This window comes from Helicoverpa zea, chromosome 3 (genome assembly GCF_022581195.2).
Source record: "Helicoverpa zea isolate HzStark_Cry1AcR chromosome 3, ilHelZeax1.1, whole genome shotgun sequence".
NCBI classification, from domain to species: domain Eukaryota; kingdom Metazoa; phylum Arthropoda; class Insecta; order Lepidoptera; family Noctuidae; genus Helicoverpa; species Helicoverpa zea.
In genome coordinates, this window is record NC_061454.1 from 4,032,861 (window position 1) to 4,252,345 (window position 219,485).

General features: G+C 36.6%; 14 protein-coding genes across 22 annotated transcripts; 9 read left to right on the forward strand and 5 right to left on the reverse strand.

Moving 5' to 3' along the window:
* Positions 1-1,565: 1,565 nt before the first annotated feature.
* Positions 1,566-9,826, forward strand: LOC124646029 (neither inactivation nor afterpotential protein C). The gene is made up of 16 exons (XM_047186046.1): positions 1,566-1,868; positions 2,059-2,163; positions 3,479-3,858; positions 3,932-4,022; positions 4,098-4,379; positions 4,466-4,854; positions 4,922-5,470; positions 5,542-5,834; positions 5,912-6,210; positions 6,297-6,586; positions 6,669-6,818; positions 6,898-7,001; positions 7,087-7,155; positions 7,372-7,559; positions 8,418-8,617; positions 8,770-9,826. The coding sequence occupies exons 1-16, from the start codon at positions 1,578-1,580 to the stop codon at positions 9,689-9,691; spliced, it is 4,602 nt and encodes a 1,533-aa protein (XP_047042002.1). The 5' UTR covers positions 1,566-1,577; the 3' UTR covers positions 9,692-9,826.
* Positions 9,827-13,116: 3,290 nt separating this feature from the next.
* LOC124646030 (protein tramtrack, beta isoform-like) lies at positions 13,117-20,547 on the reverse strand. The gene is made up of 8 exons (XM_047186047.1): positions 20,255-20,547; positions 19,976-20,167; positions 19,687-19,800; positions 19,457-19,570; positions 18,781-18,909; positions 17,949-18,294; positions 17,301-17,391; positions 13,117-14,343 (listed from the first exon to the last, which is right to left on the reverse strand). Exons 1-8 carry the CDS (start codon positions 20,435-20,437, stop codon positions 14,169-14,171), a joined length of 1,344 nt encoding a protein of 447 aa, XP_047042003.1. The 5' UTR covers positions 20,438-20,547; the 3' UTR covers positions 13,117-14,168.
* A 1,231-nt stretch (positions 20,548-21,778) lies between these two features.
* LOC124646338 (lipase 3-like) lies at positions 21,779-25,483 on the forward strand. Its single transcript, XM_047186463.1, has 5 exons — positions 21,779-22,854; positions 22,991-23,174; positions 23,383-23,744; positions 23,822-23,980; positions 24,066-25,483. The coding sequence occupies exons 1-5, from the start codon at positions 22,711-22,713 to the stop codon at positions 24,453-24,455; spliced, it is 1,239 nt and encodes a 412-aa protein (XP_047042419.1). The 5' UTR covers positions 21,779-22,710; the 3' UTR covers positions 24,456-25,483.
* On the reverse strand, positions 24,451-27,223 carry LOC124646339. Its single transcript, XM_047186464.1, has 7 exons — positions 26,691-27,223; positions 26,492-26,614; positions 25,522-26,370; positions 25,317-25,443; positions 24,901-25,067; positions 24,634-24,673; positions 24,451-24,545 (listed from the first exon to the last, which is right to left on the reverse strand). The coding sequence occupies exons 1-6, from the start codon at positions 26,919-26,921 to the stop codon at positions 24,647-24,649; spliced, it is 1,524 nt and encodes a 507-aa protein (XP_047042420.1). The 5' UTR covers positions 26,922-27,223; the 3' UTR covers positions 24,451-24,545; positions 24,634-24,646.
* Positions 27,224-27,514: 291 nt separating this feature from the next.
* On the forward strand, positions 27,515-40,484 carry LOC124646196 (myosin-2 heavy chain-like). The gene is made up of 19 exons (XM_047186291.1): positions 27,515-27,884; positions 28,708-28,749; positions 29,389-29,421; positions 29,501-29,524; positions 29,606-29,707; positions 29,784-29,856; positions 29,944-30,029; positions 30,114-30,233; positions 30,316-31,191; positions 31,319-31,508; positions 32,543-33,996; positions 34,128-34,256; positions 34,680-34,878; positions 34,957-37,733; positions 38,010-38,270; positions 38,438-38,612; positions 39,311-39,476; positions 39,940-40,063; positions 40,208-40,484. Exons 1-19 carry the CDS (start codon positions 27,537-27,539, stop codon positions 40,325-40,327), a joined length of 7,299 nt encoding a protein of 2,432 aa, XP_047042247.1. The 5' UTR covers positions 27,515-27,536; the 3' UTR covers positions 40,328-40,484.
* Positions 40,485-40,678: 194 nt separating this feature from the next.
* LOC124646195 (integrin beta-PS-like) lies at positions 40,679-44,824 on the reverse strand. Its single transcript, XM_047186290.1, has 9 exons — positions 44,569-44,824; positions 43,992-44,401; positions 43,457-43,853; positions 43,261-43,368; positions 42,849-43,186; positions 42,537-42,647; positions 42,024-42,219; positions 41,451-41,847; positions 40,679-41,085 (listed from the first exon to the last, which is right to left on the reverse strand). Exons 1-9 carry the CDS (start codon positions 44,719-44,721, stop codon positions 40,874-40,876), a joined length of 2,322 nt encoding a protein of 773 aa, XP_047042246.1. The 5' UTR covers positions 44,722-44,824; the 3' UTR covers positions 40,679-40,873.
* Positions 44,825-45,165: 341 nt separating this feature from the next.
* Positions 45,166-58,711, forward strand: LOC124646284 (integrin beta pat-3-like). The gene is made up of 8 exons (XM_047186402.1): positions 45,166-45,347; positions 46,839-47,236; positions 47,316-47,856; positions 47,970-48,301; positions 48,394-48,531; positions 48,660-48,846; positions 50,936-51,329; positions 58,373-58,711. Exons 1-8 carry the CDS (start codon positions 45,210-45,212, stop codon positions 58,591-58,593), a joined length of 2,349 nt encoding a protein of 782 aa, XP_047042358.1. The 5' UTR covers positions 45,166-45,209; the 3' UTR covers positions 58,594-58,711.
* Positions 58,712-62,083: 3,372 nt separating this feature from the next.
* LOC124646160 (integrin beta-6-like) lies at positions 62,084-100,344 on the forward strand. Its single transcript, XM_047186242.1, has 7 exons — positions 62,084-62,385; positions 78,193-78,381; positions 80,825-81,132; positions 83,174-83,252; positions 83,476-83,869; positions 86,282-86,495; positions 98,346-100,344. Exons 1-6 carry the CDS (start codon positions 62,239-62,241, stop codon positions 86,488-86,490), a joined length of 1,326 nt encoding a protein of 441 aa, XP_047042198.1. The 5' UTR covers positions 62,084-62,238; the 3' UTR covers positions 86,491-86,495; positions 98,346-100,344.
* Positions 100,345-106,150: 5,806 nt separating this feature from the next.
* Positions 106,151-187,798, reverse strand: LOC124646088 (serine/threonine-protein kinase 26). 3 transcript variants are annotated; one of them, XM_047186130.1, is made up of 12 exons: positions 187,317-187,798; positions 161,740-161,964; positions 119,208-119,424; positions 115,097-115,389; positions 114,690-114,835; positions 113,884-114,008; positions 113,236-113,402; positions 112,383-112,514; positions 111,603-111,698; positions 111,258-111,368; positions 110,103-110,176; positions 106,151-109,077 (listed from the first exon to the last, which is right to left on the reverse strand). In XM_047186130.1, the coding sequence occupies exons 1-12, from the start codon at positions 187,329-187,331 to the stop codon at positions 109,068-109,070; spliced, it is 1,611 nt and encodes a 536-aa protein (XP_047042086.1). In that variant the 5' UTR covers positions 187,332-187,798; the 3' UTR covers positions 106,151-109,067. The 3 variants fall into 3 exon arrangements, with proteins under 3 accessions (XP_047042086.1, XP_047042087.1, XP_047042088.1); XM_047186131.1 differs by having other exon boundaries at positions 110,099-110,176; XM_047186132.1 differs by having other exon boundaries at positions 110,090-110,176.
* Positions 187,799-189,904: 2,106 nt separating this feature from the next.
* LOC124646086 (tubulin glycylase 3A-like) lies at positions 189,905-193,968 on the forward strand. Of its 2 annotated transcripts, XM_047186128.1 has the most exons (10): positions 189,905-190,363; positions 190,448-190,641; positions 190,820-190,995; positions 191,089-191,526; positions 191,768-191,979; positions 192,054-192,144; positions 192,214-192,384; positions 192,458-192,711; positions 192,783-193,129; positions 193,213-193,386. In XM_047186128.1, exons 1-10 carry the CDS (start codon positions 190,240-190,242, stop codon positions 193,249-193,251), a joined length of 2,046 nt encoding a protein of 681 aa, XP_047042084.1. In that variant the 5' UTR covers positions 189,905-190,239; the 3' UTR covers positions 193,252-193,386. The 2 variants fall into 2 exon arrangements, with proteins under 2 accessions (XP_047042084.1, XP_047042083.1); XM_047186127.1 differs by having other exon boundaries at positions 189,906-190,363; positions 192,783-193,968.
* Positions 193,969-194,655: 687 nt separating this feature from the next.
* LOC124646087 (tubulin glycylase 3A-like) lies at positions 194,656-197,856 on the forward strand. The gene is made up of 5 exons (XM_047186129.1): positions 194,656-194,694; positions 194,775-194,870; positions 194,949-196,110; positions 196,289-196,804; positions 196,886-197,856. The coding sequence occupies exons 1-5, from the start codon at positions 194,656-194,658 to the stop codon at positions 197,707-197,709; spliced, it is 2,637 nt and encodes an 878-aa protein (XP_047042085.1). The 3' UTR covers positions 197,710-197,856.
* Positions 197,857-198,561: 705 nt separating this feature from the next.
* LOC124646090 (UPF0430 protein CG31712) lies at positions 198,562-202,791 on the forward strand. Its single transcript, XM_047186133.1, has 5 exons — positions 198,562-198,851; positions 198,969-199,128; positions 199,312-199,512; positions 200,372-200,455; positions 200,647-202,791. Exons 1-5 carry the CDS (start codon positions 198,697-198,699, stop codon positions 200,809-200,811), a joined length of 765 nt encoding a protein of 254 aa, XP_047042089.1. The 5' UTR covers positions 198,562-198,696; the 3' UTR covers positions 200,812-202,791.
* A 1,785-nt stretch (positions 202,792-204,576) lies between these two features.
* Positions 204,577-206,136, forward strand: LOC124646280 (mannose-P-dolichol utilization defect 1 protein homolog). The gene is made up of 4 exons (XM_047186398.1): positions 204,577-204,803; positions 204,926-205,124; positions 205,344-205,548; positions 205,840-206,136. Exons 1-4 carry the CDS (start codon positions 204,716-204,718, stop codon positions 206,095-206,097), a joined length of 750 nt encoding a protein of 249 aa, XP_047042354.1. The 5' UTR covers positions 204,577-204,715; the 3' UTR covers positions 206,098-206,136.
* A 597-nt stretch (positions 206,137-206,733) lies between these two features.
* On the reverse strand, positions 206,734-217,866 carry LOC124645735 (tetratricopeptide repeat protein 14 homolog). Of its 6 annotated transcripts, none has more exons than XM_047185607.1 (19): positions 217,726-217,866; positions 217,239-217,548; positions 216,670-216,746; positions 216,242-216,364; positions 215,510-215,730; positions 213,949-214,089; positions 213,189-213,862; positions 212,706-212,941; positions 212,242-212,447; positions 211,756-211,905; positions 211,159-211,227; positions 210,311-210,493; positions 209,868-209,958; positions 209,491-209,625; positions 208,948-209,168; positions 208,392-208,568; positions 207,808-208,050; positions 207,560-207,679; positions 206,734-207,439 (listed from the first exon to the last, which is right to left on the reverse strand). In XM_047185607.1, exons 2-19 carry the CDS (start codon positions 217,537-217,539, stop codon positions 207,271-207,273), a joined length of 3,537 nt encoding a protein of 1,178 aa, XP_047041563.1. In that variant the 5' UTR covers positions 217,540-217,548; positions 217,726-217,866; the 3' UTR covers positions 206,734-207,270. The 6 variants fall into 6 exon arrangements, with proteins under 6 accessions (XP_047041563.1, XP_047041564.1, XP_047041562.1 ...); XM_047185608.1 differs by having other exon boundaries at positions 208,404-208,568; positions 213,186-213,862; XM_047185606.1 differs by having other exon boundaries at positions 213,186-213,862.
* Between the last annotated feature and the right edge of the window lie 1,619 nt (positions 217,867-219,485).

Below are 219,485 nucleotides of genomic sequence, written 5' to 3' on the forward strand. Positions count from 1 at the left end.
GAATGAACTGAAAAGTATAGGTATTTCGATAAATAATAATATCCGTCTGGGTTAAAAGCCACCCTTGGTTATATATACGAATATATGTATGTCTAATATTATGGTAATATCTGTCTAATCTTCAATACTCATATCCCAAAGTTTTTGTGGATTTGTAAAATCGAAACTTGATCAAAAGATATTAAAAAAATTGTATGCATCTACTTTAAAAACCAATATAATATCTGTATCTACAATTTAAACAAACGAAAAAGAAACCTTATCAACTTTTGTATCTGAGCTACCAAATCAAAGGCCCCAAAAAGCACTATAAGAAATTACTTCCACCCTTCTTTCTTTCAAACGTACCCCAAAAATACGCATTCTTCATTCATACATCTTTCTAACTGTATATTGACAGGCTTATTTGAAGATCTGAATTCTCCTGACAGGTTTACGGTATTCAACTCTGAATAACAGTTTTTGTATTCATTGATGTTCCGCTTTTAGTATTAAGTGCGCTTGATCGAATACTTGTTGGCATGACGGATCGATTTGTTTGAAGAAATAGATACATCACATAATGGAGTGGGTGTTGCGAATTAATTTCGTAAATTGTTACCTAAACAAGGATTTTACAGTCTTCATTTGGGAATCCGTGAAATGATGAATTTGGCAATGCTGAAGACACGAAGAACTGATTGATTTAGGAGTGGTTCATTTTGTATATAAAAAAAACTGATTGATAATTCGCAGGTTTGTGTTACTATAGTAGGGCTGTACCGATAAATGCGGAAAGAGTGAGTTTGATTTAAGCTATAAAAATTCAATAGGTACTCATTTTGTAGATACATACAAAAAAGCCCAAGGGGCAAGTACCACTCTAAAAACACAGTGGAAAACTGGTGGTATTGAAAAATAACATACACATGAAGTGTATGTTATTTTTCATCGTCCTTCTCTAATTCTATTTATTTTACTTTTATTTCTATACTGAAGTCTAGAACATTCCACTAATCTCATCCGCAGCATTAGATAATAAAACCAAAACAAACAAGTACAATTAAACGCGTCCCCAATTAAATTGTATCCAAGGCATGGAGGAAGGTCGTCGGGCATTATGACCTAATACTATTAAGGGGATTAGCAGTGTTCTTAATACGAGAAGCCCTGGCACTTGTGAGCTCTCCACTGTTCGTGGTACAGTCGGCCCTGTGCCCTCCTCGACGCTGAGTCGTGGCTATTGACTGGCGGGAAACGGGGTAAGTTGGATTCCATTTTATCTTTTTATTTATCATTTAATAAAGTTTTTAATTCTGTTGTCTTGTTTACCAAACATGTTTAATAATAATTAATTCTAAATATTATAGAATGTATTCCACTTAATTGACTTCTGGAAAATAACAGGCGTTACATAATACCCTGAGTGGTAGAATAGAAATGTAACATATCGATACTAGGGATTACTCAGTGAATTGATTGGCTGTGAAAAACATATAATAAATTATTTTAAATATTAATGTTATATGCCAAATGTCAAATACATAGGTACATTCCACAGGAGTTCTCATCTAAGCTAGATACATGATCCGTCCGCCATGAAGGACGGACTTAACGTTTCGTCCCTGCCGAGCCCCTTCGACCGTTACAAGCTTGAGGGTAAACTAGGAGCAGGCATCTTCGGCGAAGTATACAGGGCCTCCGACTCACAGGCAGCCGGCAAAAATGTCGCAGTCAAGATACAAACGTATAATGACGAAAATGAAGATCACATACAAGAAGAATATAAGATACTAAGGGACTTCACTAAACATGCTAATCTGATTGATTTCTACGGAGTCTTCTGTGAGAAGTCTGAAGGGGTCAAGAAAATTTGGTTCGTGCTTGAGGTAAGAAGATTTGATATCATGTAGGTAACTTGGACAATAAAAAACAATAAACATGACAGAGAAACGAAAGAAGGTCTATAAAGCAACTGTAGTCTTCAGACAGCATAACGTTTTGTGCTTCGGGAGTTGCCAGTTTCTTTAGCAAAAGTCATCATTATTCAAATAACACAATGAATCATCCATTTTCCAGTTGTGCGAATGTGGATCTGTCATCGATATTGTCAGAAAACTGAAAGCAGTGGACAGAAAAATGTCCGAGGAACACATCGCTTACATCCTCAAATATACGATCAAGGTAAGACCATATTCGACTGACTATAAACATGTCGCTCGTCACATACGACTCGAGATGGCTGTTTATAAAACAAAGGGCCTGCCAGTCTACCTTTCAACGGCTGAATCAATTGGTAGGTACTTTGAATGCAAACTCAATTGTTCTCGGATCTGTGTCCCGGCTATTTCTGTTGCTCGCGTGACGTCGAATAAAATATTGCCAGGCGAATGTCCACGTACGTTGAAATACAATCTAGAGCCATTACTTAAAATGCACGCCGCTTTATTTGATGTGATTCGCGACGGAACAGTCGAACTTGTCGATGCGAATGTCGGTGCGCGCCCGACAACACCGTGATGGCCCCCCATCGCGGCGCATCGCTCAATTATCGTAAATAATGCTCGCGCACACAAGATATACGGATCTCTGGCGCAGTAGCCGATGATCTCTCTAACGTGGATCAGTCAAAGAAAAACCCACCTTACACCTTTCTTGTAAGGTTCAATAAAAACGGTTCAGGTTCGTCCTTCGGGCTCTCAAGTTATCGGAGAGGGTTAAATGCGTATTATCTTTATGCAAGCCACTTGGTTCACAATACCGGTGCTCTGTCCTCTTCGTAAGGCAGATCTTCCACGCATATCTATCGATGTTACATCTCGTAAAAAGTCGAACTTGTGATGTCATCTTTGTCGATATTATGATAAATTAAACGTCGATTTTTTTATATCTAAAATTATACGATATACAACATAGGATTAGTGAACCGTATAATGTATAAACAAGAACACGAATTACGTTCAAAGACTTGAGCAATTATTTCTCTAACTGTTAAGCAGTGTAAAAGAATATAAATAACAAGTGTTACCAATTTGTAAAGGATGATGGGTAAAGCAATAGCTTCTTCATTTGAAATACCTACCAAATAACTTTATACAAGTAGCGTAATCGTTTACCGGGACTAAGTAAATCACCAAGCATTTGAGTAACTATGTAACGCCAAATAATCGCTATCAAAAACTATCGATGCCCCATCCCTACATCCCTAACAACTAAACGATCGTAATGAACGCATTAAACAAGCTGATATATCAGACAGCAGAGAGCGCGGACAGCCCGCCTGCGACAGCACTGGAGCCCCGATACGTATGCAAATAGGCCCCAATGAATCTCCGGGGCGTGGGGACTTGATTGACGCTGACGTTAGTATCGCCCAGCCGTCTTAACAATCCACGAGTCCTCCGCGTTAGGGGCGGTCACTCCATCACTCCCCGTCAAACTACCGTGTTGACTGCCTCGATTGGTGCAATCAATTCTACCTCACTCATTTGTATTCTAGGCGCTCGTTTACTTGCACGAGAACAAAGTGATCCACCGCAATATAAGATGCAGCAACATTCTGATTACGAAGGACGGCGAAGTGAAACTGTCCGATTTCGGATTGTCTTGCAAATTGAATGGCACTTTGGACACGAGTAAGACGAATATTGGATCGCCGAGCTGGATGGCTCCTGAAGTAGTGACGTGCGGGGAAGAAGGTTACGGGAATAGAATTGATGTATGGGCTTTAGGGATAACAACTATAGAAATGGCTGACGGGAAAGCACCGTTTCAAGACATGCATCCAACAAGAGCGCTTTTCCAAATTGTTCGGAACCCGCCACCGGGTCTAATGAAACCAGCTATGTGGTCCAATGATATTAATGATTTCATCACTGAGTGAGTATTAATAACTAACTCTGCTCAACTCATTCTTCAATTCAAAACCTTACATATTGATTTATTTTTACAGATGCCTTGAGAAAAATCCTGAACATCGACCCTATATGATGGAGTTAGAAGAGCATCCTTTCATACAATCGGTTCCAGAAAATGATTTCCACGTAAGTTTATTTTAAGTTACCTTATTATTCTTAATTAAAGCGCCGAAAAACTAATGTAATGTTTTTTTTATATAGCTAACCACAGAATTAAAAGTACTAGCAGCAGATATGAAAAATAAAGTTTTAGAAGAGAAAGTTCCTGAAAGAATGATCAAGGATGGCCTGCTAACAATACAAGGTGTTAGTGACCCAGAAACCATGCAAGTAGAAGATTTGGCTGCATTGGAAAAGTTAACAGAGGACAATATTCTTGCTGAGTTGCAAACTAAATTAGTAAAAGGGTCATTTACATCATTTATCGGAGATGTCCTTCTTATTCTCAATCCGAATGTTACTGACGACATTTATAACGAATCTGTGAGTTAATGTAGATAACTAATGGAAGTCATTCAATCAATCCAATTAGTTGTTTGATTGTATATAATTTACATTTACATTTTCAGTACCACAAAAAATATGAATGTAAATCAAGATCAGATAACGAACCACACATTTTTGCGGTAGCAGACAGCGCTTATCAAGACGCCCTACATCATAACGAGCCCCAACACGTCGTATTTTCTGGTGAATGTAAATCTGGGAAGACTACAAACATGCTGCATGCACTATCTCATCTCACTTATTTAGGTGCGATGAAAAATAATACAGCTGAGAGGATACAGAAGGCTACAAAAGTTATACAAGCAGCTATCACTGGGGCAACACCACTAAATGCACATTCTACCAGAGGAATCTTCCAAATTCAAGTAACTTACGGCAGTTCTGGTAAACTAAGCGGCGCTATATTCTGGCTTTATCAACTAGAGAAATGGCGCGTCTCATCAACTGACATGTAAGTAGATAATGTATTTTGGTATAACATCTATCTGATGGAAATAAAAGTTAAATAAGTGTTTCAGGTCTCAAGCCAACTTTGATCTGTTGTACTACTTCTACGACGCTATGGAAGCTGCTGATCGTACTGAAGAACTTTGTCTAGAGAAAAACAGGAAACATCGGTATTTGAGGATTCTTGATGAGCCAACAAAGGGCACAAAGGGAGTAAGAGAGAATTCAGAAAACAACGTCGCATTATACAAGGAATTTATTGAAAATCTCAAAAGTCTGGACTGGGAAGTGGAAGACATTACTTTCTTTGAAACAGTGTTAGCAGCTATTCTCGTATTAGGCAATGTTAGGTTCAAAGATGGTAAAAGCGGTATAGCAGAAATAGAAAATCCTGATGAAGCGAAGAAAGTTGCTAAACTGTTATCTTTAGAAGAAGTAAAATTTCTATGGGCATTGCTTAATTACTGTCTAATAGAAAGTGGAACAGCTGTAAAAAGGCGACATTCTACTGATGAAGCGAGGGATGCAAGAGATACATTAGCAAGTGCATTGTACAAGCGACTAATAGACTGGATGATCAACTTGATAAATTCGAAACTTTCATTCATGCGATCGGTATTGTAAGTAGTATTCTATTGAATCTGATACTTATTGTAAGTTCTGGTTGTTAATGATTCAAATAATTTTACAGCGGCGATAAATATTCCGTGAGCTTACTGGATATGTTTGGCTTTGAATGCTACCACAGGAATAAACTGGAACAACTGATTGTTAACACAACGAACGAACAAATACAGTTTCTGTACAACCAGAGGATGTTTGCGTGGGAAATGCAAGAGACAGCAGAGGAAGAGGTTCCAGTGGTATCATTACATTTCTATGATAACAAGAATTCAGTTGACCAACTAATGGGAAGGCCTCTTGGACTGTTTTATATTTTAGACGAAGCCAGCCGCACGGGTAGTGGTCAGGAATTTATTATGAGTAAGTAAACTTAAAAAATATTTACTGAAATATATTAAAGCGAGATTAAAACTATAATCTTGAAATATTCTCTTCAGGCACAATAAGAACGACTTGCAAGGGACCATACATCAAACTGTCAGGCAGCCATGAATTCAGTGTAGCCCATTATACAGGAAAAGTAAATTACGATTGCAGAGAAATGGCAGATAAAAACAAAGATTTCCTACCTCCAGAAATGATAGAAACCATGCGGGCTTCGACGAATGTTACTGTTCAACAGCTATTCAGAAATAAATTGACCAAAACTGGGAACTTGACCGTGTCATCTGGACAGCCAAAAGTTACTGTGGCAAGGTCTAAATCTGAAAAAGAAATGGAAAATCTGAAAGCCAGGGTAAGTGGTAAAATGAAATATTCTGTTGACTGTAAATACTTGATCATTTGAATTAGTCAATAAAGTGAAATATCGATTACTTTCAGAAATACAACACGGTATCAAAATGCCAATATTCTCAAGTACATAGAATGAGGACTGCTGCTGCGACATACAGAGCCACCAGTTTAGAGATCCTGAAGCAACTTTCCATAGGTCCCGGCAGTGGGGGCACCAACTACGTTCGATGTATCAGAGCCGACCTAAATGATAATCCTAGAGGATTCCAAACTGAAGTAGTGAGGCAGCAACTAAGAGCCTTGGCGATTTTGGACACAGCAAAAGCGCGACAGAGTGGATTCTCTAGTCGCATACCATTTGCAGAGTTCATTCGAAGGTGAGTCTTCAAAGCTTAAAAACTTGAAGATTCTAGAGAGAAAGCAATGTGTTGAAGTCTACATAATTTATTTTTCATTTAGGTACCGTTTCCTAGCATTCGATTTTGATGAAAACGTAGAAGTGACAAAAGAAAACTGCAGGTTGCTAATGATTCGTCTAAAGATGGAAGGCTGGGTGCTGGGAAAATCTAAAGTATTTTTGAAGTATTACAACGAAGAATTCTTATCAAGGTAAATAAGGGCATTGAAGATAACTATCTGAATATCTGAAAAAAGGAGTATTTTAAGGCTATTGATATATTTGTTTCAGGCTCTACGAAACGCAAGTAAAGAAAATAATAAAAGTTCAATGCATGATGCGAGCATTCTTGGCAAGAAGAAAAGCTAACAAGGACAAGTCTAAAATGCGTCACAGTAAGTATAAGTCGTCCTCAATACCGAAAATTTCTGGAAGGTGCCTAAGTATGGTAGTGACCTGTAATCTAATTTCTGCTTTCAGTAAAGGAACTCAAAAAGCAACAATCAATGAACGTAACAGAAGACGAAGCTGCGTTATTGATACAAAAAGGTAACTGAATCCAATATTTAGGAAATAATTCTTACCTTTTGAATTGATAACCGTCATAGCATAGTCGGTCCAGCTGTTTTGGTGGCTGTGTCAAAGGCGAACGTTGCCTTATTTAGTGGAACTGTTTGTAGTTGGTCAATCAAATCAGTCCATATTGTCATCTGCTTCTTCTTAACGCAAGACAAATTAATACACCTCATAATTTCAATCTTACAGCTTACCGTGGCTACATAGTCCGCAAAGCATATGGACCCCTCATAAACAAAAGCACGGGACAAATCGATGAAGAAACGGCATCATTCCTAAAGAGGTTCGCCATGAGATGGAAAAGCCGTTCTATATTCCAAGTTTTGTTACAATATCGTGCAGTACGATACCAGGATCTAGTGCATTTTTCTCAGCAGGTAACAGACTTTATCTTTTATTAAAATGTACTGGTTCATCCCCCCTGTAGTGTAGATGGCAGTAGTGTAGATTATTTTCGTGAGAAGGGGAGGATGGGTACAGTTGTACCAGTTTTTCAGTAGTATGGTTGTAACATGAGTTCATATTTGTCTGACTTTGTAGATGCCTAGAAAATGCCTGAGAAAGATAGTGCGAAGTGTGACTGAGATGTCAGAACACACTGTCAAGTATGAAGAATTAAACGGTGGTAGTTCTATGATAAAGGCTGTTGACAAGTGTGGAGGCAACTACGTTTTTTCTAGACTGTCAGCTATGGGTTCACGTAAAAAGCAAGAGTGGTATTCGCGACTATAATCACTATAATCTTTACATCTTGTTAATAAGCCAAGATTATAAAGTTTTCTAAGGATAGAAGAGCTAGGATCTGTTTTTGGTTTTAAAATAGTATTTTTAGCTAGGCAACATGAATTCATAAGGGCGTAGGTACTACCTAATTATTGTCATCAATTTAAATATCAATAAACACACACCGCTTCCCAACTTGGTTATTAATAACCTTTTTATTTTATTCCTATTGATACAACCGGGTAAGTCACTCGAATAAAACGAGAATACTTTTTCAGTTGTTGAGTCATTTATCTCATGTTCATCAAATACTACTTCTATTACGGAAGGCTTCAAGCCTTTTTGTGGTTTACCTCGTTAAAATTTTTGTTGCAAACGTAACCTGAATAATGGTACGATCATGGGATCTGCAGTTTTTCCAAAATTGCTCCATAACACGGGCCATATTGTAACAAGCACATCTATTCCTTCAAAAAGAAAGGCAATTATTATGTCCTGTCATCTTTTTCCAGGTGCATATCTACAACCAAGCAGTTTTGGAGGCACTGCTAAACACAAGCACTTCGGTCCTGCTGGATCGGGTAGACCCACATTCTAAAGAAAGCGACTTCCTCGGCTCCGGGCCTCCTACAGTTTGGAAACTTCCATTCAGAATCGACCAACTTCAGTATTACGATACTTCGTATATGTGCGACCCTTCAGCTAAGAGCAAGTGAGTATTTTGGATCCTTCCTTACATAAATACCAAGAACGACAAACCTACTAAGACTTCTGAATTTAGCCGTATCTATAAAACATATCATTCACAATGAGATAGTGAACTTTCAATATTAATTGTTTAACGTGTCCAATTTCTTCTTGTAGCGACACATTTGCCAGTCAATATGATTCCGACCACGAGCAGTGGGACGAACCGTTGAAACGTCGATTTAGTTCAGCACAAACCGACGCCAGTAAAACTTCGGCGAGCACACAGACGCTCATCACAGTGCCATTCTGCAGAGACCCTACTCAACCGGTCCCCGTCCTCCCGCCCGACGAGCCGGACAAACCATCCACAGCAAAATCTACGCGAAAAGACGGACCTGCCAATAGACCTGCAGTATACAAAAAGAAACCCAGCCAAGCTCCACATAGCTACTACCAACCACCAGAACCCTGGGCCGGAGTGCGAGATGACACGGACATTCTTGAAGACGCAGCGCCCAAACTGCGAAAGTCGAGTTACACCAGAAGTCTTTACGCTATTGACAACGAAGCCCAAGATCCGATAATGGAACTGCAAGCAATGGCTAAATCTACCAACGATATGAACGAGGACGATCCTCCGTTCAACTTCCAAGCAATGTTGAAGAAAACTCCTCGCAATAGGGCTTCGATGAAGAGGTCTAATGAGTTGAATAACGATTTAGAGGAGCGGCAGACGGTGTCGAAGCATATTATCTCGCCGAGCAAGGCTAAGCCACCGGCAGCTCCTAAATATCCAGCGCCAACGCCACCTCCTGGTAAGCCGCCTCCTACTCCTCCGGGTAAGCGTCCAGCGCCAACGCCGCCTCCAACCAGAATGGCGACAGAGACGCCTCCACCATACAGAGACAATTCGCCTCTACCCCGGTCTGTGAGCAGAGAAATGATTCGACAGAACTCAAAGGACCTCATCATTGCTGCATTGAAGAAGAGGGACTCACAAACTGACATGATTTGTCAAGACGATAATAAAGTCGAAAATGAAAAAGTGGAGTTAGCGCCCGGAATCACAGTGGAGGGAACCGTTACAGATTTATAAGAAAACAAATAAAATTTCGTAAAAAATATATTTAATCTCCATTGCATTGGAAGTCCGCATACATTTATTATTTCTATTATGGCATACAATATTAGTATTGTTTTTGACAGTTAAGTTTTTAAAGCCATAATTTTACGTAAGTCATAAGATTTTTGTTAATTTCTAAATAATATAATTTATATCTCAATAGAGTTAAGTATATTAAATACAAAAGATGATCTTAAAGCGAATTATGGCGAAACTTTGTGTTCATTTAACACATTTTTATGGTTTCATCACATCGTAAAAAAATATATCAAGTTTTATATTAACCTTAGAATAACCTTATCCGAAATTGCTTTGGTAACTTATTATATTTGCGTAAAAACTAGATTGTGGTGACATGATTACTACTACCACAGACAAGTTGAATGGTCCATGAAGGTTTGATAGCATTTATTGATGAGCGATACATCGATGCTTTATTAAATATCACGTCATTACTACATAGTAAAACATTAGAAGTATTATGCTTGAAATTAAAAATTATTTAAAAAGTGAGTAAATTAAGTAGTAAATGTAATAAAGAAGGTTTAAAGTTAGATAAGTGATTAAATGTATCGCTCATATACATAATTATAAGAACTAACAAATAAATAGATACAGTAGGTATGTTTCATTATGCGTATAAGCTCACTGTTATTACTTTAAAAGCTCGATCGAATAATTTGTACAGTGTGATATGTTTATTTAAACTTTTATTTATATTTAAACAAATATGTAATTGTTCCTTACTTTTGGAACCATCCTTAATTTTGCAACTACACTGTAGTATTTTTTAAAATGATTATATTTGATTTTTAATGTGGACATTATTCATAGTAATAAATAAAACCTAGGCCGTTTTAAGATGTATAGTGACAAAAAAATTCTTTACCAATGGTCGCTCGTGAAATTGCTTCTTTTTAGTACGAAATAATGAGTTTCTAGACAGAACACACCACAAAAATATTTCAATTTTTCCGACCACATACAACTGCCTTACATTATAAAATCACTTGGAACAAATATAGTTAATACAATAAAGTACCAAAATATACTTCTACTTTTTTATTTTTAATCTCATTTCCATATATATTTTCTTTTTAAATTTAGGCCACACATAATTTCTAATCGAATATTTAATTTCCGAAATTCTCTCGCTAATCTCTTGAAATCACATCCTATAGTTATTGCCGAATATTAATTGACTTAAAGCTACTTATTAAATTAGTGAAATACATTAAAAGGGTTATAAAAATATCAAGTATTTATTACGTTCTATATTAAACCTTAAGCTCTATGAATTCAGTCAATGTGTTACAAATGTAATAGATAGTTCAAGTGTGAAAAAACTTTTTTTATTTTGTGCCGATACCGCTTGAAATCCATTTTATGCTTAAATATTTCCCGATACATCTCTCCCACTTGCGTTGGAAAATAACTTGAACGTACATAAAACCCCCGATGTTCAGAGTATTTCAACATTTTATGAGCCAAATTATTACGTCATCAAGTTTTTAGAATTGCTTAAATTGCAGCAGGAAGATGCCACGGAACCTCTCTTAGCAATGAGAACTTAATTCTCAGAAACTATATCAATTTTGCGGTATCGGGACTTTACATTATGTTTCCATTTAATGGGTATTCCTAATTATACTGCTTCAAACCTTTCGTTAGGGTTTAGCCAAATAGTTTTGATTAAAAATCATTGACTGGCTTGCATTATAAGCTAGCAATGACGAAGATTGAAGTTATACTAGACCTACACACATCAAAAGTGTCTAGGGATCAAGCATTTTTATGCGGATTTCTTGAGATTGAGATGTGGCTTTGTAATAAATTTATGATTTTATAAATTTATATGGATCCTTTTTGGTGCATTTCATAATTTGAATCAGGAACTGTGAATCAAATTCGAGTAAAAGATGAAAATCAGCTGTCAATATTTTCCCTATAAACACATACAACGCATTGAAGACATTATTAGTGCTACTGTTTCCCTACTACTGATTAAAACCAACGTTATTATGGAGCGGCGACGTCATTTAAGCAGGGAAGAAATGCTCAGAGCCGTGGGAATGATAGAAGCTGGTTCCCGGCAACGTACTGTGGCTTTAGCTCTGAATACAAGTCAGAGTGTTATCAGTCGACTTTGGACACGTTACCGAAGCACTGGTACCGTAGCTGAGCGCCATGGAGGACGGTATCGCTGCACCACACGGAGACAAGACCGATACATTCAAATCTTAACTCGAAGAGCTCCAACAATAACCGCCATGATGTTAGCCGTGAGGCTTCATCACTCTTCAGGGAACTTAATTAGCGACCAAACAGTCAGAAACCGCTTGCATGAAGTGAACCTTCATTCCCGAAGACCGCTACGGGTACCACCTATAGCAATGCACAATCGTAGGATTCGATATCAATGGGCTCTTGAACACAGAAATTGGGCAGAAGAACAATGGCGTTTCGTGTGCTTTTCTGATGAGTCTCGTTTTGGTATGAGACCGGATACAAGACGTATACGACACTGGAGAACCCCTGGACGCCAACAGCGATTAAAATCCTGCCAGGAAGTCCATCCTTATAGTGGTGGAACCATCATGGTATGGGCGGGTATTTGAATCGGCGGAAGAACTGAGTTGATTTGGATCAGAAGCAACCTCAACGCTCAAATTTATGCTGAGACGATTGTATCAGACGTCATCGTTCCTCTACAAGTGCAAATCGGTCCCTTATTTCAATTAATGCATGATAATGCACGACCGCACACCGCAAGAGTTGTAAGACAGACTCTCGCGGCAGCTAACATCAATGTCCTGCCCTGGCCTGCTCAGTCGCCAGACTTGAACCCGATTGAGCATGCATGGGATATGCTACAGAGAAGAGCTCTGCCGAATATGGAGGGTATCCAGTCGCAAGAAGACCTTTTTTTGTTGTTGCAACGAACATGGGCGGCCATTCCACATCGTGATTTGGATGAACTCATTTTGAGTATGCCAAACCGATGTTCTTGTGTTGTTAGTGTTCGCGGTAGAAACACGGATTATTAATTGTTTAAGTTACCCAATAAACTTTTAAAGAAAACTGTTATTTCAGTCTTTTTTTTCGAACTTTTGTGTTAGTGTTTCAAATGTCAAAAATCCCTTTATTAGGAAAATGGCAAATTTCTTTATTAGTGCAAAGGTGACTTGGTTTATCGTTACTGTGACAAACGAAAACACTTTATTTGATGAATCCTTAAAGAAAATTTTAATTAATATCAATCAGGAGAAAAGTTATTGCAAAAATATATGTTGATCCCTAGACACTTTTGATGTGTGTAATTTATTATTTTCTCCAAATGTTATAATTTAGTACTAAATCCGGTGCAAATAGTGACTTAGAATACAAAAATGTACGTAAAGGTATTCGTAAAATATTTATTTTTAAGCAATTTATTATGGCGCTTACGATACTAGAAAACCGTGACTTCATAACTTTGAGATCATCACATACCTATTACAATAATTTAAACAATAAATACAAACAAAATATAGATAATTAGAAAAGTTAACCTTAATATTTTAATATGCCTTTTCATTTTTTTATAGTGAGTGACACAGCACATACAAAAGTAAATTCAATATTGCTGTCTAAACATTTATAAGTCTGTGGTCACCCAGATTAACAAACAATCCAATGTGACTGATGAAAGGCGAATTAAAATCGTAACTACATTATTGTTTCTGAAGTACCTCAACATTCCATTTCCATATTAGACAGTAAATTAAAAAACAACCACGCTCACTATGGAAAAACCCAGAGACAAAAAGTTACCATACCTTAAAATTAGTGCAGAAATAAAACAAGTGTATATTACTGACCATGTAACTGTCAAACAATGGTTGGACTGGCCGTAAGTAAGGTACTTATATTATGCTACTTTATGACAAAAAGAAGACCAGAAGTTATCTCACTGTGCAATAAAAAAAAACTTACAATAAGTTACAGTGCTAGAATGTGACATTTTTACATCAACATAGTAGAAAAACTATTGGAAATAAATGAGCACTCATATCAATACAAAAATCAAGCATGGTTGACACAAACAACTGACTGTGGTGTGACAATGAAGATAAGAAATTAACAACAATTACCTTGCCGTTTCTTTATCTATCTAAGTCTGTGGCTCGACATTAATGCTCAAAATAACAAATATGAATCTTGGGAGCAGGTAAAATGAAGCACCCTTAAACATATTATGCCAGTGTAAACTTGTACCCTTAAAAAGAGTATTACAGAGGATTGATTTTGTAGAGTTGCAAAAGTACAGTACTACGTGTACGTGATTCAAAGGTATGATAATAATCTTTGCATCGAGAAAGTTAATTTGCAAAACTCGCACTAGGCACTCTGACTGATGTTAAGAATGCGACCACAGGTACACTCCAGTCTAGATATTCCATACCTGTGTTCAGACGAGCAGCTGCGTGACGTTGGGCTCGGCGAGCGTGAGCACGGCGTGCGCCTCCACCATGACGACGAGCGAGTTGCGCGCCTCCTCGTGCGCCACGCCGTGCGCGCGCGTCGCGTGCGTGTACCACGCGCCCGTCGACGGGAGGACTGACACGCACCACTTGCATGATAGCCTGGGGATTAAGTCAGGAAATGAGGTAACTGTCAAGTTTCTGGATTTTTACCCCTATATGGAACTATTTGTACAACTATCTTTCGCCCGCGGCTTTGCCTGCATGCATGGTGTGTTGATAAAAAGTAGCCTATGTGTTAATCCAGATAGGTGATCTATCTACATACCAAATTTCAACCAAATCAGTCTAGCCGTTTTGGCGTGAAATAATAACAAACATACATTCTCACAAACTTTCACATTTATAATATTAGTAGGATCAGTAGGATAATGATAAATAGTAAACAATTGTCTTTTTGTTCGTTCGATTCTGCAGCTCCGGAGCCTTTCTCCGGTGCTGCAGAATCGATCGAAAAATTCTTTCACTATGTATTTGAAAGCTACACTAATCCCGAGTAACAGGCTATATTTTATCTGGGTCCCGGTATTTTATCCGGGAAAAAGTCTCACCGGGACGTAGATGAAACCGCGGGAAAACAATGCCGCAGTACAACGCAAGTGTGCGCAAGATTGCCGTTCTCACTTGCTTACGCATACTTTCTTACGATTGCTTAAACGAATGATTAACAAATTGGGCCCTATTGTTCATTCAATGTTATTGGGTGATTTTCAGAAAAGAATACCCTATGACGCACAGGAAATATTTTTTTTTTTAGTTCGTGAATTCTATTATATTTACTCTAATATTAAAGAATATATTGTTAACTAGCTAAATCTGCATTTTAAATTAAAATTATAATATGATTTTAAGAAATATTAAAGTTTTTCTGTCAGCGTATGATGCATAGTATTCCTGAACGTCACAAAATATGATTAATTAGAAATAAAACAAACAAGTATTAAAACGAAATCAACTTATGGTGGCATAAATATATACTTAAAATCTTTTAAAAACAAACAAAACGATAGCATAATTCTATAAGATTATTAAATAATCAGCTAAATAATTTCACTTTCGTCACTTCTTGGACATATCTCACTAGAAAAGTTGTCATTACTAATGATACCCGCTACAATTTCCAAAATCAAGCCTAGTGAGAAATTTTAGATACTAACAAAATACTATGATGCCAAAATAAACGCTATAAAATGAAAAATATATATTTTAAAACCATTTTTGTAACATCCAGAATATGGGACAGTGACTATTATGAAAATTTCGTGATGGATAAGAATAATTTGAGCAATGTCCACACTGCCGATTTCAAAACACAATTACAAAGAATAAAGTATTAACTCACTACATTTTTAGATATAAACCTTTACACACACATATATAAACAAAACCGATTAAATGTAAGCCTTTTCGTTTGATACCTACCACACGCGCGGACAGGACGCTCCCATAAATTATTTAATTGTACACTAAGCTTTACAATTCAAGATCGTTACGATTTTGTTCCGGTAGTATGTAACGTGACGCACAGGAGGTGACGTTTTTATCTCACGAGACTTTTAAAATTGAAAATAACTAATATTTATTTAAAAAACTTTGTTTTTAGCCTTACTAATCTAATAATGATGAGTTGTTTATGTTATATACAGTGTTATAGAGTTAAGAAAACAATTTATTAACCTTTTAAATACTGCCACTATCCGGAACAAAAATTTTGCGCGCCGATGACACCAACATTGTCGTCACAGTTTTAGCCTTAACTGACTTCAAAACGGCAATGGCGGAATCCTAATACGATCATAAAGTTGCCAAGAAGGTAGCAAAAACAGATGCTAAACTGTGCCCCGCCCCCTCCGCGTCTCCTGCCGTCGGGACGCCGATAAATGCAAGCACGTCGAAGCCTAGACGTGTTTACTCGGCTGCCGTAAAGAAAGATCCCGTTCAACGGCTAACCAAGGCTATTGTGGGAGCCCAGAGTCTCCCCGAAGTAACCCAAGGCTCGGTTCATCTTGAACCTGGCAAAGGGACGGCTGATGCAGATGGTTTCATCAAGGTGGAGAGGAAAAAGAAGAAGCCATCTAGTCGAAACCGATGCGGAACTGCATTGACGGGTCCGAACATGCTGTTGCGTCCCGCAATACCTACGACGCAGCTGTATGTTTCGCGTCTGCATCACTCCACGAAGGTCGAGGAGATCGTGGAGTATATACGTGTGAAGACCAACTGGACATTGAGAGTCGAGAAGTTAGAGCCGAGACACAACACGAATTTTAAATCGTTTGTGGTGCGTGTTCCGACTCAGCATCTCGACATGTTCCAAGAACAGTTTTGGCCGAAAGGTGTCGTTTTCCGGCGATTCCGCGGGAGACTACGTGACACCGCGCAGTGCAACACGACACCGCCTACTCGTGTCAACACAGTTTTAATTGTTTTTTACTTTTGTATGTATTAGTTTATTATTATTGTAATGTTAATTATTGTTTATGTATTGTATGTTCTATGGGCCTTAGTTGCCTGAATTAAAGGAATAAATAAATAAATAAAAAATAAAAAAAACACAAATTAGTAGATTTTGTCTTGAGTACGATATCAAATTCACCGTGACGAAACCGGATTTTCCGGAACAATGGTTTTCGTAGGACAATATTAAAATAATGATATTTCTTAAAATAACAATAAATTTATGGCATAAAAATTAAAAATACGTTTTTAGAAATACAGAGACTAAGTTCAAAAACTTAAACATACCCAAAAACGAATATTTTAGAAGTAAGATGTATTCGAAATCTCCAAGAGCGCCATGGGACACACGATATTTATACGTCCTCTTTAGGTTTATTTTAAATATAAAAATAACTATCCACTTTTTATGCTACATATTGATTTAATTGTACATTAAAATATATACCTAAATTTATCAAAAACTCACTTTCACACGTGCCATATAAAAAAATCAAAATAAAAATGTTTGAAGGTGTGGGACAGGCCGATTTTGCTAGGGTCAAGTTTTCTGAAAAACACCCTATTGCATATTCTAAGACAAGATAATTGAAGAAAATTACCTGTTAGTAACATGTCTAGATTTCACGTGTCTCCGTCTGTACCCCCAACTGTTGTACACGCGTGGACAAAACGGACAGGGAAATGATGGATCTGCAAAAACAGCAATAGATGTTACATTATAACTACACTATCCCAGAGTCAACTTTTCTAAGTTTTTATGTAATTTCAAGTATATCTTGGACACCAATGGCTGATGAAAAGGTGAAGGAAAACATCTTGCGGAAAAATTAAACAATAAAAAAATACACCAGAAGAAGGATATAAGTGATCAAATTTTTGAGACTATAGTTCGGCCATTCAGAGAATGCGTTCCTGACACGTCGCGATTGAACTGACGACGTAACTTTGCAATGGCGTTGCAGTTACGATAAAAATATTTTTGCTGGTTGTTTACCGTTTTAACAATTGAGGAGCATTAAAACAACATTATTATATCAATAATCAATGAATGTAGTTACGTCGTCAGTTCAATCGCGACGTGTCAGGAACGCATTCTCTGAATGGCCGAACTATAATTCATTGACTACAATTTTGTCTTTTTGATACACATAAAATTACATTAAATCTTTTACTGGTCACAGGAAAATCAGCCTCCTATTTTATTTCAACAGGAAAATAAACAACATGTATGCTAATATTATAATTACCTTTAGCATCAGTATTCACCAAATTTAGATTCTCCGTTTTTATACTCAGCGATTCAATTCTGGTTCCACTCTGCAGCACATTTTCAACTTCCTTGTCTATTTCAATTATTTCATCAGACGCATCACTGCTGTTAATCTTTTCGTTCAAACATGGTTGTGTGCTACTAACTTCGCTCTTATCAATTCTGTCACTAAGCATGTACGCCTTCTTGTTGAGACAATTTTCAGCACTAATCTGTTTCTTATCAGAAGTCTCTTCCAGTAAAGCAATATCTGTGTCATTTGTATTTTCTCCTGAATAATCCGTAAGGGGTGATTCTATGGGCTCAATTTTGAGGACAACATTCTGAAATTAGAAACCATACCTGAAATGTATTATCTATACTAAATACTAATATAATGCAGAGGTAAAATTTCTTTGTTTCTACACTATATGCTCTGATTCTTTCAACGTTAAGAAGCTACACTAGCCCAGAGTAAACTTTTCTAAGTTTGTATGTAATTTCTAAGTATATCTTGGACACCAATGGCTGATGAAAAGGTGAAGGAAAACATCTTGAGGAAACCTGGACTATGTAGTCTAAAATCACCAACCCGCATTGAGCAAGCATGGTGATTAATGCTCAATCCTTCTTCGCGTGAGAGGAGGCCTTTTGCCAGCAGTGGGACGATGCAAAGGGTGCAAATGGGTAACTATCCCAGAGTAAAATAGGTACGGGAAGTTCTCTTGGAAAGCAAGTGATCTATGACCAAATTTGGCCTTGCTAATTTAGATAAATACTTAAAAAACAGATCATTAGGCACTTGACGTTAATAAAAATGTTGTACTTACAGATTGCTTTCCATTGTCAGAGCTAATTTTGTGAACAGTTTCTGAATCAACCGTTGGTAAGCACTTTTTGCATTTATTGTTGTTGTCTTGTTCTGCTCTTTTCCTCTTCTTGGTTGCTCCTGAACCTTTCTGAAAAGTAAAGATATAAATTTTATATTACCTACATAGCTACATCATGAGACATATCTGGACTAGGAACTAATAAAGAAGTCTGTTGAAGAATAAAATTATAGTAATAAGTACTGCAACAGTAATGTCAGGTTTTAATGCCAAAACCGATAACTGAAATTTTGTAAGTTTGTCTAGGGCCTAAATACAGTAACAGCCACTTTTAATTTGGATGCGGGAAGACAAGTAGCCTCAGAATACAGGTAGAACCTAGGACAAACAGCTTGTATTAAAAGTTTTTTTTTTTTTTTCAATTTGCATTTAAAGAACTATGTTTAGTATCTTCTGGGATACCTACAATGTACAAAAAAGGTAATATGTAATGAACTTAGCAGGATGGATTGTTATTACACTCATGGTGAGTTGCACCATTTAACTTTAACAATAACGGGACCATTTTCAGTTGTCAAGCATGGACGGCATACAACTGGTTATGGATTGGTTATCGTTATAATTACATGGTGCAACTGGGTCTTAGTACATCATTAACATGGAGAAAACATCTTACATTTTGCTTCTTCTCAGCAACATCGTCAAGCAGAGCTATATCAGTATCATTTGTATTATCTCCGGAATAGTCCGTGAGTGGTGATTCCGCTGGCTCTAACTTTGGCACTAGGTTCTGAAATATGCAAACAATAAGATTTTTTAATGAGAACTGTTCTTTAAATATGGATATCACTGTTTTATAATTTTTATAATTTTCATAAATATAAGATATATTCAAATAAACCTTACATTTTGAGCAACATCTTGTCGGCCCTGTACAGATATACATTTCTTGCATTTACTGTTGCTGTCTTCATGTTCACTTTTCTTACGCTTTTTAGGTAAAGAGCTTGCTGACGTTTTCTAGAAAAAAATATTTGATTATTGTTAAACTTGTTACTTATGCACTGAGAATAGTATACTTCTACCAAGTGCAATCATGAGACTTGACCGCCCCTAAGACAACCCACAGACCACTTGATTTGACATGATGGAACAGTAATTAATACATTTGTAAATAAAACAATATGAATCTTACCTCATCTTCACGTGAAACCTCACTACCTGTAGATAAACCGCAAATTCTTAACGTTTCTGCAGTTTTTAACAGTATTGGTAGAAATTCTTCAGTCACATTCACCTCTCCGTTGTACATGAACGTCAGCAACGTCCGCAGAGAGGCCGTACTGATGTCATGAAGCACTATAATTGGATCCTTGTGGGGGTTTTGCTACGAAAAAAACGTGTGGGCGTTAGACCAAAAACTTTGCGTAGGGAATCCATATAAAGGCAATTTGACACATGTATACTCTGTTACCTGAAATATGGTCCTGAAAACTGAACTATTTGCCGACAGTATCACTTTATGAGCCTTAAAACTGTGACCCTCAGACACCAGAGTCACGTCCGACAAGCCTTCGTCTTTGTACAACTCTTTTACATTGAACAGAATGTTGCTCTGATAGCCATTCCATTTCAAACTGATTTCCTGATTCGCCATTATGTCTCGCTACGTTACCATAGGCAAATTTTCTTAGTTAAATCTAACAAAGCAAAATAAATAATAGAAAATTATATCAACGAAACGACGCAAAATTGCTTTGATTGAAATTGAAAGAAAACAATGCCACAGATAAATAATTGTGATTGAGCCATGTTACCAGTACAATAAAAAACGTCCATAAAACTACCTATTCACTTTTTGTGAAATATTTTGAATCATTGAATATAATGAATATGAATGGTTTATGTTTATAGCATCAAATTCAAGTTTTGTACTTAGGTATCATTATATTTATTTAGCTATTTATAAGGTGAATCTCTCATAGTTACCATTTTTTGTGCCGCGTCTATTATTTTTCTTATATTGTTGTTCTTCTCTTTTACCTAATTAGAAAATAAACAAGCATAAAAATCAAAAAGTCGACATAAACAAGCTATGTTGTACTGCATACATTTTTACCCAGCTTTATTTGATACCTACTTCCAAGCTACATGTTAAAATCTCAGACTTAATAAAATCTTGACTAAAAGACCATATACCAAACCAAACAGAGTCGACATTAAAAATGGAGTGTGGCGGCCAGTCATTGACATATTATATTCTAAGCTCGATGCGGCCAGTTTGAAAATGGAGGGAAATGTTATTTTACATTTTGCCTTTCGCCAAAAAATCGAAGCTGTAGATATAGTAACTATATACGGCTGTAGGTATATTTCCTGTATAAATATAATTAATATTTCATCAGTTGATCCGAGGTAAGAAGAACTGCCCATTTAATTACGTAGTTAGGTACTGAGCTACTACAAAAAAATATTATACGTTGAATGCTTCTTGTCGATGTACGACGTACGTAAACGCACGAACTACCTATTCGTGTGTCTGACGGTAACTCTTTTTAGTTGTTTGTTTTACTAGGATAGTTTTTGATAATATTTATTGTAAATATGTATTGTAAATATCTATGTAAATAAAACCAATACCGTTTATACTAATATAGTAGGTAAAGAGGATTTTTTGTTTATTTGTACCTACTCTGAAGACTCCGAAACTACTCATAAGGAAGAGTGTAGCGAGTTTCTAAGTGACAGGATATAGGTATTTTATCCCGACACGGGTCAGTTCCCATGGAACGCGGGTGAAATCGCGAAAACGACTAGTAGCTTCTTCAGTAGGTTTTATGTCGCAAGCATGGTAGTCCACAAATCATGTTTATTATCATTATCTTCTAACCCTGATCCTCAATCTGATATAGCTTATTACTTATAACTGCATTTCGAAATATTCTATCTTATCAATTAATTCTAAACTATGTATATTAATAACTAAGTATGTAGTTATAATAAATATGAAGATCACTGGCAAATGATAATAAATAAATGATAAAAAAGAGCTCGAAGTATTTTTATACTCTTTTTACGTACAAAATAATGACTATATTTTTTAATTATTTTAACATATCAGTCGGCCGGCTAGTTATTGTCTTATTTGAATAAGCCAATAGGTACCGTGATAAACAAACTAATATGTAGATAAGAATAAATCAAAGATTAATCATAATAAGTATCTATTTTTATCTTTTAATTTTTTATCTTTTAATTTTTGGTATGTATAAATTCAGTGACCATGAACTATAAATAGGCGGGTATCGAAATATTGAACCTCATGTTTTGAATGAACTTAGGTACTACCTATTTACTTTCGGATATTATGCAGATAGGTAATTGGTGTTAAAAAAATATTATAGGTGTATTTCTCCCTCTATTGTAAGTATATAGGAGCTACTATTTCTGAAGGCATCTCTAGTCTATATCTTTGTATACCTAATATATAAATCGAATAGGCTCCAGAACTGCTGAACCAATTTGAATTGTTTGTATGTTTTATCTGGGAACGGGAAGAAGTTTCCTCGAGACGCGGGCGAAACCGCGTGAACAGCTAGAAATCTCTACTATGGTTTCCTGCGTATCTACAAAAGTGCCTAGAAAAACAGAAGCTATCATCAAAAGTGCAAACCTAATATTTGTAATACAATTCTATCAAGGAATCTCTAGGAATCTAAGGAAATGTAATAAGTGGGTCAGCAAACAATATCCGAGCATCGCCCTGAAAGTGGCCTTATCGGCGCTAATCAAATAATCCAGCCCTTATGAAACTATTGTCTTAACTTTAGTCAACAGTCTATCAAAAACATTTGATGGCTCTTCACTTACTATAAAACTAATTTGAAGTACTGTTCGCAATTAAAAATAAATTCTTCATCATCAAATAAAATGGTTTGTTCATCGATATTCGTGTTGTGTTGCCTCGCGTTAGTGTGTTTTCCTCAAATTGTTCTAGCATTAGTTAATTATTCTATGCCTCCGTATTCTAAATATACTGCTTCGGATATACTGGATGACGCGCGCTTAGACACGGTAAGTTACTTATTATAATGATGTGACCTAAAATCATCACCTAAAATAACTGTTAAGTAAATAACTTAGAATGAAATAAAAATTTGATCCCTGATTTATCTTCTCTTACAAATAATCTTCATCATTTTATCCACAGTTTTCGTTGATAAAAAAATATGGATATCCATGCGAAATACATCGCGTGTACACTGAAGATAAGTATATTTTAGAGGTGCACAGGATACCTGGCAAGACACCCAATGCGCCGGTGGTCTTTCTCCAACACGGCTTGTTGTCGTCTTCAGCTGAATGGGTGCTTATGACCCCTGGTCGAGGACTTGGTACGAACTTTTTTTTATACTGTCTCGTAATAATCCCATGGATGGTTTTTTTATATATTCAAAGGTATTATAATGTTAGCGAAACTTTGCTTTAATATGTCTTACTAGACGTAAAATGGCGCCTAATGGTTCGAAAGCCCCTTCTGTAAAATTTTTAATTTCTAGATTTAAAGGAGACTGACGTGATACTAACTTGCATTGATTCCAGCATACATCTTAGCAGATGCTGGATACGATGTCTGGATGGGCAACGCACGAGGGAATACTTACTCCCGAAACCATGCCTCTATAAAACCTACATCTTCCTCTTTCTGGAAGTTCAGCTGGCATGAAATAGGTTACTACGACCTTCCTGCCATGATCGATTACGTCATTAAAGAAACTGGACTTCCTAGGATCCAGTACATCGGCTTCTCTCAAGGGACTACAGCTTTCTGGGTTTTGATGTCAACTAGGCCTGAATATAACAACAAAATTATTGCTATGCAAGCTCTAGCACCTGTAGCATACGTGGGGAATATTAAGAGTCCTCTGATAAAAGCTATAGCTCCGTTCACTAACTCTCTTGAAGTAAGTATCAATTAGGAATCTTCACGCACTAATTTTAAGATCTAGAATGATACTTATAATTTGTTATGTGATTCCAGATTGTATTTAAACTATTAGGGACTAACGAAATTCTCCCCAATGGCAAAATAAATGAACTTGCAGGACAGAGCTTGTGTATTGAAGAAGCCATCACCCAACCACTTTGTACAAACCTTTTGTTCCTTATTTGTGGATTTAATTCAGAACAACTTAATACGGTAAGTATGTCTCAAAAACAAAAAGATTATAAAGACTTATGTATGGTAAAAAAAAACAAATTGATATTTTATTTCTTGATTCTAGACAATGCTGCCAGTTGTTATGGGTCATACTCCAGCCGGGGCTTCAACGAGACAACTCATACACTTTGGTCAATTGTACAAGTCAGGGAAATTCGTACAATTTGACCACGGTTGGCTTACAAACAAACGAAAATATGGAACCTACAAACCTCCGGCGTACGACCTGCAAAATATCAGGACTCCTGTTTTCCTACATTACGCTGACAACGATTGGTTATCGACCCCTAAAGATGTTAAAAAACTTGCAAAAGAAATACCTACAGCAATTGGTCTTTTCAGAGTACCTTTATCTAAATTCAATCATTTAGATTTCGTCTTCGCCATAAATGCGACGGAGTTCATATACAACCGCTTATTGAACATAATGGCACAATTCAAAGACGAAGTATGAACTAACACATTATATTTCACGCCACTTAACACATACAAATACAATTTTATCTTGACAACGATGTATGTTTTCATCTTCACCTGTTTAAACCTGCGAAAACAAAATACCGATTTTTTATAAATTTCGTCGCAAAAATTCAAATTAGTCAAGTAACGCACATATACTGTTAAGTACTTACATGTACACTCGAATTATGATTCATGTATTAAACGAAAGTCCTGCAATATAAAGCACGGTATTAATTCCGTTTTCATACGAAAATTGTACCTACTGAAAATATTTTGTCGTCAGACCAAGACCGTACTGTGGAATTACTTGTCATAATGATAATAAGTAACCTAGTCTAGGTCAGTAGACGATAAGGTTTGAAAATCCTATAATATTTTAAATTAATTCATGCTTACTATCTACAGGTGTGTCTAAAGATAAATAATCAAAATCTTACGCAACGTGAATCAGTACTGGTATCTGTGATTGTGGAACACGAAGGCGCAGACTTGCTAGCATTCACTTTATGGAATGAAGCATTGATTACAGACTTTTTTTCACGCAACTTTCTCTCATAAGCTATACCCATTTCTCGTTTCACGATAGCTCCAAAAGTGTTTTGCACTGAAATGATTAATAAAATATTTCAACGTGAAAAGGGCTACACTGAAAAAGATAGAAATTCGAATGGAATTAGAATGATTGGGGTAGAAACATAGATGCTTCTGAATTAAGCAAAGTATCTAGGTAAGTTCCCTCAGGTTTCGAAATAACTGCTAGCAAGTATATATGCACTCTCCAAGTTTGTCAGCTGCAAACCAAACAGAATAATTTAAATCGTCATTAAAACACTTTGTTAGATATTAAGACTACCTTTAGTTAACAGCACAATAGGATCTTCTTTCCTACTACAGCAATCGCTCTCTCGACTAAGTCGTACTCCTTTATCTGGGTCGTTAGTTTTATGTAAAACTTGTAACAGAGAAATGTGTCTGTACGTCTGAAAATTAAAACTTTGTATGAATACATGATTCAATAAAAGATTACAAGTAGTTTTATCTATAGTATTATTCAGTACCTCATTCTTACAATTCTTCATTGTTATTATCATTTCTGAGTCAATTCCTTTGACTTCGCTTACATTCGGAATATCGTCTGTACAACATTCAAATGGTTTAGGCAATATAGCAACACTATCGTGTTTACTTGCACTTTTGAAAGGACTAAAGAATGTTGATTTCCATGAAGAATTTTTGTACACATTTTGAAGTTCAATTTTTAAGGAACTGTTTTCTTTTTTCAGTTTGTCTATTTCAGTCTTCTGGCAATTACATTTATCTTGTAACTTCTCGAGGTTTATTTTATAAGCATTAATTTCTTCGCTAATTTCATTACAATGACATTGCTTATCAACCAGTCTGACTTTTGCAGCGCAGTGCTTACTGCACACTCTTTGACTTTGTGACGTCGAACACGATTTATTCGATCTGCATACCGAAGGATTCGATATGAAATCAGTGTCTGTTGATCTGTTATTCTTGCAACATGGTTTTCTACAATCTTTCAGAGAACATTTTTTCTTACATTCAGGGAAACCATCTGGATATCCTTGCGGTTTAAAAGGACATGTGAGAGGTTCTCTTTTGCTTTTTTTTCCTTTCCAACAACAGGGAATTGGGAAAATAGCACGAGTTAAGTACGGTGAGATATTCCTCACAAACATGGCCTGTTGCACCATTTCAGTTTGCCAAACTTTTGCAACAGACCGCACACTATCTGTGCGACAACACTCATTCTGAGCGAGATCCTCATCTTTTGGAATATTTACATGAAAGATCTTTTCGATAATGATTTTCCAAAACATTTTAATGCTTTTGAGGGCCTCCAGGCATCGGTCACAAGGCCAATGGCTAGTTTCAAATTCCTCCTGGAATCATTTGAATGCCGGTTCTATTATCATATCATTGGTTTATGTACCTATAGAAATTAAGCAATCCTACACAATTAATAAGATTAAAATACTTAGAAGCGACACAAAAACTACTTACATCGTCAAAGTACTTATCGAAACCCTCTTCATTTTTTAAACATTCCTTTATAGCATTACATGAATCACAAATGCTATCTAGCACAACTTTTGATTTACAATCGGGATGACAACGGGGCGTGGCCTGGAAAGTTGAAAATCAGAGGTTTCAATTTTAGGTGGTAGTTCTTAGAAAATATTTTTTTCATAATTTTTCTTACCCTGCCTCGGCTTCTGCATGTCATGGTTCTCATGAAGCTGGCTAAAGTGCTCGTGGGTAAAACGCAAATAGGCATATCGCACTTTATCCATTCCCTGAGGTAACGATCGCGCGCCCGCACGTCATGACTCCATGCTCTGACGTCGCGGCAAGACTCGTATGATTTGATCTTACCCTCGTTGCGTGAGCACAGTCGTAAGTTACTCTGACCTATGTAATTCATTGAATTCATACATTCGCTAAACTATTTGCCGATCTTATCTCCATGTTGACATAAAATTTTGAGATCCAAAACGATGGTACCAATTTGAGTGTCAATGGTGTCAAGTATGTAAGTCCATACGTCAAGCAACTTTTTTTATAAAGTTTTCTGAGAAAGTATAGGTTCTCACACAAGCCAAAGCAACAGCGAAAATCAAAATGAAATCTGTTTTTATCGTACCTAAGTTCTTCAATTATTATAGTGTTAACATGTTTATTTTCTATTGAATATAAATAAAGAAGTACCTAATTTCGCATCAAACATTTTCATTATTTACATAGGTACCTTATATAACCTCGTTGATGTTTAATTGCAGGCACTGCAAACGGAAGAAAAAAAAATTCAAATATGACATTCTATTTCAAGTCACAATTCCGCCTCGATTTCTTTTGACAGTTCAAAATATTTGATAATTTTCGTTTATACACATTTTGCCGAAAGTTTATTGCAAAACAAAATAGGTATTTCAAATCGTATCGTTATGCGTAAAATGGATGGCGGAGAAAAGTAGCATATATTTATATACATGTATATGTTTAGAAAAATCGTACATTATCCTAAGTAGACTAAATAGTTGGCATCGCGATGTCTTTCATAACAAAAAGGGAGCGTGTGTTCAACGAACACGACCTATTCGATTTGCCGGCGAGGAACGAAGGAAAGCTGAAGGCCTATGCGTCATGCACGGACGCCAGGGCCTGGTCCCACTTCTGTTCGGATAAGAGCGAGCACCTGGTGGAGATAATAAAGAGGAACAACGAGACGGTCCGGCCGAAGTACTTCCCGACGGACGTGATCGTTGACACACTGATGGTAGCTAAGAATGCTGAGATAGCGCGCCTGAAGCACAAGATCGAAGAGTTCGAGCAAATGCTGGCTGCCTACGATCAACTCGAATTGTCGTGCGATCAGAAGTGTGAAATTGCGCATGCCGTGAGTACTAACCCGTATATACAAGCTGTTGATTTGCATCCGTGCCATATTCAAGGAGGTAATTATGCTAATGATTCTCGACCCAAATCAATAAAAAAATTGGTACGTATTTTTTTTTCTTAATTTTTTTTTTCGGAATTCCATAAATGTCATCTAGCCTTATTTAAACTTGGCGCGTATGTTACTGGCGTTAAAACCGTGCTGCACCCTCACACAAACTCAAACACAAAGCATACGCAACGATCACTCATAAATTTCATTCATAAAATTGGATTACTTCGGAAATACCACGACATTACAATGACAAAAAAAGCAGTACATATTAGTTATTTCCCATCTACTGTAATTCCAATCGATTATTTACGTATTGTATGTCCTCCTCCTGAGCTATGGCACAAATGCAAATCAACACCTTGTATAAGTTACTCTATGGTACTAACAAACTGTATTATCAGTCTTCCTATCATACACGTTTTAACAAAACTAATCAACTTTTGGAGTGACTTGGGAACCCATTTTTAAAGTGAAAAATCTAAAATCCTTACAGATAGTTTCATTATTTAAATGTGTTCAGGTACTTAAATTAAAACAATTCCCGGATAATATACCTACTTATGAATATTATTTTTAAATCATAAGAAATATAGAAAGATTTATTAAAAATTAAGGAAAAATAAATGAAACAATACAAATAAGTATTTTATTTTTGCTACGCTGACGCACGCATTTTTTCCCGTACCTATTGTTTGATGACACGAACGAGAAGATGTATGCAAATATATTGAATAGGTAATATAATATTAAATATTAAATTTTCTTTCAGCATGCAGCAATAAAAGCGGCCAATAAAGAGCTTGATGATCTGGTAAGAAGAGTTCTTTATTTGTCACTTTGTTCTTTGTTTATTTGTCAATTACCCGACTATGCCAGAGAACCGTTTATTATGTAATGTATGTCTTGCTGGGGAGTTTGTTCCACCACTTCTTCTTCCCAGCAAAAACACATAGAAAGTGGTGAAGGGCGGGCGTTTTGGGGGCTGTCTTTTGTAAATTTGACGTTCGAAAAGTGCTGATTTTCAGTCTACTTTGAATAAATGACTTTTGATTTTGATTTTTTAGGATTTTTCGATAGGTGCAATATAATTGCATCTGTGTGTAACAAAATATTTTTGCATTCTTATATTCCTGAATATGGTTTAAAAATAATGAAGACTGCAAAATGTTTTTTCATGGTAGTTTGAGCTTTCGCTGAAAATCACCGCTGCGAAACTATGTATCTCGCTTAGGGTTCCAGCATTATATGCTGAGCGAGGGTCAATCACTTTCATGTGATTGTGACTCATATATCTCTCCTCTCCCCTTCATGAATGGGGCTGTTTTACTCTACTTACTTTTGTATCTGTATGCGTCATGACCTTTGCGAACAATACTTAATGTGTTTTCTTTCTCCCTTTCTTTCTTTTCTGCTATTATAAATATTTAATAACTTTCCTGACTACTTTCAGTGCTTAGATTTGGACTTATCCGGTTTCACAGAGGTCAGTATAATAACAATGCTATTTACTATGATCTGATTAAATTATATACTTAATGAATTCATACATGGCTTCATTTCAGGGCATCGATTCAGAAGGCTTTGCGGTAATTATATTGAATTTATTTCCATTACTATAATATACCCAGGTACTCAAAATACTGACTGACATGATTTTTATATTGCAGACCGGCAAATCGAGAGGAGATGAGGCAACACCTAGAACATACGAGGTAACACCAAGAACAAACGAGGTATCACCAAAAACAATCGAAACGTTGGATATGTTGGTAAGAAACTTATTTGTTAATAGTAATACCTAATTTAAAAAACATGTATAATATTTTTACATATTTTTAAAAACAGCAGGAGTACTCTCTCAAGAAGGACACTAGAGGCGTTCAAAATGACTTACCGGGTACTCGCGATGTTGCTACCTGTAAGATTTTTTTAGCTCGTATTTCATTAATTATTAATGTATTACGAAGCATCGTCCTTTATTCATATCCATCATTTTATTTCACAGTTGCCAAAGATTCAAGAATTGATGAAATGCAAGATACCATAATTACAAAAGACGCAAAATTAAATGCTATGAAAAATACAATAGCTGTACGTAACCGTAACTTAATTTTTTTTAATTAGTCATATTTATTCGTTAAGACAGACAGTAAATATTTCAAACGGATCTTACAGGTCATGGAAAATGATGTTTGCGAACCTTATTGTATTTATGCTCACATATACACGGCACTGGAAAAAATATTTGGTATTCTTTGCCAAAATGATAAGTATAGGCAGTATTTGAAGTTGTTGGTATGTTGTATATCTCAATATAAATTCATTAGTGAAGCTTCATTACGTTAAACAGCATTAAAAATGTTAAACTTCTTTTTAGACGGCCGGTAAAGATACCCGTTGCATCGATGTAAAAGGAAAAATACTCTTTAAACTAAAGGTATTGGAAAAATTTTGCTGTGCATTAATAGCTCCCTGCACCCAAGACTTCGTTTCTCATTCACCTCCACGAGTTGCCGCCGAGGATTGTGCTTGTTATCGTGTCGATGTCATCCCGCGAACTGAACCTGCTTTTGCATTAACATCTTCAGAAGCCAAACAACCAAATTTTGATAACAAACGAGCACATCTCGTTGCTGACATTATAGAAAATGATGAAATGAAAGAAATTCTCAATAAAGAAGGTGTTAAACCAGATGAAGATGTCAATGAAGACGTTTTCGCTTTAGATAGTTACAACATTGAAACAGAGAACCTTAAACGTTTAAAAAGTCTACAAGAAAATTTTGATGATTTAATGACATGTTATGAAACATTAAAACATGAAAAAGAAAGTTTAGAAAAACGGTGTAACAAATATGAAGAATTGGAACACGAATTGGAAAGTCTAAAAACACAAATGAGAGAGTATAATTCATTATGGAACGAAAAAGAGCATTATCGTAAACGTTCTGCCGATCTTGACACTTTAAAAGAACAATACCTTATACTTACCGATGAAACTACCAACTTAGAAACTCAATTAAAAGCTGAATCAGAAATTAATAACATAAAATGTAAAGCATTAGAAGGTTTACGAAATGAAAATATAATTTTAGAGAAAAAAATAAACGAAGCATCAATTGCTTTTGAAAAAGAGAAAAATATTTTATTGTGCAAGTTAAAAGAAGCCGATTGCCGAGTTATGTGCCAAGGACAGCAAATTAAAAGTTTGACCACTCAAGTTGATAAATTACTTGAACATAACCATGAAAAGGTAAATTTTATCAAATGATACTTTGTTGTTAATGTTGTTTAAGCCATTTTTAACATATCAGGTTGTCGTTACGCATTTGATGACAATTGTTGTTTAATGGCTGACTAGCGAAATATTATGATTTCAGCTTCACCCTCGAGATTCAGAAACACGTTCATTGGTACTAATGGATGAAATTGAATCTTCAAAAGAACAAATTAAAAACTTAAAAGAAGCCCTATTTTGTAACGAAGAAGAAAAACAGGAACTACAAAAGCACTATCAAGATCAACTAGAAATAATAAATGTTCTCAAGTCAGAAATAGAAAATTGGAGAAGTAATGTTTCTTATAATAATACTATTGCTTGGTTTACATACGTCGTCAGCACAAAATATCTATACCTAAGCGAAAACTTAACATATTTTTTAATCATATTTTTTCTTTTATGCTTACTATAAATATTTTTTTTACTGTTGCTGCCGGGGAATCGGAAGTCGGCAGGAAGTATGGGGGAATTCAAATATCGTTCTGCCTCAATTGCCAACCTCACCTGCCCGTGCAGTAAGCAGCACGCCAAATAGGACGAGGCTCTGGCGACTGACGGGTGGCGGTATAACCACCACACAAAAATACCTGATCATTATCAGACAGGACTCTCTCTAAAAATATTCCACATTGCGCTCACCACCATGCTTTCTCAGCGCGGTACATAAGACAGTAGATACATAGGGGTCGTACAAACTAGTAGCACATAATGGTAGTCCATAATGAAGTGCATAAGGGAGTTCAATTTTTTTTCTTAGCCTTTATTGTCCTACTTCTGGGCAAAGGCCTCCCCATCACGTCTTCACACCTCTCGATCCTTAGAGTGCGCCCACCATCAAACGGCAATTCACATAACAAATAATAATAATAAGTACACCCAGGACTACTCCAACTACGTACTACGTACAACTAGGTCTAGCCGCATGTACCTACACCTAGCTGTAGCCGGTTAAACTTAGGTGTAGCCGCATTTCGGGCTTTAGCCGTAAAATATTTTATTTTTATTTTATTGGGTCAAAAAACAGTTACCTACCTACATGTTAAAATTTCAAAACTATTAGTAACAATATAAATAAGTAAACATATAATCCACACTATTGTCCACAAATATATAAGAAAAGCTTGAACCCTGCATCAAAAAACTCAAAAATCTGACTAAAATGACAGAAATAAGTTGGCCAATGGCAGTTAGAGGACCTCAAGTTTTTCGTGTAACAGGTGACCCAACAATATTTCAGGAGTCGGTCGAGGTTCCTCATGTTACATAGAGTGTAACCCTCTATTTATGTACATTTAATTAAGTAATCGTAACAATATATTTTCAGGCTCTTATGAGAGAACTGTGCAACACAAAGATGAATTAGAAAAGTACTCAGAGAGTTTGCGCCAAGATATTGATGACAAAATGACTGCGAATGATAACTTAATGAGCATTATTCATAATAAGTCGCAAGAAATCAATAAGTTAATGCAGGACATAGAAAAGAAAAAAGACGAAAATAAAGATTTGCTTAGACAACTTAACGAGTTACGAAACAGGTTTGATAGCAGTCTTTCGAACCTACAACAAGAAAAAATGCAAGCCCTACAATCTCTACAAGTAGCTAGACAAGAAAGTCAAGAATTATTAGAAAAAGTGAAAAATTACGATCAAGCCCTCCACATTGAAGCAGATGTAACAAAATCTCTAGAAATACAGTTACAAGAAAAAGAAGAATTACATAACTTATTAATGAATGCTATTGAGGAAAACAGAAATTTAAAAGCAGATTTGGCAAGCAGGGAAAACAATAACTCAATTTTACTTCAAGAAATCCAAAGATTACGTGATGTTAATGAATATGCTGTTGATAGCATAAATAATTTACAAGATGAGAAAAATAAATATAGGATGTCTTTGGATTTCACTCAAAAAGAAAGTACTGAACTGAAAGATAAAATCATGCATTACGAAAACTTAATGCTTAAATTACATAATTTACAAGAATCGCATGAAAAACTTATTGAGGAAAAATCACGTCTTGAAGGTGCTTTTCTTGAAAAATCATATGAACTTGAAAACGCAATACACACCATTCAATTAACCAAAAGGGAAAGTGCTGAATTAATTGATAGGCTGCAGCAAGCTGAAGGTTCAAAAGATAACGAATTATCTAGAATCAGCGAAGCCTATCAAAAGTTATCTAGTGAAAAATATGCCGTTCAAAAAGATCTCATAGAGAAAAGAAGAGATATGGACAACTTGGTACAAACACTAAACAATATGAAAGCCGATAATCAACAGTTAATACAAAAATGCAATCAATTTGAAGACATAGAGCAAGAGTTAACAGAAATGAAGAAAAAATATGCTGAATTGATGTATGACTTTGAAAACAAAACTGAGGAAATTAATCATCTGTATAATACCTTAGAGAATAAAATTGAAGAAAATAGGGAACTAACCGAACAAATCAAAACTTTGGAGATAAATCAAGTTATGGCCTTAGAAGACGAAAAAATTATGACTGAAGCTAAACTCAACATAATGAAAAAGGAAAGTGCTGAATTGCTCGAAAAAATTAAACAATATCAAAATTTGGAAACAGAATTTGAGAAATTAAAAGCAGCACATGATCAAATGAAAATTGATAAAGAAAATCTACAAATTGAACTTAATACACAAATGGCTGATTTGAAAAGAATGGAGCAAGAAAATTCAGAATTGCACAGCCACAGCCAAAATTTATTATCACATAGCGAGGATCTAGAACATGCTCTAATAGGAGCAAGAACTGAGGTGAGCTATTTTTAACACGAATTACCTTTCGATAAAATAATAAGTACAAGTAGTAATAGTAAGTACAAGTAATACTATGGTAAGAAACGATTCTGTTATATGCGCCTTAAAGTTTATTTTATTTTTGACAGCTTATAAAAAAAGGCAGCAGTTCTCCGGTATCGCACAAAGAAATTATTGGAGAAATTGAAATCTTGCGGCAAGAAAAACTCCTTAACCAAAAGAAGATGAGAGAACTTCTCGACAAACTAGAAGAATCGGTATTATGATCCTGTTCTATTGATATAAACTCACACTCATGAATCTGCTTGTCGTCGTAGGCATTTTGGAACTTTTTACTGGGGATAGACATAATTAATGTAACACTTCCACGTCTAAAGGCGCCTTCAAATTTGCCCCTAAATGCCGCGCTAGGTCTGAGAATGGTTACTTTTTGTATATTTTACATATTCAGTTTCACGATTTTGAGCTAAAAACAAAAAAGAAGCCTAGGAAAACGTTGCCATTATTTTCTACCTGTAATTCAAGTCTGAATGATTACAGTGACTGCTACAATCTCGCTGTTTTTTATCTGTTTGATTTTACAAAGCAGTGCGACCTCAGCGCTGCAGACGCGCTGCCTCCGTACTCAGTCCAGTTGATCTCGAGTAACAAAGGCAAAAATGTTTTAACGTCATTTTCAGGAAAATATTATATCCAGTTTAAGTGAGGATGTTTGTGCTCGAGATGATAAAATAGCAACTTTACAAAATCACATCAATGAACTGGAAGAAGAAGTAAGACGACTTCACGGTAATTTAGCTGAAGTTATTAATACTGGTGAAGAAATCAAGGACTTTGGTCTTCGGAACATCAATTCCATTAGAAATATGGAAGCTCATCGTAAGTCATAAGCTAGCTCGCTTAATTTCCGTTTTTGCTAGTAAGTCTTATTAAGTCAGTATCTTTGTTCGGTTTTAGACTCGAAAGCAACCCATAACATGAAGATGGAGATAGCAAAACTCCAGCAAGAAAACTCCATGCTATCTGAACAATTATCCGTAACAAAAGTACAGTCTGAAGAGTCATCGCGAGATATGTTCAAATATGTATCACAAATAAAACATTTACAAAATGAAAGAGAGATAATTGTGACTGATATAAAACAGCTTGAGCTCAAGAGTGTCGGTGATAGCGTCTTAGCACCAAATAATTGCGAAATTGAAGAAATATTATCATCACTAGACAGGATCAGAAAATCTTTTGATGCAAGAACAAATAAGAGTTCTACGTTAGAACGAACACTATTAAAAGTACAAACGTCTTCACAACTACTCTTAAGCAAAGCCGATGAGGCTAAGAAAATTGTGGAGAGGGAAAAGCAGAAAATTATTTTTGAGAAAGAAGAAGCAATCAGAGACCGGCAAAATATGGAGACGCAACTTTTCGACCTAAGGGCTATGCTTGAAAAACAAGTTGCCGATGATAAGGCTATAATTGTAGATTTAGAAGCTACAATAGCAAATCAGACATTGATTACCGATAGATTAAAAAAATCAACACAAGACTATATTGCTAAATTAAAAGATGAACTCCAGACCCTCAAAAATCTTTACCAGGACTCTGTTGAGAAGATAAGCGAATTGCAGGAGAAGTTGCACAGTGTGACTGAAGATAAAAGGAAGTTAAACGATATGATGGAAGAAATAAAAACGGATTTAGGGAACAAATCTAATGAAGTATCAGAATTGCAAAAGCAATTAGAAGTCTTACAGAAAAAAACTTATCGCAACATGGAAACTCAGATACAAAGAAAGGATCTATATCAAAATGTGGGATGTCAAACGGACACTTTGGAACCCAATATTTTCTACGGGTCAGACATAAACGCATCGAAGGATATTCCAAAAACAAAAGATTTTGACTTTGTTGATAGCATAGACATGATGGAACTTAATAAACCACCTCTTGATAAAAGGCATACCCAGTTAGAAATGAAATTGGGAAGCCCACTCTTAAACGAAGTCAATATACTTTCTGCAGCTGTGGATCAGCCAACTTTCGAAGCCCTTAAAAACAGCTATATAGATTACAAAATGAAAAGATTAAGTCCAGGAAGATTTGAACAATATTCGATAACTTGTTTCACAGATAAAGAAAAAAATGAAAATAAAGCAACCACAAACACGGTTGAACGAGCAACTAAAAAAACTCAAAAATCAGCAAAGCGTACTGAAAATGCAAACACTCAGAGTAATAACTTAATCGATATTTACAATAGACGGTCTATGCAAACTAATTCTTCAAAAGCCATTGATGAGTCTGACAATATTGTCAGTAGTAAGATGGTATCACAAAGTCAAGGAAAATCTACTGGATATCCAACGAGGGAAAGTTATGAAACTGACAGTAATTTAGTTAGTAAATACAAAGATAGTAAAACTTATGTTGAATCAACCTCAGATAAATCGACAGACAAGGATTTATTTGTTATTTACAAAGATAGTGAAAGCAGTTATAACAACAATAATAATAATAAGAAAGAAACCAAAGGGACATGGTCGGGCAAAGGGCATTCCGAGATAGTAGTCGAGGCGGTAACAGTTCATCCTACGAAGAAAGGCATAGCTGGTGATCATCCTAAGAATTATGGGAAAGAAACATTCATTTTTCAGGAAAATGATGAAAATGGTGAAGATGACAGCGTAAAGCATAAATTGAAAATTAAGTTGCCAAGGGTTGAGACAGAAAGTCCTTCTTTAATAACTGCCTCCGATATTGATAAAAAGTCATTAGATTCATATACACTAGCAATTGACTCATCCCAGAAACGACTTTCTGATTCAGATACTAAAATTAACGAAAACTTAGACAGTAAAAAAATAAAGCAAGACACTCCTTCAATGCCAACGATATCTAATGAAGACAACTTGGGATCATATAACTCTTTAGGAGTAGGTTCTGATGAGGATGTCGTCAGACCTATGAAGTCAAAAGCTTTAGAAACAGACAGCGGTACGTCAAAACACAAAAATTCAAAACTTGCTAGAAAAAAGGTTACAGTTACTCCTCATTTTGACAGTGAATCTCATCATAAGCTTTCGAGAGTTGGGGCCGACGTTCTTTTACTCAAAGCCGAAAAAGAGAAAAAATATCCTAAAGTCGGCAATTTCGGATTAGAATATATTATGGATACCATGCAAGCTGAGGTCGACCCCGAAGGAAAATATTATGCTGGTAAAGAAGCACGGAAAACAAGAAGTGATGAGAGATTTAATTTGGTAAAAATACGTGAAAAAACTGATTCCAGTCCATCAAGACTTAGTGAATTTAAAATATCGTCTACTGAATATAAAACTATGTCGACTAATAGTAAATCTAGTCAGCCTAAATCTTTTGTCGAACGTAGTATTATGGCTAAATTAGATATTAATGAGGATTATGAAGTTAAGATCAGTTCGCTTACAAAAGCTCTCGAAAATATAGAAAAGGATTATAAGAAAAAAATAGAAGCCATTAAAATGCAATATGATAGCAACATAAAAAGTATAATTAATGAACATAATCAAGGGGTACAAAGCATACAAAGTTTACATGAAGAAACATTACAAGACATAATTAAATTACATGAGAATGAAGTAGAAAACTTAAGATCAATGAGTATTGAAGCTATGAGAAAGGCGGATAAATTAGAAAAAGAGAATAGAGCTTTAAAGACAAAAGTTCAAGATTGTGGGACTACATATTCTTTAGACGAGGTAAAAGAGTTTTTTATTTTTTTTTTATTATATATTTCTAAGTAACTACTACATAATACTCCAAGACAGCTCAATTAAAATAGGCATCGTACCTTGCATTAATTCAATCATTACAATCATACCAGTATGCGTTCTGGCAATGAATGCAAAGGCGACCCTTTTTCGAGCTATCTTCTAATGTACACGAGGCTTTTACCATACTTATTAATTTACCTATTTCATCCAGACTTGCCTATAAAATAAGACTTCGAAACAGTAAACATTTTATATTTGAAGGAACCAGTAAAAATCACGCCTGTCGAAACCAAAAAGCGTAAGAGGAGCCGTGATACGAGGTTGTTGACAAAGACGACGGTGGAAGCATTTAACGTGAAGCCAAAAACGCGTTCCAACGGACCTTGCACGTGTTCTTTAGATGTCAACGTATCCGACACAATACGCAACATATTCGAACAGGTTGATGTTGAACAGAGGAAAATGGCTGAGCACACTTATTTGAAATACATTGCCAACAAGATACTGAATGGCAGTTTAGATGTAAGACTAATCTTGATATTTGATGCGTTTTGGCAATTTTTGTATATCACTGAATTTTACCTTCAACGGTCATACCGTTCATTATATTGTAAAGTCGATTGCCAAATTCTATTTACCTATTTCTCATGTTTATAATTTATGTAGCAGTTTATTAATTTGAATTTTAGGATGGTTTCAAGTCCGATGGCCTTCAAACTTTGGACGCTCAAGAGTTATCGTTCCTTCACCTAAAAGTATGTCGTACCTGGAAAACTAAATTGTCTAAGGAGGAAGCTCTACAAAAAAGGATAGACTCTTTGGAAAACGAACTAATGAGTAAGCAACGGAATGCACAACAACACAGTAAGTTGGATATTTATTTTTATTTCCTCTTATTGTTTATAAGCTTATCGCAAATCAACGCTATTATTCGAAACTAATTTAATGTAGGTATGTGACACACAATTTGATTTTTTCCTGTTAGTTGGACTGTTGGTTTTCCTGTTTTCTGGTTTATTTTGGCTTTCAAAAATGTACCCAGGCACTACTAGTTACAGTTTTAAGTAAGGGATTAGTTCAGATAGTATCCACTCTCAAATTTTAAAATATGATGGTTTAGTAACGACATGATATCGAGAACAGTATGGGTAAACATAAGCGAAATCCCGGTTTTTCTATTGCTAGACGTAGTATGAGACACGGTATTAACTGAAAATTGTGATTCGGGCGCTGAACATCACTAAAATATTGACATTGACCAGCCCATATCGGGTGTCGTACCTAATCACATTAAATTAAATACGTTAATATAATGTTGATTAGCACAAAGAAAAAAATAAAATAAAAAAATAAATTATTTTTTAAACAAAGTAAATAAAATAAAAATGTGCGAGAATTAGGAAACCAGAGTCAGTAATTACAAACAACTGAAATTCTCCCTTGAAAACTGAGAGCTATCAACTGGTCAAAACATTCAATACTCCTAACTTTATCTTTGCTTTACACATAATGTTATAAATTATGGCAACGTTAAATGACTTCTGTGCTCCTGTCCTCAACAGTAGCGGAGCTAGATCGCAAAGTTGCTGAGGAACGTCGCCGTTTGCAAGAGGTCCGCGAGGCGGTTTGCCGCACCAGCCCCGTAGTGTCAAGGTGTTGCAGCCCCGATACGGCCCACCACTACCGGCCCCCACTGACCTCGCCTGCTACTGTTGAGAAAGACCCCCCGTATGTAATCACTTGCCTTTTAATTAAAGGCCGGCAATACACGGACCGCTTGAAGCAGTCAGGGGCGACAGCTTCAAGCTGTCGACTGCTCAGTGAATTGCAGAGTTCTATGAACGCACATACACGAACCACTCGAGCTGTTGCAACTGATTTCGATGAGTGTATTGCCGGCATAATTGCCATCACTGGACCCCTCCGACTTCATCACAAAAGTAACCTCTTTTCTAGCGGTATCGTTCTTCACATTTTTAGTGCTATGATTGGCTAACAGATGATTTTTATAACATTCAAGCACCACAAAACCAAGAATAACTGCGATCAAGTCGCTATATTAGTCACAATCATCTTAATTATATGGTTCACCGGTACTAGTATTCAACATAGAACCTTGACACCTCAAATACTATGTTAATGATGATGATGATGATGACACTTGTGCCTATCGAAAATCTAATAATTTCAGTCCTGGTTGCAATCCTCATGCCGTGGCGATTGAGGTTGGCGGTCGGCGGTCTGCAGGTGACCTGGTCCCAGAAGCGCCTGCAATAGGCATTCGTGTCCGCCGCAATAGACTTGAAAGCAACAGGGTAAGAGCGATCTCCATTTTCCTACTATTCAAAAAAAAATTTTTGTCGTTATATTTAGATACACTCAATTCTTTGTGGTCCTGGTGGTGTAGTTGTTGTCTACACCTAACAAAGAATGTGTAGCACGTTTAATTTCTTTCCTAGGCGGTCCTTGCAAGATTGGATGTTGAAGAACGTAAGGAGAAGAGAATCTACAATGACGAACCCCCGACTCGGCTGCGTCGGTCGCACGACCGGCCGACGCTTCGGTCGACTAAAAAATAAAGCGTAACGCGTAAACGGGATTAGGCATTCTGCATCCTGCTTTTGCCAGCAGAATGTCGAATTCTGATCAAACACCAGGACTTGACAACAGATTTTTCCTTCGGAAGGATCCGTCGCGATTTATTGAAAAGACACTGGAACATTGGATAACGACGAAACTTCATAATCGGATGGTTCTATTGAACAACGAAATTTGTGTTTTACATACACGGCGTCGGTGTGCTGCTGTGAATGTTTTGTAACTAAATTTGTAAAAGATATTTAACTCAGTTTTTATATATTTTTATTTATTTTATAACATATTTATTTCAAATTACACAGGGAGATGGTACATTTTTTTGAAATAAAATGTAAATTAAATGTTATTTTATTCTATTACATTTTCTCCAAGCCTCGAACGTTTTACAGAAGTTTTAAAAAAATACATCGTTTTGTGTCCAATGAGGCATTATTATATTTAGTGGGCAGGATTGGTTCGTCCTGTTTATTTTCCTTAAATACTATAAATAATAATGATTTTAACATAACTTGTCCTCGTTAGCAACTTTAATTACATTGATTATTATACACAGGATTTGAGAAATTAATTGACGGGTCTTGGTATAAAGGATTTTGTGAAACATCATACCCAGCGGCTAGCGCTTCATCCTCGAATTTCTTGAATTCTCTTTTGTCATGTAAATCTACCAGAATCTTCCAGATAATTACTGTTAGTATACCAATCAAGAGAACCAATCCTATCGCTGATCCAACAGCAACTGCAAAAAAATAAATTCAATAAGTCTTTCAAAATACAGGATCATACAAAGCTTCATTATTTATTTGATCAACATAAATTTTCATATTATTGGCTATTGTGGATCGAGAAGTGTGGAAGCAAGATGGGGAGGCCTTTGCCCAGCAGTGGGACATTGTGGGCTAAAAATAATAATAATATTAGCTATTGTAGAGAGTTTCAACTACGGTTAATAATACAATAACCGAAATTGTCAAGGCTCCGCGATTGTTACGAAAGATTTCCTCATAAAATAGACGAAAAAGAGGATAAGAATTATACCAGTTTCCACAGCCTGCCCGGGGGAAGGGCCTTCTAATTTTTTACGAAAGAAACGATATATCTTACCCCAGATATCTGCTTCAGGTGGGATTTCTGTTTCCTTTTGAATCGTAATCTTTAAATCATGATTATCGTATTCGTACCTAAATACCATGTAACTGCCATTATTACTGTCTAGTTCTTTCCTACACCACTTGGCAATTGACATTTTGGGTCCACTTATATCAGCTTTGCTCATAAAGGCAACACTTATATGGCTTGTATCATTATTTTTTTTGTCACAATATGCCTTGTCATTCATGTGCATGAAGTTGCAATAAGCATAGTCTTCAAGCTCTTTGCATCTTCCTTCAGCACAGGCTTCACAGCTGTCACAGAATGCTCCAGAATACGTTTCATTCTTTCCCTCCACTTCTTTACAAATACAGGCTCCACATTTACATTCGCCTCTACCGGAACAAATCTAAAAAAATGATAAAAAACATCTGTCTGATTTGTTAAGGTAAGCGCGTTATTATAGGTGATATCTGACGTTATAAGTCTTGTTGATTTTAATGAGCATTAATATGAAGAGCTCCTTAGCCACGTTCCACCATCTCTCTTTCTTTCTGTAGCATAACAAGAACATAGAGTACATACCTCTTTGGAATAGGGCGCAATACAGACATCTGTTTTCTCGTAGCAGCTGCAGTCTATCCCTGACCAGTAGGAGTTACAATGGCATCGTCCCCGAGTGCAGCGTCCATTGCCGGAGCACTGCCTTGGGCATGAAGTATCGTCAAATTCACAAAAGTCGCCAGAGTATCCTGTCTGACAATTTGTGCAAATACCGCAGCTACAGAAAAAAAATTGTAACATTAAGTTTTCACGACAATTTATATAGTTTGTTATATGATGATGGTAAATTAATTATGGTATGGGATGTTTTCAACTGAATTTGAGCTTGTAGAAAACCTTAAATAAAAAATCATCTACTATGATGCGAAGCGTCGGAAGTCAACTTTCAACGATGATGCACAAGATGATGAATGGTTATAATGAAGAAAAAAATAAGAACTATCATGCCCACAACTTTTATTTCTAAGGAGGGTCCGGACTTCTGTCTATTTGAGGGTGACTTGTGTACGTAACTTAAGATACGTATGATTTTACCTGCAATGTCCTCTGCCGCTGCAGGGTTTAGCATCACTTTTGTTCAATTTACATTTCTCCTTGTCCGTCTGATCTGTGGATGTACCGTTGCATCGACAATTTGCACCGTGGCTGAAAATATAGACGTGCATAATAGCTTTATACCACTAATCATTTTTACCATACTTCTATGTAGTCTATAAACTATACGATACGAAGTCTTAATTCTTCTAATTTCTTGCTTCTAATTTTAGTAAGATTTTTACAGGACTTTTAAAATTTTACTGCAAGTATTATTGTAGTTAGAATATATTACATTTATTATATAGTTACCTTCCCGGAAAACATTTGCAAATACCACATTGTATGAAACCCGCATTGTTACATTCGCTAGCTTTTGTACCAGTTTTAATCCTTTCGCAATCACATTGGCAGTCCACATCCAAATTAATTGTTAGGCGATCAGGCAGCCCGTAAGGATTAATTACCACTTGCTGCTTTTGGTTGGGGTCGTCTGGACATGATTTAACTTTCACGGTCCCATTAATAGTAAGACTTTCTTTATGTCCTACTTCACAGAATCTCGTTGGCTTTGAAGCGCAATCCTGGTCTATTTTAACCTCTATATTGGACGGCGCTTCGAATTTCATTAGAATGCTGTTTGCAAGCTCCTGAAAACAAAATTGTTGTAATCACCCCTATCGAAATGGTTATTTATCGTATATTTTTAATGAACATTTCTTACCTCGTAAGCTTCTTTGATAATTTTTAAAACATTAGTGGCCTTCAATTCAGCAAATCTAGCTCCATAAATCTCTTTAGCCAAAGCCTTGTACGCAGTTTCCGATAATTTCTGCACAAGGAAAAAATAAAAAAACGGGTCAAACGAAAGAAAAATCATAGTAAGTAATCTTATTTTATCAGGCAATAACAAATCTTACAAAAGTTTTGTTGTTGTTTGTTATAGCAAATATCAATCTAAAATTTTCATCTCTTGCTACTTTATTGATCTGGCTAACGGATGGGTAGTCGAATTCCAACGCTTTGCTATATTCGTTATCTTCCAAATGGCATTGCATATCGTTAGGTTTGATGGCGCCAACAATTTTGCCATCTCCCGCACTGTGGTAGGTGGAATCAGTACATAATATTATGATACGCCTGGCACCCTTCCTCCATCCTATTTCTTTCTCACATTTCATGGCTTGCATCAGGCCATCCAAACTAGCTTCTGGGTCATCAAAATTGGAACCAGTTTTTATTTCATTTACTTTTGACGTGAAGATTGTCATATTTTCCGTTAGTGATACAAGATTTCTGAAGGCATGACTGTTGTGCCTAAAATGTTCAAAATTTAGCATTAATAATTGCGAAATTAGTTTTTAAGCTTGTAGAGGGAATTTATTACCTACATTACTTTACTCTGAAAAACTCGTTGAAAGATATACTACGTCGTTTAATTGCTTATAAACTTACTTGTTGGGGTCGTAATACGGAAAAGCAGGCTTCTCGACAAAGCTACCGATGCCTAGCTTAACGTTGTTAGTATATCGCGATAGTTCTGTATGAATCAAAAGTGCCTGATCCTTCAGTTCCTTTATTCTTTCCTTCATAGTATCAGATGTATCCATAAGGTAGTAGACATCTAGAGGATAGTCCTTAGCTGGTTTGAAAGTCATATCGAATTGCATCGTAACTCCGGGACGCACTTTCATTTTGATTTCTTGGGGCCTAAACTGGACAGTAGAGCCATTTCTCACTTCTCCGAAATAGTCGTTCTGTGTTGTGTTCTTCCATGGTTTTGGACTATACAACTGGTCTTTGCACCATGATGGATTTGATTTGATGTAGCTTGAGGAGCGACATCGGCGATCTTCGAACGGATACTGAAACAAAAATGTTAGTTCTCCAAAATTGTACAGAAAGTTATGTTCTGCTATGAATGAGTATATTTTATTAAACGATTACTGATTCTCTGACTAAATTTCAATTGTTATAATGATAAAAAGGGCTACGTATCCAGCATACAGACAAAACCAATATGTCTGCTCACCTGATTACACCAAACGCAGCCATCATTCTCGTTCGCAAAACTAATGCATTCACCGCACGTGCCGAAGTTACAGTCGTCTCCTTCAGAAATTACACTCACAATACAAAAAATGAACCAAACAAGGTAAGACATTTCTGTCTTTAAATAGTTCATGGTGAATTTTGGTCCGAAGACCTAATAAAATAATAATGTGAACTTAATAGACGACAAATAATACAATACTAACACACTGGCACAGTAGGTCTAAAATTGACAACAAATTGTTGATGGGATAAGGGAAAACGGAATGGAGGAAAAATAATAGTAAAGCGATATGCAGACTGGTTGCTATTTCTGGAGCGCTTTTAATGTCGCTACACATGTAAAGATTCTCTGTATATTTTTTTTTTTTCAAATCGTTCCCTTACAGCATGTACAGGTTAATCGTATAGAGAGAGATTTTAAAAAGCTCAATTATTTTACAAGCATGATTATTTTGGTGTTCTTTCACAAATATTTAGTATTACGATTAAAGGTTGGTCTGTATTTAATAAAACAACAGTATATTATGCCCCTAAGAGTATTATTTCTCGTTATCCTTATAGCGACACAGGTGTTTATGAAGTCATATTATTTGTACGTTTGTTCGTCCTTTCGACGCAATGTTCGGTAAATATGTATTATTTCTTCTGGGAATAAGTTTACAGTGTTATCTAATTTGTGCGATTGATTCTTGTCACACAAGAGGCACGTGTCAAGAATGTATACAAGATTCCAGCATCTGCGTTTGGTGTGCCCATGTAAGTACGGCCCATTTTGGCCCATTTGTAAACGTAGTTATTTGTAGGAGTAGATAATTAATATGAAGAGATAATATGTTTCTAATAAATAATATATTATTTTAACACTTGAACATGAAATAAGAAATATGTGGTGAAGCATCAATGTCTTTTTTTCAATGCAAATATTTATTCAATAATAAATTAAATACATAAGTTATTTTTCCCGCAACTTAAAACTTTATTTCGATCATTTTCATATTTATAATAACCCAATTGAGTCTCTGGTGATGATATCCGAACGACAATACTAGCTACCGCAGCGCCCATTGGTTCGTATCGAGTGTTCTAGAAGATACTCGCATCAAGCTAGCAGTTGCGTCTGACCACCGCCAAGGACGGACGTAGTACTTCTCCCGCCGCCATTCGCATTGTGTCGAATACACACCGCTCCGCGTCATTATTTCCCTATATGTGATTTCGTCGAAAAAGTCGTGGTGGCCTAGTGGGTAAAAGAACCAACCTTTCGAGTATGAGGGTGTGGGTTCGATTCCAGGGTCAGGCAAGTATCAATGCAACTTTTCTAAGTTTGTATGTACTTTCTAAGTATACTTAGACACCAATGGCTGATAAAAAGGTGAAGGAAAACATCTTGAGGAAACCTGGACTATAAAGTCTGAAATCACCAACCCGCATTGAGCAAGCGTGGTGATTAATGCTCAATCCTTCTCCGTGTGAGAGGAGGCCTGTGCCCAGCAGTGGGACGATAAAAAGGCTGTAACAGTAACAGTAACAGATGTGATTTCCTGAAGATTCTCGTGTAATAATTGAACCTGCTGCTAGAAGACATTGCGGACTTATAGTGCAGTGCTGATTTCACGAGTTTTAACCAGTCCACCGGTGGATGAACCTAGATTTAGCTCGCCGGCCGGCAGCCTTTACCGCGACCACGCGCCCTGGAACGAGGCATCTTCACATCTCGCTGGTTCTAAGTGAGGTCCCTGGATTCACAAGGTACGTGGGCTTTATTGCTGCAAATAGTTGTAGTGTGGGTATTGGTGTCTAACGGAATATCATCGGCAGGGCTTTAATTGAATTACGATTTGAGTTTCACCGCCATATTGTTTTTCCCGCATTCGATTTTCAAGATTCGAAATCACCGCTCCCGCATCCCGCACTTCTCTTTTCTTTCTCCATTCCACCTTTTAAATTTATCCCAATTAAATCCATTAATTTTATTATTTTTCCCTGATGAGGCTATTTACACGCCTCATCAATATGGAAGAGTAGAGTGGACATCATAAGCCATTTAATACATAAATTCTGTCCTTAGACTGGACACGCCCGATTCTTTAATACATAAAATAATAATTACATGTTAATTTTCCTCGTACTTGTAGAGATTGTATGAATATGAATGCACAATAATTCATAACAATTTTTTATGTATTGATGAGTATTTGTCTCGAAGAGATCAAAAATCACTGAGAAACCCACCACAAATATTTTCAGAACGACTTCAATGGACCAAGATGCAGAGCACAGAGTTTCGAAGGTAATAGCAGCTGGTGCCCAAAATTCGTGCAAAGTCCTGCAAGCCTGATCGAAGCATCAAGTTCTAAAGCATTTAGCTCCGATCAAGACAACATCGTCCAGATTAAACCACAACGATACAAATTAAATCTTCGTTCAGGAAAATCAGAAACATTTAATTTCTCTTTTCAAGGGGCTCGGGATTTTCCAGTAGATTTGTATTTTCTCCTAGACGCTTCCACCACAATGGAAGGTATAAAAAATGAAACCGCCCAGCAAAGCCAAAATATATATTTGGCTATCAAAAATATGACTGATAACGTGTATTTAGGATTTGGTACATTTATAGACAAACGAGTCTTTCCATTTACAAGCGAGTGAGTTTACCCTTTTACATTTGTATTTTATTTTTATGTCGATTTTGGACATTTAATTTAATCCAGATTTTTCTTTCAGTACCAATGATACAGATAAAACTTACTCATTTCGCCATCATTTAAAACTAGGCAATGACACAAGAGAATTCAAAAAGGTAGTTTTAAACACCCCCAGTGGACTGAACCGTGACCCTCAAGAAGGCGGGCTCGATGCTCTAGCTCAAGTAATGGCTTGCAATGAAACAATTGGATGGAGAACCGAATCCAGGAAAATAATAATTTTCTTAACTGATGGAGAATATCACGTGGCTGGTGACGGAAAATCAGCTGGCTTGTTTGAACCATACGACGGCAAATGTTATACTGAAAATGGTACATACACCAAAGAATTAGACATGGATTACCCGTCAGTTGGCATGATAAATAAACTGGCGGTGGAACGCGACTTCATAATCATTTTCTTGATAGATACCAGAACTAAATATGCCTACCAAGGATTGAGCAAAGCCGTGAGTGGTTCAAAATTAACGGTTTATCATTTCGATCCACGCAATAAAAAAGGGAGTACTGAAACTAACGATAACGAAGAAATAGTGACTCTACTCAAAGACATTTATTCGGTAAGTATGTAATAGTATGATTTATAATCCTAAGTAACCTAATAAACGTAATAAGCAATTGAATGAATATGAATGAAATGAACCTACAATATTTATAAGATTATTTATTTCAGAAAATATCGAAGAAAATTAAATTGAAAGCAAAAGTGAAGACGGGAAATAGGAAAAACTTTAAAATTTCGTTTAATCCAGACTGCACTTCTGAGAATAGTAATCAGGAATGTGAGATAGAGGTTGGCAAGGAACTGCCGATAGACGCAACTGTGCAATATACTGGCGCTGAACCTGCTCTCGTCGAAATCGTAGTTGAAGGCATCGGGGAGAAGCTCACTCTCGATATAGATGTTATCAAAAACTGTGAATGTGAGAAAAATGTTGAGAACAATTCCAAATTTTGCCACGACCAGAAGCGGATTTGTGGCATATGCAGTTGTGATGATACCACGTACGTGACAAGAGTTCTACATATCTTATTCTGCTCTCTGAGGTCCAAATTATAAGATAAAATAAATCCATTATTATTTATTATTTTCAAAGGTACGGTGAAAACTGCGCTTGTGTCAAGAGTGAGAAGAACGTGTACAAAGACAACTCATCATGTATAGCTGCACCTGGTGAGGATGTCTGCAGCAGTCATGGATTCTGTATCTGTGGTACTTGCCAATGCAGGGAGAGGTAAGCACAAATTAATTTTGATATTATTAACATAATTTATAGCAGTAGCTACTCAAGATTTGTTATTTAATCTCACGACTGAACTGACAGATTAATGGAGGTCATTAAAATTGAACTTAATTACACAGGTACGAAGGTAAATTTTGCCAATGTAACGTGGACAACTGTCCCCGTAGCGCGGAGAGTGGAGAGGTTTGCAATGGCAAGGAACATGGTAAATGCAACTGTGGGAAATGTAAGTGTAAGCCCGATTGGTCAGGCATCGCATGCGACTGTCCCAATACTGTCGAAACATGTAAAGGACACGATGGCAGTGTGAGTATTGAGACTTTTAGAACGTTTGTTCATCACGTGCAAAGGACAATGCTATTCTTTGTATGGAAGTTGGGCTCAAGAGTTGCCCACAGTAACTGCATAGTGTATTATGTTCCATAGGCTTATAATAGGTCCCAGACCGAAATATTTCGAAATCTATCCCAGGAGTGCTGAGAAAAACTGGTTTGACTCTTATTCAATACTACGAAAAATATGCTTACGAACTCTTAACTATTCCACTTTTATTACCTTAATTGAAATGCATTATAATATTAATCGACAAATACGAGGTATTGAACGAGATTTTTTTTTACCGACTTCAAAAAATGGAGGAGTTTCTCAGTTCGTTTGTATTCTTTTTACGTAAGTACGTGCATAACTCCGTCGTTTACCAACCGATTTAAACAATCATTTTATTGTTTAAAAGGATTTACTTTCCAAATAGTTCCAGGGTCCAGGGTCTGGTGATAGAAACCTTAAAACATTATGGAACTCTCGGAAATTGTAAGCACATATCGAATAAAAACTTGTCATTCGGGTATATGTCTCCGACACCACAAAACTATGGAGGTTAAGACCTGACCTGACGATGGAGACGACAGTGAGACGAGGGAACTCCTCAACGGTATCTATTTACTACCTCGTGTTTGAGCTTATTTTATTCGTCTTGATAAGATTTTTCCATTGCCATTAAGGATTTGCATGACGCTACTCGAACTTAGGACTGATTGTGGTAGATAGAGACTGAAAAGCAAGAGAAACAACAATTACCTTTAAACGTCTATTTCTGTTTTTTTTTTATCCTGTTAACAGTAAAACCACTATCTATCTGAATGTTATTTCAAGAAAAGAGGTTGTTAGGTTTGTGGCTGCTTAAAATGGCTTGCTAACAATGGCTGGCTAACATTAGAACTGGTTTTTCTCGGGACCTCTGGGACCGATTTCAAAAATATTTGGATTCCGTCTTAAGAGTGAAGTAAAAAACCTATTTTAACCATTCCCACTACTGGGCAAATGGCTTGGGCTTCATAAACTGACTGTTCAAGTTGGACATTAGAACCGGGTTTTCTCGGAACCTCTGGGACCGATTTCAAAAATATTTGGATTCCGTCTTAAGAGTGAAGTAAAGAACCTATTCTAACCATTCCCACTACTGGGCAAATGGCTTGGGCTTTATAAAGTAACTGTTCAAGTTTAACATTTGAACCGGTTTTTCTCGGGACCTCTGGGACCGATTTCCAAAATATTTGGATTTCGTGACAACAGTGAAGTAAAGAACCTATTCTAACCATTCCCACTACTGGGCAAATGGCTTGGGCTTTATAAAGTGACTGTTCAAGTTTAACATTTGAACCGGTTTTTCTCGGGACCTCTGGGACCGATTTCCAAAATATTTGGATTTCGTGTTCAGAGTGCACTATGGAACCTATTTTAATAATTCCCACTACTGGGCAAATGGCTTGGGCTTTGTTAAGTGACTATCTATGGAGAACATTTGAACCGGTTTTTCTCGGGACCTCTGGGACCGACTTCAAAAATATTTGGATTTCGTGTTCAGAGTGCACTATGGAACCTATTTTAATAATTCCCACTACTGGGCAAATGGCTTGGGCTTTATTAATTGACTGTTCAAGTTTGACATTAGAACCAGTTTTTCTCGGGACTTCTGGGACCGATTTCCAAAATATTTGGATTTCGTGATAACAGTGAAGTAAAGAACCTATTCTAACCATTCCCACTACTGGGCAAATGGCTCAGGCTTTGTTAAGTGACTATCTATGGAGAACATTTGAACCGGTTTTTCTCGGGACCTCTGGGACCGATTTCAAAAATATTTGGATTTCGTGTTCAGAGTGCACTATGGAACCAGCTGAAACTACTCCCACTGCTGGGCAAACTTTGAGCCCACACCCTGGCATTGTCCTTTGAGCAAAATTAGGTTTCAGCGCCATCAATGTCATTTTCTTTATTGCTTATAACAAGTTTGATTGCTATTTTTAATTAATACTTATCTGCATGCCAAATTCCTTTATTTGTTATAGCTATATCCCGCCTTTACTTACTAACTTAAAAATATCTTATGCTACAGGTGTGCCACAACCGCGGAAAATGCTCATGCGGTTCATGCCAATGTGATGAGATAGCCGAATGGGACGCTCTGACCAACCATGACGTGTACTGTAGAATGTACAGTGAAACCGACTGCACTGAATGTGATGAACTGCAATGCAGGAAGTTGGAAAAATGCGCTAAATGTCGGCAAAGTGGTGAAGACCACTGCCCACACTGTTACGAACTTATCAAAGTTGAAGTAGTGGACACATTACCCGACGATTATTCGAACGATACTTTATGGAATATTTGTAAGAATATAAACGTAGACGTTGGGTGTTACACGAGCTTCGCATATCGATATGACGATGTTAACTATGGAGTTGATTTGGTCGTAGAGAAGAAAATTGATTGTGCTCCTACTTACTATTGTGAGTATACATTTCATAAACTGCTTCTGTCGTCCTCCTTTTGTCTCGTAATTGATCTTTCACTTTTCACAAGACTGAGAGTTTGGACTCATAAAGAAGATGGCTAAATCATATTAAAAAAAACACATAACGATAGCAATGAAATGTTTACCAATGTGTTCATTATGATTGACCTTTGATGGTGCGAAAAAGACCGGCCTGAAAATCCATGGGGCATAGAAGCTAGTAGCTACGTGTATATCATATTATCACAAAAATAGGTTATGATGAATTTATGATAATTATAAGGATTATTTTAAAAACAAGGTACACTAACATTATATCTCTGTGTGTGTACTCCTTTTATGAACTCTTTTATGTACTCCTCTTATGTACTCACTTATGTACTCCTCTTATGTACTCTCTTAGGTACTCCTCTTATGTACTCTCTTATGTACTCCTCTTATATACTCACTTATGTACTCACTTATGTACTCCTCTTATCTACTCCTCTTATGTACTCTCTTAGGTACTCCTCTTATGTACTCCTCTTATGTACTCTCTTATGTACTCCTCTTATATACTCTCTTAGGTACTCCTCTTATGTACTCTCTTATGTACTCTCTTATGTACTCACTTATGTACTCCTCTTATATACTCCTCATATGTGCTCTCTTAGGTACTCCTCTTATGTACTCCTCTTATGTACTCACTTATGTACTCCTCTTATGTACTCCTCTTATGTACTCCTCTTATGTACTCTCTTATGTACTCTCTTATATACTCTCTTATGTACTCCTCTTATATGCTCACTTATGTACTCCTCTTATGTACTCACGTATGTACTCCTCTTATGAACTCCTCTTATGTACTCTCTTAGGTACTCACTTATGTACTCTCTTATGTACTCCTCTTATGTACTCTCTTAGGTACTCACTTATGTACTCCTCTTATGTACTCCTCTTATGTACTCACTTATGTACTCCTCTTATGTACTCACTTATGTACTCCTCTTATGTACTCTCTTAGGTATTCTCTTATGTACTCCTCTTATGTACTCTCTTATGTACTCCTCTTATTTTTTTTATTTTTTTTATTTTGTTTTAAAGAAAGCTTACAGACTAATTACACCAATTATTTAACAAAGTATATAAAATAATTGCTAATGACAAGCTTCCACATGTTTACAGAATTATATTAAGTTCATATTTTTAACAAACAAACGTGTTTCACTTGCTTCACTTTTATACTTAATTCAAGTAGGAATAGGAGGATGGGAACACTTTAGCAGGAAACAGGTAAATGAACTACATGCGTCTCCCATCAAAATAGTCCGTATTCAAAAATTTTCTTATCTTTTGTGCGCTAGTGCAGAATAGATCAATATCCAGGTGAGATGGCAATTTATTAAAAGCTGTAACGCTGCGTATGCAGAAGGCATTACCCCTATAATTTGTTGATGCGTGTGGTGCCTGTAGTAGAGGCCGTTTCCGTAATTTGTTTTGATTGGTACGAATAAATATTTTACTCAGCAGTTCGGGGCAGTCAACAGAGCCATTTGCGATATTTGTTAAATAACATATGTCATTAATATTACGCCTTAATTCAAGTGGTAAAAAGTGGTATCGCTTACAACGGTGCTCATAGTCGTCAGAAAATTGCTTGGCTTTGTAATCTAAGTAAAGTAAAAATTTTTTCTGAACAGATTCAATGCGAGATTTGTATATCTCGTATTGTGGGTTCCATACTTCAGAAGCGTATTCGAGGTTGCTGCGCACGAGAGAACAGTATAGGACTTTTATTGGTTTTAGTGAACGGAATTCAGAACAGGTTCGAATGATAAAGCCTAACGCTTTGAGTGCCTTCTTAACAATATTTTCAACATGCGTGTCAAAAAGTAGTTTGCTGTCATGTACAACACCAAGGTCTCTAATGCTTTCCTCTTTGCCAATAGGAATACCATTCAAAGTGTAGCCCGTTCCTATTGTTGATTTTTGGCGGGTAAATGTTACGTAACAGCACTTGGAAACGTTTAATTGTAATTTATTATTTTTACAATATAATTCAAAACTATCAAGGTCCGATTGAAGTAACTTAGTGTCATTTAAGGAGCGTACACGTTTGAGGACTTTCATATCGTCGGCGTATAAAAGGATTTGCGAGTTCTTAAAGCAATTATTTATGTCAGATATAAATATGGTGAATAATAACGGTCCCAGAATTGAGCCTTGTGGTACGCCAGAAGGAACGGACTTCCATCCGGATGTGTACCCGCGCAGAACTACAGCCTGTGTGCGATTTTCTATATATGAAGAAAACCATCGAAATAGGTCACCATGTATTCCTGCAGATAAGAGCTTCTGCAAAAGCACACGGTGATCTATACGATCAAAACACTTGCTGTAATCCGTGTATATCACGTCTACTTGGCATCGCTCTTCCATTCCAACCGTTATGATTTCGTTAGACAATAAGAGGTTGGAAGTAGTTGAACGCTTTCTTAAGAAACCATGCTGTTCGGTACCGAATTGGCGTTCCATAGCTGAATAAACTTGCATGTGAACTAGTTTTTCAAGTACTTTAGAGAAAAGACATAGTTTAGATATTGGGCGGTAGTTGTCTATGCTCGATCTGTCACCTTTTTTGAAGATAGGGGTTATAAATGCCGATTTCCATAGCCTAGGGACAATACCCTCTCTAAAAGATCGTTCAAATAGAATACAGATCGGCGCCACCAAATATTTTGCGCAGTTAATTATAAAAATAGGCGGAATGTGATCGGGTCCACCTGATTTACAGGGGTCTAAGTTTTTGAGTAGCTTAAATACCGTATCAGGACACACGCTTATGGAACTTATGTTGACCGAGCTATTACTAACGACGTTTACGTCTGTATTATGAGATCCCGGGTCAGGTTCCTGAAAGGTAGACTGAAAGTAAGTGGCGAATAATTCGGCTATACCTTCGCCTGTATCTGCCGATTGATCCATGTAATGCAGAACATTAGGTAAAGTATTATTATTTCTTTTACTTTTTACGTATGACCAGAAACATTTTGGGTTTTTGGCGATGGATGATTCTATTTTTGCCATGTAGTCGTCATAACAAACAGCTTCCAACCGCTTAGCCCGGTCACGCAAAATAGAAAAGCTGTGGTAGTCGGACAAATTACCGTAATTTTTATACTTGTTATGGTACTTGTACTTTTCTTTTAAAATCTTTATTAGGGCACTACTAAACCAAGGTGGGTGTGTTGATTTCTTTAATGGTTTAACAGGGATGTACAAATCTCTAACTTCGTACAATTTTGAATAGAAAAGACTAAGGGCCTGGTCTAAGGATTCTGTGGATGACAATATACTCCAATCCATACTTTCCAATGCAGAGTTTATGGCGGCGTAGTCGCCACGTTCAAATATATATTTTATATTGTTTTTATCAATATACTTATGGACTTCTACGAATTCTACAGTCATAATTAACGGTTTGTGGTGTGCGTCGGCAGGTACAGCTAATGGATCAATACACTCGCTTACTTTTACCACCCCGTTAGAGAAAACGAGGTCCAGTAATCTATTGTTGACATTACGTACACCATTAAACTGTGTCAAGTTGCACATATTTATAGTATCAAAAAACTCCAGGATGTATTGAGCAGTAACATTCACCGGATGCAAACCGATGGCATCAATAGTATTATTCCATTCAACATCGCCACCAAAATTGAAATCGCCAGCTATAAGAAATGTATCTAATGGATTCGAGGATATTACATAGTTGAGTTTCTGATGAAAGTGCTGTACTCCTCTTATGTACTCCTCTTATGTACTCTCTTATGTACTCTCTTATATACTCTCTTATGTACTCCTCTTATGTGCTCCTCTTATGTACTCTCTTATGTACTTCTCTTATATACTCCTCTTATGTACTCACTTATGTACTCCTCTTATGTACTTCGCTTATATACTCCTCTTATATACTCCTCTTATGTGCTTTCTTAGGTACTTCTCTTAGGTACTCCTCTTATTTACTCTCTTATGTACTCACTTATGTACTCACTTATGTACTCCTCTTATATACTCCTCTTATGTGCTCTCTTAGGTACTCCTCTTATGTACTCACTTATGTACTCCTCTTATGTACTCACTTATGTACTCCTCTTATGTACTCCTCTTATGTACTGCTCTTATGTACTCACTTATGTCTTCTTCTTATTTACTCCTCTTATGTGCTCTCTTAGATACTCCTCTTATGTACTCCTCCTATGTACTCCTCTAATGTGCTCTCTTATGTACTTCTTTTATGTACTCCTCTTATGTGCTCTCTTATGTACTCTCTTATGTACTCTCTTATGAACTCCTCTTATATGCTCACTTATGTACTCCTCTTATGCACCTACTCTCTTATGTACTTCTCTTATATACTCCTCTTATGTACTCACTTATGTACTCTCTTAGGTACTCCTCTTATGTACTTTCTTAAGTACTCCTCTTATGTACTCTCTCATGTACTCTCTTATGTACTCCTCTTATGTACTCCTCTTATGTGCTCCTGTTATGTACTCACTTATGTACTCCTCTTATATACTCCTTTTATGTGCTCTCTTATGTACTCCTCTTATGTACTCTCTTATGTACTCCTCTTATGTACTCTCTTATGTACTTCGCTTATATACTCCTCTTATATACTCCTCTTATATACTCCTCTTATGTGCTTTCTTAGGTACTTCTCTTAGGTACTCCTCTTATTTACTCTCTTATGTACTCACTTATGTACTCCTCTTATATACTCCTCTTATGTACTCCTCTTATGTAACTCTCTTATGTACTGCTCTTATGTACTCTCTTATGTACTCTCTTATGTACTCTCTTATGTTCTCCTCTAATGTACTCTCTTAGGTACTCCTCTTATGTACTCCTCTTATGTACTCACTTATGTACTCTCTTATGTACTCTCTTATGTACTCCTCTTATGTACTCACTTATGTACTCCTCTTATGTACTCTCTTAGGTACTCCTTTTATGTACTCCTCTTATGTACTCACTTATGTACTCACTTATGTACTCCTCTTATGTACTCTCTTAGGTACTCTCTTATGTACTCCTCTTATGTACTCTCTTATGTACTCCTCTTATATACTCCTCTTATGTGCTCTCTTATGTACTCCTCTTATGTACTCACTTATGTACTCCTCTTATGTGCTCTCTTATGTACTTCATTTATGTACTCCTCTTATGTACCTACTCTCTTATGTACTCTCTTATATACTCTCTTATGTACTGCTCTTATGTACTAACTTATGTACTCCTCTTATGTACTCTCTTATGTACTCCTCTTATATACTCCTCTTATATGCTCTCTTATGTACTCCTCTTATGTCCTCACTTATGTACTCCTCTTATGTGCTCTCTTATGTACTTCTTTTATGTACTCCTCTTATGTACTCTCTTATGTACTCTCTTATATACTCTCTTATGTACTGCTCTTATGTACTCTCTTATGTACTCCTCTTATATGCTCACTTATGTACTCCTCTTATGTACCTACTCTCTTATGTACTTCTCTTATATACTCCTCTTATGTACTCACTTATGTACTCCTCTTATGTACTCTCTCATGTACTCTCTTATGTACTCCTCTTATGTACTCTCTTATGTACTCACTTATGTACTCCTCTTATGTACTCCTCTTATGTGCTCCTGTTATGTACTCTCTTATGTACTCCTCTTATGTACTCTCTTAAGTACTCCTCTTATGTACTCTCTCATGTACTCTCTTATGTACTCCTCTTATGTACTCTCTTATGTACTCACTTATGTGCTCCTCTTATGTACTCTCTTATGTACTTCTCTGATATACTCCTCTTATGTACTCACTTATGTACTCCTTTATGAACTCTCTTAAGGGACTACACACACTTATTCAGCTCTATTCGCGTTTCGCTGAACGGTTTTGGTCACACACACTTATTCATCTCTACTTCTATCAGCGGCGTACAGCGGCGTAAGAGTGCGTACGGCGCTGAATATGCTGCGAAGACGGTCAGCTACTCAATTAGTATTGTGCCCTCAACATGGACAGTTCTATGTGCGATATTTTTGTCGTTTCGTTACTTGCAGAAGACATAGAAAAAAATAAGCGTAAAAAATTAAAACGCAAACGACAGTGGGTCGACCCACTTTGGGTAAATAGAAATTTGGTTGGAGAATACGCGAAATGTCGCGTATTTGTTTGTAAAATAATACTAAATTCAAAGAGAATGATACTCATAATAATTACGTAATAATAAATCAAATCTATCCAGGAGCTATGCAGGTTGCAACTTGTCGACAAGAGAACCATACGTGTGCAGCGCTGTTCCGCCCCATTCAGCGTCGAAGGCGGCGGAACAGCGCTGAATGCGGCAGATCAGCGCTGATCTCCATCTAAAGCACTCGCATGATAAAAACACATTTGTTCTCATTTTATACTTGTTTGCCGCGAAAGCTGAATACACGCGGAAAGCTGAATGGATGCGTACGCGTCTCCATACAAAATCGTTGTTTTCTATGGACATAAGCTGAATAGAGCTGAATAAGTGTGAGTAGTCCCTAAAGTTAACTTTTCTGTGAACTAAAATCATGATCGAAAAAACGTTATTAAAAGTTATAAAAAGAAAGATGTTTATGTGATATGATATATTTTTTTAATCATACATGATACATATGAAGTTTCTGTCGACTCTGGGTGTTTTTTTGGCCATCTCCTTTCGTTGAATGCGTAAGTTACATCTATTTTTAACCCCTTATTAGTCTTCATCAAAATATCAGCTAATACTTCCTTGGGGTTTAAAATGACACCAATCACATTTTGGCTAAAATAACCTAGAACTCTCACTAATCATTCTTCATCAAATACTATAGATATGATGATGATGATGTCCTCCTAGCCGATTATCGGCTACGGCGGCTGTTCTCATGTAAGGAGATTAGCCAACTGCACAGGACATATTATAGACTGTATTATAAGTGGTTATTTACTTTATGTTCTTCATCTAGGACATGATCACAAACCTCTATTTCCAGTATACGGTGGGATATTTCTGCTGACACTCCTCCTAGTTGGAGCTGGTACCCTGATAGCCTGGAAACTGCTGACGGAAGCCCGAGACCGACGCGAGTACCTTCAATTCCTCCAACAGAACCAAATAGATGGCTATGGGCCTTGCACCAACCCGTTATATGAACCTCCTACTACAACGTTTAATAACCCCGGTTTTAGAAAGAGATCTGTAGACGTACGTTAAGATTTTTAAAACCTTTTTCAAGTTCTATTTATAATGTTTGATTGTTCTTAATAATGTCTTATGTTTGATTTTGATTTAAGGTATATGTTTAAATGAAATTTAAGGGGAAGTAAAAATATTTTTAAGAAACTTATTTTCATTATGATGCCTTAAAACCTATAGGTCAAAAAACCCCCGACCCAAAAAAGTACGCAATTAGTATGACAAAAGGTTAAAAACGCTAAACCCTATAAAAAGCAAAAAATAACTTTTAACTCTACGTAAGTACCAACTAAAGCATGTCAGACTAAACTAAATTTTGTCGTGTCGGGGGACCGCTCTAATTTATTAGCCTAACGTTAGAAGTAATTAAGTATATACTACTTATAACTGTGTATATAATTTTGTTTTATACGAATGTTGTAATTAGGTAGGTATCATTTGATTTATGTAAGTATTTTTGAAGGTAAAAAGCGGTCCCCCGACACGTCAAAATTTAGTTTAGTCTGACATGCTTTAGTTGGTACTTACGTAGAGTTAAAAGTTATTTTTTGCTTTTTATAGGGTTTAGCGTTTTTAACCTTTTGTCATACTAATTGCGTACTTTTTTGGGTCGGGGGTTTTTTAAATTTATAATTTAATTTTATTTCATGCTTTTTGAAGGAGCTCCTTAATTTTTCCTTCTTTCAGTTAATTTCTTTTATTTTAAGATGGGGTCGCTCTATGCGATCTCGGCCAAAGGATGCTGTTTAACAATCCTCATAACATACTGGCTCTGGGAGAATTGCACAGATTGAGGAAACATACACATTTGGTCATTCTAGATTTTCAGCGAAGATATAAATCGGTTTATCCGTTTCATTCCGGCATTCCAGGGTTTCATCCGCCACATCCCATTTCCAGTATCAGGTTCTCGTCAATTGAAGAGAACTAGTCAAGACAAATTCAACGAGCCCAAACTCGATGGGTTTACTAAAAGGCAGTTCAGGGTTACGTCTCCTACCTTCGTGCCCTAACAGCAGACCAGCTCAGTGGTTCCAGAAGACATTAGTATTTCAAATTTCAGATCCCACACATGCTTGCAAGTAAACTGAGCGTGTAACATTCCTCTCACACCTAACAAACGAGCTGATGACCTTGAAGACCTGAACCGATTTCCACCAAACATAGCTAAGAACACTCCCGAATGACACTCCTTTTAAACAAAAAAAACCGCATTACAATCGGATCATCCGTTTGGGAGCTACGATGCCACATACACACACACACACACACACACACACACACAGACACGTCAAACTTATAACACCCCGTCGTTTTTGCGTCGGGGGTTAAAAAACTGATAGGTCACCTCAATAACATAAAGCGACCCACTCTACTAGACCTTTAAAAATGACGAAGTTTCCAGTACTTACTATGAAATAAGTGATAAAATTAAATTGAATACCTACTGCTTTATTAAACAAGGGATCTTTCGAAGTTTAGATCAAATCTAGAATTTGACCAGGGGACTATTTCATAGGTTGCAACTTATGCCTCTATTATTTTTCAACAGTTTTCCTGAGTGCTCAAAAAATAAATAATTGACAACTATCATGGTTATAAAGTACATGTCCATATGTATTATTGTGTTTTGATTACCTTTTAAAAAGTATTACATTTAATTATTTTTACAATTAAAATTAGAAGCGGAATCAAAAGTTCTATCTGCACAGCGATTCCTATCAGTTCAGCGCTTGTTCAAGCCTTTCAAAGGCATCTTGTTTTAATGTCAGAGACTAGTAAAAAACCTACGTACCCTACCTAATCTACATATTTACAAAAATAAAAAAAGGAAAAATAAAAAATGTATCAAAAAACTCATGAAGGCTATGTATTAAAAATCGATGGTTATAAATGTGAAGAATAGACGTTTCATTTTGTTATTCTGATTGAAAATTTGGTTAGTAAATAAACAAAACAGTCAATTTAAACTTGTTGAAAACTCGTTTTTGTTGTATCATTTTGTTGTCATGTTGTAGGATTTAATAATCTAGGTTTCGACTTGTACTAGCATATATACCTAACGCCTACTAATATTTTTTGAGCAATTAGCTGTTCAACGCTTTACCAACATTACAAATGTTACGGGCATAAGTACAGGATAATTAACTATCCGATCACGAAATCATATACCTGTTCAACTTTATTGTTTTAGGTATATACCTAAACTTACCAATATCCAAAATCGTTTCCTATCACATAGCTTTTCATACCCAATACACCTATAAAAATCAATTCCATGTGTAACAACATAAATATTAACACATATCGGTACTAGATGGCACTACTGATGCATGAAAAATTACAACTGTTTTGCTATTCTTGTCTTTCCTGAAAAAGTTATATGTTTCTGTTGCATACGACATTCGTAAAAATAGTTTAGTCTACAAAATAGAGCAACTCCACATATTGATATTGCAAAGACCTAACGTTTGAAAGGCCTTTAAAAGTGGATTATATATTATACTGTAGTTAACATTGATTGATATTGTTAAAAGTCTGAATCGCGATATCAGAGTTTTCCTGCCGCGTTGCATAGATGCAGGCCCAACGATAAGAAATTAGGAAGTCCGTTTCTACAGAGTAAAGTAGTACGGGGGTTGAGCTACCATAATTCTCCCCACCTTGATGCACAATATGGCCGCGGTATTGTGTGGTTCCGTCGTCGAAAGATGGCGAAGGCTGCAGGCCTGTCCAAGGCCCGCCGTTACAGGCCTTCGAGAAAGAACTTCTTGAAGGCCTGTTCGCACGCCTTTGTGAGGCCTCTTCACAAAGGCGTGTGACTCTGTGATGTGCCAGCACGTCGAGCGATCCTCGTCTTGCACCAGTCACGTTCGCGCTTAACTGCCGCTTGACAAGATTCTATGAATCGATAGAGGGCTTGCCCTCACACACACTGATGTAGAAAATTTGACTTCTGTTTTGAAGTTTGAAAAAATGCGATAAATAGGATTCGATTAAGATTCATAAATCAAAACAATACATCTATATAATAAAACAATGGTTCATTTATAAAACATTTTCAGGTTCTTTTGTTATGTTACAGCCAGTGTTAGAAAAAAAAATGCCTTATTGCCCTGTTAGCGTTGTTCTTTTTGAAGGTAGTTTTCAAGTTTTTTAGCTGGCTTTCATGGGGAAGCTTAACTGTGTGAGATTCCGCTTCCTTTTTTAACCAATCCTAAGAAAATTAATTCTTTTAATTAGTTTTGAAATTAGAATAATTTAAGTAAAACCATCTCAAACTCCATACTATACAAATCCATAGACAACTTAAGCAGAAGTGGCGAAGCTACCTACATAACAGAAAAGAATTTGAAAGAATTTATTACGACAGAATACATCTCGACTGTCGTGACGGTCACGTAAAGAGTAATTTCCGCGAATTTTCTTCATACGCCCGCGACCCGACGATGATTCATCTCGTCCGTCCGCGGGTTGAATAGTCTGACAATTCAACTTCAGTCTGTCGCCATTCGTGCAGCAGAGCGCGCGCGAGTTTGGATTTCGAACGAATCATCGCGCCTTCGCGGTCGAATTCAAAAAAAGAACAAAAAATATTGACGCCATTTTTCACGAAGTTTATTTTGTAGCTGTGACTTTTTATATAAAGTAAATTTTATAAATATGAGAACTATGGCTAGTGTGTGGTTTTTGATGGTAGTGCTAATTTCAGTACAAAAAGTTTTCGGAGATGTTTGCCTGAAGGATGAAACAGAGTTAACCTGCAATGAATGTATGAGGTGTAATGGTGATTGGTGCACGGCACGTGGGGTAAGTGTTTTTTTTTTATGAATATTAATTTCGATAAGTAAACCGGTCAAGAGCGACTTTAAACTTACACGATTGTACAGCTCGAGTTTACCGACTCAACAACTTTAATAACGTAGACCAATATTAAATTCATATTTACAAACGCAATAACCAATTTTATTTCATTCCAAGTTAAAGTTCCTTTTTTAATAAAGGTGTCATGAAAATTAATATCAATTTTTCCTATTATTACATTCACCTATTATTTTATTGTGAAACGGCATCTTTGCAAGATACACGAACAAGTGCTAAAACATAAGAACATGCTTAATTGAATATTGCCTATGCCTATGATAGTCATGCATGCTCGGAATTAAATTGTTGACAAATAAGCAATATTAAAAGTAACAACAAAATAAGCTTAGGTCAATTTAGAACAATTCATGTATTATGTACCTTGGTACTTATTTATATATTCCACTATGATTCACATGTATGGCAGTCAAGGTTTCTCATCGGAAATTCTGGACTAGCTGGTTCCTTCACCTTTATCTATCAATCAACATGAATGCATAGTTAATACAAACAAATTGATTTCATTGTTATTTCGGCACTCTAATTACTTAATTATGCACTTAATAACTTCTGTGAATATCGTTTAGTTAATAATTTAAAGTAAATTAAGAAGATGAAATACTTATTGGATTCTAAATGTCTTATCCGTTTTATAAAAGGCAGTTCACGTAAAGTGTTAACTTAATGACTGTTTTGCATCTGAATTACGCTACATTAATTCCACATTTATAAACGAAATTACTTCCAATCACGATAAAGTTCCTAAGATTCGAATTAATTATTTTCTTAGATTCGTGTGCCTACTGATATTAATACGTAGAGTTTAGAGACAGCAGTTAACTTTAACGTAATGGAACATTAAACGGTATTCGATTACAGAACCTATTAAATATCGTACAGATTTACATAAATCATTATAAGAGATGAAAACTCCGTGGCACATTTATCCGTCGTCCAGTAAAAAAAAAAAATGTTTTTACTCATTTATTATTACTTCGTTTTAAATCCATTTAAATCTACACAAATCCTTTAGAGCTCGATTCAAAATATTCATAACAAAAAAGCAAATGAAGTAAGTAAATGGGTATATAATAAAATTATATAGTTGTAATTCCAACGACAAATTATTTCAAAAGGGGATCTTTTAAATGGCCAACGACACGACATTGAAGAGAGCAATAAATTGATCAAAGAAAAACGAAGATGTCAGAAGTCAGGCCGAACGGAAGGAAACAATTGATTCAATGAACTTACTTACTGAGTGACCACCAAGAACATCTATTTTTGATCGTTAATACGTCGTACCTGAATACGTAATTTACTACTCTATTACAAGTTGTCAACAGGACTCTTTTGCCCGTTTTCATCAACAATCTCTTAACGTTTCCCTAACTAAGTGTCACTTAGAATAAGGGCTCCCCCAATAATAAGTTTATAAGGGACGCTCAAATTTTGGTGAAAACGAAATTCGTATTAAGTGTTACCTAAATGCTCTTAGGGGTTCCCTAAATTTAGGTATTTGTTGGTGAAAATGGGCATAAGTTTTCAAACAATTGTTCAATCGACTTTAATTCAATGACCCTTTACTGTTTTCCTTAAAATTTTCTTCAGAATCACAAATTCTCTCATCTGCCTAGCCTTTTTCCAACTAAGTTGGGGTCGGCTTCGAGTCTAAGCGGATGCAAGTGAATGAGTAGCAATGTTTTACAAGGAGCTACTGCTTATCTTTGCGACTTTCACGACACACAAATTCCCTATAATATCAAATAGTGTGATATACTCAAATTCCCTCACATTCAACTTCCTCACATTCAAGAAATCACTGATAATGTTAATTTAGTAGTGTCTCACGATAAGGTCATTCCCGTTTGTTAACCAATATGGTTCATATTACCTATACGGAACAACAACTGGGATTTGGGAATTCTAACCGTAAGACTTTCTACATCGTTTTAGTAAACGTGGGTACCTTATAAAATATTGTATCGTGAGAAATATAGATACAGAGGAAGCTGTGATTTTGAAGTCGATCGATACTCATCTACCAGCTGTCAATGACCTTAACACTATGATACAGGACTATCAGTTTTTATCTCAGTCCCTATTATGTGTTTGTAGTATTCCTACAAATAATGAGGGTACAGTATATTTCCTTAAGTTACAATACAACAATGACACATAGGTACATTGGCTTTTTTGCAACCAGAAAAACCCCAGGTACTCATTCAGTGTACTAAATTCACCAATTAATACGAATAAGTTTTTCATCACAATTTCTAAGCGTATCATTTTACCACGTATAAATCTCTTAGCCTGCACTTAATGTCAGTTCGCAGACTCTTCGAAGCAACCACGCCATCAGAATGCAAATATGTGCAGTAATTCTCCAACTTACGCATATGGATTGTACGTAGACAGAATAGGTGTTATGTAAATATCTGCGTACTGCGTCAATAGGTTTACCTAAGTTAGGTTTATTTTCAAAATATCCATTATACTTACTATTATCCAATAAACGTAAGAGTTAGGGAATTTCAGAATTACGTGGAATTTATGACTCGATAGCGGATCGTCGATGAAGTTCTGAAAGACTTGCATAAAAGATTAAACATTACTATCTTCTGCCAGCTGTTTTCCGAGGGTACTAATTCCCGAACCCGGATAAACAGTCGTCATCGATGGGTGGCTATCTAACATTAAAATATTTTTTTTATTGGACAAGCAGTTCCAAATATGTTCAAGCAAACTAATAAAAGTGGATAACGTTAAAGGATACAAAATGATCTTATTGGGCCGGAATAATTGTCAGCTACACCGCGAATAGATAACTTCCTCTGCCTCCCGTCGTGTAAGTGGGTGACAACGGTTGAGTAGGAAACAGGGACTCACCAGTAGTACTCAGTAATACCTATATACCTAACAATTTACACTAACTGCTGTACTTCATCAGGCCGTAATTAATTTATCGTTCAGATTTTGTTAATAATCTTTTCAACACAGCTCTAACTCTTCCAAATCTCGCAAACAAACCTTCCTAATTTCGTGTACCTTTTATACTTTAAGAAATTATACTAAATAACGGGTAATGCATTCGTGAAAAATATTTTTGATACAGTACATCTGAAAATACATCAGCAATTAGCTTTCATATTGTGTTAATTTATCATAATTGTTACAGTCAATGTCACTGGCGAAATATTTTACTCTGCAATAACATAACAACTGTGATGACTCATTCAGTTTAAAAACTCACGAATTATGTTTATATTACTCATGTTATTCCGAACTCAATATCAAACTGTATAAAACTTAATATCCTCACTTCCTTGAGTAAATACCTACCATCTAGTTTTAACTGGAGTTTTTCGATAATCGTTTTTTTTTCGATCAAATTTGATGACTCATCTGATCTCTAAAATATGACGAATTTTACTGTCTCGTAGCGATTTCATCATCCATTCAAGTATATTTTGGATCGAATAGGAAAACAAGTGAACTCGCAGCATGAATGAACCCTGACCGGAAAACTAATTTGTCCCTACGCTAATCAAGCTAATTGTTCATCCAACAGTTTTGTTTAAGAATTTACAAGAACATGTTCAAAAATTTTACTTTCGTGTAAATTATATGTGGGTTCTTGTGTTTAGATTACCAACAAAACGATTGTTCCAACTTAATTGATATTTTTTTATGTTTCTTTCTAATCACTTTAACGGCCAGTTTCTTCATCAAAAGTTAAAGTTAAAGTTATGGCTAAAGTAAAAGTAACGGTCAAATTCGTTTTTTCAAGGCTAAAGTGACAGCAAAACTAATAGAAAAATTGAATTTAACCGTTACTTTTACTTTAGACATTACTTTAGCCATAACTTTAACTTTAACTTTTGATGAAGAAACTGGCCGTAAGTGTCCAAAAGCTTATCGCCATTGTAATATAAAGGGTACAACAAAAACTTTTTATCAGCTTTTTCTTTGAAAACCTCAATGCTCGACACTTCTACAAAACACTTGAATTTATCTAAATTGTTCAAAGTTTGCCAACGTCAAGACTTTAATCGTTAAGGTCATTAACATATCTACAGCAACTGAATAGCTGCAAACAAAATGTTGATTTTACAACATTTTTATTTTTTACGCCACTGAGGCAGAAAGAGAGTCATGTTTTTCTTTGATATTATATAGCTAGAACCTTTAATAAAGAAGTGAAATTACCTACAACCATTCCTTAACTGACGGCTCGCAAGTTTAAGAGCATAAAGTCTTATCAACAGCCAGCCACATAAGATCTTCCACAATCTAGTTAAAATCAGACCAACTAACTAACATCATCAAAATATGTACTTACTAGAAAAAAATACCCGAAATAGAGTCATTGCAAATCCCAGGAGTAAGTAAAGATTCCTTAGCCTTACATTCAATTTTCTACAAGTATAATATCTTCATTAACCAGACAAAAGCCAATCAAGTGAAGTGCCGTAGAATGGCGATCGATACACAAATTTCCTGGGCAACCCCATTTTCCAATATCCGTTCTTCAGAACAAACTACTCAGCAAATAAAACTAACGGTTAATAACATTATAGTGGAACCGACGTTGTTATATTATGATCTATTTGCCTTATTAAACACACACGGGTTCATAAAAACAGGCCATAATAATACTTATAGTTTTTCTGCAGTTACAGCAGCACACAGTTTTTTTGCAAAACTAATAAAGTACGTTGGTACATAATGTAAAAAATGCAACCTTTGTAACACTGCGTTACTAACCTATTATATGTTTTGAAAATAAACTAAAATATGCATAACATTGTGAACCTATTCTTGGCTAGCAAATCAGACTGTAAATATTCTACACAGTCCTATTTTATTTGTCCCCTATTCTCTCACAAATCTTAAGAAATACTCTAGCCACAATAAATCTATTCACATACCTAATTAGCATACTTCCAAAAATAAGTCTTATTTCATCCAAATACGAGTGCAATAAAACAAAAAGTTGCAACATCAATTGCAAATGCAGCAATAAAAGGGTTTAACTGCAAATCCGTCGCCGATGGGGCTGAGACACGGATGACGTCACTATTCCCGGGAACAAGTCTAGTCTAAACCCATCTTATACTGTCTACATTATATCTTTCCAATCAATATTAGTCTGTGAGATTGTTCTAAGGGCGGACCGCGTCGGAAAAGGATTGAAAATAGAACAAGGATGGATGAATGAAAGTCAGCAAATACCTGACCTCTCTTCTGGTTTGTAAGAAACAGGGTGAACTCTTATGATACTTAAAAACACAGTTGAACATTACCAAACAAACATATGAATGTATGTGATAGTCGGTGAATCATGTGCTCATATTCAATCATTGTTATTTTTGCCTTAAATGCCCCTGCCTCTAAACCGCTTGGCTCCGTGCCATTCATATCCTTTTGTCCAAGTGCGGTAGAATAACGGCTTTAAATTTAAAGCCACATAATATATAACGGAAGATAATTGTACGGATTTGTCCGTTGCAGACGCTATGGCGGTTCAGTTTGAGATAACTGAAATGAATTGCTTTTGAGGATACGATAGCGAAATGTGTAGGAAGATGTGGCAAAATGTACTGTTTTTGCCACAGATGGGTATAACAAATATAACAATTATGTATATTTAATATTGTCCAACATTGCTTCAGATTTCGGAAAACTAGCAGCTAAAATAAAATAAGGTCCATACGTGGCTTTCCATTCCTACATGAAATTAAAAAGTAAAAAGCCGCAATAAGGAATAAAGATATCATGTGTATCATATGAATTCAGTATACCTGCACCCTATCACGTAGGCACAAGGCGCGAATAAATGGACTTCCCGGTCGCCGACGATTTACTTATGACAAATAACAAGCAAGACAGACGTACGTATCGAAAACATACAAACAAGGTTACATGTACACACCGCATAACCGTATTATTTGTAAGGAAAACAAAACATTGCCACTACATCCGTTGCCTAAGAAAATATTGCAACGAAAATAAAAGTTCCAAGACTTCTAAACCGGGTAATGAAAACAAATCTACTATTATCGATACAATACATTGTAATTCATCTGGAGTAAACTTCCAGTTATAAGTACATTTGAGGCGAATTGAAGTGCCCTACCGACCACCAAACATCCGCGCAATCACACATTCTGAGAAATTATAAATACAACCCGTTGACCTATATCTGGGCATGTTTTATACATCAAAACGTTACACAATTTTCATGCACGTCAATGTAATCGAGGGAGCCGTTAAAATGCACTTGATGAAACCCAAGCCACTGTCATCAATCATTGCTATAAGTAATAACTTGTGAACACATACTGCGCAATCCTCAATTACTTTTTACCACTTTAAAAATATGTTTTTACAAATTATTTGCATGAACTTTACACGCTTTCGACATGTCATTCGATCCCAGGTACCCTTTCGTTACTTATACTTTAAATTGAGGATAATCATAACCTCCGCGTGATTGATTGATGGTGTTACTGATGGTTGGGTAATGTTGGTATTCTGAATGGTTGAACCACGACACCTGACATTTGGACCCGCACATATGGCCCCTGTGTATGGCCCACAAGAATGACACAGTTCACATAAAAAGGTCAGGTCTGAGTCAAATTTCCAGTCAGGGGTCCAATATCTTAAATGTCTATAGAAATTATCGGAACAATTTGTTTGTAAATTACGCTCATTTATCAGTTAATGCTTAAGTAAGTTGACATTTCGTTATCTATTTCTCAATTTATTGACACCATATTTTAATGGACCACAGCCCAGTTTTTTCTGATGATTTCTTGAAACAAATTAACGCTGTACTTGCTTCTGTTTATCAACAACTGATTGCATCAGTGAACGAGTACCTTGATGACATTGCTCAATACACATGTAGCAAAATAGAATATTACACTTTTACAACTTTCTATGAGTAATATTTGAAACTATCTATCACAGAATAGCATTAGACGTTAGCAAACAACAATTGGAGCAACTAACCCGGGACACATGGAACTACCGATCATTTTACTATTCATAGCCCAGTCAGCATAGTGCACAAACATTGACTCTTGTCTTCCTACGCTAAAACCAGATCAATCACCTAGAAAACAAAGCTGTGTTTGACGTAATCTGACACTTTTATTTTGTTGGCTTCGGGCTTTCACTCGGGATTATACACATAATGTATTTAACGATATAAGCCCTTCGTTATTGATACCTATGACCGCTGGACTAGCTTGGCCCGTGGCTTCACGCGCCTTCGTTGGTAACTTGTCATCAAGATCACTTAGAGAGCAAAATAGGCTGATGAAAAGTTTTGTCACTAATCTGAGTTCGTTGTTCATAACACTTAGGTGTGCATAAAATAAAGAAATTAAATTATTAAATCTTCATTATTCTAAATCAGTCTCGGTGACGGTTTTTGGTGGATTTAAGATAATCTTGTACTGTGTCTGCTGTCCTTCACATTACCAAGGCTCAATTAAGTCATTTGTACAGATGAACCGAGACTTCAGGGTGACTATGAATAACTCTACAAAAAACCTATTAGTATCGTTATCAGACCAAAATAATCGATTAAAAACTGCATCGAACGCACTTTTTTAGCGATAAAGTTGCAGCCGCCTGACCATGACATGAAATGCACTAAGTAACTAATTACGAAATCGCTTTACACAACTAAGATTCTTGCGAACAACTATTAAATTAATTGAACTGTGCGCTTGAGAAATTATTTTATATGAGTATACCAATTAAAATCATATAAAACAAGTAAACAATCAAATATGTAGTTACTTAAGACTACGGAGAAAGGATGTTTCAGACTTATTGCGTGTTCGTCACGCATCGCTGTCAACGTTATTTTACCTTTGCCAAAAGTCATGTTTACTAAAAACATAGACATTCAAAAGGAAATGGATACCAAAATAAATAGAATTTGCTGTATCGCATTTCTATAAACAACTAGCCAGTTATTCGTATAAAGTAACAAACTTGTTAAAAGGCGTGGCAAACAATAAAATTGGTGCTTAAAACTTTCTAAACAATAAGAGTCCGTAGCAATCTTACCTATATATATGCCAGATATACAGTAAATAAGATAGTAAGGAATATAGGGGAAATTGTAGGCGTAAAGTACAAAGTGCTACAATGCTATCAGAGCCAGCAATTTCGTCGCCTACAAACAAACCTAGAGTAACTGGTTTCCATTGCTACTTACGACATATACCTATCTGCTATCCTGCATCTTAGTTTATTTATTAAGAGATCTTACGTATCAAGTTACGTTTTACAAAATAGTGCTAAGACTAAGTACCTCGTATAAACACCTCAAAACGGTCAGCCTGACAGTTACGTTTGTATTTAACTTAGGTAAGTCTTCTAGAAAATCAAATGAGCCGTTTTGCTTCGGTCATAAAATTAAGTAGGTACGAGTATGTCCTGTTTCACAGAATCCTTAAACTTAGGTACTTATTCAAATAAAAACTTTTGCAAACAATTTAATATTGACGCTCTTAATGAAAGGTGCCGTAATGAATTCACCGAAAAAAGGGTAAGTATTAAACAATTTATTAATTTGTGTTTATTAATTAAACAATTAACAGAGCTCAAAACAGCTGTTCAATAAATAAAGACAGTACAGATCGATGACTCGCGCTGCTAATTACACCGATAAGAATAAAAACGGGAACACCCAAAAACGGTTGGTGTGAAAAATTAAAACATCCCATTGCATATCAATCAATGCAATTAGTGTGCGCTCCACTTACCTATTAACATGTTTTAAACATTTTTTAACACTGAACGCGTAAAACATCTCAGTTTTATGTTGCCATGTTGCGCAAGATTTACCTTTAAAAATTGGTATTACAAAGGGCATGTTATTTCATGTTGGTCGGCCAGTTAATAAGATAACGCAATCAACTTACAGCTGTCTAGGTATAATTGAGTGTCTGGCAACACTGGTGTTTATTACCGTGGATCTCTCAACACTGTGTTGTTTATATACCTACAATAAAATAAATTTTATGGATCCAGTTTTCATTTTTTTGACTTTGAAGAATTATGGCCGCCAAGTATTGTTTTTTTTTTTATCTGGGACAAAAGTTTTCCCTTAAATACATAATTATATCTCCTTAGAATATTTTACAAACAGGGGATTCTGTCGTTAATTAATGAAATCGTTATTTTTAATTTAAACAGTAGTTATAGTACTTTTAATTTAAACAGATAATTGGTTTGAATCGTGCCCTTAAAGTCTGTTACAATTGCTAATTGGTAGAGTACAAACTTATGTAATGAGAAGACCAACGCTGTCTATTTACATCTGTTATTTCATTTGATCTAAATAAACAGTCGGTAGGGTATTAAATGAATGAATTTTCCGTTGTTTTATACATTATATAGCTACATTATGCGAAGATGGTACATACCAAACGCATTTTAGACTGGGAAATGCATCATGGGTTCTTAGCAGAAAAATAATACTTTTTTCTCCTAGGGGAATATCGTCATTATGTGTCGTATCGTATCGTATTGTGTCATCATTTTATCTTCCAATTTACGTAGGCATGCAATATCTATAGTGAATTTCTAGGTGAATCCCGGGATACTGTTAGACATGGTTAGTTTTTTTCCAAAACGGGATACTTAAGGAATAACCGGTTTCATTGGCTCAGGCCTAACGGAAGTAGCAACCAATAAAATTAAATATAAAAATACCTTATTAACTACTATCTCCATTCCGTAAATTGTGGCTCTTAAGACTCATACCATTACAGCTATCTTTTTCTTGATCTGCTCCGCTCAGCCGGATAACAAATGGCTTATAAGCTTCCTCGATAAATAGACTATCTCACGCTGTTTTTTCAAAATCTGTAGTTCCTGAAATTTGCGCTAAAAAAAAAATCTACCCTTACCGTCAATAAAACTGGTTTAAATCTTAAAAAAACAAAAAAAAAAAAAAAAATTTTGCTTTTGATGTTTTGATTCAAAAACTGAATACGTCAGTGTACAAAAACTCGACTCAGCAATATATAAAGTTGGCTTGAACCCCTGACGGCAGACATTCTAGTTTAATAAAAGCCCCTTGAAATATCTTGATGATACTTAATCCCCGCATTCGTACGTTCCTCCTCTTTTTGTAATTCTCGCATCGCCACAGTGGTTTACTCTTAAAGTTTCTGTTTTATTTTAATACTTGAAAATAACTTCTTACTAAGTTTCTCGGCTTTGTCTTGTGATAATAATGTATGCTTGTTGTTGTAAGTGTTTTATTAATTGTTACTTAATTAATTGACCGAAACATAATTATTAAAAAATTTCAAAATGTTAACCGCCTTTACATATACTTAAATATCCTTGGAAAACGTTGGTCCGATTTCGCATTTCTTTTCCACGTTGACTCAGACTTCGGACATTGTACAAAGAGACAACATTTAGTTTAGAGTGATGTACAAATATTTGGATTTCAGCCAGCGACTCATTGATTTTTCTACAAACTTGTTTACTAGTCTGGAAGTTCCTTTGCAATTCTCTTGAATTTCACACAAAGGCCGTTGACCTGTCACAGAATGTAGGAGGAAAATGACCTGTAACATTTTATTTATTTTTAATAACAAAAGTTTGTCAGCGTTTGTCTTTTTTTTTCCTTTTTGTTTGTATGTGACACATGTGATGTGCCAAAATGTTTGTAGGATTTCAATTTTGGAACGGCAGTGTATTTAACCTCAGTTCATCAGTCGTTATTGGAATGCGGAAAATCAGAGCCAGTTTTCACTCAAAAACCATCAGACTTACTTTACGTGAAATTAATTTAAATATGACGTTAAAACACGTATAAAACTTCTTCGAAATAACCTCCACTCTCATTTTAACGGGAACTTGTGTTGTAAATAATTAAAACACAAATCATTTTATTTAGAACAGAGAAACAACTTCTGGTTATAGATACAAAACACCAGAACTACGTAGGGAGTGCAAAAATACATTCTTAGAATATAATTTTATAGAAATAAAACCACAGAAAATGACTATAGTATGGAATTACCGAGAAAAGTATGATGCGGGTGATCTCATTACCTATTGGTGTACTAACAATAACTTTTGTCTTAATAATAAGGGTTAAAGCAACCATTGTTCTAGTTCGTCCTATGAGCTAACTTTTGTGTTCCATTCAGTATTTACAATATATCTATAAAAATAATAATGTCATCAACAGATGAATCGCATTGTTTTCATCTAAATAGGTATCACAATATGACACATGATTTCATCGATAAGTCTGAAACTAAGAAACTATGGTGGAAACAATAGTATACAAATATGAAGAAAAATGTTCGCTTCAATACCTAAGCAAGCGGTGAACTTATACCTACAATTAAACGTTACTAAATGGATAAAAACAATCGACAATCTAAACTTAGTTTCTACGGAACTTCTGACCACAATTAATATACATTGAAGTCGCTTATTTGGAAAAGGCAAATAACAAAAGCGAGTCGAGAATATCTCCAAATTCAAACGCTTGCATTTGATTCGAGTATTATCTCAATCAAGCGACTATTGATCTCGCAGCAAAAACTCCACACGAGAACAACATAATCAGATTCTACACTTATATGTTTATTATTTTTATTTACGTGAAACTGGTTGGAGTGGCTGGTGATGTCGCAACAGGGAGACAACCTTTCTATAAGCAGTCATATCGCCTACCGCCCACACGCGATCGCTAGAGATGTACCTGGTGTAATATAATTCGTTAAAAGCTATCGATAATTTGAAAATCTCCATGTTTAATGTCTCTATTTGTAACAGAAGAAATTGCATATAGATACGAAAAAATCGTAGCTGTATCTTCGAAAAAAATTGGTTTCAATACGTATGTTATAGTTTAAGAGACCTTTGAAGGCAATTACATATATCAATTAATTTAATTCTGATTGCGTCCTAATGGAATTTTACAAATACTAGTCATCGATGTTTTGTCATAAGGTTTAAGACGAACTCAACCTAAAAGTAAATTCTTACGCAAAACCACAAATCAAGTACTCAATAAACAACCATATGCAACTGATAGTCTATTTCCGTAGTATTCGTCAACAGTGGCCCAACGCAAACCACTGCGATAAGGGCGAGCCAAGAATTTTATCACGGCCTTAGAGCTATTAACTTTAATTTATTTTGTAATTAATGTACAAATAAATACCGAGAAACCCATCGCTCATTTAGTCGCCACTAAATTACAGACGTCATTTGTGTCAGTCCATTTTTTTTAACAGTTGAGCACAGCCCTAGTCGAAAACTCGAAACCTACTTCCGTATTTTATGGTATCGCTCTCTCAGTCGTGCATACAAGAGAGGTGTGATGCAGTGTCTGATCAGCTGAGGTTGAGAGCAATCTTGAAGATCTGACACCCACGGAGCGCTTTGTACGCCCTAACAGCTATTAAGGGTTTATTGCTCTCTCACAATAAAATAATGAGCTGCAATACTCCGTGACTGCAGTTCACAGAGATTACAATTTTTTCTGCCCTACATTCTTCAGAACAAAATGCATTTATGTTGTTAAGATACAGCGTTGAGGCTAGCCAATTATGCCCATGTTTGTGATTTCAAGTGGTTAATAATTTAACCCAGTACTCGGTTATCAAACAGGTTTCCTCCGTTTACGCGTATCTATGGTAACCTAAAGATAGACTATGGAAGGTTGAGCTACGTTCTAGCTGTGGCAACCACATAGATTAATTTCGAAGTTATTATAATTGAGTTGAATTCATAGAAGATTGACCCAGAGTTGATACATATTTCGATTATTTATGTTATGAATCCTATCAGTAATATGGGACCATATTCAGATACAGATAACTTTTAAATAAATTGAACCAGTTTCCGTATAAGAATATTATTATAATAATGATCTTTAGCTCTCCTGTTGTGAACCGCATTCCTTGTGTAGTACGTTTTCGCGTGGGTGTCGATCCCCACACCCATCGTTTCTTGCATTATAATTATCTGGAACGGCTAAACCCAGACTATAGTTTATGTCAATTTGTAAGTTACTCCCATAAATTAACTCTACATTTATTTATACGTTAGTTACCTCGGGCGACGACGGGTACTTAAAATTACCTTATTTATATGGCAGACTCTTCGTTCTGGTGGCCTCAACCAACGTAAGTTCACATGCACAAGTCATTAAGGCTTTTAATCTTATGTAGTCTACTAGAAAATACAGACAACAACTTATTTCTAGTTTTAACTGGAGATACGTATGGACCATAGTGCTAAAGCCCTTTACTTGTGTACAAAATATCCTGCAGCTAGCAATTGCGCAAGAAGCTCAAAGTTTACAACTTTACATCAAGAATCGAGAATATAATACCCCGGGGGCAAAATCGCAAACACCTTACATAATCGGAAAATGCAGAACGCAAATCGATCTTGCAAAACAGCCTATAACGACCGTCGATAATTTATCATCTCGCGAAACCAGGTAGCAATATCGATGTATCTGTTTACAACTCTACAATAACTGACTACATTTATTGCGGATTGCAATAAGCGAACCATCCATTGTTTTTCGATTGGAGATTGTAAGACTAATATTATAAAAAGGAACGAACAAAGAAAGAAAAAGGTAAGATTAATAATATAAACATAAGGATTCATTTTTTCTTGTTTGTTTGTTTGTACCTTAGGCTCCGTAATTACCGAACAAATTAAAAAAAATATTTTTCTGTTGGAAAGCTACACAGTCCGAGTAACATAGGGTATATTTTATGCCGGTATGGGCAGAAGTTCACGCGGGACGCAGGTTAAACAGCGGGAAAATGGCTAGTGATTTATATGAAGCTAACATCAAAACTCAGTCTCCAATCCCAAAACAGTTGGATCGGTTATTGCAATCCTCAGTTTCTCAAGAATTTTCCATAGAATTATTCATACGTCCTTCATACACCATCTCTAGTAACAATGTGTTTAATGAAGGCAGTGCCTATGGACCTACTTGTAAGTAAGCTGCCAACTTGGTCATTACTTGTATACTTGTACCAGTCGATAGCTGGCGCCAGGCTGCGCATTAAACATGGAAATATGCTGTCCGGATATGCCTTTTATGTATCGATAAAGAATTAAAAATGCTAGTGGATTTTCCATCATTTTAAAATCATTAATGTTTCTTGTAGAATTATGTAAAAGTTTGTTGAATCCTGCAATAATAATTACATTTGTGGTTGCAATATTTTAGATTGTTGATTATGCCATTAACAACCCAAGAAATTATTATTATTTTCCTCTTTAAAACTTACACCTAACTTAAAAACATTACAGGCTATTAACCGAAAATCGAGTCTCATTTATTTATGTCGCTAATTAATGTCATTAGTAACAGTGGCAGAATGCCAAGTACTTGTGTAACAAGACTGAGTTTTAAGTAACTAATAGGCAATCAAAAGACAAAACATCAATGAGTGATTTAGTCCCAATAATGACTGATTGTGATGAAGCTGAAATGTACTAACACAACCATAAAATATGCACCAATGACGAAATACCACAGTCAAATGACAGCAAAAACAAAAAAGCACAACCTTCGCGCTTAAACAAGAATAAAATCAGTCTTACAGGGCACGCTCTACTTGCAACGAATTTCACGCCCTTGTCACATCTAGTTAACACGTTACCGTTGTCATTTCAACCAGTTTCAATCTGAACGGCATCATTTAACTTTGCAATTTGTATAATTATGTGTCTAGGAACAACACACCATATATAGCAGAATTATATATTACATAGTAAAGTTGCAACACATTCCTTTGTTCATAATATACGGTTATAATTGGATACGATATTAGATTTATGCCGTGTAAATAGATAAATTAGTAGGCAAGCAAGACTTATAAGGTGGTAAAGTGGTAAAGACATCAAGTGTAATAAACAAAGGATAATTAATTAATATTATTTGAAAGGACTATAATTTACATTTAAAGTACAGCACTTAAAATAACTCCATATTTTATCAAGAAAAACGAAACAAAATTCGAAATCAACTGCCTAATATTTTTGGCGACAATTTGACATAAGCAGCACCTGGCATATACAAACAAGTAAAAAAGGTTTAATTGGTATGCAAAAAGGCAAAGTGCCAAATCTTATTCAAAGTGTCCCAGGACTAGCGCTTTCAAACGCACCTGCCTCTTACATTAAACATAGTAGAAAACGGGACATCGCGCACCAGTACTTTGTATTTGATTTGTACTTTCGATTAGTGAAGAACTGGACATTGGACACTTTGTTTTTGTGGGACACAGTAGGAATATAGAGACAGGTTATACATTTTTCTGCACTCTCAGTTCTCTCTTAGTTTCCGCAGAGGAAGTTTGCTTGTTAGAAGTCGGCTATAAGGGATTTCAATAATATGTTTTCAAACGCTTACTGTCGAGTAGCAAATATATTAAACGAAACCTGTTTAGTATAAAGTCTGAAAATCATAGTTTACTTGCTGCTCCACTCACGTTCCGAGGGAACTACTCCTAGATGAAAAGCCTGTCCTTTGTCAGGCTCCACACTATTCGTCTAAGTTGCATTAATTTAAATGTAGGTTCAGTAGTTAGGGCATGAAAGCGCTCCAAAGCTACTTGCCCACTTACAATATATATAAGTAACAATTAAGCCATAACCCAGGAAACATCTTTTTCTTTTGACTAATTGCCTGATTTCCTTTTGTTACAGTCAAAGCACTGCTACTTAACGACAGCCACTGAAGACGGCACGTGTCCCAGCGCTCTCGAAAAGCCTCACATTGAGAAAGAAGTGACGAAGCCTGGAGTAGCCATAAAGCCAGTCTATGCTGAGAGAACGCTGCTCATCAACAAGCCAACCAAGATTGATATCACGTACAATGCAAGTGCTAAAATGGCGGTAAGTACTTTTTATTAATTGAATCTTATCATCTCGTCAACTCCAAAGCCTTTTCCCAACTACAATGTTGGGGTCGGCTTCCAGTCTAACCGAATGCAGCCGAGTAACGGTGTTTTACAAGGATCGACTGCCTATCTGACCTCCTCAGCCCATTTACCCTGGCAACCCATTATTATTTGAATCTTATAAAAATCTCAATATTAGCGTACGAACTTGGTTGAAACGAGAATTCAAAAATAGGATTGTTAAAATAAAAAAGATGTCTTTTGATCAAGATTAGGGACAGGAAAGTTTCAATTAAAAATAAGACGCTCCTTATATAGGTAATAAAAACTATTAAATGTAAAGTAAGGAAATAAATAGAGTAATAGATATAGTAACGTAAGCGTAGGCTGAAACTGGCTGTATCGAAACCCCCAAGAAGTTCCGCTCGGCATCAGAAAAGGTCAAGTAGAACTAAGAATAGAAGATATTAATAGAAAATACTGACAGTATTGTGATAATCGTCACTACTGACGTATAATATAACAAACTTGATGAAGACAAGCCAGCTTTAGAACATAACGTTATAAGTTCAGAATAACTTTTGTCCATATAAGATTTAACGAAGAAGTTCTGACAATTAACCTAAATTGTTTCTTGCTTACAAATATGATATGGTTGTTAAAGCTAATGTAGATTTCACAGCATATTATCGTAAGGGCACAGATGTACGAGTGACTAAAACTGTTAAGTATATTCGTACGTGACCACATGATAGTTTTAGCTAATGATTTAATTAAATATGCACGTGTTTCTGCAATATATTCACTGAGATTGATAGTCAGTTTTATATAAAAATAAATAGGTATATAAATTATTGCATGCTTATCTTATTATTCGACCGTGTCGAAGGACTTGAGTAACTAACATAAACACGATTTAATTAATTGTTTTCAATACAATTCTTAAGTATGAGGGTAATTGAAGAATTTTATTTTTGTCCCTTAATTACATGTTTTTACTTACCTTTGTTAATAAACTCATCAAATATTTAAATTATTTACCTATTTTTATAAAGAAATTGTAATTCCATGTAATTCAATTGTAATACATGATAAAGAAATTGTAATTCCCTTTACGTAAATAAATACCTAGTTAAATGCGAAATAAAACAGTTACATCGCGCAATCAAAAACATGAATCATTTGAAAACCTAACTTAAAAACCCCGCGCTGACTCAAACTGACTATGCTAACTTTCCAACGCAAACATCACATTTATAAAAAAATACTTTAAAGTAAATATTCTCCAGTTTCCTATAACGGTAACAAGCATGAGGAAGCAAATAAAATATCATTCTAACAGTATCATGTCACAGTAATATATATAAGAATTAACGTCCACTCTTCCCTTTCAAATAATTACAACAATAATAATAATTACTGACTATTTTATAATGACAGTATAATTATCATTACGCTTTAATAGACGTGTTCTCCTTATGATTATCATAGTAGTCATGGGATGGTAGCTTGAAAGTCGGTTAAGGGTACGGCTTCCACTAGCATAAGCGTGAGAGTTAAGTTACAAAACTAAAGAAATAAAAAATAAAGATCCCGTCGAATTGAGAACATCCTCCTTTTTGGGAAGTCGGTTAAAAAAATAAAGCAAGCCTTAGGGGTAATTCTCTATTTAGCCTAAAAATATATTTTTTAATATAGAAATTCCAATGACATTTAAAGGGTTTAAAAAAATCACCATTACAAGTACCTACCATTTTTGTTTGTATTAAATGTTAAAATAAGTAATTTCTCTATACTTACTACAATTCATAAAATATGATGTAAAACTGTTGCAATAATGTGTCATTGTATATCAACATTATGAGGACTTTATTCCCTTACATTAAATGTCCGTTTTTATGCAAAATGGAACCACTCGACAAATTTCATTTTTTACTTTTTTTGAAGAATACTAATGTTGTATAAGAATAAAGAGAGAGTATATTAAAATGTTGTATAAGAATTTAGACCACTTTTACATTAGTATTCTTCAAAAAAAGTAAAAAATGAAATTTGTCGAGTGGTTCCATTTTGCATAAAAACGGACAAATAACTCTTCACAAAGTAATATCAAACAATATTGCATCGAACATATATTATGTAATTATTTATTCAAAACCAAACTATGACTCACAATCAACATCCTCTGTTGAAATTCCCTCAATTCAAAACTAGCTTCTGCCACTGGTTTCACCCGCATCCCGTGAGAACCTCTACACGAACTTGGATAAAAAGTAGCCTATAATAGCCTTCCTCAATAAATGGGCTATGGCACACTAAAATATTTTTTCAAATCGGACCAGTAGTTCCTGAGACTAGTGCGTTCAAGCAAACAAACTCTTCACCTTTATAATATTAAGTATAGAGATATAACTTGTTTTATGTTTATATTCTTGCAGCCGGAGTTAAAGATGGTATATTCAACGCAGACCTACAATGTCGAGTTAATGGAGTACGCCACTGAGTGTTCTGGTGACACCTGTACCTCCACAATCCAGGCTAAAGCTGCCACAAACTTCTGTAACGTCACTGGAGGCATTTCTGAGTATATCGAAGTGACTTTCGACGTGGGCTTGAGTGAGAAGGCCAGGATTAAGTACAACGTGCCTTGCGCCTGTCCTTGCAGTGGGGAAGTCGAAACGGCTTCGGTTTACTGTAGCAAAAATGGTGATTTCTCTTGTGGAGCCTGCACGTGTAATTCTGGATGGTATGTATATCGTATTTTAATATATTTTGTTCTATATGCCTTGATTTGGTCGATACAGACACGTTTATGGCATATCAAATCTGATACGCATTATAGTAGGTCTTTTTATCGGTAGGAATTAGGGCAATCATGTAGATCCTATAAAAAGTTCAATTTTAATAAGAATAACTTTATTAAATAGGTACAATGTCGTCAAGTTTATTAATCACACTCAAACGCAAAAACAGCCTTATTCAGCAAAAGTCAAATTTAACCTTTTGGTAATTTACTTACTTATACTTACTGGAAAAAACGACATTGAAATAACACTTTACTTTGCAAATCCAAGGAAAACACGTCGTGTTTGTACTTACGGTATTTAAGCAAACGCGGAATTAATTTTCTTACATAGTTCAAACATTTATATAGACTTAGATTATACAGATGCTGTAAGTAGGTAGGTACACGAGCAAAAGAAAGATGATGTTCTACACCTTAACTCATAGAAGTTTTGACGTCAATTTCGATATCATAAAATTCACTCGTGCGATCGAATGTAACAGACTTCTAATGTATTCCAAAGTGCAAGTACTAGAAAGCAAATGAGAGAAACAGTAGTCTCAAGCCTAAGTACACTAACAGTCGTAAAATCACAGCTTGTACGTAAACATAATAAACTTGACGTACTCTCGTAAACAGTTAACAACGCTACACTACAAAATAATACTAAATCATTTTCACAAGATAAACTGCTAAGAGTAACAGACAAAAAAAATACTAAAAAAAATGTAGACTCACACTTAACGGTATTCCATGTAAAGTTCACAAAGGTGAACCAAATAACCGAAATTACATAACTTAATGAAGCAAATAATAACTTTTAATCCCAGACAATAAAGTCGAATTTAGCAAATCTAGTATCAACATCAAAATATTCAACTTGAACCCAACAAAAACATCTTTGTTCGAACACCGATGTGGAGTTAATTGTGGTACAAGAGTGCCGCTTTAGCTCCATATAGCTGGGTTATTAAAAATGCTCCATTAATACACTACATTCGTATGAGCAGCTGCATCTAAAAACTAATTATTCTTATGCAAAATTTTCGATTATATTGCGGCGAATATTCTAATGAAGAGAAATTGTTGTAGGAGTAATTAGTTGTTAAGAGCTTTTATTTATTTAGAGCTCTAAGTATGATTTATAATGTCTTACAGCCAGTTTCTTCATCAAAAGTTAAAGCCAAAGTAAAAGTCAAAGTAATGTCTAAAGTAAAAGTAACGGTCAAATTCAATTTTTCTATTAGTTTTGCTGTCACTTTAGCCTTGAAAAAACGAATTTGACCGTTACTTTTACTTTAGACATTACTTTAACTTTAACTTTTGATGAAGAAACTGGCCGTTAATTAGAGTGCTTAAAAATTGTTTTAAAGGAACTATATAATTAATCTTTAAAAGACCATCTGTTGATAAAAATTCTTATAAAAACTATTATTTTTAAATATCACCTTTCTTCTTACCTGTCTATTATAATGCAAACCTTGCAATTTCAAGTATCTATTTAGAGCTTATAACGGGCATTATGTCTATAACAACGTTCTGATATGGCAGGCACCAGGATGTCCGTCACTAATGGACCGATACTCGATTAGCTAACGATTATTATCGATAACCCCGTTTACCGTTAAAGAATGCCCAGTGTAGTCTAGCTTAAACAATACATACTTAGAATAATATAGCCATTGTATTGGTGGTGCAAAATTCAAATCTTTTTCGTTTAGATATTTTAGCAGTGGTTTAAGAAATTTTGTCCCTTTTATATCCTCAAATTATTCGATTAAAAAACGAAATTAACTAAGTAACATTACTCACTAAAAATCGTATATCTTTCAGCAGTATATTACAGCGGAAATCTTTAAAGGACAAAATAATCTTTCCCAACAAATAGCTACAAACGGCCATTCTAAATACATCGAACAAAAAAGCTCTAAAGTAGCACTCAGTAGCTGTAATGTCATTTTGATGGAGACATCATTACTTACCGTGTCGTTTTATTGTACAGGACCGGCGAGTTTTGCGAAATCAACATTTGTTCGAAACGTGGTGATGTTGTCCAATGTTCTCTGAACCCAAGAAAACCTGTAAGTATTCTAAACTATACCTACTTCATATTCTGAAAAAGCATTTCTGAATTCTTTCTTCCTTTTTCCCTCATACTAATAGATATTTATATATGTCGTTCAATTTTTAAATTACCTTCAGTTGAAGTCCCAACCATAATTTGTCTCCTCAGTTCAATTACATTTCCTCATTTCGCAATCTTAATAATCTTTCTTCAATCGACTCATCACCAATCATTTCTAGGACGAATGCTCTGGCAACGGTTACTGCAGTGAATGCGAGACTTGCATCTGCTACACCGACCGGGAGGGGTCCCAGTACTTCGACCAAGAGAACAACTGTGAGGACCTCTGCATGTCCATCACCAACGGCGACTGTGAAGACTGCCTCGTCACCGACACCTTGGGAGAATGCAACAAATGCTCTGAAATCACCATTGAAAAATTAAATCGATCACTAACTGACGAAAGGGATTTTAAGAATAGAAAGGTCTGGGTATCTTGCAAAGCTGATCTTGATGACTGTGGCCCTATTGAGTACTATGCGAGACAGGATGAGAGTAAACAGAAGTATGTTATGATGGTCAAGCATTGTAATGAAATTATTTCTGAGGCTTTGGTACCTAGTGAAACTAAAGGTGAGTCTTATCATGTATGTTCTCTTGAGTGTCTTTTGCTGACTGAAGGCCTCCTTTTTCCTTTGGGAGCCCTTTGTGTACTACAGCGGCTGTAGCTCTTTCGAACAACCCCACAGAGATTACGTTCTAGTCTAGAAAAAACTTAGACTGAATATTTTTAACTTCGACGAAATATTGCAAAAACTTAAATTACTCAATAATTGCCAGATTGTGCCGCGTGAACGTGACGAACCGAAAACAAGAGCAACACATTTATAATGAAATTGCCACACAGCGAATTCCATGTTACTTCGTATCTCATTTGGCTTACTTTGAACAATAACCTTTTTATGAATGAATGTAAAGTAAATTTTAATTTCATAAATACACCACATTTTTCAATTATGAACTTTAATAAAAGGTTGTAGAGTCCTTTCTTGAATGTTGACTTCTTCAAAATTTACACAGATGTGTTCAATAATTCCAGCTTTATGACATGACAAAACAAATACTCGTACATGCTCCCTGACACCAGCTGCATATCAGTCGCTTTCTAAGAACAACATAATTATATTTATCACATTATACTCCTGTTCTATCATTGTTATTAAAACAATCATGTCCACTTGCATCATTTGTTTGTTGCTATAGGTTATACGTTGGTGCTCAAAGACCCATATGGCAGGAAACTTCACTACGAATTAATAGTTTACTATTATCATTTTATTGTTTTCATTTGCCTGTACTTTTGATGAGCGTGCTACCTATGGAACCTCTCCTCCGAACAATGTAACAGTCTCTTATAAATATCAGTTATCCACTTACATAAAACAGGCGTTAATCACCACTAACGCTATTTTAGAATTTGTTTTGGTTAAAAAATGTCTCTGTTCTCACACTTTCCAAAAGTCGTATTGTAACTTCTATTCTTTTCTTCCCCTTACTCTTGTGATGGCCTATCATGTCAAAGTATTTCAGACAAGGGTCAAAAATCAAAACATTTGTTTAACAACAATTTATCGTCCTATTGTCACTGACCTAGAAAGTTGTATCGCATTGTTACAATATTTACTCACAACTGATAAACAGTGACAACATTTGGAGATAATGGACAGACAGACAGTGGTTATAAACTGCTTACTGAATCTTCCTCACCATCCTTTTTTGGTCCCTTCAAATATTATTTAGGATAAGGAAAACAAACATTTATCCTTTCTAAATAATATAACAGCAGGGTAAAACCATTTGTGATACATCAAAACATGGTTAGCTGTGGCTGTGGTAAAGCAAAATAATCTTGAGACCACATTCGAGGGTTTAATTATTATTTCTCCAAAATAAGAACTTTCGTTGTCATCTCTCCTAAAATTTTAAAGTTGGAGGCAGTAATTTAAGACTACAGCCCAATTTGAGCAGCCCTTTGTCTACCAAATCAAAGTACTTATATATGCAGTTAATGCAGCACCTATTATATTGTTTCAATATATTCTATACCTTTCTATTCAATATTTTCTATACCTTTAACATTGTTTCAACCAATCTCCAAGAGGCAAAAGATAAGGTATCATACATTTCAATTAACCTTATACATACTTCGTAGTATTCTGCAGTTCATTTGTCCATATAAAACGGTTGCCGCCTACACGAGCATTGTTTAGCCAGATGAAAAGGAAAAGTGTTCGTACGTAGGTAGAACTCAAATACTACAATGAACCACATTTGCATGTCATTATACGATGTTTATTTGTACTTAAATATGAGGAAAGTTAATTGTTTTTGCTTAGGTGTTGTAGACTCATTTGTTTTTGTGAAATAATTAGGTATATTACATATTGTTTGCATTATTAGGTATTTACCTACTACATTTCCATTACTTACATTACTGAAGGATTTTCCTTCAGGTAAACAAAATGTATATTTTCCAGTTCCATTTAAGTAAGGGCGATGCTAAGTGCTAATTTTCGTATTTGCTAAAAATCAGGCTTCGATTTCTTTAATCGGAGTCATGAGAGTAATGACTCCATAGGAATACCTACTAGCTTTGAATCCGGGTCACGTTTGTCAATTATTTTTGAATGTAAAATTACTGGTAACTTGACTTATTTTTAAATATTGAGGTATTAGGAAGTATTTAAGCTTTGTATGTAAATTATTCTTCTTTAAACCCTTCGGTATGAATAACTAACTGCCGAAAGAGATTTCGTCCGCCTCCCGTGGACTCCTCAATTTGTGAAAAAGCCTTACTTGCTAAATTATCTATCATACACTAAAATATTACCTTACCAGTTCCAGAGACAATGAAACTATTTAGCTTTTTAATAATAGTATAGGTAAAGAAATAAAACCTCAATTTTTCAGTAACAGTCTAGAAAAATACCTCCTTATCTTCTGAAATGGTGTCCATAACTAACTTTCTTTCTTTCTTTCCACTAGTCCCGATAATCCTGGGAGTCTTAGGCATCGTGGCGGCCGTAGCTGCAGTAGGAGGCGTGATGCTCTGGAAACACCTCAACGCGGTGCCCCCGGTACCTCTGAACGACCCGCAGTATCAGAACATTGATGCTGAAGACTGCACGGGAGAGAACCCCTTGTATAAGCCGCCTACGTCATCCTTTAAGAACCCTACGTATGGAAAGTGGTAGTTATGGTGAGTACACTTTGAACTTTTTTTAAGTGACTTTAGATGAAGTGAACAAAGAAATAGAGCATTATTTTGCCGCATTTGATCATTCTTAATGTTAATAGAAGCAGAGTATTCTTTGTTTTTCTTTTCTCCTATAGTAGTGTTATATGTGAGGATAACATGACAATTTGCTCGCTTGATTTAAAACACCCTATATTTTTATGGAAACCTTTTTCGGACAATTCCGAATATAAAAAAAAACGCGACTTTATAGTGACTTTTTGGAATATAATATTAGGTGTGTGCCTCTAAAGAAATAAGACGGAGGAGAGAATAAAAGCGCATTAAGTGCAAGGAACTTAATGATGCTCTAAATATTTTTCTTATTATCGTTATTTATATATCGTTGCATTCATAATTAATCACACATTGCCCTCATTTTCGTAATCAGTAAGATATTTTACAAAAACAGTAAAAGAAAATATGTTGCTATAAAAATATAATGGCTGCTATAAACATTTTTTAGCTTAGCTTATCCAAATAACTTCTCCAAATATTTGAATAGTAAGTTAAGAAAGGATTGACCAGAATATGAAAGTACCTATTTACAACCAAATAGATCAAACATTAGTAAGAAAGGTTTTATGGTCGATAGCGTTATTTAAAAGTCTTATCTACCATGTCCACAAAGTATGATCATGCCATATTAAGTAAGATACTATTAAATAAAACGTACTTAGTTAGTACATAGGTGCCATGCCTACCTACCTACGGGTACATACGGGACATCATTTACCTCATATATTTTGCCCAGTATTAAATGTGTCATTGAAAGCTTTGTTCTAACTCCAAGTTTACCTGCATTGATTGAGAAATGACAAACACATGTATGACATCACGCCTATGTTTAAGAACCTTGTTATTAATTGTAACTATTGTTTTTATATAAAATTGCGTCATAGCTTAGCTCTTATCGCGGTTTTTCTTTTGAAGGACAAATCCTTAAGCAAAACAACTTAGCAAAACCAATTATGATTTCACATTTACCTATGTACATTTCAGTAAATATGTCAATAAATTACTGTAAAATTAATATTTAGTACTTAAATAAAATGTTGCTCACCCTTAGTTATAAGAAATAAAGTCTGATGCTAAAAAGGCTAGATAGGTACCTATAAAGCAAAATTCAATTTAAAACTCATTCCTAATAAAGCTAATATCAAAAGATTAATCTTTCAAGGTCTTAAACATCAACATTTGTTATATACAACCTACAATCACTGGACCTCTCTATTATTGAACTCTCTCTCAAACAGCCTTGATGTACTAGATATGCCTACAAACTGCAGCTAGAACCGTTCACTACGCTCTATATTTTACTAAGTTAAACTACTTCTTAATTACGTTTTGATGAACTTATTTTACGAACTAATATTGCTTCATGAATAGGTATTCATGAAGCAATATTACTAAGTACATTAATATTTCTGCTTGATTTGTTCTAAAAGAGTATCCCTCTTAACATTGAGCTACAGATTCATGAATGAGGAACTAAAATCAATATTTGCTGCCAAACAATGTACAGCTTAGCTAATGCTCCCTAACAGTAGCTAAGTGGGTACATTTTGCCTTTTGTAAGTCAATGATCCATGTAGCATCAATGGGTTCTTAAAACACAATTAAGAAAAAACAATCTTAACATTTTATATAGAATGTATAAAGACCTGTTGTATTGTACTGCTTCTGAATAGGTCTCCCAAATTACTTCATAGTTCTAACATTATTTGCATTAAATTATCTAGTGGATACTTAATAGGTCTCCCGAATTCATTCATACTTCTGTTATATTATTCTCATCATTTGCATTCAATGATCTTGTAGATAAGTTCAAATCAAACCATTGTCATTTCTAAGGTGTGGTAGGTACTAAAACTGTTAGTCTTCATAATCTTATTCCCATCGAAAGTAATTCTGGAATGTTCTCGCTTAACATCGTAAGGTGCAGTAATGGCATGTATTTCCTTTACACTCGTTTTACGGCGTGTTTGAGAAATGCTGTTCTCGGTACCATGGAATTTATGTTATAACGCTATGAAATTTAGCAACAGTAACCCAATTTAAATTCCTTAGAAATTGATTACTTCATTCATTTAATTTATTAGTTTGTTTGTTTATGTGTTTCCTTGTTATAATATTGCGTTTCTTTATTCCACATTTTCAAAATACGATGGTTGAAACCGCTAACTATGGGGAAAGGTCAAAATTACACTTAGTATATCTACATATATACCGTACTTTTACCTTCTTAAATTGGTTATCAAACGTCCAATTTCGTAATATATGAACACAATCACATCGATTGACATTCATTCCACAAACGGCACGAGCGAGCAACCAATCATTTTAGTTTTACGTCCCATTAATTAGTGTAGTAGTAAAATCAAATTTCATTCACAATGAGTTGAAGAGCTATAAAAAATATACAGTTAAGTTTGGCCTCCAGTCTTGAAAACAAGTTTTCAACTGGGATATTTCACGTTATCTACGCCAAACATCTTTTATCTGCAGTATCATGATCCAATCTCTGTAATTACGTTAATCTCCATTGTAACTGAACGATCGTATGGTATATGGCTGCATTCTTTTGTACTTCATCAGATATTTTAACATTTTTTGTATTGTGTGGGGTTGCCAGTTTATTCTTCCAATTATTTATAACGAGACGTCACCCGGCTTTCAATGGAAACTTTATTTTATGTTGCTATTGTGCAAGATTATAATGCAAAGTTGTTTATAATGTGATGGTATCTCTAGCTGCTTTTCGCAATTCGACTAATGAACCAATTTTAATGAAATCTCTAAGTCGAACAACTGCTATGTTGGCAAATAAATAATGCTAGGCAGTTTTTGCCTAGAGCTAGCATAACTGGATGTAACTTTTAATTGATTTTAGGTAGAGGTATGACTGGGTGCACTAATATACTACTAGGAGAATATAGTATTTATATACTAGGATATTTCAGTATCCTCCCAGGTACCTTTTTAGTTCTATACTTATTATATTTCAGGGTCACAGTCAGACTCATTATTATGTGTACCTATATTGAATCGAATTAAAACGCAAAACGGCACAGTGATAAATATAGGTGGACATTCTCAAGCAATTAGTCATAATGCTCAATGAATAAGCACATGTATTGAACATTGTTTTTACTTCTTACCTAATTGGTAGAATTGATGCTGTACCGTTCTGCATTCAGTAAAAGGCAGTGACATTAAAAGCTTATCAGTGAAGCGAGGCCACGCTATGCGTTAATAGATTTATAATATGCTATAAATTATAGTGATATCAAGTACCAATACTTATGTAGTCAAGTTGACTGCTTCTTTGTATTAAATCTTTGTCAGTATCTGTTTTATATTTGGTCCAAATGACCAATACATTTTTATAGGTAGGTACTGTACTTATTGAGGTATATAATAACATTTATTTAAATTGTTGAGGTAGAGGATACCAATTTTTAAGTACATATACCTACTTGCCTACTTACCCTTCCTGGAAATTATACAATGTCAGGAAAACCTAAAAAAAATATATCATAAAATATACAAAACAAAAGAAAGGACAGTCACCCAATGGAATTGCAAACTTCCTCCTTTTTTAAAGTCGGTTAAAAACACACAACAGTATAAGTCATACAAAAAAAATATCTTTCATACATTGAAGTGCTACCACACAAAAAAGCTTAACCACATACCAAACAGTCGTAACTCACGTTCTTATATTATTTATTAACGTGAAAGGTATAAAGTCGTATGTGATCTGACCTTCCATCGAGTTCAGTGAACGCAGGCACTTTAAAACTGTGACCCTCGCACTTCGGCGCGTCGAGTTGGCACCCCAGCGGGATATACGACTATCTGCCATCGTAAAAGGAGATTACGGCAAATAATGCAGTCGAGGAAATGCAGAAAATGTCTGAACACATATTTCTTTGTTCTCTGTGCCAAGAATATATCAGTTTTGTATAAAATCTATGCCATGCCAATGGGTAAATATATGTAGACGTCATATTTGAGTTTTAGTAGACCTAAGACTGCCTTTGGTTTTTCCACATTTAGCAGATAGGTAGATAATTGCCGAATTTCAATAGTGTCAGGACAGGATATGATACTGCTAATAGCAAAAATATGAAGGCATCGGATGATTGTCAAACTTAGGTACGATCGTTGTTATTTATAAACTAGTTTTATTCCATTGAATTTCGTATTTCCATAATCGGTATGTTTCCTTTGCTTAGTGTACCTAATTTTTCAGAATCTTGAATATTTGAACGGCGGGCGATACTTACGATAGGACTACATTTACACGGCACCACTCGAAAAAGCGTCAAGTAAAAGGATTTAAAAGCTAAAGGTCAAAGACCCCGTCGTCTAGCGTTTGATTTATTAATGCAGACACAAAAAACTAATCGTTTGCCCAACCTGTACTCAAGACTTGTATTTGACATAGATATAAAGATATGTATATGTTCTAGTATGAGTACAATTAACGGCTGTTCCTATATCCTATCCATCTTTTACCAGAGATAAAATATTGACATTGACCCCATACAAGTAATGTCAAATTCCTTTCTAAATTAAATTAGACAGCAGATAGACACAATATAGGGAACGGCCGTTAATCTATTAAGTGACGGCCGGTTATCCGTCGCAAAAACTTAGGTGTGGCAAAAAAGACGAGCTTTAAAATGTACACGTGGTTTTTCAATATTAAAAGACGCACCTGTGCTTTTTATTAATTTGTGTAACCTTGTAAAAAATAACTTTATATTTGATCGTTACTTTTTACATGGAAAGAGGCCGGTTCCCAATGACTATACGTACGTTGAATTAACTAATCAACATAATAAGGTATCTAATACACAAATGTATAGAGGTATGAATGATTTTTGGTCCTTGTAATCTACCAAGAACAACAAAGCTACTACAGAGGTCCGTGCCCTCAAACTTAATCAAATAACAGATAAAACAATGTCTCGACAATTAGAACATTGTAGTAGATTCTCATTTAAAATATGAACAGTAGTTTCAAAATAAATCCTCATCTGCATACTAACGCGAACTAAAATGGGCGTCTTAAAAGGGCTTTAGACTAACGATGAAGTACTTTGTCATGTCAAATTAACAATAATTAAAGCTCTTGATCCTCAAAAGTGTAAAAGTGTTCTTGGAAAATATTTCTGATTTGGTTTAGAAAGTATTTTTTTTCACTGAGCTCAATGCCTAATATTATAAATGCAAGATTAGGTACGTACTAATAACAATTGAAAATTATTTGAGTCTTTCAATATCTTTCTCTTCAAAACCTACAATAGGTAATATTTACGGTTTGACCCCAAAACCGATATCAAATAAACATAAACTATGACGTTTGTTTTTGTACATCAAACATGACATGCAAATAGATACTATATTTTCCTTATAAAAAATATAATTTCAAAACAAAATTCTTAGTACCGACCAAGCAATATTACGGAAAACCTCTATAATAAATATTTAAAGTTTTGCAGTCAATTTTCAATAACAGGAAACGAATGACGTTAATTCAATTAATTTTTAGCTATGAATTCCTACATATCGTTCTAGAAACTTAATATAAGTTATAATAAAAAATAGGTACTGTAGAGATGTAGTACTTAGATACTCTTTGGTGGTAAGGTTTTATTTATTATATTTAATTCCTGGCCGGACAATGATGTAAATAGATTCGATTTGAAATAGAATAAGTTTTTATACTGAAGTATGTCACTTCACCCCAAACACTCAATAAACTCTAAGTTAAAGTTTTTTCAATCTTTTAATTGAAATATTCTGAAGATCCCCGGTCCCTAGCGCGCCACGCGCTACAGTACCTACATACTGTAATTCTTTATTCCGATTAAAGTTCAGTTAAAAAAAAATAACTTGGCATATTTATAATAGAAAGTGGTCTAAATATCTATTGTATCTCCTCTTTAAACCACCTTCAAACACTTACGGCAAATAGTCGTAGTACAAATGAGATGTCGAGGTCATCCCAACTAACACAGTTACGTGGGTCGTCGTCAGACGCCTAATACTCATCTAATTTAGTCACTATACCACTAATGGGGACTTCCGTATGTAATTATGCGGAATACTTTACGTAAATAGAGATTATGGCGGTTCAAAGCCCTTGGTATAGACAGACGGACAACATAGACAGACTATAAACGCTATGTACGGTCGATGGGTGAGGCTAAGTTATTTTGTCATGGAACACCCATGGACTTTCTTTTTTTTTTTGTAGAGCTAATCGATTTTCAAAGAAAGGTCTTTGGATGAAGTTAACATTCTGTCTGTGTAGTACCTATTAATGTTGTAGTAAATAAACATTATAACTGTCCTTCGCTTCCACGGTTTAACTTCTCTATTTCTCAAAATATCCTACGAGGTACGAGAATTGAAACGTAAAAAGGTCATAACTTCAGTCGGTTCCAGATAAAATTATCAATATTTCAATTACATAAGCCATACGTTCTAAACTAAGTTATTATCCTAATTTAAAGTATAAATATATAGTAAATCTTTGATATAATGACCGTATTGCTCGTTGCTATCATAATTTTGGTATAACGCCTTGACACAATTGCATTGTGCTACTTACAAGTGCACATAGTTATTAAAGTTCAGTAATGTACAACTAGGTATGAGATCATAATAAATAAACAATATTTGGTCTGATTTTTTTACCTACAATTTAAAGTATTTTTTCACCAATACCTCATTAAGGCCTGAATTTTTTTTTCTTAACTCGATTAAGTAATAATATCTTCTTCTTCCTGCCATGTTTCCAATTTCGGTCGGCACAATAGTTATTCCGCTTCCATTCCTCCCTGTCACTATATCTAAAATAACAAAGCCTATTTCCTCATTCTCATAATAATAATGCTCAAAGTTAACCCACTTGTGGATATCTTGATTATTTAATATTCCCAGACAACAATATGTTATAAACAGTATTACTATCACAGTTACTTTACAACGAAAATTACAAACTTACAGTCCAAACTCGATAATGTTTCTAACCGTTAACTTTTCCGTTACATTAGTGTTTACAACTACAACCCAGACATCAAAAATTAGCTACAAAAATTAATAATCATTGCCTATAACAGTATACGAATCGTGATTCATTTTAGAGTAACCTTAGCCTTCAATTCCGTATTCATTGATCGGTCATAGATTAGTCACCTACTTCACGGAAAATCTGTTACAACCTGATTTTTATCGTGCCTTCACCGGTCATGAGACACACAAGATTAATTGTTTCCACTTAAATTGTCGTATAATTCTGTTTAACATCGTTTATCTTCAGTCATTAGAAGATAGTCATTTATTATTTGTGTTTACCATTTCTCTACCACGTAAACAATTTTTTTTTTACGATATCTAATGTATAATATCGTCGGGTTTTAACCCTAAATAACATATTTTTACACAATATTTACTTACATTGTGATAGAGTACTAAATCCCACCCAAAACAAAAATGTGAAAGACTGCCAAGTTCGATAATATGGGAATGCTTCGCCTATAAAAGAAGTGAGATCTGAATAAGTACCAAGTTCCATACACATACCTCAGTTAAAAATAGTTACTTTTTAATGATGTTACTTGGCAAGTTTTCACACACCTTGTTATAAACCTACTAAACGCATGAATCAAGTATTTAATTTTCTATTAAAACTTGCCAAGTAATAATATAAAGTTGCCAAATATATAGTATATATTATGTTCGTGGATCAAAGTTACACATTCGTTATTTTCGAAAGTGATTCACACTTGGCCGTTTCCAGATTTTTACTTTACTTTGACTAAATACAAACCTTTGTAACGAATTTCAGATCGGTACGACCATTCGAAGATATATTATATAAATATAGATAAATTTAGTTCATTTTAGTTCCTTAGGGGTATAAATTTACACCGGGTATAAAACACCTTCATTATTTTGAAACCGACTCACACTTGGCCATTTTCAGATTTTTCCCTTTACCTTGACATAAAGACCTACCTCCATGCCAAATTTCAAGTCAATACGACCATTGGAAGTGGTTTAGGTTTTTGATGAGTGAGTCAGTCAGTCAGTCAGTGAGTGTATAGTAAAAATAGCGATTTTCTGACGTCAATATCTCAAGACCTACAATAGGTATATTAATGAAATTTTGTATTTTAGATAAGTGAGGGGGTCTCAACAAATACTAGAAGTTTGATATGCGTAAATAAAATAGATTTTGAGTTACAGGGGGGTCGAATTTGGCCCGAAATGGTTCGTGTAATATAACCCACGGCCGGTGTGTCGCTTTTTTTGCTCGAACTTGGCGGACACACTGCCGTGTGTCTAGATCAGCCTTTTCTCAACATCCAAACACACTGAACACTGAAAATATTTTAGAATCATCAAAGAGGGCATTTATAATTCTAACAGCAAGTTCTAAAACAGTACAAAACGAATACAAGTTACATTACCTACCGTATCAACAGAACCAGTTAGTCCAGGAAATTTAATCGAGCGTGAAAATTGTACCGAGGTTCTTTGAAATTGACGCCGAGAGTCGTTTAAGATATTAATTTAGCAATAACTGTTAGCGTTGTGGTTGCAAAACTATCGTTAGGTCGCCACCCACGTAACTACGGAGTTTAGATAACATACTACAAATTTAATGGCCTAGGTATTTGCAAAGGTAGTATTCTAGGAAGGTAGGCGGTGATGGGAATAAGGAACAGGCAGTGTAAATTATGCATGACTTTTTGGTCTTGTCTTGTTGGTAAAGTATAAAGGTGAGGGTTGTTTACTCGACTATATGTTTTGTCCGCATATTCACAAAAAAATACAGTTAATTGTGGAATGATAAATATACCTACTCCGTCTAATTTAGTTACCTTTACAAAATACATATATTCACCATGTAATTTGTCATCTGCGTCGTATATAAGCTACACATACATACCTACACAGATATAAAGCTGGCCAGACAAGACCAGCAACAATTCAATTAATTATACAAATTCACTTACATATAAAGCGTGATATTTATCTTAACAATTCGCGCGAAGTGTACCTGCAATGAATCACCAATCACAGGTTCTCGATAACACCTAATGCAATACAAATATATTTACACGCCGTGATTCACAATTATATTTATTTCTATACTTAGGCGTGATTATTTATTTAAAATAACCTTAGACGGGGTAATTATTACCTTCAAAATGTGAATCAGGTAATGTTAAATAATTCTACATAATACTGTTATTTTTCTCTTTATAATAAGTATAGGTAAATGTTTAAGCCAACACGCGGGTAAATGGCTGGTTAGCGAGCCATGACTATTAGTCCCTTGTGGCTGTTAGAGCAACGAGGCAGTTAAGCAGAACCTTATCTTAATGTACGGATAACTTTATCTAATAAAACACTCGGACATTATTTTAAACTACAACAATCCATTTTTACTTTAAGGGTGGGTTGCACCATTTAACTATAACGATAACCAAACCATAGCCAGCCGTATACTCGCCGCCCATTGGTCAAATTGGTGATTTGACAACTTCAAATGGTTTGGTTATCGTTATAATTAAATGGCGCAACTCGCCATAAGTGTATAAAACCATCTTTTGTCTAATTAAACAGCAACAGCCTGTATAATACACAACTTTTGTAGCAAAAAAACACTTCCAGGTTTTATATAAATGGTAATCAGGTTGTATATAAAATGCCATGTTTGTAAACCTAAGAACTGCTTCCATAGATGGATATACGCATTTTATGTGCAGTAAATAATTGTTATATAATTTCTGACGCACTTAAAGTAGGTAATACCATTATTTATCTTCTTAGTATTCCTACATACATTTTCCTGTATTTCATTCATCAATCTTATAGGTGAAGTTCATTCATTCATGTTCGACTATAGTACGTGCCTAACAGTAATAAATACCAACACAGCAATATAATAATTTAATTTTTCTTCAATTGTACATGCGTCTGAGCTTAAATTATCCCCAAGCAGTTTGCTAATCTCTCAGTTCATCAGTCCTCGTTACTGTCAATTGATGGGCAATAAGTACAGTGCCGTTTGACCGACAAAAAAATTGACCAACAAATATTGAACAGTTACTGAAATAAATTGTTTGTTCATACTTTCCTACTTATGAATGTTAACGGTTCTTTTTAGAGTTATGTGCGTCTAGCTCGAATAAATATATTTTTGCGAAATCCTGCAATTTGTTACATCGACGTTTAGTTACTTCATTACAATTTCCAGTAAATAACTCCTAAAAAGAAAATGACAGAGTATCTCCTAAAAAATCGTAACTAAAGTTTGCATCTCCGAACTCGTAGACAATAAGGGCGGATTTTTTAATAACCCATATCTATTGATTTTCTAACTAGATATAGGAATTTAACATGACGTGCATAGAGCTAATATTTAACTTCTATCTCTAGTAAGAAAATTAACAGATGTGTAGGATAATTAAACTAACTAAACCCGTAGTACTTAAGTCAAATTGAAGTCGCACGGCCGATATCTGCGACGAGACTGTACCTTGAGAATGAATGCGGCATTTTATGCGTCCACAGCCCACTGGCCACTTGATACACGAACGATAAAAGGTCAGGACCCGTGAGCAGGATGCCTCGTCTAATAACAGAACATGTTTGTATCACAAACTATATTACTGACAAAGTATTACGCTGAACAGCGATCCTTTCACACAAGCACGACATCATTTTTATATCGCTCCCAGCCATTTTACCGGTTTTATTATTATAGCGTTTCTGGTTTTATTAAACGACCAGTTAACTCTGAACTGGATTCGTTGTTAAGCTTGAATGGAAATACCGGCTTAAAAAAATGTGGTTAGTAAAAAATTGGTTTGCCACTTTATGAATGAAAACGCATATGTTTTTCCAGTAACTGTTTCCTTCCTCAAAGATATCTTTTGCAACGTCAATACCATGGGTAATATTACTATGTAAATATTGATTCTCCAAGCATTATTCATGGCGTGGTTTATAGAATTAATAAGAACCACAATTTGTCATAGGTACTTATTGTTTATAGGGCTTGCATAACACAATCCTTGGCGGTGCTTTTATAGCCTTTGTTTTGTGCGTATAAAACATATGAAATCAATGCGTTATTGTTGTCAATAGACATGTATTTAACGGTTCCAATGGCTTTGTAGCTTGGGAAACTTCGCAGTATATTGTTCTTTTACTTCATTGTCACAAAGAAACAGTGATAAACCTTATTTACGGAGCTATAACGTATTAATTCATGCGTAAAGAAAGGTGTTCAAGAAAAAGAAGTTTGGTATAAACTCTACTCCAATATTTTTAATTACCTATGTACGAATACCAATCTGAAATTTTCATCTCTTCTGTTAATAGTATTTTTTTTTATTTCTGTCAATTACACTATTTATGTTGTATTTATTTATTTGGTCACAACACAAGTTCGATAATTAATTGTAATACGTAGGCATCCTAACTCATTCTCAATCTTATTTAAAAAACTGAATTTTGATAAACGAAAGATTAGGTAGATCTATACCAACATAAACTGTGGTGAACATGAATGAATCGGTAGCTGTGAGTGTTTTCCACTAACCACATATTATCACACCCCTTCCCCATTAGCGCTATGCATTTGTCATGGAGGCACATACCTAATAGTAAGTCCATTATTCGTGGCTAACAAGATTGAGTCACTCCGCGCGTCACATAACTTCTGACTCACGGAGGCTCGCGCTCCTCTCACATATTAAAAGTTTTTTTTTTTCAAAGGTGTTACCTGCTGGCTGAATCATCGAGGACTGAAGATCAGGGTCAAGCGGATATGGGGGCTTTTGGATATGACTCTCCGTATTGCAAAAGAACATCAACAAGACCGCTTAAATTATTGGACATTGCACGATTAATTGCAAGCGGTTGCAATATATCGCGGTCGGCCCCCTCCAGTCCAATCTTCCATTCCAACACTGCCTGTGATCGACACCATGATGGAGAAATTACATTCGTCCGGTGTCTACGTCGCAATGTGTAACTAGAATACATTTTATACCGTAGTTGTAAGTATAAAGGCCGGTTCACACATCACCACGCCCGCCGCCAACGCGTCCTGACACGAACGGGATTAAAATATCGTCGCATACGTTTTGCATACGATCTGCGCCTCGCCCATTAGTTGCTATCGCACTGGATATTTTCTCTTCACTGTCAGACTCTGCAACGCTTATATCTGACGTCACGTTTAGAAAATAACAGCTTTAACTTTGCGCGTATTATTTTTATACGGTTATTTTCTACACGTGGCTTTCCCATCGGAAAGGGTAAGTATCCGCACGGTGATCTGTGTACCGCCATTTTGAATTACGTAATTAATGCCTCTGTGATATTTAAGATGATTAAATAAGAGATGGTGGATGAGTCACCGCGGCCGCTGTTTGATTTGTAATCTAACAGTAAACACGCGCTGTATTGAACTACGTTGACGCATAATAACAAAACGTATTCATACGAGTTGTCTTCTTGTATTGTGTACGCAAGGTTAATTCTAATTGGTAAACAAGTTACGAGGTGACTCACGGCCAACGAATTACACGAAAAAGTTTAGTAGTACGTAGAAAATATCGAGATGTATTTAATATTCTTTAGATCTGCATAATTACCATCTCTGTAGATGTAATTAGTTTAAATTGTGTATGTAAAAGAATAACTTTAAGTATTCTATTGTAATGTCGTGTCGAGTAACGTATTACTTAGTGGAGCACGAGTTACAACGAAAAGTAGACTGACTGACGTGAATAGACAGTTTTGTACTTCAGAAACATTAGTAGTGAGTGACCTGATGAATGATTTGTTGAGTAGAAAGCAACGCGAAAGTAGGATGCTTTAGTGATTTTTTATGTAGGTGTGCTACAATACCAAGTGGGCAGATTCTGTGATCGAATGGACCACACGGTGACTAACGGGTTTAGCACGAATCGAATAAAGGTCGTCGCCTAATGGCGATGTTCCTGTACCGTATTATTGTTATTCATTAGAATTATGACTTCATGTCTATTATAATAAAAACATCTGCTATTGTGCGTAAATTTATAAATAAGTTCCTACGAAAGATTGATTTATTTAGAAAATATTAGATACTTAACGTTTTAAATTATTGATTTGTTATTTTAATTTTTGGCCACAAATCAACCAAAGTTATGAATAAAACAGTATTTCGTTATTTTTATATTGAAACTAAAATCAACGCTTACGCTTTGCCTTAAATTAGATAATTCGATAACCACAATTTTCGCATAAAAATTAATCATGTTTAAAAGTATTAAAACATCTTCAGTTAACCGAATAGGAACATTGACTTTCAAGACATATTAAAGTAACCAGTAAACTCGTAAACAATACTGTGTACTACAATTTAGTATATAAATGTAAGCATATATCGCTATCAAAGTGCATTGTACTTCCGTTAGTTATATCTATGTAAATACTGTAGTCCAATGTAAACACTAGATCTGTAACATTAAGATAAACTGTAAATAACGACTAACTGTAATCTCATACTTACTTATAGCTTGTAGAATTAAATTATTAACATCACATACACTAGACATTATTATTTAGTTATTTCTCATTATTTTAAGTGTTATCGAATGATCTGCGCTGAGTCTTGCTGAAAGTCTGCATTACCATGATTATATTGTCTATTATATAGCGCATTTTGTATTTTTGTACATTTGTATCAGTTGTTAAGCTAGTCAGTAAAAAAAAAACAAAAGTATCAGCTTGTTTCATTTTCCTACGACTTCGCAGTGGGACAGGGTCTCATCATTAGCATGTCTAATCTGCGTACCTGGTTGCATAACAAGAATAATTAATAGATAATGCTGTCGATTCGTTACGAAAGTGTTGATATGCTTGCCTAAAGCCGTGGACTCGCTACTTTCATTCTAATCAATCATGGGAACCTTTGATGTCGCGGTGTTTGGAACAACACCATGTTATCTAACTGGTAGCTACTTCAAGTTAGAAACAGATCTCTTGACGGAATAAATACAGATACAGGGGTAGGTAAAGAACATATTTTTAATCCGCTGCTTCGAGCATCTGAGTTTTTTTGCGAGCTTGTCAACTTCTTTGGAGAAACTACTGCTATAATGAATCTTGTACCTAATTGGTAATGTTGGTAATGTCATACTGTTGTACGTAAAACTAGCGTTAAAACAAAACTTCAAATTTAAATGCGAGGTGTTACTGTATAACTTTAAGCAAGCTAATCACTCCATACATCTCCATAGCAGTCAGAATCTGCAATACAAGTTTATCTGCAGACTGCAGACCACACAAATACTTATTCGTTCGATCTGGAGCCATTCGAATGAGCTGGGACACGCAGCCAATTAGGAATTCAGGACTCCATTAAACTTCCGGCATCCGACGATGAGGTGACGAGTCACTAGCGCCACCGACATGTGTTGCACTCACAGCTTTGCGAAATACCAGGAATAGAATACATGATGAGACATATTGTAGACTAGTAAAGGGTATATATGTCGCAGGGATATGATAAAAACGGGGATTTGATCAATTCCCTAAGGGATTTGATCAAATCACGGAGGATGTTAGAATAACAACACGATTTTATCTTTTCCCTAAACAAATCTAGTGAATTGAACAAATCCCTAAACTGGTTCAGTGAAATGACAAAAATAATTTGCTTTGATATTTTAAAGGTTTATTTGGTAGGATATACCTTCATAATTATGATAATCAGGTGTGTGCAATACAAGGAAATATTGGTATAAAAAATCACCATTACTCAGAACAATATTTTTTTTTGAAAGAATGAACAAAAATTTCTTTAAAAAATATTTTAGTTGCGTATGATATGCCTATTTGTAATAATCACTCATTAAAACATGTAGCTGATTTGTGGCATCGTGAATTACATAAAACATTATTTTTCTTACAGGCACGTCTATTCGTTTTGCATCGTGCGTGACAGACACCTACGGTTTGCCTAGCGTTTGCAAGCGCGACACAAACAAGAACTGACATATTTTTTTGTCATTTCACTGAACCAATTTAGGGATTTGTTCAATTCACTAGATTTGTTTAGGGAAAAGATAAAATCGTGTTGTTATTTTACCATCCTCCGTGATTTGATCAAATCCCTTAGGGAATTGATCAAATCCCCGTTTTTATCATATCCCTGCGACATATACTCCCATTATATGTCTGCGAAAACACAGCAATGATGTGAAGAAGCAGTCCTGATTCTGTAGAAATATCGAGAGTTTCTGTCATATCTGTATAGAAATCGAGAATATCCTCCCAATTTCTGTCAAAAGAGGCTTGTCTATCTGTCATACTTTACCGCCAAAGGACAATGGGCGATTCCGGTCCAAATGTCCACCACCAACGAAACCTATATGGTCAAATAGCCCGTTAAATACAGAACATTTTTTGTTAAGAAAGTAAAAAAGAAAAAAATTGCCAGACAAAAGTTATAGCAAAATCAAAAAGCGCATTTCATAGATTTTTTTAATTTCATTTTTTTCAATTACTTTTCGTGATGTTTGATTTTTGTACTTTCTGTAACATCTGGCAAAATATAAATTAAAATTATTCATTACAGAGAGAAGGCACCACCAGTTAATTAAATCGAACTTCCCTTGATACAAGAACCGCTGGGTATATTCAAGCACTTCTGGCGCCTCAATTGGTTAGTTATTCGTACCTCCATCAGGCAGAAAAATATGGGTTGTTTAGCTCGCAGACTCATAATCGGAATTATAAAACACAAGTCTAAGTTATTTTTTTTAAATGGTGCAAATGTGTGTTACTCGCCTAAGTTTTAGATAAAGTACGGAAATGGAAGTGGAATAAAATAAAAAAGAATAATGAGATAACATACAAAAACTACTGAAAATTAAGGATACATTTTTGGCTATAACTTTTTGGCATTGTTTTTTTTTTTACTTTCTTAGTAAAAGTTACTCTATATTAAGCGGACTATTTAATCATATAGGTGTCATTCGTGGTGGATATTTGGACCAAGCTTCATACATTCTTTCCCAATTTCTTTTGCAACCGGCGTCATTCCATTCTTGTGATTCTTTCGAAACACGTGAAAAACTTTTAATAAACGGAAAAATTGCCATCTATCACGTATTGCCGATCTAGCATAGGTACCATATCTTTGCTATAGCCATAGATTTAGGGACTACACACACATTCAACTCTGTTCGCGTTTCGCTGAACGGTTTTGGTCACACTTATTCAGTTCTACTTCTATCAGCGGCGTAAGAGTATTATCGCCGCTAAAATGCTTTATCTACTACGTACGGCGCTGAATATGCTGCGAAGACGGTCAGCTACTCAATTAGTATTGTGCCCTCAATATGGACAGTTCTATGTGCGATATTTTTGTCGTTTCGTTACATAGAAAAAATAAGCTTAAAAAATTAAAACGCAAACGACAGTGGGTCGACCCACTTTGGGTAAATAGAAATTTGGTTGGAGAATACCTACGCGACATTGGTACCCCAATTAAAACAATATAATACTAAATTCAAAGAGCATTTTCAGATGGATATTGCGTGCATAATAATAAATCAAATCTATCCAGGAGCTATGCAGGTTGCAACTTGTCGACAAGGAGTTGAGAACCATACGTGTGCAGCATTGTTCCGCCCCATTCAGCGTCGAACGCGGCAGATCAGCGCTGATCTCCATCTAAAGCACTCGCATGATAAAAACACATTTTTGTTCTCATTTTATACTTGTTTGAATAAGTGTGAGTAGTCCCTTAGGATCCCACCAAAGATGTATGCTGGCTATGGCGAACCATGTCTCGCGTCACCCAGTCACACCCATCTCCTGATTAGGGGGAATCGCCGGCTTGTAGGGCAGTGCCGTACTACCCCAGAAGAACTATAATACTTACCATCATTTAAGCTTGCGAAGGTACGGTAGACCGCACATCAGTGGTAACTGTCATGCACCTTAACTCCAAAGTAATAAGTAGGTACGATTTTCCTATAAAACTGTTACCACTGACCTGAAGTTGACTGTACCTACTGGACATTTAACCTCATAAAGGTATGCGCCCACATTAGAGCTAAGTTGGAGGGATGGGTAGGCTAAAGTAGTAGGTACCTATAACCCTCTCTATTTGAGGCAAGGTAGAGGGTATTGATGATGAGGTATTGAGGTGGGATTCAAAATTTCTTAGTAAATAATTCTGCATGATCAGGGTTAACTAAAATGAAACAAACATTTCCAAAATTAAATAACTTCTTTTATTCAGAGTCAATTTGTTTCCTACATAAACGTGTTACGAGGGCTGCCTTTTAAGTTGTGTCGTTTGAAATTAGTATAAACAATTCAATAGGTTATTACTGTTTATTGTTTTTTTAAGAATACTTAGGGATATTTAATGTACTTTTGCATACGTATAAACCAGTTTTTGCAATATTTATTCCATTCCAAAGTGGGGGTAGTCAATACGGCCTATTTTCAAGCGTCAACAGCTTCTTCAGGTGTGCTGAAAGGTAGACCACGAAGAATTTCCTTAATTTTGGGGAATGTAATAAAATAGTTAGTGCTTAAGTAAGGGCTGTGAGGTGGATGATCCAAAATTTCTACATTTTGGGAATTCAAAAACGTATTTGTTTGGCGGGCGGTGTGCGAAGTTGCACTGTCATGGTGCAGGATCACTCGACGTCTTGAATTATTTTTTCTAAATTCGGTGATGACTTGTGGCAAACAAATAGTGGTATACTAGTCAGCGGTAACCGTTTTGCAATATTCTAGTACAATAGTGGGGGGGTGGCCACCCTTTGCCACAAACGAGGCAACTATTTTTTTTTAAGTGATTCTTGAACGACCGACTCCGGTCGGTTTTGGCTCGTCTTGGAAGACCCACACAGTTGACTGCTGCTAGGAATATGGATCGCAAGCATATATCCAAGAATCGTCACCCTTGACAATATCATAGACATGCTTTGACTCTCCTCCGTTAAATCGCTGCGGAGTTTTGCGACACCAACTTACACGGGCTGTTTGTTAGTCGTCGCTAAGCAAATGGGGTATCCAACGAGAGATCAACTTTTTTACGCCAAGTTCTTCGTGCAGAATTTTTTGGATAGTGGTCCCTGAAATGCCCACGGATGCCTCTATTTCGCAGTATGTTACATATCGGTCTGCGAGAATTAGTTGACACACGGCGTCGATATTATCTTCCGTCATAGCGCTTTTTGGACGACCTTCACGTGGCTTGTCACTGAGGCTAGAGTAGCCACGTTGAAATCCTAAATATTAGAGTTCTACGGTCCTAAGGCATGGTGCTACATTACTAAATACAGAACTAATCTCTTCAAAGCACTAAAGTCGCGACAAACCCCTTTTAAAGTTCTAGAAAATTATCGCACGCAAATTTTCCTTAGACATTTCCATTTTTACAACCGACCTGCCACGTTGGAATGGACAATACAATAAAACTATTCGACCAATTTAAAAACATACTTTTGATTTCGAATTCTAAATTCAAGAAGATAAAAGTGGCATATATATATTTTTTTTATAATCTCGGGAAGTTAGCAAACGACAGAACTTAAAAGGCAGCCTTACGTAGAATGATGACGCTGTGGTTTCGATGCTCCGTCAGTATTATAATTGTCTTTCTTTAATTACTGAATTTAATGACATGAAATTTTGCAAGTGAATAGTTGAATGATTAAACTAATTATTGGCATACATTTTACCATGCAATTCCTTTAGAACGTCGTGATATTCGACTGCTTTGTAAACAGTGATTTGTTCATGGTAAAATATCCTATAACTTTTTAATTACTAACGGAACATCATTGATACTTGGCAACATGTTGGAGACACTTACAAGGTTTGTGTAAACGTGAAAATCTAGACCCCAAACTGCATACTTTAAGAACTAAGACCTAATAAGTGTATTTTACGTTTATATTTTTATCTTTTAAACCCTACGACTTTTTCTAAATCTGTTTTTTAAACAAATTCAAAACACGGTATGTAAAAATCTACAGCTCTCTATGAAAGCGCTTTATATGAAAACTAGCTAATGGCCAAACGTTCGCGTAGCGAAAATTTGAATTTCTCCGAAGTTTATGCATGCACTGATTTCATTCATACATAATCAATTATACACAAATACACACTAATTTTCGGACACATCTCTTTTCTTCTAAAGTCTATGGATTAAAAAAAAGTTCCGCCAGGAGAACGTTCGCCAACGTTCGCCCAGCGGAATCTGTTTTTGGTGAATTTCTCCACAATGGCTGCATACACAAATTTTTATTTACCATACACAATTATAGGACGCCTTACACTAATTATCTGCATAATTAAAATCTTTAAATTCAACAACATTCCGCTGCGCGAACGCACACGCTAAGTTGGAGGGATGGGTAGGCTAAAGTAGTAGGTACCTATAACCCTCTCTATTTGAGGCAAGGTAGAGGGTATTGATGATGAGGTATTGAGGTGGGATTCAAAATTTCTTAGTAAATAATTCTGCATGATCAGGGTTAACTAAAATGAAACAAACATTTCCAAAATTAAATAACTTCTTTTATTCAGAGTCAAATTTGTTTCCTACATAAACGTGTTAGAATGATGACGCTGTAACATTAATTGACCATTACACTAATGGTACGCGCCGTTAGCTGGTACTTGGTGCACGAGTGGAGGGCGTGAGTTTATTCCTTTATGACGTGTTAGTGCGCGCGTCACACTGACACACACGTGCTTCACGCATATGCACTACCCGCAACTCTTATTCCTTTAATTAGCCGCAAATATGACTGCACGGGTATTTATAACCCGACAGAACGGCAAACGTCTTGGGAGCTGCATCCGAACGATCAATTCAAGCCATCCAAACGTGGTGCGCGCAATAACACTACTACTGATAACTACTGTCGGTTTCAATACAGACTTTTATATTATAATAATATAGATTTTTTTATTTTTTTTAATAACTATGCAAATATGATCACAAATACCCATGAACCAAACGACGCGATCCCGAAACATTTCTGCAACATCCGAAGATAACAATAACTACACTCCATTAGTGAGTGCGGCGAGCGGCGGTGTGACGTCACGCCGGTGACGTCACGCGGGTGTGACGTCACGCCGGCAGCCGCTCGCGCACACTACCATGTCAACGCGTCTCAACTACTATCCAATGCCACAAACACCTAATTTTAATCAATAATCAACAATTATCGCCCACCTCTAACACTACACGCTTTATTTATACGATCAAGTGGAAAAATAATTTTTGATCTTCCATCGAAATCAAACTAACATCTTCCATGATATTTTCACATGGCAAAACAAAAATTCAAGGCAAAATAGTTCGCAGTGCGAGAACGCTTCCCGCCACACTTACAGACTACGCGTCAGAGGCAATATAATGTTCCTTCCTACATGGTGTAGCAAGGTACGTGACACTACAAACTAGACGTTATGAAGAACGCGGGAAGCGCTCTCGCCTGCGCCACATAGGTAAATTGGAAAGACAATATCCACTCTCCATATGCTTATAAGAACACTTCATAAAACAGCTTTATATTATACTACATAATTTACATTTATATTAGGTTTACATTTTTACACAGCAATAATAATGTTTGTAGTTTTCATTATAATATACTCTATATACTCCCAATTGCTAAATATTGTCGCATATTAAGCATGTTTTTTATATTTATAACGACACCGCATGGTCATTGGTGCCAGCATCATTTTATATTAACAAAATACTTTAATCCTTCTTCGAATCACTCTACCATTATTCTCTCCTAATTATGAACAAAACTATGAAACAGTGATCGGACTATTAATCTTTTAGAACTTGTATTAGTCACTAATTAATTCCAAATAGTAAGTAGCCGAATACACAACTAAAACTAAGCTTCAAATAACTAAACTACGGGAATTTATAACAATTTTCATAAACGGACACAGTTCACAGATGTTGCAACTTCACAATAATCAACGCAAATTATTTCAAACAAATAATCTATAAATGCTGACAATATTGTCTTTTGTTTGGAATGACACTTAACACTTTCTAAAGTTTTCAAACATCGATTTCTAAAGCATATAAATATGTTAGAATTTAGACGACTGATCACAATACTAATCAGACTTCACTATACAAAACGATCGTGTTAGTAAAAAATAATTTTAGAAAAAAATAATTATGGCAAAATATTGGCGAAGTGTAGCGAATGAGCTCTCCACGAATATTTAAGTTAAAAAAAGATCCAATACCGTTGTAAACAAACCCAAGCACTCAACAAACAGCCGCGGGGAAATTATACTAAAACAAGTGACAGTGAACACAAACAAGCGTCACACACACACGCGTGTGTCACACACACATCCGTATACGTTACCATACAGTTAGTTACCTACAGTATCAAGCCACTGTTACAGGTTAACACGACATACTTACCAAGGGTTATGACATGACAACTAAATTGATATTTACACAAATAATGCACATAATATAAAATATTATAAGACATAACCATCTTAAGTATTTATTACGTTATAGTTTTTAATTATTTTATTACACTATGGCATTGCAACTTTGTGACTCGGTTGCGGCTACACGTCGATCGTCGTTACAATAACATAATTTTGTTTAGCTGAACAAAAGGCTTTATTAATACTTGAATGCCTTGTCAATATCGTGGTAGGAAGTAAGAATCTTTTCGACAGGGTTCAGTTCACAATATACATAATAATGATGATCACAGCAGGAAAATATAATCTTATTGGACAGAAAATGTTCGCAATGCGGAAACATTTATAAATGAAAAACATTTTATAAAAGATAGCGTTCAGTGACTTGATAAGAACACAACGGCTCAATGTCAAATCTTGAGATAACGAAAATCTTATAAATATATCAGCTTTATTAACACGAGAAAAACTGTAACTGTGGACCGTCGAAATATTTCCTCACTTAGATAATGCACAGACCAAGGAAATGAGAATAAAACGTATTTCAACATTTACTGTATAGAAATAGATCCAACAATTAAGTGATTGAGTTAAATCATCGAAGATTTAATAGGTGACAATAGAACGTTTTATAAAATGGCAATTGATGTGAGTAGGTGTTCGTGCTGAGTTCAGATGACGAGGTTGACTCCCGATTTGCTGGCAAATGATAACAATATAAATAGGTTTGGGTAGTTGACTCCTATGACCAATAAGTTTCAAGGCACAACTTGTTTTAAAAAGCCACTTCATAGACCCGATTTACTTTGGAAAATAATGTTAAAGTGGCAGTTGGTTTGTAAAGTAAATGTGTATTGATCGATGGCGTCAACTAGCCGACAGTTGCGAGTGGAAGGTAACAGTGAGGAGTCAATAGTTCGTGCTGATCTCGTGACCGGTGAAGTCTCATCCCCGAGGGCGGCGAGTGGCGCCAGCCTGCGGCTATTATAGGTCCCTGCGTACACAAATAAATGGCCATTAGTTTTTTAATCTTTTTGGACTTATCCTAAAGAAAAGATACAATTTACTAGCTGTTTCTCACGGTTTGACCCGCGTCCCGGGGAAATGTCTTCCCATAACCGGATAAAATCTAGCCTATGTCACCAGGAGATTGTGTAGGTTATCAACAGTGAAAATGTTTCAAATCGGTTTTGCAGTTTCGGAGCCTCAATGATACAAATTAACAGAAAAAAATACCGCTGCTTTGCCGCAGTTTCACTCGCGTCCCGTGGAAACTACTGTCCGTACCCAGATAATGCCTATGGTACTCGGAAATAATGTAGCTTCCCAACAGTGAAATATTTTTTCTAATTGATTCAATAGTTTCAGAGCCTCTAGAGCTCTCCTTCTCCTCTTTATTGTGTTACTTATACTATCGAAGTATAAATTAAGTTTTACCCACCACTCCTGCCATCCTAAATATCGGGTGTGTCGTTCATAATCACATTAAATGAAATGCGTTAATATACTGGTTAATATATGTCGATTAACACAAAGATAAAAGAAAATTACGTAAAAATAAAAAAATGTTTTTTTTTTTTTTTCAAACAAAGTAAATGGAATAAAAATGTGCAAAAATTAGAACACCATATAAAAGTCAGTCATTACAAACAACTGAAATTCTCCCTTGAAAACTGACAGCTGTCAACTGATCAAAACATACGATACTCCTAACTTTATCTCTGCTTTACACATGATGTTGTAAATTATAAAAACGAAAAATGACTCCTGTGGTTAAACCACTGAATGGATTAGGTTATTTTTTTTACAATTCGCCATAGAATATCATAAAGTATATGCGATATGATTTAATGTGATTGTGAACGACACACCCGATATATACGTATTAGTTTGAACGAAAAAAAAACTAAAGCATTACAGAAGACATGCACATTTCCATACCGGATACCCAACACCAGTGCATATGATATGCGTTGCAGTGCATAAAATGTTGGATATGAAGGTACCTCACTAACCTACCTCATCCACTGCTGCGGCGGCGCGTGAGCGGGCGGCGACGGCTGGTGGGACTGCGTTGCCACCCTTTGCACCACCTGTAAACATAAGTTGTATTTTAACATCTATCCAAAATGTAAAAAAAAATGTTCAATGAAAAAGCATGGTGGTGATATTTGGTACTTAGTATTTTTTTTTGTAAATATTGAAGATATATGAAAACAATCGTAGTATATACGTTGGCAATTTTTTTACAAGTTCACACGAATTATTTTTAGGAATATTAAAGAGACTCATTTAGACAGTTCCCCGACTTTTAATTTTAGTTTTTTTTACTGGCAGTACTGACATGAGCATCCTAGTAGGCTATTCTTAAAACTTTATGGCGGGTCTACGCTAGACGAACCGAGCACGAGCGAAGCACAAGCGGAACCGTTCTCGGCTTGTCGTTCGCGGCGTCAAGTGTAGACGTACAACGAACCTACAACGATCACTGTTTGCCCCTTTCTGTTCCCTCCCTTTGTGTCCCTTTGTGTTCGTCAAAAACCGACAACAGGCGGAACGCAGCCGAGCACGAACGAAATGCTCGCAGCGCGCTCATTAGAGGCTTGTAAGTTGGTCCACACTAGACGAATTCATATTCGTCACAATAAGCTTACAGCTACGTACATTTGTGGACCCTGTTAGGGCACAGCAACAATTGGCATTTAATGCCAGTACATTAAAAATACTTAAAACTAATTCTAAATTATTATGGCGGTAGTTATAAACATTAGGTATAATAGGAATAGTTAATTTACAATTAAAATTATATATTTTGTTCGGCTCGTGTTCCGCTCGTGCTCAGCTCTCCTAGCGTAGACGCAGCTTTATGATTATGATTATTTATGATTTTTGATGTTCACTTTTTAAACTAAACAATTGTTTTAAGAAAAAGTTACGTTTATTTTGCCTTTGGCCTTATTTTTAACAATAGCAAAAATCATCAAATGACCCCTCTCGCTGTGGGTTAGCGGTGAGGGAGTGTCAGACTTTTACTGACAGAAAATCCATCATGTTCCTTCGTAGGCCTTTTATGTACCAGGGCCGCGGTAACTCTCTCGAACTGGCGGGGTTGTCTTTTAGCCTTAGAGGTGTTTGTATGATGCTGAAGGTCGCAGTTCATGGACTAGGCAGTACCTGCTGCACGAAGGCGCGCGTGAGGTGCGGCGCGGCGCGCTCGGCGTGCTCGAAGGCGCGGCGCAGCTCCTCCATGGCCGCCGCGCTGCCGCCGCCGTGCTTGCGGGACAACTGCACCCAGGACGATACACTTTGTTATATATGCTCTATTAAAACAATCCTATGGAGATAACTTGTCACCATGAAGCAAATCTACAAAGTTCAAAGTTGTTACAAGCTAATCTAAACTTCATTATTTCGTAATATGCAAACTAACAGCGTTTGCTCAAAGAATGGTAGAGGAATTTTATTTACAATTTTCACATTACTATGGGTAAATAAATTAAAAAAAAAACTATTATTTACCTCGTTGAGTAGTGGATATATTAGTTGCTGCAGATAAGGGTGCCTCTTCACTTTGTTCTCTTCACTATTTGTTCCTCTGTGGTCTAAAGGCGTAGCCTGGAAACAAATAAAAAATTGCAATTAGAAAACTATTAAAACTTGCAAGGTTAGTATGCCCCTTCTTATATCATCCTCCGAGCCTTTTTCCCAAACTATGTTGGGGTCGGCTTCCAGTCTAACCGGATTCAGCTGAGTACCAGTGCTTTACAAGAAGCGACTGCCTATCTGACCTCCTCAACCCAGTTACCCGGGCAACCCGATACCCCTTGGTTAGACTGGTGTCAGACTTACTGGCTTCTGACTACCCGTAACGACTGCCAAGGATGTTCAAGCAAGGATGTGCCCCTTCTTATATGAAGTAAAATATTTTTTAAAAGACTAGAATTCCATGAAGCTTGATTACCTATTCTGGGTATTATCACTAAAAAGTTATGTATGTTACTAATATAGCAATGAAATCAGAACCATGCTAAGCACAAGCTGTGCTTAGAATTAAATATATGTATTAAGGAAGGTGGTAAGCCCAAAACTAGGAATAGGAAGTGGCGTTTTGGGGTCGGTCTTTTGTATTTTTTGACGTTCGAAAAGTGCTGTTTTGCAGCCGAGTTTGGATGAATGATTTTTGATTTTGACTACAGAAATGGAAAGATTTGGAGGACTACGTCTGAAGACGGACAACCTGCAGGCTGTGATGGATGTATGGATGGATTTTGTCTAGGTATATTGTGTGCGTGTACTAACGTTTTTATTATACAGGTTGGTGTCCCTGGCGGACGCGTGTTCGGGCGGCTTGCGCTGGTCGCGGTCGGGGCGGTCGCCGCGCTCCTTGCCGCGCGGCTCCGCGCTCAGCGGCACGTTCGACGACTGCCGCGGCTGGGAGGGATTTAATTATGTTAGTATTATTTTTTTCTCTACGGTTATTGTTGTACACACATATCCTTAATGGAAAGAAGTGCTGTTGATTTGTGAAATACATATCATATATCAAATACATATTTTTTATAGTGAAAAATGTTCATTTGAATATTTTTTTTTTTAATTTCTGATCTCTTTTCGGTTGTATCGGGTTTCAGTCCGATCGGGCTATCAGAAGGGAATAGGGAGTGGGTTTGAGCTGCGCAAATGCTTCTGCACTATTATATACTAGCTTCCGCCAGCGGCTTCGCCCGCGTGGTGTGTTGATAAAAAGTAGCCTATGTGTTAATCCAGGGTATCACCTATCTACATACCAAATTTCAATCAAATCGGTCCAGCTGTTTTTACATGATTGAATAACAAACATACATCCATACATTCTCACAAACTTTCACATTTATAATATAAGTAGGATTTTGTGCAGCTAGCTGATCTCTTTATAAAAGAACAGCTGCCGTTGCTGAAAATCGACTATGACGTCAAAATTTGTATCAGTGCGTTTATAAACACCGTTTCAGCTGTGGACGGAAAGGGAGTGTCAAACTTGTGTTCTGTATCAGATTTTGAAAAAGTTTTGCATCATATCAACATCAGCTGCTTTATATCTACTGGGAGGCTATGTAATTTGTTATTCTTTCAGGCCATTCTTCAGTAAGAGATCATAATATCAGGTACATACAGTATGTTTATCAGTAGTATTGTTGTTGTGCGGCGGTGTATGCGGCACGTGCGGCGCATGCGGCGGCGGCGCGGGCGCGGGCTCGGGCGTCGGCGACGAGCTGCGGGGGTTCAACGCTCCGTTCTGCTTGCCCGACCCTGATACTGTTACTGCGTCGCGAGGGGACACTGGAAATGGAATAAAACTTGTTTAAGATTGTTGTAATATAAATTAGTGGTATTTTACTGATGATTGAAAAATAGAAAACTGTTTGCTCACATACAGATCGGCGTTTTAAGTCTTACCAACTATTTTTGTAATCATCAATCATTCCTTCATCTCTACTTTTTGGTACATCACCATCCATTGCAATTAGCACCCTTATAAATAATCAAAATATAACACAACATGCATCTTCATCATTTCTGTATTCTATTATCAACGTATACTTGTACCCAGCAATCATTGCAATTTACAACCTTACACCACCCACATAAGACACAATATCCCATACCATTATCTTCGCCATCTATTTATACCCAGCAATCATTCCAATTACAACCTTACTTCCACAACATAAGACAGAATATCCCTTACCATTATTCTGGTTTTACCCAATCATTCCAATTGTAACCTAACACCGTCTACACAAGACACAACATCGCTTACCATTATCGTCGAGATGGTTGTTGCGCCGCTTGTTGTCGCGTTCTGCGGGCGGCTGCAGCGCTCCGCCGCGGACGGTCATGATCCACGGCTCGTCAGCCTCGCTGTCACCGCTCCGACACTCCTCACTGAAAATATTACCAAAGAATGTTATGAAATTCTTACTTTATTGTGTATATTTTATGCATGTACAGGAAGTAGTGCCCTCTGGATGCAGATGGAACCGCGGTGAATGCTGAATAAATTCAGTTAGTCAGGGAGAGTAATTCAGTTTATATTGAAAGGTAATTCACGAGGACTGGCAATGTTATATGGCGAAAATTCGAGTCCAATCCAGAAACATTTTTTTTTATAAATTACCGGAAACAGCATTAAAAACATAGTAAAATCCTAAATTATTGATCCTTCGAATTGGTTACATTTTCAGCTTTTAGAAACATTTTTTTAGAGATGACTGCGATACAATCACTTGATTTGTACATGTATTACATGTTCTAAATAAACCCAAAATAACCTCTCAAGTTTTACATAAAATTAAGCATCTCATAACCTTAATACCCCTAGTCCCACACGGCACGTGTAACGGTAGCCACCCACGAGTTAAAGTCGAAATTATCCTAACATGGTTTAATGTTGACTTCCAAAACATTAATTTACTTAGAAACCGATATTATATAACTTGATTACCATATGATTTTAATTAATTTAAAGTGATTCTACGAAGATTTCTTAGTTAATTTAGAGCAATTCTACGAAGATTTCGTCCGCTACGATATCGATATTTTTATACTTTTACGAGATATACTCACGAATCTGAATTCTCCGACTCGGTTTCACTCTCCTCGCTCCGCTGCGCCTTCCACTTCTTATACCTATCTATAAGATCCATTAGATACGAATTCTTCTTAGCCTTCCTGATAAACTGGAACTTTAGTAATTCCTTTGCTGTTGGCCTCTGAAATATACAAAAACAATTTTGTATTTTTAGTACGAAATATGGGATTTAAAATGGATTTTAACTCTCTACAGAAAACTTGAGTAAACACTAGAGAATTATTAAAACAATCTATTTAGTGCAACGAAGTACACGTTCATATCTGCCAGATTAAGGGATCTGAACGTAATCCGAAACACTCGGGAGGGTTCCAACAAAAACACTAGACGAAAGCCGACGGACGGGGAAATTAATCCGTATTACCGTATGTATGTGACTTACATTTTCTGGGTCCTTATTCAGGCACGCTTCGACGAACTCTTTGAAGGGTTTCGAGTAGCTGCCCGTCAGTTGCGGAGGGTTGTTCTTGGGAATGAGGAAGAGCACCCTCATGGGGTGTAGCTCTGAGTTGGGAGGCTCGCCCTTGGCCAGTTCTATGGCGGTAATGCCGAGAGACCAGATGTCAGCTTTGCTATCGTAGCAGGACTGCTTGATGACCTCAGGCGCCATCCAGAACGGTGTGCCGACGAATGTGTTACGTTTGCTTGTTGTGTTCGTTAGTTGGCCCGCGACACCTGAAATTGAGGACATCAATTTTAGAATGAATTGCTCAGGATTTCTGAAAATCTATCGAGTTTTACTGTGAGGAACAAACTTCTGGTTAACAGCATCTCCTGCATTTCTAAGAATAGCATAGAATATACACGTAAGTGGTGAAAACCTTGTGGTAATAAAGTAATGTTATTTCAAATGAATTTTTCCTCAGGTCCTTGTTTTGACTAACATTGTAAGTACGTATTACAATACCACAAAATGGCTAACGGTAAAATACGAGTAAACAAGAAAGGTAAACAAATGAAACATTAATTAATTTGTTTTGGTGTATTGATGGAACATTCCTATAGTTCGGCCATTCAGAGAATGCGTTCCTGACACGTCGCGATTGAACTGACGACGTAACTTTGCAATGGCGTTGCAGTTACGATAAAAATATTTTTGCTGGTTGTTTACCGTTTTAACAATTGAGGAGCATTAAAACAACATTATTATATCAATAATCAATGAATGTAGTTACGTCGTCAGTTCAATCGCGACGTGTCAGGAACGCATTCTCTGAATGGCCGAACTATAATTTGTTTTAGCAGTCACGGCTATTTATAGGTAAATGTCGACATCGATTGGATTTGATTGACGACAATTGGTACATGAAAAACCGATATATCATGATGGCTGACTTTAAGGAAGTAATAAAACGGTGTATAGGAAAGTTTAATGTTTAAATTAAATTGAATAAACATTTGGCTATAAGTAGATACAATTATGTGATGGAAATTCAGGACATTAAAGTTGCATACTTAAACAAGTATTGTCTGGCAGCGTTATGTGCGCTCACGATACCCAGAGGTCTTAAAACGGGTCATTAAGTGTCCTGTGCAAAATGTCAGGTAACGTATACCATTAAAATTGATAAATGCGAGACCTTCTTAAACCGCATTATCAATCGTTGGTCATCAGCTGCGTGTCAAGGAAAACCGCGTAATGAGGTAACTTGGATACTTGTGAAATTATTATTTATTGTTTACCGAAATATTATTGATTACAAGAATTCAAACAAGATTAATTTTATTTATTTTAAGCCTGTTTTGTATACCGTATTGCACTTGCAATTTCAATTGTGTAACTATTTGCAAAAGTTTGACGCAGTTAAAGGAAGTCTTACTATTAGTACCTTTTTGCATATGTCAGTGCCGGCATAAAAATAAGTAACAGTAAACATTATCACGTTTCCTTTGTAAAGTAACACAGCCCTTACTTACTTCTTATCAGAATCGTTCGAAAAGCCCGCGAGTCATGCGGGCTTTTTAGTGAGTCACTAGTTTTGTGTTCCTTTTCCCTAACGGGCACTAAAATTCCTCAAAAAGGCAATATATACCTACATGTTTTTTTCCTTAACTTTAACTTATTTGGGATTGTACGCAAAAAAATATAATATCTACTGATGTGGTAGGGCAATCTCGTAGCTTCATTTCGGTGTAAATTGTCGTTTCAAGGTCGCCATTAGGACTAGAAATGCATTGGTACCAATTGACACAACACACATCGATAAAGTGCTATATACTCATAAAACTCCTCGAAATGACGTGTCGAACGAAATCGTAGCGACATAAACCCAAAGGTTAAGGCGTTGAGTGCCCATAAACGTAAGAGTTAAAATTCAGCGCCACTTGACTATTAACCTACTTCAAATACACTCAAATATGTCTTACTCACGAGTGTTAGAGCATAGCTATAAAAGTTTCAAAGGAACGAGACTGGGCGGATTAGGTACCTTCTTTGTAATACTATAGAAGTGTTCAAAGAAAGGAAGGTGGCTCCAACAAACATGGTATGTTTGAAGAGCCTGAAAGTCTTCACGCGGCTCTTGCCGAAGCAAAAGGGCGTTCACTTTGCGTTGGCACGGCTCACATTTGCTTCGAATACGGTTCAAACATTGGCCTTAAGCCAAAATTCATGGCCATAATGCGCGCTTAACTTATAATGTTAGCTTCCACATTGTGGTTTTGACATCTTTTTTAACAGTATCTACATTGTATGCCAATACTTCATATAATTTTGTCAGTTTTGTATTGACGTCAATAGCAAAAATCTCTATAACACCTTTACACAATTAGTTTTGGTTGAATGAATGAGTAGAGCTTCTAAGATTCTGCTTACTACCGGTCCTTATAAGGCTTCGCGGTTAGACCTTCGCTTCAGCACGATAATATCTCGATTTAATTACCAAAAGATAAAATCTCCAGCTTGTCGAAAATTCCAAAACTTATTTTTGCTCGCCCTTGCCATATTTCCCGGGATGACACTTTAGAAACTTATTAAGAGATTAAAGCGTTGATAAATAGGTCTTCGCTGGTGTCCCAAAAACTTTTATAAAATATCTTCTTTAATAGATGCGGTTAATTTAATTAAGTTGAGACAGCAAGATTAATATACAACTTTAGCGCTCTAAATTATACCTATAAAACGCAGATGCTGTCCATTAACGACTGGGTAATGACATTATTGATTAAATAGTCAATTTACACTTAATTCGACGAGTTACACGAGTAAGTAGGTTACGACACTATTCATGAACCCAGAACACAGAATCTTTGTTGTTGATTAAATTATCGTCAATTATGCATAGTCAGTCAGTGTTAGCAGTTGGTAAACTCGTCCCTTCGGTGTCGTAAAAGTTGACACCATTACGTTCAGCGGCCGCAACATCAAACTATGTTTTACTTATTCATCTTCAGCTACCTAAACTGTACCTAACGTTGGAAGCCAGTCACTACAATCACAAGGATATCAATGTCATTCGAACACCATTTATAACAATTGATGGTCGAATTCAAACGTGCTCAAAATACTGAGCTCTACATACAATTGCTCTAAATTCTCCATTACCAATATATTCCTGAGATAAGCGTTCGATGTGAATGGTTTTCGTGTTTAAACTGCATGCATCGTTAGTTTTATGTGCGCAGGAGCAGCAGTCCATCCGTTACGATTATATTCGAAACTCGTATCACTGTTGCATAGCGTTCTGAATCATGTTAATGGCAGAAAAACCTTGACAGAGATGTATAAGAACAGAGCTAAAGAAAGTTATTATTTATGCACGTGTATTATTTACATACATAACGGCCTGTGATGATGAATAAGAATGTGCTCTTAAGACTGCTTTGAGTGATACTTAATCTTGAGTTTATAATGCTGTAATCATTGCTCTCGACACTTAGCGTTGATGGCTGTCACTGTCGCTATTATGTTAATTACATTACAGCTCGGTCATGATGTATACGTTGTAGCCTGCTCAGTATTAGTAGGTCATCTTTTACAACTCATGCATAAATAAGAAGATGGCTACGTCTAATCGGAAACCTTATACAAATACAGGCCTTGAGAACTGAAGCATGACTAATGCAAATATACAAAATTCTGCGTTGAAAATATATACAATGAAAGCAAAATAATATTCGAAACGTATTTCTCGTCTTTCTTTGTGAATATCTTTGCGTCAGGGACGTCTTATTCAAAGGCGAAAGGCGGTCAAGGATGGAAGTATAAAGTGCAAGCGGCGCCGTTTCTTATCTACGAAATTTTTACCCTTTTAAAATGTTAGTGAAACGGCAGAACCCAAAACCATTTAGCGACCCTCGTTATAAGGGAATTTTTGTTCTATGCGAGTTTATTTTAGTAGGTAAAAGCTAAAATATGATAAGATTTTCTTCCGTCTACTCATCTTACGGACCAGATTTACCTAAGTTAAGCATATGCTAAATGAATCGAAGGAATCCCTCTACCATTCGGGAGCTAGGAACTTCGAAAGACTCGTGTAAATAGTTCAACTTACCAAAGTCAGCTAGTTTAACGTCGCCCATCTCGCTGAGCAGAACATTAGCGGCCTTGATGTCTCTGTGCAGCTTCCTCTCTGAGTGCAGGTAGTCTAGACCCCGCAGAACCTCGCGCAGTATCACTGCTATGTGCATCTCCTCGAAGCTGCCCGCTTTCATCAGGTCCAGCGCCGACCCCCCGCCCAAATATTCCATTATTATCCATAGTTTTGTTCCCTGGAATAGAGAAAATTATAATTAGAGAGCTGTTGATCAACTATTTTATTGATTTTAATAGACCAGCCAGTATTAGGAAATTCCCCAGGGTAGAAATTAAAGAACACTTCGGCGTATTGGATTATAGGATTTTATTTTTATGTGTAGGTTTGTCAAATTATTAAACAGAAACAGACACCCCAAATATATAGATTGTACGTCGTTCATCAGGCTTCTCTTTGTCCAATACAAAGCAATGTCAAATCACGAAGTTCATCTAAAATGTAAGATGAATATTTTCGCATCCACAAACACAGGATTTCACTCAACCTTTCTTTAAAAAAATATTGGAGTGATCTTGTAAAAGCTTTTGTTACGAAATGAGATATTTTCGTGGAAAACCTGTGATATTTAAGGCTGGTCCGCCTATCAGAGCGAATCACTCTAGGCCTCTAGGCAAACTGTTAAATCCTCATTAATATACATACAATATTCAGCTCGGAAAATGTATTAGCATATTTAAGCATAGGTTGTTACGTAGGCAGATGTTGTCAGAGGAAGCTATATATTCATATGCGTCATTATTATTGTATGTAGTTGTTAGTTCTAAACTTCTTGAGTATTAAAGTTTGTTTGTGTTTCCCCGAGGTATAGAATGTTATCTCTCTGCCACGGCCGTGAATGATATCGTGTAAAAATGATAACGCGTATGTATAGCACCGTAATGTCCACCTGTTTTATTTATGAACTAGTTTTTTTTTTTCCTGGCAGTTGCTAAAAAGGACTTTTGGAAAATAAATCTGTTAGGAAACGTAAGAAAATATATGTTGGGGTAAATAGAAAAAAGCAGATGTACCAATTGGATCTCAAAAATGGAAAAGTCAGTTTATGGAACAAAGTAAATATTCTATGTACATAATGATGAGTCACGCCGTTTTTCCAGTTTTTCCTTGACGGGATATTAACAAAGCTACAGCTGTCGACAATTTACATAATACTCCATTTCTTCCAGTTAGACACGTCTTGTGTTGAAATATACACATTGTTTATTTGTTTGTTTTCATTCTCACGTTGTTTGTGAAAACATTTTCTTCTATGTGGAGGTGATCATAACGGTATACAAGTTTCAATTACGTCACTAATTATTATAAGTACATTAATAATATGCCTGTGAGAGCAGAAGTAGGGAGGAATATTCGTAGAATTCACTGTTTTTAAGTATTTTAACGGAAGAATTGTTCTTACAGCATAATTCAATTTATAGAAAAGCAGGCACCGTATTAAGAAGAAACAGCACACTGTTTTTCAAACAAAAACAACAAATCAAGTTACGTTCCACAAGTCTTTATTTTAAACCAACATGGCGATGAAAAATCCAAACATTCTGAACAATAAGTTTAAATAAGAACACAAACCGCCAAGTTTTCATAAAGGGACAAAATGTAATTTATCGAGAAAGTTTACACCAACGGGAATAAGTTTCGTACGAGACATTGCTAGAATTGATGTAAGTAATTTGAGTTCTGACATTTATCGATTGTACAAATGTTGAGAGCTTTGACTTGGTATATAATATGTTAGTATTTATGTGCCTTTGTTTTGTCTGGCAATGGGCAGTACGTGCAATGTTGTGAAGGATTGGTTTCAAATGTAATGAGCTATATTTGTCAGTTATATTTTCATTCACTTATAAGAAAAAATCTTTTTAGGTCGGATTAGCTAGGGATAATCTACTACCGAAAATAGTTTATAGGATTATCCTCTACAAATATTCTATAAGCTCATTACATCTAATTATCAAAATATATTTTCGTGTAAGTATGATAAACTTAATGCCGATAAGGTAAAATGAAATTATTTAATTACGTACAGTTAATATTAATAATAGGGAAACTTTGTTAATACCAAAGCGGAACTCTCGTTATCAGCCTATTTGTATGTAAAATTTTCCTTACAAAGCTCCCAAACGTAGGTAAACGGGTTTCCTTAAATTAATCAACTTTACGTAGGTACGTGGTATAAGTGATAATGGTTGGAGAACAAATTTCGCGTGGCTGGGAAACCCGCTGACTCATTCATCACATTATGTAGGTACAGAAATTTCGTATTAGGATCTCCGAGCTGGCAAGCAAAAAGCATAAATTCTGCGGATAACCCGTGCAATAACTTAACCAGAGCTGACTCAGCCGAAGTTTAAGTTCCAAAATATACGCTGATATGAAACTACGTAAAGGGCTCTTTAAAGAGAAAAACTTCTTTATTGTCTTTAATATTTGTTTTCAGCGAGCACTAGGAATTTATTCTTTCAGGCGCTTCAAATTAAAACCCTCACCGCTTTCAGTTTCTACTTGGCCTAACACGAGTGGGGCTCCTTTGTTCATAGTAATCTAATATACGGATAATGCACAGTTGTACACGTACAACTAGACAGTGCGCCGGTGGCACTGTATGCAGTACCTAATGCAACGCGGAAGACGACAATGGGCGCACCGGAGCAGGGATCCGGCGCGACCCATTCACGCTCCATCAGCTAACATGCACACACGTGTCAGGGTTACACTCTACATGTGCACGTTACTGTAAATGTAATGTATGTATGTATCCGCACGTAAAAACAAACAACGGCTCAACCCCAGAATAAATAATATAGATTGTTTTGACGGCGCAAAGCCGCGAAATAAATGGAAAAGGCCAGTCTGCAATGATGTGGGATTTGAGAAATTGAATCAAACATACCGAGATTTATTTTTGGCTTTCCATTTTTATGATGTTATTCAGATAATGTTGGGTAAGAAGACATTCTTTATTGTTCGCTATTTCGACGAAAATTCTCCTGTTAAAAGGATCAAAAAATGTTTGCCGATTTATCAAAGGAATGTCGATTTTTCATTGGAGTTTATTCTCCAGACTATGCGAGGCACGAACATAACAGTCTCGACGACTATAAAGACATAATTTCGACAAAACATCAAACAAAAGAAGTATAAAAAAGAAAAACAAGTGAAATTCCCGGCGCAGGTAAACAGACGGATATAAGCATCCGTCAATGCAGTGCCTCACGATGTTCCACCGGATATTTTTACAAATAAAGTACGGGGAACTGTAACTGAATGTTCCAGACCCTTTTCACACAAGTTCGGAGCCCCTAACTCCGGTTTAGACAGCCCTAACAAAATTCGCTACATATCGGAAGCTATAACTGGTAACAAGCGATAATACAGACACCGCTCGTCCAATATAATACAAGATGAACACGAGTTCCATTGGAAATGGAAAGATAAATAATACCATTCCGAGTTATTTGTGCCTTAGCTGTAGATCCGGCGCAGTGCTAGAGAATAATATTATGTAAAACAAGAGAAGCTTACCGTACTAACAATAACAAGTGGTGTTCTGAAAACTATGATTTAATGTTTCTATTATCCTGTACATTCTAGGAAATATTTTCTTCGAAAATAAAGTAAAATCGGAAAATATTTTTCAACGTAAATTTTTATGAACAAAAGAACACATATAAACCAAAGCAGCTCCAAGCTTACCAGTACTGGATACTCACATATATAAAAGAAAATTTTAACGAGAAATAAAAACTCAAAAGGCTGTATTCATAATAAGCTTTTTCAAAGCAGTAACCAAAGGCTGGTTGCATGTAGCCATCATGTAGGTATTCGTTGGCATGGCAACCCGATGGCGTCGGTCATTGACCTCGGCGTCGCGACATCCACTAAAGTAAAACAAGAAAGCACACTATTAATCCTGGGGAATCTTTTACAAGGGTAGTATAGTATGTATAAATAGAGGTTTCTAAACTTCCACAGTACCTATCAATTGCATGCGTCACGAACTTTTGATCATTATCTGTCAAAACGCCTAAAATAGTACTTACAAATACAATATCTCAATTTCAGTAACCCACATTAATATCATTTATGAATAGTTTAATCGAACTGATAACTCAAAAAAATCAATGACAAAATCAAGGCTGTTTTCATTTACGAAAAAGGGATTAACAAAAGACCTGTTAATACCGGATAATTTATATGCGACGAAGATAGGGACTTCCCGTCAGATTGCAACAAAGACGGATTAAAAAGACTACAAGTCGTTTAATTATGAAAGTTAACCAGACTTCGAAGTTGTTAATTCATTACAAGTTCATTCATTATGTTGTAGCTTTATTTTAGAGTCGAGTGAACTTGCAACATTTTTAATTAGTTTCAAACACGTTCGGTATAAAACGGATTATTTATTTTATTTTTATGGGCGTAGAGTAATAAAGCATTTTCACGAAGAAATTCTTGCCAGGAAATAATGCACGCGATTCCACGTAAAATAAAACTAGGTAAACTCTTATAAATTCTGCTGTATTACAAGCCTGACTGTAATTAGCAATACTTAATGCTGAAAATTCCTGAAAGTCGTAATTTTCTGGGTAGCTTTTCAAAAAGTTAAGTAGATGAAAATGATGTAGGCATATTAACATCCTATTTGCTTTTCTGATCGCAGAACCATAATTCGATAATAAGGAAATTGCACATCCTAGAAGCCGTTAATTCGAGTTAGGTTAATAAACTGCTAATTTAACGCACTTAACTAAGGTTATTAACGACTGATCTTGTAAACGCGTTCCTAACTCAGGGTTATTATTAACGCTAATATAATAATTATGAATATAAAATTGTGCATCCGAATTACAACGACAAATTATAAGCGAGCATTAATTGATAACATATTTTTTATTAATATCATTAACATAGTTTCCGAAATGGGATTTTAATTATAAACGCCGTCCTCCTTACATTCTTACGTCTCAAAGACAAAACTGCAATTATGACAAGTATAAATATAAATATCAAGTCAATTCTTCAATGAGGCAACATGCCATTGAATTCACGGTCTATTAACGTAGCTATAACATTTTCTATACGGTAACAATAAAAGCTAGAAACAAACGCTAGTGCAGCCTGGCACGCCAACAATCATGAACGAGCAAGGGTGGAGTTCATCATTCGTTTAACTAATTCAAGGCTCCAGCGTTGCCATGGCAACGCGTCGAGGGCGGGCGCCGCCCAACTTCCGCCCCCCTTAATAATTTCCCGGACGATTGGATGCCGCTAGTTGCCTGTAAACAACGACTGTGAGGCCAATTTAAGTTTTCTAGGGAGAAACTTTTAAATGTTATTTAGTTTTTGCTGCACCGTAAAGATAGCTGGACACCTGCTGAGTCAGCGACGTTTTATGTGTTCGCTGTCTACAAACAAAAAGTTTTGCATTGTTTAGCTTGTTTTTTTATTATTTGGAACGGTTTCGAGTTGCAGTAGTATTTGCATTCCTTGCTTAATTAAAATTTGCAAAAAAGGTACGGTACAGTACGGTAAAGGTACGGTTAAATACATCTTTGCTTAGTGTATACCATCCTTAGTCATTTTTATTTTCAAACTGTTAGTATATAACGAATTTTTCAGAATTTCAATTTCGCCCACCAAACTTGGAGAACTTTTCAATCACCGTTGGAATTAATTCAGTGCACTTCCATTTACAGGAGACGCGAATCAATTCCATTTGAAACCGAGCGCTCCGGTATAGCCAGGGGATCACAAAGAATAGGAGAGATAACGCCCCGTAGGACAGTTCCCCAACACGGTCCGCAGGGAAGCCTCCTAAAAGCCGGTATTAGTAGAAATCACATTCCCACTCCTCCCTTTATCAGAAAAGTGATAAAGAATTCCCGTATTGCTCGGGACAGCAACATGCTGTCGGATTTTATTACCGCAGGGATATAAGATTTTGTGGCTATTCGGACGATTCGTATAATTTCCAAGATTGTTTTCGGGTACGCATATTTGTATCGTAGATGCAATATGAATCACAAAGGCATATTGACAAGTACATATTAACATTAAATAAAGACCTAATTATTATTAATTACATAGTAACTTCTGAAGAACAAAGTGAAAATAACAACACACAAAAGCATAAACCCAGTAATTTGTACTTAGAAAAGTTTTGACGGGTCCCTAAAACTTTAGTCGTATTACGGCAAAAGTTAAGACCCGGCGACATTTTCCCATTTGTCATAAGCTGCAGCGCGACCGTGAGCGAGACGCCAAGTAATCCCCATATTACTGGGAATTATCCCGAAGGACCGAATGTCTCCAAGTTACCACACGAGATCAGAAGGAAGGGTAAGGGAAGGTCAACAGAATATTTCATAATAGAATATAGTTTTGGCTTTGAAATAGCTACAAAGTTTACTGGCATTCTGTAGGATGGTGTCCCGTTGCCAAGAGATAAGGGTCATTGTAGCGATAGCCGGCTGTTTGCTAGCAAACATTTTGCGCATCGTCGGCCGTATAGCCGCCAGCTATGCTGCAGCTCTCCAAGATACATCCTCTTTCTTCTCGTAACAAGAGAATAAAAGAATGACGCGATAATAACAAAATAAATTATTCATACAACGTCCAAGCACATCGTATTCGTGTCGAAAGATTTGATAACATGAAATGGATTTCGTGAGGTACGGAATTCGCAACATTTCCTTATTCGGTATCGATTTATAAACAGAGCTCTATTTCATTAGTAATAAGAAAAACGGAAAGTATAAAGTGACGGCTGGGGGTAATGTTCGCAGTAACATTTGAAGAACCCTTATTCGACATCGTCGTACCGGTCATAAACCCGTCACTGCCACCACCTAATAAAACCTCCCCTTGAGGATTCTTCAAGGTGACCGGCGAGAACTTTGAGAGGACCATCGACACTGAACACTGGAATGGTTATAAAAATTGCAGATTCATGCCGTGCAACCATTTTTAAATTAAACGTAAAACAATCAGATGACTATTGCCGGGAGATCCCGGTTTTACGAGGAAGCTAACCGAATAAAATTTGCTATAAAGATTGTGGAATTGTGGATTCCCAAAATGACGGTGATAAAAGTTTCGGCCGCAACCAGGCGTTCAGATAAGGAACAGTCTTACATATTTATGTGAGGATTTGACCGTTCGAACACTATTGTATGTAGGCACGTGTGATATGTAATTTGCGGAAAGTTATTTGAGTCCTATGTTATTTTTCCGGTATGTTTGTGATACCGACTCATTTATCAGACAACCTGCATCCGAATTGTGTGAGCAGTCCGGAAAAATAGTAATTAATGCATGCACAATAATATTGTTACTAAATCATTCAAACGAGTAGAATGTGTAATAGATACCGCGAATGACCTAATGACGCACAAAAACTGGTCTAAATATAAAACTAGTTTGTGGGTGCAAACTGCAGTATTTGTCACGGCTATTTGTCCAGACTTTAAATTGGTGTTAACTAAATTATTATTCTTGCTTGAACGTCATGTTGATATACCACAATAAGACAAGAATAAGTTCAAAGGGTTCATTCATGAGCGGCAATGAACTTGAGTTTTTCCATAAGGTAGAAATCAATGTCTCTTAATTGTAAAGAATGTGGGGTGATAATTACGAGTTGGGATCGCACACTCCTCTAATTGTTCAGCACAACAGCGAAAGTATGTTATTATAATAATAATACATGACACAATATCGGCTAACTGAGAGATGAGTGAGCGCAAACCATTATGCGTGCCGTATCATCGCCTGCTGTATTGTGTTGTAACCCACACATCTCAGATGCACGATCGATATTCTAATCGATATGACTCTATCGATTGCAATAATTGGAATCGGCACGTCGCCATCGAGTTTAAGAACGTTTCGTTTCACTATAAGCACGAATATAAACGATAAGATCTTGATGTTGTAATAAATACTCCTTCAGCCCTTTTGGTATCGATAAGAGACGTAACTAAAATCTAATTTTAATGGTCCCATAATGCATTGAATTGAAGCAAAAATTAAACGAAGAATCAAAATTTTTTATCGGCAAGGCGTTTCACCCCATAACTCTCGTTTTATAGCTCCGGTAATAACAACACTGAATTTATCGAGTCATTATTGTGGTTAAACCCTTAGAGACGCTTGCGCATAAGCAGTTCCTGAACTCTCTTCCCTTAACGCACTTATTTTTTATTTACGCCCTTATCTCGGTGCAAAGAGAATTGTACTCCAATGTATTAACTAAATGTAATGTTGGTATTACGAGGAATTGGAACACTGGGTTTTCCATTTAAAATGTTTAGGGAAAAGGTTTTGGCTTACGTACCAAAGTTGATATAAGACATTTGATAAACCCCCGAAGACATTTCCCTGTGGTAATAGCGTAATGGTAATCGCGTTGTAACGGGACAGTGAGCACGCTCCCGCTTACGGTTTCGGATATTGACGGCATGCAAATGTTAGTAATCTTATTCAACTTCATGTAGAAAATTGGAAGTAGAAACGCAAGGTTCTATTCTTAGAATGTTGAACATCCTGATATTCAGCATTACCTCTGGGAACGTAGAGAGACAGAAATAGCGCCTTGTCGACAAAATAATACTCCCGTGTCATTTGAGAATATGAATCTCTTTAGCCGACGTGACAGAAACATTTGAAAGTCACGACCACATCAGTATACGAAACTTTTCCTTTACAATAAGTGGAAAATTACTCCCAACTTAAAACTGAATACAAAAAATAAAATTGTGCTTAATGAACGCGTAGTTACTTCCAAATAGATTTTGGTCACAGTAATAGTTAAACAATTTCTAACTAACGGCTTTGTTGTAATTTGAGAAGCAGTTGACGTAACCGTGACGACCACAAAAACCCATTGTCACACGCCACAACGCACGACCATAATAAACTCAAGCGAATAATACGCTTCCTAAATAAAACATTTAGTTTAGACTAAACGGGAAATGTTTTCCTAATTAATTTTAATCTCGGAAGGTTGGTAATCTAGGCGTTGTTCTGTGAAGTTAGCCACGGTTGGAGGTAAGACAATAGACAGCGGGCTCCCGAAACAACGGTGTAGGTAATCTAGTTTTGAGGTCGAGAGTACGCCATCGGTAGGACCGGGTCTGAGTCACATAGGGCACACCGCACAATGGAGTCTCATATCCGAGAGGCACGTGCAACTAAGTATACACGTTTCTATGTTAGAACGTAACGTTGTAAGGGTTATTTAGTTTCGATCGAATTGGTTTAGCCGGAATTTATTGGCCAAATTGCTATTGTATGTGGCCCCGAATACCAATGTTTCGATTTGTTCGGGTCTAAGGTCACAACAATCTTCACCAACAGCGAATAGAAATACCTAGAAAGATGAGACTTGTCCTGAAAACAAAAAGACAATCTTTCATCGTATAAAACTAGTTCAAAAGCTTTTAGCAAGTGTAAAGTTTTATTCGTCAGTTAACAAACTCAGTCGCAGCAAGTCTACGGCTATCACATGGCGTTCGCGAACACCGTCATTAAACTTTAACCGGAGTAACTGAAACCTAAGTTAGTTAAACAATTATCTACTCGGCTATTATGTAGACGAAAACTAATTGTTTGTCTGAATTTCGTTTGAAATCTACACGAAAATAAGACTGGTATTTTTAGAGCTTTAATCAAATACGTCCTATGCGTAAACTGAACAAATTACTTATCATATTTTTAACAATTTCCTTAAGATTAAAAGTTACGTAACGCAGTGAATACTTCTATTATCATTACAGTAATAAAACAATAAAAAATATATATCATATCTATAGAACAATGAATAACAAAGACCCTCAGTTCCGAATGTGATCATAAACAAGTTTAGTCACCTACTTGAATTAAATAGGAGATAATGTTTATCGTCGATAGATAAATAATAGTTAAATCGACAATGGGACTGTATCTTAGAGAACAAAGCAGCATAGTCCTTGGCCAATAAGTGCTGGCCCGCCAACATACTTTTACTATTACGAAGTCTGGCCCATTCAATTCAACAGCTGATTTAATAGTGTTTGGGGCCTAATATATCATCTAGTAAACGGTGTCAGTGACATAAGCGCACACATATTGATGTTAAGCTTATTTTATTTCGATAAAAATATGAGAAGGTCATATTTCAATTCAGCAGATTATTTCTGAATTCAATAAATTACATTGAGCCATAAATAAAATAAAACAAATGAAATCTTTACTGTCAGCAATAATAGTAAAGTTTACAGTTAACCTTTGTAAAACAGCTACAAAACGCAAGAACAAGGCGAGACACGCAGTTAAAAGGTATTTAATTAAAACGACTAATCTTATCAGTGTTATCTTTTTCATTATTTTGTGCGGCCAAGTTCCCAGGTAGGCAGACTTTCCCGGTCCAACGATATCTGCTGGCTCATCACGGTGAGCACACATCACAATAGGCACAATGGCATGACTCCCACACGTCAACAAGCATTATGCGTAGCCGCATTACCAGTTCATTATTGCTCTCAAGAGCAACGGTGGATGTCGCTTTACTACCCATTATTCCGATGAATAGCTACTTGTATGACGAAACTTACTTTCTAATGTTACTGCAATGGTCTGTAATTTTATTTGCCTTGTTTTGTAATGACATAGCCGGCTTTATGGTAGTGTTGGTAGTTTTTACGATATTAATGCTGTACTATTACAGTGATTAATAGGATAGTGGACATTCGGAATCCAATTAGCTCAATACGTACGAAGCTCTTTCAATACCATATAAATTAAATAAGTTTCAAAACTCGGTTTTAGTGTATATCCTAATTCAAGTTTTCATCAAAACTAAAATCAATTGCACTAGAGTCGAGGGCGGCGCGTTTTGAAAGTTTTGCGTTCCCCAATCCCCAGTACAATTCGGATATTGGACATTTCTACTGGTTCGTCCGTTTTAGTTGTATAGCCAATATTCTAGGCTAGACTATGAGCACTGCGGATGCTATTGTAATGGGCCTTGACATGAACATTTTTCCAATTGGCAAGAGACGGCTTTAATCAATAGCTACATCAGATGCTATTGTTGCATTGCATATAACTGCATCAGTTACGTGCGCAGCTTAACAACTACATTCTTGGCAATACAAGTTTACTTACAGTGTAACAGATAGGTTTAACACTATGATATATCGCACGTGGATCAGCATCTAAAGCCTGTCTCATAAACTCGATGGCGAAGAGTGGAACTACTAGTTCTTTCCCATACTAACAAGAATTTACCAGAAAAACAGGTCTCACAGTGGACACAATGTCAACTATTCCAATTTATTAAAACATTTAGAAAATTTGGAAAAAGCACTCGCGGTCGGCAGCGCAGCGTCCATAAATATTATGCCTGTGGCACTTTATAGCAGCGAAATTAAGAGCTGCAAGACCAAATACGGATTATTTATTAGCAGGGCACAGATATTCAAATCAAAGTGAAACAAAACCTGGTTTCTAGCTTGCGTGTCCCTGGTATGGTATCAATAAATCAATCCTATAGAAGGAAAGTGACCCGAAACAGTACTGAATATACCAAACGACCCGAGTCAATTATTGTGGAAGATTCTAGAGAAATGTGTAATAACTTATAGTGAAAAGACACAACAAATGGTCCATGCGTAACTTACACTGCGTGCGTCCCCTTTCTCATACAGTCAAAGGTTAATAAGATACGTGTAAACAACGAAAGTTGATATATTTATGTATTTAACAATGGGATCCTTTGCATTTCTCACGTCCTATTTATATTTCAACTAACGTTTGGACAATTTTCCCTCTGCGTACAAAATGCTTGGTGTTCACATAAATCCCGTTGGCGGTTCGCGCGAATATCGCGTGTGTTCGCGATATAACGGACCTTAGTATCGCTTCATGCATGTAATGTTATTACTTGTGACAATCGACTGCCGCATTGCTTTCGCAGAACAATGGTACCACCTTTTTTGCGTATTCGTCACGTTTATTCTATCTTTTATTACTTCCTAATTATAATACGCGAAGCTAAACAATGAAAATGTAATTTATGGTACAAGAATAAATACAGTTGTTGCCATATTGTGTTAGATATGTTTCATCACGTTTGGCGGTTTGGTGCAAAGTTACGATAGGGAAATAACAGCCGCACGTCTTGCGTATTGCTGTAACGCATGTAATATAATAAAAATATCGGTAGGATGGTTACGGATCAACATCCCGACAATACTATTGATCGTAATGTGATTTTAATGGTTGATTGCACACGGGTAATTATTAACAGAACACTCAAGAGTTCAATGTAAGGACTGACTAAACGGTAACAGTGTAGTTGATAAATAAAAATACCAATGTCAATCAATATGTACGTCAAGGCGTATCACCACAATTTCAGGGTCACAATACTCGTACGACAAGTCTTATAATACGCAAGTGTAAACTGGATTATTGTACTAGTCTAACAAGATTGGCGTACTCCATCATTCGTAGACACTTGGACACTGCATTCATCATTCAACTGACAATAAAGTTACTATCATAAGTATCTTAACACCATAATATGCAATTACGCATATGTCAACACACAAACATTTTACATTAATTTGATTTGTTGTGACACTCATTAAATTATTGGAATATGAGGGAATTCTGATAATTTAACTTAGCATGTTGGTGATGAAAAACATCCAAGCGCAACGCGAAAATTAAATCTACGTGCTCGGGGAAAATGGGAGAATTTTATTGAAACCTCGCGGGATATTCGTAACCTGAGCCAGTGGTGTCGCCACGGGCGAATTTAACGGGGAAAATATTGTAACAAAATATCAAAAACTGGAAGATATAAAAAAGGTAATAGAAAATCTGGAGATTACCGCCTGTTATTTTGGAGTGACACGTAATTGCATCATAAGGAGACCTTATTTTCCTTTGTTATGTTACGTTGTTTGGGGACATTGTAGGAGTTTTCGCTTTCAGGCAGCGTGTTTGTCAATTCACTTGGTACCCATTTATAAGCGTACCCCCATCAAGAGAGTTTCAAAGAAAGAGCACATTATTTACTTTTGCATATGTTAAACGCACCTAAGTTCACCTTTCTTTACAAAATGTCTCCCTCGTCTGGCGTTTCGGCCCTTAAAACACACACGTCTCTTTAATATTTGATCAAGGCTTTCTACGAAAAGTTGCATACGACGCTCTGAAACTCAGCGTTAAATTATTTCCATTAGAATCTGTTAAGTACAGTCAGTATTACTTTAATTTTGAATATGTATTCTAGTCTCAACTAAAATGACTAGATAGCATAAATGGTCATAAGATACAAAGGTACAAGATAGAAGTCGGATAACAAAGTAAGTAAAATACTTTTTCACAACATAATATTATAAGATTTGTATTTGCGGCTAGTTACGACAAGGCCAACATGACCAAACTACTTTTTTATTACAGGAATATGATCCTTTATTTTTAGGATCGTTTGTTATACATAGGTATATGAAAGAATTTTTGTTTCCAGCCGTTTTTCACAAATCGAAACCAATCTCTAAATATCTCGGAGAAATCGTTGTCTAACGCAGGACCGCAAGTTCCGTCTGTAGGCATCTGTGTGCTTCATTTTCAGCGTTGTAACAAAATAATGTGAACATTACTGTGGCTTGTTATAGGTTGGCATCTAAACAAGTTTGATAGCTCGTATAAAACAGCCTTCGCCATAACTTCGCCTTGTGGCGTCACGATTTGCGTAATGGACACAAAACCGCTCGCGGCCGACCAAGGGCCGGTTTCAAAGATATTCAATCATATTTATAAAGTTGCTAATGCTTATAGCGATGTGAAGGATCGTTAATAATATCAATCTGCAAAATTCTTGAGCCATAATAGCAGTTTTTGCCAAGAACCAAGTATGGTAACGTAAAGCTTTTTCATCAGCAAAATGTATCTAAGTAATTTTGCTCGATGAGCTGGAAAGCGAAAAAGAAACAACAAAGTAAGACATCTCTCAGCGGAACAGACACCGCCCTGGGAGTAACGAACCAGGGAGACGTTAACAATTTAAGAGTGGCCGCTGCACTTCAGCTGAAGCAACCAGGCGAATAAACGCGTCGGCTACTAACCGGGTAAACACGGGAGACTAGAGACGGCCCTGTGCCCAGCTGTAAAAACCGGACTATATAAATTGGACGCTCTGCAAATGTCCCGTGGTGCTTCAATTTGTAGAACATTTATCTTAACGACATTTTTTCCAACGGCGCTCAAAGGACCTCTAGAATTAATGAGGTTAGCGAGATAATAGAAATAAGTTTAATTGTTGTTTGCTCTTAAATTCGCTGGCACCAGCGAATGCGCCCGTCGCTTTTGTTTTTGTTGCTGTTCAGTTCGACATTTAATGCAATTTAATTGGGATCACGTGTTATCTCTGTGAGAGCTGTGCACTTTTAGTTTGTTTACCAAACGAGAAACAGTTCATATGAAACGTAAACAACTCTCGTATGAGTATTTGTTGAGTTTTATGGTTTAATTATTTAAGAGTTTATTTTAGTAAAGACCAAAAAGCCAACAACTGTGCTTCACATGGATTTATGTGACAGCTTTTATTAAGTTATTTATATTACAATGTAATAAAGCTTTAATTATTATTTGTTGGTACATTATGAAAATTTTAATGGTGCCCCATAGTTAAATCTGTGTTATGTTGTGTTCTTTAAAAGTGTGATTATTATCAAAAAATCAACACTCGATGTAATATCATTAAATATGCCTGAGTAAATATTTAACATTTATTCAAGTGATCACGAAAAATAACAGTTTCAACAAACCTTGAACACGGTTAACTTTAACGTTCATTTTGTTCGTAGTATGTGTTTCGTCTAATTACCTGTAAAAGAAAGAATGATTGCGTTAGTGATTATATTTTTTTAAAGAAACATTTTATTTGACCTACGTATAAAAATATCACAATAAACGTTTACTACATAGACACATCTAAAAGAGAAAATCATCTTGCCATAAGAAGCGATAATTACATTGTAGCCTATAAACATAATGATTAGAAAAACAATATCTTGGCATTGAGTCGTGTAGCCGGCGCCAAGCGCTCTCAAGATCCCGAAAGTTTTCCCATTACGGTAGCGTTGCTGGGCAGCCGAAACAGGGGGCGTAATAAAATGTCGCTAACACACGTAACTGTTAACTTACGTCACTATACTTCTTGTACTATGTTCCAATTGCATTTACAGAAAGTTTTGCTTTAAGTGACACTCGCTTTTCACTTTGTGAAAATTGAGATACCTTTTAGTTGAATCGAAGAAACAGTTTTCGAAGTAAATATCAAGTTATTCCTCTAAACCTCAGACTTAAAGTATACTACCCTTTCTAAGAATGCAATATATAGACACAAAGGTCTTTATTAAACAAATTCAAAGACCCTGCCGTCTAGACAGCATTTGTACTTTGTAGTCTGTGAGCGTCGAACGCTGTAAGCAGTAATCGAGCCAATCACTGCAGTGTGTGGGTAACGAACGAGAGGGACCAATTACTGCCAAGTCTTAATGTTAACGACACTAGACGCTGCCTGGAATTACCATCCGCTCAATAAAACTTATTCCCGAATTCAGCCGAGACGGAATAATGAGCCATTTAATATTCTAGGAACCGGAATTGCCAGCTAGATTGGCTTCTTTCGCTTATATAAAAAATCTTGCATGGCTGGATAGCTGAGATACTTAAGGTTGTTTTGTAAGCACTGTTCATTATTAACACTTCCTTATGTTTGCATAATAATGGCGGATAGATATGTAATTAATTCTTTGAAGACTTTTTAATGACTGCTTTAAATAGATTTCAACAGTGTTGCCAAGCCAAACTGGTCGTCCGAATATCAATGTACAGGTTTCATAGCGTTGGATATGAGAGCATTACGTTAAAAATATATGAATAAAATATGACTACTGCAAATAGACAAACAAATAAGCTAATAATTTGGTGATGATACGTGTTTTGCAGTACAATAATGGATGAGTAATAGATATAGCAATAACTGCCATTATGGTTCCACAATGCGATCACGTAACTCTAACATTATAGGTTATGACGTGACCCGCGATTGTGCCCAAGTCCGCAAAATGCCACCGCTGCAAATAGCGACCCATTACAATATAATGCGGGCGAGACGAGCCCTACCTCAACACGGAAATTATTATCATAGCCATAAATCAAGTCAGTTTTACAAAGACGTGGTGAAATTTGTAACGATCTGTCACATTTGCGAAAATTCAAGATATGAAAAAGTTACAAAAGGACACGCGAAAGAAGTAACACCTTCAGAAAGATGGGGCGTGTCGTGACATAAAATGTTTCGTGATTAACTTCTCATTATATTCAGGTCTTTCGAGGTTTTCTTATAAGTATGATTCGAGGTGTAGGTATAAATCTGGAGCAAATGAGGTAGCTTGTACATTCTGTCCTACTGTTATAGTTTAGTGCAGGCAAAACGATTTTAAATTGTAAAACATTGCAATTTAGCCATGGTGATTAACAAGCTTGCTTGTGTTATAACAAGCCATTCTCTAGAGATATTCATCTCTTTCTCTTTTTGTCCAGTTCTAAATTTGGTGTTAGGAGATTTAAAAATAGACCCTAATCAATAGGCGCCAATAATTATTTACCTGTTGTTTAAAAATAACGCTCGGAATAAATTTTTTCATGTCCATAATCGGTTGACGCATTTAGAACCAATAAAAATTATAAATTAAATATTGTGACGTCATTTGACTGCCATATACAAACCGGCCAACAGACATGTATCAAATATTTATTATACCGTGACAATACAAATCGATAAACGTTTGTGGATTTTGGTATAGAATGGTAGATAGGGCGGGAGTGGCGCAGCGGCGCGCATCGACATCCGTGGGACAATGGGACGTCCTTGAATTAGCACCGGAACTATTGTCACCGAGCACAATAGATAGGATTTGCCTAGATTGCCGTCGGGCCTGGCACGCGCCGCCGAGCAAAAACCGCACACAAAACGTAACGACCGAAACACGAGAAACGCTATTGCTTCGTATCGCTGTCATTGAAAGCCTGCAATATTTATTATCTACCCTCAATAAATGTACAAACATTTTCGCGATACTCTAGCTAGGAGAATATCGAATGACTTACGAATTAAAGAAACGTAAACCATGATTACGTGAAGATACTAAATCAGCTTGAAATTCGACACAAGGAAAATGTTAACATAATTAATTCAGACAACATTGGCACAGAACCAAGGGAAGTGATTCGTATATTAACCCTATAAGTTATTAACCCTAAAGGGTATACGATACGGATCAATAGTTTTTCAAGTAATACGTCAATGTCGAGAGGGAATGTATTGGGGTTAGAAGAGCAATGGAGATGTTTCCGTCGTAGGTTATTATCGGGGTCGTATCACTGTGGTGGACGTGTCATGGTGATTAATCGATGTGCTGACACCAAGTCACCACCCGTGACGAATAAAGCAACAATAAAAAGATTCCAAAGTCACATAGCAAAAATTCCTCATTAAGTATATGTTAAGTACATGCAAAAACAATACGAGTTGTTGACCGCAAAGTGCTTTTTAATAACAGGTGACTTAACCAGTCGTTAATATTGTAGAACTCCCGGTGATTAATCATAGTTGGCATCTGTTACCAGTGTTGAGCAAATACAGCTAGTTGTCCGAAATGTACGAACAACATTGTTCATGGTGAATTTCAAGGAAACAGGACTAGTTTGTTAATTAATGATCATTTGTTAGTTTGTGAAGGTGTTTCATACGATAAATGTTAAGTTTTCTTTTTGACCTCATTCACTAACAGCGATTTCAAAGCTTCCAAGTTCTTACTTAATTGGGGAGATTAAATTATTCACGTTAAAACGATACCCACGATTCATGAAGTTTTCGCTTTAGGTTGATGGTTTTAATATTCTCCTACTTACCCAATTACTCCATCAAGTTCCGAGTACATGTAAACGCGATAAATATGAACATTATTTTATTTACAGTTTCAATCAGTGTTTTATAACGCGAAACCACGCTGTGACCGAAATATAAATGCAGGAAATAAACAAACGCAGCCTCGTTACTTATTAAAGAGGTCGCTGGATGAGGTTCCAACATCGCGACCATTAAAAGTCGTGCATTAAATGTCGTTCATTACGCACCAGAGAAACGTTAGGGCATTTGCGAAAAAAAATGGAACAGCTTAAAGAGAGTATGAAACAAGAAATATGCAGGAGAAACTTTTTAAAAGAAAGTCTAACTTTTCGTCTTCTAACAACGGTTTAATCCGTTCGTTAAATCACTCTTGATGATAAATCGTGACCTAGATAAACTAATAAGAACAGATGAGCTAAGGCAAATGACCAGGAAACCTCTAAGCTAATGCAAATATAAAAATACGCAATAGAACATACCTACTATACAGTTTCATCTCGCGTATTTTGAAGCGTAATAAAATATGAATGTGATCGAAAAAGATACAAACCACATAATCAACCACTACCATTGATTGCGGTATTTGTTGAAATGCGATGTGATTACGCGAAATATAAAATTTCTGAAATTACTTGATCACATAATATAATGTGGGTCATGAGGCCCCCGTGCCAGGAGCGACGTTCGTATCCCTTCATAAATAAATATTCCACTCTAATTATTTATAGATGTGAACGTTGCCTATGACTTACGGAAAAAGGTTATGTTCGCTATATTTATAGCGATGTACCTGCTGCTGTTGACACGATTAAATGTGGCGATGATTTAATATCGCACACAGCTTGGCAACCGTTCCGGATATTTATCGATTTTCATTGAACACGTTTTTGTTATATTTCAAACTACACGGACAAAGTAAAATGAATTTTGTCTCTCAGATAAAACCCGTGGCAAGGACATCTGGAGCTTTTTTTGCAGTTTCCGAGCGAAAATCATATTTTATTTACAAGCTTTCGGCGTGCGTTCGGATTGGAACTGGCGCTGACGTTGTCAAACGGGCTGATTGAAGCAAATAATTCGTACAGCATTATTGTAGTTACAATGAGGCGTACTGTTACGAACGGTAAAATCATTCAGCATCGAAATGTCTGTTCAATCAATACCTTGTGCTGGTTCACTAGCAACGTATTTATATTGTAACTTGGTCAATGGACTTTTATTTTTGCACCATATCGCTGTCAATCACAAGTGCACTCGAGGATGATGACAGCGATAAAAGCAAAATAAATAAAGTGCACAAATAAGACGAGTACAGTATTAAGGTTATGCAGATATCGGTTATAAAGTATGCGTCATTGGTATCGATCCGAGGAGTAATTCAATCAAGTATGCGACGCGCTGTATCGGGGAATAGAAAGGTAGCATTGTTTTAAGCCCACACAATACACTCTGAGGACACGGTCTCTCAGGGGAGGCTACCACCAACCGTGAGGTTATCTCTCAACGGTTGCGTTATAAAGACGCGATTATTATGCAATATTAATTATTTATACTTACCGATCAATAAAAGGACTGTTTCATTGCAACGCGATTGAAGGAAATATTACTGTAGAACTTATTAAATTTAACAACTTTTGTTAAAGTTCATCAATATTTCAGTATATTTCGAAATCTCCGTCTCATAAACCAGGGTCAGAACGAGTCATTATTTTGAGTCAGCTAAGTGTCTGCCATTTTTAATGTTCCATAGGTAATTTCGTATCCGTGTAACTTATAGGTAAGCATTAATTAGGTGTCGATATATCCGGCATGAGTCAAACCAAAGTTAATGTGATTTGTAGATCTTACGATTAAGATTACGATACCCTCATTGAAAACACTGAAATAGTTCAAACGAAAGCAAAAGTCGTGTTTGAAATGACCTATGCGTAGTTTGCGTAAACCTAACCTTGATAGCTGAACGATACTAAATACTGTTCGAGTGCGACACACCCACCACTCCTTTTGGGAAGATGACGTGTTATTTATATTGAGTTATCTCGGTCACCCGATATTAGCACGGTCATAACGGTCACTGGACACTGATAACATAATATATCTTATTTTTCTTTCATATACTTTTTATTTCTTCAGAACATAACGCTAGACATATTGACTAGGACGCAAATAACTTTGCATGACATGTAGTAAAAAGTGGCTTTTTATATCTGATACCATTTATAATTTCACGCGCGACAAATCATAGTGCGTGCTTAACCTTATCCATGATCGAAGGCCTTCACGACAATTGACAGCAAACACGACGTTACAAATTGCGTTTTGCAACAGATAGCGCAAGCGCACAATACGTTTCACGTCTTGTATCTGAGATACGACAGTGAAAATTAAAAATGAATGTACTATCCTCCTTTTGGTAACTGTTGCCCCATAGTCTGGTATTATCTGACTGTAATGAGTCATAAGGCCACCCGCGTCGAATTTAGGGTATTGGATAATGATGTCGCAACACCCCTAACACTCGATGCACATTGATGTCAATCGATGCGGGCGTAACACATACCGCATTAATGATTGAGGATCGATTACTGTCACGCATCAATTCAAACGACTTTTGTTATCCTTCCCAATTGCTCCGTTGACATGTGGGCTTGGGTACGCCTGTTTATTTTTGAGTTATGAAATAACCACTCTTGTTGTGATTGACAATCGTTATAAATCGTGCCATTGTCATAAGTCATATTTATTTTGTGGAGACAAATGCATAAATAATTGTTCTGTAAGATCATCGTTGTCTACTGCAACTGACAGTCGTATTACATGATTTGGACTTTAATAGAAACGTAAGCGACACTTAAACATGACTCAATAATGATAATCAAATTTACATTCGAGACACATGTTCGCACCCAAATATGTCACCAAGAGATGTCGGCGGTAAACAATACACAATGATTCATACGAGGGATAATGCATCTGTTTGTATACAAACTTAAAACAATGTATACACAATCACGCAGGTTTGTCCGTGGATATGGATACCGCTCGGAGGCGATTATTATGACAGTTGCGTCCTGTTTTGTGTACATTTTTGCTCGCGCTCGAAATATTGTGTGTAATTAGCCGAAAAAGCAAAGGCCCGACAATTAACGCACGAGCCGCAAAAAACAAACGGTCGCAACGGGGATTCAATTAAAAAGCGTTTGCGCACGTAATCGGAAACTTGATCCAGCGATTGCTGTGCAGTTTTTTAGTTGAATTGAGCGTCTGGTTCAGGTGTATGTGGGCAACATAACGGAATATCGAAATTGATCGATAACAATTTATATAATGCGTGCCTTCTCTGATCCGTTCACACGAATGATCGAGTTTATAAAACCTTCCTCCAAAATCTCGCACTTTGTGCAGTATCTCACTAGAAATCGCGTCGTGTTAGTGAAGCGTAGTGAAGAATTTGGATGATGATCGCTGAAAGCAACCCGCTCATGAACTAAACGTGTAGCATCAACTATATGCAAAAACAATTTGTTCATGGAAATTGCATTATAATAAATTAGTAAACCATAACCATAATGGTTATGGTATACGCTTTGCATAGAGTAGTTATTTTAATTAACTAAATACTGGTCACCTATTTTAAAGCTCAAACGGTGACGCATAAACGCAGTTACTGAACAGTTGCAAATATTGAGCAGCGTGTCACCAAAAATAAATTGAAACCCATCAAATGGAATGCAATACTAACAAGTACCAAGCTAACCATCCAATTAGTAAAAACAATACATGTTTGTCATATGTAGGTATACCACAGCTAAATCAAAGAAGCTCTACAAAAATCGGTGTCCATTTCTACGAAAAACAAACCACGCAGGGGTTGCTTTAGTTTCAGAACAAATTGAATAGAAATGTTTGGAAAACAATCGTCTCAATATCATTCGATTGTTCAAGGATATTCGAAGTTATTTCAAATGTGATATCCAGGGTTAGATTTAGAAATAAATCTTTGATATTGAAAGGAATAAAGCGTGAAAATTGTTGGTAATGCTTGCCAACATCAAGAAGTGCACTCGCCAAGTCTTCGCAAATGGCGATCGATCACTGATATCCATTACGCACAAAAGCTTTTAGTGCGCACCAAATGAAACCATCGGCTTCAGTAAATCAACACCGACACTAAAACTGGCAGCACGTTAACAAAACGTTACATGACTCGCAACGATCTCACTATGCCTAGCAGTTGTTCATAATAGCATTTGCCAAATAGTTGATACGGAAGGATTGAGGGAGAGGAAATTGAATCCCATTTGCTACAATCCATTTCGTACATCAAATGTTCTGATGTGGATTACATGAAGATTTGGGCTGATTTGAGAGCTTTGCACAGATCATGCACATTATAATGTACATTTTACTTAGCTTACACAAAAACAAAACATAAAGCACGATTTTGTACAGTATGATCACACCATAACAACGCTTGGCCAACTTGATAACAGCAATTATGTGAGGCATGGGTGCGCAAACGCAACACTGCCACAACACCAACACATGCAAATCGTTTATTGGCGCGACAATCAGATCGCGACGGGACCGGTCAACCGTACAGTCATTCGGTCGTTGACATCGACGATGGTGACACTGGACTCTCGCTGACCGTTTACTGTTCAATGAAAAATTTGATTTTTTACTTGGAATAGGATAATAGAAGTGCTGTACTGTGAAAAGCAAGCATTTCATTGAAAGGATGCTTGAATTAATTGTTATAAACCGGCCACCTTGATCATTCAAACTTGCGTCACAACACAGGTTCTCTAGAATATATTCTAATAAAAATACAGTGAACTAGAACACTACACACCTTCGAGAACTATTTTTCATAATCAATTATAAGTCTTAGTAATAGAGCCGGATTGACCTTATTTGACTGTCTTATGTACATGAATAAAATTATGCATCAATCTAAACAATTGTGCGGATCATTTCGTATTAAATTAAAAATTTTATAACTATCACTTTATATATCATCGCTCGAGAACAAAACTTAGCTGACTGTGCTAAAGGTGGAGGATTGCTTTCGAAACTTTATAATGTAATAAAACAAGATGAATTGCGTCGCAAAACTTTATACTTTCCTAATGTTCGCTGCCTGTTACAATGTTTGTTGAAGAGTTATGATTTGAAAATAATCTTTGGACATCCCGTTTTATGCGCCATCATCATCGCATAATAAATTGCATCAATTTATAGAGACGAGTACGGAAATCGAGAGAATGCGACGATAACAAAGTATGGATTAGATTACCTCAGTCAGTTGCAAATACCACTTCAAGCGCTGGTTGCGAAATGTTCACATTTTTACACTATCGAACTGATTAGATAGATATTTAACACAAAAACAGTACAAACACGCGGTATCGTATAACAATAGTAACTTTATATGAATAACAGTCGTTTACGAAGTAGTGCGAACTCGCTTTATAAATAAAACGTAATTAACTAGCGTAAACAGCTGCTCATTTCAAAAGGGTAATGAGGTTAGTAGTGGTTAATGCACCTGTTCTATTTTTTTGACATTTAAATGCCGGTTGTGACAACCGTACAAATGAAGACTATCAAGAAAAGTGAATGACTTCGTGAGTCAACGTTCTAGTCTCCAGTTTTGGAAAATTTGTATATTGAAGAAAAAATAAAAATTGTTCTAGCCGATTGACGATATTAAAACGACCTAGAATCTTGTTTGTAGAGCAGGGTAATTTGAGAACCCCTCATAAAGAGGACACTTCATCAACACATCATCATAACGAAAATAGCTACGGACCCCATGTGCAGAGGGACAGTACCACAATGGATCATTTCCGCAAGTTGACGCCTCATAATGTATCTGAGAGGATGGGCCTTTTAGTGTAATTTGAGGTAACGGAATATTTCAAAGTATATTTACATAACTATGAACCTTATTCCAAGAAATCTCAAACTTTTGCCCAAAAGGATTGAATCCATATTCAGTATAACCTTTTTCGTATGTTCGCAAAAGCCATTAATCATGCAAACCATATTCATATTCAAACTGGAGGTAGGGCTCAATAAAGCTGTACATTTAGTTCGCGAGATCCGAGGGGCCGGCCGTCGCTTCGTGGGCCGTGTTGAAGTTTTTTACTGTGCCTTCGTCATGTCAAACAAAGAGGCGGAACAAAGCGGAGAGAGCGGCCTTTGTGCGGATACGACGAGTGCGACGGCACTTAACTCTGACATCGGTGACGGCAACATAGGCTTGTCGCCCGGGACACTGCTCCGAGCTCGTCTTCCGCTAGGCTTGCGTCCATTGCAGAACATCACAGAAATGGGCCTATCGATGCCCAGAATATTAAAAGAAGGAACTCTGGTTAAGTTTTACTACCGCACTTAACGGCAAAAACATCCTATGACAAAACTTCAATTTTATCAAAATAAATGAATAATTGTATTACGAGGCTAGTGCAGCAAGCGGGGAGAAACGACCGGTGCTGGTTGATGGCGATGTTTTATTGGCTTGCCCTAATTGCCTCCCGTCCCGCATTAACGACGTTTGCTACGACCTAGATAGGTTAGGAACACGCTCAGCGATCAATTTTCATATTGGAAACGTTGACGGCACATTAACGTTAGTGCGCCTACGATTTAACCTTGATATTAGAGTACTTAGTTTCCTTTAACCGTTTTCCAATATCTTGTATAATCCACGTTCAGAAATGTTTTCTTATCTGTGAACTTAATCCGAAATCAAATCCACAGTTGAAATTATTTCAGCACACCAAAACTGACAAATGCAAACGACCATTTCAATCATGGTGAATAAACCTGCAGGTCGAAGGCGCAAATTTCAATTCTCCGGGCGGACAGTCAGCTGCGTCCAGGTAATCCGGAATTTATCTCTTGCCTTCGAAACGGACACCCGTCGCCTTTCAATCACCCCTGGCACACCGAGAACCGAGAAATAGGAATTGTTGGGAAAATCCATTGTATTCCAGACATCTGACGCGGAATATGTTACAGATGGACGGTCAAAGCGACCGACGCAGATTCGAGAGATGTATCACGTACGTTTTTGAATACGTTACGGTAGGAGAGACGGTATGCGCAGGCCCGCCGTAAGCGAGCGTGCAGCGCGTGCACAGCACGCGGGCGGCACGTCCTAGGGGGCGGCAAATCTAGCGAGTTATCACGTAATAATTAAAAAATACAATATCTTTTTACTTATGATTTGATTTCAATATTTCCGAACACAGCAATAGCGCTATGAACTTACACTGCCAGTTTCAGTCAGGTACATCTGTTAAAAGGACATTTTCAAAATAAAAGATTCTTAACCAGTGGCGTAGCGCGCTGCAAATGCTATTTAGGGGGCGGCAAAATTAAACCAATAAAATTTCGGAAAAAGCCGCCCTAGCTTTGGTCGTCTCCTATCAATTTTGACTGTTTCACCCTTTGCATCCCCAAAAAATTCGCGCTCGCTGCGCTCGCGGCTCCATGTCAGATTTCGCATTTTATCTTAGTTTAATTGTTGAGGCATTCAATTCCGAAAAAATATTTTTCGCGCACGTCCGTTATGGCTTTTTATGATATGTTTACTTCAAGAAAACTCTAAGGAAAAAATCGCGCTCGCTTCGCTCGCGGCTTTTGCACTTCACTTCTGTGCATGTCTTACTTTTTGACTTTGCTTTGTTAATTTACAGTGGTTTTTATTTGTTTTGTGTCCTTAGACTAAAAAATTTTCGCGCTTCCTTACATATGGCATGTGTCTTATAAGTTGACTTTTCAACGGGAAACCCACCAAATAGCATATTTTACTGAATTTAAACATTGTTATAGATATTTAAGTGCGTTAGTTTAAGTTAATCACAATCTTTCAATACATAGAGGCCACTTGGGTAATGATTGCACTGCATTGATGCCCTAAGCAATTGCTTAGTTTGCTTATGGGCTAACCCAGGACTGCTTAGGTTACCTACTCTGAACATGTCAAGTACTTAAATAAAAAGTTATGTGTAATGTATGTTATGTATTGCAATAGTTATTTATCCAAAAGTAGGTGGGTTTTCTGCAATCAGAGCGGTGCATGTACATATTTTTTTCTGTTGGACTGTAACATGGATATGAATGGGCGGAGGGGGGGGGGGGTCCGGACCCCCTGTATCCGCCATATTTTTTGACAAAACGTATGTAGTCGTAGGGCGGCATAATCAGTTTTGCACGCAGGCGAACAAACAGCTAGCGGCGGGCCTGGGTATGCGTCAGAATAAGTAGGCTCGCCAACGTAACAAATGCTATAAAAACTAGCACCTTTTCGTTACAGGTTGGCTGGTAGAATTGTGCCTTTGCGTGAGCGCATGTCGATCCGGTTCTCTCCTTTGACGGCAAGAATTCATTGGTTACACAGATAGGTTGATATATTTATTACATCATGCTTTCGTTGCTAATCTGAGCGCATCGGCCTCGGTGACGCATGCCCGCCTCCTGCGGTCAATTTAACTGAATTTATAGCAGCTGCAAGGTCGACAAAGGATAACGAACCCGACCCGCAGCGGTGTGTTACGAAACAGGTCTTCAATGAACCAACAAACGTTATAATTACGATGTAATTAGGCTTACCTGGAAGTCCGCGTAGTGAGTTATTGAGCGTAGATTTCGCTATAGATAAGTCAAGTTATTTCCACATTGGAAGTATACTTCATTAATCGGAATGACCACGTTATGCCATGTGACCCGGATAGTAAATTGAACCCGCAGATTGAACTCGAGTGAGCAATAAAAAAGTTTTGTTCGAATAGGATGGATACGGTCGTATGTAATCTAACGTTGGATTAATTGAATCGCCCGGAGCCAGTGCGACTCCATTTCTGCAGGAATGACGGTTGAGCAAAAAGAAAGAGGAAATTAACGTAGTCATCTCCGTAACACGTGTCTGCTTGTTGATTACAAAGAAGTTAACCATGCTTTCCCGATAATATACGCAATATAATATAATATACGTGTATGCCCGATAATATACGTCTGAAACATAATGTTGCATCTTTATTTCAATATTAAATACTCATACCTACCATTGAACAAAGTGGATAATCCTATCTATCAATGATAAAGTAATAAGTATTTGTTACGAGTAAAATCAGATAACTTTTTTTATTTCTATTTCCTCAAACCTGTTAGGCAAATTAGTAGATAACATCGTTAAAATAATTTCAATTTTATTCGAAGATTTGATTGTAGGAGTCCTTAAAAGTTTTCGGAGTTGTAACTTGAGAACTTTGTAAACAATCAAATTAGAAAACAAATTAACGTTGAAAATACCTTTCCTTTTTGTCTGCACATTCTTAAAGCGCTCTTAACTTTTTAATGAGTACGGTTTCGAAACTCTTATGGGGGCCATACAAATACAAACTCCTGCGTTATTAAATTGCCAAATAAGTTGTTTGTGCTGAATTTCGCTGAAGAACAAAAATAAATACACGTGAGGGCTTGTTTAATGTCATTTTACTATTCAATTTATGGCGTTGAGTCGGCCGAGGGATAACAGAGCACTGGTGCGGTGTTTAAGTTATTAAGGAAGCCTCGACGTTACGCCACGTAATAAGATTAACCTACGAGCTAGGACGAAACGACGTTAAACCGGTTGATGCCGGGTCTTCGATCATTTTCCCGTTCACATGTGGAAAAATATTCTGGATAACTTGTGCAATGGAAAACACCTGTCGCTTAGCAAAAAATGGCAATGCACATGCCATCTGTCATCATAACCTCCCTAAAAAATATGTTCAGGTGGACAGCTTTACTATTGAAAAAAATAAGGAATTTAAAAATTTTTTGGCCACTGCAATAATGAATTTGTACACAATTTTGAACACCAGTGCTACTGCATATTGGAAACCTGCTGAAAACCAATTGAACTGTTCGGTCTATCTATTTCTCGTGTCATATACAGTTTCCACATAGGAAGCCAACATGTCTGAGCCACTTCCACGATTCGGTACATGGTACACAGTAATCTTGTTTATCGGTTCAGTATGTCGCCACCTGCCCCCCTCCGTTACCTATCCTGTCGGCATCGAACGCAGTGAATTTATGTCTGTTTTGCTACAACTAACGTCACTTTCCTAGTGATATAGCGTAGAACTTCATAATGTTCCGCAACACAATTGAATGTACTTATTACATTTTCAAACTAATGTGTTGATGTAAACATTAGCTTTATAATTAAAACATTCCTTTGGAGATAAGATAGACGGATAATGAAACAATTCAGTAATTCACTTAATTCAATCTAACGTCAAACGCGATAATACTTTTGTCAATCATTGAATTATATCTTTTCTTGTTCGGATACCTGAATAATTGAACTTTTTAATTGCAAGATGGGAATCATTTTCTTTGAATGAATGAAAAAACTGTTCTATTTTTGTAATTGAGTCCATTGCAGGCAGTGGACAGTGTTTTATGCGGTGCGGTAACGAACTAGGCTGAGCTGCAGGTCGTTAGCATTCAGCGCTCTAAGTCCGTCCTTCATTTAGGTTCAGCCAGGATTACGTCGGTATATCTCCGGCTATAACAACGCAGATTATAACCGAAACGTGAGCCCAATAGTCCTCGCCTCCGCACACACGTATTCAAACAGTTGTCACGTACTTACGAATGTCGTAACAATATATCGAGCTTATTATGGTATAATAGAAATAGCAAACATTGTTATAAAATCTTGTATGTTCTTTATAAGGCGTAAAACCCATTTTTTTGGAACATTTGTTGTGATAAGCACGGAAGAAGCTATACTCTGTTTTTTAATCTCGTAGACTAAATTGACACTTGCAAAATGTCAAACTTACAAATAATGTTGCTAGCTTTTTTGTACAGTGTTGTACTTACGATACCGGTTTGTTGAATCGTAACTTTTTATCTATAATAGACGAATTTAAGATTTATTCAAAATTTTATATTTACGATTCTTGTACGTACACACGGCTGCACGACGTGCTACAAGCTGCCAGGGACATCTGACCACGCAATGCCATGCGTAATCATCAAGAATAAGCCCATTATTTCAGGATGTCTTATTGTAAAAAACCGATACTTGATTTTATTAACGCTAAGTTTCGGTCGTGTTACATCACTATTTAAGAATTTGCATTATACTGACCACACTCGTAATGTCAGTTTAGTCTACGAGATTAAAAAACAGACTATAACAAGCTAAATTATAAAAACTAACATCCTATCCTAGCGTTAATGTAATTTACAAATATATGTCATTTTGTCTTTTATATGATAATATTTGACGTATTTTCGAGAAAAAATGAGACTGTTAAGCCGGGTATCCATTTAGATTCGCCGTGGTTCGCGAACGCGCCCGCTCCGCAAAACAAACATAATGGACACGTTCGTGTTCGCGGAACGCGACTGGAGCACGATCGGAGCACGGCGGAGCGCTCTGGAAGCGGTTTTTTGCGCGAACTCAAAGGGGAGCGCAGTTTGTTCACTAATGTTGCAGCCTAAGTGTGTACACTGTACACGTTCACGTTCGCGGAGCACACAGTGTTCGCAAACCACGGCGAACCTAAGTGGATACCCGGCTTTATAATGCCTGTTGTTTAAATTCTATAATGAGAACAATTCCAGTAACCGGTGAAAATTCTGTAAACAAAAACAGAATTCCGATAACAAGATAATATAAACAGCAAAAATATGTGAAAGAAGACGATAAAAACCAAAGTAAATGGGGAAGACTTGTAAAAATCTTAACAATATAACTAAATATAATTCAGCCCAGCTTTTATTCAAAGTGGATGAATGATCTAACGCGAGTAAGAAACAAAAGACAACAATTCCCCTGTACAGCATCCGATAGCAAAAGTGAGCTCGTGGCAAAGTAAAGGCGAAGGGGGTCGATCGATCATTAGGTTCAGAAATGCCTAGCGCGGTCAGTCCGAGGATGGGTGACCGTCTCGCCGACACAAGTTCTTCACTGTCTCAGCACGGCCAATTGGCGAGCCCCCTCCGGCTGTCATTCGAATATCTCTGGCAAGTCGTTACGGTCTTACCAAGGGATACCAGGTTGCCCAGGTAAGTTGGTTGAAAAGAAGTACACCACAGTTGCCAAATAAAAAACACTCAAGAAGTCAAGATGCAAAATAAATATTTTATGACAAAACATGCCGCAATAAATTAAATTTAACTTAACATTCACTACGATAAAATAACCGGTATAATCAGATACTCAAATCGAGTAAACGACCTTAATATATGCCGTTTATTCAAGGAATCCCATTTTGATACGTGGAACAACCGATTTATTCAGAAATATGGTTACAATCCTCAAGTGACGCTCTTTTATAGTCGCTTACATTATTGTTCATGAATCATGATATCAGATCCATTAAATGGAAATAACGAAAGCGGTTGTCGATGACAGGCGACGAAAATAATCTCGTTATGACATTGTATAAAATTAGTCATTGAAAATCTCACGTCGAGGGAATTCTGGAAGAATCAAAATGTAATTTAGTAAAAAGCTGCGAAAAGGAGTGACGTCAACAATTTGCGGATAACAGACGAAGGGAATGGTAATGGAATTAATTTTGGAGAGAACGATAGACGCCCCGTGGGTTGACGTGCAAAAATTCACTTATAACATCCATTTGCTTCCATAAAAGAATCGTAGGCGATGTTGGGAGATATGGATGTCGAGATGACCATTGAGATTAGGTATAAAGTATTGTGGGTATTATTTATAATTTCTAACTATTAAGAGGACGAATTGGAATTTTTGGCCCCAAGGATCTCAATTTTTCTCAGTAAATACAAAACGGATTAAAATACAACTTGGTTACCTGAAAGTTCATGATATAAACCTTATTTTGTTAGACGTAGAAACATGATTAGGTAACTTTTATAACAGAGAAAAATATATCAAACATACCTCTTTTTAAAAAGAGATTCACATATTATGGACAAACGGGACCGATTTAAGCCTCTTAACTTTTTTAGTAGTTGAGTATATATGTTACCGGCCGAACCCGATTTTAGGACAAACCAGTTTTGCCTAGGCTCAACTAGTTCTTCCTATAGGCGTTAGGATTAACTAGTAGAGCCTAGTCCAAACTAATTTGTCCTAAGCCCGATAGGACGGACCAGTTTAGGCTAGGCAAAACTAGTTGATCCTGATATAAGTACGCACACTCTAGGATAAACTGGTATAGCCTAGTCAAAACATGCATAGTCAAGCATGAACATGTTGTTTAGACTAGGCCATACCAGTTTATCCTAGAGTGTGCGTACTTATATCAGGATCAACTAGTTTTGCCTAGCCTAAACTGGTCCGTCCTATCGGGCTTAGGACAAATTAGTTTGGACTAGGCTCTACTAGTTAATCCTAACGCCTATAGGAAGAACTAGTTGAGCCTAGGCAAAACTGGTTTGTCCTAAAATCGGGTTCGGCCGGTAACATATACATACTCTTTAAAATTGTAGAAGGAATTTTTATCAAATTATCATTTCTAAATAATAAAATTATAAAACCATTTTGTCGCTTACGACTTTTAGTTATAAGCTAGCGCGCGTATTGTTATCCTCGCCCCGCTCAGACGCTCCGACCCCTTTTGGCGCCTTAGATGCGCGTGCAGGTTATGGAATTATTGTTGACCAATTCGTCGCCTTAAGTACCAGCCGATAGAGTTATACCTTGATTGAGTTAAAACTAGGACTAGACGACCCAAATAAAAATAAGATAACTTTGTTTATGACTGTTACATATTTTATAGTAATGATTAATGAGAGGTCAATTCATTGCTATCAAAATAAAATTAATGCATTTTGATGTGTATTACAGTCATGCGATTAAGTAAAAGTTTATTCTTAACTATAATTACTTCACCATTCATCAATAAAACAAAACAAATAAATGACAACTCCCAAAATAATATAATCATAATCGCGTTCAAATGGAGTCGTCAAAACCAGTCGCTCAATAAGGCAAATTGTAAACTTTCAGAACTTGACCTTCCAAGTTCAGAAGCGAACTGTACCCCTCCTCCGAACCGCCCCCTCCCCCGCCGCGCCCGACCCGCATTGCAGTGAAACAGAAGGACGATGCGAAATAAGAACCAGACCTGTATCAAGTCTCTTAAATCCTTTGATTCTACTCAACGATATGACTTCACGCGTCGGTCTAAAGTCGACGACCTCCTTATGTACTGTATTGAACTGCACATTTCTTCATTTGCTGTATTGCTGTCGAGACACTGCAAACTCATTTGGGAGCCAATGACTAGTTTGAATTGAACAGCAATAGAGACAATTGGCTATTTGGTGTCAGGGCTCAAAGGGCAGAGTCGTAATAAAATGCTATGGAAAGCTCCGTAGGGCTAGCAGAACCTTGACACCAGCCGATATACGAGCGGAGGTCAAGGTGGTCCTAATGCGTTTACGGCTTTCAACCTTGCGCACTTTATAGTCATCGCTTGGCTCTGAATGGTCGTTTTTTCTTAAATCCTAAAAATAAAAGTAGAACAAAACACTCGTATATACCAGATTTTGCTTTGATGTGGAATTTATGGACGAACCGATTCGGAGTTTATTTTCCTCGTAGCTCTGGGTGAGATTGTCTGACATGATAACATTGTTTCATATTAGGAAATTCACCTACAGTACGTAAATTATAAGAACTGTCATATGAATCAAGAGTTGGCATTTATAGTTCGGCCATTCAGAGAATGCGTTCCTGACACGTCGCGATTGAACTGACGACGTAACTTTGCAATGGCGTTGCAGTTACGATAAAAATATTTTTGCTGGTTGTTTACCGTTTTAACAATTGAGGAGCATTAAAACAACATTATTATATCAATAATCAATGAATGTTATAATTCAGTCAGTTCAATCGCGACGTGTCAGGAACGCATTCTCTGAATGGCCGAACTATAGTTTTGCTAGGTTTATTTTCAAAAAGGTCAACTGACTTAACACTAGGTTATACCTATCAATTTGATACAATTTTGCTCATGATATATAACATCATAAATAGATAAACCTAGAACTATAACTGTTGCTGAGCAGTAGATAGATAAATAACGAACTAACATCCTGGTGTCATCGTTCTTGTGGACACAAGAAATCATTTGAACGAATTACCCAAAACAGTCAAAAATGTATAATTCATTATCAATATGTTGGAATATTTGATATTTACATAAACTATGTTTTGCTTCGTAAATGTGAGAGATTCTTAACATTTTTCCTCGAGGCTACCGCGATGAGTCACCAACGTCCTTCACCTCGGGCAGGCCGTACCGCTCGACATCCGCATTCACAATTTTACCCACTAAAACCCTCTCTCGAGCACAGCTTATTCACGTCACATTTAAATTCATTCATAGGTCTGACGTAAACGTAAGACTCTTCTTCAAAAGCCTTTAAGCACGCTGCAGGCATACTTAAATGATATGACTCAAATGTTTGACTTTTCTGCAGAGAATAGAACTAACAAACAATCTCGGTAGACAATAGGATAGCTTTCCTTTGCACGCAGTATTGTTAGAACTAATGTAACATAAAATGATGCAGTTGTTTGATTGGTCAACAAAGACATTACGAGAGAGATGAAAGAAAACAACAGCCGTTACCCAAGTAAATAGTGACGCGAATCGTTGCGATTACAACACTGCCACAACATTACCACACTTTCTCCGTAGAACAAATCGCAAAATAGTAAATGTCGCAAAGGAAATTAGCTGCGAGCTAAGAAAATTGTTTATAAAGGCTAGTGCTCACTTCGGCAAGCTAAAACCAGTATGCATTATGCGTAGTTACATATAAGCATGTGTTGTTGACAACAACAAATTAACTGTGTCCTTGATACAATTTAGTGACATAGTAAAATTCACGGTCATTAAGTTGACACGCGACGAATTATAGTGTGTCCCGCACATTCATTTCGGGTAGTGCTGCTACACTGTGTGTATTTTATCTGCTCATCAAAACGTTGAAATTAAACGTAAAAATAATTGTTTTAATTACTAAATAGCTGCAAAATCCTGGCTATAAAAGGGTGCAAAAATATTGACATTCTGAAATGATCTGCACGAAATCTGTTGTTTCATTTACGAATTTTCGTTTGTAGATTTTTAAGCAAGTTTAACATAAAATTATATTATAATAAAGATGAAAGTGGAACGTACCCTACAAAGCTCTGACTGCTGTCACGTAACGTCAAGTTCATTTGCTAATTGAGCAGGCCGGCCTTTCATAACTCGTGCGACGATCTACCATCACCGTTCATGTGTCAGATGCTTGGTTTATAAACGCAGAAACGTATTCTGGTAACATTTTAGGCGGATAAAAAATAAAATTGGACGTTTCACAATTTATTCATTATGCATACGGTTAAGATCAAAGATAAGTTTCATAAGTGTGTTGCAGATTTATGTACGTACATACCGATCCGCAAACATTGCATCGTATTTTGCAAGGCACGCATAACAACAACATTCGAAAGTGTGTCAAGATTGCAATAGCAACGTGGAGTCGACGCGATGCGCTAAGCGGGAAACGCAACACATAGTAAACATTTACTAACGATGTGTGGGCCTTCCGCGTAAGCAAATCGTTCAAATTGATCCATATTTCTGGTGCGAAATGCAAGAATTTCGTGTATGCGAGCAAATTATTGTGAAACCAGTACAATTTGTAACAAAGAAAGTACTCAACCAGATTTAAATTAAAGTTAGACTAAACAATTATGCTATCTATCTCTTAAAATTACTTGTTTTTTTTCGAGCGTGCATACTTTTTAGATTCGTTTACTTGATCTAATGTTGTATCTGACTACAGCCTAACAGTGAAAGGATTCAAACCAAATGAAAAGCATAATATGGAGGCGTTTTATGGTCAATTACGTTAAACTGAATGTTCATTAAAGCTATTTCACTAATCTACACAGACGCATAAACAAAATTGAATTCAGGGGTGGAACAATAAAAATGCAAATATCGATCATAACGAGCCAGACATTATTGTCCGTGCTGGCGGGATGCTTGCCATTCTATTCAGGCTGTATACGAGCTCATGACACAGGATGTTCCAAATGTTCATATCGATTCGTCTGTTGTTGACGACGATGGAGTCGAACGCTGAACGGAAGCAAATTGTCCCGAAAATGTCAAGTGTTTTTAGCACAGAGAAACGTAAAGAGCCAAATTTCACGCCTATTTCAATAGAGGCCACGTTTTCACAGGATGACGTACGTCTCATCGTTTGTATATGAATAGAATAGAAGTGTTTTCGAAATCTACTATTAGACATAATCAGCCAGCCATTGTTTCCAAATCTGTTTACGGCAACGCCCACATACTTACTCATCGTGGACCAAAGAAGGGCAACAGCAATAAATACAATGATTAATGATCGTCTTATTGCTGATCTATTTTGGTGTTTTCTTAATAGTTCATTATTCTATTTTATCTATATGTTGACAAACATCAGTCTTTTAAATTTATTTTATTGAAATGGGGACAGCATTGTCCATTCTTGGGTTAGTTTTATTTAGCACAGCATTTTCAACTTCATGCGTCATGCGTGGATCGTGGAAAATAAAATAAACAGCCTTAATAAAATGAAGCAAAGGTAAGAAAGGTAAGCAGTCATTTCTACCATGTTGCATATAATGACTGAAAATAAACGCTTTGTGGAACTAAATATAGCCAACCGGTTGTATTTATGTCGTGTTCTGACCCAAACTTTTCGTGTCGGACATCGTACAGTACGATACAGCACGCGAGCAAATTACGCGATCGGGTGAACGTTCCGTAGTAACTTTGTTACAATTTCGTGACATTCAGCGCGAACATTGCGCAATCACTGAAATGTAATAAACAAAATCTTACAAGAGTCCATTGCAATAAGCCATTCGGGTCAAATTGCAAGCCTATTACTAGGCAAAATCTTATTTCGCACAGTCACGACACTATCAATGTCCGACTGTATCACGGAATCTCGAAGTTCAAAACACCGATGTACGGTAGCCATAAAGTACACAAGATCGATGCACGTGACTTAGAATGTACGCTATATCGAAGTACTATATTGCGAATGTTCATGATACCGATGTACGGAATATCGAAAGTTTTTTATGTCGAAGTACGTGATTTCGATTGTTCTGAATCCCGATGTACGGAATATCGAAAGTTTGTTACGACGAAGTACGTGATTGCGATTGTTCTGTATACCGATGTATGGAATTTCGAAAGTTCGTGATGACGAAGTACTTAATATCGAAGGGTTTAAAATCACGGACTGAGCGTTAGTCAGAAATATCAATAGGGAATGTTTTCCATCGTAATGGATACACTTGGTGCCCGATTCATTGTGATTCATTTCCAATAAAAAAAATGCTTTGCATTAATGAAGGTCAGGTACAGCTGACTAGTCGTTATAAGTGTCGTAATTGGATATACCTAATTCTCCTTGATGATATAATTACTGTAAACAGCGAGAAAGAGCAAAAACATTGTGAAATAAAGATCTCGTGGATTTAGATAGTATAATATCAAATAAAGTAGATTCAAGTCACGAGAATAAAGGGCTTTTTCTTTTCTTACTTTAATAGTTTGGAATCAATATATTAGTTGATACTTTTACCGATTCTTCTGACATTCCTAAAAAATATATAGTCACAACTAGTGTTGTAAACTGACGGTCACATACGATAAGTGACCGTCAATTAATATTAAATGACCGGTCACATTGGACATTTATTGTCAGACTGGTCAGATATATTAAATAAGTATTTTTTACTCGGTACAATTATTATTTTCGTCTCAAGCAAATTAAAAACATTATGAATGTGAAATAATACCTATAATTGCCTTTCTAAACCAACATAGTGCATAGATAACCTTTTAAAAAGATAGACTCTCAAGTACGTATTTATTTTTATTGATGTATACTGACAAATCATTAATCATAGAGTGTCGGCGAAATCTTCTTTTTTATCGACGTTAAAAATCATCAAATGACCCCTCCCGCTGTGGGTTAGCAGCGGTGAGGGAGTGTCAGACTCTTACTGACTAAAAACCGTCGTGTTCCGTCGTAGGCCTTTTATGTACCAGAGCCGCGGTAACTCTTTCGAACAACCCGCAGCCCCGGCAGGCCTTGGCCCAACTGGGCCCCTCTGGGGTTGCTGACATCTCTTTGAGGAGCGCGTGTCGACACGGGTCTGTCGTCTAAGTAGACAGAGGGACGATGAGCCACCGGAACTCACCGCCCACAGACCCACACCTACGGTGGCCGGGAGTCATCTCGCGACACCCGGCGCCCGTGGTGTCTACCTGGTCCAGCACGGCGGCTGGGATGAGAGGTGCGAACTCTCTGGCGTTCCGCCTCCTCCTTCTCGAGCATGATTGCTTCGCAGAAGGAGGCGACGGCATCCCATTCCCTCTCGCCCCGGACCATGGCCTGGATCAGGGCCGGACGCGAGAGGTCGCCGCCGCCTAAAGCCTCGACGAGGACCCAGCGGTGCCCTTCCCATGCGAGGCACACCTGGACTGTGTGGTCCACCGTGTCCTCGGGGCTGTCCGCACAGTGGTGACACCCGGGCGCCTCCTCACGACCGATTCGGTACAGGTACCTCCCGAAACAACCGTGTCCGGTGAGGACCTGCGTCATGCGGTACGTGAGGGCGCCATGACTCCTCCCGAGCCACTCCTCAAAGAGGGGACTTACCGCCACGATGGTGGCGTGCCCTGCACTGGGTTGCGACAGTCGCTCCCTCCAGGCCACCATGAGATCGCGCCGGAGCTCCGCCCGCTGCGCGACAACTTGCCGCGGCAGCGGAGTTTCCTCCCGGCGCAGTGTCTCCTCGCGCCAGTCGTACAGGCGCAAGAAGACTCTCGCCTCCAGATCCCACGGTGGCAGTCCAGCAAGTAGGCCAGCTGCTTCGCGGGAGATCGTACGGTACCCCCGGATTAGCCTAATGGCTATCACCTTTTGGGGCACGTTCAGGTAGTGTACAGCACGCGGCCGTACCGAACGTGCCCATACCGGGGCCCCGTAAAGGGCCATGGACCGCATGACCCCCGCGTAGAGTTTACAGCAGGGGGCGTTTGGGCCTCCCAGATTGGGCAGAAGACTTTTGAAGGCAGCACCTGCCTTCTCCAGTTTGGGGCCCAAACGTCAGAAATGCTCAACGAAGTTCCACCGGCTGTCGAGGACGAGTCCTAGGTACTTCATCGCCCTCTCGACGCCGATGGGAACCCCCCCCCCCCCCACCGTGACTTGGGAGCCTGAAGGTGGCGCGTTCCGAAGCCCATGAAAGCACATGGCCTCGGATTTGTGCAAAGTCACCTCCAGGCCCAGCAGCTAGATCCTCTCGATGATCGTCGCAACCCCGCGCGTCATTATCTCGGCCGCCTCCTGGTGCGACCTCCCTTGTGCCAGAACCAACGTGTCGTCAGCGTAGCAGACCACGCTGACGCCGCTAGGGAGGTCGGCGCGCAGCACCTAGTCGTAGCCGATGTTCCACAAGAGCGGCCCAGAACCGACCCCTGCGGAACACTGCACGACATCTCCCGCCGGGCGAAATCTTATCTTAAAGATCGATGAATGACATTTGGTCACCTTCGATGATTCTAAAATTTCCGTAGTTTTATAAAATAAAGAAAGAAAAAACGTTTATTTCTAATAAATTCTATTTTGAAACAAAAAAAAACGATTCTGACGTTGCTGACAATAAATGACAATAAGTGACCGGTCAAATTGGATAAATGTCCAATATGCTCGGTCAGATTAGTCGGTCACATATAACGTGACGGTCACTTTACATCTCTAGTCACAACACTATAGTTCGGCCATTCAGAGAATGCGTTCCTGACACGTCGCGATTGAACTGACGACGTAATAACATTCATTGATTATTGATATAATAATGTTGTTTTAATGCTCCTCAATTGTTAAAACGGTAAACAACCAGCAAAAATATTTTTATCGTAACTGCAACGCCATTGCAAAGTTACGTCGTCAGTTCAATCGCGACGTGTCAGGAACGCATTCTCTGAATGGCCGAACTATAGCTATGCGAACGCATCGATGTAAAATTGTATTTTGTTACCTGACTAACTCTACATTTAGATTATAATGATATATTATTTTTATTTTAAATGCAATTATAGAGAATAGTGATCAAAACTAAATAAAGTAAAAAAATTAAATTAAAATGGAGCGAAAGTAAAACCTCCATAATTCATAAACATTAAAGAGAATAGTTTTTTTTATTATCTGTCATAAATATGACATTTCACTAAAGAAGCTGTCATTATAATTATTATTACCCTATTTTGTAACATTGAATAAAAATGCAAGTTCCCTGCGAGTTTGTGAAGTCGCGTAAAAACAAAGATTTGTTGTTAAAAGATGGATTTTTGTACAATTTGAATAAAAAATGCGATATAACATTCTACTGGAGTTGTATTAAAAAAATATCTTCCAGTTGTGGTGCCACATTAATAACAAAAATGGTTGGCGATTCTCACTACATTGAAAAATCAAATTGTATTCGTCACCAACACGAACCGGACCAGGATATTGCTATGGCACATGTAGCAAGGGCTTCATTAAAAAGAAGAGCCGGGCACAGTTTCGACCAACCTGGTCAAATCATTCAAAAAACTTTGCAAGAAATCCCCACTACTTCTGCTCCATACATGCCCTCAAAAGAAGCTATGCGCATGGTTATCCACAGAGAGAGGACGCGCAATGAGCCCAGTCTACCTAAGACCTTAAAAAACTTCAATGTTCCAGATGTGTATACGAAAATTGAAGGTGAACAATTTTTAATTGGGCACTTCATAGACGAAAATGACGTTATTCTCGTTTTCAGCACAAAACAAAATTTACGCCTTTTACATACGTCAAAATTTTGGGTAATGGACGGCACATTCCAATGTTGCCCAAAATTGTTTTATCAGTTATATTCGATTCATGGCCAGGTTGGACAAAGTGATGCCCAACAAATCCTACCTCTAGTTTATGGATTAATGTCAAACAAAAGTCAGCGGTCATACACATTGTTTTTGGAAATTATTGTTAGATACACTTATAATAATTTAAATCTTGATATGAGCCCAAAATTTATTATAACAGACTTTGAGTTGGCTGCAATAAAAGCTTGTGCCGGTGTCTTTCCAGATGCAAAACACAAATGTTGTTTTTTTCATTTGTCGCAAAATATTTATAAACATATTCAGCAAGAAGGTTTGGCCAAAAAATACACGGGCGATAGTGAGTATGCTCATAAAATGCGGCACTTAGCGACACTGGCTTACTTAGATCCTTCTGAGATACCTGAAGCATTTGAGTTTATTCGGGATGAAATCATTCCTGATGATGCTGGGAAGGTCACAGATTGGTTTTTTAAACATTATATTGGGGGTACGTATGAACGCGATTCAAGTGCTGTCCTTAAGCTGAAAAGGTCGCCTCCCAGATTCCCCCCTCGGATTTGGTCCGTTTTGGATTGCGTTATTGAAGAAATTCCCACAACTCAAAACACTATAGAATGTTGGCACAACCGTTGGAACAGTCTTCTTAATAGAAAAAAAATGAATATATATAAAACGCTACAGGAAATAATTAAGGAGCAAAAAAATACAGCAATGGAAATAGAAAGAATATTGGCAAATATAAAAAAAAAGAAAAGAAATGGCTCCAAAGTAATAAAGAAGATAAAAGAACATATGTTGAAGAAAGAAACAATGAATTTGAAAGATTACTTAAGCGGTCTCGCGTACATAATTTATTTGAAAACTTAATTTTTTATTATTTTTTATTCCGATTGTGCAGAAAAACTGTTTAGTTTGATTTATGTTGGTTGTTATTTTTTTAAATTTATTAAACTATGATTAAAAATTGATTTGGGTATTTTTTTGAAAGGATACATAAAGGACAATGGCCAAGTTGTATGGAATTTGGTACCCACTCCTATAGAAACTCTTTAATGTTTATGAATTATGGAGGTTTTACTTTCGCTCCATTTTAATTTAATTTTTTTACTTTATTTAGTTTTGATCACTATTCTCTATAATTGCATTTAAAATAAAAATAATATATCATTATAATCTAAATGTAGAGTTAGTCAGGTAACAAAATACAATTTTACATCGATGCGTTCGCATAGCTAGTGTTGTGACTATATATTTTTTAGGAATGTCAGAAGAATCGGTAAAAGTATCAACTAATGTATTGATTCCAAACTATTAAAGTAAGAAAAGAAAAAGCCCTTTATTCTCGTGACTTGAATCTACTTTATTTGATATTATACTATCTAAATCCACGAGATCTTTATTTCACAATGTTTTTGCTCTTTCTCGCTGTTTACAGTAATTATATCATCAAGGAGAATTAGGTATATCCAATTACGACACTTATAACGACTAGTCAGCTGTACCTGACCTTCATTAATGCAAAGCATTTTTTTTATTGGAAATGAATCACAATGAATCGGGCACCAAGTGTATCCATTACGATGGAAAACATTCCCTATTGATATTTCTGACTAACGCTCAGTCCGTGATTTTAAACCCTTCGATATTAAGTACTTCGTCATCACGAACTTTCGAAATTCCATACATCGGTATACAGAACAATCGCAATCACGTACTTCGTCGTAACAAACTTTCGATATTCCGTACATCGGGATTCAGAACAATCGAAATCACGTACTTCGACATAAAAAACTTTCGATATTCCGTACATCGGTATCATGAACATTCGCAATATAGTACTTCGATATAGCGTACATTCTAAGTCACGTGCATCGATCTTGTGTACTTTATGGCTACCGTACATCGGTGTTTTGAACTTCGAGATTCCGTGATACAGTCATCAATGTCCTATTACCTAGACCTGGATATAATACCACGGGTGTACAATTACAAAAGAGACAACAGCTACTCCGCAAAACAGTCGGTAATAATAACTATCCTAGTATTTCATGACAGTGCGCCGCAGCGCTTTCTGATATTCCACGTGGTTAAGCGGCAACAATACTGCGAAACTGCAAAGCATTTCGGTGCGTCACGCTGTTGTACACAACAGATAATGTCACGCAATACAACATTCGAATGGCAAGCACTTTGCGGACCCATAGAACACAGATCACGGAGCGAGGAAAACGAATTCGCACGGGAATATCAACAAGAGAATACACTACGTAATGGAGTCCATTACGCCTGATCCTTGTCTTTTATAAAGGCTCGGCAGCAGATAAGCAGACGAAGGCACAGCTTCGCAGACAATGATTGATGCCTCGTGCCCCCAGACTGACAAGATAAAACGTAATATATTCCACGAGGTTTATCTTACTCCGCGGTTCATATGAATACGCATTCAAATTATAGGCAAATTAAGTGAATAGCAACCTGCATGTGTAGAGTGGCTCGATTATTTCTAATTTACCACATTGTATAAATTGTATAAAGATGTAGGTAATAATTTTGTGGCACTCACCTTCAAGTATGATCCATAATATTTAGTGACGTAGGGGCTGTCACATTGTGACAACACCATGATCTCCTGCTGGATGTCCTCGATTTCATCTTCAGCTTCTTCTAAATCGATTATTTTAATGGCGACCACTTGCTGGGTCCTATTATCGACACCTTTGAACACTTCACCAAAGGAACCTTTGCCGATCTTCTCCTGTTTCGTGAAGATCAGCTCGGGGTCGACCTTCTGTAGTACAAAGAAAAACATATTGTTAATATTCAAGAAGCACGAACACACTATTACATACAAAAAAAACGGAACGTTTGAACATTCTTCGCATTTAAAATTTTATTGTGCATAAAAGTTTATTCAATAAATAGGATTTTAAGAAATCGTTAAATGTTCTTCATAGATTTCAGCAAAAACATCAGTGTCTTTTAAGAAATTAATTTCTTTGCATGGACGATAAATGTCTCAAATTAACATGCTAAAAAGAGGACATTTGCTTTAATATGTTTTATTTGAAAATAAATTAGCCTGGCACATAATTACAAAGTCGAGCGTTATTTAGGTGCCTCATTAATAGGCAAATATTGTTAGTCACCAGCAATGATTGATTTATTATTATTCATAGCATGATATGAAATATTCACACACACGAGCTGTGAATATAATTGTATTATTTTTACATTTCTACGAGCTCTGAATTCTGTTTTTTATTCCACTTTGGTATAAGAAGTATGAGAACCATAATCACTCAAAACAAATTGGTAAATAACCTACAGGAAATTGATGTAAATAAAGTACGTACTTATTTTCAGTTATCAAAATATCATATCTATCGAAGTATTTTAAAGCTTGACGCAATGAGTAGGTAAGTAATGAGAATGGAATTTGATAAGGATCGATTTATTGACGATACGCGATACCATGTTAAACAAGTTTTAAATTACTGATAAGCGAACCGACACTAATGTCATGTCAAAGGGTCTATTATAACTCGAACGATGAATTGTTTTGCATAAATCATCATCCTCCGAGCCTTTTTCCCAAACTGTGTTGGGGTCGGCTTCCAGTCTAACCGGATTCAGCTGAGTACCAGTGCTTTACAAGAAGCGACTGCCTATCTGACCTCCTCAACCCAGTTACCCAGGCAACCCAATTGTTTTGCATAAATAAACATACCAAATATTGCTTTGGTCTCGAAACTTTGTTTTTAGAAGATTTGTGTCAATAGGTTAGCTTAAATCTAACAGAGGTTCTCAATACCTTACAAAAATTAACAAGCTTAATAGTTATCTGTTCTCAGTATATGAACGTTGGTATAGCGAGACAACGTTATCCATACCACGCGATTATGTGTTGCGGGTGAGTCAGTCTGATTGTCTGGTCAAGCGGACCGACCTCTAATCAGAATATGGCTGGCTAACTTTGAACTAACGAAAGCTCATGTTGTTCCCTTTTAGTCTAGACAGGGGTTATTATTTTAGGTATGGCTGTAGTTATTTGCCTATAAATACACTTACATGGTCTAGTATTTACTTATGGACTTTTATAGATGTTTTTAAAGTTAGGAATGTTTTAGAAGTCATCACGAGTGCAACAGACTCTGTATTTTTTTGTGTATAATCTGACGCATCATTTTACGATGCGGTTGTAAATGAACCTTTTGGCATTTAATTGACATTGCATGCTGAGTCAAGGTCTCGCTCAGCCAGATGCAATCGAAGAGAACTCAACATGCCAGAACATGACGCAACGACCTACCCAGATTGAAAACCACGTGAATACACTCATGTCCTTAATTCCACTACAGCACTATCGATGTACTTAAAATAATTCCATTCGTGATTATCATATATATATACGTAACTAAGTACTGAATGAGTCACTAAATTAGAGCAGATAACATTTTTAATCTTAATAAGGAAACTGCAAGTGACAACAAATAACTACTGCGGTTAAACAGGAAAACAAAACGACTATAACGCAATAGAAACCGACGGTTTATGGGGTCTAGACTCAAAGAACATTAAAATTTACATATTTGTTCTGTATCGTGCGATGATAAAAAGAGTTTGCTTTGTTAATGAAGAATCTGGTGATGCTATCGATCGAATAGCTAATTTATGGAGTGAAACTCGCATTCCTCTGAATATACACGCGAAGAAAAGCCGTCGCTACATGTCGTATATCGCGAAACAAATTGTAGGAGCATCTATCAGCGAAATTATGTTGCTGCTTAAATTTATTAAATTGATACATACATCATTCAATTCGATTTAATTACACCATATTTGAAACAGAACGTAAGAGGAAAACCACATAAAAAGCTAATGAAATAGGAAGGAAAATATAAAATAAGATCTCGAGGAAAGCATCATAGTTTAGTTCCATGTTGCGATAAGTACAGCACGTGGATCGTTTCATCCGAGTTGAGACGGCACGAGACATAGTCCGCGGGGGACGTGACTAGACTACCAATGAGCTCCACGCTAGAGAGCATATTGAGACGTAAATTTTCTTATTTTAATCCAGTAGCGGAGCAGTAAATAAACGTTTTTAGGTTTAAGTAAACCTATTCCGCTCGGTTATATCGCGAGAGAAGTTTCATTTATCCGCGCCAGCTTCCAATAATGTCGAAGCGATAGATAAGAGGGTAAATAAATTGGAACAGTACGACTGAATTTGAGTATTCCTTGCGAGGAATTGGGGATATTTGACACGTTTACGCAACGTATATGATAAAGTTATTTACTTCGTCAAATACTGACATTTTAGAAAAATCATCATCATCATCATCATCATCATCATCATCATCTCAGCCATAGGACGTCCACTGCTGAACATAGGCCTCCCCCTTTGATCTCCACAGATACCTGTTGGAAGCGACCTGCATCCAGCGTCTTCCGGCGACCTTTATAAGGTCGTCTGTCCACCTCGTTGGTGGACGTCCTACGCTGCGCTTGCTAGTCCGTGGTCTCCACTCCAGCACTTTTCGGCCCCATCTGCCATCTGCTCTGCGAGCAATATGGACTGCCCATTGCCACTTCAACTTGCTAATCCGGTGGGCTATATCGGTGACTTTGGTTCGTCTACGGATCTCCTCGTTTCGGATTCGATCACGTAGAAACTCCGAGCATAGTCCTCTCCATAGCTCGTTGAGCGACTTTGAGCTTTGAGATGAGGCCGATAGTGAGAGACCACGTTTCGGTGCCGTAAGTCATCACTGGTAACACACATTGGTTGAAGACTTTCGTCTTGAGGCACTGAGGTATGTCGGACGAAAAGACATTGCGTAGTTTCCCGAACGCTGCCCAGCCGAGTTGGATTCGGCGGTTGACCTCTTTCTCGAAGTTGGACCTACCTAATTGGACTACTTGTCCTAGGTAGATATACGAGTCAACAACTTCGAGTACCGAGCTTCCAACAGAGACTGGGGTGGGCTGAACATGGATGATCCATTTTAGAAAAATGCTAGTAGAAGATTATAAAAATAAAGGTTTACAAGCTCAGTGCATACATTTTTGATGTGTAGTAAGAGTAGTGTACTTTCGTGGCACTCTGAAAGAGTACATAAAAACCATACCAGCTAAAAGCAGGTAGGTACCCAAACAATAAGGTAGAAAGTAACATCATTATTTCCTGTTAAAATGCTACCCGTAAGGGGCTCAGGAAAAGGGGATGATAAAGTAAAAGGCTCATCTTGTACGAACAAAAAAGCTTATTGTGTTCGGTAAGCCAATTTCACACGAGCTGGTAAAGTATGAGATCAATTTTGCTGACGAAATGTTAAAATATGAATAATGATGTTTTATTAGTGCGAGGGAGGAAAGTCGAAAAACCTTTTACTTGGAAACATATTTCCATTTCAGATGAAAGATAATGGGAATCAAAGACACTTATGACAAAGGTCTTATATATATAAGACCTTTGTCATAAGTTTTACTTTGAATAATATATAGATATAAACCTATCTATGTCATCAAGAACACATCATATCAATTAATTTAAGTACCACAATAACATGTTATTAATGTTTAGTTTTAAATAGAACTAGATAAGATTACCTGAAGTGTGAAAATAAATGTAGAGACTTTAAGTAATATTTTTTATCATGACTTCAAAGAGAGCTTTGACCTAAAAAACTTTGTACAGTGCACAAAGTTTTTGAAGAACCGGATACTAAAATAAATAAGGGCAGTGGCAAGAAGTGACCTCTTCTGTAATTAAGACATTTTCTGGAGTAGGTCAAAATATGTAGGACAAAATAGGCTTAATTGTTATGCTGTTCAGAATGAATATCGTTTCACGCAGTGCATATAAATGTACAGGTGTAGCTACGTGCAACGTATTTTCAACTTGAATTGTCATTCCTTTAGTGCTATTAGAAAGAACTTCATAAGGTCAAATTCGTAAGCAAGGCGATAACGGGGCTGCCCAGGGAGTGCCTAGGGTCGTCGCCATTGAAGCTGTTTACGACCTAATGATAAATATATTACACTATATAGTGTGCAGGTTCACACACAGGCTGTTTATATGAGTGACGTAAGCTAGACCGACGTCAGACCACCCAGCCATGGACAGGCCCTAATGGACTGTTATTTTTAATAATGCTTTATACGTTTTATCCATGGTCGTCCATTGTGAGATAAGGTACATGCGATAAAGCTGATGTTAATTTTTGGCCGCGATAATCTCACTTAATAAGAGTCACGTCCACAAATTGTTACGGCCGTGATTGAGTTGTGTCGTAAACTAAGCCAAACTATTTTGTTTAATTTCTAAATTGTTGGGTAATTTTCTTGCGAAAGTTTCACACATTTTGTTATACAATATGTGCAAAGTTCTGACATTTTAGTAAAATTGGTCTCTGAAACGAAAGGCTATTTAACAAAGGTTGTGTTTAATTAAACCTGTTTCTGAACACAATTAATCAAGCTGTATGTATTTATAGAAACGCTTCCCAACTCTTATCACGAAAAGGTGAACTCAGGTGAAGGCCGTCTTGGCTTACCTTAGCGTCGCGTCGTTTAAATTGCCAAAATCTTTATTATTCGCGGGTAGGAAAATATCAAGGTGTTTTATTATTAGAGATGAATTTAATCTAGTTATGAAGTCGGTAAACCCTGGATAAGTGCGGGTGAGTGCGGCCTTAAGGGATCCATGAAAGCGTAGACCACTCACATTTTAATTTTTATTGATGTCATAAAGTTAAGCCTGAGGTATATTTAACTTGTGTTAGTATAATGGCTTATTCAAGTAAAGCTAACATTAGAATTAACGTGCCTTTTTAATGCGTTTTACTTACACATGCCAGACCATTGAACTAAGATAGGAGGAACTAACAACGATGTTATTGGTAGAAATCATGACAGAAAGATCCTCCTTGTCATACTTTATCCAAATATTTTAATTTGTTGTTATTAAAAACCATAATGGTCAAATCGTGAGCATTCTCGTGGCATATGCGTTACAGTGGTGTTGTAATTAAGCTTTCATGATAATGATATCTGTCGCAATCCAGTCACGATATTCGCTGCCATTACAACGCAACATTGACCTTCTTGCAAAAGTAAAGCCTGGTTACGCAGCATAAAATAAATATATTTGTTCTCATTAACGTACCGCTGTGTACAAATATTGGACGATGAGCAAATCTTTAGAATTTGAGCAGTGAAAGAACTTAGTTTATTCTATTATCGAATGATGTTTATAAATATTTGTTCTCCTTGTCGCAACAACTATTTATAGTGAGCATTAAAACAGTACTTGCGAAACCAAGTCTAAAGCGTCTCTAACGTTAGACACGCGTCCGTTACATTTCGCTGGAGGTAGTCACCTTAACGCCGATGTCCTCGTACCGTAAACAGAACAACCTCACTTACGACTACATTTGCTATTCATTAGATACTACCCTATATAGGAAATCGTCTTACACCGGCACTCTTTAAAAGGGCTAACGGCATGCGTTCGGCGAACACACATTTTTTGCTGGACCTTCGTAAGAGTTACGTAAATAAGTAAACCTAACATACTGCGTGTGTGGACGGTGCTCGTGAGAAAGTGGGCGATGAATGAGGAAATTATAATTTAGGACAGCTTAAGACGTGGTTTATCAACACTAATTTGCGTAAATGAATCACTTCACAGTTATCAATTGATCAATCGATTACTGTTTAGATACAATATCTTCAGGATAGGAATATTCTCTAGGATCTGCCATAATCAAATAATTAATCAAGATAATTACGTACAGTACCTACCTGGTTCCTACCATAGAGAGAAATGGCAGTTCGTGTCAAATGACGCGTGCGCAGCCGACATCCGACACGCATTGCGATAGACGAGGAAATAAATTAGAGCTATATAAAACAACCGATCCACTCACGCACATAATACCAGGACATGAAAGTACCCACTAAGCGCATTGAATTACTACGCGGTTTGTTGTTTTTTTAATATCTGAGGGCACGGCAGTGCCCCAGCCAAGACTCGAGCAAAGCGGGCACGGCCGTACCATCTTTTCTCGAAGCGTTTCGCGGCTATTTCAGCCCCCTGTATCTTCCATGTGAACAAAGCTAGGAGTTTAGGTTTTCGATGACCAAGAGTAAGTATTAGAACAAGCTCAGTCTCAAAATTACAAGACATTTGAATAAATAGTTTACGAGTTATGAGCGATCAAAGTTACACCATTTTGTCACTGACTCACTCACTGACCGATCATCAAAAGTCTAAGGTACTTCTAGCAAACTTAGAACCTTCAAATTTGGCACCAAGATAGGTTATTAGCTACATATAAAGGGAAAATTATAAAAACCTTAAAACTTAATAAAAAAATAGGAAACAAATTTATATTTGCGGTTTTTCAAGAACATTGTGTATGAATTTTGACTGCATTGATAACTTTGTTATTTATTTATGTACAAAACGTTACTATTTGTTTTATTGTTACGTAGTGGTATATTGTTATTATGTATTAAATATACAACATATGAATAAAAAAGCTAGGTTTAAATGAAATGCATAATGATAAAATCTTTCATATTAATGCAGTGCGATAAACACTGCATGCTCGCTCGATAGATGGCGTTGTCCTGGTCTAAATCGCGCTATGGTTTCGTTACATAGCTTAGTATAAGTAGTACTTAAAAAAAATCAAATAATTTGCCCCTGGCTGGAGGCCTTAAACTCTAGGCATCCACAGGGATTTGACCGGTTAAGCAGTCAACAGCCTCCTAGGCTGAACTGCGAGACGCCATTAAAAAAAAAAAAAAAACAAATAATTTCATGTGATAGCGTCATCTACCTCTGAAATAAATCTCTTTTATTCTAAAAGATATTCGATTAAAAAATTCGTCAATTTCGAAATTTTTTAGGTTAAAAAAAATATTGTTTACGTGCTACTTTAGGTGTACATATTTAGTTTGTTATATATTTAGTTAGTTGCATGTAAGTTAATTTAATTTGTTATATACTTAGAGAAGAAAGAGACCTACAAAAAATAAATTAGATCCCACCAAAAACATTAAATGTAAAAAAAAGCCAATCCTCTACGCAATTCCTCCACCGTAAAAAGTTTTGAGATCGCATAGAAGCCAAGTCCTGTTCTACTTTATTTGTAATAATAAATCAATATTTTGTGACTATATCAATAGTTTTGTTCACATTACAATAATACTGTCTTGGCCATGAGCACAAGTTAAAAGTCGCTCCTTGTAATAATGTGTAAATATGTACCATTGAATTGATAAATTCTATATGGACATGATTTTACGATTGGACTGATTATGGACTGATAGGAATTTGAGATCACCATCGACTAAACATGCGCCGTAGTACATGTGCAGTTCATTGATGTTGGATGATACTGACTGTCGGTCATTTAGTAACAATTGAATAAACTAAAAGTATTTAATTCTGTGATATTAAACTTCATGTTTGACTTTCACCTCTCCAGGATATGCTGTATTATATTTGTAGTTTATTGTGCTCATGGCCAAGTCAATATTATTGTAATGTGAACAAAACTATTGATATAGTCACAAAATATTGATTTATTATTACAAATAAAGTAGAACAGGACTTGGCTTCTATGCGATCTCAAAACTTTTTACGGTGGAGGAATTGCGTAGAGGATTGGCTTTTTTTTACATTTAATGTTTTTGGTGGGATTTAACTTACATTATTCCCAGTGTATCGACTTTGTGAAGGCCGAACGGGGGCAGGGCGCGCTGGCTGTGGAGGCACCTTCATCTGTCGTCGGTCAAATGACGAGACATTACTGCTAGACCAACTCCAGCGGCCGGGCCCATTACTTCCGTGTGGCAGGGAATATGACGACTGGGGTCGTAAATGTCTAGTTGTAGGGCCTGACAATATGGGACCATTAGGTCCAACTTGTGGCATAGGACCCGGAGGTCCTTGAACATAATGATAATGCGGTGGATTCGACACTGCCGCCCCCCACATATTACAATTCACGTCTTGAGTCACTCACAAACACTGCACAAACCAAATATCACCTCATCACATCGACATGGGTAAAGCACTGACATCCAATAACATTTCGTGAGTTTCACCTGTCGTCTTATCAATCAAAACGACGATAATTACAATTAGCCAATCGTTTCACTGTATATGTATTTTTATAAACATTTGATAACGCGCACATTTTCTATCGGCTACCAGTCGGTAGCGAGTGATCCAGGCCACTGTTCGCGATGGAAAGACAGCTTGAAAACATGAACGCCTCGAAAGCAACCATCACCGGACGCAACCGAGACGCGTAGAGAATTAATTTATGTTTGATGGACAATTGTTTGTCGACAAAGGTCTCTAATGATCTGAAAAAGGCTTTGCACAACTTCTGTGCAAAAGCTTGATGACTGCTCACTAACACAATTACGTAAATATGACAATGAATATGGGTTTGCCATGAACGCTGTCACCCCTCATCGCTCGTTAAAATCGTCAAAGTTTTAGAGCACGTCGAAGATTATGCCGTTAGTGTAGCGAAAACCTTTATCGAATTTTAATCAGCACCAGCAAGGACAAGAAGTGGGACTGTCAATAAAATGAAAACAGGGACAGTCCAAAATGTAAAAGTTCACATCACTGAATAACAACATTCAGTGGCAACTTTGATTCTAGAGTCACTATGGTCACCGCTACACAGATAGTTTCCACACCACCGGCTGCTAGAGAAATCTGTTTCCCGACACTACAAATCCATCATGATGGATGGCGTGTGAGTTTCAACGCATTTGAATGTAGACTGGTTGCGTGTTGCGACTGGTTGGCGAGCGTTCCACACCGGCCGTCCTGGCGATTGCATTATGATTTTTTCGCAAGGGACCGCGGGGGTGAGGCAAGCACGCGGGCGGTGAGCGGCGCCAGCGGAGCGTGCAGCAGCGGCTGCTCCGGCGGCTCAACGCAGCGAAACTCGCGCGCAGACTTCATGTACCCAGCAGTGCATAAGTATTCACAGCTATCCAATGCTATTGCCATATCATTTGCTCGACGCCGGCGATCTACAAATTATGCAAATGCGGTCGAAGTCAGCGATACTATCATTGCACATACCGGCAAGAAGACTTAACATGAATGAAACTCAACACCTTTTCAACATTTAAAGAAATGTTGAGATCTCTTCTTTAACGTTTGTCAAGAAATATTTGACGACAAAACCTGGATAGAGGTAAAAACTTAAGAATTTAACAGCTAATACACAACACCGTTATCTTTATCATCAACTGACAAAATATGCCAAACAGCAAATGACTCAAATAGCCAAAGGCGATCCGTCAAACAAGCGTTCCAGTTAGCGAGCGCGAAAGTCAGCAAGACAAAGGCGTTACAAAACTTTCGTTGGGCCGCAACAACGAGTGTCTGAATTTGGACTCACAATAGGAGGAACATTAGTATTCAGTGTGAGGACGGCCGAGCATGGCATCGGGTGGACAGTCGAGGAGTCACCGCCCGCGCAGCCGTGCATTGAATACGGTCCTTTCTGAACTGGAAGAAATTCCATGCGTTTACGGCAGTGCTACGCATCGCCATACGCGTTCGACATTAGGCAATGCGCCCCACATACATTTACATTATTTGGTTTACGGTCCGTTAGAACCTTTTGTGGGTCCTGTCATGGTTTTCATAACAATGTATTTTTTGTTAGCGTACATACTTGCAATGAAACTCACATAATTATATACTTTTAGATGTTCATTTAGTAGTTATCAAAGTACCTAATTATTCAGACTTACAGACCAAGTACATCAAAGTCGTCAACAGGTATGCCAACTGGCGTGGCGTGGGTATCATAGAGGAATGCAACAAGGTCAAGTGACTAGATAGTTTCCATGTTGTCAAATATAAATACAAGCTGTTGATTTGCATCCGTGCCATATTCAAGGAGGTAATTATGCTAATGATTCTCGACCCAAATCAATAAAAAATTGGTACGTAATTTTTTTTCTTTAATTTTTTTTTCGGAATTCCGTAAATGTCATCTAGCCTTATTTAAACTTGGTGCGTATGTTACTGGCGTTAAAACCGTGCTGCACCCTCACACAAACGCAAACACAAAGCATACGCAGCGATCACTCATAAATTTCATTCATAAAATTGGATTACTTCGGAAATACCACGACATTACAATGACAAAAAAAGCAGTGCATATTAGTTATTTCCCATCTACTGTAATTCCAATCGATTATTTACGTATTGAATGTCCTCCTCCTGAACTATGGCACAAATGCAAATCAACACCTTGTATTTAAGAAATGACAATCATTAATCCAATAGTTACCACAACAGTGAGAGCGGACTTACACTCGAGATGAACCCAAAGGGATAATAAACCACAAAATAAAGCCAAGTCGTTAATAAATGTTTATCATCTGGGGACTAATGGATATTCATCATTAGCAGCGTTAAGCTGGTTAGCTCTCATGAATAAGTTAATCACAACCACTGACACTTTTTCTTTCTTACTATACTTTTCAACGGGCAACAAAATAGAAACCGTATTAGTTGGAAAAAAAAAAAAACAGAAAAAGCAATCCAACCGACACGCGGCGGTGCCTACGCGTGACTAAAATCAACGACGAACCAACACCAACATGTATTATAAAGAATGGAGACAACCTATCTAGGAACAATGATTACTTTCAGAACAAAAACTTAGGCTGTGTTCAAACCAAATTGATTGTCAGCCGCCGAATGTGAGCAGGCTGACTGTGTGTAAAATATGTCGTCAGTTAGACGTGAACAAAAAGGTGATATGTATGGAAATACAATAAACTGCGTGACGTTCGCTCACTTTCGGTGGCTGACAGTCAGTTTTGTTTGAACACAGCCTTAGACACGAACGTGGGCCAATGTAAAAAAGAAGCTTTTAAAATGGCGCTTAGTCTCTAGTAACACGAACCATTCGAATAATGTAGGAGACGAACGTGATATGCCTCCCAAATGTTAGTAGTAAGAGCTGTTTGAATGGAATCATCTTAATTCCCGTATATCAGTTGATCTCTCAGACGAAGCAAGGTAAACGATAAGAACTGTTATCGTGATACATTCCTCACTCCATGTACTGTGAAGATATTTGATAAGAGATCTTGTAAAGTAACAACTCTAGGGAGATCATAACAAAGACGGAATCACCTGTGAGATTAAAATTCTGATTCAGTTACCAGTTCACCTTCTCAATATTTTCAATTAGAAAACATCACTGACTAAAATCGTGATAAGCTAAACAGAGGTGTAATCGTTAGTCTAGTTTATGTGGTTTTAACAGAAGTAGAGTTTGGAAACATTCAGTACATAAATCTTCTAAATTCATTGGATTTAGAATTTATTGCAGCGATTTCGGTTGCACGACGATAAACTACTGTTCAATGCCTGAGCTTGAAGTCGATTTTGAGGAAATTCGAATGTGTATTTTGGAACAGGAAGTTTAGTGCTACAAAAATACGGGTCGATTCATCCTCCGAGCCTTTTTCCCAATCATGTTGGGGTCGATTATAGTGATACAATCAAAATGTGGCGTTAAGGCTAGACTGAATACAATGGTTGCTATGCAGCAACAGTAAAGTGTCCCAGTTGGCGGATGGTTCACACCTGCACAACAGTAGCGGTAGTGACGTGAGCGCTGTTGCGGGGGTACAAAACATCCCATTTGCGTCACATCGGAAACACATTAAGCGAACAGACGACGCCATAAGAGCGCAATATCCGACCGGCACCAGCACTATACCTATGTATTACTGCAACTGCAAGATCGGCTCTACTAAGTGTCGTTATACAAGCCGGATTTTTAACTTTATTCAAAACTGCACATGAAAGAAATGGGACACAAACAGAAATATTTTCAAGTAAGGACTTTGAAGTTGAAATGAAAATAGAAAGTGTAGAAGCTTCTGTATCATTACAGATACAGTCGGCTTTCGCTACAAAGCAGTCTAATTGATTAAATAATTCAAATTAAAGCCTTTCCAGGTATTCGAATTGCTGCTAATTGAGACGGACAAGCTTTTACATTCAAGTGTTAAAATTCATAAGACTTAGTAATGAAGGACCGTAAAAGACAAATGTGGAAAAGTATAAATGAAGTGAACTTCAGTTAGCAACCGAGCGTTGCTTCAATAAAGACGAGAACAGAATTTTCATTTTTCTTCTTGCGTCAATGTTTGCACAGATCTGATATTTTCATCCCATTTTACTGAAACGCTACTCTACCTCTCACAGTTCTCAGAAAATAGAGAGCTTGTGTAGTCGGTAATAACTGAGGATTCATTATTTTCGACTTGTTTAACGCTTTTATTCTGTTGAGGGGAGTTATATTGGGACCTTTGTGTCCCAAACAAATAGTGTACGCTTTCTGTATTAGTGCTGAATGCCGTGTGAACGATGTGCGATGTCCCGCTTTATGTCCCCCGCAGGTACATTAACGGTAAAATAGTGTCGCAGTGTTTATTAGTGTTTTATAGTCCAGTGAGCACTAGCTATAATTTGCTGTTGGTTCATTAACGGCGCTTTAGTTGAGTGACCGTGAAAATTCTAATTAACAAGATATATTTGTAACCTGATTGACTGACCCTAACTAAATATGATTAATATTTATTCCATTCACAATAACCGGGTATTCATGTTATATCAAAACTGCCCAAATAATCTAGTTCTACTAATTATATGAAAAGACACATTGAATACATCAATCCGAATTTGGTGTCTCGTATCTCGAAAACCGTAATAACTCTTAAAAATATCCCCGCAGACGACAAATAAAAATCCGATCAATGTGTCATCCGAGCAGATAAATCGCTGCTTCAATTCAAAACTACCATATATAAAAATTACACTTTTTTACAGAGGAGCTCATTTACAGACTTACGATTGCATTTTTGCGATAAAAATACTTTTGTATTTTTTTTATTTGTGGTACTTTTGAATTGAAGCAGCGAAATGTACTCAGGCATATGTAACGTCTATAAAAATCTTATGTAGTTGAAAAATGCATTCCAATAAAGTTCTTGGTATTCAACGCCGTCTAGCTCAAGAGCAATCGATTATTCAATGTACAACCGTGTGTGGAGCGAATTCAACGACGGCAATCGTCCGAAAAGTGCTATTTCCACATGGCGCTCGGAGGAAAAAGAAAATCGACGGCAGAAAACAACGTGCCGCGCCACCGGCAACGCTGTATGTTAGAATAGTTTCCAACAGACTAAAAGAAATTACGCTAAAAACAATTTTAGAGCGCGGAAAACTTTCGCAGAGCTAACTTATATACGTACAACATGTTTAAGAACTGAAAGTTCATGCTAGTTGGTATGCTCGCCTTAGAGACTAACTTCTGCATGCTAAGCCGTTTGTAAAACTTGCATCATATTTTCTGACTAGAAAAAAACCCTTGCTATAATTTGATTGCGTTCTATGTTGAATATCAATCACGGCTCACTTCGGACCCTGTGGGATTTAGATGAATTAGCTACCGGATAAGTTGCGTAGTTCATGTACAACGTAGAACGGGCCATTTCCTCTGGAGAGGTGGTGGGAAAACATCACGTTTTCATAGTAAAATATTATGCGTTTGCAATGAAACCCGACGCCGTGTTCGATGCGTTTGTTTGTGTGCTGTGTATTGTGTGAATTTTAGTACATACAAGTATAGTAATATAGTGTTTATTGTGTTGTCTAGCCTAGCAGAGTCGTAATTCCACTTCCAAGTAGGTGCCGTTAGAAAAGTTTGTAGTTGCAATAATGTCACTTTGTTTACATCACAGCGTCTATGTAATAGATAATTTTAGATAGGAATGTTAGTTACTTAAGTAATCAAGAAGAGATAAATGATGTAAGCAAATATCTTCACAACTTTATACTATTGGTATTTTTTTAATTTAACAAAACTAAGCTAAATGTAGTTCTAGTTCTATATACCTACAAACCTTTATTTGGTTATTTATTTATATGCCCTCGTATACCCGTACCTTCAAAATAAATATTCCATTAAGAAAGGTGCCAACAACTATTTTCCATGATTACTTAATTATTCGCTCCACAATACATTCACAATTAACAAGTGCTCTATAATAAAGCAGATAATTACTAAGTTCGTAGTCTCTTATTTGTAAAAACATTTTACAACAGTCTCTCACTTGATAATGTTTATGTAAACGACGTAATTACGCTGAAACGGCAACCACTGTGATTATGCAAAAGAGGCCTCCTTTTACGATATAGTATCGCTTCAATTATAGATAGCTTTAATAAACGTCAGTCGGTCTAAGCTCTCACCAATTAAGCGTGGCTCTATTGCGATTAAAACAAGCTCACTAATGGAGAAGCAATCAATATTGAATAATTAAACCGTAATAAGAATTCTTGTTCCTATAAAGGGCTATTTGACTGAAACTAATAACTTATCATGAGTAAGTTATTGTTAATGTGACGGTAAGTTATTGGTCTACTGTGGCGCTCTCTGTATTCATTTGACCGAAGCTCATAGTTCATTTACACCAGGTCAATAGGCCGACTTCGATTGCTGATAAGGTAACTTAAAACACCGTGTAAAGGTAAACGAATTCGAACGAAGAAAGCGTCAGCAGTCGAATAGCTATAAAAGATCCATTATTTTAGAACATAGTGAGCTATGAAACAACACTGAATAAAAAATTTGTTGGAACTTTATGACAGTGTTAAAACGGGACGAAATGTAACGTTTTATGTTTCAATAAACTTGAAAATGGCCTATTAGTGTTAGCATTGGCGTTTATTATTTCAGCCAAAAGCAGTGTACTCACTAAAAATGAACGTAAAAGAATACAATCTCATTATAAGTAAGCTGTCCATAAAGTGGCGTGTTAGTTTATTTGATGGCCTTCAGGCCTTGTTTATACTTATTGCTATTGCTACATCGGTTTGTCGCTAGGTTCACTATATTGTGTACCACATACAGCTGAATGGACGTAATTTTGGAAAGTGCCTGCCTACGAACAGCGACTAGAGCGAATGGTCACGCAACATTAAATCGTCGATTAGAATGAGCTCAATCGGAGTTAACGATTACTAAATATGGTAACACCTTTCAAAACTTTTACTTCGGCATATTTATTTTAACAGGCAGCGTCAAATGGTAAACAGACCGTTCATTCATTTGTAAACCAAATCCTATTAAGGTGTGTTGTGTAAAATGTTTCATTTACACAGACTCTTCATGAATTATTATCAATTATACAAGCAAGTATAATATAATGAATTTCTCCAAGGTCGTACTGACACTGTGTACGCCTCACTAAGAACACGTAATTAGCATGAATTTACAGTCATATTGTGAATGGTTAATGCGTAATATACTGTAGTGTCAGATACACGCCTACACTGAACTCTGTGACGAAATACTTAGCGCTAGCGAGAGAGAATTAACATAAGTATAAACAGTAGGGCTCTATACATTGCCACAGCATGTTTCATTCAATGTCACTTGACAATTTGCACATAAGTAAATAACAAGTATGACCGATAGCTGAATATATTTTTCTTCTTTCTTAAAGTAACTCAAATGTTTAACATAATTTAAATCTGTCTAAAAGCAGGGTAAGAACGGATAGTCAAAAGTGAGCTAAGTCTCGTGGGACGTCTGACAAGAATCCTGTTCTTAGAAAATGTATGGTTTCTCTATTCAACATTTGTACGAAATGAAGACAATTTTGCTAGTTTCCAGCTTTAGCGTTAACATAACGGTGATCACATACGCGTCCTTAAAACAACTAGTATGCAAATGAAGGTGTTGATAGATGATTATCAGTATCAAAAATAGTTCATACCTGCATATACATGAAATGTGCATAAATAGCAGTCCGACCTATCTTCAATATAAATCTGTACAAAATCTATGTGGAATGCAGCAAATCGACCACATCGTGGCTTCAGGCTGAAAATAGCCGGACACACCTTGATCTAGAAAATAGCCAGGTTACTGGGAAATATTCCACTGTTCTGATGGACAGCGACAATTTGTATACTGGGAACTATACAAAAACAAAATCAATCTTCGAAGCAAAATCCTCGTTAGTATCTGACGCAAACAGCCGTCAGATTAATAAAACGATCTTTAAACGTTAACAAAGAGTACAAACAATTCGGGTCAATTAATCTTAACTAATTCTTATTAAAGAGTAATTTATCAGATTTTTACGTTGAACAAACGGAGATTTTAACGTAACACGTCATTGTCTCACTTTAGAATATGTTTGATGATAATCTGGACCGCGATAACGTTGATAAGACACAACGGTGAACTAACCTCCTAAGATAAACTGAGTGGCCATTTTGGAATTTCTAACTATGCCCATAACAGTGCGTGCTCTAAAACGCGCAATTACCATGATTTCGATTTCACTGGAATAGTCAAATTTGCATAACTGTCAGCCTTGCATAAAGGAGATAATTCTTATTGGGTCTAAATCTATGATGCAGAAATGTACGATTAAAGTGCTTTCAAGGCATAACTAATACGTGCCAGCAATTTTTTTAGACCATACTAAATTACTAAGTAGTAAACTTATTACTTCTTACTTATTATTCTTATTAACTGCTACAGTAAACAGATAGCCTGATCTATCTACTTTAATACTATGACAGTCTCATCTTTGAGACAAGTAAATGTATGATATTTACATACATAATTGTTATTTCTTACTACAATTACTGCAGCATTGCGTGCGGGACACCAAACTAATGATATCTAAGGCCAAGGTCGGATGTGCACGCAAATCCAATTAATGCAGCAAACCTCACTTGCCATGTCTGGAAATCAATTATTACTTAAGACACAACCGGACGTTTTCATTGTAAGTAATTTTGCAATTAACTGTCCTGTTAAAAGAAAATAATAATGTACGACATCGTATGTGAATGAGTTACTGTTAAGCTGCATTTTCATGTAGCATATACAAGGAATAGAATTCTTAAATTAACTCATTTTAGTATTCCAAAGAGACTCTTATGTCCAACTATACATGTAATTAGGTAGTCAAATCATTAATTAGATTCTTGATTTCAAATACCAAAAGTTATTGCTTAATATGTGGCATATGAAACCGTTGAGCGTCTACATAACATGCAACGTAAACCTGTACAGGTATAGGTCAGTCAAAACCTGACTTATTATAACGGACTCGACCTCGGAACATCATTGTGCTACTTTGCTTACATTTCAATTTAAATCAATCCTATTAAGCCATCGAATTGTATATTTTGTGGGCGATTATAGTTCGGCCATTCAGAGAATGCGTTCCTGACACGTCGCGATTGAACTGACGACGTAATAACATTCATTGATTATTGATATAATAATGTTGTTTTAATGCTCCTCAATTGTTAAAACGGTAAACAACCAGCAAAAATATTTTTATCGTAACTGCAACGCCATTGCAAAGTTACGTCGTCAGTTCAATCGCGACGTGTCAGGAACGCATTCTCTGAATGGCCGAACTATAGGGAGAATACACATTTGTTTAAATCAATTTAAGAGAATTCAGGTTCGATATTTAATTTGTTTTGGTTTAGAATTCGATTTCGATTAGAAACGGCCATTTGCAGTCACAATTATTATTGACGATCAATGATCTCGGCGATCCGTCATCGTGCCCAACTTGTAACTTTGTTAATGTAGCCACAGGCGAGAATACCGTACACTGTGGTTAGAATGTGTGGCATCATTCAATATACAAAATTCCTGTTAAGTGTAATGATGCGAATAATAGCAATGTCCAATTTATATACTACAAGATTTGTTTTACATTTTATCAGATAATGAATATTGACTATAATAAAATTTGAATATATTTTACAATACTTACATTTATTTTTAATCATCGAATATTAATAAGCTACATTCAAAGTAAAGACGGCATGATTCAGACTACATTAGATGATTTAATTAACCTTATTGAAAACCACTTTAATATTTTAGACGGAAACTCAATAGACTAATCGTAACCTTTATCGTAAAATCATCGGGTTTTTTGCTACATATCATCATACGTGGACAACATTGCTACCCTCAGGCGTTTCGTATTCCGTATGTAAGGCAAGCAAGCATGCTGTGCGAATACATTATTTCATAGCAAAACCTTACGGTATCCAAGTTAATGACCTGAAGTAAACACTAATCGAAGAAAACCTGTCCCTAAGGCTAATACGTAAAACAAGGTATGTAAAACTGCAATCATGAGAAGATAAATGAGTTAGGATGTGATAGGTAAGTTCATTAACTGCGGTTAGTCACATACGATGTTATCTACCGCCTTCACAAACCTGTTAATTTAAATCTACTACCAATTTGCGGTACCTTGAATTTACTCCGTACTGAAACGGTGCAAACAAATTATATATTTTATAGCTATGCGATTATTTATATCTTTATGTTATTTGTTATTTACTTACTAGACTGAGTACATATAACTTTTTCGGGTCTTCTTATAATAAAAAAAAATAATTACTCACTTACTGAGGCGCACTAGCCAACTGAGTGATTAGAAATGAAATTCAATAACGTAATATTTGGTTTTATAAAAATAGTCGAAATTAATTGGAGCTGTCGACTTTCTTTTGATCATATCAGTACCATTAAAAATGTAATTACTTATGTATAGACGTGTTCAGCTGTACCGAAGCCGACATCTATAATTACAAGTATCCAAAGTCATCAAGCTCTTCAAGGGGAAATGGTTATATAGATTAAAATGTATCTATAGTTCAGTGGTAAAATAAAATTAAGTAACAGTTTCCCGAACAATTTATTGGTGAAGCGCTTTTCTATCACCGGCTCGGTAAGTTATTAATATTGATGGGCCAGCGTTGGCTGCCTCGTATGAATATTTAACGTCCAAGTCGATATTATGCCTCGGCGACGTTCCTTAGACACGTTCCTCAGCTAGGGCACACAATAATTAACATTTCATAAAAGCTTGAGTGTCAATTTTCTTAAGTTATGCATGTCTTGCGAGACACCTTACGTCTTGTGCGTAATGCGAGAAAATCACGTAATATTTTATGTCATATCTCATGACGTGAACATTGAAAATGATTACGATGATTTAACATTTGTGCGTTAAAAATTGAATGATTGTAATCATAATAAAAAAAAATTACGTCATATAAATAACTGCTCAATCAGCGAGCTCCGCAATGTTTATAGTTGTGTAAAAATGCGAACTGTGTTATGTATGATTTATTATTATATTTCCGTGAATAATAAAATCCTCGCGGAAAATGTTTTAAAGTTATGAATAAATAAAAATATTATTATAAAATTATTGCTTCGTTAAATATTACAAATGGCCTAACGTGAGTAAGAACACGTTGCTTTCCAATTTCGCCCCACATTCCTTCACGCGTGTTTATTTTATTTCAACTGGCTCCGCGCTGGTATCAAAATAAAGTGCAACATTTAAAAATACAATGTTTTAACATTTATTTAGGTCAGCATTTCGAGTTTCATCACAATATCTCTATGAATATAACAACGACACGACAGAAGTGAACGTATCAGATCAAAAGCACAGTTAGTTCCGCATAGCCGCATTATATTCTTTGTTATTCAGATTATTTACGTTATAATGGTCGCTCGTGTTTACACAGAATTGAGAAAATTATATTTACGCATCAGATTGATACGTTTCCGTCAGAAAAGTAAAGATTATTTTAAGATTTTATACTCCGATAAATAAATAAGATAACGCTTTAATGTTTTTTGCTAACAAATTCTTTAAAAACACTTCCTTGCTAATCAATCTAGTGACACAATACTGGCAAGGTGTGTCTAGGACATATAACTAGTACTATAAAGAGACGTATAGCCGTAAACAGTGCTTCGTGGTACGATCACGCTCCTTTCACCTATTGAGCCCCATAGTTCACGTAGAGCACGAATGAGGTCAAAGGTGAATTACATTAATATATTATCAGCCGATTTATAAACTATTAAGTAAGTAAGACAGTTTCTGCAATGTAATAAGACCAAATGAGTACCTTAATGTTGTTTACACCTGTGTTCTTATTTCAGTTATTGAGAATCTGCTCAAGTTTTCGTGAGAAACGTTCATGTGAATGTTAATTTAAGTAATTAAGTATAATTTTATTTTTGCTCTCATTTAACCCTTGTTAATTAATGCCTGTGGCTATTATATCGTTGTGTGTTTCCCACAATAATGACTGTGACATCCAGAAAAGATAAACAAAGAAGGGAATGTCTGAGCAAAGCAGGTGTTTACAATGCCCGCCACTAAATTGTTCGTCGCCTTGGAAATTATCCAAGTTCACTATGCATAGCTGGGTGGCATCGTCCTTCGGGGGAATTTAAGTTCAAAACTAAACAATGTACCTACGTTACGCCAAATGGAATTTTGTCGTTTACTTTTTGTCTCCTTTTTTGGTGGCATGAGCTCCTATGCAAATACACACTTACTCGTTGATGTTAAGAGAATTTACCCAGGACGGAGGTCTTTTGAAATTTTGATAGAGTTCGGGTTGACGACCTGCGCGCACGACTGCCCAAAAATGTGACCGATTCGTTTTGACGTCACGTCATGATGAGTTTCGCTGGATATCGCGGTTATTTCGAAATTGTAAAATAGAATTTGGATGATAGAAGATCATGTGATGAGAATTGAAGTATAATTGTAATAGGTAATTTTACTAGGTTGCGGATCACGTCAATTACACCACATTTCAATAAATATCTTTCTAACACAAAAGTTTGTGGGTTTAACCGGTACGCAATGATTGAAAATAATTAAACAAATGAATTCCCAAGTACATATTTCAAATATTGACTACATAACTACACATAATTGACACTACCAGTTTACAAGACAATGTCTTCCTAACGAATTCCCAAATACGACAAGTTAAATACTTGGAATTTCATTAAAGTCGGTGACGCCGCAACACAAACATCCAAGGCGGTCGGGCCACATTCACAAAACGTATTTAAGTTTGGCAACTACCAACCTAGCACGTCCTAGCCGCAGCTAGACTAACCAATTTTCCTTGATCATGCAAACTTTGCATTTAATTCTAAAACGGAGGAAATTATAATAGAGGGAAAGATTTTATTCATATTCGGGTGCAATCAGGGGCCCGAGGAGGAAACTGCGGCACATATAGATAAGCGCCACACTGGGCAAACACCACAATATTTACCTACCTACCACCTAACTAGACCATATCTGTGACCATATCGCTTCTTTGTAGCACACAATAGGGAGCTTGCCTCCGGTTAAAGTTCATAGAAAAATAGGTAGGAACAATTAGTTTACATTTACGTACACTAATGAGTGTCGGTATCGTTACATGTAATCTGAAAGCGACTTCCTACATTTTAATTATTTTTTTTTTTTAGTTTTAAAGCTATAGTCTGTTTTTTAATCTCGTAGACTAAATTGAACTAAAAAAATACGACGTGCTACAAACTGCCAGGGATATCTGACCACGCAGAGCCATGCGTAATCATCAAGGATAAGCCCATTATTTCAGGATGACTTATTGTAAAAAGTTACGATTCAACGTACCGGTATCGTAAGTACAACACTGCACCACAGAGCTAGCAAAATTATTTGGAAGTTTGACATTTTGCAAGTGTCAATTTAGTCTACGAGATTAAAAAACAGACTATATAAATAACGGTCCAGAAATACATTATGTAAGTGATATTGCTAGGCCTATTGATCTTGATCCGATTATAAAAGAAAACCATTTTTGGCTTATCTTTGTAATTCTCTACTTCGAAGGATAACAAGAATCAGAATTGCTCGGGGTACAATTTAGTTGTGACTATTTTTACCCTAACAGGATTTCCAGTCTGATTTTGGCAATTATGCGTTTCTGCCACTTTTTCTGCTACAAGTGTATCGTTAGAATCCGATGTTAGTGCCTTTCTGATAATCTGTTCAGGTTTATAAGACATCATTACTTACACGTGTAAGCCAAGGAAGTATTTACATAGGCGTGTTCATAGGAAGAAACACGTATGAAAACCTACATACATAACACCCCGAAGCTTCCGTAAATACACACACACATGCCCAACTAATTAAAGCAACACTTTCCTGTTGCAACTCATATTAAAATAATGTCGGATAAAATTTACCGTGTATGTATAATATTATTATCGTGTTGTGATAAGTTATCGATAAAATAATTTAGGCACCGTGGGTTTACGTCATAGTCTTTTTTTCCTGCGCCAAATTCTACGGCAATTTTAACAATAGCATGAGGAAGACGGGGCCTAGTTCTTGTGGCTCCGTTTCCGAAAATGTAACAGTGAAGTCTCACGCAGCGATATCAGTCACCTCGACGGCTACGCACGACGCGACTCACATCGAGTACAGAATAACAATCGAACCGTGGGAAACTGCCGCTAAACGCCACAATTATGAAACGCCTACAACCAATCCAACTGAGGATGTTTCATCCAAAGTCAAATGACTTCACTAACTTCTAGCCCCCGAGGAATAACAAACCCGTCGTGTGAATTGGTAACGGTTGTTGCGTCAGAACGCCGCGGCCGATTCGCCCGCCGCTGACATTTTGGAGCTCTCAAATTAGAGATGTAACTATTGTGTAAGTTGTGAATGTATAATTTTTAGCACAATGGCAGTATTCAGACTAATGCACCAGGAACGAATAAGCAATGAGGTCTCATAAAACATAATGCGTCAGAACTGGGTCTTATAAATATTTGTGTGCAATCAACTTTACAGCAGAACCAGTGCAACCCTGGTGGCCTTGATATTTTATTTGGTAATAGCTAGTATTTTAAGTTATATATTACAGTTTATAAAGCTTCAGTTCTAGGCAAAGATCAGTGATACACAGGTATGCTGATAGATAGATTCTCTGGTTAACTGAGGAAGTGTCCATGTAAATGCATAATTCAATTAAAATGTGATTAGTCACAACAGGTATATTTCAAAACGGCAACTAATAACGAGACAAAAATATTTTAATTTGATATTGCAACAAATGATTTGTAACTGGTTGTAATATTTATACTAATCAGGAAATAATTATGTTTGTTAGAATGATTATGTTGGCACTTATACGACAAATAATATTTTTATTTGACACTAGCCGTTTTCCAGTTTCTCTGGAAACTACTTCCCATACCCAGATAAAATATTGCCTCATGTCACTTAGGCCCAGTGATCATAATTATTCAAGTCCTTCCGGACAGTACTTTTAAGAGGACGAATTGGAATTTTTGGCGCCAAGGATGTCAATTTTTCTCAGTAAATACAAAACGGATCAAAATACAACTTGGTTACCTGAAAGTTCATGATATAAGCCTTATTTTGTTAGTTGTAGAAACATGATTAGGTAACTTTTATAACAGAGAAAAATATATCAAACATACCTCTTTTTAAAAAGAGATTCACATATTATGGGCAAACGGGACCGATTTAAGCCTCTTAACTTTTTTAGTAGTTGAGTATATACATACTCTTTAAAATGGTAGTAGGAATTTTTATTAAATTATCATTTCTAAATATTAAAATTACAAAACCATTTTGTCGCTTACGACTTTTAGTTATAAGCTAGCGCGCGTATTGTTATCCTCGCCCCGCTCAGACGCTCCGACCCCTTTTGGCGCCTTAGATGCGCGTGCCGGTTATGGAATTATTGTTGACCACTTCCTCGCCTTAAAGCTTTATACCTTTATATCATACTTACTTAAATGCCCCCCTTGCCTTAAATGGTTCCCTTAAACAAACACTCCATAAATTCATTAAGCAAGCAAATGGAAGGCATGCTTAGTAATTGAAAAACAGATTGACATCTTCATAATTATTCCCAAGAATAAACTGCATGGTGAGATTTAATATGTATGTATAATCTTCCCAGGGCAACAAAAAATGTTTGCAATGACAATTAAGTCATGTGTTTAATGCAGAATTTTGAGAACATTCGGCATTTATAACTTAAAGAAATTAAATATATAATAAAAGTATTGAGAACCTGTAAAGGTGTTAGATATTTTTCTCAAATGCAAAATTTATATCAATATCTAAAGATTATGCTATGTTATTATCTTTGTAAGCCTTATGGGTATGCAACTTAGCTTCTGTAGTGCAATCATTCTAGGAAGAAAGCAATTAGGTACCATTCTTAGAAATATATACCCACATTTACTTCTAGTAGTAGCTGATGAAAACATGTTAGCTGAGTAAGTGAGAAATAAATAAAGACTCTTATTAATGAGTTTTGTACTTAAATCACCTGCTTTATGGTACTGCAAGTTAGAATGAGTTTGTGCTTACAAACTATTTTAGTAAATTGTCTACTTAATTATTTTAAGATTAACTCCCCTACTCTGCTCAATCATTTGTTTATTTTACAAACTTTATGCCCTGAATTACTTGATGAAGTAATTGAATCAAAAGCTGCGTTTTTCTGATGTTAGAATTAGGATTTGAATTTAGAGTGCAATGGTAGGTATTATTAAGTCATTTTACACACATAAATGCAATGTACAGCCCATTCTTACAGGTTTATGGAGGTCAAAGATCATATGCATTGCAATGTGTAAAAACTGGCTATGAATTATTAGTTAGTTTGTTTTTCTACAACAAACTTGTGATGTCATCAAAATGTGGTGTGATACAACTAGTTTGTTTTAACGCAATGTCCAATATGACTCACAATCTTTAAGTAACAATTACTTGAGATAAGTAACAGCCAACACAGGTAAAACAAGTTACCTACATTATGCATGCATCATAGAGGATTATTACAAGTTATTATCATTTCCTTTCTAATCTAAATCTAAAGTTATAATTAATTCCCAGATATGGATAAGGGACTTACACAGAATTATCAATGGCAAATATTTTTATAGCTACCAGAATAGCTGATTTGAATATTTAATTTATCTATTTTTATTACAAGTAGAGACACTTTGCTTTTTTGATTTGAATCAAAACTTTTTCTGCACAAAGTAGGTAATAACAGATTTCTTGTTTTCTTTAGCTTTGTTACAAATAACAAAGAAATTGTGTAGCCAGTTAGATAAATACAATTAAAAAGACACTCACCTCACTGAAGGCCATAACTCCGGCCGGAGCTCTTTCTCCGTCCGACCTTCTCAATTTATTCTATTACGGCCTATCAAAACAAATAGTTCACGCTTTTGTTTCCCAACATTGGAAACAGTCCCGACATCTAGCATCCCCACAGCACAAATACATCTGAACTATGTAACTTCACTCACTGCGCAAGAACAAAATTTTAATTTTGACTAAAACGAAAACACCTGACCGAATCACAAATCACTGAAAAAACCAACATTCCTCAGGTGGGTTAGATGCACATCTAACTAAAATACGAACACTTTGCAGTTCTTAAACACTTTAACACTACTTAAAGAATTTTTCACTAATGTTTAATTTGCCAGACCATTACGAAATAAGTTCGAAAAATGACATCTAATGTGTGAATTATCACAGAGAACCATCAAACGGAGATGAACTCGCCATCTTGCTTTCATGTCATAATCAGTGGTGCCAAACTTCAGAATCGATACCGTTGTGTACCGTCACTGCATGTTGGCCAACATGAAGTATACGAATGAAGTTAGGTGCAATTTACAAAATGGAAATTATTTATTGATGAAAAGCATTTGTTTGTACTTACATAAATAATGAACTATTTTTGTGTCTTGTCTCATAAACTTCATATGCCTTATTGCCTATTTACTAGAAACTATTTTGAATAGTTCTCAAATGGTTCTGTGCTGCCACCTTGTATAAAACAATCGTACTACTCAAAGCGTTTTGTTCATTGAGTTCGCAACTTACGTTTCAGTTTGGTAAAAACCTCCTTCCCGCCCTTATTCAAATTCTTTCACATTTTTTTTAATCAAGAGAAGACAAATTAAATTCAGAAACCTCGATTACATGTTATGATACCTTTAAGCATCTACTATAAATGAAAAGTTCCTTTTGACTTGTTCTTTAATGGCCCTCTTAACTTAACAAACTTTTGAAGCAGTGAAAATTACCGTTGAGTACAAGAATTAGGGTAGTGTAAGTAGGTAGGTAGCAATAGGCTGATACTGGGGTTAGTCTAGCGCTCAAAACGGTTGTGGGCTCATCCATCCGATATGGTTGAAATGAAACTTCACATTCATTAAATACAGGTGCCTACATAATATGGAGAGTACATGAGACAGCACGTAGGGGTAGTACATAAGAGTGTATACAATAGGGGACTAGGCGCGGTTAGATTGTGCTGGGGAGTACATATAAGTGAATATATAGAGAAAGTACATACATAAGAGGTAACGAAGTTCATAAGGAAAGTACCTACATAGCAGAAGGATATAGAGCTATTACATAAGAATTTACATAGGGAAGTACATAGGGGTAGTACATAAAGTAGGACATAAGGGAGTTCAGAGTACAGAAAAGAAAGAAGTGCGACGTAACAAGTAGATTAAATTAGAGCATGCCAACAGTGCCGTACTGTAGATCTGTCACTGGCTGGGTGGAAACAACTTGAAACTAGACGTCTTTCAGCTAATACAGTCATGGTCAAATAAGCAACAAATAGTAGGTACCTAAATCAAAAATATCAATTAAATTACCGGAACAAATTAATATAACCGCCTATAGAATAGCGACGCTAATAATGCGTTCATTTGCACTATACAATAAAATGTGGCCAGTCATTTACAACTGTTGATCACGCAACTGATAATTACTTGCAACTCAATCGGCATGGTTTGCGTTACGCTGTCTTTATATAGTGATGTTTGAAATATGCACGAAGGGTCATTAATAACCTGACAACAGCACTCATTGTTTACCTATCTACTTACTAAGAATAATGTTCCCTTTTACAAATATCCTTGGAGCAGGAATCTGGATTAGTTCCCAGTAACATATTTATGTTTGTTTACCTAAGCGAGCACAGTCAGATTTAATCCAGACTCCTTTTGAAATTAGAAGACAACTGGAATTTCGGTGCCCTGAATCTTGGTTGTATCCTCCCGGTCCTTCATTGGCAAAGTTTGAGTAGGTACCTAACCATCAGTATTGATATTGACGGAGGGCACCCGCAACGCGGTTCGAAGCGGAATATCAAAGATTTTGAAGTGGCACTGTTTTTTCCAACACGTGAAGCTGGACGAATAATGAAAAACTACGATTCATAATTAAATGACTCATGGAATATGCGGCAAAAGTTTATAAAATGAGATGGCAATTTGACCTAGCTTATTCATGATATGAACAAGCCAAGCCAAAGCCTAGGGCTCTATGACCACAGGCAATGTCGTTAGCGAATTAGCGAATTGACTCACTCGGTCAGTAAGCTTTATCGAACTTATACTTATTTTTTGGTAAATCAAAAAGTTTGCATATGATTAGGCCAACCTATAAGGTATAAAACCTTTTTTCAGACGAGTATTTTCTATCTGTAACTAACGTCACTGTACCTATAATACCTGAACTGCCATCAGCAAATTGACGATATTTAATATTAGATCATGATAAAATATATCTAACGAAATTGGAAATGTTACATTTATAAATTTACAGTTTAATCTTGATAACTTAAACAACATCAACTTTTTATTTTATGAATGCTATTGCGTTCGTTTTTAACCTAGTTCTCTAAGCACTGGCCTGATAATAGAAGGTAAGAGTAATTTGGGTTTATTAATTTCCGTGTAACTACATTATGCACGATTTCCCAAGGAGGTAGGTACTTTATGACGTCATTCGCACAGGTGCCAGGCGGGGATGTACACGGATGCTACTGATAGCCAAGGACCCCCGATGTAGGTTAAAATAAAGTAGGTTATTGCACTACCGGGTTATTTTTAGTCGGCCAGTCGAAGTTAAACTGTCGAACTGTGTACACGTCTACATGAACTTACAGAATAGGAAGCAAAATGTTGGTCACATGTAACAGAGTGGTCTATTGCAGAATTCTAGTGAGTTGCAAGCGAGGCTCATGGCTGTAACGATGGAGCTTGAGGAGAGCGCGTCAGACTCGAAGTTACATCGAGATAGCACGGGGAAGAGGGAGCTGCGGCCGTCGAGTGCTGTCTCGTTCTCCAAATCCGAACATGGCCCAGGTTTGTTGTACTCCTCTAAGTCTCGTATGGCAAAACCTCCTGTACATGAAGGTGGTAATCTTATTCTAAATTATTTGGATTCAGAATCTTCTTCATCGAGCGAACAATTAAAGCAATACAAAAGTTGGGTGAGCAGCGAACGATGGAATGAGCTGAAAAAGATCGCTGATAGCGCCATGAGGGATCATAAAGTGTTTATGATAAAAGGAGGAGGATTTCCAGCGGTGCGCCGAGCACTCCTCGAGAGAGGGTGGATTGAGAAATATGAGTCCCATAAGGTATTCCATAGCTTACCGCCGGGGGTAAGTTACATGTTAACTTATTTGTACTTTTTAAAATACTATTTAATTAGTTACCTACTTTGTCTTATTTATATATTTAGTTTATACATGGGTCACAGGAGTCAATTAAAAACATAGTCATATACCTGTTGCTTGTTTCTATAAAAAATTCAAGGTCCGCCATCCTCCAACGAACGTGGATCCCAAAAAATTGCATGGCAAAGAACTCTCCAAAGTTGAAAGAATGATTTTATATAAATTCATGGAACACCATTCTGTGGACTTTCTCTGGACTACCAAGAGAGACAAGTATGATTGGTTGCTTAGTAACAAGGATGTCATAATAAGCAGGTAACTATAAGAATATATATTTTCTTCTGAGCCCAATGCTTATAAGTCGTGTATGTATGCTTTTAACCAAATGAGTAAAACTTGTTTTGATAGGTTTTGCAGATCGATTTTCACAACAAAAGAAGGCCTAACTACATCTTTGACACAAATGCACTGGCACACCGAACCGGGAGTGGCGTTAACTAAGTTCCCACGCTGTTACAACATCCACAACTCCGACAGCCTCGAGGAATTTATCGACGATTTTAGAATAACAGCCTGCATCAGTGTCCTTAAATGGCTATCAAATGCATTACAAGCGAGCAACGAGCAAGATCTAGTTACGGCTAACGGAAAAGTTCCATTCACTGCAATAGAATTTGCCATCAGTAGATTGAACGAGTATATCGTGTTCCTCACTCATAAGGACATCGATGATACAGAAGACCAAGCGCATGTCTGGGAACATGAATGGGATCAGTTCTTGACGCACCACTATCTCTTGGTCCACGAGAAAGCCAAGTTTATGGAAGACAAAAGTTTCAACATTCGGTACGCAGCTATTTCGTAATCAATGCGTTTGTCGCTATTTGTGTGTAAACATTTTTATGTCAACATTTCAGTAATTAGATCACTGTTTATCAATAGAATCGTTGAAAACAATTCATCAATATTTATTATTTTAGTACCAGTTGAATGGTAACAATGACGCGTTATGTGATTCATTGATGTCACTTTTATAAAATTAGATTACGAACCCATTGCAATAATGTTTTTAATATTTACTTTACAGGCAATTGGAAAGGAAGGGTTTGAAGATTTTAGCTACAATGACGAAGTACTGGCCTCAAATAGACATCGATGGCGTACTAAACATATGGATCGTGAAGCCTGGAAACAAGTGCCGCGGCCGGGGCATTCAGCTCATGAATAACATCAAAGACATAATAGGCCTTATAAACATACCCGCTCAGAAAACTAGATACGTCGTACAGAAATATATTGGTATTGTTATGCTGCTCTCTTTGTTCAATGTATGACTGTGATTACTTGTACTGTATGCACATTTTTGCTTGCAGAAAATCCTCTCGTGATCTACAACACTAAATTCGATATACGCCAGTGGTTTCTTATTACGAATTGTCAGCCATTAACCATTTGGGTGTACAAGTAAGAGCAATAAAAAATTTAAAATGTATCGTGAAGTTATTATATACTGCAGTATTTTATTACTTACAGGGACAGTTACCTAAGATTTAGCTCACAAATATTCAGTTTGTCGAACTACCACGAGTCCGTACATCTCACGAACAATGCCGTGCAGACGAAATATAAGAACGTGAGTGAGCGCGACAAAGCTTTACCAGATGAGAACATGTGGGACTGTCATACTTTTAAAGCCTATCTCAGGTAAGAATCAAAATGTCATCTTAATTTTTGACGAAATATTTAACTTACTTACAATTTTATTGACGTTTTGAAGACAGATAGGAAAATATGAACTCTGGGAGGAGAAAATATATCCTGGGATTAAACAATGCTTGATTGGCGCCATGTTAGCATCCCAGGAGAGCATGGATAAAAGACAAAATAGCTTCGAACTATATGGAGCTGATTTTATGCTGACTGAAGATTTCACACCATGGCTTATTGAGATCAACTCTAGTCCAGATCTAGCGCCCACTACATCAGTTACTGCTCGATTATGTCCTCAATGTCTAGAGGACGTTATAAAAGGTGATTAAAATCTCACTGAGAGGTTGGTACCCTCATCGCATCCTAAACTCATATCGATTGGTACTTTTCAGTTGTTCTGGACCGGCGCTACAATCTGGAAGCAGACACTGGAACTTTTGAATTAGCTTACAAACAAACCATACCAAAGGCTCCGGCGTATCTGGGTTTATCCTTGTGTATTAACGGCAAGCGGGTTGTAAGGAAGTTGAAAGAGCGTAAACATGAGCCAAAAATTATAGTTAATCCATCACCACTCCGCGTACCCTCTGGAGACGCTATCATCGCAGATCAAGACCAGCCGGTCCCAGCTGAGTACAGCGGTCCAATCATAACAGACTTCCTCACTTGGTTGAACCCGTACGACGCTTTACCGACAAATAGAGACGGAATTGTATTAGGGCCCAAAGAATCCCTCACGGTACGCCAGGCTATTACTGTTGTCAAATCCAGCATCTCGCTAAAGAGCGGACCGAAAAAGCGTAAATCGTCACTTTCTTTTAGGACCCATCGAGGAAGACGAGAAAGAAATACGGACTGTAAACGACGAATCGTGCCTCATTCGTGCTGTCGACCAGATGAAGGTCAATTCGCTAATCAGACTGGTAAATACCGGACTGAATCAGCGAGCAAAGCCGAGAAGACCAAGGTTGACAGGTCGGTCGGTAATAAACGCTGTTATATAGATCCTATTGAGTGGGAACGGGAAACTGCTAGTATTCTCCGGTCCACAATATCAGTACAGAATAAAGTAGTTAGCAGACCCGAACCTACCGGACCAGCGCGCACCGCTAAATCCAGCCAAGTAGTTAGTTCAAATCGAAAATCGCTAGATCCTATTAACCGTCGAAAAAGCCTGGATGATTCCAATCCAATTAAAAATCTTAGCGCGATAGGCACAAGTATCTGTAAATTACAGGGTGATGACAGGAACAAAAACAAATCTATATCATTCTCAAAGAGTTGCACCTCGATATATGCACCTTACAGGGTAGTTGCTTCGCCCCTAAATGACGAATCTTCTAACTCTTTCTTGAAAAGAAAGAAATAGTTTATTAAAATGTGTTCAAATATGAATTCATAATATTCACGTTCGAAATTGTTCAAAGTTTGATATTTGCTAATTGATTATGTAGTTTATAAAAGACTTATAAGACTCTGGAATGTTATGTCGAATTTTCACATTTGAAATTGTTATGATAATATTATTTTTCCCTATCGACTGTTGGCATGTTCAAATTCTATAAATATAAAATAAAATATGAAAGTTTGTGATGCATTAATATTTTATTTACAGACACTCCCGATTTCCATGGAACCTTTTCCGTTTAAGCCTCATTCCCTATGTGACTCCAAGTAATAAATACTGTTCAGTAAGAAAATAGATAAGTATATCATTGTCAAAATCTCATGTTAAGTCGTCAACGTCAGTGTGTTCCATCAAATTTTTTGTTGAAATTATGCGGTAAAATGTAAAAAAATAAAATAAAAATTATAAACTGCGGCCAATAATGTTAATAATAATTACAGAAAAATGTCGCCAATAAGTGAAAAGGTAATTGTTTTATTTTACCCAGTGAGTAAATAATTAATTTTGGCCTAAAATAAAGAAAGATTGATTAACCTAGAAGCTATAGTGATTCTGCTCTTACAATAAGCGGCGGCGACATACAGAGAAACTAGGGCTATTTTTGACTGCACTAGTCCCGTTGCCCACATTATGATATTAGGAACATGATTCAAAATTAAGTTGCACAGTAAGTTTAACAAACCACAACAAAGTGGAAACCCACAGAGCATTGTTGTTTATGGGCAGCTAGACGTACCTACTTAACGATTACATCATTTTCTTTCAAGTTTTATGTTACGCTTATTTCTCATCCTATTTTTTATGATAAATACAGAACACACAGGTTTACCCTTGACTAAAAATGAATCCGCTTAAAAATGCCGGGCCGAAAAAAGAAAATTATAAAACGTAAAAAGGTAACTATGAACTTGTATTTAAAATGTATTTTGTGCTTCATAGAAAAAACGTAGTTAATAACGATCATTTATGTCCACAGAAAGCAACAGAAACTAAATCTAAAAAAGATTTAAGTCCAGTAAAGCATGGACGAAAGAGCCGTGCATCCGGTATTTTTAAGAAAAGTCCACCTATAGTAAGGTTTTTTAATACTTAAATAGTATGAAAATAATTAAACGCAATGAAAAACTCGACCGCTTGTTTATTATTGCAGACCTCGGATGATATAGACAAGGGTGATGATATAAAACCAATAAAACCAATAAAATCCCCAGTGAAATTTGCCATCGATAACATGTTAAAAATTGATTTGACCAAAAAGAAGAAGACCATGGAATACAGGAGCACAAACCGTCCCGAAGGACTCTCACCGAAGGAAAAAAGTTACCTCATCTGTAGTTGTCAGGCCAAATCTAATCGATACAAAACTTTGAAAAATCAAGCTGCAGAAGCCATACGTAACAGTAAAATCTTTTCCGTTTATGGCAGTTGCAATGCTGTACGCGCGGCTCTGCTTGAACGGGGATGGGTAGAAAAACTACCAGCAAACAAAATGAATCTATCCAAAATAAAAAATGGCTCTTTTTCCAATAAACCTGCCGAGATACACAACGAATTGGAGAGATTGCTCCTATCCAACTTCGTTGAGAAATACCCTCCTAATTTCATTTGGCGCACAAGAGAAGAACTCCGCGATACCGTCATTGATATGACGAAAGAATATCCCACTATTGTCAACAAGCTTAAGACGGACGCTATGTGGACGTCAAAGCAGGGTCTATGTTCATCAATGAAGAGGAATTACTGGTTTTACATAGAAGACGTCGCAGAAGTTATTGGGCCGCGCAGTTATAACACCTGTGATCCAGGAGATATAGAGGGCTTCGTCAAAGATTACAAAATAACAGCATGTACTAGCCTATTAAAGTGGGTCCTTTCAATGGAAGCAAACGAAAGGCCAGTGTTTATGGAGACAGGAAAGATTTCATTAAATGTGGTGTTATTTGCTTTAAGTCGGTGCAAGGAGTATCTATACAGAAAAGAAAACAAGGATATTGACAAATCCGTTAGCAGCGTATCTCCCGGTCAGTGGAATGCTTTCTTAAAAAAATATTACCGTATAATAGCAAAAGACGACGTCTTCCAATTGGACACAGAGAACAAGTTACCTCTGTATATGGCATATGCAAAATTTTTACTCAAAGAAATGCACAAGTACAGGCCTCAGTTGAGTTGTGAAGGGTGCCATAACATCTGGATCATCAAGCCGGCGCATAATTCTAGAGGTAGAGGCATAAGAATGGCTTCTAGACTAGCAGTTATCACGAATCTGCTCAATAAAGCTAATGCAAAATACGTAATTCAAAAATACATTGGTAAGTTTTATCTCCTTCTCCCGAAATTGATATCTGTATCCCTACTACTAATCCAAATAATATTAGGGCAGCATGATGATAGGTAATTGATGTTGAATTGTAGAATTATGATCAACATTTCATTTATTTCTAGCAAGTGAATGTTAGTAACACAAAATATTTTGTATCTTATTTGCAGAAGAGCCGTTATTGATTCACGAAACCAAATTCGACATTAGACAATATTGTTTAGTTACAAGCACCTACCCACTAGTTGTATGGATGTATAAAGATTGTTACTTAAAGTTCAGCTCGCAGAAGTACAATCTTAGGAGCTATCATGAATCCATACATTTGACTAACAATGCTGTTCAAAGGAAATACACCAACTGCGCCGGAAGACATGAGGAACTCCCTCATGCAAACATGTGGGATTCTGATAAATATAAAGATTATTTGAACAGGATCGACAAGGGCAAAGTATGGGATAAAATCATCTACCCCGGAATGAAGAAATCTATTATTGGCATCATGTTAAGTTGCCAGGATTCTTTGTCAGTTTGCAAAAATCGCTTCGAGCTATATGGCTGTGATTTTATTCTAGACAAAGAATATAAACCGTGGCTTATTGAGATCAATTCATGTCCAGATCTAAACCACACCACCCCCGTAACCGCAAAAATTTGTCCGGCTGTTTTAACAGATATAGTAAAAGGTAAACAACATTCAAGATGTTTTTACTATTTTATATTAAGTTAAAATAAATTAGGCATTAACATTTTGAACATATTTTCAGTTGTAATAGATCGCGCGAAAAATCCATCCGCACCAACGGGAAAATTTGAATGCATTTACCGACAGCCTATGACCATTCCGAGGTATGGAGGAGCTTTAGACTTATATGTTCGAGGTTGCTCTTTACCCAGTGATTACTTCTACAAAGGCAATATTGATCTAAGAGAGAATTACGACGATGATGTAGATATAGACAAAGGACACAATATTGAAACTATATTGGACAAAATAAAACAGGCGTATGACACCGACACGATCATGATAGAACCTGAAGATGATAGTCACGCGTGTGTGAAGAAAGAACAAGAAACAACAACCCATCATTCGCGATCTGACTACGAGTTAAACGTTGCAGCAACCGTGGTAACAGAACAGTTGGAAGAGCTAATGGATAGAATTGTTTCAAAACACAGTTCCAATATGAAAACAAGACAAGAAGCTTTATGTGCCACAGGTTCAATTAAATCATTTGCCTCTGCCCACATGGTTAAAAGTGTTACAGACTTCAAAGCTATGATAACCAAATCTATGAACCGATTTGTCTCTTTCGAAAATGTACAGCATCACGAAGCATTTGATTTTAGCCAGCTTGACGATGAACCCGTAGATAATGAAAGTGCTTATGAAGAAGATTCACCTAAAAAGATAATCAATGATTACAAGCAACTGGATGTGTTAAGACTGTTTGGGCAAACTAGTAAAGAAAGCGCCCAGTCCACATCACCTTCAACAGAAATCATGCTGGAAGCTACAACGAAACTGATTAATTTCATCAGTAAGAAAGAAAGGGAATATTTCATGGAACACAGCATTGTACACACATAAATGAATAACATAATTTGCAGAAATATGAAAATAAACTTAGGTAATCTTCATGACGATGACGGCTATGATTAAAACCATAATCAAACATCTTCAAGCTAATCTGTAAATAATTATACTTTTAGAAAACACCGATAGATCAATCGTTAATACAAGTCTTTTCAAATAGATACTGTTTTTTTTCTTACCTACCACTGAGACTTAGAAGCCAAAACCAAACAAAATATTTTTTTTAAGAATCGCAAGATTCTTCCAACATAATGTTTTCTTTACTTTAAAATTCACTGAGATGACGGTGAGTTGCAGCATTTTATTAGAAGATGAACCGAACCATTTCCAGTTGTGAAATCGGTGATTTGACCAATAGGCAGCAAGTACCTACATATTATACGGCTGGTTATGGTTTGTTTATATATGAGGTGGTTTATAAACGTTGCCTGTTTTATTTCAATTGGTTTTCCTTTCGCGGTTCTACCCGCATAGGAGAGTATCTTCTCTGTAATTAAGGGTTCTGGGCATGCCCACAGTGCCCAACCCACTATGATAGATCCGCCCAAAATCCTACAGGCTTCTCCAAAAAGCAAGTTCTCGACGCGGCAGTTGACGAATACGCAATATATTTATTTGGTATTTCACTATTTACTTCCTGGGATGGGGACAAAAGAAATGTTGAAAGCTGGTTAAGGTCCTTCATACGTAACTTACTGCCGTGCTTGCCATCATGTCATGTTACACCGTCACACCATTTATTTTATATAAACCCGAAATGTTTATAGTTAGTCGATTCTAAACCGTTTCCCATTTTAGTCGATTCTAAGCCGTTTCACATCACTCAATACAGCGATGTGCAAAAAAAAATGGCGTCGGTTAGTCGCTTGTCAAACATAGCAATGCGTGAGTTCATGTGAATGCTAGTAGGAAAAGTTGACTTTAAATTTACTACATTTTTGTCGTTGCTTTGCGGAGTAATATCCCCACAAGTGAAATACGATGGGTCGGTCAAGATCACGGAGTAAGTCACCGCGGCGACACCATAAAAGTAGCAAACATTCTAGGAAGAAGAGTCGCTCCAAGGATCGTTCATCATCAAGGAGTAGAAGTTCTAAACTTGTAGAAAAATCTAGGGAACGAAGTTCAAAATCCAGGTCAGTTTGCTGAAATTCTAGGTTAGGTATTATACAAAATAATTTGACACATATCTATCCGTGTTCTGTTATGGGGTTCGTACAGTTTTGATTGACGTATTCGTGGTATATTTTCAGAAAAAGATCGCATTCCATGTCCTCTTCAAGCAGTAGTGAAGCTTCGTACGAAGGGAGTAGAAGCCACAGGAAGAAGTCGAAGGGGCGCAGTAAGATGGATGAAGTCGACAGACTAGCTGAAATGGAAAGACAGAGACGTGTGAGAGAAGCTGAACAGAAAGTAAATAACAAATTCTTTTGAGATAAAACCTCCCTTGATTGTGTGGAAATCGTATTTGGGTGCGATTGGAATCAAAATCTAAATACCTAGATCAAATAAAAGAATAGTACAGTTTGCAGCCCAAACAGTGACAAAATTATGTCTGTATATAGCTGTAGGTAACAATAAAATGTTGTTTTCCAGGTGGTGGAAGAAGAAGCAGCGAAAAGAATAGAACTTCTAGTGAAGAAGAGAGTTGAAGAGGAATTAGAAAAAAGAAAAGATGAAATTGAACAAGAAGTGGCTAAAAGGGTAGAAGAAGCGAAACGGAAGATGGAGAAAGAAATGATGGAAGAACTTGAGCGACAAAGAGAACAACAGCGCCGCGAGGAGCTGGCTAGACAGGTAACTGACAATTGTACATACCAGTCATGTGTACTGGCAACACAACACAATGTTGCATATACACATGACAGCACATACTCTGTGATAGCAACGTAATGTTGCTCTCGCAGCTACACACAAGTGTAAATGCAATATTTAATACCAGCATCATAACAAATAGAGGAACTAATAAAAGTATTATTTCGATCATATCTGTTAAAGGTCCAGTCAGGTGTAGTTCGAGTGCATACAAGAATTAGTTTCTTGAATTTTTAATTGTCACTCACCGAGGCTGGCTGTCTCTGTAATTAATAATTATATACTTACATGTCCATTTTTATAACCACATAATTCATACGCACCTACAAGGCAGAGGTTATTCTATATCCTGCCATATTGTAAGTTTGCCATGAAGGCGTCCGGCTAGCATTTTAAAATTGTTCGCTTGACTGTCCCTGGCAGTCACGTAGTCTATAAGTCAGGTCGGAAGACTGATCAAGAGCAAGAAGCCCTAAGAATTTTATGGAGACGCAGCTTGAGGATCCAGACGTGCGCGCTGAAGGTATTTTTTGAATCTATTTTTTGTATAACCACATTACTGTTTCAAATGAAGGAATTACACATTTATCTGATGTTTCTTCATGTTTTATGGCATTACATAATTATGTTTTTTTACTTAAAACTGTATCTTAGGAGGAAATATAAAAATATCAACCTGATTATGTGTGATCAGCATCCTATGTCATTCAAGAACTGAAAAATGAGGTTTTCGTGAACAGCCATTTATTAGAAAGGCTATGTTTACGCAAACTCTGTTTTAATGCATAGTGCTAGTTTTGTCAGTAGAGATCAATATTAACATGTTATTTCTGTTATACAGGAGGAAGAAGCTCGTAAAAGGAAAGAGCTGGAGGAAATCATGGCTGAAAATAATAAAAAGATTGAAGAAGCTCAGCGCAAGCTGGTAAGTTTTGTTTGAATGGCTGATCTTATCTGTAAAATTTATTTTTCAAAATTATATTGTGTTATTAATTGATGTAAAAGTTTATCTGTGTCTACTTTAAAAGTCGTCATGTCATTATAATTGCATGCAGATTTTTTGAAGTGTTCCACTGTTTGTTTCGGGAATTAAAACTATTTTACAATTGTTTCCAGGCTGAGGAGCGGCTAGCCATGATTGAAGAACAAAGGAAAATGGACGAAGAACGGCAGAAATTGAAAAAAGAACAAGAAAAGAGAGTTAAAGAGGAACAGAGAAAAATATTAGGCAAAAATAATTCAAGACCTAAACTGTCATTCTCGTTGAATCCTCTATCATGAGTGGTGTCCAACACTTAAGGGTGACTCTAAATAATGAAGATCATCATTATTTAATAGAATCATTTACAGGTTTTACCTAAGAGACATTTTCATTAGCTTAGGTATGTGTACATGTTTATTTTCTTGGCAAGATTAAATAAGACTTGGAGTGGAAAATTCGGCGGTCAAACTCACCAAGACCTTATGGCACGGTTGACAGTATTGCTGAAATTAAAATCTATAGAACGTAGATACCTCATAGGGCCTTGTAAATATATAAACAAGACGTGTGATCTACAATGTTGCCCTAAACAATTGGATAAGAATTCCATACTTTTTTTTCAAACTATTGTCCTCAGAAAAGCACTTTGGCATTTTTATACATAGCTGGATTGTCAAGAAGTATCAAAACTATCTTTTCTTATAAAAAAAAAGTGAAATAACATTTTGTTGAAGAGCAATTGAAAAATTGATTTTCTTTCAGATAACCATTTAAAAGATTTGTTTGATGGAGATTGTGTCCATTAAAAAACTGTCTTCTTTTAAGTGGTACCAATTTAAATCATTAACACTGTAATTAAATCTGGTTAATAAATAAAAAATGAAAAAACTCATCGCAAAATGTGAATGCATGTGAATTGCAAAAAAAAAATCATCTAAGTATGTTCTGACACGTCAATAATAAATCTCGCAAAGTCGGCAGCAATGTCGTGTGGGTACCTACATATTAACGACGAAGTTAGATTTTTTGTCCAGTCCAAGTCCACAAGTGACCTATTGAATTATAGAACTACAATTTATTTAATAGCTGTAAGAATTAATCCTATCTAAGTGCTGCCGATATTACATATAGATTACCGTTCACAAAGGAGCCTTATAAACATTAATGTTTTAAGTGCATTATACATAGTAATGTTATGTAATAAAATCAATCGACTGCCATTGCAAGGTTATTGTTTTGTAATAGATAACGAAAGCTTTGTGTCAAAACCTTTTTGCAGTGCTAGTTATCGCCATAGTGAATTAACATAAATACATTATATACAGTTGTCTACATAGGGTCGGGTTTAGTTAGGGCCAAATTATGTTTTTCAATGAAACAAAACTAAGATAGGCTTTTGTAAATGTACATACGTTTGTAAATTTAAGGTTAAGATTGTAGGATTATTTTAAGCAGTTTAGAATAAAACATTTCAGTTATAGTATATTTTATACATGAAACAAACTTTGTAAAGCTGGTTGCATATTACTCATGTGGACAGAGAAGGTATTATAAAATTTATAAACCTGACTCCCTAAAGGCCTAATGACATGTTGACATGAGCCTCAAGCAAAAAAGAGATGATTTTGCACCATCCCTTATTCGCTTTAGCATTTGGATTACTAACTTCTTATTAAGTATTTGATTTACGGATTTCTAATTTCCCAAACAATATTTTTTGTCTTTGTTGCCTTTGATTCTGAGTTAATTATGATGTGAATATGTAACCAATTTTACACTGATATTATACTTGTGTTTCTTTATGGTGTAATTCACAACAATTGTTTGCTTTATTCAGTAAGAATCTTTCCATCCATTGTATTCTTCATTACACATTTCCTTAATGCATGCCATTAAATTTCCACTATAATCCCAATTTTCGTTTTTATATGGCATTACTTTAGTAATTGTAAATTAGGAGCTATGTATTTTGCACAAAATTGGATATTTATACCGATCGGCATAGGGAGCCTTAACATAAAGGCCTCACTTGATAAATAGATCGTGAAAATCATTATGCATGAAAGGAATATTTCCCTTTTCCTTAAGATTATTATTAAATTATGGCATTTAAAATTTCGACCGTCCTTGTTTATGCATATTTTGAACAAATAAATCGAGCGATGTGATGTAAAAACTTTTGTTATCAATTAATTGCAATACAGTACATTTATCTCCCGAACATTCGAAGTGTAATAATAATTCATTATTCATTTAATTAAATAAAGCCCTTCACATAATCTAAGTTGTTTTTTTTGTAGTGGCATTCCTAATTTTGTAGCCAATGTGAGGAACTGTGAGATGTGACTTGGGACCTACTCTTGAGACGTTATCGCAATAAATGAGAAAGGTGTGTTGCTGCTGCAAAACGAAGCATGTCCTCATCAGTAGCATACCTACTAAATAACTACGTCATCAGTCACCAACTAAAGGAACAGTGGCAGGATTACTAATCACCTTTTTAACCCAATTCGTTAAATGTGGAATTCTGAATGCGGAAAAAATAATTGAAAACTCGCTGTTCCTTGTCTGGATTATTGTTACCCAGCTCATTTTAGCGTCAGTTCTCCATAATTTAAAAGATTGATCAAGGTCACTGTCCGTCTGTGCAGTGAACACAAGTGAACAGACGAAACTTTCAAACAGTCCAGCATTCACTGTTCTGTTTGTCTTGTGCAAAAATACTCTACATCATCATCCTCCGAGCCTTTTCCCAATCATGTTGGGGTCGGCTTCCAGTCTAACCGGATTCAGCTGAGTACCAGTGCTTTACAAGAAGCGACTGCCTATCTGACCTCCTCAACCCAGTTACCCGGGCAACCCGATACCCCTTGGAAAATACTCTACAGGACTCTGTAAAAACTATTAGTGGGATCCTATATCTACGGTAAAAAACAGGTAAAACACTGTTACTAAAGACTATTTTCCTAACGATGGGTGATGATGATGGGTGAATAATACTGATACGAATGCATGTATACAACTTATAATAAATCGACTCATCAAAAACTAATTGAAATCACTAGTTATGTCAATGTTTGTCACTGTCATTTGGATACGCTGTGTCGTGTCACCGACCGGTCATCAATGTCAATCTAATTGAATTTCTTTCCATCCGGCCTAGGGATGGGCAAATGGGGAAAAAATATCGATATCTATCGTATCGATATTTTTAAAATATATCGATAATAATTGACTAAAAAATATCGATATGTTGATATATCGATATTTTCTGCGCAATAAGCAATTATCTATAAAAATTGTCAAAATATTCGAAATTTTAAAGCAAATACACATCTGGCTGTTTTGACATCAGTTTTATTATTAAAAAATAAGTACATAAAGCCAAGAAAAAAACAACATCATTAACACAACAAAAATTACATTATTCAAACCAGTATTTGTCTGATATTGACATCAAGAGCACTCTGCTTGATGTGCTCGCCTGTTAATCTGCTCCTATCATTCGGCACAGCCAAATTCACCATTGAAGCTACTCTTTCAGATGACACTGAAGAAGCTTGGCAAATCAAATATTTTAGGGCGATATCCGAGAGAACCGGCGTGAAGTGTCGGCAATTTACCCAGAACTTGATTGGATCAGATTTTCTTTCTAAAAGTGGTTGGTCCAAATACTGCTTCAGTTCATTGGGGACACAGCCACTGCTTGGAACTGACTCAAGTACCATACCAACACTCCAACACACGCAGTCAGTGATACCAACCAAACCAAACCAACAAGCAGTGTCATTGTCATAGATGAACAAAATAGACAAGCAGGTCATAGACTATAGAGTGTAATTTTTGTTTGCGTTTGAATTAAATTTAAGAAATCAGATTGGTCAAAGACATGATGTGACGCATGAGCAGACAGCAGAGCTTTAAAAAATATATCGATTTTGATACCTAAAAATAAATATCGAAAGTTGATATATCGCGGGAAAAAATATCGCTGATTTATATCGATATTTTTCTGAAAAAATATCGATATTTTGATATATCGATATTTTTTGCCCAAGCCTAATCCGGCCCAGTTTATTTGTGAACTTTGCTCGTCGCTGTTGTTGTATTAGTCGATAAGGCAATAGTTAGATCAATAATTATTTTAAATGTATTGAGCAAACTACAAATCTATTTATAAATAGGGTACAATATTTAAGCATAATGGCAGAATTTTTGAAGGGTTTATTGTTATCGGTTTTATCAGAAAAGTGTTACGAAGAGTATTTCGTGAAATTCAACTTTCTTGATGGTAATTCTGTTCTAGATATTTATTTAATTTGTAGTTGTTCACGCTAGATTCCGTGTTATGGCTTTTTCGTGTGCGGTAAATTTCTTTATTAGTTTCGAATACATATTATTGTTGTGTTTCAGGGCCTTGCTTGACCGCGACGCTAAGCAAGGGTTTAGGAATCGGTATCATCGCCGGCTCCATCCTAGTGAAAGTACCTCAGATATTGAAGATCCTGAACAGCAAGAGTGCCGAGGGGATCAATATTTATGGAGTCTATTTAGAGTTATTTGCAATCACAGCAAACTTTGCATACAGCTATGTTATGGGATTTCCATTTAGGTGAGTTTTATCAATTAGTATTTGAACATCCTTGTAATTTTGTTATCAATGGTTTTGTAATGTCTACTGATCTAGAAATTTCAATACATATAGCTGATCCCATTATGAATGTTATACCACTCTCCAAATGAGAAACGATTTGTTCTATTCAGATTTTTTATTTTTTTATACAATTAATAATTTGCTTCTCCATTAATAAAACTATATCTAAATTTCCAGTGCATGGGGAGAAGGAACATTCCTCGCAATACAAACAGCAGCCATAGCTGCTCTCGTACTGCACTATGGAGGTGGAACAGGGAAAGCCGGTATATTCATAGCAGCGTATGCAGGCATTGTTTCTGCATTAGTCGGTGGAGTCACACCTACTAAAGTACTTTGGACCATGCAAGCAGTTAATGTGCCTATCATTGTTGTAGCTAAGGTAACAAATATTTGATTAGCTGCTTATCTCTATAACAAATCATTATAATTATTTATAAGATTTTCCTCATAATTCAACCTCAAGAGCAAACTGAAAAATACTCTTCCTTTTTTAAGGTAACATTTAGTTGGTAATATACAAAAAAATATTATAAATTGTAATGGCACTAAAAGATGAATGTCAACAGCTAATAGGATTTTTAAAGTACTTTGCATAAAAACGATTTTTAGTTATTTACATAAAAAATTGTATAAACAATGATGAAATGCTCATAAATACTCTTCTTTCCAGTCAATTCAAGTATTCACAAACTACAAGAACAGCAGTACTGGCCAGCTATCAGCAATAACATGTTTGTTGCTGTTTGGAGGCAGTATAGCCAGAATATTCACATCACTTGTTGAAACTGGAGACTTCATTATTATCGTGACCTACTGCGTGTCTACCGTGGCCAACGGTGCAATTGTAGCTCAACTACTTTGGTACTGGAATGTCGAAAAAGGAACCCAAAATAAGAATAAGAACAAGAAAAAAAAGAAACAAGCATAATTTATTACATAATGTTATTAAAACATTTTTACCTCATAATTTTGTTGTTTTTATCTGATAACCTGTTTATCCTTTATGTATCATTGAAATCTAAATATCAAAATATAGTAGATAAGTGTAGTAAATCCTATTTATATTATAAATGCAAAAATTTGTTAGGGAGTATGTTTGTCTATCTATACTAATATTATAAAGAGGAAAACTTTGTTTGGTTGTAATGGATAAACTCAAAAAAACTATATACTGGACCGATTTTAAATATTCTTTCACCATTAGAAAGCTATATTATCTGTGAGTAACATAGGCTATATTTTATCCCGGTGCGGGCAGTAGCTCCTACGTGACGCGGGTGAAACCACGGGAAAACGGCTAGTCTTATATACTTTCACTTAAAACAGCTAAATCGATTGCAATACAACATGGGTGCTTCCAGATGTTGATCATGACTTATCTGTGTAGCCTTCCTCTAGTATTGCAATCCATATGAAAGCGATTATAATATAGATAGGTCATAGATAAGTTATGTTAATGGATTCATACATATATTTATATTTACATAGGAGATTGATAAGGAGAGTGGAGTAAAAATACTGTATGGGAATGCTGCTTTTCTTGATGCACGGAAAAGAAACAACATTTACATTATAAGTCACTTTATTGAATAATTTCACCAATCACAATTAATGGAACAAATCGTAGTGACTAATATACACTATCCCAGTATAATTGGAATGTGTTCACAGAGCGGGGATTTGTTATTTGGAAATACAATTAGTCAAACGTTAAGCTGTTGTACTATTACAGCAAACATTTACCATGAAAGATCTTACGAAGGAAAATTTAAATGCGAAATTGGTATTCTAAGCTACGTAAAACCATTATTATATTCACAATAATGCAAACAGAAAATCCTTTCATATTGTACTCTATTCTATATTTACATCTAATAATAACTTGAATACATTTCTTAATACAAAAGTCGACCGTGGATAACTGATGACTATTATAAATAGTAAGATTATTTACCTTTGACTATAAGTGATAAATCATCGTTTGATCAGTTGATTCACAGTCAATATATGTATGTATATTTAGATAATGGTGTGTAGCACCTAAACAAAACTTAGCTAACCGTAAACCTAGCACTCAGTGGCAAAACCAAACGTTTGTGATTTATTCTTTGGGGGCTTGTTCGGCGGGCTGTTTCTCCTCGGGATGGGAGTTCCTCTCGGGTTCGTTGCCATCAGCCCACTTGCCGTCGTATTCCTTTCTGTCCACGTATCTTTCTTCTTCATATTCACCCTCGCTACGGTGGCTATCACGCTCAGAGTAGCGGGAGTAACTGTGGAAAGAAGTAAACATTTTGAAAGATTGGCTTAAAATGATTACCATTGTGTCTGAAACTACAGTAAGCTTACAAAGAGCTCATATGTCAAGTTTATTGAAGTCATATTTCACAAACCTGTCTCTGTCCTTGTCGCGTCTTTCAGGGCTGTACGATCTAGATCTGCGCGTTCTTTCAGGGCTTCGCGATCTTGAGTAGCGGCCGCCTCTACGATCTCTGAAGTCTCGGAAACCACCTCTGCAGAAATAGAATACGTCAACATTGCACGACTTCAAATGGAAATGATCATAGTACATATTGTGATTATCGTGTATTTAAATTCAATTGTATAAGATGACCAACAAAGTAAAGTTCATATAATTTACCTGAACGGTCTACCCCGTCCGCCACCACCACGCCTGGGTCTGAAGGGCCTGCCTCCTCTCGAGCGGTTATCGCGCCACTCCTGCTGGAAGCGTCGTCCGTCGTCTCTGCGGAAGTCTCCGCCCCCGCGGCCGCGGCCTCGGCCTCCGCCCCCGTTGTACGTGTGGAAGCGAGGTCGGTAGTACGTGCCGCGCTCGAAACCGCCACGACCCCGCCAGTTGCCACGACGAACGAAACGACGGAACCTATATTAAGATGTTTTTAATATGCCCAACGTGTTAGGTATAAAATTAATAAACATTGAAGCAATTTTGTCTCCGTGCAGGGTTGAGGGGGGGTTAACGAAAAATAAAAAGGTTAAAATCTACTGTATGCTGCAACTTACGTGAAATAACTATGACACCTGAAGTTAGCTATTTGATGCCTTTCGAATTTTTTCGTACTGTGACAAACACTAACTTCGATTGGAGTTCTTTTACGTGAGCAGTAGTATATTTTCCAAATGCATTTACAATAGCATCTATGAGTTTTAACATGCTAAAAATTTACGGGGAGGGGTTAAAATAAACACACAAGCCAAGAATACCTTGAGCCCGACCGTGATCGTGATCTGCTGCGTGAGTAGTAGGAGCGGCTGGCGTCGGAGCGCGAGCGGGAGCGCGGCGAGGCGGAGCGGCGGCGGCGCGACGCCCCCGAGCCGCTCGCGCTCGACGCCGAGCGGGAGCGGGAGCGGGAGCGCGAGCGGTACTTGCGGGGCCGTGACCTGATGGGAATTGGTAATAGCATATGAAAATAAGTGTGTAGTCGTCTTATCGTAAAATCTTCACAACTTTAATTATTCTACATAATATACAATAACTTAAAATTTTGATTACACATCAATTAGAACATGCAATGTCTTCGCCGATTTTTCAATAAATTCAGTTTGGGGTGTGGCCTCATCATAAACACAGACAACACAAAACGAAAGCCTGAAACTGCGTTAAAGCACTGGCGCGGATTTATACACCTTTTATGGCCCCGTGCCTTCTTAAAGCAGTTTCAGGCCAAAAGATCTCCTGATTACTGAATTGCCTTGTGCCTTCTACTTGAATGTCTAAATAAATACCTGCAAAATTAAAATAACATAAACAGGTACAAACCTGCTCCTCGAGCGCTTAGATCTCCTCTCATCATCTGAGGAGTTGGAAGAGTGTCGCCTGGGTGATGGAGGCGAGCGCGGGCGGCGGCCGGACGGCGAGGGCGGCTTGATGCGCGTCACGAACTGCTCGGGCCGGCCGTCGCCGACCGACACCGGAGTCTCTCCCTCTTGAGCCAGCCGGAATGAACCGAATTTGTCTAGGACTATGTTGCCTTTACGAACCTGAACAAGAAAGATAAGTTATATTACGACAAGTTTTTTTGAGGGTGGGGGTGAAATCGCGTCAGTCAGATAGTTTTTTCCATAGTTACTGAGAGTAACTGTGTAGACATTGTAAGCAGTAAAGATTTAATCAACAAACATAATATGAATCCGGCGTCAATCTGACGTCGAAGAGTGATTTACTGAATGGTCCGAACATTTCGGAACGAATCGAAAGTGGCGTCGATTCATGGCGTCATTAGAACTGGCCAGTATAATGGATACTGGGATCTATATGGGAACACACGATTTTGTGATACTGTCTGAGTATGGCAGTACTTACAGGATGCGAAGGTTCGGTCCCCGGCGGGTCAGGCTCCCGTTTGTTCGGCGGCGGCGCTGACGGCAGCGGCGGCGGCTCCTTCATGGCCATTGCGCGACGCACCGACACGTTCTTATCGCCGCTTGATGGTGATGGCTGGTTATAATAGAAAAAGGTTTAATAATTTTTATGAGATGTTGATTTTATGATCGGAGGTTTGTTACTCTTTCAGGCTAAGTAATCCACAGATTTGATGAAACTTGGTAGTAATAAAGCGTATACATCAGAATAACATGGGCTACTTTTTATTAAGTTGCGAAAAATAGATCCTTAAGGAAGCGTGTGAAACTGTTGGCATAAGCTATTTTTATGTTAGAGAGTTGACGTTATATTCTTACCTTAGGATTCTCTTGTGAATCATCTGAGCTGTCTTCAAATGCATAATGTTCTTTGTAACCTTTGGGCACAGGAGTTTCCTTCTTCTTGACCCTGTCAAAGAAAATATACCCTTATTCAATTTACATAGAAATCCTAGATCGATTTTATATACATTATTGTTTCGTCAGAAGAATAAAATTACATTTTAAGTCAATTATTACTTTGCTTCATTCAAAAAATCATTGCAGCATATTCTTTATTGACTGCAGATAACATATTATTTTTGCTTAGTGTACAAAAAAGTAACATAAAGTGTTAAAAATCACGCGCTAATTGTATGAGTCAAATTAAAAGGATATGTAGAGTCCAACAGAAAATGAAATAGAACATTTTATAGCTACCAAAATAGGTGTGTTGTTTATGTAAAGATAAAGTAATGGTTAAATGATGCGGTGTAACTAACGTGTCTTTGACCGCGCTCATGGACATCTTCCACTTGGGTTTCTCGAGCGGCGGCGGCGGCGCCTGGTCGGGGCTGAGCGAGGAGCGGCCGTCGCGCTTGTGCAGCACTTCCTTCTCCACCATTACGTGGTACGCGCTCAGCTTCGACTCCAGCTCCTCGAGACCGTGCATATCGTCTAGCATCCTGGTGATACGTACACATTTTATTAAGTTAATGCGTGGACAAACATTTTTTTAACAAATAGACGATTTTAAGCGTATACACAAAGAAGTTGGAAGACGTAATAAGATACGTAGTAAAATAAGGCTGTATTCCTAGCAGGCAAACTGTTAGCCTTAATTTTCGGACTTAGCACAGCATGCGTCAAACAACTTTGACCTTCTGAAGTTAGCTACCAGCGACTGAGCATCAGTCAGAACAAAACACGATCGCGAAGCATGAAGCTTTATGACTGTCTTCAGAGAGGTAACATTATTTGACGCTAGCTTGTACATAGTCATAGAATTTCAAGTGAGCCTAACATAGGTACCTTAGTGTACGATACATAATAAGCAATAATGTGATAACTACTTTCAATGAAGTAACGCATTCAAGGTTAGCACACATAAAGCGTGTTTTATCATATAATGACATTGAATATATGGTATGGACAACCATACAACCATCGTCTTATTAGCGAAAAAAGAACCAAGTTTCAGTCTACTTAGCTTCTTAACTTATTACACTAAAAGTATAACACGCATCCTTTATTTGACTTATACAATTAGCGGGCGGCAATTAGACCATTAACATAAGTGTGTTCGTGTCTTATTTACGAGTGTGTGTAGGATATATTGTGAAAATCTTACCTCTTGTCATGTTTCCTGTCATATTCGCCGTCTGAGCTGAGATCGCGCTTCTTGCCTTTCAACTCTTTTCTGTAATAGTAACGTAATAGTATGTTTTAATCAGCAATTTGCACATTTTTAAACTATAGTAAGACTGAAACAACGTACAGTTAAAACATTTAAGGCCATGCGTTATTGTTGAATATTTTTATGTTAGTACAAAAAATGCACTAAGTATAAGTATAAACCACACAGTTAATTTTAATGTACGATTTTATTGTTTTTGACCTCCTGGACTCAAACTTACATTACAGTGGTGTGTAATTATTTTCTGGAGTTAATGTAATTATGCACACATATACAATTTACTAGAACACATCTAGTCCAATACATATCAGATTTTAAGTTTTACATAGGTATCTAGAATCTAGACATTGTTTCCAATATAAAACTCATGAGCTCGCAATTTATGAATGAAATTGTGAACTATAAAATGTCACTGTGACCAATATAGACTCCTAAACCATTTCTGCGATTATTAACAGACTTAACCAGCACATTAAAAAAAAACATCGCAATGCAAGATAGAGCTAACCTGTATAATAAATATAGACATACCTGATGGCATCTCTAAGTTTCTTGTCCCCAATGTTCTCCAGGTCACGTAAACTGTAATCGTTGTTGGCGGCAGCGCGGGCTATCTTAGCCTTTCGCTTCTCCTCGCGTTCTTGCTCCTTGCGCTTCCTTTTAGATTCTTTCTTCTTTTTCCTATTGAAACACATTGTTATTTAATAATTTTGTTCTTATATGCAATTTCATAAATATGGTTTCACAAAGCAATATAGTGCATATAAGAGGAAACATTATTTTGTTTGTAATCCTAAAGACCCTGAAAAAACTGGTCAATTTAAAAATGTTCACTGTTGGGAAGCTACACTATCCCAAGTGGCATAGGCTATATTTGCTTGATCCGTCTACCGGGATGCAAGTGATACCGCGGGAAATAACTAGCTGTTGTTATCCAATTTAGATTTTGAGCACGTAAAATATAGCACACTACAATATCAAAATTTTGTCCAGTCATGCTCAGTTATCCGTGCTCACCCAGTCAAATCGAAAAGTTCAGTGAAAGGTACTGACTTATCTTTCTTCTTCTTTTTCTTCTTGTCTCTATCGGCGCCGGGCTGCGGCTGCTGGCCTAACTCCTGCATCTTGCGGTTGCGCTTGTATTGAGCAGTTTCTTCCAAGAAGTTCCGCACTTTATCTTCGTAGTCCGAATCCTCTTTGGTCATCTCGAGGAACTTGCGTACCTGGCAAAAATAAAATATAGGTTAGAGGAGGAAAAGGGTAACACACTGTCTTTGACACAGAAAAATACGATAAGTAACATATTGAATGCCTCGCATGGAGATGGGCAGCAGTATTTCCATGCCTAAAAATATCTCATACATAATGCATGCCCAGTCCAATGAGTATGGCCAATAAATCTCCCCAGCCTGGGGATACCTATGTTTTTAGGCTCATAGGCTGTGACAACGACGATGGAAGTTTTGCTCAGTATTCCTTACCTTCAATTCATAATCAATATCAGCCTGCGACCTCTGCGGTTCAGGGTTGACTTCTTCAACAGGCGGTGGCGGCGGCTGGTACCCATACGGATGGTTAAACTGCGAGTTGTGCGTACGTGACCCGGCTTCGGGAGCTCCGAGCATCTCCATACGTTTGCTGAGAGGCGACAGGGAGCGTTGCCTCTTGTTGTTGGGTTGAGAACGACGCTTCTTCTTACGGTTGGGACCTTCGGAATCTGTTGATGGTAAATTGGTAATGTTTTTATTGTTACTCCTATAAAGATACTTTTATTTTAGTTTAACTGCCAGCAGCCTACCCGTGACCACGGTAGAAAAAATGGTTTGTACATTTATATTATTCTTCACATTTAAAGTTAAGTTTAGTCCCCGTTGCGTATTAGTCTACCATGAGTAATTCATATATTTTCAAAATATGTATTTTTGAGCATAAGTTAGGTTGATAAAATGAATAGGTATTACCACTGCTATCGGACGATGACGACGAAGACTCTGATGATGAACTGGAGCTGGACGAATCACTTGACGATGACGACGAGCTGCTCGATCGCTTCTTCTTACCCTTGCCGCGCTTCTTCTTCTTCTTTTTATCCTTCTTCTCTGTCAAATTCAACAATTGCTTCAACGTCTCCTTCATCTCATAAGACTTGGCTCCCGTCAAACCAGGCAGAAGCAACTCAGCTGGTTCAATCAATGGCTTCGTAGCTGACGTTTTACTCTTCAAGAAGTCCAGGGAATTCTGAGCCTCTTCATGGAAAGGAATGATCGCCAAACAGTCTTCATACGCTTTCTGTGCTTCAGTGATCTTATTTTCGTCCTCGTAACTTCGACCCAGTGCTACTAATGTCTCTCCTAAATACTTCCTTGCGTTGGCATGATTTGGATTCAATTTTAAAGATGTTTCAAAGTCTTCTATCGCTTTTTTGAAAGTTCCGCTATTGGCGTATAGGGCTCCTCTTGCAACTAATCCTTCGACGTTCCTGGGGTCGATACTTAACGCCTTATTGAGGCATTGGAATGCCTCCGAGTGTCGGCCGGCTTTGAAATGTTCAATTCCTTCAGCGACCGAACGGAACGCCCACTTGCTTGCTTGTGCTTGACGAAGTTCATCTGCATATTCCGCTGGAGTAAATCCTCCCCTGGTGAAAAAAAAAAAAAAAAGTTTAAAATACAATAACAATAAATATAAAACAGGTATAGTAAATTGTGATATAAGATGATTTACCTCAATGACGAAAAGTTGGTGCAGTGCATGTTGGAGATTCCGAGGAGTTCAGAAAGATATTGGACGCAGTTGGGGTTATTGAAGCCTGGACTCTTCTCCAGTATGGCCTCATAGCTCTCACCCTTCATATCCACAGTTTTCCTGGAGGAAATATACATAAATAAATCATGTGAAGAGTTGTCAAAGTATTTAATAGTCCTCTTATAATGGAGTATTTTCACTGAGATGAGAGTAACATCTTCAAAGAAGGTATTTATTTAGTTTCAAGCATTTAATTCCTAAAGTGTTTGCTTAGTGTCACACATACGATTATCCTCACCTGTTCCAATGGAGCTGTTCAAAAAATGTTATGTTACTTGAATTTTATTTCTTTCACACATAAAGTATAACATCATAGATTAGGTGATGCCGCCTCGACAATGTGACATTAATATTACCGGGACATTCGCAAAGGTCACAACATAATTCAGTAGGTGTGACACGGGTCTTGAAAATCCTCGCTATACCTAGAAAAGAACACCCTAAAATAATTGAGGGAGTGTATGTCCACTGTTGCGGACGATACGTTGAATACAACGATGTAACTGCCGCGCTATCTTGTAACTATTGAGTCATCTCGGAGAGCCTCACATCAGCTAAATTGATTATCGCCGGGAGCAAGTCCTTTTATTATAATAATAAATAACTCCAACATCCAATAAATGCTCATTATAAAAGTCCAATCAATACGTCTCAGATAATGCTGGAATGTTAAACATTAGCTTTAATACAGAATAACATGTTTCCTGTTACACATATCAAGATTGAAGAGACCCTAAAATAATATTTGTACTGACCTTTTCCATTTTATGTTAAAAAATAAAAGATGTGTAAATAATTTGAATATCTGATAAAATCCTCAACAGGAGTCTCGTTGAAATATAGATATTATAAAAACATCCTTCAAGAATCCCAAGGTTTGTTCACATCAAATCAAACTTTGAACAATGTCATGCAATCATTTCACAAGTTGGTGAACAGTGTGATTTGTACTGAAAAGTGATCATAAACCAGTGAAAACATACATCCAATACTCCTTCTGATGTTACACTTACACATATACCTACCAAGTGTGCTCACATTATACTTATATAGCTGTGTGAAGCCAACCACATGTAGTTAATCTGAATGAGTATCTAAAAACCAGAGGTATTCTTGTATGCTCTTCCATACATAGTCAGTTCAAATGACATGTGACTTATGTTCCAATGTTCTTGAAATCCCAGGCATAAGTGCAATTATATATTCCTTTATTATCTATTCCTTCCCAGTTTTCTAAACATTAAATATCTTCAAGTAGTCCATGACATTCTTCCACATTCTCATAATAATATCTTCAGTATTCTTGTTTTCAAACAATAAAAAAAATACCACTGTTTTTGTAGGCTCGAAATAAGATTGTACTACAAATAAATACATGAAAAAACACTATGTTTTTGTGTAAAGCAAAACAGTAAAACCTGTAAATAGTGTAGGGACAATGTGATTACTCAGAAGCGTTTGTTATTGAGTTAGTACATACTTGTAGACGAGAGGGAAGTCGTCGGTGCTGAGAAGGCCTAGCGGCGGCTTAGGCGGAGCGTCATCGGGCCCGCGGGTGATTCCTTTCATGCCGCACACCATTTTGTCAGTGTCAGGGATAACTTCTATCACTTCACAGCATACCGTGTCATTCATCAGGTAGTTTCTTGACACGTTTTTCTTGTCCACAGCTGGTATGATATTTGTAACTGGTAAAAATGCCTGGAGAAGAAACTTACTGTTATTATTCCACACTCACAATCTGTGTCCTTACGAATAATGGGCATACTGAAGTGGAAATATGTTAAGTTTTTGATTGTTTTGCAATTATGAATATTATTTTTAATTATTTTATGCTAAGGTTAATTCAAGAAATTCAATAATTAACCTCATAAGAACTACAACAATAGCAACATAAAGCTTATTGTTATTATGCACATATTGATACAGCTGAAGAGGTCAGCACATACAATTGACTATTAATGATTTTAAAGTAATTATTTAATCATTATTAACGTATACAAAGCAAACAATGAGTTATATTAGCTTGCCAACAAAACACGTCAAAAGTATAAATTATGATTTTCAAATAGTTCTTTATTTGGGAATAGTAATTTATGCTGTGGGTACCTGCGTGGGTGGTAACTTTCAACTTAAGTATGTGCTTATATGGCCAGTCTTAATAAAACCAGCTTGGAATAGAATGTTTAAGTTTCACAATATTGTGCAATACCTTCACATTGATGTCAGCTACATATCTGGAGGTCGGGCCGGCAGTGCAAAGCACCTTTAGCATCATGCCGGAAGCCGTCCTGTTGATGACCGCTCCTATTATTAGTTCTCCGGTCTTCACATTCTGAAATAATAGTTGATTTTTAGAGATGCCAATACTTGGAAAATAAAAAGTTTTAATTAAGTAGTAGATGACCTTGCAAGTCTGTAATTTCATTTTAAAAAAGTTTTATAATTTTTCTATTATGTTCAAGGTTAAAGTATGTAGAAATAGCTGATTACTATGTCATTTTAACCATGAAGATAACAATGGCTATAAAAATTCATAGATAATGCAGGTATATGGCATTACCAAACAAGTTTCTAGTTGAAAGTAATTATTTTCAAAGGTATTATTGGTATGTGAAGTAGAATGTGTTTTATACTTACATCAAAGAAATGCCTTAATCTCGCAGATTTGTCAACATTCAAGAATGTTTCGAAAGGTGGCATTAAAGCATACAGATCTGAAACAATAAGTTACAGGAACTTTAAGCACAAAACTCACAAAAAGCTGTATTGATTTAAATTAAAGTTTATATGGCTATAGTGAAAACTCCGAACCAGGGTATTGGAGAACAGTCAAAATAAACTATATTTCAAGATTACAAAATTCAATATCATTCTTAAGCATTTGTATGTCCAAAAATGAGTCCTAGGTTGTTTGTGTCCAATTATTAGTGTTGGAATTGTTATAACTAGGTAACCCTTCCATGAATACAAACACGGGGTAACAAGTATATACTTAGCAACAGGTTATTGTATAGAAAAATTTGTAGTTTTTCTGATTATATACAAGGCTATGTCTAATGTTTATGACCAGAATTCATCAGATGCAATGCAAATATATTAAAATTTTGTGAGGAACAATGTTTAGGAGGATAGAAAAACAGTTTGTTGCTATGGCAGGCAGTGTCATAGTAACTCAACAAGGTGATAAAAAAGCCGAATAAACTTACTGTCTTCCGGTGTAGGCGCGTCTGCTCCAAGGCTAGACGACGATGGTGTTTCCTCCATAATTGAAGTGTCGAACAACGCATTTGCCTCCTTAGCAATGAACTGGTGAAGCTTCAGCCGCTTGCCACGATCTTGAAACGTCAGGTGCTTGTGCCTCGACTGGTATACAGCGAAATCCAATGCACCCACGCCAATTTTTGTCAAATCGTCTTCCCCTCTCTCTGCTTCCCACGTTTTTTGAAGTTGCTGACCATGGTAGTTAATGGATTGCGTCACTAAGGACGCATCCAAAGAAGGGTCCATACTTCAGTTCTATAAGAAAAACAAGGTTAGATTAATTTAGCTCCGATGCTGAATACATAAATTAAATAAAAGTGAGAGTACAAAATGCCGACGCCATTTTGGTAATTTACACCCGGAGGACCAAACAGAAGAAATAATGATTTTACTGTCTGTTATGAATTAATATTCTCTTCAATAAACACTTACCCCTGCGAGCACTATGTTTTAGTATATTTCAATACAATTCCACAATGAATTATTTTCTCCTAGCTAAAAACACATTCACAGACCACCACACTTCAACGGGAAAATGGAGACGAATGAATGAATGTTATAAATAATGAATGAATGGTGAACAGATGACGAACGAAAGTTCAATTTTTGAATGATATGGAACGATCATTGAAGGTTTGACTTCACGGCTTTTCAGTTTTCTTTTTTATCGATAGAAGTCGTGGTGGCCTAGTGAAAATTGCACCAAGCTCTCAAGCACAAGCACGAGTTCGTGGGTTCGATTTCATCCAGGACAGGCAAATTTTCTAAGTTAATCTTGGACACCCATGATAGATAATAGGGGAAGAAACATGGACTATTAAGTATGAAATCACCAGCTCGCATTGTTCAAGCATTTTGATTTAACGCTCAATATTTCTGTAATTTGTGTTTATTTTGTGTTAGAAGAGGCCTGTGATGTGTCCAGCAAAGCGACTATAAAAATGCTAGTGATGAATAATAATTTTCAACCGACTTAAAAAAAGGAGGTTCTCAATACAGGAATGAATTTTAAGCAGTGCGCAAAAAAAACTGGTGGTCCAGAATCGTTAACAGAACATGTCTGCATCATCAGTAAAAAAAAATTTTTCATTATTTTGTCCGCCCTAAAATCAGCAAAATATGGATACCAACTATTCTTTCGCGCGCCGAGCGGAGCTCCGTCAGTAAACCGGTTTCGCGTTGCCGCCGTGCATACTATGACGCCTGTGACCGTACTATCGGTTACAAAATAAACATCTTTCGATATCAATAACTTTTCTGTTTTGTACTAAAACACTAAAAATAAAAATATACGTATCTATAAAACTTATTTAACTATAAGATGACAAAGTTTGCGCACTATAAAATTCATTCCTGTATAGATGTTTTTTTTACTTCGTTTCTCGATTTCATTCTTTCGTTTCATGAATGATAACACTCGCATTTGGGTATCATTGTCTCCAGGTCAGGATCTGATGATGATCCCCGAGAAATCGTGAACAACGCTTGAAAATTGTTTGCACGCATCGGATATGCTCATAAGACTGTTAAGGTATGGACCTTACCTGATGATGGCGACGATATCAAGGGAACTCCATATCGGTATATAGCAACTCTCACGTGATTGGGCTTATTTCATTCGTATTGACGAGATCTTTACAACAAAATAATATTTTATGACTACTATGTATGATGTATGAGACAATGTGCATTTCGGGGAACTCCTAAACGGTTGATAGGAGGTACCTTTTAAGCATATTTTATTTATATTGATAAAGACTTTTGGTATTACGGATTACGACTACCACGTCAGTATTAAAATATGTAATTCAATATAACAAGTACACTCTATACATAAGTATCTATACTTATCTATATCTACTAATATGATAAGGTGTTTGTTTGTTTGTTTGAACGTGCTAATCCCAGAAAATACTGGTCCAATTTGAAAAATTATTTCAGTGTTAGGTAGAAAGCCCATTTATCGAGTAAGGCTATAGGCTACTCTTTATCCGAGTTCGTGCAGAGGTTTCCACGGGATGCGCGTGAAACCACTGGTAGAAGCTAGTACCTATCTAGATAAGAGAGAAAGTAAGCGAAATATAATTAAATCAAAATACAAGATATAAAAACAATCTTTTTTCAGCATAACATGAAAATTATCCATTTAAAATCTATATTCCCAACAATAGATCTCACACAATCGAATGCGT

Coding starts and splice junctions, on each gene's coding strand:
- LOC124646029 (XM_047186046.1), top strand. CDS start 1,578: ATGAAGGACGGACTTAACGTTTCGTCCCTGCCGAGCCCCTTCGACCGT. Junction 4,380..4,465: donor ACGACATTTATAACGAATCT/GTGAGTTAATGT, acceptor TTACATTTTCAG/TACCACAAAAAATATGAATG. Junction 7,002..7,086: donor CAAGTCTAAAATGCGTCACA/GTAAGTATAAGT, acceptor TTCTGCTTTCAG/TAAAGGAACTCAAAAAGCAA.
- LOC124646030 (XM_047186047.1), bottom strand. CDS start 20,437: ATGGCGAATCAGGAAATCAGTTTGAAATGGAATGGCTATCAGAGCAAC. Junction 20,168..20,254: donor TTTTCAGGACCATATTTCAG/GTAACAGAGTAT, acceptor TTTTTTTCGTAG/CAAAACCCCCACAAGGATCC. Junction 17,392..17,948: donor GGTGAATACTGATGCTAAAG/GTAATTATAATA, acceptor CTGTTTTTGCAG/ATCCATCATTTCCCTGTCCG.
- LOC124646338 (XM_047186463.1), top strand. CDS start 22,711: ATGGTTTGTTCATCGATATTCGTGTTGTGTTGCCTCGCGTTAGTGTGT. Junction 23,175..23,382: donor GACCCCTGGTCGAGGACTTG/GTACGAACTTTT, acceptor CATTGATTCCAG/CATACATCTTAGCAGATGCT. Junction 23,981..24,065: donor ATTCAGAACAACTTAATACG/GTAAGTATGTCT, acceptor TCTTGATTCTAG/ACAATGCTGCCAGTTGTTAT.
- LOC124646339 (XM_047186464.1), bottom strand. CDS start 26,921: ATGAATTCAATGAATTACATAGGTCAGAGTAACTTACGACTGTGCTCA. Junction 26,371..26,491: donor TCGATAAGTACTTTGACGAT/GTAAGTAGTTTT, acceptor AAATGATTCCAG/GAGGAATTTGAAACTAGCCA. Junction 24,674..24,900: donor CCAGTACTGATTCACGTTGC/GTAAGATTTTGA, acceptor TTTATATTGCAG/GACTTTCGTTTAATACATGA.
- LOC124646196 (XM_047186291.1), top strand. CDS start 27,537: ATGTCTTTCATAACAAAAAGGGAGCGTGTGTTCAACGAACACGACCTA. Junction 29,857..29,943: donor TACTCGCGATGTTGCTACCT/GTAAGATTTTTT, acceptor TTTATTTCACAG/TTGCCAAAGATTCAAGAATT. Junction 34,257..34,679: donor TCGACAAACTAGAAGAATCG/GTATTATGATCC, acceptor CGTCATTTTCAG/GAAAATATTATATCCAGTTT.
- LOC124646195 (XM_047186290.1), bottom strand. CDS start 44,721: ATGAACTATTTAAAGACAGAAATGTCTTACCTTGTTTGGTTCATTTTT. Junction 44,402..44,568: donor GCTGCGTTTGGTGTAATCAG/GTGAGCAGACAT, acceptor TTTTTGTTTCAG/TATCCGTTCGAAGATCGCCG. Junction 43,369..43,456: donor CAAACAACAACAAAACTTTT/GTAAGATTTGTT, acceptor TTCCTTGTGCAG/AAATTATCGGAAACTGCGTA.
- LOC124646284 (XM_047186402.1), top strand. CDS start 45,210: ATGTTCGGTAAATATGTATTATTTCTTCTGGGAATAAGTTTACAGTGT. Junction 47,237..47,315: donor GTCTTTCCATTTACAAGCGA/GTGAGTTTACCC, acceptor TTTTTCTTTCAG/TACCAATGATACAGATAAAA. Junction 48,302..48,393: donor TGCAGTTGTGATGATACCAC/GTACGTGACAAG, acceptor TTATTTTCAAAG/GTACGGTGAAAACTGCGCTT.
- LOC124646160 (XM_047186242.1), top strand. CDS start 62,239: ATGAGAACTATGGCTAGTGTGTGGTTTTTGATGGTAGTGCTAATTTCA. Junction 62,386..78,192: donor ATTGGTGCACGGCACGTGGG/GTAAGTGTTTTT, acceptor CTTTTGTTACAG/TCAAAGCACTGCTACTTAAC. Junction 78,382..80,824: donor ATGCAAGTGCTAAAATGGCG/GTAAGTACTTTT, acceptor ATATTCTTGCAG/CCGGAGTTAAAGATGGTATA.
- LOC124646088 (XM_047186130.1), bottom strand. Junction 114,009..114,689: donor GAGTCGGAGAATTCAGATTC/GTGAGTATATCT, acceptor TAATATTTTCAG/TGAGGAGTGTCGGAGCGGTG. Junction 113,403..113,883: donor CAACCATCTCGACGATAATG/GTAAGCGATGTT, acceptor TTCCATTTCCAG/TGTCCCCTCGCGACGCAGTA.
- LOC124646086 (XM_047186127.1), top strand. CDS start 190,240: ATGGCTGTAACGATGGAGCTTGAGGAGAGCGCGTCAGACTCGAAGTTA. Junction 190,642..190,819: donor AGAAATATGAGTCCCATAAG/GTATTCCATAGC, acceptor AAAAAATTCAAG/GTCCGCCATCCTCCAACGAA. Junction 191,980..192,053: donor CGTCGTACAGAAATATATTG/GTATTGTTATGC, acceptor TTTTGCTTGCAG/AAAATCCTCTCGTGATCTAC.
- LOC124646087 (XM_047186129.1), top strand. CDS start 194,656: ATGCCGGGCCGAAAAAAGAAAATTATAAAACGTAAAAAG. Junction 194,695..194,774: donor AAATTATAAAACGTAAAAAG/GTAACTATGAAC, acceptor TTATGTCCACAG/AAAGCAACAGAAACTAAATC. Junction 194,871..194,948: donor TTAAGAAAAGTCCACCTATA/GTAAGGTTTTTT, acceptor TTATTATTGCAG/ACCTCGGATGATATAGACAA.
- LOC124646090 (XM_047186133.1), top strand. CDS start 198,697: ATGGGTCGGTCAAGATCACGGAGTAAGTCACCGCGGCGACACCATAAA. Junction 198,852..198,968: donor GAACGAAGTTCAAAATCCAG/GTCAGTTTGCTG, acceptor GTATATTTTCAG/AAAAAGATCGCATTCCATGT. Junction 200,456..200,646: donor AAGAAGCTCAGCGCAAGCTG/GTAAGTTTTGTT, acceptor AATTGTTTCCAG/GCTGAGGAGCGGCTAGCCAT.
- LOC124646280 (XM_047186398.1), top strand. CDS start 204,716: ATGGCAGAATTTTTGAAGGGTTTATTGTTATCGGTTTTATCAGAAAAG. Junction 205,125..205,343: donor GTTATGGGATTTCCATTTAG/GTGAGTTTTATC, acceptor CTAAATTTCCAG/TGCATGGGGAGAAGGAACAT. Junction 205,549..205,839: donor CTATCATTGTTGTAGCTAAG/GTAACAAATATT, acceptor TCTTCTTTCCAG/TCAATTCAAGTATTCACAAA.
- LOC124645735 (XM_047185606.1), bottom strand. CDS start 217,539: ATGGACCCTTCTTTGGATGCGTCCTTAGTGACGCAATCCATTAACTAC. Junction 213,863..213,948: donor ACCAACTTTTCGTCATTGAG/GTAAATCATCTT, acceptor TTTTTTCACCAG/GGGAGGATTTACTCCAGCGG. Junction 207,440..207,559: donor CGCGACAAGGACAGAGACAG/GTTTGTGAAATA, acceptor TTCTTTCCACAG/TTACTCCCGCTACTCTGAGC.